This window comes from Melospiza melodia, chromosome 6 (assembly GCF_035770615.1).
Source record: "Melospiza melodia melodia isolate bMelMel2 chromosome 6, bMelMel2.pri, whole genome shotgun sequence".
In the NCBI taxonomy this organism is placed as follows: Eukaryota; Metazoa; Chordata; class Aves; order Passeriformes; family Passerellidae; genus Melospiza; species Melospiza melodia.
Genome location: NC_086199.1, coordinates 59655414 through 59943771, shown reverse-complemented (window position 1 = coordinate 59943771; position 288358 = coordinate 59655414). Strand labels below are relative to the sequence as shown.

General features: G+C 39.5%; 4 protein-coding genes and 1 long non-coding RNA gene across 15 annotated transcripts; 3 read left to right on the top strand and 2 right to left on the bottom strand.

The window, feature by feature from the left end:
• Positions 1-5412: 5412 nt before the first annotated feature.
• Positions 5413-55794, top strand: PIK3C2A (phosphatidylinositol-4-phosphate 3-kinase catalytic subunit type 2 alpha). Of its 4 annotated transcripts, none has more exons than XM_063158559.1 (33): positions 5413-5500; positions 16747-17921; positions 23340-23446; positions 25103-25260; positions 28131-28251; positions 28876-28987; positions 29517-29596; positions 29706-29769; positions 32098-32241; positions 34316-34358; positions 34447-34660; positions 34774-34896; positions 36309-36476; positions 38646-38754; positions 39501-39643; positions 40276-40464; positions 40933-41026; positions 41283-41377; positions 41672-41852; positions 42392-42496; positions 43512-43604; positions 43853-43982; positions 45421-45557; positions 46235-46404; positions 46671-46827; positions 47247-47356; positions 48587-48794; positions 50555-50679; positions 51072-51189; positions 51282-51363; positions 51776-51885; positions 52118-52243; positions 52813-55794. In XM_063158559.1, exons 2-33 carry the CDS (start codon positions 16812-16814, stop codon positions 52993-52995), a joined length of 5109 nt encoding a protein of 1702 aa, XP_063014629.1. In that variant the 5' UTR covers positions 5413-5500; positions 16747-16811; the 3' UTR covers positions 52996-55794. The 4 variants fall into 4 exon arrangements, with proteins under 4 accessions (XP_063014629.1, XP_063014630.1, XP_063014631.1 ...); XM_063158560.1 differs by lacking the exon at positions 5413-5500 and adding an exon at positions 7015-7032; XM_063158561.1 differs by lacking the exon at positions 5413-5500 and adding an exon at positions 13355-13395.
• A 128-nt stretch (positions 55795-55922) lies between these two features.
• On the top strand, positions 55923-60227 carry RPS13 (ribosomal protein S13). The gene is made up of 6 exons (XM_063158558.1): positions 55923-56011; positions 56256-56304; positions 57920-57998; positions 58873-59042; positions 59399-59499; positions 60150-60227. Exons 1-6 carry the CDS (start codon positions 55989-55991, stop codon positions 60181-60183), a joined length of 456 nt encoding a protein of 151 aa, XP_063014628.1. The 5' UTR covers positions 55923-55988; the 3' UTR covers positions 60184-60227.
• A 38898-nt stretch (positions 60228-99125) lies between these two features.
• On the bottom strand, positions 99126-100024 carry LOC134419409 (uncharacterized). The gene is made up of 2 exons (XR_010028037.1): positions 99935-100024; positions 99126-99486 (listed from the first exon to the last, which is right to left on the bottom strand). It is a non-coding gene; the product is annotated as an uncharacterized LOC134419409 (long non-coding RNA).
• Positions 100025-102725: 2701 nt separating this feature from the next.
• Positions 102726-247395, top strand: PLEKHA7 (pleckstrin homology domain containing A7). Of its 8 annotated transcripts, XM_063158555.1 has the most exons (28): positions 102726-102817; positions 102918-102994; positions 103111-103168; positions 185577-185660; positions 193084-193195; positions 198802-198906; positions 200658-200730; positions 201934-202034; positions 208292-208470; positions 210381-210860; positions 216152-216668; positions 218638-218724; positions 220956-221009; positions 225198-225266; positions 225433-225513; positions 226346-226495; positions 227394-227495; positions 230912-231020; positions 231859-232097; positions 232498-232686; positions 232971-233088; positions 233913-233992; positions 234401-234601; positions 237721-237873; positions 240207-240340; positions 241162-241304; positions 244492-244600; positions 245852-247395. In XM_063158555.1, the coding sequence occupies exons 1-27, from the start codon at positions 102735-102737 to the stop codon at positions 244587-244589; spliced, it is 3876 nt and encodes a 1291-aa protein (XP_063014625.1). In that variant the 5' UTR covers positions 102726-102734; the 3' UTR covers positions 244590-244600; positions 245852-247395. The 8 variants fall into 8 exon arrangements, with proteins under 8 accessions (XP_063014625.1, XP_063014620.1, XP_063014619.1 ...); XM_063158550.1 differs by lacking the exon at positions 244492-244600 and having other exon boundaries at positions 208352-208470; XM_063158549.1 differs by lacking the exon at positions 244492-244600 and having other exon boundaries at positions 231859-232094.
• Positions 247396-253006: 5611 nt separating this feature from the next.
• C6H11orf58 (chromosome 6 C11orf58 homolog) lies at positions 253007-258586 on the bottom strand. Its single transcript, XM_063158556.1, has 5 exons — positions 258464-258586; positions 258198-258278; positions 256950-257010; positions 255292-255401; positions 253007-254519 (listed from the first exon to the last, which is right to left on the bottom strand). The coding sequence occupies exons 1-5, from the start codon at positions 258521-258523 to the stop codon at positions 254310-254312; spliced, it is 522 nt and encodes a 173-aa protein (XP_063014626.1). The 5' UTR covers positions 258524-258586; the 3' UTR covers positions 253007-254309.
• Positions 258587-288358: the final 29772 nt, after the last annotated feature.

The window sequence follows — 288358 nt, the reverse complement described above, 5'->3', positions numbered from 1 at the left end:
CCATCTGCAAAAGAGAATTTATAAAAATTTTTAAAAAACCCACCCAAAACTATAACAAACTATTTGCAGTAAAACAATTAGTGATGTGTAAAGTTATTTCTGTTCAGGTCCCTGTTCTAGTAGATCTTTTGGACATATCTGCAGAACTATGGGTAAATATGAAAAATATTTTATTAATTTCAAATGTATGCCCTGTTATGTCATTTTGTAGAGAATATTGCCTAAACCATATGAGACATACCTAAGCTTCTGTGCCAAGATCTTTAGTAATATTTTGGCTTGTAATGCCTAAATTCCCATTTCCTGAAGCAAGACCTGGGTCCTAAGTAATGAACCCCAGAGAACATTTTACTTGCACTTGAAACCACCAGGAGTTGTTTTTGTGGCTTTTACTTTAGAACAGAACTTTCTTCTTATATCTAGTCTTTAAATATGGGACTCATATGTAAAGCCAGCTGAAGTTATTGTTTAGATTTTGAGAGCAATGTGCAGACTTTAGACATGCTGCAAACACGTGCAAGCTGTTGCATGACAGTGAAATATCAAAAACAAAGCCACAGCCTAATTTTTCTTTCAGTCATTACTAACTGATATCCCTTTTCTCCCTGAGAGAAATCCATGGGGAAGTATTAATGGGAACATGCTGTTGGCTAAACACCTTCAGATGCAAGCAATAGCCTTTTAACCTTGGATAAGCACTAAAAAAAAGAAAAGTGAGTATTAATAATAGAGTTCAAAATAACCAAGAAAAGGCATTACAAGCCTAAGATAGGAAATTATAGTGAATTTTCAGAAGGTGTCATTTTTGAAGTAATACAATCTTCAGTTTTCTTGCAGAGTAAAACAGAACCTGTCTCCCTCTGCTGGTCTTCAGAGAAAAAAAAAGGTTTATAGATACTAAAAAATCCCTGGCTGCAATTTTGATACAAATTACCAGTTGTTCCAAAATTAGCTCTTAAAACTTGTTGCCTTTAAATATATAGAGGTCACCTTGAGGCTATCAGTGTCTTGACTAGCTGAGGATTGGTAGATTTTTAGTGTTTAGTCTGGTTAGGCTTAGTTTCTCAGCATATTTTACACGATTTATTTAAGAAAGTATAACAAGATAAATATAAATATAACAAGATAAAAGTTGTTCTGTCTTTAATTCAAACATCACTGAATCTAGCAGCTATGCTGAGAGCAGCCTCATACTGAAGTTGTAGATGTAGTTGCATGATTTTCTTTTCCTGCATAGTCTGAGCTGGTCTACTTTCAAATCCAAACTTTGTGTTGCAGTCCACACCCCAGTGAAGATAATCCCGGGAATTTCCACACTGCACAAAGTGGGTGTGGGGTTTTTACCATGTTCTGGTACATGGCATGGATTCTGTGAAGAGGTCTTTGTCCTTGGTAGGATATGCTCTGTCTTCCTATTGTCACAGGAAGCACATTTGTCCTTTAAATAATCCCTGTGCTCCTACTAACAATTTGTCATTTACAGAAAGGACACTCTAACAATAGACATCAAGTTTATTCCTTCTAGTTAGTGAAAGGCAAGCAGCATTTCCAGTAGCTCAAGGCACTCACCTGTTAAATTTGGGGGGCACATAAATGCATTTTATGTTGAGAAGAAAATTAAGGACATTTTGGCTTTAAAGTGATTGTTTTTACTTTGTTGTTTTGTTTTGTTTTTTTGATGAGGGTGTTTGGTTTTTTGGGTTTTGTGTGTTTTGGTTTTGTTTTGTTTTTTACTTCCCATGTGTTATAGTCACCGCAACACATTTGTTAAGCTTTGTTATGTGTAGGCGTCCTTTTGATCTTGGTATATTTCAGGCTTCCTTGTAGCCTAGATATTGTTTTAAAAAGCATCTACCAGTGACAGTTTGTCATATTTCCAGTTAATACCAGTGTCAATATTGTTAGTTACACAAGCTGATTTGGTCTTTGCATATGCTGTGTGTCAGTTCTTTTGGGATGTTTGACTAATCACCATAGCAAGCACAGCACTTACTCTGTCCAAACATGTAACCAAATTTACTCATTTATTCTATCTGTGGTATGCAATTTAAATTGTCATTAAAATGTTATTTAATAAATTGTAGTGTTTTTTACAAGACATAGTTTTACCAAGTGAAAATATCATTGTTTTTATCATAGTTTTATCTCCTGAAAACCATCAGGGCAACTGTGGCATTTGGTGTGTGTATCACAGAGAGGGCACACAGGAACAAGGCAGTGAGGCTGCTGAGACAATCACCTTGGGCAGTGCTTTCACATGGGCACGTTAGGAACTTCCTGTATGAGGAATACTTTAAAGCTGGTGTCACTTCTGCATGTGGGAAGGGCTAACTTGTCATCATCCATTCCTAAGCAGGTCTGCAGGCTATGCCATTGTTCCCTGCTTGACTCAGCTCTCTAGGGAACAGTGTCACTTTGCCTGGAAGCTGAGCTTCCAAGGCCAACCAGTTGTCTTTCTTGAAGGACAGCTCCTGTGGCTGCCCAGCTGTGGAGAGGCTGTGTGGCATTTGACATACAAATGCTGTTTCTAAAACTGGCTGGTACCACTTCCAGAGTGCACCTGATAATTGGCATTGCATAATGTGGATGTTGCTGAGAAACAATGAAAGCAGAGGCAAAAGTGCTTGGAGTTGCTCTGCAGTGCCAAGTGCTGGCCTGTATCACAAACAGTGTGGCCAGCAGGACTAGGACAGTGATTGTCCCCCTGGAGCTCGCACAGGTGAGTTGGCACCTTGAATCCTGTGTCCAGTTCTGAGCCCCTCAGTTCAGGAAGGACATTGAGGTGCTGCAGCTAGTCCAGAGAAGGGTGAAGAAGTTGGTGAAGGATCTGGGGAACAGCTGAGGGAGTGGGATTGTTTAACCTGGAGAAAAGGAGGCTCAGGGGACACATTATTGCTTCTACAATGCTGAAAGGAGGTTGTAGCCAGGTGAGGGTGGGTCTCTTCTCTCAGCAACAGGACAAGAGGAAATGGCCTGGAGTTGTGCCAGGGGAAGTTCAGGCTGGGCATCAGGAATAATTTCTTCACTGAAAGTGTTGTCAGACACTGGAAGGGAGTGCCCAGAGAGGTGATGGAATCACCATCCCTGGAGGTGTTAAAGTGTTAAAGTGCCATGCCTGGCCATGGCACTGAGTGCCACGGTCTGGGTGACAGCACAGTGTTTGGTCAAAGGTTGGGCTCAGTGATCTTGGAAGTACTTTCCAACTGTAATAATTCTATGACTCTGGGAAAGCAAAGGAAGGAATAGCACACTCAGCTTGTATTCAGTGTGATAATATGAAATCAATGCCTATTCAACATGAAGTACCTTCAGAATACCTTTCAAAAATGAAATAGTGCTAAAAAGGATGGGCCTAAATTATTTTTTTTTTAAATGTGGAATAGCAAGAAAATTTTTTGACAAGAAGGAAATAATTTCCAAGTAAAGGTACAGACAGTTCTTACACTGACACTGATAGACAGGCTTGATAATAGTCTAAAATTCTTCACTGATCCACGGAATGAACCAAGTCATCTTTCCTATCTCAACTAGTAAGATTCATATTTGACCTACTGTCACATATTATGTAATAACATGGTGGATGTTGGTCAATCAAATAGCCATGATCATGGAATCATAAAATGGCTTAGGTTGGAAGGGACCTTGAAGACATCTCATTCCAACATGATCCTGTTGAAACTGTTGGGTGTGGCAACTGCCTTTTGTTCAGACTAAGCAGGTTAATGCTCCTTTACTTAGCAATGGATGAAACACCGCCAAATGGTTATCCCAGGACTAAACCCTGTGGCCAGTGAGTCACAGGTGCAATTGGGAGCAGTTTAATGTGACCTGTGCGTGAAGGGGAAAGCAGCACAAACAGCATGGAACTGGTTTGCAGCAGGATCCAGCAGAAGGACATTGTGCCTCTGTAAAGCATCATTTATGTGTGTAATCACAATTGCTCCAAGTACAGCGCTCTCCTGGCCAGGATCACCACAGAGCCCAGCAGAGGAGGTGGCCAGGAGACACAACTGCCAGGACAAAAAGTGTGAAATGCAATCTGAAAAGAAGGTGGATTTGGATAGACCATCTGGAAAGGAACCTTGAGCTTTCTTTTTTTGAGTAATTTCTTCTACTGATGCCCCATTCAGTGTTCAAAATTGGACCTGAATTTGCTTATTGATTGTCAAAACTGGAATAGCATTAGAAAGGATTGATTTCTACTCCTAATAACTGTCAGCCTGAAAAATTCCTGATGGCTGACACCACAAGGGTAGTAAGAACTCTGGTAATTTTTTTTAATCTGTGTAATTAGAGTAATGTCTGTGATGATTCTCCAGGAACACATTTTGTGTCAGTCTTCCAAGTGGCATTTTGCTCCTGTTGAAATCCCCTGCAAGGGATTTCATTGACCTTAATGGTGTAAAGTCAAGATCTATCCAATAGAAAATGCCAAGATGCTAAAATGCTGGTTATATATATCCACAGTAAAAATGTGACTGCCAGCAATGTATTCCTGACTAATTTTTGATTGTTCATTTATATTGTAGCATCTAAACTGATGTGTCTTCATGTGTCTTCTATGCTTCATTAAGTGTTCTGTATTTTTTGGAATTTCAGTGTGCTAAAAGTGCAGAATAAAGTACCAATAGGCACAAACTGAATACTTCTCTTATTTTAAGTAATCCTTGAGTGGATGGAATATAAAGTTATTCCCTCTGGAATTCTTTTACATCTACATTAAAAATAATACTGCTATGTTTAAATGTCCATGACAGCTTTTAATGTGATCTTATGAAAGGCCCATTGTCTAAACTTTGTATGAAATCCCACATGCAATACTTTAGGGCATAACCAAAGCATTTCTTTCTTTTGAAGCTATTGTGAAGGTCAAACCAAAACATTTGCTGTTTCTGAAACGTCTTGGTATGTCAGGAAGGTTGGAGTTGACAACAGGAATCTGCCCTTGCCGGCCAAGTAGTTTCTGAAGTTAGTTAAGCAAAATTCCGTGTGGTTCCAAACCACCGGGGTCGTCCGCCGGCAAGCGCTGGAGGTTCATCCCTGTGCTGGGGGCTCCCCGGCTTCCCCAGCGTCACGGCTCGGCCCCGGCCCTTCCCCCGCTGCCGGCGGCCGAGGAAGTCCATTGTGTCCGCGGCGCGGCTCCAGCCCCCCCGACGGCCGCTTCTGGTGCGTTGGGCAAGTTCCCAGTCATGCCGAGCATTCTTGGGAAGATCGGCCGATAAGGGGAGGAAATGACGGAGAGTCACCCCAGCGCCACCCGGCCCCGCGGCCCCCCCACGGCCGCCCCGGCGGGACGGGCTCCCTGCTCGGGCCGGGCCGCGGCGGCGCTGCGGGCTCAGGTGAGGCGGCCCCGGGGCCGGGCCCGGCGCGGCGCCCGCCCCGCCCCGCTCCGCCCCGCGCGGCCGGGCGGAAGTGAGCGCAGCGCGGCGGAGCGGGGGGAGCTGCCCGCAGCCTGGAGCGCTCCCGCCGGGAGCAGCAGGGACGAGGGGAAATGGCCGAGGTAGGCGCGGGGAGCCCCGGGGGTCGGGCTGAGCTGCGGGCCCCGCGCCGTCCCGGCCCCGCCCTGCCGGGGCCGCTCGCTGCGCTCCCCGCCGTGCCCCGCTTCGCCCGCCCCTCCCGGGGGTCTCCGCGACCCTCGGCCTCCGGGCGCTGCTGCTGCCGCCGGCGCGGCCCTGGCGCGGCCCCGGTGCTGCCCGCGCTGCCGGGCGGCACCTGCGAGCGGCGGGCCCGGGCCCGGGGCAGCGCTGTCCGCACGGCCCGTCCGGTCCCGTCCCGTCCCGTCCCGCGGCTCTGCGGGCTCCCCGAGCCGGGCGGCGGCGGCACCGCCTGCGGGAAGCGCTTCCAGCCGGGAGCTGCGCGTCTGGAGCGCTGGAGCGGCGCCGCTCGGGGCGCGGACCGTCCGCAGCCGCTGCCCGCGCTCCGCAGGTGCCCGAGGTGCTGTTTGGACCCGGGGCTGAAGTCTCCGGGCGGCGGGCAGCTGTCACCGGCGCGGAGCGGGGAGCTCGGGAAGTGCCCGCGTAGGGGACACCTTGGCGGTCGCTGCGGACACCCAGCAGGTTTAGGTCTCCTTTGTGTTCATCACCTGGTTGGCTTTGGACGGGGTTGGCTCGGCCCGGGTTGGTGCGTGGCTGCGGTTCCAGAAAAGTTGGATGTTTACAAAGCTGATCCCTAAACAGCTCTGCTGTTTCCTCCCGGAGTTTTGCCGATATTTCTAGTGATACACGGAAGTTTGTGAGCGCCTTGCTGTTCTTGGCTCGCTCTAGTTTATTATTCTGTATCAACACAATAAAAAAGGTATTCCTGTACTTTTGTTAGCACAAGTAACCTCCCACTTCAGCTATGCTGTTGTTGGGGGGAGGATGTGGTAGCAAGATGCAGTTAAAAGCATTTGGAAGAAAAGGAGATTATTCTGATGGTCTTTCTACTCATTGTATTACTTACGACAAGCCTGAAACCAGAGCATAGCACAGTTAAACTGATTTGGGCTAGAGGAAAGATGCAGAGGTTTTAACCGATAACACTGCTTGTTTAATGCGGATCTCTTCCCAAAGGGAACTGAAAATGTAAGAAAAAATGTCTGATGTGTGTACAAGATGTTGTGCAATACTTGCTTTGAATATAAGCTGTGTTCAGGAGTAGTAGTGATGGATGATTTATGAAGAATCCAAAGGGGAAGCAGAAATGGGGCAGGGGAAATGAAATCAGACAAAAGTATTTTTTATATGGCTTTGTTGGCTTTGAAGGCAGTTGTGTGCTTCATTCTCCCAACACTGAGAGTGGGCCTGTAAAAAACTTTATGCATCTGGGAGGAAGAGAAGTTGCTTAAATTGGCCTCACTTGGCACATTTGTGGGAGAAGGAGAAAGGGATTATAATTCGCACCAAGTTCTGTTTGGTTTTTAGGGTTGTGTTTGTTCTTTTGTGAAAGCAAGTTGGAGCAAAACCGGTAAGAATAAGGGGACAGTGAAAGAAAGCTGCATAGAAGATAAAGGCAGAGGGAGAGAACACTGGCAGAAATTTCAAACACTGGAAGGTAAATGACCTTTTGGGGAGAGGATCACAAACCAGACAAGCAGTAGGTTGTTTAGAGTCTCATCTTCTTAAATGGTGTGCTGTATTTGAATATTATTTTACGTCTTTTAGAGATGCTTGTTTATGAAAAACACAAAGATCTCTGGAAATATTTAATATTTTGATTGATTTAATAAAATAGATTTGTCTTAATTACAGTGCATTAGTAACCCTGATTTATGTATTTGAGGTTCCTCTTTCCTGTGGGTTATTGTTGCCATCTCTGAGAGCTCAAAGGTTCATGAAGACATATAATCATTGTATGGAAATTGATGGTTTAGTGATTTTTATCTGATTTGAGTTGCTCTCTGTGTACTAACAAAGAAAATTGAACACCTTAAATGGAGAATGATGCATTTCAAAATGTCAAGTAAAAAAAAAAATACTGATTCTGTGTTCCTTTGTTTCATGCTTCTCAAATGAAATTGAAGCTGGTGGTATTTCTTACTCAGTGTTGCAGTTGTATTTGCTGCCTAGCTGAAGACATTTGGATTAAAAGTTGTTTAAGGAATAAAAATGCTGAGGTGATGTTTTGGAAGGCTTTTTTTTTGTTGTTGTCTTAGGCTTTGATGTGGGACCAAAACCAGACGGTATGGGGTTATTTAGAAAAATAAATGCTAGATTTGAATTTTATTAAAGCAGGATTGCATGTTGTTTGTCTTTTAAACTCTTGAACAATCTTAAGGCTGCCTTGTGGGAGCTTCAAAAGTTGCAGTGAAGTAACATTGGTGGGTAGAACAGTTGAAGTCCAACACTGACATGACTAAAATTGATAAAATATAACATCAGTCTTAAAGACATTCAGGTAAAGATCTTCCAGTTTTTTTGTTTTAGAAGTATTGCCTTTTAGTGTCTGCAGTCAGTACAGAAATTATTTGTTGGTGTTTATTTGTTTTCAGGATAATACAGCAAGTTTAAAAATGAGAGAGTATTACACAAATGTAAGTTGTTTGCTTTATGGATGTGTAACTGTGTAAACATATCGTTCTATTTTAAGTAAAACATGTGGATGTGTAATTAATTGCCAGAACCAGGGTTCAGTCTTTATCATCAATAAAATTAGTCATCTAATACAGCATCATCCAGCTCCTTTGTAGGTGAGGAGGTTGGTGTGATGTAACTTTGTGAGAAGAATGGTGAAGCTGTTTCCAGACTGGACAGGGAAGGGAAGGAGGAAATCTTTCGGTGTGCCAGTAATGATAAACCTCACTTAAGCTATAAAAATTTTAGAATGAAATGCTTTCGTCAATGCTCATATAAAACAAGTTATGAGAAGCTTTACTTCGATCTGTAACTTTGTAGAAATGCAGCCTGAAAGTGTTTCCTTAGATTAAGCTGTCCAAGTGATGGTCACTTCAGAGGGAAGAAATGGAACTGGGAGGGAGAAGGTATGTCTGCATGTTTCATGGAACTTGTAATTTGAAGTTACAAACAAAACATCACTTACAAAACCCAGCCGCAACTTGCAGTGTGTAGAGTGTGAGGAGCTTGTGCTGTTTGTGCTAAGGGAATGTCACTGGTTCAGATCTGGAGGTTGTTTAGTGCATGGTGACCCAGAGGAAATAACTGAGGTTGTAGCTGATGTTTGTAAGGACTGATCAAGAACAGGTCATCAATAACTGATCTGATCTTCTCTTAGGATGTAGTCACAGCAGAGGAGCAGAGTGTGGTGTTATAAGGTGAGAGCTGGAAGTTTACCTGAGTTCAGCATCCACCTGAACAAATTCCTGATGAGGACTCTTGATGAACTTTTTCATCTTAGAGAAGTTCCCTCAGGATTCAGGAAGTACTCGAGTGCCAAATTAGTGGACACTAGAAGGGTATTGAGGAAGTGTTTATGTTGGTTTAGCTTTTTCCCATTTGCATTTCCAAAGCCACCTTTAGAGACAAGATAAGGATGAGATGAACCTTTGGTCTGAGTGTAGCCACCCTGTTCAGTTCTCTACCTGTGTACTGTACAAAAACCAAACCCAAACAAACCCTGTAATTGTTGAATCAATACATGTGATAAGCATTTAGTATTTTCTAATGGATAAAGCCCCGAGGTACACGCGAATGGTGCATTTTTTTCTGTCAATTAGTAATCAGCAATTCTGCTCAATCTCCTGTGAATATGAGGTGTGTGACTAAGAAGCATCTGCTGGTTATATCTGAAACTGTGCAAGTTTCCTGCCTGAGGGGAAACTCAGCTGCTGAAGCAAGTGGTGGAAATAATTTGGCTACTGCAGCAGAATTGCATTAGGTTAGACTGGTAGGGTGATACTAATACAGTGATACAGAGTTAAGTGTGGGCACAGCTGAGGTGTCAGTGTTTCCCCCCCATGGATGTTTTTGATGATGTTTTGTTGAAGGTGTGTGTTGTGCACTGCTGCACAATGAGTAAAATAGGATCTCTGTGGGGGAGGGTTGTTTTCATCTCCCTGTGCTAACAGCCTCTGTGCCTTGCATCATGAGCCTCCTGCACTTCGCTGTGTTTTCAGTGTTTTGTGATATAGGAGGATGTCTGCAGGGCTTACTTCAGGCACATAATTTAGGAAAAATTGATATTTTAGCATTGTCCTCTCTATGCTGCAAAATATTGTAGAACTATATAGGAAGTGTTTGGGGATCTCTGTTGTGGTAATTGAAGCAGACAGCACAGGTGTTTCTTTTCTCTTTCTCTCTTCTACCTACACTAGACACTTTCTATGGTTTTGATAAAATTTGATATGTAGTTTAAAATGTTGTCTGTCTTCTGTTTAGTACCACTGGGATCAGGATTAATGCAAGTACTAGTTTATCTACATGCTCCAGGTAATTTGTAATGCTCTACTGGGGTCAGGCCCCACACTGCATGAATAACTAAGGTCCCTTCCAGCCTTAATTGTTCCATGAAAGTGATATTCCAGAATAAAATTACTTTGCAAGTCAGGAATTACTGCACCAGTTATTCAGCTGGGGAATCAAAATATTTGGGACAGTGACCTCGTTTAAAGAATGGGAAAAAGCCAACAGCTAATGTTGATTCTGTGTGAAAGTTTGCATTGCCTGAGTGTTTTCAAGTAGCCTTTGAAAAGTGGCATTGGTGGGGGATTGTGTATGTCAGGGTGACGTGGAGAAAAGCACCACTTAGGTGTCTGTAGAGCAAGGGAACCAATGCAAAGGTTTTAAAAGCAGACTTTTGAAACAGGAGAAGTGGAATTGAAAGCATTATTCTGTAAGGAGAAATATTGCAACAGAACTGAATTCCTAGCCTTTGTCAGACAATGAGGGTAATAAGCTTGGCTGTAAGGCATGGAAAAAACTATCTTGGCCAAGTGCATCGGAATGAGACAGCCTGGGATGCCATCAGTTTCATTCTTGCTCTTTTCTGGTACCTGCATCCCGAAAATACTGGGCAGGAACAGGATAGAAGGATGCTGTTAGAGAGCTGAGAACAGGATAGGGAGAAATACAGGGATGAAACCCATGCCAAGCTTCCTGTTGATTTGTGTCTTCCTCTGATTGGCTTTAAGGACTTCTTGCCACGATTCAATCATTTGTAAAGTTTATCCTGGTGATAAATCTGCAGAGTCCAGTTATATGAGCTCATGCTACAGTTTTCTTTGAGCTGTGACACCCAGTGTTCTTGGCAGGGTCAGGGTTTTTGTTTTTATGAAACTTTCATGGAATTCAATTATCTTTATGACCCCCATCTATCTCTTAACAGACCGAAATGGAGTGCTGGTTAGGTTCAGAATTTGAGGGGAGGAGTATAATAGCAGAGATGTGCTGAGTAAGCTTTCAAACCTGCTGTACCAAATCTGCATGCACCCACATCTACTGAGGGATGAGCTTGCAGTGGCCAGTGGTGCAGACCAGTGCAGGCAAGAGTGTGGCCATGGGAAACACATGATCTGTGGGGATCTGCCTGGAGCATCATGACAGATGCAGCCATGCTTTGTCTCTCTTGAAACATTGATCAAAACCTGAAGATTCAAATTTAACAGCAGCTACAAAGTGTGCCACATCTACTAATGATCCTCTGCACAGTGTCTTGGGTGAAAATTGATTTCAGTAGTTCATACATTTTTATAAGCAGTGAAACAGCTGAGGTTGGATTTTTCAAGGGATTTGTTGCTGATGTTGAAAGACCTTAAAGGCTGAGACTTCCTGTTCTAGTGCTAGAAACATCCTATTCTTGCCTATCCCTTGAGATCAAAGGTTTTGTGATGAAATTGTACTTTTTAGGCATAAATGAAATTTCAAAATCAGAGTGAAGAGATGCAGTTCCTGCTTAGGTATTTATGATCTGAATTATTTGAGCAAAACAAATGAAATTAGTGTTGGTTCAGGGTTTGTGCCTAATTAAAAATTGCAACTGTGTTTGAGCAAGTGAAATTGTCCTTGGAGGTTCTGTAGATATGAGCTGAAACAAAATGTATTCAATTTTCTGGTTAACTTTGTTTATCTCATTTGTAAGGAGGCACCTACTAATTGTAATAAAATGACTGGATTAGAGAAGCTACTAAGTTTTTAGTGGAAAGATAGTGTTAAAGCTATACAGTTCTATCACACTGACCTTTCAGAACTGTTTGTTATTGTGAAAACCCTCAGTTTAAACCTAACATTATTTTAAAAGAATAACAGCTTTACTTCAAGAAGTCATGCCATGAGTATGTGCTCAGTTTTTTTTCTCAGTTTGTAGCAATCTGAATGCATCTGGCAGAGAGGGCTCCTGAACATCAAAGTTCCTGTGACTTTTTTGTTTCTTTTTTTGCTAAGGAGTTTTCCTGCTGTGGCAAATGTCTGGCTATGAATTCCTTTGCAGATGATTAATATTTTCCACAGTATTTTACTGCTGTCATATTTTGCTAAGTTTTCCCTGATTTCCCATAAAACTGCTACTGTCTCTGGTATGCAGGCAAGATTTGTTAATTCCTAAGTTAGCTATGATCCAATGTGAGGCACATGCTTCAAGTATTTTTATTTTTGGTTTCTCTAATGGCAAAATAACCTCAAAGTTACTTTGAAAATTGCACTTGTTTTGAGGAAGCACTAGCTACTGTATGCCAGAGCCTTGCTTTATAAGGAATGCAGGAAATGGCCTGACTTGTTATCATTGCTTCTGTATTTAGTGCTTGGACTCCAGGGAATTTATGTGCACTGATTTCTGATAGCTATGAAGTACTTCTTGTCAAGAAATTAGCAAATAATACGTTCTGTGCTTGCGTAGAACAAATTATAAATAGGGTATTACAAGCCTTGGGTGCTTTTGGAAAGAAAGCTGTGCAACTCATCTGGAATAGAGAAGAATGGTGACATGTACATGAGCAGATGGTGAGATTACCTCTGCTTAAGGTAAAACGATTTATGTCTGCTGAAGTCATCCCCTGCTCATTAAGATAGGAAACTAATTTTGATTTTGGGAGTCTTTGTCCTGGTAGAGATGTAATGTCCTGTATTGGTTCCCTGAAGTTTCTTACCAGAAAACTATAAATTCCTTATTGGAAAGAAATTTCTTTATGCTTCCATTTTATGTATTTGCTAGACTAGTGCATATATTAATTTTTTTTTTTAATTTAAGCCTAAGTGAAAATCTAACATTCATTTCCATTCCATGTAGATGCTTTGATCTGAAGGAGATGGTCAGGCATCTTGCAGTTTCTTGGTTCTTGAGTATTAATGCGTTCTTGCTATTTTATTTTTTTTAAGAATATTTTATTCATTTGAAAGAATGAGTGATGTGCAGTACTCAAAATTGTATAGCAGTGCACAGGTACTTGAGTGATCAGATTAACTTTTGGCTCTAAATGCATTTATATAAAATTGTTACCAAGGAAGTGTTGCTCTTGCAGAAACCCTGCTAGACTGGAGCCAAAGGGGTTTGCAGACTCCTGTGGGATCACAGCTGGTTGAGAAGGAAAATACTGCCCCAAATTAGGGAAACCTGACTGCAAGAGACATTACCCTTGCTCAGGGTTGAGGTTTAAGACCCACTTTTAAAGGAAACAGGTGATGTTCTGCTAGAGCAGTGGAAATGTGGCAACTTCACCCAAATATGAATGTGTCTGTTTAATTTCAAAATTAGGGGACAAGTAAGTGGTGTAGGGATTGTTTTATTACTTCTGAATTTCTGTTATAATCTCTTCAATGGCTTTGGCTTTCCTTTAAAAATAAATGAAATGTTTCTCACGTTCTTAGAGTGCTTGGCAAGAGGAGGGCTCTTGAAGGTGAACAGATTGACAGCTGAAAATGATTATTACTGTTACTTAAAATAGTGTGCAGCAGTTCAGATGAGAGCACTCCTAGCTCTGTAAAGATCACTTCTGGGTCTTCAGTGACCTCCAGTTGTTGCAAACTTCTGGTGAGTTCCTATAGCTTGGTCAGTAATGGTTCAGGATTCCAGGATTTGAATTGAAACTTATTTTTCTGAGTGTTTGAGGAGTTCCCTGCTGATAGATGATCCTGTTGGAATTTGCCCTTCTCTTTGTAAATGTTGGAGAAGTTTAAATTCTGCTCACCCTCTGCCTTTGAACTTAAATGGCTGCAAAGTGAGAGGTTCAAAGTGAAGCTAAACTTACATGAAAAAGTTAACTAATGCTGCATGGTTAGCATTTAAAAGGAGGTCTGTCAGTATTTTAGTCATGCTTATGCCTAGGGAGCTTTTCTTCTGATGTGTTATATGAATTTACCGCTTAGAACTGGTGTGCAGCATGAAGTTTTGCCAAAACTATTGCAATTTCATAAGATTTTTTTGTATCAGTTTTTTAATGTCGAACTGTTTGAAAAAAGCCTGCAGTCTGCTTATGAAATTTGATGGAAATTTATACACTGACTTTAGGAGTTTCCCAAGGACAGGACTTAAATACATCAATCCCATTATGTGTATGTATGCTGTTGAGGCTGTCTTACAAAGAATAAGGCTGGAATTCAATTTTTCAGATAACCACTAACAATAACCTTCTATCTGGAGTGCTGGAAGTCACTGGATTTGTCAGTGCAAGTGTGCTGTCATAAACTGACCGAAATACAGCCTGCAACGTGAAATTGTGAGATAAACAAGCATTTACTGCATGGCTGGGGTTCTCCTGATGCTGTGGATGAAGGTGCTGTGGCAGCTGTGCACCGTGTTTCTCAGAGCTGAGGAATGTGAGTTTATCTGCAGTTGTGACTTGGTGGAACAGTGACTCTCCTTGTGAACAGGAGACTGCTTGCTGGTATGGAGATCAAGGCCATTCAGCAGACAAATAAGGCTTTTTTTTTCTTTTAAGAGCTGGCTGATGTTTTTATATAAATACTTTGAAAATTGTATGAATTTTTTTCCATCTGCTAAAGAAAAAATCACTTGTAATTATCAATCAGCCCCTGAATGGGTTGATAATCTTGTAAGTTGTAGCCCAAGCAGTTCGAATAGTCTCAGAAAGTATGATTCTATTTTATTTTTTTTTAATAAAGTTCAGGAAAAAGCCCAGCTGCTCTTTAGAATCCTTAGGCAACAGCAACACTCTGAAAACTGCAAACTGCACTTCCTCAGGCTGCTGCTTCTTGGAATTCTTGAGAGGACTTTGTAAGTCAGGGTGTTCTTGCATCTAAAATCTGACATAGCAGTTTAAACCAGTTGTAAGTTAATGAAGAGATTAAAGCAGCTTAGCTTTCTAGACAGTCTGAGAAGGTGGTGTCAAGTATATGAGATGTCTCATTAGGATATTATCTGTGGCTGTAGGCTTAGACCATCTACAAAATACTCAGTACATCTTCAGGAGAAGCTTTAGTACGATTGTCCTGCTGACAGGAGTGTACTAAATAATTGAAGGCCACAATTGTGCCATTAATGGGACCAGAGGCCTACATTGTTTATAAAGGAAGCCAGCAAAATAGTTTTGGGGTTTTAAATTTATTTTCTGATTGTGTTTTATGCTGAGCTCTGGAGATAGGCAGCCGACAGGACAAGACTTCTTCCTAATGGCAATATTTATGGCTTTAATGGGTGTCAAACACTGCAGCTTCATATACTGTACGAAAGAGGCTGTGGTGTCAATTTTTTTCTGTAGACTTTGTCTGTGCTGAATATTTACATCATTATCCTGTGGCTTGATTCATACCTGTAACTTCCAAAGCTCCTCCTTAAGACTTTTTGCCCCAGGACTTGAGTTGTGTGGTTTTCAGGGTTTTATAATCCTGTTAGTCTGTCACTGTTTCAGTCTTTCTGAAGACATCCTCTTTCGTGTACTTGTCTTGGTAATTGTAACATCATTTCTGATTTAATTTTGCTTTGTGAGGTGTTTCACTTGGATTTGTCTTCAGATTGAGCTGAAATGTATAGAACCTCTTATAAAGATGTCTGTCCTTCACACTATAAGCCATTGAAATGAAGTAGATAAAACAAAAGCTTGGCCAGACTTAAAGAATTTAAAGAATCTGTTATAAATCTGCTAAGAATCTTGCTGTCTGTGTGGGGAGTCCAGAGAAATACAGTCACTTTGTTTGAAGCACATCTCGCTGGTTTGATTCAAGAAGGGGGAAAAAAAACCCTATCTAAAATCCAAACCCTTCTAATGGGTGTGAATTGAAAGAGAACATAAAGAATTTTGAGTTATCTGCCTTATTTGCTGCAGAAAATTCTTAATTTGTAGATTGTTGCAAGATTTAAACCCAGAATGATTTCCATCTACAAGGCTCATCTAGTTCAGTGAAACTGTGTTTTAATGAGGATTGCTGATTATGTAACCTTCCTAGCAGAAACTCATTATTCCTGATTTTTATCCTGCTGCTCAGTGTGCATACTGGCTGTTGCTGGAAGACATCTTATCTCCTGAGCTCAGACCCTGCTTTGTGCAAAAAGCTGCAGAATAAAGTAGGAATAATGCTGAAAAATAATGCAGTTCTTGTGGTAATCTCTTGCAAGATTATTTTAATAAAGAGTCTGCATAGAGATTGTAGTGAATATGGGAAGTTGTATCATAGTCCTAAACACAAGACTGGAACTGGAGAAATGTAAAATACCATTTTCTTGGTGGTGGCCTTAAGCAAAAGTGACCTTTAGGAGTTTCTTTCCTTACCTAGCAATGAATGACACTTCCTGTAAAGGGCTGTTAAAGAGATTAGTCAATGAGCAGCTGTACTTAAATAGCTTCTTTTGCTTGTCCAAGAAATATCATTTCAAAAGCATTATTTTTAAGAGGGTAAAGTACAACATTTTCCAAAGGAAGAGAGGTCCTTCAGTGTCATTATGACCATTACAATCATGGTACAGCAGTTTGAAAGGTCTGGTTTGTAATCTGGTGAAGTAAGGTGGAAGTCCTCTTGATAACGTGCTTTATCAATGCTGTATTTGTGTAGTCTTTAGAACAACTTCTGCTCCCAAGGCTGCACCTGTGTGATTGCTCAAGTCTGAAAACCGCTACGTACCTGAGGGTGCCTCTTGTGTGCCTTGGGTCTAGTGGGGCCAAAAGCAGCCAAGTGCTTACTAGCACCAGTGGGCAGAGTAAGAAAAATAAATGGGTCTTGCACAATTCAGTGACCATGTATTTATTTGTGTGGCTTCTTTTTAAGTTTGACACTCCCTCCCCTCAAATAAACAAAAATTGGCCTCTTCAAAATTTTTCATCCTGGGTTTCAGAGGGACACGTGCAACTCAGTCAGCTGGTGGTGTGTGACAGTAGTTGTCTATGTATGATTTGTTGCATGTGTTTCTAATGTTTCTTTTCCTTTCCAGGTCTGCTGAATCCGCTCTGAAGCCAAGGGTGGACAGGCAGTGCAAGGGAAGTGTTGCTGCTTTACATGGACACCTGCTCGTGCGGCATGGCCCAGATATCCAGCAGCAATGGATTCAAACAGCGCTCCTCACCTTCTCTGTCAGCCCCAAGGGCAAAAGATGTGGACAAAGAGGAGGCACTGCAGATGGAAGCTGAGGCGTTAGCCAAGATGCAGAAAGAGAGAGGTGTAGCTGGTAATAAACAAACCTTTCATTCTTTGAGCAGCCCCAGACAAAAAGCACAGACTCATAACAAGCAGGACCATGATCTCATGGTGTTTCCAGAGGCTGATGCCAAGAGCATGGAAGATAAACTAAGTACCATTGACATAGAGAAGCTTACTCATGCTGAACTAGAGAAACTGCTGCTGGATGACAACTTTGAATCTAGTAAAGTACCTACATTACCAGCAAGTCCTATTTTGAGCCCATCTGTGTCTTCACAATTTTATCTTGGGCCCACGGGTCAGAGGAGACAGTGGACACCTGGAATACCAGCACCTGTGACATGCACTTTACCTCCTATTTACACCTCAGCTTCTTACACAAAACAGACTGGTGTATTTCAGAATGGATTCCATCCAAGTATGTCGTCCTACCCCCCTAGAGAGCCTATTTATCTTGGTCTTCCTAGACAGTCACAATACATTTCCTACCCCCTGGCAGCTACCACACCTTTCCACCCACATGGAAGCCTACCTTTCTACCCTCCAGTGCTCACACCAGAAATGGCAAAAGTATTTGACAAAATTGCAAGCACTTCAGAGTTCCTGAGGAACGGGAAGTCGAGCACGGACCTAGAAATGACTTCCATAAAGTCTGCAGTGTCCAACCTGCCTGCCTCAGAGAGCTGTGGGGATGTCAGTAAATTCGACTGGCTGGATTTGGATCCTCTGAGTAAACCAAAAGTGGACACTGTGGAGACTCTAAACAAGGCAGAGGGTGATGGAGAGAGGCCTTCAGGTATGACTGCTGAAGATCCGTGGGATGCTGTTCTGTTGGAAGAAAAGCTGTTACTAAATTGTCACCTGGAGAGAAAGGTGAATGGGAAATCTTCTGGAGCCACAGTCACGAGGAGTCAGTCCTTAAACATGAGAACAACTCAGCTTGCAAAGTTACAGGGCCAAACATCACAGGTATGTCAATCACTATCTTGGAATTGCAGTATAACAGTAAAGATTAATGACAGTATTTAAAGACACTTTAAGGTCTGTTACTTATTTTATGTGTATTACTTGGCTTGAGCAGTGACCAAATAATGTGATGTTATGGCATATGTATTAGTGCTGTTCAGAAAATTGAATATAACTACTGAATTATCTCCCAAAATACCTTTGCCCTTGTGTAATCCTTCCATATTTACTGGGAAAATTGCTGATTTTCAACTCAACACTCCAGTAAGAAATAGAAATAATACTCAGCACAATAAAGTGTCTAAATCATATTGATAAATATTTCAATTTTATGAGCAATTCACATGATGCTGTGAAATAAAAAGGTGGTGAGCTAAGCACTGAAAGTTTTATCTTGTTTTTTACAAGACCAGGGTAGAAAACTTTCCTTCTGTGTAGGAATGCTGGACAGAACTTTTGGTTATACTGTGCTGGGTGGTGGAGTGGCTGTTGTGTCAGAAACTCTGTGCTGCTCTAGAAGAAGGCAAACCATCTTTGTGTGATGTTACTTTTATCAGGCAGGGCAAAAGGATGTTTGAGAGATTATTCTCTAGGATCATTTTATTGAAACATTAAAACCAAACTCTCAACAGGGGCTTTAGTTATGGCACTCCTATCTTTGAACATGGAGCACATGCAGTTTGTGTCAAAAGCAAGCTGTGCAGCAGGTGATCAATACTGTCACAGCCTCACCTGCTTAATTACACACCATTAGGGCATCCTACTTTTTCCCAGGTCCAGTAAAAGAACTGTAGGTTATTTAACTTTTTCTATATTTTTTTTTTCTGTGATAATTCCACCACAAAAAAAATACCCACATTGTGTTTTAAAATATTAGTCAGCTCACTAGAAAGTGGAAATGAATACTTCTGGGTATTGGGGTTTTTTTTGGAGGACTAAAAGAGAAGTGGAGAAGTTTTCAGTGGAAAAGCCAGCACCCTGGCAAGTGTGATAATGGCCAAAAAAATTTTATTTGGAGGAACTGGTTAGAGAATAGGAATTAAACTGTTTGTTTTCTTTGGAGACTTTGGTTTACAGATGTTTTAAATCTTAGGTGTTGTTTTTCTAGGTGTTTTTAATAGGCTAGGGACATGCTGTAAAAAACCAACTGTTATCACTCAAGGATATTTTACAAATAATTCCTTATATCTTCCCTCCCCACCCCCAGACTGGAGGAGGTTTTTTCTCAGAAATAGGAATATTTACTAGACTGTGGCCTAAAAAGCTGTCTAAATTTCCAGTGAAGTGAAATTTTTGGCCCCTCATTTGAAGGGTTTCCTGTTTTTTCTGGGTTAGGTGTCAGTATTCTGGCAAAACTTCAGTAGAAGGCCAGTGGAGAAGGAATAAAAACCACCCTGAAACCCAAAAAATCCATTTATCTCTGGTTTTGTGCCATGTGTACAGCTCTTGGGTCTGACTTAATTTTTTTTCCCCATTTGCTGTTGAGCTGTGATACTTTAGCTCTGTTATTTAGTAGTATTTGGAGAGGCATGTACATTTGGGCTCAAGCAGTTTGTTTCTCAGTTTGCTGTGTCACCTGGTGATGTGTTTGTCAGTCTGTCAGTGCTGGTTGGTTGGCTGTAATTAACTCCTGGCTAATAACTGGGCTGCACGGGAGCAGTGCTTCTCAGGTGGTGTCTGTAGGAAGTGATGTTTGACTGTTGCTGAATGAAATCTGCCTTTATGCATTCCAGGCTTTTTCAAGAATGTGGGATTTCAAAGGGTCTGTCCTGTTGATAAGGTCCAGTCTCCTGATATTTGCATGTCATGTACTGACTCCTGGTTCATAAATGAAGTTCAGGCTCTGCCTTCACATGTGGTCTTTTCTTCCTGCCACTTTTGATTTAAAGGCTGCTCCAGCTCCTCCTCGTCAGTCATCTGATTTTCAGCAGAGCACATTTGTAACTAGCTCTTAGCAAATGTTCTTCTTTCAGGATGGAACAGCAGGTACTTAAGATGAAAGAATCATTTTGATATTTACCTCAACATGTTACAAGAGATGGTGACTTTCTGTCAGCTTTCACTGCAGGCTCTGTGTGAGAGCTTCTCTTTGCTTTTTTATTTTTTTGAAGATGACTTATGAGAATTTTAGCTCTCTGTGTGAGAGCACAGGATACCACGTGCCTTGTACATCAGCAATAAACCCTCATTACAGGCAGGGCCATCCTGCTTGGTACTCTTTTATTTATGATAACACAACAACATCAATTAATTTTTAAGTCACCATCTTTTTCAAACAAGTTCTTAATTTGTAGCAGACTTCTGCAGTGAATGCCCAATTGAAGGTTTGAGATTTACTTTCCACTTGTGCCCCTCCAGACACTCTAGTTCTAGCCTGTGTTATGAAGGTAGGTGCTGATACAGGACTGTGAGTTAGCAGGCTTGTTTCTGCTGAGTTATTAAAGAAGAAAATAAATAGATTTAAAGATGAATCTCTCAATTACAGATCTTTGAAATATAACCTGGATAGTATCTCTTTTGCTTATCCTGTGCTTCTACTTTATTTTCTAGTTTAAATAATTTTCTACTCAGTATAATAGAAAGCTGAGTTATGTGGCCTCTATTTTTTACAGTTCTCTTGTATTTTACCCCATTTACCCTGGGTTTATAGGTTCTTCAAAGTATACTTTTAAGTCTTACATCTTAACCGTGTCAGGATCATTCCCCCCAAACCCTTCCTGAAAAACTCAGTCTCATTGCCCCTTTAGAAAAAAACATTAGTATTTTGATTCAATCAAAAATATTTTTTGATTCTATCAAAACTTATGACTGTCTGTTTAACCCCTTAATCAATAGATTGTTTTGTTTTGATGAAGTATCTATTTTTGTATTGCCTATTTTATGTATATATTCATATTTGAAGTAACTATACATTTAGTATTCCCCCTTAAATACTTCAGTGTTTGTCACTCATTTCTGAAAGCAGAAGCATCATTTTGTCCTCTTTTATGTGTTGTTTTCTCTTGCTTTCCACAGAGCTGCTGAGTATTGTGACTTTGTATACTCATGGAATTTTATTTAACTTGACTTTTGTTAGTTTATTGGGGTTTGGGTTTGTTTGCCATTGTTCAGATTAATTATATTTACAGATCACTTCTATTTTTGCAGCCTGTGCTGACATGAACTATTTATCTCATTTGGCCTGAAGTCCTTTCTTTCAAGTTATTTCCTGTTTGACTGATGATAGCTTTTGCACCTCCTAGATTGACCCAAGTGGAAGTTAAATTAAAATTCTACTTGTTACTCAAAACCCATCTGAGTCCAGTGGGTTTAAATAGAATTCTTAGTTTGTCAGAGCTTGTTGTCCTGAAATTATTTTCCCAAAAGTGATGAAAAATTAATGTTGAAGTTCAGCTAAAAGTAAGGTATTTGATGTTCTTAGTTTTCCACTAGGAGGTCTTTTCCATCATTACATATTTGTAATAACATGAGGTTTCTCTCCTTAGCCAAGTGTGACCCTGAGGTGAACCATGGATAACCAAATCTGGTTTTTAATTTGCTCATTAGATTAGAATTTATTATTTACCCTGGCTAAGCTTGCATGTGTTGACATGCCTTGTTAGTTCCCCAAACTTTGAATTTAACACTAGAATAACCTGCAAATTTTTCTGTAAGGAATTCAGAAGTGTCACACAGTGGCATGAAGTGGTGTTTCATCACTGGTGTGACTTTATTTAAGTGGGCTCCTTGTTTAATGCTTTCATCCTATTTGTAATACTCCTTAAAGAGTTTATTAATAGAATTTAACATTTGTAGAGGCAGCTTCTTGATTTACAGTGGCTGAGTTTGGTGTTGAGTGCCAGCCAGCAGGTGATGAACCTTCATCAGAGGTGTTTGCCTTTCCCTGGGTATGTTCCCTGCCTCTTTCCTTGTGATTTTTGGTGGTGATGGTGTGCAAGTGCTTGAGAATGTGTTTACTAGATACAATTGCACAGGTTAGCAGGTCTTGTGAGGTTGCCCAGTATTTTTATGTGATAGAACTTGTCTGAGATGTTACAATAGAGTAACCTGTTTAAATTTAAGGTATTATGCATGCTCCTGCAGCTCATTTCAGTTTTGTGGCTTTGCAGCTTCCTGTTCTAATTGCCTCCTGTGGTATGGCTAATCCCCAATTACACAGAATTTGCCCTTTTGACTGATCAGTGCTCATGCAACCAATATTTTAGCTGAAATAATTAGGTTTAAGTGCAATTCAGGTGGCAATTATAGGTTGTATCTCTTCCAAGTTTGTGCTGTACTGCTTGAAGAAGTTAATTTGAAGGGAAAAAAGTGCTTACAGACCTGACAGTATGTTCTCTCAGATTTGACCCCTTTTCTGAGAGTCTAATTTAACTATATTGTCTGATACACTCTAATGAAATTAGCTGACTACTTGGGCTAATAATAAATAACCCACATACCAGTTAAGTAGTTAATCACTACTTCAAATATGAATAAATTGTAGTGATTTTCGGAAAAACTGTAGTGCAGTCTGCTTTTTCCTTGCCTTCTGGTTGGATTAAAGGTTTCTATAAGCATTATAAAATCTTTGGGTGAAAGATGTAACTGGTCATGTAACTGATTCCAGGGAGGATCTGGCTTCAGGAATCCTTCAGGCTATGGGTGGCTGTTATACTATGGACAGCTGAGTTCCACTGGTTATTCCAACTTTTCTCTGCTTTTTGCACTCCAGCTTTTGTATGGATGTGTTGTGAATTGGATCAGAAAACAGATATGGATTTAAAACCTGCTGCAGTTCTGTGTTGTTTTGGTTTTTTAAGTTTATTAGATTTTCCTGTTTGAAACTGCAGCTCTCTTTCAGTAGTTGCTTTTTGGATTGGATATTTTAAAGATTGTGGTTTACAGTTTTGGGAGGTGATGGGAGCATTTGGCATAAGAATTAAAATAGTGGTAAGTTGATTCCATGGGGTTAGTTGTAAGTTTGATGTTCTGAATACTATTTCCTTCCAGTCTTTAACTTGTATTTTCCTGCTTTGTAGGAAGAGATAATCATGGGCACCAGTGATAAGTAGTGGTTCTTTCTGGAACTACACTGAATTTGAATTGCAGAACTGGAGGAAAAATATGTTTTTCTTCCATCTGTGGTTCAGCTGAATTTAGCCAAATCCAAATGCAAGAGGTCACTGCTGAGAGCTCAGGAACCGCTTGCAACTTAATATTAACTGATAGTGATGCTGGCAAATAAATGACCTGCTGTCAAGGAGTCACTGCTCCAGTGAATCTATACTTTCCAAGTTAGTAGTGATACATGGTTTTCTCCACGTAGAAATAGACATAAAACTAATAGTAAACCTCAGGCTCATGAAAATCTGTCATGTGCATGTGACTTTGGTGGCTTTAGGAATATGTTTGCAGCTATTTAAATCCTGTGTTATCTTTGAGTTGCAGAAAGACAATGGGACCACTGGCACGCTGACAGAAAACGTGCTTCTCCAAGCAATTGAAGGGCAGAATCAAGAACTGTCAGCTTTTTCTGAAGCAGTTACAAAGTAAGAAATGGCTGAATATGAATTAACTTGCAGAAGAAGAAAAAAAAAAGCTAAATGATTCATTTGCAGTTAGCTTGACAGGAACAGTTCTTTTTTTTTTTTTTTCTTGATGGGATAGATTTCAGTATGTATCCTTTTCCTTTTCTTATCGCAGTTTTTCCTGGTTTTGTTTGTCCTGGTTTGTTTATTTTTTTTTTCCAAGAATGCAACAGAATTGTTAAGATCTTCACTACTAAGATTATTATATTATCATATGTCCTCTTTCTTATTTTGGTCCTGTGACTTTCACTTTTCCTTGTTTTTATCCTTTTTATCCTCAAAGTATTTTTCTTTGTCTCATTGGTTTTTTATTACAATTTCTGATGAAAGAGTTCAAAGTTGTTTTTTTGTTTCTTATTAGCTGAGACACCTCGCAATGTCCTATCACTCCATGGATTTCCAACCTTTAAATGCTTTTATTTTTGTTGCTTTCACAACTGGAATTCAGTAGCATAAAGTCTTTAAGCTTTTCTCTGCTTTGTTTCCTAAAGATGAAGTGAAGTTTCTTAAAGATTGTGTGGGATATTTTTCTTACTGCCACAATTTAATGAGATTAATTTTTCTGTGTTTTTCTTACTGCAAACTACTCTTGCCTTTTTTACTTTTGAGATCAAAATTCAAGAAGTAATTGGAGGAAATAGAGATCTTTGAATATCAATGATACTATCAATTTTTTTTTAAGCCGGAATATTTGTGAAATGAAAAAGAAACTCCACAAAAACAATGAAAATTCGTATATATGGGAAACTTACTGATGTTTATTAGGACAAAGCTCACATAGAAGAGGCTTGTTGCAACACTTTCTGGTTAAATCTAATTGTTATCCTTTCTTTCAAGACCCAGTGTTTAAAATACTGATGGATTTTCAACTGGACAATTCTTTCTGGAGGATCTTGATATTGTCCAGAATCAAGATGATGGAATAAATGATCCTTATAGAGTAGTTCTGTTCTTAATTTTTATAATGTTACTTAAAAATTGGCAGAAGTTTAAAGTTAAATTATTTTATCCATGTTAAATAGCAGAAGATTAAAAGCAGCTTTCCAACTATGGTTTATTCACTTGTAGGTAAACATTCTGTACTTACTGCTTGGGTCCTAAATACAAGCCTTTACCTCAATTAGGGCCTCTTCCTCAACTTCCACAGCTTGGAAATAGCTACCTTGGAATAGCTGCCTTCTGCATGGTATCTAATTTCAGATTTGACTTCTAAAAGTTGAAATGTGTGAGGAGGCTTGTTGGGTTTTTTTTTGTTTTTTTTTTAACTAAATTTTATAAAATACTGTGAATTACCTTTTTAAGAACTGTTTTAGAGCTTAACTTCTGCAGAAGTTGGATATGTCCTGTAAGAATTGACCTATTATATATTTTAAGCTATGTGGAAAACCTACCTAATTATACACTTATGATTTTTTTCCTGTCTAACTACTAGTTGCATGATTATTGTGGGCAGTGTCCTGTTGAGAGTAGAATAATTAAATGGTGCTTTGCACATGCAATTTAGGCAGAGAGCCAAAGGTAGTCTTTACTGTTCTGCCTTGTGGTTATTACCATGTTATTTTGCTTTAGTCTTGGACTTCTCCATTGCAATGTTTCATAAACCTTCTCTTCTTCCAGATTGAGGACCAAGTTTCCTTGTACTGATCAGCAAACAAACCCAGGTTTTGTGCTGAGTCCAATCATGCTGCAAAGAAATATAAGTGGGGAGAGTGCCAGTATCAAGGTTTCAATAGAAATTGAAGAATTCCAGCAACCAGTAACGTTCACATGTGATGGTATGTTCCTTTTCTTGAGTTGAGTTTGCTTGTGAAAGCCTCTACACTCAGCCCAGGACAATGCCTTTCAGTTTTTGTAATCCCTGGGTCTCAGGGACAGGAGTTGTTTGTGGGAAATGTGGAAAAAAGGCCTAGTTCTGGGTCAGTGCCTCCATCAGAAAATATTTAGAAGTCGATAAACTTCTATTGACTATAAAAAAGGAAAGTCCAGCAAACCAGAAACACTATTCTGTCCATAGCTGGATGGAATAAAACAGTTTTTTAAGACTTCTTACTTTATAGTTATTGAGGGGATAATGGCACCAGGACTGAGACTTTTAATGTTTAATTTTCATTTCAGCACTCTAACATATTTTAAAACAAAATTTTGTAAGCTATCTAAAAGTTCAGGCAAACTGCTGCTGGAGAATAGTAATAAACACTAAAACTATATATTACTTGCCTTCAGTACATGCTTATGAGCACAAACACTAAAATAATACTGTTGCATGTGCCATAACTGGCTGTCCCAGTTTTGTGGGTAACCAGGAATTTTGGTTTGGGGTGGACCTTTGAGGTTTGCCTGGTTGTATTACATAAATTCATATTCTCTGTGCAGTCTTGACTGCACAGTGGTTTTATTTGTAACTGCATGCTGTCAACTTCTGGCAGTTCTGGCTGATAAAATAACTGCTAATAAACTTTTTTTCTCTATACTTCTGTCACTTGTGAGGGTTATCATTTGGATCTCAACTTCTCACAGTGTAGTTGCTTCAGAGCTGGTTGTTCTCAAAAGATCTGGAGTTTTTTATTTCATGAACTTGCTGCTCTGTTGGAAAAACAAGCTCTCAGTGCATCAGGGTTTTCATTCTATATTAATTTGCTGGGCCTCACATTTATTCTGCGGTGACTTAATAATCTTTTGTTAAGAAATGAGGTGGACTGTAAATATAGCCTAGGAAGGGTTTGTGCACTTAATCCTTAAGACTACACTTTGCTAATATTACAAGCTTAATCCTTTCCTACAGAAGGTTTCGTAGGGAAATAAAATGTTAGGGCTTCAGACCTTTATTTGTAGTGTTTTTTGTGACTAGCTTGGAATGTGCTTTGTGTTCTAACCCAACATACTTTCTTCTTTGCACTTTCTACTCCCTTTTTGCTGAAACTAATTCCAGTTAAACTACTTCTCTTCTATAGCTGGTGAAGGGTGGTTATGTGACTAGTAATGAGGGTATTTAAAGTTATTCTCTACCTTCAATTCCTTCTCTTCTTGGTCAGGAATGGCATCCTGATGCTAGAGCTGCTTTACTTTAGTGTGGCTTTCAGTCTTGCTCAAAGGAGCTGCAGCCTCTCAGTGCTCTGACAGCTGTTTGTAGAAAGGGCTCAGAAGGGAAATGGATGAACTTTAGAGCTTATTTGGATTCATTTTGCATTCATTTATTAGACTTTGCGTGGAAGTTTGCTCTGTCTGGGTAAACATTGTGTGTCAGCAAGAAATTAATGTCTGTGAATAAGATGTAGGGCAGGGAAAAGGTGGAAACGTCTTTGTAGTTTTCACAGAGCTGGCAGACCTTTGGCAGTGCAGCCTGTGAGTACAGCACAGAAACTATCCCTGCAAGAACTATCTCTGCACCTTTTTTCTTTACCAACTCCCAGATATATTCTCTGCTGAAGGTAGTACAGCTATTTCATGCAATAATAAGTTAAACAGTCCTAATGACTTCAAGTGTTTCTGAATTTATACTTCCCATCATTGCTTGTTCTTGACTTTCACACAGTCATTCTTAATATGTGCTTGTATACATCTGTGCTTGTAATAATTAATCATTTGTTAAAGAGATGAAACACGTGTTATCTTATAAAAATATTGTGGCATTACCTCTCTGTATGTACCATAGTAGTAATTTTTCTATCTTTAAAAAATAAAGAGAAAATCAGGAAGGTCCCTGGAGTGGGAAAAAAAACCCTGCTCTGAAGGTACTGATGAAATATAAAATTGCTTTTATACAACAGGTTTTTTACAGAATTTTGAGACACTTTGATATTATTTGCAAATGATTTGAAGGAGATCGTCAGAAACTAGGTAGAGAGGGCTAGAGAGCATTTTGTATTTAAGCATTTGTTTCATTCAAACTTATCTGTATTTTTAGTCAGTGACAGCTGGTGGCTGTGGGGGAATGGATTTTGGGTTTGACTGGGATTATTTTTTTGCTCTGTAGTTACTGGATGGAAGAGAGACTGTTTTCCAAAAAGCATTTGGAGCCTGATGCAAAAGTACTGGTAGCTAAGAGTTGCATTTTGCAAAGGCTTGGTGATGCTTACTGAGATCTGCTCTGTACTAAGTAGGAACTTCCTTGGACAAGTGGAAAGGAAAAAGGGGAAAAGGACTTTCAGTAGGATTTGCCTCAGCTGCAGCTGATTCTCAGTTCCTCAAAAGCCAAACAGAGGAGTTCAATCTCCAACTCTTCAGACAGTGTTTTTTAAACTGAAAGTGCCTCTGGGATCACTTACCTATTTGAAGTCCTTGCTAAATAGGGCAAATTTATAAATTTATAAATTATAAAATTTAATAAAATTTTAAAAAGAAAGAAAAAGTCTATCCTCAGTCCTGCAGACTGTGTACTTCTGGTTAAGTGACTACACTGTATCCTAATTTTTAAGATTTTTTGGGCTTTTTATAATGGCAGTCAAGTTTTGTGAGATACCTTTCTTTGTGAGAGAAAAGTGAAGATCTCAACTGATGAAATTTAGGTGATAATAGAAATGTAAAAGTCTTTTCTACAAGTATAAAAATTAATTTTATTAAATAGCTACAATTTGTGAGTCAACAGTAGTTAATATCACTCGCCAGAGATTTGTATTTAACTTTTAGATGTAATTTCTTTAAACAGTGAGTTCCCCTGTTGAGCTTATAATAATGCAGGCACTTTGCTGGGTGCATGATGACTTGAATGAAGTGGACATTGGCAGCTATATCCTGAAAGTCTGTGGCCAAGAAGAAGTTTTACAGAAGTAAGCAAACTCTTTTTCATTAATTCTTAATTTCATGCTTTTTGACACAGTTACTGGAAAGTGTATCTCTAGTGATTAAATGTGTGGAAGAAACCTTAAAAATGTAATGTATTTTGCGAAAATATTAGAAGTTTTTGGAGTTGCTCTGGGATACAGCAAAGTAGGTTGTCATCAACTCTGTTCTAATGCAGATGCATGTTTCTAGAGCGTTTCTGTATTGTAGCTTTTGACCACTCTTCCAATCTCAGAAATTGCAAAAAAATGAACATGAACTGTTTTCTAATAAATTAGTGGAGTTGTGATTTGCAGGGTTTTGTTTGTTTCTTGGTTTGATTTTTGTTTTTTTTTGTTTTAATTTTTTTTTCCAAAGCCAAATGATTTAATAAGCCCCATTCTGGGTTAGAATATTTCAGTGTTAACCTTTGTGATTAAGAGCTGTAGCACAAGTACAGGTATCTGCAATACTGTATAAAAACTTGTGCAGAAGTAAAAATCGGACCAAGGACGGCACGGAGATTGATTCACCATTTCCTTGCTTCATGGCAACAAGTTGCCTGGAATATTTGGTGTGATTTTTGGGCCAGCTCTGCTTTGGTTGTGACTGTGGCTGCTTTTGTTTCTCAGCAAGCACTGCATAGGAAGCCACGAGTACATCCAGAGCTGCCGCAAGTGGGACACGGACATCAGCCTGCAGCTGCTGACCCGCAGCGCCATGTGCAGCGACCTGGCACGCACCGTGAGTGCTCCTGCTCTGCAGGCTGGCATCTCTGGTGGCACTGGCACATCAGCATGCCTGCTTGCTCTGGGAAATGCCCTCCTTATCCTGCCAGAGAGTGAAATACATTACTGAGTTTTCACAAGGCAAATTACATAAATATGGGTAATGCCTCTTACTAGAGCCAAGTATTTTATACCTGGAATGGTATGCTAGCAGTGGGACTAAACTTGAGGCTTGGAAAAGAAGGAACAAATTTAGAGTTAAATAAAAGGTGGGAACAGTGTTTGAGTTTAATTAAATGTGTGTCAGACCATGGAAGAGGAAGGAAGGAGTATCTGGTATCTGCATAGTTGGGCACTTGATGGTTGTTTCTTCCCTCTGCCCCCATGTGTACACATTTCACAGGCTATTAAGTAGTTATTTGTTTTCCCTTTTAAAGAGATCACCTTACATGTTTCCCCTTCAACACCCCAGGTGTTAGTAATTAACTCTCCAAAATGTTATAGAAAGGTGAGAACTGGACTTAGTACCTCATGTTTTATTGCAGGAAGATGATGACAGGACACCTGTACATCTAACCAAACACCTCCACAAAGTAGAAAAGCCTTTCAGAGAACCTATCATAAGGTAATGTTTTGTGGTTATTTTAATAATCAATTGCTGATCACTGCTGAATTCCTGACCAAAGTGGTGTTCTGTTCTTGTACTTGTGTTCAAGAGCTTTTATTTCTTGCAGGTCTTCCATTGAAGAGCTTCTTGAGGTGTATCACAAGCAAGTGAACATAGCCCTTAAGAATGAGGTAAGGTTTATTGCTGAACCCAAAGTGACCAAAGTCACTGGTGAGGTAGCTGGCAAAAAGACTCACAGGTTTTCTTGGGGAAACTGAGAATCTGAGCAAACTGTGAAATTGTAATCATGGGTATTTAGATTTCTGCTCTTCTTTGCTTCCTGGCTTTTCTTGCAAACCATTTATTACCTGATAATCACAACTAGAAATGTATCTTCCCAAGTCCTGGGATGCAAAGTAACCTCTGCCCCAAACATGCTGGAAGAGGTTAATTCAGGAGAATAGGAAAGAAGTCAGAATTCTGACTATGGCTGTTGTTGACAGCCGTGAAGGATGTATTTACTAACAGATAAAAATCTGCATAATAGAGAGCAGGAACAGTTGTGTACAATGGGAGTTAGAACTGAAGCATGTTTGGAACATACAAATAAGTTCTACACAAAGCATAATAATGGTTTTTTCTGTGTTATTCAATTAATTTAAAATACCCTGTCAAAAAAATTGTTTGTTTTGGTGTATGACAGGTAGCTTTAAGCAGGTTGTATGTTGAATAGTTTAGAGTAATATCTCATCTGCAAAAGCTTATGGATATAACCTGCTCATTTCTCAAAGGAGAAGCTGCTTTTAACTGCTGATAGTAATGTAACTTGGAGTCTTAAATGCTTTAACATTAGATAACTGTGTTTTTTAACCAGTCTTGAAATGAAGTACTTAATTGCAATACTTTTCATTTCCACTATGTTTGTTTGCCTCTCCAGGAATGCAGGCCTGAACAAGCTGCTGTCTGCTATTTCCATACTCCCTTAATATTATTTAATTCCCTTGCTGGTGATTCACCACGTTCTCAAGGGTAGTTTTGAACACAACCTTTTTGTAGAGGAGTGAGCTGTTACTCCCTGCCATGGTGGTGCTTTTGTTGCTTTGCTCCTGCAGCTGCTTCAGCTTCTTTGTTTAGCTGTGATTTCACAGGCTGAGATGAGGAATGCAAAACATCTCGATTCACATTTGTGTTCTACCCTGTGTTGAGCTTGTAGGAAATTGAGCTTTCTGAGGTTGGGAGATGTGGTTTGTAGGTGGTGATGATTAGGTCCAAATAGCAGCAGTTCTGCATTTGAATTTTTTACTTCATGAAGTGAATTCCTTTACATATTCAGTAGCTGAAGATTGCTAATCCAGGTGAAGAAGGGTAATCCATAAATAATTGCACGTGGGCTTTGATTTCACATTGTTGAACACTCTGAAAGTTATCAATTGTCTTTTTATTGAGATTTGAGAGCCTGTGAGGAAAAAAGCAGTGGAAATTTCTCCTTCCATGTCACAAAGAAGCTGTTACCTTCAATTTGTTAGCTTTGGAAGAATGGCTTAAATATTTACAATGTCTTCTGACTTCTGTGGTTATTTTCTTACCAGAGCAGTTAATTGTTGCCAGGTAGCTCTCAGTTTAAAAACTTTCTGATTCAAATGGCTTCTTTGCTATCCATTTGTAGGAAGGCTACAAGTATATGTCTGGGAGAGTGGTGGTTGGGAATCAATTTACATCTTAGTGAGAGAATATTGCAATAGTTATTCCTCTTATTTAGCTGTAAGTGTTCAGAAGTTATTGTGAAAGAAACCTACTTTAAAAAGTAAACTATTATTTTGAAGCAAATATTTTAATTTTCTACATGTGTTCTTTAAAATTGGGTGAAGACTTTCCTCACATTAAAAAACAAACCCCAGGAAACCTAGGATAATTCAGATTTCACTCAAGTGACTTTTCTTCTGTTGGAAGAGTAGAAGGAAGAGAATATTAGGAGCAGCTCAACTTTGTCTTAAGTAGCCTACAAACATAAATTAAAGTGAAATAAAAAGAGATTAGTTCCATCATGGAAGGGGTACTGTAGTGTAAGTAGTAGAAGTGTCAGTGTAATTTAAACCTGTGGACTGAAATTGAAGCACTGCTTCTTTAGCATTGTTTCCTCACACTAATTCAATATTCTTTTTTGAACTGCACTTTCTTTTTAGGCCATGAGGGAAATCGAGCTTTGTATCTTATTAGAAAATAATTGTTTCCCAACAGTTTAATAGAAAAATGGTTGGGAACTTGCTAATGTTTCCTGGAACCTCCTAATGTAATCCTCCTCATTCTAGGATCTGTACTGCTGTGTTTTTGGCATTCATAAGGTAGTTCTCAATATTGAGTTTTTTCTTCATTCCAGTCATTACAACACAATTTATTATAATGGAGATGTGCATCTCATAGTGATGTTTTCTTGGCAATTCATTAAAAAAACATTAAAGCAATACTGGGTTTCACAATTGTGATCAGACCAATCTGTTCTCTCATACATTCCTTAATAGAACCAGCATAAAGCAGTAGATCATGTAATTAAGACTGTCAGAAAAATCTGTTCTACATTGGATTGTGTAGAGACTCCTGCAATAACGGAATCAGTGAAGAAGCTCAGGAGGGCTGTTAATCTCCCAAGGATTAAAAATGCTGAGGTAAACTTTCTCGCTATAAATTGCATGTTTTAACTGATAAATTTTATTTTACAGTCTTTAGTAGCTGGAAATACCAGCAACAGTTCTGTCAGGGTTCTGTTGGGATTTTTTGTTGGGTTTTATTTATTTATTTATCTGTTTTACTTGACATCTTCCATTTATTTTGACTTCTCTCTGCTGTTAATGCATTCATCACTTGCTCTGGGAATATTTTCCTTTTTCTAAATAGTGACTTTTAAAATCAGTTTTTAAAGTACTGTTTTCTGGTTCTGTAACTAGAAACTTGTGTCACAGCAGATGCCACTAAATCTGACTGAGAGAAACTGACAGGAGCTCATGCTGTCTAAAATTAATGCAGTTGTGCTTTAAAGGAGGAGTTGACATCATGTATTTTCCCAGCAGTGTTTGTGACTAGCAATAGCATCTTAAAACTCTTAACTGTTCATGCTCCTGCATTCCTGAGCATAAGGACAAGCCCAAAATCTCTCAAACAGCCCAGAATTTCATGATGCAACTGCCTTCTAATGAATGGTTCAGTTGAGCAGGACAGTCTCAAGTTATGTTGTCAAAAACAGTCATTAAGTGGAGATGTGTGCAAATAAAAAAGCTGAATAACCTTATAATGCTATTTCTGTTGTCCTGCTGCCTTACCAGAGTGGCAACTCATGTGATGCTCTATTTGCTTTTGGCTTCATCAGTTCAGTGATGTGTTTGTAATACTGAGCAGAAGACAGATAAATATAGTTGTCAGAAGAACTAAAATTCTTACAGGGAAGTGCAGAAGACATTAAGACAACATAGTGAAATACAGCATATAAATATTTTTCAGTGTTTGCTTTTTGGTAGGAGAAAGCTATAGAAATAATTAGATTACAGTGTACAAATAGCTCCCAAAAATAATAGTGTAGAAATAATTGGATTACAGTGTACAAATAGCTCCCAAAAATTAGATTACAGTGTACAAATAGCTCCAGTAGAATTTGAAAAAGGTGAGATTTTATTAATAAAACCCTGCGATTATTTTATGGTGGACATTGCCTTACACAGTATGCAGGCACGTAGGCTGCTTTGAGAAACAAAAATGCTTAAAGTATTGGAGACTGTTGCATTGTAATATTTTGTAAGATATTGTTTGATTTTATTTTTTTTCAAAGTAAATCTTTGTGGTTGGACAAAGTGACTGCATTTTTGTAAGAATGTGAATTTTTTTGATATTCAAACTTTAAGTTGAAGATACTCAATTAGTACACTAGAAGTGTAAGGAGAGCTTTCATCTTCTGCAGCACTTGTGGCAAACTTTGTAGGAAGTTAGGAATTTACTGAGGTTTGATTTTAAACCACAAGCTTAGTTTTCATTAAAAATTTTAGTTTTATCAGGGCTTGAATTGGGCATGAAACCCTTCCTGATTAGAAAGGAGTGAATTCCCATGATTTGTTTGTCACCTCTTGGTTTCAACATTGTCTTTGTTGAGACTAGACATTGCTAGTTGAGACTAGATGTTGCATCATGTTGAGACTTCCATTTTAGCAGACCAAGAAGCAGAGAGATAGTACAAAGTAATAGTCCTTACTGTTCATTTTCTCAGTTGTTTAATATTTTTTTTTATTCAGTAAATTTATATTTATAAATTTACTGAATAAAATGCCACAAACAAAACAAAAAAAATAAGAGCTGTTTAAAGCTGTTCAGATTTAAATTACTGGTAAATAAGCTGATGACTTCTGCTTTCATCCATAACAGCCCTGAGCAAGTTTTATGTCTACTTAGAGAAGTTAGATTATCCTGGGCAATATTCCAATGTACTGTGTCTTTCTGAACTTCATATAAAACATGTCAAAGCAGTTGACTTGACAAAAAATGAGCTTTTGGACTTGGTGAATAGTTGCTGCATCATATGGAAATTGTGATGCTGTTAGTTAACTCTTGAGGAACTTTGAGTGAAAAGATTTGTTACATAAACTTAAATATGAGCCTAATTCAGATACTTCATAATTTCTGTATAAGATACTTAATAGCTGTGAAAAACTAATATGGATTTTCAGTATTGAAATTTCCTCTGATTTTATTGTGTAGGTATCCTTAAAATGTGGTGATGACAATAGCAAGAGTCCCTCTGGTGAGTAAAGCGCTTCAATTTTTATTTAGAAACTGTTCGGAGGTGGCTAATTTAGGAAGAAATGCATTCAAAATAAATTATCATTTAGGTTCACTGCGGCCTGAACACCCTCTGAAAGTGAGTCTGGACCAGTTAACAAGAGCAGTTGAGGCCCTTCTGCAACTCCACACAAATTCCTGTAGCACTTCAGCAGCAATTTCTCCAGAAGAGAGTAGGAGTACCAAGGAAGCTTGGACTGCCACAGAACATCTCCAGTTCACAATATTTGCTGCTCATGGAATTTCTTCTGGTTGGGTGTCAAAGTAAGTGACTTACCTATTGTGAAATTCCTCCTTTCATTTATTTATATATTTATATATACATCTAATTTTAATGGGATTTTTATGTTTTTATGTTTAAATTTTTCCTTACCCAGTTATGAAAAATACTACTTGATTTGCTCTCTGACTCATAATGGGAAAGATCTCTTCAAACCTGTTCAGTCCAAGAAGGTTGGCACATACAAGAACTTCTTCTACTTGATTAAATGGGATGAACTGTAAGTGACTTCAGTCTGTTAAAACTCAATAAAATGTTTTGTTTTAGCTAGCTGCTGAATGCTGTCATTCAAGCAACTCTTGGTTCTAATTGCATTTCAAGCTTCCAAAGAACAATTTACTGATCAAAATCAGAAATATTTTTTCCAAATGGTATTTCAGTACTCATTGTAAAAGGGGGAATGGAAATGCTGGACAAGTGCCCTGTACTAATGTGTTTGTAGCATAAAATTACAGGGAGATGGGAAGGTCATAACATTCCTTGCAATGGGAATGGCTTGTGCTGCTTTAAGAGAGATGAAAAAATAAAACTTGCTTTTATGTACAGCTCAATTTATGTAAATGGAGAGGAAAAGCAATGTCACACTTTTACTAACATGAATGCTGAGTCAGTTTTTATTCCAAATACAGAAGGTAGAAAGGAAGAAGGAAGGGCCTGCAGAGAAAAGATAGGGAGATCATGGCAGGTGGTATCTGCTAACTGAAAGAGGAATATTCTTCATTATCTGTGCACAACTTAATCTCTGCCACTTGATTATCAGGCAGCCTGTCATGTCTGAGGCATCATGTGAGCTCCATGGTGCCCCATATCTGCTCTCCTGACTGTTTTTGAAGGTCAGAGATACACCCTAAGGAATACCCTGAGAGTTTGTGGTGAACAAATAATTTCAGATCAGCCCTGCCTGAGAGTTTCTAGAACACTTACCTCCTGCTACCTTTTTTTTCTGGTGATGAAGGGATTAATTGTCAGATCTTTTGCTGGCAGGTACTGGTGTATTACAGTGAAAGGTCTGCTAGATTGCTCAAAAGCTGCTGACAGCAGCGTGGTGCTTTATAGTGTAATTGTCATGTTTTACAGAGAAATCAAACTAAAAGAACATTTTTAGGCTGTAAAAACAGTGTAAACAAAAGTGGAAGCTTGAACAGCTCAGTGAAGTGTATACTCCTCAGCTGCTTGCTTTATGGATTTTGTACTATTTAGAATTTAACTTTTAGTAGTTTTTGATTCTTTCATTTGGATGGGAAACTATTGGCAGCTGACACTTTCAATCTGAAAAATTAGGGGGTGGCTAACATGAAGTTCTGTGTGCCCTTCCTAGTGAGTGGAGTGGGAAAACTGGTTATGCTGGACAGTCAATTGTGTGCAAGGAATGTAATTTAATAGACAGAGATTAAAAGGGTTGTTCCAAATCTGACTGTAGTGCAGGAGTGTAATTTAGCAGGTTTTACAAACCATTGGCATGGGAGATGAAGTAGAGTGAAATATGATTGCATGGATATTTAACACTTGTTCTTCAATGTTAATTGACTTTTTGAAAGCAAGAGGCATAAATGGATTATATGGATAAGCCTGTAACTTACTAACTGCTGCCTTTTTTCTAATTGACTTATTTTTAATACTTTTATTTTATAGAATAATTTTCCCCATCCAGATTTCACAGTTGCCTTTGGAATCAGTCTTACGTCTGACTTTGTTTGGAATCCTAAATCAAAGTAGTGGGAGTTCCCCTGACTCAAATAAGCAGAGAAAGGGCCCAGAGAATTTGGGTCAGGTTTCTCTCCCTCTGTTTGATTTTAGGCGGTGAGTATCCAAAATATGGGTAAGATTATCAATATGATTTGCTCTGTGTAGGGCTTCCTCCACACCCATAACTACAGAAATTGACTCTCTGATATTGAATATAGTGGGCTATGATAAAGGTAGGAATTGTAAACTGTACTGATACAGAAAAAGTACATTTCATTAAATAGAGGACAAAACGTGGTCTTGTGTTGTAGGATTTCCATCTCACTAGCTGAAAAAAACTTCACTGCTGGAGGAAGTTGAATATTGTTTGGATTATTATACCCAGAATATTCTAAAATTATTCCTTTTGATTCAGAATTGGATTTATTTTAAACAATTAAAATAAAGGGATAATTAGCAAGTGTGTTAAACTTGTGGCACGTTTCTGGTTTGAAGTGGCTTTCCTTCCAATACAGCTGCTGGATGCTGTTACGTGCTTTTTACTAAGAATGAAAAGCCTGCTGTAACTTTGCTAAGCTGAGTGTTTCTGGATTGATTCAAGTTGCTTTGTTCTTCCAGCTTTGATTACAAAGCTCATTCCAAAACACTTATCATTGGGACAGCCACTCAGTGAGACATCAACCAGTAGGCTGGAACCACAGTCCCCAAATTAGACATCATGGTGCAGAAGTGATCACACCACTGTGAAACAGCTTCTGCATTCATGCTTAGTTTCCTATTTATGTGTGCTGCTGACTTCTAGGGCTTACTGGGAGTTTAAATTGTCAAGCAAGGCTGCAGAAAGGCAGTCAGGTCTTTCCTGGACAGTTACTGCCGTGTGTTGCCTGTGCCTGTTTCGTGTGCTTTGCATCCTCTGGTTCTGGGTTTGACTTTACTTGTTCTGCTTTCTCTTTTGTCTGGTGATGATTCCAACAGCTTGAGGATGTCACAGAGTTTAGGATTTCCTGCATTGCAAAGATGGCCTGCAGCTGCTTTCAGTCTCCACCAGGGCTTGGATTTCTTTTCACAAATAATGCTTATTTTAACCTTCTGTTTAAATGCTGCATTTCAGTCTGCTATCTAAATACCACATTTCACAGCATTTGAAAGCACAGCTTTTTATTTGAATTGCAAATTTATTTTGTCTTGATGGTGTTCTCATAGGAGTTAGTTTGGGGAGAAAACTGTATTTTCTGTTTATGCAGAGGACTACAATGGTGTGTGTTGTGCCAGAGCTTGCTGCGTGGCCTGTATGTAAGAGCTGTAGAGATGCTTAGTGATCTAATCCACTTGCAGTCCACATAAATTAAATCCAGACCAAGGTAATTAAAAGTGGTAGCCAGATATTCCAGTTACAGTTGAAAATAGCATCAATGGCAGGCAGGAGCTACAACTTGAAACTAACTGAAATAAGGGGAGAAGAAGACTGGTCATTTGTGTGTTTTGGAAGAATCCATGGCCGAGTTAAAATTCCCTCTGCTGAAATGCATGTGGAGTGTCTGAAGTCATCATTGCTTGTGGATGAGACAGAAGGCTGTGGCAACTGTATTAAATTGGAGAAGTATGAAAAAGAATAAGCTGTTCAGTTGTGCTTTAGTGGCATGATTTGGTAATCTCTATTGGTATGACAAGCTCCTAGTTAATCAATATTTACATATCTGTTCTTTATTTGAAATACATATAAACCCTGAAGCATCTTTCAAAATCTACTTAAGGCTTGGCCTTCAAGCAGTCTTTTGAGCAACATTTTGATTTTGAAAGACTGATGGAAGTTTTCTGTAGCTAACATTCAACACTTAGTTGATCTATGAAGTGTCTTCAGTTGTACCCTACTACAGCTGGAAATGATATTAATGTTAGGAATACACTGGCAAATATAAATGTCATTTGATATGCCCTTGCAGAATCTGGTAATGTGAGAAGTCCAGCAAATGGTGATGCCTGTAAGATTAATATGCCTGGGCCTTTTTTCTAGAAGCTAAGGAAAGTGTGTGTGTGTGTCTTCAGTTTTTTTCTCAGAAGAAAAAGTATTCCTTTTCTGACTTAAAGAATAGGGAGCACCTAATTTATCTGTGTCAACTGAACTTTTTCCTTTGCCTTTTCCACCTAGAAGTGTGTGCATCCCTTTAAAGCACTTAAAGTACAGATGACAGCCAGTGAAAATCAGTAAATTAATTTGACAATAATATTTTGGTGAAGTAAAGAGACTGTGATGCTAATAACCTGTACATGTTCTTTTCTCAGATTGTTAACTAGTGGGACAAAGCTGTTGCAACTGTGGACCACATCACATCCTCATCATGTGTCAGGGATGACCAGCAAGAAAGGAAATATGGAAAGAATAGTGCTGCAGGTTATACATAATTCTGATTTATTCTGTGCTTTGTTTGAATGTTGTGATTTGTTGTAAGTCATATTAGGTGAATGTTTTGGGGAAAGGGAAAGTACTGCTCAGTAATGTTTAAGTCAATATAGAATAGTGATTACTAAACTGTAAGGGCAAAGAATGGGAAGCTCCTGGAAGTCTCTGCAAGTCTGTTATTGAATAGCTGTCTGGAAGTAAGAGAATTCCGAAGTGCTTTGGCATGACATGCTGCCAGCAGTGGGAGAGAATGTTTTGGAAAGCAGTCCATAGAAATGGGTGCTGAGAAGGGAGTTGTCTGGACACCAGCAGTAGCAATTCCAGCTCCTTACAGAACACAAGCACTTCTCTTTCTCAAATCAGAGTTCAATTTTCCCTCCAAAGAGAAGGTGCCTTACTAGGCATGGCTCAGCAGTCCCAAAACATGGCCTGAGTGAGTGGCTAGGTGGAAACCACTGGTGTGGGTTTGAGCAGCTCTGATTATCTGTGCTCTAAGCATTTCTCACTTCTCTTCTGAGGAGTGCTCCAGCCACTGCATTGTGCAATAACTCAGCTGTACATTTAGGAGCTGTAGTCATGTAGAAGAATTGAGATGGAAAAAAAAAATAGTCAGCAAACAGTATCTGGGGACTGTTGCACTTGGAGAACTAAAGAGTTCAGATACCCAAACATCTGAGCTTTTCTCTACTTAAGGACTTGCATCATCTTTTTTTTTTTTTTTTTTTTTTTTTTTTCAGATTGATTTCCCATCCCACGCTTTTGATATTGAATATAAAATTCCTCAAGCTGCAAAGACTACTGTGCATCATTCTGTAGAAACATTAGAAAAAACATTGAGAGAACGTCTCCTTGCCGTTCTCTCCAAGGATAGCACCATTGGGTATGTCCATCTCTTCTTCAAAAAGAGCTGGGCTCTTTTTGCACATGACAATTTGTAAATAGGGTAGGGAATACTTATGTATTCTTGAGTTTCTGTTAATTTTTTTAATATATTTTGAAGACCTGTAGAGACTTAAACAAGAGATTGAATTAAACATTTGAAATCATGGTACCGACTTAATGAATTTCCTTCCATTTTCCTTGGCTGCTGCTGTTAATTTCTTGCTACAAGACTGCTGCCCCTTTGCCTGCCTGTTGTAGTCACCTGTTCCTACCTGGCAGTTTCTCAGTTCCAGGGACTTCCAGCAGTGGCTGTTCATGTGTCGTGGGAGCTTTTCTGGCAGCCTTTCCTACTCATCTGCACAAAAAATAAATTAGTGGTTTTGGTTTATTTCAGATTATACTAAAACTTAATTTTGTCCTGCCCAAATTATAAATTTGAACAAATGTTTCCTTAATGTTTGAGGCTTTGTTTGGCTTCTTGTTTTGACTTTTGTGGAGGAAAGAATAATTTCAATGTAATTCCATTCTGTGTGTTAATTTATCTGCCTGAATACAGCAGTCAGTGGCATTGGGGTTATTCAGGTGATGGTTTGTCATGTGCATTATAAACTGAAATGCTCTTGTCTGCAGGCTGTCAAAAGAAGATAAAGAATTTCTGTGGGAGAAGAGACATTATTGTCATAGCCATCCTAATAGCCTACCAAAAATACTGGTTAGTGCCCCTCACTGGGACTGGGCAAGTCTTCCAGAAATATATTCATTACTTCAGAGGTGGCCTCCTTTATCACCCTTAGCTGCACTGGAACTACTTGATTCAAAGTAAGAAAACTGTAAATAAACTTTCCTGTATCTTGTTCAGTATTAAATGACTCTTCTTTGATAGAAGATCCTGGAATGGTGTTCTGTGGGAAAAAACTGCTGAATTTCTTGCAGAAAAAGTTAAATATTTTTAAAATTTTAAAGAACTCCATGCATGCTTTATTGATGTAGGCTTAACCAAGTCATGTAGTGAAAGCACAGCAATTGTGGTTAGAGTTCTGAAGTTTAATATGCAACAGGACAGGAGTTTATACAGACAGAGTTTTGAGAGGTTTTGATTGTGTTCGTCCTAAACATGCACATGTGGTTGCATCTTAGGTGATGAAGGGCCTTGTAGGTCCCTTATTGATCTTTTAAAGACTTTATATGATTGCTTTTCTATCTAGCTGATCTCAAAAAAAAAAAAGAATAAGAAAAAATCCTATATGAGCAGAGAAAATCTGATGTGGATTTGTGGTGACTTTCTAGGTTTGCTGATCAGGAAGTACGAAATACAGCTGTGAACTGGATAAAGACATTGAGTGATGATGAGTTAACAGATTTCCTCCCTCAGTTCGTGCAGGTAAGACTTGCTGCCTACACAGAGGTTTGAATTTTTCTGGTTCTTGAAAACCCAAAGGAATTGCTTCTGACCAGTAGCAGAAGTGCAGTTGAGTGCCTCTAACTGAAATGCACAGTAGGGGAAACAATTTGAATAAATAATCTCTTTGTGGCTGTCCAAAGTATTTGTGGTAACTATGTCTGTGCATTAGTCACAAAATATATCTTCATCAGGAATTAAATGCAGACCTGATTTATGTCATTTCCATTGTATTTAGGCATTGAAGTATGAAACCTACCTTGACAGTGCTCTTGTGAAATTTCTTCTGGCTCGGGCACTGGGAAGCATTCGGGTTGCACACTACCTGTACTGGTAAGGGGTTCTTTGTTCATTGCTCATGTAATGTGTGTGCCACAAGATTAATATTGTAGATAAAAAGTCCTTCTTAACATCATCATTCAATAACATAACAATGATTGTTGTGAATGGTGATTATACAGAATGTAGATCCTGGTTGTTTGTTTTTTTAATGAAGCATAGTGCCTCTACAAAGCACAAACCTTCAGACATACATAGTACTGGTTCACTAAACTATTTTAATGTCTTAATATTGTATTATTTGCTGTATTTTCCATAGGAAAATTTAACTTCTATCCTTTATTTCAGGCTTCTTAAGGATACACTGTATGATACAAAGTTTGGTGTAAGATATGAGCAAATTCTTGGAGCTTTTCTTTCAGTCTGTGGAAAAAGGCTGAGGGAAGAGCTGGAGAAGCAGACCAGGCTAGTGCAGCTCTTTGGAATGGTAGCAGAAAGAGTAAAGCAAATGAGTGGATCTGCTCGGCAGGTGTGTATATATTTTTAATTCAAAACTAATCCACTTACTTGTCTTTTTAGTCTAAATTCAAAATGTTATGTAAATATATAGGAAGTTTTATGAACCTGTTGCTCTGCAAAGTTTGATGAAGTTGATGTTTTTGTCAAGTTTGTCACCTGAAACATATAGTGAGGTGATAGGGCAAGAAAGTATAGGATGGTTTCTGTGTATGATAACTGGAAATGAATGTAAACCTTTTACTGCTGAAGAATGATCTCATCATACAAAGGAATGGGATATCTGGTTTTGTGCTGATGATAGAGCTTAGAGTTTGATGGAGTGGGATGCTGTCATCTGGTTCAGTAAAAAAAAAAACCCCACAAACATGTGTGATGAGTGTTACATTGCTAGGCTTAGGTATTTGTCATAGCTAAACCAGGAGCTGTAGTTTCTGGCATTCCTTTAACATTAAGGAGTTAAAATAGTGCCTTCAGGGTAACTTTGTCCAGAAGTTTTCTGTAGATGATTCAGTGAGGAAAATGTCAGCTGAATTTTCTTTCTGTCTGCAGGCTGCCTTGCAGAATGGCATGGAGCGTGTGCAGTTGTTTTTCTTGAAGAACAAATGTCGTTTGCCTCTCAATCCCAGCCTTGTGGCAAAAGAGTTAAATATTAAGGTACTGCACATTCAGGGTTTCAACACTCTTTTGTAAGAATTACATCTAGGTAAAGCTTTTACAAATTAAAAAAACCACTTCAAGTGCTTGAAAGCTCTTTATGCTGTGGAGATGGGGTTTAATCAAAAATGCTGATTGAATAAGCCAGCAAAACTTGGTGAGAAAAGATAAAATGTGTACAAATACAGTGTAAAACCAACAAGGGCACTTGTGTTAAAAAACATTGACAGATATCTGTAATAACTTACATCTTCAGACCCTGTCTCCTGAGACCAGCAATTCTGAAAGTGCATGAAAAAGTCCTGTGTGCATTAGTAATCAAAAAAGGAAATTGACCAAAAATATAAAGTTCAAGCAGTGAGTAAATACTGTGAAACACGTGAAACTGCCTGATACTGATTGTGTCCAGATATGCTGGAGAGGGAGGCAGTAGCTTTATTTTATTGTGAAGGTTCAGCAAGTAATAATGTAGGAGAAGCAGGTAAATTATTTTTCCAGAACACTGCAAGGTTTGACAATATCTGCTCAACCACAGTCTTGATTATATCATCATGCATGACTGAAAACCTAAAGGTTTGTTAATGCTTGAACTAATCCTGTGTTTGAGAGACAGCTCATCTCACTTTCCTTCTCTACTGTAACTATTAAATCATGAGCAGGGACTTGAAAGCAGATAAATGAGAAGATACTGTGAAACACACAAATACACATTTTTAATACATCTCCTAGGTTTCAAGAAAAAGCTGCTGATAAAATATTTATTCATGTTTTATTCACTCTTCCCTTTAGAATGTTTGAAACATCACTGTGCAGCACTGTTGGCTTTTGTACAAGAATTCAACTAATAACAGCCAAAGGGCTTGTTATTCAAGGGAAGCACGTATTCACCACAATGGAAATGTTAAAAGTCTGAATAGACACATTGTGTGTCAAACCTGCTTGTTGTCACAGTGTCTTGTTTTCTGGACTAGCAGGAATAGTCCTTTCTGACCAATGACATTAAATCTACTTGCAGGCCTGTTCTTTCTTCAGCTCCAATGCAGTACCACTGAAAGTTGCACTGATAAATGCTGACCCGCTGGGAGAAGAAATTAATGTGATGTTTAAGGTAGGCCTTGCATGTGTACTGGAGAAAATAATGAAGTTGAATGATAATCAGTATTTCATTGGTATCAATTAATTTTAGCATAGACCAATAAGCTTAGTTATTCCATGAGTTTGCTCGTGTGTATCTAGAAACCAACATGTGAACGGTCCATAAAACATAAACATTTACCACATGTGAAAGTTTAATTGTAGTCTGTTCCTCTTTTAAGTTTACTATGTCATTGGTTAACTTTTATTTTTCCATGTAAGGTTGGAGAAGATCTGAGACAAGATATGTTGGCTTTACAAATGATTAAGATCATGGATAAGATCTGGCTGCAGGAGGGATTGGATCTGAGGATGGTTATCTTCAAGTGTCTCTCAACTGGAAAAGACCGAGGTGCTAAACTAGATGTTGTTTTTAATCTTTGCTTCCCCCTTTCAATTTATTGTCACATTGATAATGAAAAACCGCTGGGCAGAAGGTGCCAAGGAACAGTTCCACTGCAAGGAACTTCAGTACTTGAGAGAATAATAAGTTAAATTGTTCTGAATTTCCTGATGGCTGAGTGGCATCCAGTTTTGTTTTCTTGAGTGTTTTGTTGTCATTGAACAGTGGAACAAACAAATACAGTGATAAAAATCAAGGTTGCTCTTACTGCAACACAAGAAAATCATGTTGCTACAGCAATCCTCAGTCTGAAAGTTTAATTATGGTGAAAGTATTGCAATGCAAACCAAAATGCTGAAGTACTTGGAATCTGCTGCAGTTGAGTCAGGGAGTATCATTCTGGTGCTGAAACGTGCAAAAAGAAGAAAAATTTGAAGCAGCCCTTGACATGCACACACAGTGTCCCCCAGCATTTGTGTCATATTCTGGTGAAAGTTCCTTGGCAAGATGAAGTTGTCTCTGGGGTTTGAAAGTAGGTCACAGAACTCTGAGTGCAAATACTGTGCCCTGCACCTTGAACATGCCTTTTCCTAGTTTTAGCTAATTCTCTAGAGCTAGCCAATAGAAACCAAAGATATTTAAGAGGATAAACAATAAATGAAATATTTCTTTAGTCAGATGAATAGCATGACCAAAACTCTTAAATACATGGAAAAGATAGAAATTTAGGTTGGCAAAACTAAGCAAAAAGCTTCTATTTATGTAAGACTTGCTTTTTAGAGAAACAGATGGCTTTTCCTCCTACTCTGAGTGATGACTTGATTTATGTAGCTTTTTTTTCCTTGTTGCTAATATTAGTGTCCTTAAAGTACTCAAAAGATTGAAGGGGAAGAGTCAAATGGATGTAAATTACAGATGTACCTTTAGTAGCTCTTGCCAAAATAGAAGTAAAATTCTGTTAATCAGGTACATGTTTTCATTTTATGATTTAGCTGTACAAATATTTTTAGTAAATTATTTCTCCAAAGTAAGGCCACCTATGAAGCCCACTGTCTGGTCTGTTTCAGCACTTGACAGCAGATAAAATTACTAGATTAATTCACTATCAGTGTGTGGGAATTTCCAGCATCAAAGTATTTTGCCCGATTTAGAGTAAAAGTTATGTGGTAGAAACTAATTATTCAAAGTATAACTAAAGTGTGCATTCTAGCAACTGCAGCTAGTTGTAGTGAAGTAATCTAAGTTGGATTGCTATGTTTCATGGTTTACTTTGTAACATAGTCTGTGGAAATGCTTGGGGGACTAACAGAATTATTTTTACACATGACAAGGTTTTCAGGGAGGTTGGTCTATAACTGTAAGATTCATCACTGTTAAGAATGAATAATAAAAATGCAGCATCACTTAAGGAGATGGCTAAATACACTTTATTTTATTCTATATCAAGGCATGGTAGAGCTTGTTCCTGCTTCAGATACACTTAGGAAAATTCAAGTGGAGTATGGAGTGACAGGTTCTTTTAAGGACAAGCCTCTGGCTGAATGGTTGAGGAAGTATAATCCTACGGAGGAAGAGTATGAAAAGGTAACTTTTCAGCACTGGTTTTTGTTCTTGAAGGTCTTTTAAAAGGGCTAAGTACAATCTAATAAAAGAATGAAATTCATATTCCAGGTCTTCCATTGAAATATTTGGTTTGTATATTTAAGAAACTTATTTTTTTCTATACTTGAAAAACAGCAAATTAAAATCCCCTCCCATAAAAAGGAGCCAGATGGATTCTTCAGATTCTCATCAAAAATTTTTATTGGATATAGAAAAAATGTACTTTAAATTTAAGAGGGACAAATAGTGGCTGCTCTTAATTGCAGTTTAGGAGCAGTGGCCTCTTCTTGTACACATGAGATTCAAAAATTAATATCTTTTTTTGTGCTATAATGCCATTACAATACATTGGAAATACAAGTCTTGGACCCTTTTATTTCCTAACTCCTCTTTTGTCTTCAGCTTCTCTTGTCTTCAACTCCTCTTTTCTCTTTCATTTATGTTCAAAATAAAATAACCATTTTTGCTGGAAAGTGGGATATCAAGAGATTTTGGCAAAGCTTACCTGTTTGAAGAACAGTATTTGGGAAAAAAAAAAAAAAGGAAATTTTTATTGCCTGGTTTGGATTTTGCACTCATCGAGGTTGACTGTTGAATACATGAATTATGTTTTTCCACTGATATTTGATCTCAGTTCACTTCTTTTCTCTCCCTCCCAGGCTTCAGAGAACTTCATCTACTCTTGTGCAGGGTGTTGTGTAGCCACTTATGTCCTGGGAATCTGTGACCGCCACAACGATAACATAATGCTGCGGAACACCGGGCATATGTTCCACATCGACTTCGGGAAGTTTTTGGGACATGCACAAATGTTTGGGAGCTTTAAAAGGTATTTTCTGTACCTAAGCAACGCGGAGAATGAAGTGATATTTTTCCAAGTGTTCTCTGGGAGATCTGCTGTAGGTCCAGTACCATGTGAATGTGCTGTGTCACCTGGACCAGCACTTGGGAGAGGAACCCAACCCAAACCCATGAAATGGCATTAATGGAATATTTAATATCATGACCTTCAGGGTGGGGATGGAGGGCAGCAGGAAGCACATGACAACAAAGAGACCTTAAGATGAACTCACAAATTCTGTGCTTTTTGAACAGGGATCGAGCTCCTTTTGTGCTGACGTCAGATATGGCTTATGTCATTAATGGTGGGGAAAAACCCACAATTCGCTTTCAGCTGTTTGTGGATCTCTGTTGCCAAGCTTACAACTTGATAAGGAAACATGCCAGCCTCTTCCTTAACCTACTTTCACTGGTAATCATTTTTCACATTCAATTGAATTGATAGATCTGTCGTGCTGGGTTGTATTAAAAACTGTGCTTTTTATGCTGCAGCAATTCATAATGCAGGCTTTTTTTAAAAAGCCAGAAACATCTCAACTACTTTTTGAGAAAGCTTCATTTGGAATCTTCTAAGCTTTTTTACTGCCTACCTCTTTCTTGAAAATTTAAAACTAAAATACTACCACAAATTGCACTGCAAAGAGTTTTTAACTGCTTTTAATTCAGCAGAAATAGGGAATAACTGCTGATTATAAGTAATTGGTGTCTATTGCCATTAGTATTAAGTAAATTAGTGCAGCCACAAATGAATTTGAGGGTCTAAGTATAATTATTTCAGTACAAAATCATACTTGGGGCATTACATTAAAACTAAATTTCAATTTCTTGTAGATGCTTTCTTCTGGGCTACCAGAACTAAGTGGGGTTCAGGACTTGAAGTATGTCCAGGATGCTCTCCAGCCCCAAACAACAGATGCAGAAGCCACCATTTTCTTTACAAGGTATTGGAAAAGGGAAAACTAAAATATCTCCCAGTATCTTCCTCTAAATGGAAGATTTCTGATAGGAAAAAACCTCCTAGGGATGGTCACAAGCGTGTCTGTACAAGTTGAACAGTTACACTGTACAATCATAAAAGATCAGTTAACTACATAAGTAAGATCAATCTTGTGTAAGAGTAATGCTTGTGCTAAAGTACCTTGCAGATTTTAGGGGTGACCTGGTGTGAAATAAATATTGGTTTAAAGTGCGGAAGGTAAATAATTTTGTCTGGCTGTTTAACAGTTACATTTTGAATGTACCCTAAATTATTTAATAGCAGAGTATATGATGGAAAGCATGGTGAAGAAATTCTCTCTTGGAGAAGTGCTTTTGCACAATGGGGAGGGAGGATGATGATCCAGTGTAAGTGGAGGAGTGCATACGATGTAACTGAGATGTTGCAATGCATTATAAAAGTGTTACTGTACTGATACACAGAGGAAACTGCAGTGGTGTGCATGCAACTTAGAATCAGAGAAAAGTTTAGGCAGGAAGGGACCTCTAAAGGCCATCTAAGACCAGTCCTCCTGCACAGAGCAGGGACATCCACAACTAGATGAACTTTCTCAGAAGTGTGTCCTGGCATCTACAACATCTCTCGGCAACCTGTTCTGGTGTTCCACCACTCTTACTGTAAAAAAATTTTCTTTCTTATATCTAATCTGAATCTGTCCTCATACACAGGAGGACAGATTCAGATTAGATATAAGACAGAAAATTTTTCCCTTGTCCTCTTACAGCAGGTGCTGCTAAAAAGTTTGTCCCCATCCTTTGTATAAATTCCCTTTAAGTAGGAATTGGCTCCTGATGAAAGGCCATAATAAGATCTCCCCAGAGCCTTCTCTAGTCTGAGCAATCCCCATTCTCTCAGACTGTTCTCACAGGAGAGGTGCTCATCCTGCTGATAATTTCTGTGGCCCTCCTCTGGATCTGCTCCAGCAGCTCCATGTCTTGCCAGGGCTCCAGAGTTGGATGCGTGTCTGGAAAGCCTTCACATCTTCACTAAAAACCTATTCCAAATTTGGATACTGAGTCTTCTATTAAATGTTGGTATGATACTATTTATATATCCCAATGATCACTCAAAAACCTTTTCTTTGTCAGTAAGAAATAGGGCTTGTTTTTCTTCAGCTTGAGTCTGATGCATTGACAGAACCACTTTTGTGTGTTTTGATGTTTCCTTTTTCTAGGCTGATTGAATCCAGTCTGGGGAGTGTTGCCACAAAGTTCAATTTCTTCATTCACAACTTGGCTCAGCTGCGTTTCTCAGGTCTGCCCTCTAATGATGAGCCCATCCTGTCATTCTCTGCTAAAACCTATTCTCTCAAACAAGATGGCCGAATCAAACAAGTGTCTGTGTTCACCTATCAGAAGAGATACAACCCAGACAAACACTATGTAAGTACCTGGGAGCTGTTTCCCTTCAGGGAGGATAATGGGGTGTTTTCTTCCAACAAGACACAGGGAAGGAACAGGGACAGCTGACCAAAACCAGCCAGAGGGATGTTCCACAGCGTATAATGTCACTGTCAGCAATAAAAGGTGGCTGTAGAGGAAGGAAGCAGGAGATGGGAGAGGGTTGTTTTCCACGGTGGCTGTTTGGGAACTGGCTGAGCATGGGTCTGCCTGTGGGCTGTGGCAATTGTCTTGCATCACCTTCCCTCCTCAGAAGTGTCTTTATCTCAGCCCACGGATCTTCTCACTCTTGCTCTTGCTGTCCCCCCTGTCCCACTGGTGAGGGGGAGGGAGTGAGCAAGCAGCTGTGTGGGTACTGAGCTGCTGGCCAGCAGCAGCACTGCTAGAGTACAGACTGGCATTTCTAGCATCCCATAATATCTTGCAAAATGAAAAAACCTCTTGAAAAGCATCTAGAAGGAAGTAGAAAGGGCAGAAGTAGTGTTGGTGGAGATTATTTTAAAACACAGCAAGTTGAGTCATGTTGATGGGCTTTTTGTAGCTGCCTTCTGTAAAATGGCTCCTTCCTGAGTAGGAGTTGTAAAATCAGACAAAACTCTGGTTTTGGTCTGACCTTCCATTAAAGTTTGATTTGTTCCTCCTGAGTTAGAGCATTGTTTTCGCTACTAATGCACTTACACTCTTTAGTCTTACTAGATACACCAACCATTGAGATTTGCCCTCAGAATTTTAATAGACTTGGGTTACACTTTGAGACTTAATGTTTGTATTCCTATGCAGATGTGCAACTTTCTTCAAATTTTTTTAGTTGTTTTATTTCTCTACTGCTATTTGCTGGGCTGGAGTAATCAGCTCAAGTTACATTGTCCAGAACTTTTTTATAACATGAGCTATATTGATAGATGTAAATGTACATCTCTTTCCAAGCTATGTTTGCTGTAAGTGTCTTTATCTGGTAAGACACCAGCAAGGAATAGCAGAGCAAATCTGACTAATGCTGCAGAGCTTTGTTCTGAATCACTGTATAATAAATGAATTTGAGTATCCTGGTCTAAGCCAAAACAGCCTCGCCTCTTCCAGGAAACTGTTAGGATGGTCTAGATTCTTTATAGATTTTAAATTATATGTTAAAAGGGTAACTCCTCTGCCCATAAATGAGGACACTGAACTGAATTTTCTTTGCAGCTCTCAAACTTCATTTCCCTTGAATAATGTGAATGTATCCTGTGACTGTACTCACAATACTTGGAAAAATTATTTTTGTATAATGCAGTGCATTTGCATCCTCCTGCCAAATGATCACTTTAAAAGTGGAATCCTTTAGAATCAGGAGGGAATTAAATTGAAAAAAATACACCTGAAAGGTTCTGTGGTGGTTCTGGCCCCACAGATACCCGTCTTAATGTAATCCTGTGCCAGTGTTAACATTTTGTACACCTGGTATGGACTTCCAATGAGGCTTCAAAGGGAGAGTGTGCACAGTTCAGCCTTACCTACCTTCATCATCACCCTTCAGCTGTGGATCTACCTTGTGGGAAGACCATGTGATGTTACTTTGCATGATGGGCTACTTATAATTCTACTATGAAATGCCAGTGTTGGAATAAGGGATATAATAATGGGATATGTATTCAGGAGAAGGGTTACTATAGGAGAAAGAGTTGATTGTGAAGAAAATTATATTGTTAAGTAATTTTACAATATTTTTATATCAAATACGTTTATTTTTGTGTTTTGGGCAGATCTATGTAGTGAGAGTTTTGAGAGAAGGGCAAGTTGAGCCAACATTTGTCTTCCGAACATTTGATGAGTTCCAGGAGCTCCACAACAAACTTGGCATTCTCTTTCCTCTTTGGAAGTTACCAGGGTATGTTCCTAACTCACTCATCACTATTACCAAAGCAACAAAACTGCTCCCAGTTGGGTGGAGCAAGAAATAGCTTGAAATGGAGACAAAACTGCTGAGGGGCAAACTAGACCTCAAAGTTGGCAATTAAGGGAGAAAGCAGTTGTCTCTCAGATTTAAGGTGGAGATCCAGAGGAGCATCTCAGTGTTGTGGTCTGTTGTCATATCACATGTAATACTTACCTATAAATATTTCCTTGCCTTTCCGGAGTGTCATAACCCATGCTGTGTTTCCACTCTGGATTGGCAAAAAAACTCCAGGTGTCAACACTTAAGGATGGAAATGACAATGGAATCCCACTGTACCTACTTCTGATAAAGTAACTGAAAACTGTGTTGTTCTTCTCATGTAGCTTTCCTAATAAGATGGTTCTGGGAAGAACACATATCAAAGATGTAGCAGCCAAAAGAAAAGTGGAGCTCAACAGCTACATACAGAGCCTGATGAACAGTTCTCCAGAGGTGGCAGAAGTGAGTATATGTAATTTAAATCAAATGCAAATTTTCAAGTTTTGGTGCTTTTTAACACTTAAACTAACATGTAATGTTTCTTCCAAATTTAGTGTGATCTTGTTTATACTTTTTTCCATCCATTACTTCGTGATGACAAAGTGGAAGGAATAGATGGAATAGCCAGACCTGCAGGTAAGGGATGTTTATAAATTGAATTGTATAGTTTGACACATTTACAGTGTGAATCTTTGGAATGTTTTTTACTTAACTGGAGTTTTCTCTCATTGAAAACTGCATCACTATCTTTCCAAATGTGCCTACATACAATTTCAAGGACATGCATACCAAAAATTGCCATGATGTGTGTGATGACTTGGGCTTGTTTATGGCTTGCCTGAATTATTCAGATTTTTCACTCCAAACCTCCAGGTTGGTTCTTGCAAGAGAATGCAAAAACCCTTAAAGCCTGTAGCCTTTCACCTGTTAGAGAGCTAGAAATCAAATCAAGAACTGAACTTGGTCTAAGACTTGCATTTTTTCCCATATGTGATAAGTCAGTGTAGTAGTGATGAAAATATCACAGAAGAAATAATTGTTATTTCAGATACAAGTCCATCAAGTCCTACCTCAGGCAAAGTGGGAGGAGAAGTGAAGCTATCCATATCCTATAGAAATAGCACTCTATTTGTCATGGTGATGCACATCAAAGACCTGGTAAGTGGAGATATGCGCTCACTGCCAAAAACTTTCCATTTTCTCAATTACCATCTTGACTTAGATGGATGCAGGAATGGTGAAACTCTCTCTTTTCTTCTAAATTTTCCAACTGCCTGCTTAATTAACTGCTGCTTTTGATTAGCTTGATTGCAAAGTCTGCACACTTGAAAATAAATATGCAGTTAGCCCCTAATTAGTTTTCTAACTTGTCTTGTTTCTTTGGCTGTAGGTTACAGAGGATGGTGCAGATCCAAATCCCTATGTGAAAACCTATTTACTTCCAGACACGCACAAAACATCCAAACGCAAAACCAAAATCTCCCGGAAGACGAGGAACCCAACTTTCAATGAAATGGCAAGTTAAAATTCATGTGACAACTTCCTGTAGCTTACTATAATCTCTTATTCGGAACAGTAATTAAAATATTACTGCTTTAGACTAAAAATAGTCTAAAAAAAAAGTGAATATGTATAAATGGAAAAGAAATTGTTTCCAAAAACTTTGTGCCCTAATTAAATATAAAGCAGAAGATCTTATAAAGATCTTTTAAAACATCTTAGTGGGTTAGTGTGCTATTACAAGGAAGCAGGAATTTCTCAGACTGACTCTGAGGAGTGATGTGGAAAAGGTAAGGAATCTTAAACTAAAACTCCCCCTTGCCCTGGATTCACTGATTCATGATGTGGAGAAAAATGAATTCAGAAGTCTCGGTGTGTAAATAGTACTTCAGTCATTTTAAATACTTAACCTTGGGAGTACAAAATAAACCAGGGATGTCCTTCAGCCCATTATGTGAGACAGGGATGTGCTGAATGGGCACAGTGTGTAGTTCAGACATCTGTCAATGCCTGGGCAGGCAGAAGAAAGGGCAGTCTGGGTAATTTCTTTTGCCTAACCAGAAAATTCTTGCCTTCACCTGGCAGCTGGTGTACAGCGGATACAGCATGGAGACTCTGAAGCAGAGGGAGCTGCAGTTAAGTGTGCTGAGTGCAGAATCGTTACGTGAGAACTTCTTCCTGGGTGGAATTACACTCCCACTGAAGGACTTCAACTTGAGCAAGGAGACTGTGAGCTGGTATCGACTGACTGCTGTGCCCTACCTGTGAACTCAGTCGCACCAGAACACTTGTGGTCACCTGTGCTTTGTGCATCTTCCTACTTGAAGATAACCTGTACATCTGAAAGCAAGAGACTCTCCATTTCAACAGATATATTGGACCAATGTTCAGGTAGCCTAATTTGGAGGATTGCAAAAAAACTGGTTTGTACCCATGTGATGTTATCAAAGCATCGTTTGGAAGCATTTGAGAGTTGTGGGTGAAGGAAGGGGTTTTTAATCCATCAGTGAAGGTGAGATGAGCAGTTTGACCATGCTGGTTGGTTGAACCATAACTCAGTCATTAGGCCTGAGGATGCAGTGCATTTTTGCTTTTAATTTGTTGTGTCATCCACGACACGATGCTGGAGAACATCAAAGAAGTTGCATATTTTAGGATTACATTCCCACCACTAATGGGACATCACAGAAACAGCAACAGGTAAAGTTTTGGTGTCTGCACACACACCTGTAGAAATGAAGGTTGAAGGGCTGGAAAAATTCCTTAAAAACATTTAATTCCAGATTAATGCTTCTCTGAGACTTATTGGAGTGAGTGCCAATAGTGGAAGTTGTAAATAATGGTGCCTTATAATTCAAATGCTTCTCTTTTACCTCATTTCTGGTATTTAAATATGTATACATATTAACTTTGAGCTCCTTATACAGGGGGAACATTCTCATATTTGATACCTTGCAGGTCCTACTGGAAGCCTTTTCCCAGGATGTGTTATTTACAAATAGCATCACTTATACTAATCTTCACAATTTGTTCAACTTAAATAAGTTTTTTCTACTCCATCTTCTACCCATGGTCTCCAAAAATTGAATGAAGACTGGCTGAATGTGGTACTGTAGGAAATGTACCCAGCTTCTCAGTGGGGATTTTTGTTGTAATTTCTAGAACTTTTCAATACTGCAGTGATTAAGTGTAGAACAGATTCAAACACTAATCCAAAGTGGCATTTGCATCTGTGCTTCCAGGGAAAGGGTGGCCTCTAATTGAAAAGCACCACTGCTGGCTGAATTGCAGGCCAGAAATTAGTTCCTATTAACAGCTTTGAGAGAGGAACTTGGCTGGGTTTTTTTTTCCTTTAGCAGTTCACAGCAATACAGTTTCTCACTCCCAGTAAGAACTAAAATACTTCATTCCAAGATTTGAATATATTGTGACAGTGGAGTGCAACTGTTACTATCTCCCATTAATACCACTGATTACTTAATTAGGCCTTTCTGCACTACAGGTGTCACCTTTTTTGTTCACCTTATTTGGGATTTAGGATGTTCATGTTCTGTGTAAAGAAAGCTCTAAAGTTGCATACTTCTTTAGTACAAAATTGTGAAACAAACTTTTAAAGTGAAATATGCAACTATGAATGAGGACACCATACAGGGAAAGCCTTCTATCTATCCAACACTAAAAACCTATTTTATAATCCAGTTTTCCTTCCCCTGCTACTGACCAATCTCGCTTCAGTTCAGAAGAGAGAAGTAAACTTGAATCTCCTGGTGCCTAAATGATTCACGGTCCAATTTCATAGGAATTATTGCGGTTCAAAAGCTAATGATACCTTGAATGTTAGAAACTGGGCCAATACTAACGGGCGCTAACAAATCCCAGTTGTAGTAGGCATCCTCTGCATATTTTTCATTTAGTATATAGCCTGTAAATAATAAACTATATAACTAACTAGATATATTTCCTGCTCACTTGATGCTTTTGAGACTTACTCCATTCCATCATTAGAATCACAAGTCACTTAAACACAGGAAAGTAGACTACTGTTTTTGTGAAACGTTCCATTGTGAAATAAAATGAAAGCAATATGGACTGCCTTTTTTGCAGTTTGCTATTAAAGCACAGTGTCTTACAGCACAAAATACAATTACACTAAAATCATTTAAAAGTTATTTGCAGTTTTAACAGTTGTCTGGACTGAAAACAACAAAAAAAATTATAGTACTGTATTACTGTTAGAACATGTCCTGACTTCTGATTTAGTCTTCTTCATAGCTTAACTCATTTTGTGCCTTTCCCTTCCTTTTCAAAATCGTCACTGGCTGGAGCTTTTTATGGTCATGGATTTTATGTTGTCTATGGGATCTGGCCTTGGCCTCTCCTCACGTGTAGAGGACCAGCACCAAGTTTGCACCTCTTTGCACTATTCTCAATTACAAAAAACCTGATTGTTGCAATAAGAATTTTACCGTGCTACATAGAAAAACCAAGACAGATGTGAAAGAGGGAAATATTTGATTGGGATGGAATATACCAGTATGCTAAGTAGCTTGAAGATGTAGTTTTAACAGCTTTTTATATCTTGTTTAATGAAAAGAAAAAAGACATCTTTTATGCACCGTTTGACCTGCAGCCAGAAGTGTAATTGTCCCTCCAGACCTTGTGTTGGTATCCGAGAGCAGCAGCTTGCGCTAGGACCTCTTCCTCTACTAACCTCCAACTTTGCACTGAACTTTTTATTACTGCCTTTGTACGACAGCTGCCTGTCTCTGGACGCATGTGCGATCTTTGGTAAACGCTCTTTCTCTATTTTTACAACTGTAGGGTTGTGTAGAACCCCCGTCACCCGCCTTAAGGCCGGGGCTGCCCCGGGGTCTGCCGTGTCCCCCTCGCCGGGCGCTCCCTGAGGGGGCAGCGAGAGCAGGGCGCCTCCCTCCGTCTGTGTATCTCTGAGAACCAAATACTTTCATTAAACTATAATAAAGATGTACAATATGGCCCCGCGTGGGGCGCGTTCGCTGTGACTCCGTAACTCTCCTGTACGTACATTAAACACTATTCTGGAATAAACCCAGCGCGTGGCCGGCTCTGTGTGGGTACGGGGCGGAGCGAGAGGGCTCTGGGCGGGACGGCTGAGGGGGCGCGCCCCGGGCGCCGCTGATTGGCTGCCGCGGGCAGGGGGCGGGGCTGGGCCGGGACAGACGCTTCCTGCGGAAGCGCGCGGGCGGGGCCGCTCCTTCTGCTCGCTCCGCTCTGCCGCCATCATGGGTCGCATGCACGCTCCGGGGTGAGCCGCAGGGCCGGGCCGGGGCCGCGCCCGGGGAGCGCCGCGGGGCCGCTCTGGGGGGCCGGGGGAGCACCGCGAACCGGGCCGGGGCGGGAAGGGTGCTGCGGGAGCGCTCCGGCGCGTGTGGAGATGGCGCGGGAGGCGGGCGGCCGTGCGGACATGGCGGCGGGGCGGGGAAGGCTCGGGCCGCGGGGCCGAGTCCCTGAGCTCGGGCGCTGAGTGTGTGATGTGCTTCCTCCCGCAGAAAGGGCCTGTCCCAGTCCGCCTTGCCCTACCGGCGCAGCGTGCCCACGGTGAGTACCATCCCCAGAGCCTTCCCCAGGGCCTTTCCCGCCCCGTGCGCGCTCCGGGACCCACAGCGCAGCTCGCAGTGCCCGCGGAGGGAAGGAAAACGAGATCTGTGGTGTTTGGCGTCATCACTTTCAAATTGTGGCCTGTGTAAATGCTTCCTTGGCATGTGATGGAGCAGGCTTCCTACAGAGTTCTCTCTCTGTGGAGGCATTCAAACCCAACCTGGATGCAATCCTGTGTAATCTGCTGTAGATGACCCTGCGCTGGAGAGGGGTGGGATTTGATGATCTCCAGAAGTCCCTCAGCCCTGAAAATTCCGTGGTTCTGAGATGATCCTTGGTATAATGAGGAAACAAGTGTGTTTTTCTAGCCAGATTGTTCGTTTGGCAAAGAAGTCTCTTTTCATCTTCTATTTAAGTATTTCTTCAGATACTTCGAATCTGTAGGCTGGTAATTCCTGGACATTAAATCGTTTTCATATTCGAGTTTGCAGTTGTGTAATAAATCGATTGCCTTCAGGAATACTTACAACCAATTTGTTGGTCAGGGGATTAAAAGAGGTAGTTCTGGTGTGCTCTTAGTTCTTTCAAAGGTACTTCCACTTAAAAAGGCTTTCTCTGTCCTCCTTTGCAAGATCATTTCTTGGAGGATCTCTTTGTTGGCAGAAAGAACAACTTGTGGTCCATGTGGAAAAGCATGGACTAAGAAACGGTGAAATGGGAACATAAACACGAAATCTGTAATTAAGTAGATAACAATTAAAAATAAGATAATATGAAGCTGCTTGAAGTCCTACTGATGGTTTAACAGTTCAATAACAATTAGGATGAACAAATGCTATATTGATTTTTTTAAAATTCTGGGGATTTTTTGCTTAGTTTTATTTAAATTCTGTCTTAAATGGTGATCTTTAGAGCACTTCCATGTTTATTTTTGCTGTGCTTTTCTATTTCATACTGTGATAGTAAGAAAAAGTTCAAAATCAACCAAGAACTTCTGTAGCTCATAGCAAGTCAGGATAACGTGACTTGTTGATGTTGTTTCCTCATTAATAATCATGGAAGCAGTGGCTTTATCTGTACTGTTTAACTTAAAATTAATAGAAAAGGCACAGTCCTATCTTGGTAGGTTCCTTTAATTAATTAGTGTTCTTTAAGTCTGATTTTTCACTTCTCTCTGTAGTTACTTTACTGAGAGGTGGCTAAATGGTTCTCAATTTTGTATTTGTCAAAGGACCTAGGTGAAAAATTCCTTCCCAGGGACAGTGATTTTTTTTGTCTGTAACATTGGATTGTGCTTCTGGTGTGGCAATTGAAGTGAAATTATGATAAAGCAGCTGGTTGGAGGGTTTATGGAGTTTTTTAAATGGAGACTCATCTTTACCTCTGCCTTCCCTCATGACGTTTCACTAGCACTATAGGTTTATTATATGCTAAGAATTTTTGTATCATTAAAGGTGCAGTTTCAGCTCTTGATTATTTTTTAAGCATTAGAAAGCATCTATTTCTTGAAAGATTATTTTAGTTTTTATTATTTATTAAAAGTTTTCCTGTAGCTTGCCTCTGTATTAAGCAGTTGTTAAACAGTTTGGCTTTTTTTTTTTCTAATTTTCTTTAGTGGCTGAAACTTACGTCTGATGATGTAAAGGAACAGATCTACAAGTTGGCTAAAAAGGGCCTGACTCCCTCCCAGATTGGTAAGGATTATAAACCACTCCTGAATGGGGACAAACCCACATTTTTCTGACTGTAATATTGTAATTGTTCCTTCAACCTACAGTAAATAAGGTCCTAAGAGAACACAACTCTTCTGGTGTGCCTCCCTTCACTGTGTGTACCAGCGAGAGTCCTGGGATAATACCCTGCCACTGGGACATGTGTGTGTTCTTGCAGGGGAGCATATTTGCTGAAGTAGGAAGCAGTGGGTTGTTTTTGCTTTTTTAACAAATGGAAGACTTGAAGCATCTGTTTCATCTTATGGCCTGTCCTCAGGAATGGCCACCAGTAGGTGTTATAGGAAGCTTGGTGTGCCCAGTTTCCTGCAGGAAATTTTCCAATACCAGGAGCCCTGTGGGGTTTACTGAGCCAGGCACTGCAGCTGCACCATGGACTGGTTCTGGGGTTTGAACCCTTCCAGAGCTGAAGGGTTTGCATGACACAGGCCATGAGCTGTGTGTGCAGTGTAAGTAGGTGCTGTGTAAATGAATGTTTATTATTGTAATCCTGAAAGCAATATTAATTCCTTCTACAGGGATCCATAGAATGATTTAATATGTTGCTTTAATGAGTCCTCTTGAAAACTTTCCCATAGTATTGGCAAAGACGAACACCTCACCTACCCAAGCAGGATGGGACAGTCAGTTGTCTTTTAAGTGCTCCCAGATAAAGTGTTTCAGCTTCTCTAAGTTGTATTTTGCTCACTCATTGTTTGCCATTTCTTCAATTGCCACTGGAAAGGTTTTAACTTGGAGAAGATCTTGTTTTGGATAGTTTGTAACTGTAAGGTCAGTTTCACAAGATTGTTGGTGTATGTTTCTTCTCTTCAGTGTAAGATGTACCTGTTTGTTTCAGGTGTGATCCTGAGGGATTCCCACGGTGTTGCCCAGGTTCGCTTTGTTACTGGCAACAAGATTCTGAGAATCCTGAAATCCAAGGGCCTGGCCCCAGACCTCCCAGAGGATCTTTATCACCTGATCAAGAAAGCAGTTGCTGTTCGAAAGCATCTTGAGAGAAACAGAAAGGTGAGTGCTCCTTCAGTTGGATAGCTTAGTATCTGTGATTCTAAATTACACAGGAGTTTGTCTGCAGCTTGACAAAGCAAAGGCTTCTTGTGTTATGTTAGCCCCCCTTTGAGTAAACTCCTAAGGCTGGGGAGGTATTTTGAGCAAGAAAAATGGTCTTTGAAAAGGATTTTAAAAGCAGTTTTTAAACCATATGTTTCTGGTCCTGCTCTGATTTTACTGAAGCTTTAGTAACAGAAATGTGATGTTTTCAGCAATAGCTGTGGATTATTTGCTTTACTGAAGCTCATCTGAGTTGTGTTCTGAGAAGTCCAAGTGGTTTGGTGTTGGGGTTGCAATGTAACTTTGTTTCCCAGGACAAGGATGCCAAGTTCCGCCTGATTCTGATTGAGAGCAGGATCCACAGGCTGGCTCGCTACTACAAAACCAAGAGAGTGCTGCCACCCAACTGGAAGTAGTAAGTCTTCTCCTGCATTCCTCTTGGCACTGAGGACTGCAGGGTCTTGTAAACTGTGCTGGGGCTGTTACTCAGAGGGTGAGGAGTGCATTGTGATAGGTGTGTATCACACACCAGGCAGCAGAGAACAAGTACTTTCATAAATAATAACTGAAAAATCCATGAAACTTACACCTGGGTTAAATGACTGTTGTAATTCCTGGATAAAAATCATGGTCCTAACAAATGAAGTCACTACCAGCTGATTTTTAAGACGCTTTAAATTGCTATCTTGGTTCTCAGGTACTTCTAGAATTTGTCACTTTCAAAGCTTAGTGAGAAATGGCTTAGTAGCTGTGACAAACCTTTACCTTTTCTCTAGAAGAGGTAACCACCATAGAATTCCCAGAGATGTTAGGATTAGCCTCCAAGGAGACTCAACTGCAGCTAGCCCGGTCTTTAAATATATAGGTTTGTGCTGTCACCCTAGGATTTTTATTGTAAAAGGAAGAGTGAAGTCTTAGGCCATGAAAATTTTTTCAAAGTGATTTAGCTGCTGGTAATAGTTAACTGATAGTTAAAACTTTTAACTGAAGTGTTGTTCTTGATAACTAGTTTGAAAAACTGCCTCTGCAATTCATATTTCTCTTTTTTCTCTCCTCTCTTTTTAGTGAATCATCGACAGCTTCTGCCCTGGTCGCATAAGAGCTGGCTGTGACTAACTGAAAGAATAAATTTTCATTACCTGAGTTTTTGTTGTCTCTAAGTGCTTGGTGTGTTAGAGGCTCCTGCTTGTTTTAGGAAGCTGCATGTGAACAGGGTGTTTTCCAGGTGGAGCAGGCTGTGGTTTCCCTATTGCTGTCCTGCAGTACCAAATCTGGGTCGTGCTTATTGCATGCTACACCAGCTGGATGTTGGTGTCTGTGCTTAAACTGGTTTGGATTTTATTACTTGAGAGCCTCAAGTTAGTGAAGTGTCCTGTTCATTCACTGCAGATGTGTTTTACTCATCTGGGGCTGTTCCTCTTGTGTCCTGCAGAACTGGGGAGAAAGCAGTGACAACAGGAAGATGCAGAAATACAGAAATTGCAGGAGGGGTTATGCAGGTGAGGGGTTAAAACAAAACAGGAGAGGTTAATTAATTAATCACAGGTCATGTGGAGCTGTTGCTTGTGCAGAGAGCTTAAGCAGACTTCAGCCAGTTCTATGGCAGTAACTCGCTGTCATTTGTAAGTAATTTTAAGAGTAATCTTTGAGATTTGGGTAATTGTGGACAGCAGTTTTAGCTGTTCTCAGATGTTGTGTCTTTACTGAAGTAGTTTTCCCTAAACCCTAAGAACAGGAGCTGTTGGATGGTCCTTGTTGCCAGTGTTGTGTCTCCAGATTTCTGATAGCTTTACCTGAAGTAATTCTGCTGAAGAAACATAGAAAACATAGAGAAAAAAATTTCTCGTTTTCTAGGAGAATATTATAAATTGATTTACTCTGAGATGTTGTGACTTGCTTTTAAGTGTGGGTGGATTACTTGACTTTCATCACCTTGAGAAGTTGAGTAAATTGATCCGAGCCATGTCATTTTTGTACAGTGTAGTAGCTACTTCCTAGATCATAACTAGCAGGACCTGGATTTCACAGAAAAACGGGATTCCCCTGGCAAATGGCGCAGCTAATTACAGACCTGTGATCGGGAGGCAGGTGCAGCATTCCCGCCGCCCCCCGAAGTGCTGTCTGTGTCTGAGTTTCTCCTCCAGGGGAGCAGCCCGGACGCGTTCCCCTCGCTCCGTGCCGAGCGCTGTGTGCAGGTGCGGGACGCGGCCGCGAGGGGGCGCCCGGATCCGGGAGCGCTGCAGCTCCGCGGGCCGAGCAGCGCCGCCTGCGGGGCCGCTCCCGGCCCGGGAACAGCCAGGACTTCCGAGCTGCCAGCTGCTCCGGCCGCTCTGGGAGCGCGCTGCAACTCAAGGTGCTTTCCTGAGCATGGAAGAAGAGGCGTGCACCAAATCTCTTGTTGAGGAATGGTAATGGTGTTGCAATTGTACTGTTACGTTCAGGGTTCTGCTGCTTATATTGCTAAAGATCCTGTACTTCCTATAAATCATACATGCTGTTTTAGGTAAATTGTGCTCAGTAGGATTAATCATAAAATCAGCATGGCCTGTATCGAAAGGGACATTAAAGATTACCCAGTTCTAACCCCCTGCCTTGGGCAGGGACAACTCAGAGCCCCATCCAATCTGGTCTTGAACACTTCCAGGAATGGGGTAGCCAAAACCTCCCTGGGGAGGCTGTTCCAATGCCTCACCACTCTCACAGCAAAGAATTTGTTCCTAATACCTAACCTAAAATCCCCCCCCCTGTGTCTTTGGACCCAGCTCCTGACAAAGTATCCGTTTCCAGCTTCCCTGGAGTCCCCTTCAGTACTGGAAAGCTGCTGTGAGGTTTGCACACAGCCTCTTCTCCAGACTGAAAAACCCCAACTCTCCCATCATGTCTTCATAGGGGAGCTGCTACAGTCCTCTTTACCAGCTTCATGGCCTCTGGATCTGCTCCAATAGTTCCATGTTCATTTAACCTTGGAGATCCCAGGGCTGGATGCAGTGCTCCCGGTGGGGTGTCACTGGAGCAGAGCAGAGGGGCAGAATCCCCTGCCTTGACCTGCTGGTGCTGTTGCTGCAGCCCAGGGATTGTCCATCCCTTACCCTTTGGATTGCCATAGCCACAGCAGGACCCGGGCTCGCTTGCCCCAGGGCTGTCTGCTCAGCAGCTGCTGTGGGAGCAGTGGGGCCAAGCTCTGGCAGGGGTAAATCCCACCTGGAACCTGTGAAAATCAGCAATGTGTCAGAGGGATGTGCTCCAGGAGGAGAAGGGAAGCACCAGGTGTGTTCATCATTTGTGCTGCAGGGCTGTGAAACTCTCAGGTGTCTGCTGACTGTTCGGCCATGTTCTGAGCACCAGGACTGCCCCAGACAGCTCAGGACTGGTGATCCAGCTGCCCAGGAGAGTTAGTGGGGTCTGCCACTCTGTGTACAGGTACAGTAACTTCTCTTGTCTGGAGAGATGTGGTAATGGGGATAAACCCAGACATGCATATAGTTGCTCAAAATGGATTTTTTTAAGGGCTAGCACAAACTGGCTTCCCTCTTCCTGAGCAGTATGGGTGTTCTCAGGTTTTGGGTCCCACAGCTCTCTTGCTTTCTCCTGTCACTGTCACGTGTCTTTATGGATTCCCTTGCCTTGATTTAACCCTCAGAATATACTGGTTTGCCTTATTCCCAGCAGCAATGTACAAATTTCCAGCATTGCTTTTTTTCCAGTGGCAATTTTTGCTCTCCCAGCAAGTACAAATCTGAACAACGATTATTTTTTTCCCCCTATCCCAGTGTGAGCTTTTCCTGCTTTTTGCTGGAGCACACATCAGAAAGGAGCTCTCAGCCTCTGTCACTTCCAGAGGAGCAGCCCCCTTTCTTGCAAATCAGTCAAGGCAATTTTCTTCCTTTCCTTTAGGTAACCTGAGTTTAGCCCACCCTGATTTGGGTCAGCTAGGGCAGTGCTCAAATGTATGAACACACCTTCGTGTTTTCTTCACTCCAGCCTGGAATGGTAAGTCCAGAAAGGTCTTTGGTTGAATCAATACATGCCATGTGCAGTTTCTACCTCTATTTCTAGGAAAGCATTTCAAAGGTGACTGTTAAGTATGAAAAGGATTAACCTTGACAGGGATTTAAGGGAAAGCTTTGATTCAGTCATGGCCAGAGGACTCTCTTAGTGCTAGGTATCTCTTTATTCTGAAGGCTTTGGTGGTGTGTGACTGGTTCTCTTGTGAAGGCAAACAAGCCATCTTTTACCCTTGATTTTTTCTGATTGACAGTTGCTATTTACAGCTTCCTCTATGAAAAAAAATAAAAAACCTTAGTATTTTATTTCAAGTAAGGAGACTTGAACACCAGTTACTCTGCTGTTAAGTCATTGCCACTGCTGGAAACCATTTCTTTAGCTGAAAAAGGACAAAAAAAGTCAAGCTTTTTGCAGTCAAGCTACAGCAGTGACCATCAGAAAAGGCAGGAAATTATGTGGATTTATAAAGGTTGAGCTGCAAGTATGTGCTGCTTTGTTTTTTCTTAAAAACAATTTGTTTCCAGTTGCATTTTCTGCCACTGTGCATTTTAATTTTCAGCTCAAAAAATCATTGCTTGCAAGTTAATACCAAAGAGCAGAGTGAATGAAAAGGGCACCGTGGTTTTTTTCGCAGTGATGCTGTGTGTGTCCCTTTCTCCCGGTGTTTTCAGTGTCACTTACAGACCATGAAACGCAGTGTAGTTAAAAAGCACCTCACGTGTTTCTCGGGGCTCACGGGCCTGTTTCTTTCCCCGTCCCCATTTAAATAAAGAGCAGTAGAGCCTCTGGAATTCACCAAAGGCAGGTCCTGTGCACGCCGGGCTCTGGGGTAGCTGGAGATTCTGGCTTAGGCTAATGCTGCTTCACGTTCACGCAGTTGTTTTGTTCTCCTTTCAATGCTGGGATCAAGCTCGTGAAAAAATGCGGCTGTTGCTGGGAAGTCCCTTCAATAACTCGGCACATTTGCATGACAATGGGTGGCTGTGCCCTGCTAACCTCCCTCCTTGGCCAGCACATATCTTGGCAGCAGGAAATGCCTCCACAGTGCTTGCTGCTAATGGTGTGTCCGTGAATGTCCTTTTCTTGCTTCCCAGGATTTCTGGACATAGTTGCAGTTGGATACATGGAGGCTTCCCTCTTTTTCTCTCCCCCCTCTCCTGTCCGCTTTCGGGATAATTTTTGCCTCTGTTTGGGGATGTGTAACCTTTGTAATGAGCAGTGGTGCCGATCAGTGGGAGTGCTTCCCTCTGGCTTTGGGATTTATTAGCTGTGTTACCCAGCACAGATGCAGCCACAACTGGAGCTGAATCGATAAGGAAGGATAATGGCAATGGGATGTGAGGCTAACCCACACATTGTGCAGTGTGCTACAGAAGGACTGGCAGCCCCTTTCTGGAGGCTCCCTCAGTGTTTGGGGCAAAGGAAGCAAAGCACAGCCCCTAGCCCTGAGCTGAAATACTGGGTGGCAGGTAATTATGTCGGCTGTGCCTGAGGCTAGAGGTGTACCTACATTAAAAGATCACCTGAGTTTTCTAGTGACTGCTGGTTTTACAGGCTGATATTTTATTCCTTTTGAGGCTGCTCACTCAAGACCCCTTTTCAGGTCAGAATTCTCCTTCTTCAGAGCCAGGAAGGGGCTTTCAAGTTTAGTGCAGCTGTCAGGGATCAATCTCTTTTACTGCTCCTTCAAGTTCTTTCTGATGCAGATGAATAATTTCCGCAGATCCCGAGCCCTGTGTTATTCCGAGTGGGAAGAGGGTGACTGGTGTTTTGAACTGTAGAAGCTGTTGACTGACTGGGTGAAGAAACCAGTGACAGCCATTAAAAATTAATCAGGTTAAATGAACTTGGGAAGGATCTGAATCTAAGGGGAGCGGTTCTGATGGCGAAGGCATTTGAGATTTGCAAGGAAGGGGATGGAAATCTCTTTCAGTACAGTATATTTTAGTGGACATGGGGGCACATTGAAAGCTGTTGTGAAATACAGGCTATAAAAGAACTTGTTTCCTCATAAGGTCTTTTTTTCTGCTGCTTTGTTGTTACAGAAAAACATATAGCATCTGCCCTTTTTTTTCTTCTTTTTTTTGTAAATCCATCCCATCTTGCTCAGCTCTGCTGGCCTTGGCAAAACTAGGACTATAAATTGATAAATTCTCAGAAACTGCTGATGGAGCAATATCTATCTCTTATATTGGGTATTCCGCTTACACCTCAAACTCATGCTACAGATTACTCCTAACACATCACTTAGGTAGTTGTTCCTGATAACTTTCTTCAGCAGAAGATTCAGGTCTGGATTCTCTTTTGGTTTAGTATTCTGTTATTTTCAATACTGGATCTAACAAGCAATACAAGAATAATATTTTTAAATGGTATTTAGGTAGCCTCAATCAAGCTGGGATCTCAAATCCATATATGATTAATAAATAAAGCCTGTACTAATGAATAACATTTCTGTAATGTGCAAGGAGGTGACGGTTTCAGTGGTCCCAAATTCTTTGTGTGTTGGGCAATGACCTGGGAAGAATCAGTTTCTGGAGAGTGTTTAGTTTTCTGGAATTCACCAAATGTGAGTGTTGCAAATGTGATGCTGCAGAAACACCCTTTCACTGATTTCCAGCTCTTATGTAGTAGTTTTGACCCATAAATTCAGTGGTTTGTGTGAAAACAGAGTAGACATCCCCCTCTTTGCAAGGTGGCAGAGGCACAAAGCAGTGAAAGGGCTTGGGGCAGCAGGAGAGCTTGGCACCAGCTCTGAGGTCCTGGGTCCCAGCCTGGTGTCCTGCCAGTGATAGCTGCACTTTAACCAGAGCTGGGTGTTTATATGTAAATGGCCTGTGTGGGCAGTGGTGCAGAGCAGAGCACGGAGGCAACTCACAGAGGCTTTTGGGACACAGACCATGGCTCTAACTCCTGGCACAGGATCCCAGAGTGTGGCTCTGGGTGGGCAGCAGTGGGCAGTTACAATAATCCCTCTTTGCACTGATGGAGGTACAAGGCTTAGAGTGGAGGGAACCATTCCCAAACCTCTTCCTGCCCAGGGTGGGGAGTGGGCTGGACCTTCCTTCCTTAAAGGAGCACCAGGGAAATGGAGCCAGCTTTGTCTCTGAGATTTGTCTACCTGATTGTGCTCTTGGGCACATAACTCAATTCTTCTGTCAGCTCAAAGCAGATCGTGATCTGTTCTCCTGTTGTTAGTTTGCCTTTCTGTGTCTGGAAAATTTGGATGTAGGGAAGCAGGATGTAAAAAGCAGGAAAATTAAGGAGCTTGGCCCTGTTGCACAGTTGAGACACTGTCACTTCTCAGATTTGAAACTTCTTCACTTATGAGTTCTGTGGTAAATTCCTGCACAATATTCACCTCAATTAGGCTGCCAAATATACAGGATTTTCCTTACAGTACAGGTAAATTCTATGTTTCAGTGATCTCTGGAAACCCTGTCTCCTCTTCTTAACAAAGATCAGTCCCTTCGGCAGCTGTTTAATAAAACTCAGAGAGCTGCAAATCAGCCAAGTAAAAAATTCTGTTTCATGGAATGATTCCTGTCAGCCTTGTTTCTGATTCAGAGATCCAACTAATAGGGTTAAATCGGAGCAGTTTAATGGAACAATGTTATTTAAGCAAAGCAATCATGTCCTGCTGCAGCATTGTTTGGTATTAAACAGCAATTAGATTTGTCTGCCCAACAGAATTGCAAAGCTCCTGTGAAAGCAGCTGTAATCGGAAATGTCACACTGCAGATACCAGTGATAGATATGGTCTAACAAAACACAGGCTTTGGCTGCAGCTCCTCACATTGATGGGTAATCCCATGGCATGCAGCAGTTTAGGACTGTTTATGTAGCTTGCAGTTTTGGGTTGGGATTATTCCTTCTGCTGTGCTCTCCAAGCTTGTGTTTTTCTCTCCAGTGTGCCACCGACAGCCAGGTTAAACTGGAGGGTTCTGCCCCCTCACTTGCTCTGTAGTGAAGGTCAAGTGAAATGGCATTTGGGATGGGGAACCTGAGGTTTACCCAGCAGTGCTGGATGTAACAGCACATGCACTGAACTCCACTCTGATGTCTTTGCTCACTGTGGAAGCACAAGGAACTGAGCAGCAGTTTTGGAAAGCAGCAGAGGTGGGTCATGCAAGAGCCAGCACCAACAGGAAAACAGGTGTGCTGATTTAGAGGGGTGTTCCACAGACACTTCACTGGATTTGGTTCAGCAGCCTGCATGGGAACTTCCACAAGGGACTCTTTGTGGATTGCACAAATCTCCATCTGTGCAATGCCAATCTGTGAGAATTTTTGCTTAGAAACACCCCTAGAACAGGTTGAATGTGTGTCAGCCAGTGTTAAAAAGCAGAACTTTTACTAGGCACAATACCCTAAGTAATAATCCTTCCTCTAAGCATCCTGATTTTAATCCTTAAACATTTGTGTTAGAATGTGTCAGAAGTGAAAGAAAGCTGCATTAGCATCAGACTACAGAGTAGGTACAAGCACATGATGTGGGTAAAAGAGCTGGTCATGGGTGTATTTTTAGTCTTTGTATTTGCTCTCCTGTGAGCTGAGATAGTAGGAAATTGCCTCTTGCTCTGTATTTTCCTGGGAAGATACAGATGCTGTGAATGTTAAGGTGTGGTTGTCCTGGAGGTCTGCAGCAGTGGCATTGCTACGTGTTTTTATGGCCACAAAAACCAGCAATAGACCATGGATTAGATTGTGCTGGGTATTTATTTCAAACAGTGAGGTTTTTTTCTGCTCCCTAGTCCCTGTGTACTCCTGAATTTATCAAAGCACTAAAACTCATCAGGGAGTGTGTTCAAATGCCTGGAGTCCTGATGTGTGTTATTTGTAACTTTCTCTGATCAGTGACATTTAGATGTAGCTGGGGTTGTCTGAATGCTGTCTCTTCCATCACTTCCACTCCAAAATGGTGTATCCTGGTGATCTGCTAGAGATTCCCCACTTCCATGGCAGGAAAAGTGCCAAGCCTCATTTGTGTTCATTCAGGCTTCAACTTGCTTTAGGGATGAGGATCTCAGGCAGAACAATGATTCTGTATCTGTGGAAATATTCCCTGTCCATCAGGTGTGTGGCTGTTTCCTGTTATCTGATCCTCTTTCCCTCTCCTGCCACAGGCACTTTTGGCATCACTGTTTGCCACCACCCAGCGAAGGGGACCCAGAAGTTCTCTCAGTGGCAGTGGAGGGTGCAGTTTACCCTTGCAGCAATGTTGGTGTAGCAGCCTGCTGCTGCTGGAATTGCAATCCAGTCTGGAGCTGCAGGTGCATCTCGGTGTGCAGGCAGTAGATGTGACCCAAGGATGGAGGTGGAGCAGGAAGGGGAGGCAGAAGAGGATGCCAGCAGCCCCTGTGTCTGTTAAACGCTGCCTGCAGCGTCAGCTCTGCCTGGCAGCTGGCTCAGGGCAGCACAGCAGTGAGTGGGTGTGTGGGTCACACAGCTCACACCGTGCTGGGGGAGGCTTGGCACTTCAGCAGCTTGGTGCCACCAACCCAGCAAATCTGGGAAACTGCGTGAGAGATGGGTTGGTGTGGCCCTGGTAGCAGGAGGCTGCTGCCACCAGTGCTTTTTCTGGGGGACTCTCTTCCCCTCCCTGTTCTGTGACCCACATAGGTTTGGATAAAAAGGGGGACAGCCAAGAGAAAGAAGCTTTGGCACAGAGATATTGCCCAGCATGGATACATGGATACAGCCCAAGCAGCCAGTGAGGGGCAAGTCAAACAGAAAATTAGGATAATTAGTTTTATATGTGGCAGTGTTGTAGTTCCTCGCAGAGGGACCCCAAACTTCTTAGTAGAGTAGTTTTTTCCCTTTTAATTATTGTTCACATGTTTCTTCCCTCAGTCTTGAGTTAATCTGAGTGCTTTTCATAGGTTAATCTGCCTCTTTACCCTTGAGGGTAATTGAGCAGTCACTGGGTTTGCATTTTTTTTCTCTTTATCTTTCAAATGTCTGTAAGCCATTGTCTTTTTTTAAATTAATTAAACCCCCCCCCCCCCCCCCCATAGTTCTTTTACTGTTCAAATTTGCCACAAAAGCAAGATTCAAATTGCACCATTCTCTGTGGAGAATGATGAGTGTGTTATGTAGGGGTGCAGTTCCTGTTCTTGATGTAATAACTCTGGTAACAAAGACACCTTTCTTCAGGGTACCTTCCTTCAATTACCCTTTTATTTTTCTTTCTTTGCTAATGTTAATAATTCAGTATGTGGAAGCCAAGTCTTAAAGGGAGATCAATGCTTTGTGTCCCGACATTTTGAATTTCAGTTCCTTTGGTAAATGCAGTCCCTGGTGTGTGTTTGGGCTCTAACCCTGGAGCATTAAGCCAGGAGAGGACAGTACTGTGAGTCAAGGCCTCAGAGCAATTTGTCTTCACCTTTTAGGATTGTTTATCCAATCCCCTGGGCAAGCCTTTTACTACTGCACTGTATTTTATCGTGCCTGCTTTTCCTGTTAAGCAAGGACTACTTAGGGAAGGCAAGGGGAGCACTGCGTTTTGCACAACAGTAATTACTTCAGGCTTCAATACCAGGGACCTTTTGACCTAATGCCACTCAGGCTGATTCTGTCATGTTTAATCCCTCATGCCCCATGTCCCTGAGAGCCTGCAGAGGTGTCCTGTTCTTTGCCCTGAGCCAAAGAGCTTCTGATACACATAAACAATGTCTTAAAGGTAAAATTCATGTGCTGTTTCACTTCAAATTATGCACTGGAGCCTTCAGGAATTTCTCTCAATCTTTGAGGAGAAGTTATGCTTTTGTTGGGAGGCTGTGATGGCTGGTGGTTAAAGCCTGAGAAAGGCTGAGATTATGGATTGTTTCTCTTCTGTTCCTGCCCTGCAGATTTACCCAGAGCTGGTTGCTAATTGCTGAGCCTTTGGAATCAGTTTAACATTTTGGCTACATGTTTTTGTTTCCTCAGGGCTGGCTCTGCCCAAATAGCACAATTTAGTCATTGTTTAGTTTTCAGAGTGAATGCTCCGTGCAGGTGTGGGTAGCCAGTGGCTTCTTTTCTGGTTGTTAAAATCAGGCAGTTTTGTTAGCCACTGTTTTTTGTTTCTTCATAAATTCTGGGTGTAGAAGTACAGGCACAAACAAGCAGAGTGTTAATTAAGAGTCTTTTTGGCCTTATTACTTAGTTTGTCCTTGGATTGGCCCACTCTTAATTACTACCCGGTTACTATTGCTATTATTCTTGTTTAATGAGATAATCCAAATAATCTCATTTCAGTTTCACAGATCATTAGATCCAACACACTTATTAATAAGGCATTTGTGAGCTCTTTATGTCCACTCAGCTGTTTTCAGTCCTTCTCTTATCCTCTATGATGGAAGGAAGGGATGTGCTGAACATTTTGTAGCTGGATATGTTTCCTCAAAGTATTAGCACTTGCCTCTATACTTGTTTGAACAGCTGCTTCTTTTTGTTAACTGCAGTAATAAAACCGTGGAACATCTTGGACAGAGGTGTGACTGTGCCAGCGAGGAGTGGCTCTGGTAAAGAGGGAGCTGCTGCCAGGAAGGGTCACCTTTCCCAGCCAGGCAGGAAGGGGCAGCAGGTGTGGGGCTGCTCCGCTCCGCTGGCACAGGGTGACAGCGAGCAGGGCTGGTCCATGCCAGTTTCCCAGTGACAGCCAAAGGCCAGGAGGCACTGGGGGCATGGACCATCTAGCTCATTGCTGCCCGTTCTTTCCAGCAGCACACTCACCCTGCAGCCAATTACATGTTCTTCAGGGGTCCCCAGGGCACAGTGCCAGCCACAGAAGCGTGTCCCCAGCCACAGAGGCGCATCCCCAGCCCCGCTGGCTGTTTGTGAGCCCCTCTTTTGTGACATGTGCCCCGGAGCAGGGCATGTGGGTCAGGTGTGCCTGCTGGGATGGCAGGGTAGGTGTGCCCTGGGCTGAAGCAATGGAGGTGTCCTGTTACCCTGTGCATCTCTCACTGACACTGATACCCACACCGGCCCTCTAAGGCTGTGCCTCAAATGGAGCCTTTGCTTAGGGCTCAGAGAGGGGATATCTGTGCTTGGATATCTGTTTGCTTGCCAGGACCCTGGTATTTACAACAGTGACAATTCAAAAAAGAATTGAAATGAACAGGTGTGTGTGGCTGTGCTTTTGTGCCAACAAAGGAAAAAAACCCAGTTTTTGCACACACACTTGACTAAAATGCACACTTCAGTGCTTTGGGTAGAGTGAACCTCTGGCTCTGGAGAATGTGAGCTCTCCTGGTCATGTCAGCGACTTCGTCTCAGGGATTCGGAATCATTGCTGACTCATAACAGTGATCCAGCAGAGAAATAGCAAAAGGAAAAGGGTTAAAATAATCAACCTTGTTTCGTTGTTGCTGTCTGAGCAGTTGAAATTCCACCTATTCTGTGAGACTCTTCTCCCCGCTGTGTCACCCACGTGTGCCTGTGCCAGAGATGGAAGGAGAGCTGCTAGAAAGGACTGGGGCTGGAGGGTGGCACAAGCCACGGCCCATGGTTCTGTAAGCCTGGAATTTGCTGTAAAGGCAAGCTCTAAAGGCTGCTGCTCTGAGCAGTTGATGATTTCTCAGTGCCCAGTGAAGCTGTTCTTTGCAGGAGGGAGGGTTCCACCTGCTCCACTCACAGTCACCGTGGGCCTGCCTACACCCCTGCACAGCTGGGAAGTCCAGCCAGGCCACTGCCTTAGCCTGTGCTCACATGCAGAAGTCTTTAGCCTGATTAAGCGTTAACCCTTTGTAAGGAAATGTGCCTTGAGGCTGCAGTGGGGATAACCCAGGCTGTGGATTTCTCATGTGATCCAAGCCCTGCTTAAGCAGGATTTAGCAGTCTCCTCCTCAAAGCCCTCTTCCTACCCCTCTGTCCTTCTCTGGGTATCAGCAGGGTGCTGAGCTGGACTGAGAGACAATAGAGTTTGCGAAGGAAAAAAAACCCAAATCATAAAGCGGGGGGGGGGGGGGGGAGATATTTGGTTGATTTTAAAAAATAAATTCAAAGTCTTTTCTCTGATCTGTTTTCCCATGTTGCTGCACAAACAGCTCTGCCAGGAAGCGGAGCAAAGGCAGGAGCAGCCTCTGCCTCAAAAGCGACAGGGATTGCATAAGGATTGTTTGTGTGTCTGGTGGCAGGGCCAGCCACAACGCTGAGCTAATGCCATCTGTGTGGGTGCTGCGGGGCTGTCACCAGGGCTGTGCCAGGGCCTCTGGCTGCGGGGCTGTCACTGGGGCTCTGTGAGGCTGTCACCGGGGCTGTGCCAGGGCCGCTGGCTGTGGGGCTGTCACCGGGGCTGTGCCAGGGCCGCTGGCTGTGGGGCTGTCACCGGGGCCCTGTGAGGCTGTCACCGGGGCTGTGCCAGGGCCTCTGGCTGCGGGGCTGTCACTGGGGCCCTGTGAGGCTGTCACTGGGGCCGTGCCAGGGCGGCTGGTTCTGGGGCTGTCACCAGGGTTGTGCCAGGGCAGCTGGCTGTGGGGCTGTGCCAGGACCATGCCAGGGCAGCTGGCTGTGGGGGTGTCACCAGGGCCCTGTGGGGCTGCCACCAGGGCCGTGCCAGAGCCGCTGGCTGTGGGGCTGTGCCAGGGCTGTCACCAGGGCCCTGCCAGGCTGGCTGGCTGTGGGGCTGTCACCAGGGCCATGCCAAGGCTGCGGGGCTGCCACCAGGGCCCTGTGGAGCTATCACCATGGCCATGCTAGGCAGCTGGCTGCAGTGCTGTCAGCAGGGCAATGCCAGGCTGGCTGGTACAGGGCTGTCACCGGGGCTGTCGCCAGGGCTGTGCCAGGGTGGCTGTCTGTGGGGCTGTCACCAGGGCCATGCCGGGCCGGTTGGCTGCAGGGCTGTCACCAGGGCCGTGCCAGGGTCACCCAGTGCCACTGCCAGCACAACAGTGCTGTGTGCCAGCGCTGCTGAGCGCTCCGGGCCAGCCACCTGTTCTCGCGGCAGTCTGAGCAGAGCTGCTGGCTCTCCTTACGTACCCTTGGAGAGCAGGGAATGAGCTTAGGGATGGATAATCCAGGCTAACTCTACAGTGAAAACAAGCGCCTTACCTCACATATCACCCAAGTCTCTCCTGCCTTCCCAAACCTCTGGCTCCCCGTCCTTCAGCAGCAGTCGATATTCTCCTGGCACAGACTAGAGCAGGGAAAATTAATTGTGCTGTAATGACAACTCCCCTCTCAGAACCTGGCCTTCTGCTCAGTGTAAATGAAGGGCAATCTGTGGCCTATCAACAGACTGTTTCCTTTGGGGAAACAGCCTCACACTTCTCAGATTTTCCTTTACACTCCTGACTGTTGGCATCTTTTCCTACCTCAAGATCTGCTACATTGCTGCAAAGGATTTTTTTCTCTTTAATTAATTTCTTTCAGCTCTGTCAGGATAGAGGGTAATTAAATGCTTCAGTATCTTGTCATAAAAATGCCACTTTTCAGAGGAATTGTCTTAATGAGCCTGTTTTTCAGTATAGCAGAGGCTCATCTATTAGTCCAGTGTATATTTTTAGAGCGTGGCATTAGCCAGAAAAGCCCATTAGATCGTTATACAAGTGGCTGAATCAGCAAACTGTATCTGCTGCTATTCTGTCAAAGCAATAACGTTAACATTATCAAAGTGATTAAAAGCCATTCATTCATTTTGCATCTGGGTTGACAAGTTCATTCCTGCAGAGGCGCACAGTGAGAAGCTGGGAGAAAGGAAAACTAAAAGCTCATCATCTCCCTCAACCTGAAGATCTACCAGTGTGTGACAGATGCAATCAAAACATGACAATTGAGTGGAGCACCGGACGCCTGTGTTCTGTCACACGGTGGGTTGTCACTGACAAAGCAAAATCAGCCTTAGCCTAGGACCCTTTTTAAGGATTTGCATCTTTCTGTGGCAAAATAAAAGCTCTGTGTGCAAGAACAGGGCAGGGCTTCCACCACAGAAACCCTTGTCCTTCAGCTTGGGTCATCCTCCTGGAGTTTCAGAGCAATAAGATGCTGCTGGCCTTTCCTCTGGGCTTGTTGCAGGTGTGTTGGGCTTCCCTGGATCCTCCCCCTCAGGAGCCAGGAGGGCTGGCTACTCCAGCTGCAGTTCTTGGCCTTGGCAGGGCTGTTTGTCCAGTGTTTATACAGAGAGCAGAAGCAATGGGAGGATGAACAAGTGTTGGCATCACTGTCATGACCTTTCTGCTAAAGCTGAGTAGACAGAAAGCTTTGATTCCTGGGGACTGCCTGGGGAAGCTGCTCAATTAACTTGCTTGCAAAGGGTGTAGCATATCCAAATCCTTCCCATGGAGAGGGCACAATCCAGTGGTAAAGGGCATGGGAGCTGCAAGAGCAGACCCTGAGGCTGAATTGAGCTTTTGGCCTGACTGAGAGATTTGCATGTAAAGGCCTCTGGTTTCTGCTAACAAATATAAAGCAGCTTTGAGTTCTGCAGGTCAGATGGTGCATCAAGGAAGGAAAAGGCATAGGAGAAGAAGGGCAAACTGTCACTTGGTAAAAATCCACCACCTGCTTCCATTAATGATCCCTACTCAGCTCTGGTCAGTACCTGAATGTGCTGCACTGCATTAAAAAGCAAACCAGTGAGTTATCACACTGGGGTACATACATGCTTTTTCCCATGTTGTGGATTGTCTAAATTCTGCTGATGTCAGTGTGACCCTTTATTAGGGATTCTTTGTAATGCCACAAGCCTGTTGTGGCAAAGTGTCACTAACACTCTCTGTTTGAAAAGAGTGTTTTGTGATTGCACCTGTATCACTATGAGTGTCAGACTTGTGTGCTCTGTGTGCTGTTGCATGCCTGTCCAGGGGATATTTGCCTTTTTGATGGTTGGTGTCCATGCTACACACAAATTAGTCTTTCCTACCATTGTGAAGAAAACCAACTTTTTTTTTTCATTTTTTAATCTGCAAATAATAAAAAAGTAGCAAATCTCATGGTTGATGCTCACCCAGGGGAGAATTCTTCCAGTATCAGTGATATTCCTCCAGTATCAGTGATATTCTCAGAGCCATGAAAATGAAAAAAATCCATTAGTACTCTGGATGATTTAGGCACTTCAGTTATCAAATCGAATTGCAGTTTTGGTTTCCCTTTCCCATTTCTAGGTAACTTTGTAGTCACTTGGTCTCCTGCTCATTGAATTTCTGCCTTCATCGTACTCTTCAATTCAAGAAAATGAAAGTATTTAGCAGTTTGTCTGCATAGCCTGCTAAGATGAACATGCCTGGAAACAGTAACTTTTTTATAAATGTGAATTCAAATTGTCAGGTAACTGTGATAGTTGATAGAGAGAAACAGTGGTGTTTCATTTTGAGGAGTGGGTTTGAACTTCTGAAAGGCATTTAAAACTGCACAGAATTGTTATTAGGTTCAGTCTGATAAAGGTACCTCAGTAGAAAAGTTCAGAAAAGAGAATTGCAAAAGCAGAGCTCTCTGTGCAATCCTGGCAATGACAGAGACATGAGGATGAACGCTGGAATACTTCATATCCAGTAAGACAAACTTAATGATCTGCTGTTGCTTTTTGTCTGTTTTATCTATTGAAAGTGTGGGCATCCATTTTTATCGGTGGATGCTTTGCAAATAGCCTTATCTCACTGGATTGTATTGGCTAAATTGTGTGTGGAGCATTCCCTTGAAGCGTCTGCCACAAGAGAGCAGTGTTGGTGTGATAAGCTGGCAGAGCGTGCCTCGGGTAGTGGAACTCTTCCATCAAAATACTGCACGCTGAAATGCTGCAAGAGAAATTCAAATGCAGCACAACAAATCTTCTGGGAGCTCAGCAGGATTAAGGGATAAAAATAATGAATGGGGCCTAATTTCTGGTATTGAGAATTGAGTTTCTTAAAGGCATCATTGATATGACTGTGGGCTCTGGAAAATTTCAAGGAGTTGAAAATTTCATCATACTGCTGATAATCTAAATATGTTTTTTCCTTTTTTTTCCCCTCCAGTGCGACTCCATTGAAAACAGTTCTGTTTAGTTGGTGTCTCTGAGAGATTAATCTGGTCCTGTGTGTGTATTTGAGTAGGGTGGCCTACAGGAAAGATGGAGAGGGACTATTTACAAGGGTGTCCAGTGACAGGACAGCAGGCAATGGCTTCAAACTGAAAGAGCAGGTTTAAATTATATGTTAGGAAAAAAATCTTTACTGTGAGGGTGGTGAGGCAGTGGCACAGGTTGCCCAGAGCAGCTGTGGATGGCCCATCCCTGGCAGTGTCCAAGGCCAGGTTGGATGGGGCTCTGACCATCCTGGGATAGTGGGAGGTGTCCCTGCCCTTGTCAGGGGGCTGGAATGGGATAATCTTTAAGGTCCCTTCCAACCCAGGTCATTCTATGATTTCCAGAGCTGACTCCAAGCTCTGTGGAGCCACAGACTGGGAATTCTGTGTGGATAATGAATGCTGGGTAAGGCTCCATAGCACCCAGATTCATTTTTAAACACATAACTAAGTCTGCTGAGCTCTGTGCTTCTTGGGGAATCTACTGCTCTGCTGCAGATGCCAAAATCCCAGTGATATGAAACAATTATTAGATTCACTGCACCTATACTTTCCTGGTTGGAGACCAGAGCTGCAGCAGTACTTGAAACATGAGACTGCCAATTTCTCCTCAAAAAAAGAAAAAAAATTAAAGGTTTTTGTTGAGAAGCTGGTATGGATTAGTCTGGAAATAATTAACCTTAATTTGTGTGCAGCTTGGTTATGAAAATCTGTCTCAATATTATAAATTATAACTGCTTTTAGCCTTGATCAAATTACTGATCTTCACTGAAATGTATTAAAAACATTTTTCTGTCAATAAAAGCCAATACTAAAGTTTTTAAAGTATGTGCCTGATTGCTCTTGACTTGAAAGCCTGGACTCTGATCTTAAAACTGCCACTTCACTCTGTGGCTGTCAATGATCTGTTTCCATGTGATGGAGAGCTTGCTATCTAAAAATGATATGGCAAGTATGTGTCAAATCGAGATCCTACAGAAGCCAGGCTCAGGCTTAAGAAAGCAGGATGGATTACTCTGAGGACAAGATGTGTTTAAAGGAGAGAAGGATGTAAATGGGGAGAAGCTGCTAGGGGGTTTTAAAAAGAGGTGAAAAATGATCCAGTCATGGAGCAACATTTTAAGCCTGAAGTAAATGGAAGAGTGATAGTGGACTGCACTCTCTTTTGGTGCAATAAAATGCTAAACTTAGCAGAAATGGATCAGCAGATAATTTGTTCCATTTGGAGGAGACTAACAACATCAGTTGGGTGAGAGGAGAGCATGGCTGTACTACATCAGTGTAGTGGTCTAGACAGGTCGCTGGCCTTTCTCCAAGTGTCTGCCACTGGATGCTTAGGAAGGGGTAGCAGAAATGTATGTGACAAGTTTATGATTACTTTTCTCCTGCTTTACCCGTTATTTTTTAAAAGACAGAGAGAAGGGGTCACAGTGTGCATACAGTACCTTTGAGGTGAGAATGGGAGCTGGGATAAAGTCTATCTGAACTGATTAGCCAAATTAGTGCACTTGCTAAAGTAGCCAAAACTGAGCTTCATTTTGACTAAAAATAGTTCTCTTATCTAAATATGTCATGTACCCACTATGCCTTCCACTTCCGAAATGCTATCGCAGCTGCAGTGTCCTGCATCCTAAATTTAGAACCATTCATGCCACTGAATTTTCCAGTAGATGGATGCAGCAGCGTTTTTAGAAACTGAAAAATAGGAAAGGTTAAGAATAACATAATGCAGAGCCAACATAGTGAAATATCTGTGCTTCATCTTTGGTAGCCATTAGTGTCTTCAGTTCTTTAAGTAATGATGTTACAAAATGCATGGGGATTTTAGTGCCTGAATTATCAGAGATGGTTCTGTTTTTTTCTAGAATGCTGATGAGTGTCCTTGACACCCCTTTTGTGAAACAGTGTATTTGACTACAATCTGTGAGTCACACAGGGCATGAACTGTACTGGCTGCTTACTGCTGTAAGTCAAATCTGAATGTGAAATATATCCCTAATATGCAGCAAGATGAGACAAAGGACTGCAGAGCTTTATGGATATATAGCTTTTCATGAGCCCTCACAAATAGAGGTTGTTTGGAATTTGTTTGGTTTTTGTTGTTGGGGTTTTTTTCACAGGTACATGCAGAAACAAGGTCACAAAACCTTTTTTTTCTCCTGCTCATATACAGTTGTCAGCACAACAGCCCACATTATATCTGATAGCCAGTGTATTTTCATACTTTAGGACTTTCCAGAATACCTTTCACTAAATCCAGGTTTGAATGAAAAGTGTATGCTATTTAATAGTTTCTGTTATTAAATGGTTGGAAACTCTTTCTTTATGTTTTATTTAATCAAAATTTCTTTGGGAGATACAAAACCCCACTCTGTTGACAGAGTAGGTGGGTGAGCTTTTATGTTTAGATTAAGCCTTTGTATTTAGATTAGTTATAAGGTTGCTCATCAGCTGACAAACTGAGCAGAGTTCTTGAAACAGCCTGAATTGATGTTAGATCTAGTAAAATGCATATGCAATATTGTGTTTGTTTGTTTCTGTTTTGCCAGTTCTTGCCAGTTACCACCTTAAAAATTGGGCAGTGTTATGCTTGAGTGTAAATTATGACTTGACAAAAGAAAGTTGCTTTTTTGTGTTTGGCCAAAGATGCAGAAATCTTGAGAGACTAGTAGATTAACAGTAAATCTCCCGATTTCCTGTAATACTTACAGCTCTCTCCCTTTTGGAAACTCTATAAATTCTAGATACTGAGAATCAAGTTTTTAAGATGGATTCCTAAAGTGACTTAGAACATAAAAATCCAATGAATGGTAGAGGAGGGGGTGAGAAAAAAGGTGTTTTCTGACAGTGTGAACACCAAAATGCAGCTCCTCATGGTGGCCAGGCCACAGCAGTCTTTAGACTCGACTCTGTGAGCAGTGCTCAAAGTGGATTTCATGCTCACACGTCCTCCTTTGTGTTGGTGAAAAGAGAGGCTCCTGCCCAATGCGGGCCTGCGGGGCTGGGATGCCATTCCCAAAGTGGGCTGGCTGCGAGTCTGCTGCTCTCCCTGCACTGCCTGCTCTCTGAGACAGACAATTTTGTTGTCATCTGCAATTTCAGTGCTTTTCAGAGAGCTGCAATTCCCTCGTAGGGAAGTTGTTGCCATAAAAGTAATCCTTACAGGGAGTGAGAGTAAGAGCTTGTAGGTGGGTTGGTGTTTCAGTCACCTGGGATTGTGTGGGGCTCCTGGAACAGCTGGATTGTTTGAGGGCTTTTTAAAAATTCAGACTTCTCTTTTTTTTTTTACTATCTCTTCTAATTCTTCACTTAAGAAGGGAGAGCTGGAGTGAGCATCCTTAAGAAGTAATGAATTTTGCATCTTAAGTCAAGTTGCTCTTTTCAGAATTGGACTTCATGACAATTTGCTTTTGGAGGGACCAGATGGGTTTGATGCCTGTCTGAACTCTGTCATTATCTTCTAAATCTCCAGGTGTAACCTCTGACCCTTCTCTGAGGCATCTCTTTGCTGACAAACCTGAAATCCCAGTTGTTAGCTACCTCACCCGGCTTGTTTTCAATTCTAATTCCTCAGCTTTTGGGTGAGCCAGTAAAACCTAGGTCCCTTTGGCTGCTTTCTGTTGAGGAGGGCACACTGCCATTTTCCAGCAAGTTGGCATTCCCAGCAAGTTCTGTTTTGTAATCACCCAGGCTAGCACTCTGGAAAACAGATTTGACCATTTCTTTCTTAGCAAACAACTCAATTTCTCACCACAATTACCTCAAACAGTTCTGTGGCAGTTTCACAGCTATGGCAATCATTAGGAATGTTCATTATTGCCTTCTTTATTGCGCCTGCCTTTAGTCACACATTAAATACACGTTGCTCTCTGAAACTCTGCAGCTCTCTTTGTGCATTGTGTGACCCCATACCTGGACCTTTAATCAGGCTGTGGGAGTGCTCCTGTATCACACTTCCTGAGGTGAAGAATAGGGCTCTGTAAGAGAAAGTGACTCAGGATCAAAGATTAATAATCACCCTTTCATTGTTGCTTTTGCCATTTTTCCATTTCAGAATAAAAGGCATTAAATTTGAGGGGAGGGAAAGTAGAATTTTAGGCAGCGTGATTTATGTCACACTGTATTTTTAGATTCTTTAAGTATTTTAGTCAAAAAGCTAAAGGTTGCTAGAGTATGAACTGCGGGATATCTGCTCACAATTGGCTCAGAGGCTGTTTACAGCAGAATGTTCCTGCTCCTAAAGGCAGATCCAGAGCTGAACTTTTTGCAAAGGTTTGAGGTGGGATTTGGTTCAGAATATGATTTGCTGTTAGAGCAGCTACAGGCCCCTGCTGAAATCAGAGCTTCCTTTTGCTAAGTGGCTCATGTCAATTAAGAGGCAGATTCACAATATGAAGAAAAAGGACAGAACAAGAGTGCAGGAAAGGAAACATTATTTTCCTTTGTATATTTGTAAGATGACAACTGAGTCTGAAACTTTATGAAATATTTGGGAACTGAACTCAGATGTTCCAGGCCAGTGTTCAATCACAAGATATCCTTCCTCTGGTTTGTTGCATGGCTGGGATGAGAGCAGAGTGAAATAAATCCTGGAGCTACTCTGCTTGTGTTTGGCAGCTCTTCCATGAGCTTCTGTCTGTATGTGCTTCCCTTTGCCCTTGCTTCCCATTCCCATGCACTGAAATTTCACTGCTGCAAAATTTCGGTCCTTCAGTAACAAAGATGTTCCAAAAAAGGTCAAGTGACAGTTTAAGTAAAGGTCTCTGCCTGGCCTTTCACCCTGCCAGAAAGTTTGCAAGTGAAATGTAAACCTAAGAGATTTTATTAAGCTTTGCTTTCTGCTGCGTTAGAATAGTTCTTAGAAATAGAATAATTTTGGCTGCTACCTTTGTAGAATTCAATTCTGAGTCGGATATTGGTAGCTTTCATGCTTTATTATGTATTTAATACTCTTCTCCTTGCCCCCACCCCCTTTTTCTTTTAGCAGCCTTGAGTCATGGGATTAGGCCAGGCTGCCAGATTCAGATTTTGTCTGAAAATGAAATGCCTACAGTTCTCCTGAGGGTGATTAGGGTCTCAGGAGTGTGAACCTAAGGCTGGAAAACACCAAGGATCAGAAAACAAAGACTTTTTAAAAATCTAAATATTTCTAAGCTGCTACTGTTAGTTATAGGGACTGACCCAGGTCTGAAGATGCAGGTTGGTAATACTGTGTTGTATGTTCCATCTCAAAACAATGCCCAAAATGCAGGGATGTGTGCTGGGCTGTGGCTCCTTTTATTCATAACACCAGAGGCTTGAAGCAGGCATTGGGCTTTGCTGGCAAATGCCTTCAGCACAGAGCTCTCTGTGCTGAGCCTGCCCTGGCTGCTTGTCCTTTGTGCAGCAGCTCCCGCAGGGTGGGAGGAGGAGCAGGAGAGGTGCAAGGAGCAGCCTGGGTGTGGTGTCTTTGCTTTCCTATGCACAGCTGATAAAGCCAAATTGCAAATTGTGTCAGCCACAGGGGGAGAGATTTTGGCTAGACCAGCCCCTGGTGTTTGTATAAAAATGAGTGTGTTCAGGGAGCAAATGCAGGCTGTGCCTCGTGCCAAAGCAGTGGAAATATCTTTTTCCTAGATATCTTTTTCCTGGATATCTTTTTAGTTGAGTAATAAAGGCAACCTCAGGTGAATGGTTTCTGTGTCCATTCATCTAACATACATATTTGAAGATTTACTCTTGTGGGAAGTTTTACTTGCTTTAATAATGTCCCTTTTATTGTTGTCTTCTGTCATTTGTCCCTGAGAGCAGTGTGCCAGGATAATGGGAATTGGGGCTTGGGTTGTATTGTAGATATCAGTGGGAATTATGAGCGTGCATCAGAGGGAAAACTTCAAAATGTTGGAAACAAAGGTATTCTTGATCTCCAGTGCATAAAAATTGCATTGTGTTTAATTTAGGCAGTCATCTCACACTGTCCTCACATCGTCACTGTATCAGTGAGGGACAAACTTTTCTTTCAAATTTCCCAGCCTAAATCCACGGTAGCTGTGCTGGAAGTGTGTGAAACTTGACCTAGAATCTCTGCTAGTGTTGCATCTCCATTAGCACAGTATGTGCTGTATATGACAGGAGCTATAGGGTAACAACCTTGCTACAGGGGAGCTTTGCTTAGAAAGGTTTTAGAAGGTATTAGTCTTATCTCCTGCTGCTGATTTTCCCAGAGACTAGTGTCATGGATTGTTGAGGAATACCCTGAATGCATTTCATAAAGGTCAGCAGGTAAACTAACTTAATTTCAATAAATTAGCTTAGATAAGCAAGAACAGCAGGCAGTATTCTTTGCTGACCTTGGGGCTGATTAGTATGGAAACTATGTATTCATTGTAACCCAGAATGAATTACCACCATCACCATTAAGGAAAAGTAAGATCTTGGAAAGACATTTTGGGGTAGTCAGAGATAGGCATAGTGATAGACACGGTTGCCCATGTCAGGTGTCCCTATAGATTTATATACACACCCCAAAACCAGGCTTTGTGTTACATGTCCCCTTGAGTTGGTGACAGCCTCTTCACTTTGAGAGCATGATAAGCACATCTTCTCCCCAGGACCCCTCAGTAAGCCCTGTTCCTTTTGCCAGGGGTTCCAAGGAGATGCAAGGAGTGAAGGTGTTGGTAGGACACTCAGCACTGCATGGGTTTCCTCATAGCAGAGGGGCAGCTGGGGGCTTTGAGCCTTAGGACAGCTACACCAGGGCAGTCTCCTCCCAAACCCAGGTGCCAGGACTCTTGACTTCTACGGGAAGCAGACAAATCAGAGGTTTGCAATGAGATTTGATGGTGTGCTCATGTTCTGCTGAGAAGAGGGTGAACTCCAGGCTCCTGAAGCCGTGGTAGAGACCCACACGTGAAACAGGTGCCATGGCTGTTATCCTGTCAGCCTGTCTCACCAAGAGGGGAGGGTGTTTTCCTGATGGCTCCATGAGCCCTGTTTTGCCAGTCAATCTGCATATCCACTAGAAGTGTTTTGCTGTGGCAGTTTCCTGGAAGAGTGAAGTGCTTCTGTTGCACAGAAATCCTTGAACCTCCTTGTCTCACAGCATGCAGTACTTTATTTTTCCAGGAACTTCTTTACGAGTGTGTCTGCACTGCAGCTATCAATCAGCTGCTTGGCTCTGATCTCACCTCTCCCTCCCTCACTCAGGAGGGGTGCTTGGAGTTTAAAATTTGCTTCACAAAGGCAAAATCACTGCTGGCCATGGCAAGCAGTTTACAGACTGAAAACATTGTTGAGATTTTCACAGTGTCCAGCTCCTGCAGAGCTGCTCAGAGCCCATGGTAAAGAGCTGTTTGCCAGTGTTGGTCCATGTGAGTGAGACTGGACCATGAGCTGCAGCTCCATGGAATACTGCTGCTTTATTCTCTCTCTGTAAGGCCTGGTGGTGTGATCAAACCACATTCCTTAGTCATCAGATTTGCATGCCAAATTTTTTCACATTAAGGCTGTTTTCTGTTGGCTCATTAGAAGCTGTGCTTCAGAACCTACTTGATTTAGGAAAAGAGGATATAAAAATTAAAACTAGTAGCAAATCAGGCTTCCTGGGCTCTTCTCTATAAGGGTCAGTGTGTTCCTTTGAAAACAGACATTGTGAACTTTGGGCATAGGAAACTGGGAAAGATGCCAGTACAGGATAGAATGAAGATTAATGCAGGCAGCTCTGAGGCAAGTTTCCATATTTCCTTTCCAGGATGTCAATATGCTAAGATTATTTATGAATTTATATAGGATATTGTTATAAAGGCTGCCAACAAAGACTCTGCCTCCTAACCTAAACTGTAGCAGTTCTAATGTTTCAGTGTGAGGCTTCTCCTGCACAGAGCTGCTACTGTGCTGAGCAGTGTTCCTGTGAAGAGAATACATTTCTGAAGGGATTACGCTGAAATCGCCCAACTTGTTTCCCTTTAGGCTTAAGTGAGATTTAAATTTTGGCTTGTGGATGTGAAAAACAAACACATTGATTCGCTGAATTGCTTCCTGTTCCCAGGAAGCACTTTCAAATAAAGATAAAATTCTTTTAAGTCTCTTTTGCTCACACACCTCAGTGCATAGGGGTGAGCTCCTATGAACTGAGACAAAGCTGCCAAATTAGGATAAATATTAGCACCTCACACGTACCATGGCCCAGTTTTCTACAGATGCTCCAGTTTTTGCCATTGTAGCCAATTATGTTTGAAACTAGCAGTTTGTCCCAGTTTCACTAAAATAACACCTGACGTTTATGAAGTGCCTATTATCACGAGTTTCCCCAGCATTTTACAAATGACAAAAATATCCCTTAATACCTGGGCAAGCCAGTGGGAGAGGGAGGTGGCAATTGGAAATGAAATTACAGAGCCAATAATAGCGATAAGAAAAGACAAAGTGTGGCACTTTGCATTGCTAGAATTAATAAGTTTGAATCTGCTTGCATTTTACTCTGCCTGAGATCAAATATTGAGTCAAAATCTAGAAAAGCAGAAAATGTAAAGATTTGTTCTTTTCTCTGTCAGAAATACCTTTGATTTCAGGAGAAAAAACCCAGTGAGCATTGCCAGGATTCCCTGTGGATTACTATTACATCTCCTAGTAAAAACACATTGTTCCAATGCCTTTGACTATGGGATTTCTTCACTTTTGGTCGATTTTATCAGCTTAATAAGAAAGCTACTGTTCTGTCTTTATTTGGCAGACTGTGTCTGCCAAATGAAAGTTCCTCACAAATTAATTAAAGATTATTTCCTGCTTTGCCTGGCATTCCTCAGTAATAATGCAATTTTTTTCAGAATTCATGCATGACCTTCTCTGTGAAGCTCTGTAGTGCACAAAAAACATGGAAAGCTTGTCCTAAGTGTATCTTAGTGCTATTCAACACTACACAGTCCCATTTCTTATTTTCTTTATCCGTTGGTGAGACAGGATAATTTTCTTTATTCATTGGTGGGACAGGATAATGCTTAATCCTATCAACAGCCTCATATTTGTGATGTGCTGGCATCTTTTCTAGGTATTGTGCTCTGTCAATTATTACAGAGGCTATTAGAGAGATGTGTATGGGACATTTCAAACTGTTGAGCTGGCAAATGTTTACTCCAAGTGGCTTTTGATTCCTAAGGAAATCCCAAGGGGATTTGAATTGGTCTTTTGCTCTTTGCCTTGCTAACAGAAAATGTTAATTTTCTGTTGTGTTTTTTTTTGGCAGGGGTATACTAAACACTTATGCCAATAATATTCTTTAAAAATGCCACCAAATGTAAATCAGACTGTTTTGCAAAGCAATGTTAGTAAAGAACAAACAAACTTCACAAATAATCCACAGTGTATTCATTCTTTTACAGCTAAATTTCTCTCCTACACACAGGGGAATTGTGTTACCCCACTTCAGAGATACTAGCAATTGTAGGTGGTCTTAATTCAGCTATAAAAGTTGCATATCATTCTTTTCAGCCTGAGATTTGAAATATCATTCAGTGGAAATGTTAAGCAGGTTGCAGAAGGCCATCAAGCAGGTGAGTTCCATTTCCAGGAGAAACAGCAGAGATATTGCTTCTTTCAAAGCAAGAAGCTCCTCCCCACTTCACAGAATTTCCCAAATCTCAAGCAGGTTTTTAGGATGTGGAAGACTGTTACTTAGAATGAATCCATTTTTCTCTTCCCTTTCCCACTAGCAGGCCTGTGAAATACTTTGCTGTGCAACTCCTGGCTGGGGATATGTGAGCCCATCCTTCCTAGAAAGGCTGGTTGATGTTACACCCTGTGCAGAATGAGCCATGTGTTGCTCCTTGGCTCAGAGGCTCTGTGTTGTTCTGTATCTACCCCTAGGTCCTGAGACCCACCAAAACCTGCTGAAGTGGGCTGCCTCTGGACAGTTTTTGTTTGAAGAGCTAGAGGTGAAAGGCAGTGAAGCCAGACAGAAAGGTTCCCAGGCAGGAAGGACAGGGCATTGGCCTTAGGCACACTCAGGAGGCTGCTTTTGCTCTGAATGTTGACTCACCCTTTGGAAAAGTTACTATCTCTTTTCTTGCTTTTTGTCTCTCCTGTCTTTTTATACTCTTCCAAATAGGACTGATCTCCCAGCACATGTTTTCATGGCACACTGCCAGTAGCACCTTGGGTGCAATTCAGGTCTCTGTGGTCACTGTAGCCTGCTCAGTTTGCCTGCTGCTGGGAATTGTGGATGCGCTGCCAACCCTGAAAATATTTTTCTCCCTCTTTCTCAGAGATTTCTGGGTGTCTGGGAAACAGAGTGGGGATGGAGAAAGGCTGCTTTTTAACATCTTTATTCCTTTCTTGCTTTGTAATATTTTTTTATTCTGTGTGGCAAAGGAGCTCTGACGTGTCAGTGGCCGCCACAGCCCTGCTGGCTCATGCTCTCCTCAGGCACGAAAGCCACACAGGATCACATGTGCTGGCTAATGTGTAACTACATTTGTTCTGCTGTTGTTCTTTCTGAGGCTTGCCTCTTTTTTTTCTAGGACTTCAGTTGGTTGGGTTTTTTTACTTTGAAATGTGGGGCCTGTTGGATCATTGCGTCCAGCCTTCTGCTGTCGCAGGTGCAACGGCGTTCAGTCTCACCCCCAAACCTGACAAGTTCTGTCCTAAAACTGCTTACAATGACTCCCACTGGAATGCTGTTATGAAACCTGCACATCTCACACTTGGAAGTATTATTGGTTTGCCTGGTGCTGGTGCACCAGGATAGCAGAGGGGCCATATGGAAAATACAGCATGTCACACAGGGAAGTTTTTCAAGTGCGCTTATTTCCCTGCTTCCCTGAAAGCCACCAAGTAAGGCAACAAAATATTCTGTCATTTTTCCAATGTAGTCACGTAAGATATGGATTTCTTTTCACACTCTTATCTGGCAAACTATGTTATCAAAGCTTTGGAGAATAGACTGCAGATAGCAATTGTACACTTTGCAACTGCACTGTTTTTGGAAGATGCTTCAAAGTATGAGTCAGGTCTGGAGCTGGGGTTTACTTAGGTCAAGTTAGGGGAGGAAGGAAGGGGATAGCAGGTGGGAAGAGAGAAATGTTTGAGTGCTTCATGTCACCTGCAAGGACTGAGAAAAGCCAAACTAGAGGCTTGGGGAAAGAACAGCAACTTTTTTTTTTCGCTTGCAGATGAAGAGGAGATGCTGTTTAGCTCCTCAAATCTTTTCACTGTTGCTGTGCTGCTGGCAAGGGCACTTTGGCCATGTGGGACTGGTAACAAGCTGGAGCTGTGCCCTCAGCTTGCCTCAGCTGCAGATTGCACAGCTCCTCCTCAGTCCTGTGCCCTTGCTGCTGGTAAAAACATCACATCTGGGTTTTCAGACTGTCTGAATAAACTGACATGCTCTCACAGCAAGAGTACAGCCCTTCACCAAGCAAGTTGCTAAATGAATTTAGTTACATTGAGATTTCTGTATGTGAACAAAACTTTAGTAGATGCTCAAGCTTCAAATTTTCTAGAAAACGTTGCCTGTGACTGTTGGTATGCAACAGTTTTCCTTGTTCCTTGAAGAAGCCTTTCAGAACTCATTTATTAAGGGAACAGGAATGCAGGAAGTTGTTCAACAAGTTTTCTGACACTGATCTGCTGCTTCTTCAGATGACAGCTACTCTCTTTGAGAGACTTTCCTGCAGGAGTCAAAAGCAGGTACTGGAAATTATGTTCTTGCTTAGGTAAATGTCAAAACAAGAGAATTTTTACATTGTAGAACACATTCAAGACATGTAAAACTGGCAAAATCCAAAGAATGCTGGAGATCTGTCCTGATCCTTATTTGTTATGGAGGAGCTGCATTTCTCCTGGTCTCCCTTACCTGTCTGAAAGCCCTTTCCTCAGTTTTCACACTGTACCTGCTCTTTGATCATCAGGCACCCCAGGTGAGACATGATTACAGGTATTTGCACTTCTTGTGCCAATATATTTCATTAATCACCAGGGACAGCTGAGCTTGTGTTTGAACACGAGGAGGCTGCATCTTTAAAAGCACCCACAAGAATGAACCCTGGACACAGAACCACAGCATGTGTCAGATCCACAAGATGCTTTCAATTACCATATTCAGTCATAGGTGCTCACATTGCCCAAAATTCAGAGGAATTGAACTGAGTAATTTTCAGGGTGTGCAGAATAGGTGTGAAGTCCCAAAATTCCTGCCCCATTTTCCACAGCACTGACCACTCGTGTTTAATAGGTTAACTGACCTCTGTAAACTCAGGTCAGTAATGTGATTAATTAACACTACTTAGAAGGGTTTGAGACTTATATTACTTAGAAGGGTGGAATGTGCTGTGTGTTGTGTGCTAGTGCTCCTAGTGATGTTAGACACTGGTGTATTCTGAACAGATTCAGGACAAACCAAACTGCCTTTTATTGGAGCAGACAAATATGTCACATTTCTTTGTGCCTCTGCCTGCCCATCTAACCACTCTGATGTTCTTTCTAGAGTTTCTGCATGCTTACAAAATGCTTTAAAAGATGTGATTTCAATACACCCTTTTGACAGTGGTCAAGGTGTTCCCACTCCCCAAGGCATTGAAGTGAAGGAAGTGGTTATTGTTTAATTGAAATCTCATTCATCGGGAGAACTTTGCACACGTGATTTTCTGTAAAATGTCATGAATGCTTCAATTGACAGTGTAATCCAACATTACACATATTCACAAGGAATTGTATATTTGTGCCAGCTGTAAAGCACAATTGCAATTGTGCATTGAATGCAGTGATAATGCAATTGAGAACAGTATTGGTCTGTTACAGAAATTTATCCTGGGTATTTGGAATGCTGGAGTATCCTGGTTATCTGAACACATGGCTTTTATTCTGGACTGATGCAAAATTAATTACAATTCCTGATGTTGTATGTGCAGCTGTTTTCCCTCAAGAAGAAGAAAATCCCACTGGGGCAAAAACTTAAAAAGAACACCAAAAGGTAAGGGAATTGGCACTTGTATTGGCAAGAATCTGAGTAATTTCACAAGTAGAACAAGAATCAAAATCTTTAATGGTCTGATTGCTAAAACCAGTAACTCCAAGAGGAAATCATTAGACATGACCTTCTTGCAAACAGGAATTAATAAAATGTAATCTTAGGCTACAACACATTTTAATTAACGTAATGCCTATTTCTGAGAGATGCTGGTTTCTATAAATACTATCTGCATATACAGTACTGCTAAGGAAATTGGTATTAATCTGGGATTTCAGTCATGTTTCTTCTGGACAATTTTTTTTTATTTTAATTTTTGTCGTTCAGTCCCCCCACTGACCCCTTATTAGATTATATTTCAGCCAAACTAGTCACTATGCCTGGCTAATGAGGAAAACTGACATTAAACTTCCAAGCTGGCTAATTTAATAAAAAGAATGTAACAATAATGTGGGTTCTTCTCTGTCCAGAAGGCTGCCATGAACCATTGACAGCTTGAATTTTTGTTTGTACATTGGCATTGATGTATATAAACATAAAATATCCTCTCCCGTGTCCTAAGATGCAGTAGAGGCTGTGTATGAGGAAAGTAAGAAGGTAGAAATAACCACCACTAACCAGGTGGATGAGAGATGAACTAGTGGGCAGAAAGGTGTGACATACTAAAAGCCAAGGTTTTGCCTTTTCTGACTTCTCATTTATTGTGCACAGCATGATGTAGAATTAAAGTGTCTGGGCAACAGTTAGTTAATGTGGAAAGAAGGATTACTTAATCCCAGGATCTTTATTTTGCCTGATCTTTCTATTTTCCTACTAAGATCTGGTTTTATGGAGTCTTGGATTTCCTTTAGAATTACTTGGACTATTCTTTATCATCATTAGAGCTCCATGAGATTTAACTAATAGTGATAAAGCAACTATCACAGTGTACAAAGAAGAAAAAAATACAGTTTTAAGAAAATTAACATTTGAAATTTTTTTATAGACATTTATCTAGTTTAAAGAGGATACAGCATCTGTAACAGGTGGAATGGCACTGCAACAATGGGCAAGAGAATCACATCAACCAGCAGACAGCACATGAAAGCATGAGGTCATCCTGTTTGCTATGTGTGCTCATAGAATCTGCTGTGCCAGAGACTGTCAGAAAGCTCTGAGAAATTCCTGAATTTCTGATTCAGAATGCTTATCTTCCAGGAAGAAACAGGACCGCACAAGGAACTAGAGGTGACTTCAGCTCTTCCCAGTGAGGGTGGTGAGGCACTGGAACAGGGAAGCTGTGGATGTCCCATCCCTGGAAGCGTTCAAGGTCAGGTTGGATGGGACTTGCAGCTATCTGGTCTAGTGGGAGGTGTCCCTGCCCATGGTGGGAGGGTTGCAATGAGATCTTTAAGGTCCCTTCCAACCCAGACCATTCAATTGCTACTTCATCTTGTTTATTCTCCAAGTAGCTCTTTGAGATGTGATGTGAGATTGCCTCATATGGGGAAAATATGGGTGACATGGGGTGAAACAGGAGAAGAGAGAAAGTTCCTCAACTTTTCCTTTGTCCCTGGCCATCAGAGTGGATTCAGTGGGCAGGAAGCACACTTAGCCTTTCAACTGCACAGGACTGTGAACAGGGGCCTGGTGAAGTAAAACACCCTTTAAATGCACATGTTGATGAGCTGCAGTGGCTTTTCTGAGCCAGTAATCTACACTACTTCATTCTTTGTAAATGGTCTAATGTTTTGCATTTTGAGAGTGCATTTCAGTCAGAGCTTTACAAATACTCATTAAGCCCTGAAACACTGCTCTGGAATAGATGAATAAATTATATGGGGAAAGTAATCATTAGAAACCTTGTTGTTTTGTTGAATGGTGTACAGTTTTCATGTAACCCAGGACTTAAGTGCAGCAAGTCCTTGACACCTATTTTCACTTTCCTATATGAATATTCATTTGGCTTAAGTTAGCATTTCATCCCCACATCTTATCAGAATTAAAATTCATCCTCTTCTAATGAAAACTGCGCTGTTTCCCTGCCACAGACAATAGTTGGCATCAAATAAAATTGTTCTTTGTTCCCAAACTATGGTTCGAATTCAGTGGTTAATCAGATGCTGATAGCAAACACTCCGGGTTTCCTTTACATCCATGTGACAATACAAAAGACAATTGATATGTGGCTAGTGTAAGATTCACTCTGGACATTCCAGGCACACAGGGCTTTGTTAATACTCCAATTTACAACTTGACAATATGTGTTGCCTTAGTCATGTTTCTTTCCCCTAGTGTAAAAACTGTTCTATTCTTTGAATTGTATCATAGATTTGTCTTAAATACACGTATCTATGGATTTTACATTTTGTTAGTGCTACATTTTGTTCTTAAAATCCATTTAGAGTGTTAAAATGAAAAGAAATTATGCTCCCAGGGACATATGGTGGGTTATTAAATGGTTCCTTCTAAAAATCCAGCCTGAATCTGGTCCACTTTGTTAATCCCCAGATGTTTCCCATTGCATTAGTATCAACTTAAATGAAACAAGTTTAGTCGGGGTGCTCATAATAGGAAAAAAAAATAACCATAATGGTATCATTTTTGCTACTTTTCTCAGTGAAGCTGATATTTGAAAGGCTGGAGTCGTATGTGCACTTGATCCTGCCATCAGGTCTTATTACATCAGAGCTTAGATGTTCACAGAGCCAAGGGTAAGACCTGCAATATCCTAATTCAAATTGTAACTGCTTTGTGAACTGTCTGTGCAATACCTATTCTTCTTGGTTCACAAGCTGTAAAATAATCTTAGAAAAGTAAATATTCTCAAAACAGTTAAAACTGAAAATTGCAAAGCTGATTTCCCATGCACCAAAATAACCATGTACCAGAGTTTATATGACAAAATCATCAATACCACCAGCTGTTTTTTCAGCACTCCAGACAGATGTAATTCTGATAAAATGTGGAATTTTAGCGTGATTTTATCTGGTTTGCCTTAACCCCAAAGGCAGGGTTAAGTGGAATCATGCCCTTGGCTGAGGTGTTCCTTGTGAAATTCACCGAGGGTGGAGAGAATGGCCCGAAGTGCAAACGCAGGCTTGCTGTCAGTCTGGAAATGCCTCGGGCCACTTCTGCCGCTGCTACCGCAGAGCTGCCACTCGGGAATTAGCACATTCCCTACAGATCTGCATATAATAGGAGTAGTTGTGATAGTTTCTCAAAAAAGTCTTTGTTTTCACCGTGCCTCGGCCAAACCTGAGCCAGAAATGTGTCATCAAAGCAGTCATTTATGTGTTTAAAAACCGAGCGCTGTTTTCACGCTGTTGCCATGGGACAGCTACGGCAGGAAATGAGCAGAACACCCACATAATTATTGTTGACAGAATACAGCTTCAATTTTATCAACTGTAGCCCCTATGTGATATGTTGTTAAGGCAGCCTTCAACATCTCAGTGAGTGAGATGCTGATTTGAGGAGTCTGCAGTGCCCAAAAGAAACGTACAATTGTTATGCTTGAAAACCAGAACATGTTAAAGACGTCTGCCTCACTGATATGATATGGGAGTAATTACTGCAAAGTCCCCGAGGAGCAATTAGAGTTGTTTTTTATTAAATTTTCATGTCTTGATTGACATTGAAGCTGATTAAATCAATATGTAAATCCAGATTACAGTGATCTAATAAGATATTGAGAAAGATGATACTTTATAAAACATTCTGTGGCAAAACTCTACAACACTGAGAGAAAAACCTCATAAATTTATCATTTTGCAAACCGCCTTGCTGTTGTTCTTGCTTTTGAATTTAATCTGCTTAGCTACTATTTAAATTAGATTTCAGAGGATGCTGTAATTAAGAAGGGGGATATAATTCATCATTTGTAGAGATCACATCCATTATGTATCTAAATAATATAAATTATTTATAACAGTGTTGTATAACAACCTTAGAGAGCTTTAACCATTAATCAATAACAATGGAGAGATGTCAATGTGTAAAATTGAATGAGGTATAATAATATTCCAGTTTGACAAGTATCAGGCTATTCCTTATTGAAATACATAATTGTCTGTCTTGATTTGCTTGGCTGCTTACTTCACTGATTAAAAGGAAATCTATTTTAGGTGGGTTTTATTGAGAAGAGCAACACATTTGTATGTATTTAAAAGATATATGGAATAGTCCTACTCCTTCATGGAAAGAAATAAAAATAAGAAAGAATAACTTTTTGGAAGATAATGCTGCAGTAAATGAAGATAGTTTACTTTCTTTTAATCTATATAAAATAATGAAGTTTTTTTCAGTATGAATTAACTCTGTATTGTTTATCTATTTTGACATGCACATTCTAACACAGGAATGAAAAGGTGTGACACAGGTATAAGTGTGTTGAATTACTGACCAATGTTTTGCTGACCTTGCTGACCTTTTGAGTGGTCAAGTGAGCTGAGGCCCTGACTCTCTTTTGGTCTTTTCTGTGGAAGTTCACCTACACAAGTTCTAGGGAATGAAAAATATATGACATTTAGGAAAAAAAAAAGCATTTTCTTTATTACCTTGACTCAGCCCAGTTAGATTCAAGAGCTCTGCTCAAGAACCTGCACAAAGTTCTTTTCCTTGTACCTACCTGTGCTGTTCTGCACTGTCAGAAATGGATCTCCAGCTCTGTGTGACAGCAAGATGGGTCACAGGTGTCAATAGGGTCTTACTGCTGGGATAGTGACAATTCTGCCTGTCTTGGGTTTTCAATTTAAACTCCAAACTCCAAAACTCTGTATTTTTTTTCTTTTTCTTTCAGGGAAAGAGACAACCTTTTCCTAGTTTTGTTGTGTGTGATTATTTATTTATTTTTCCTCCTTAAGCCAAGCAAAATAAAGTTTTATTTTTATCTCACTGTGTTTTGGGCTAGGTGGAGATACTATCAGGCAAAGGAACACAGGAGGACATTTATGGAACCGTGCAATATTTGGGGATAGAGGAACAGTTAAGTGATATCCCTCAGATTTTTTCTTTTTTCTCAGTTTTGTTTAAAGCCTTCCTGTTACTATAGCTACTGTTTTTGTCATGCTCACATATAGATGGTTTATCACATTGCCTTTGGAAACTGATTGCTGCTGTAAATCATTGAAGCAAGAAGTGGAAGGGGTACAGGTGTGTAGCAGGAGACTATGCAATGAAAACCACTGAAGGACCTGAGCCCAAGCATAGAAAGAAACAAAAATAGATGTGGAGGATTGTCAAAAAGGATTGTAAGAAAAAGCAGGACGAAACTGGAGAGAAGTGGGATATTGGAAAGCTGTGATGAGGTATGTACACTCCATGTTGCCAGAAAAATGAAGGAGAATTATTAACCCTCAGCTACCTCCTTCTGGAGCCAAGCAGATAATCAATATCTTAGATCCTTTTGCAAAGGGGTCTTTGAAAAAGGATTTGGGAGACCAAGGATTTTGGGAGATTGTTCTAGCTGGCAAAAGCTTATTCAGGAAGAGGACTGAGACCTTGGCAAGTTCCAAGCCTGCTGAGAAATTACCATCTCTGGAAAGGTAGGGCAGAAGATGCTAAAATGGAATCTTGTCTGGAGTCTTGTGTGGGGATTGCTGCTAGCATGCAGAGAGGTTTGGTAACTGATCTACAGAGTAGCAGCAAGCTATTCATGGGTGTATTAAGGAAAATGAGGTGAAAATCTGTTTTATCTTTGACATACTCAAATTTGAAAACATCCTGTCGAACAGGTTAGTTCTATTACTACTGTTGGGGACTCCAAGGTGAAGTTTTGGGTCTTCCAAAGCAAATGGAGAGCAAACTTAGGGAGAAGCCAGGAAAGTGAATTCAGAGGTCTTAAATTTCATTAGAAAAAATGTCCTAGTGAATAGTCCTAGTGGGAATGTGTGACACTCTCCTTGCCCTAGCTATGATATGTAGTTGCAAAAAATGGCAGTTGCCAAAAGGGCTGGAAAAAGGGTAATACCAGTCATGTAATGGTGGACTCAAAACTGGGGAAAAAAAGCTTTGATGGGAATAAAGTGAGGTATCTCATACTGGGGAAAGAAATCAAATGCGCAATTCCTGAAGAAACATTAGAAAATTGAAAAGTTTGATTTAAAATTTTGAAGATTTCAACCTTAAGGATCAGTGATGTTTATCTTTGCATTTGTCCCTTTTCTTAGAAAAGGATCTCTTCATATTCAGATGTCATGGGATGACAGCAAGTCTGTGTTCATAAATATGGAATTGATTCCAAGTGTTCACTGTAAAACAAACCAAATGTTGATAGTCACAGGTACATCAGTATTGAAGAAGTGAGGGCTTCTCAGTGCTGCCAGGCTTACAGTGTCCTTTGCCAAGGAAAAAAAAAATAAAAAAGAAAAATACCCTCAAGCGTTCATTATACAATGTAAGTTAAATTTCTGGAAATGATCCCATGACTTTGGCACATAATTGTTCTTTTGTACTTCTCCCTTCTACAGATAACTTGAGCACTGTCCAGACATTTAACTATTGCCACCACTGTATAGAATGATAAGACTTGTCATGACAAAATTATGAGTATTTGTTATTTAGTTTAATTTTTGATTACCAAATCAAAATCCTAGTGTGTGGCTTCTAGGTGCTGGGTATGTAAATTATTGAGACTTTGTGAAATGTAAAAGAGAGAAAATGAAGAGATGGGACTATGTTAAATATAGTAATCATAAAGCTTGTGTGACAGGAAATTGTAAATTGACAGTAATTAGGGAATGCATTCATTCATTTTTGCTTTTGTGTGCATTTTTGTGCATTTCAGGGGACGTGCATAACTTGATTCTATGAATATAATTCTTTTGGGCAAATGGATATTCAGGTGAGAGAGATGTAATTAGATAGACTCAGATGTTTGCATCTAGAAGGTAAATCAGTAGGATATCTTTAAACATGAAGGACATTTGTAAGGAAAACAGAATTATTTTGAAGATACCTTCTGGATTTCACAAAGGGTACTTTCAGTGTGAACATATTTTTGAAAACTGACGGTGGTTTGGAAAAGAAAACTTTTTAACCAAAGATAGTTGCCCTTTTTTTAACTCATAGCAGAGTTCAGCACGTTTAGGAAGGAGAAGTTTGGATTTGTTATGCAGCACCAGTGTTGCCTTCTCAATGTCATTTTCCCATCTGTCTTGCTCAGCAGTGTCACGGTCTGGGCTGGTGCCTGTGTGCAGTCTCCAGTCAGATCCTGCTGCACAGGGACACAGTGAGCCTCCAAACTATTCTTGTACAATGTCATGCTCCACATCTTCCTCAAAGGAACTGTGGATACAATTTGAACTTGTTTATATTCTTTCCAGTGGCCAGGAAAATGAATAATTCCTTTTTCCGTATTTGGAGTTCCTTCAACAATAGATTTACCATTATTTAATCTTTCTTATTTTATCAGCTATATTTATCTTTTGGTGCTCTTAGAATTCTGTTGCCTGACACAAGTCTCATGGAAATTTAGGGAAACTTAAGTCTATTGCAAGGAAAATAGGCTCCAAAAATCTTACTTTGTCTAAAATTTGCCATCACTTTCTCCACAGCACAAACTGCCCTGTATTTAAAGTGTAAAAGATGTTTCATTTAATGTCAGCACTTATAAAAAGGTAAAACACAATCTATTGGCAACATTACCTTTTCTGTTCTGCTCAAGAGTTATTTGGCATTGTACTAAGATATATATTAATTGTGTCCTGGAAAGTGCTTAGGCTGGAAATGGGTGATGCTTTGCAGATGGTGTGCCAAATTTTTGTACATTTCTTGTGCCTCTTCCTTCTGTTTAGCTCTCCTGGCTTCTGTAGGTTGTGTGGTTCAACAGAAAACACTCCAGATCAGGAACAAGTATGTGCTCTATATTTAGTCATGTCACCAGTAGTACCATTGTGCAAGTTGCTTATCTTCCTTAACTGTATCAGGGATTGTCCTTCCTCTCCTTGTAAATGACAGAACTCTTTAAATTCAAGAGGTTGCCCTGAATTCTTGCTGTCAACTAGATGGGCACTCAATAAAGATGCTCTTTGGTACCTATCAGCTGATGACAATTTTTGATGTCCATCTAATTCTAAAAATTATTTCTAAAATTTTGAACTAGCATTTCTTTTCATCGAAATATAGACTAAAATGGATCCTGTGAGATCATCCTTTCATAGCTCCTGACCTGAGACAAAATAAGTATACTTCGAATTTCCCTGACCGAAGTTTTGTCTGAGCCAGCCTTTAGAAATTGGTGATAAGGGAAATACCATGATATTCCTACTTAGGCTGCTTTACTGCTCATTACATTTGGGAAAATTTCTATGTATCATCTATCTTTAAATTTCTTGGCATAAAACAAGCTGTTTTCTACTCACTCTGACATGGATGAACAAGAAATAAAATTGACGTATAAAATCTCATCAACTACATTTTAGTTTCAAAATAATACAATAATACAATAGTGATCTTTTTGTTATCTTGTTTGCTTTCCCTACCCACTAAGGTAATGTTTGGTCTTGGATTTGAATCTTTTTAATTTGTCCTCTTCATGTTTTAAACAATCTTAAGAATTCAGACTGGGAAAAATCTTTCTGCATGTTCAATCTATTTCATTAAGTGCTCCTTCATCCTACAGCCTGACGCTGGGTCTAGCTGTGTGTTGCCATTTTTTTCAAACTGATGAGTTCTGTTGTTACTGTTCTCCTGAGATGGCATTTCCCCATGCTGTCTGAGAACCCAACAGCTGAAGTTGTTTTCTAATTTGAACAAATATACCACAGTGATTCCTTAGAGTAGTTCTTCCATAACCTGGAAAAGTGTTGCAGTTTTAGAGTAACAGCACTGGAAATTTTCCAGAAATGTGGATTTGCCTAAAGTCTCCAAGATCTCTTCCCTATTTCCTCTATTGTGTGATTAATGCATTCTTCTACCTCTAAGAATCAATGTATTAATTTCTGGTGTCTTGAGCATTTACCACTGCTAAAAGGGAATCACACTGCACAATCCTGAAGAACAATGTGGTTGCACAACCTATATTTCAGTATAATCAGACAATGAACTGCTCTGAAATTGTCTTGCAAATTAATCCGTCTCACCATGAAACCTTTCATGATTTTAATTCTCAGCTGTTCCAAGCAGAGCTGGAAAATCATGCTAAAAGGCATAATACATGTTTTGCAGCTAAAGGGCTGAATACATGGTTTGCATTATGGCTTATAAGCTTTCTTAACCAGGATTTAATAATTCAGATTCATTACTCTTCAAATGATTTGCCTCTGTCTGGCCTCACACCTTTTATAAGTCGTGCTTATGCTTTATAAAATATACAGGTCAGGATGAAAAAGTCATAACTAGCAGGCTTTTCTATGCATTGTAGCTCATTTAAGCTTCCTGAAATAGCAGCAGCTTTTGCCCTCTAAGATCATCAAATTCAATAGTATTGAATTTTCTGAAAAATAGGAAATAGATCATTAGAGTACACACCATGCTGAAATCCAGCTGTGATTCTCTAACCTTTTAGACACTGGATCTAATTGTGACTGAAGGAAATGATACCTTTTTTTTGTGGTCCTCATATACTGTCTCCAGCATTATTTGCAGGTTCCTACTCCATGTTTTGTTGAAAAGTTATAGCTTATGAAAGGTTGAAAAAGTGCAGGGAAACGTGCAGACCTAAATGGTGCAAGGAGTGGGGGTGTGTGTAATTGAAGTGGAAAAAAGAGGAAATGAGAGTGTTGGGATGTTGCCACTGCCAGGGTGAAGCTGGGTTGTCAGGGCAAGGGCTGAAAAGAAAGGGATGAGGTAGAAAAGATGTTCATATTAATGGAGTTTATTCTGGAAACAGCAAGGGCATGGAGTGGTAGGAAAAGGGTAATAGTTTTATACTGAAAGAGAGCAGGTCTGGAATATATATTAGGATTAAATTCTTTACTGTGAGGGTGGTGAGGCAGTGGCACAGGGTGCCCAGGGAAGCTGTGGATGCCCCATCCCTGGCAGTGTTCAAGGTCAGGTTGGATGGGGCCCTGAGTAACCTGGGATAGTGAAAGGTGTCCCTGTCCCCCAGGGAGACTGGAATGAGGTGATCTTTAAGATCCCTTCCACCCCAAACCATTCTGTGATTCTCTGTTTCAATGAAAGTGCAGACACAGATTTTGGCATACTTTAATGAAGTCATCAAAAAAAGTGTTCCCAGAGGATGCAGACAGAGCAAGGAACATTAGTGACACATTCCTACAAAGCTGTCAAAAGTGAGTTCAAACTTGCAGTGTTCATGATGTCTCCCTGAATTACCCAGTTATCAACAAAGGGAGCCTCAAATATCCTAGCTTTTATTAGACCCTTGTTGAAGACCATATTTCACTTCCTTTAGCTGAGTTCCTGATATTGTGGCCTTAAAGTCCTAATTTTACCCCAAATAGCTTCTTCCAGACAGTGCCTCTAGAGTGCAATGAATGATGGGTAATAGAAAAATGTCTGGTATCAGCCAGGGAGGACTAGATCCAGAGCCTGAAAAAAAAAAAAAGAACAGAAAAACCAGAAGAATCTGGTAATCTTATTAATGAATGATGCCTGGAGGCATTTTTCCTCCAGGGCTCTAAATCACAAACCCACCTCCTGATGAGGCAACACAAATCAGCTTGTGAACTTTTATGAATCTAGACTAAGTTTTCATCTTGATCTTAATTTTGGAATAGAGCTCTGCAAGTCACAGTAAGAAAATGTGCTTTTTCAGTAATGCATTTCTCTGTAATTTGCAGGAGTGTGTGATAATGTGCTAATGCCTCAGGCACCATGATGCATCAACTCAAGATCTGGTCATATGACAACGGTGACAAACTGAAACAGGGAGTTCCTAACCCGATATAATGGAAGTATTTTCACCACAGGTATATGGGAACTAGTTGCTAAGAGAGGCTGTTGCATTTCTGTCCTTGGAGTATTTTCACATTCGTACCTGGACAAAGGCCTGGGCCACTGGTCTAAAATCAATGCTGGCACTGCAGGAGGCTGCACTGGTGACCCCAGTGTCTTTCATTGCAAGAACTGAAGGAAATAATGAAATGGGATCTGGATCCCAACAAACAAAAGAAAGTGATTCTTCAGACACAGCTCAGGTAAGAGGAGCATTAGGAGCACTTTGCTGCTGCTTGGTGATAGAAGCTATGTGGGCTCTAGTCTGGACAGGTTCACAGAAAAGATCCATGAGGAGTTCGAGATGGAAACAGCACCTTGAGCAAGAGCTCAAGCTCTGAGGGGCTCTGAGCCCCCAGGTTCTGCAGGCAAGCACTGGATGCAGGTGCTGGAGCTAAGGAAAAAGCTGGGGAGCTACCCATGACTGCCTGGCTCCTGAGCTCTTTCCTGGCACCTGCTCCTGTAGGGACATGAGAGAGACAGAATATTAGGCTAAACAGACATTTCGTTTTACCCAGCACAGACGCTTTTAGGAGCCACAGTCCAAACCCCAATAATGTTTATTCAATGAAGTTACTATTCATTTGAGGTGGGTAAGCCTGTTTTGTCATGGTGGAGTTAGAAGCTAAATGCAATGAGTTCTTGCAGCTGATGGAGCATGGAAGACTTGCTCCAGAGCATCATGGCAGTGAGTGACTCCAGAGCAAGAGCTGGGCTTAATCTCTTCTCACTGACCTAAACATGCAACAATACTAAGTAACTTGTATTTGATTGACTTTGGAATTGCACTGGGACTGACTTTATTGCAAGTTCTGTGATAACTCACACCTGACCAGAATGACTCAGAATTATTAGGGCTTCTGTGATGGGTTGACACCGGCTGAACATCAGGTGCCCACCAAAGCTGCTCTGTGATTCCCTCTCTTCAAATGGTCAGGGGAGAGAAAATATAATGACAGGCTTGTGAGAGAGATCCCTCACCAGTTCCTGTCATTCTCTGGTCCCAATTCCTCCTTTGTGCTAACTTTTCTCCCTTTTAAAATCCCTTATCCAACACATTGGCCAGCATTGAGTCCATCGTGGATGGCATTGCCTCTGTTGGATGTAAGGGAAGCTTTTGGCAGCTTCTGATAGAAGCCACTCCTGCAGCCCCAACTTTGCCATGGAAACCCAGTAAGGTTAAGAAAAAAAAAAAAAGAAAAAAGGCAGCACGGGAGTTTTGGTATTAGAAGCTTTAACCAAAATTCTGACTTGGGATAAAGGGCTACAAGATACTCTCTACTGCTTTATAACGGGATAAACTGTAATTCAGTGGATTGTTAATGACCATTCCTGGCTGTCAGATGACTCTAGTGTAGTGTGTATATATATACAGTATATACTGTGTATATATACAGTATCTTCTCCAAAAGGGGTCAAAAAGGTATCAAAGCTATCCTGATGCACCAGACCTGCAATGTTGCCTGAAACTGACAGTGAAATAAAGCAAAGTCCTCTCTCTACTGTCTGATGCTGCTTTTCTTGCCTCGTGCTTTCTGATGATTTATTTTGGTTATTTAGAAGGAAAAGCAAACGTTGTCATTTTCCCTGTACTGCAGCACTCTGCCCTCTTACACTCTCCTACTGCATGCTGGCGTTCTCCCTGTCCCCCACAGCCCTGTCCTCAGTTGGTCTCCTCTGTTTTTCTTCACTAACCCGACCCCAGTCAGACCCACCTACCCTTTCCCACCTCTCTTTACAGCCTGTCTTTCCCGTTTAACACTCTCCTTTCATGCCAAGCCTGCCGATGTCCCATTTCCTGCCTTTAGGATCCCTCTGTCTTCCCCAGTATCAGAACGGCACGAACCCCACAGAGCCGTGCCTGGCTCCGCCGCTGCTGCCCTCATAGAAAGAGGAATTTCTGCACCCTGAGCCCCTGAATTGGCTCTGCCAATCCTGCTGCAACTCGCACTGGGGCCAAGCCAAGGCGCTGGCCAGGACTGCCCACCTGGCAGCCATCCCTGCTCTGCTGGCTGGCGCTAGGATGAGAGTGAGAAACCTACGGGCTCTGCTGCAGGGCACACCGCTCCTTGCTCGTCCCATCCACTCTGTCCCAAAACCACATTCTGAGTGACTGGAGCACTTCAGCCGGAGCATCCCCACACAGCACAGCAGCACCAGGAAGGGTTTGATCTGACGGATAGCCGGCCCAGCCCCACTGAAGTGCACGGAGCGGGCTCCCTCACGTTACCCTCCTGCCTGCCCTAGGTCATGGATGAGCACAGGGGCTGGCACAGCTCCCTCCCGGTGCCGGGGACAGCTCTGTTTTGTCGGCCGGCTGCTGCTGCTGCGTGTGTGCCATGTTTGAACCTCGGCGCCCCCGTGCCCTGTGCCAGAGGTTCAAAGTCCCCGCGGCCTGTCCGTCCCTCCTCACCTGGCGCCGCGGGGAGCGCGTCCCCGGGGCACGGCGGCAGCCAGGTGCGCTCACACCTGTACATCCCCCGGGCTCCGGGAGCGGGCCGGGACAATCCCGGTCCCTCCGTCGGGCGGAGAGCGCCTGCGGGGATGGACGTGCGGCTCCCGGGCGCCGGCCGGCGGGGGTGCCCGCGGGGGCCGCAGCGCCGCGCCGGGGCCGGCAGCCCAGGCGGGGCCGGGGGGCGGGCGCGGGGCAGCGGCGGACAAAGCCGGGCGGCAGCACCGCGGGCTCCCGCTCCCGCCGCCGCGGCCTCCCGAGGGGCGGGAGGTGTCGCCCCCCGCCCGCGCCGCGGTGGCGCTGCCGAGCAGGGCCGGGCGCCGGGCGCCGAGCAGCGCCGGCCGCCCGCCCGCCCGCACCCCCGCCCCGGCCGGCGGCGCGCACGGCGAACATGGCGGCGGCGGTGGGGCGGGACACTCTACCTGAGCACTGGTCCTACGGCGTCTGCAGGGACGGGCGCGTCTTCTTCATCGAGTAAGGGGCAGCCGCGGGAGGGGCGCGGGGGCAGCGCGGCCCCGCCGCCGCCGCCGCCCTGCTCGCTAACAGGTGCATGTTTTCCGCTTCTCCCTCGCAGCGACCTGACCCGCCGCACCACTTGGCTGCATCCGCGCACCGGCGAGCCCGTCAACTCCGGCCACATGATCCGCTCAGGTGGGTGCCCGCGGCCGGCGCCCCCTCCTCCGGGGCCGGGAGGCTCCGCGGGCGAAGTTCTCACCCCTCCTTCCCGCTCTCTCTCTCTCTGTTTCCCCGTCCCCCGTGCCTTGCAGACCTGCCCCGCGGATGGGAGGAGGGGTTCTCGGAGGAGGGCGCCAGCTACTTCATCGAGTGAGTACCGGCTCCCGGCCCCGCGCCGACCGCCCAGGGCCGGGGGGCGCTGCCGGCGCGGCCCCGGCCCCGGCCCGGCTCAGCCCGGCCGCCCCCGCAGCGAGCCCGCACGTCCGCCGCGCTCATCGGTGACCCGCACCGGGATGCGCCCTGCCAGCGGGAAAGTTGGCTCCGGGCGCGGCGGGATGCGCGATCCCCCCAGCCGCGCTCCGGCGGTGGTCAGCAACAGGTTTCCTTGGAGGCGGCACTTGAGTTTTCCCTGTTTGTTTGGGGTTTTTGTGTGTGCGTTTGTTTGCGAGCCGGCTGCTCCCCCCCTCGCCAATATTGACGGTGAGGTTTGCGGCAGGTGGAGCGTTGCCGGGCTGAGCGCCGGCCGAGGTGGAAGGTGAATGGTGGTTTTGTTATTTTAAATGGCTCGTGGCTGTGGACGCAGCCCCGGGAAGTTTTGCAAGTGAAAGGATTCCAGTGTCTCTTCCCGGAGACGGGGCTGAGCGAATGAAGTTGCCTTGCCAGGGCTGGTGGTGGCTGTCGGGATCTTTCATGTGGCGTTTCTTGTTCGGAGAGCAATTACCGGCAGGGATGTGCTGCTTATTGAGGTGCTTTTATTCTATGAGATGCAAGCGTGTTGCAGTAAAGTAGGATAACTGAGAGAGCTTCTTTCAAACATCGCAGATATAAGGTTTTTACAAAGACAAACACCGATGTAAAAGTAGAGATTTAATCAAATGAGTAAAACTCTGGTACATCTTGGATCTAGAGTCACGTGTCACGTGTGGTGCCTTTGCGTTTTCCCTTGCAAATCGGCATGCCTGACAAATTTAATGGAACCACCAGAAAAGGACTGGAAAATGCTCAGACTATCTCGTTGCTCCAGTGCAGAACTCCCAGGTTGTTGAGTACTGCCCCAATAACTGCTGACAGCAGTGTCACAGTTGTCCAGTATTGAAATGCCTGCAGTCTACCCCAAGATCTTTGGGTAACTTGAGGTTTTAGTGAATATCAAACTTCCAAACCATACTGGGCTGGGTGAAGGAGCAATTGACTGAAAGCATAACAAATGTCTCACATGTAGGATGTTTGTTAAATAAAATTCCAGATGATCCTAAAATGTCCCTTTTTTGCCTAAAGTGGAGGAAAAAAGGGCATTCAATCTTCATTTGTCTGAGCCAGAGAATTCCTAACAGTGCTGGGCTGAGCAGATAGTTTTGCCCTTGACTCTTGAGGAGGCAGTAGCAAAGCATTGGAGAGCAGCTCAATAACACTTAGAGCTGCCACCCTTTATCAATGGCCAGTGTGTTGAAAGGAAGGAATAAAAGTTCTGCTGGTTGCACAGGCCAGAGATGGAACTCTAAAATGTCCAGTCTGTTAAAGGTACTGCAAACAGATCCTTTACATGGGTACATAAACTTTTAAGTGTAGGAATACATCTGTTTGTTTTGCTGTCTTTTCCAGAAACTTACTAGTGCAACTTTGCAACAGCTTAAATTCCTCTTCCCAACTGCTCTGTTTGGAAGACCATCTCTTATCTTCTTTGTCAGGCAGCTGCAAAACTTTTGATTTCTGATCCATTGAATTAGAGTTCTGTGCAGTGCATTTTCATAACTTGTGCTAATAGTGCTCTTTACCTTGGGCTGGAACAGCTGCAGGAAATGAAATGAGGAATGGAGTGTGCTCATTTTACTGAGCAGTTTAATAAACTCAGTCATCTTTAGCCAAGCAAGGTTTTGTGAGGAGACAAGGCAACGTTTTAACATAAATCTGTTCAGTTGAACTGCTTGAGAGCAAAGATCCTCCTGATATGGAATGCAATATTTAACTCCTCAGCAGCGATACTTCCCCCAGCACTGCTCTAACCTCTCTGATTTCAGCTCAGAGGCTCCCTGAGCCTAGTGGAATTTCTCAGTTTTTCTTCCATGAGCATACTGAGCTCTTGTTGGGCTCCTGTAAACATCCGTATCCTTAGATGATGATTTCCATACCTCACTGCTCTGTTCATTCCTCCTGTGTTGCTTCCATGTGATGAGCTCTCAGCTTACAGAAAAGGTTACTGGTCCCTAAACGCATGATTTCACATGATGTACTCTTAAATTGCATTTTCTGGCATACCAGCTCTCAAAAGCCATGAACATTCCTGGATAACTACCCACCTATCTCTGTACTGGTGACAGTTCCAGTATGGTGTTGTCTACAGAAATTTCACAAACACATTGTTACTCCTTGGATACTAATTTACTGAAGGGTGTCAGGAGGAACATTCCAAGTAACCCCTCTCCCTTGTGGTAATTTCCACAATTAATACAACCTATTGTAGTTTAACCACATGGGCCATTTAATGGATCTTGTAAATCTTATTTCTCTAATGAAATTAAAAGTATTATGAAGTATTACTGCTGTTTTAAATAACTTCAATCAAACATTTTATTTAAACATATACAGGCTAACTCTACTTACCTAACTGATTTCTAGTACAGACATCATGAAAATATTAGATAAAATATTGGATGTGCATTGTCTTTGACGTAAAAAACTTATGAAACCTTATGTCCATTTACTTCCATTTATTGCTTCTTTCGATACTGTGGACAAACTTGAGACATCATATAGTAAAACAAAGGTTTGAAACCTTAAAGTTATCATGAAGTCATCACATTTCACTCATCATAAAGTGAAACAAAGGTGGTCAAGCTTCATATCAAAACCAGGTAAGTTTTTCTCCCCTTTCCACCTAACAGGAGTTTAGAAATTTCCTAAACTCCACTTCTGTTGGGTAGAAGCTTTCCAAATGAACGTGTTGTGGTTTAGAATGTTTGTTGGAATGTTTTGGTTTAGAATGTTCTGTGGTTGGGCAGCTGTCCTGTAGTGGAAGGGGTGCTGTTTTCCCTTTGGTTATTTACATGAGGTGCTTGTCTGAAATCACATTCACTCTTTGCCTTGTTTTGCTCGACTAAGCAAGCCAAGTTCTTTGTGCATCCCTTTAAGAAGGGCTCTCCATCTGTTTGGTTCTCCTGTGGTTCTTCTCTGCACCTCTTGCAGTATGAAGTCATCTTTGTTGCATGTGAGTGAACAGAGTCCTCTGCTTTTGTGAGGCTCTCAAACAACAAAAGTGCTTTCTTGGCTTCAAAAATTTCTCAGTTTTCTGCACTTTAGGTTGTTTACCTGTTTAGGGAAGACACCCACACTGACAGCACATGTGAATGCTGCCAATTGGCTGAAACATGCAGGTCTTTCTTTTTCTTTACTGTTTTAAATTTTAAGAACTGTAATTTAAGTTAGGAGACTACGTTCCAGTTCTTCCCATTTATGCTCATACATATCTTTGCAAATGATTTTCTCTGTTCTTAATGTTCCTCAGGTTTTCTTGATAGTGGCAAACCCTGTTAGGGCAGTGCTGTCTCTTATCCTAAAATCAGTAAATAAAACATTAAATAAGTGATGTATAAACTGATTCTTCCGGATCTCCATGTAGTAGTCTTTGAAAGTATCATGGTTGCCACATTTTTTGAGTGCTGAACACAGCTTGCACTACACTTTTCCATCTCTGTTTTTGTTTGTTTACTGAAGTTTTTCAAATACTTTGTGTTTTGTGGGGCAAGTGCTTTATGGGAGAGTCCCTGCAGAAAGCTTGTTGCTGAGCATACGTGGAGCTGAATGAGCACTGGACAGCACTGGCTCTGGTTTGTTTCTGGTGCTTGGGTTGCTGATGTGAAATGGTAATTGTGGTTGGCAAACTCTTTGTGGGGAAGGAGATGGGACATGCAGGAGGGCAATGATGGTGGTAAAGCAGTGCATGTGTGCATTACAGTGCAGGTTTTCCTTTCCATTTGCTTCTCTTTTCCTGGTCGTCCAAAAGACTTGGGGAAGTTGGAAAGCTTGAGAAGTGTAGAATGCTTTTTTACTACCCTCTTACAAAGATTGAGGTGGCTGTTGGTGTGAGAGGATCTGTTCTTGCAGGGTTAGATACCTAACTGGCTTGTATTTAAATATGTTAAAATGTGTACTGCTGCTACAGAGGTTCTTTTTGAAAGCTGCAATGGTATTGCATATCTGAAAGGTAATCATGCATTCAAATTGTAGCCTAAAATTAGGAACAAAAAAGTAGAAATCAGCACTTAAATATCTCAAGTTAACATTTTATTTGTTTCTGAAGTCAGTTTCCAGTTCAACTTGGCCTCTTCTTTGAGTAACAAAGTTGATGTGCAAGAAACAAACCCATGAAATTGGCATAGCAATAGTCAGTAACTGTTTGCAACTGTTATTCTTTAATTCTTGTATTTAGCCTGTACTGTGTGTAGGAAATATGCATGGTATGTGTTTCAAGTGTTTGGAAATAGCAAGAGAGCAAAGCACACTAAACAAAGTCTGCCTTTTTAACTTTGGTTCTGCTGTGCCAGGCATGTACATTCACTGAAAACCATACAGGAGCTCAGATTCACCCACAGTGGGCTACAGGTGATACCCAATGATTGTTTAATCACAGAGCCCAAAGGGGAAGAGACCATCTGGATTATTGAGTTCAGTCCTTTTGATTATCTCAGAAGATTGTTTATAATCTCATTAATAAATTTAATCAACAGGTTTTTTCTTCTGCCCTGCAGAAATTCCTGTCTTTTCCACTCTTAGTAAGATGTTGAAAACAGAATCATTTTTTGTGGCTGTTTAGGTGGGCTAAAACACTGTGTACTGTAGGTGTTCCTTGACCTGCTGTAAACAAATTATTATTTCTTGCTCTGTTCTCCATGATGGTTATTCCTGCAGAAGTAAAAGATACTGGAGCACTTAGCTGCTGTAAGGAATAGTGATGACCCTCATGATGAGGTCCTCATCTGTGTAGATGATGTTCCTTGTGTGGTTCATGACCCTGTGTTTAGATAAAAGGTAATGTATAAGCAAGTACATGAACTGACATGAAACCCACCTGTGAGGTTGGGTTCACCTCACCGTGTCACTGCTGTGCATGGCCAGTTTGAGTTCCTGGAGTGGAATAGGGTAGCTGGAACCACGTGTGAACTTCACCAAAAGTGATATGTTCACACCATCTCTAGAAAATGTGAGGATAGTCTCTGGTGAAATGAATGGGTTTTGTGTGAACGGGTTTTGTGCGGGTTTTGTGGAGTTTTTGTGGGTTTTGTCGGGGGGTAACTTTTAGGGAAAGAAGCCTGGAGTGGCTCCTGAGCAAGGGGCAGCGGATCTAGTTTGGTTAAGCCTGGGAGCACCAAGTGCAGCAATGTGCATTCTGGCCACCAGCAATAGCCCACGGGCAGGAGTTGCCCTTGAGTGGGATTGAGTGGGTCTGGACTTCCCGGAGGTAATCTGTACGGATGGAAAAGCGGGTGTGGAATGGAGAAGTGGAAGAAAAATGCCAGAAGTGGCTGATGGGGTGAGAGGCGAGGGTCGGGAAGCTGCTGTCCCATCCCGCAGTTCTGCGGGAGCGATCCATGGTCTTCAGCGGCCTCTGCTGGCTCCTGGCAGCAGGAGGAAAGCTGGGGAAAAACCCTGCTGTTCTTCCTCTTCTCATCTCAAATTTTCTTGGCAGAAAGTTTGAGCTGTGAGAAAGCAGAACTATACACAGTGAAAGTAACTCTCGCTGCTTGTACGGATTTCTCTCTGTCTCTCTTTCTTGTCCTTTGTTCTCCCGCGTTGGGTTTGCTCAGACAGCCTGTTTATTACATTTTGTTGTCCTGGATTGTGAGCAAAATTGAGCTGGGAATATAGGATCTGCTGGTTGGGTGCAGTAGCTGTGTTTCATTCCAGCTAGTGGAAACAATTCCGTGTCCTTTTTGATGGCGGTAAAAATGGGAGATCACTCATTAATGAGTGGGATAAATGCTGATGGATTTGTGCTAGGGCAGGGAGGGCCAGCAATTGCAGAGAGCAAAGGAAGGGCTTTGTAGTCCAGCTCCCAGAAAGTGGGAAAAGGATACTTTGTGCATGGTGCCTGAATTTCAGAGTGCCCTCTAGAAGGGCAGGCTTGGAACCGTGCCTAAGGAAAATGCCGTGTGTGGTTTGGTTCAGCAAGGTATGTGAATGAAGAGGGATGTGGTGTGCATTCCTTAGGGGAGGGAGGAGCACCTAAGGGAAGGTGCTGGAGTTTGTTTGTTTTTAAAGCAAGACTGCGCCACAAAGTACTTAGCTTGGTTCACTAATCTGTGTTTGCCTTTATTCCAAGATACACACATGTTAGAAAACTAAATTTGGACTTCTTGAAGAGGCCAGCAAGGATAACACACACTTAGAGTGAGATGCTTTTTTAGGTGTTGAATGCTTCTGGAAATCCAAGTTTTCTGGGAGATGGAGCAACATTCTTTTGTTCTGATTGGGATTATGTGGCTTCCTTGTGTTGTAGCTCAGAAACAAAGGCATCAACTGGTTATTCAAAGCTGCCAGCCTCCACATTTTGTTTACTACACATTCCAGCTTTTTGAACATTAATGTGTAAGAAAAGCTTCATTCATTCAGCCTCTTTCCTAAAGCACTGTCCAGTTCTGCATTCCTTGGATCTGTGCAGGAGAATGTCTGTGCCTTTTTACAGAAGGTATATATGGCAGTGAGGGTTTCAATATTTCTGAAAGTCTGTCTAAAGATTAAGCATAAATACAGTCATACAGCTGTGCTGGGCAGGTGTTGCTGTAGTCTTAAAAGTAGTTTTCATAACCTTGAGTTACATTTCAGACTCATTTTACACCTGTGCAATATGCCTGTCACATCAGATGAGGAAACAATTTATTCAACACTTTTAATTTTATTTTATTAATTACCCATTGTCTGCCAGAAAAGAGAGAATCTCAAATATTTGGGACAGCAGAATCTTGATATTAATGCTTCGTGTTTTGTTTGAAGAAGGTTGCTTCTTCATTCTATCAGTAGTAAACTCTAGCTACTGGACCTAGTTAGAAGGACTGCCTGTCTGCAGGCAAATACATTGTGCAGGATGTTCTTGTGTTTTATAATGGAGGAAACACAAAGGTACCTTTTCTCAGGCAGGTCTGGCAATCCTGAGCAATCTTAGCAAGTGCTTCAGAGAAAAGAGAAGCCTTATGTAGCTGTGAAATACATGGGTTCTATACCCTGCATTTTCCCATCATTCCACTTGCTGCAGATGGATTATACTAAAATGAGTTTTAACCTCACTGCTGATCCAAGTTTGCTGTCATCTCAAATATTTACATTTCTTTGCTACAGATTAAATGTACTGCTCCAGTACTGCAGTGCTGGATCTCTGCAAAGACTGGCTTGAATAAATGTGGGATCGCATTTATTTAATATCACATCCAATTCTAGTCAGTATGACTGTAGACTCTGGTTTGCTGCTAAATCTAATTTGTTTCATCTTTGCCTTCTAGATGTGCTTTTTAAACTTCTAAAATTTTTTTATTATGGCCTTGGTTTGGATAACAGTGATAGATGGGGCATTTTATTTATAGCTTAATTGTCTTTTCCTACAGCATTATTAGACTGTTTTACAAGGTCTGCTCTATGTCCTTAGAAGCAGAACTTTTAATTTAAAAGCAGATTTGTAATTAAAGATGTTAAAATCCAAGAAAAATCTGATTAAGCACCCAACCCTTCTCTTTTTGATTGCCTGCCACGGAGTACTTGGCAAGAATGTCACTGACTTGTCTAGACAGGTAAAAAAATCTTGTTACCAATACATAGTAGGTATGTGCTTTTCTGCCTGAAGTTTTGTGTTTAAACCCTTGTTTTCCTTATTGCTTATCTGCACCTTTAAAGATTTTATCTTTAGTTTAATAAAAAGTACAACCGAAACCACCAAAACTTTTAAAATGAGATTGGGATGCACTGCTGAAATGAAGTGTTTGAGTAATACTGGATTTTATTTACAGTTCTTTGTCAAGTGAGGACTTTTATTATATTTTTATTTACTTACCAGAGACCAAATATCCTGAATTAAAAGCTGACTGAAGCATTTGAAAATACACATTAATTCTGCAACATGCAGGCGACTTTTTTGAGGAGCTCTGTATAGACTCTGTAAAATATGAGTGAGCAGGAAAGCTGTTGTTAATTTTCTGTTTTATTTATTCTAAAAATATGTAGTTATTGCCTTTTGCAAGTTGCATATTTGTTTCAAAATGTCGTAGTTTCACATTCATCTTCAAAGTGGCAAAGTGCTTGAGCAGCAATTTTCACTCAACTTTCACATTTATTGTTCTTTGCTTTTTGCAGTTACTTTTTTGTTCTTTTTCTAGGGAGAAGGAAGATTTGCTTTGATTAGCTTAGGAAATTGATACCAGTGTAAAGGAGAGCAATGAGAAGATAAAGGCAGTGTTTGTCTATCAAGCAGCATAAATCAGAGGCCAAAAGCTAAAGTAATTATTTTTTAAAATGTGTGTCTTTTTAAGCCAATTTTTGGATGTTTTAAATGTGTGCTCTGCCTGTTAACCTCTGAGTGCTTGAGTCAATGCCTGCTTTGAATCAAAGAAAATAACTGGGCCTTATCCTAATACCTGGAATAATAGATCTGTTTGATCTTTTGCAGCAAAATCTTTAAACACATCTGGAGACAGAACTGTGCTAATGGGTGTGATTCATTTTATGTAATTTTCACTGGCTGGTAAAGCAGTCACATTTTCTGTACCTTTTGCTGAAGATCAGGAGTTATAACATTAGCTGTCTGCAGGGTGAGATAACACTGACAAAATCTGGGTGTAGGCAGTTGTTCCACAGAGGACATGGTGATTCAAGGCCATGTTGAATCTCCTGGACAAAATTAAAATTAAATTAATAAAAATTAGCTGCAAGATGTTGAAATCAATTTTTCTTAGATGACAGTTATCAAACACTTGATATTTATTGTTGCCATCTCAGAATATTAGCCTTATTTTAAAATTATTTTACTGGAAGAGTGGAATTCATGAACATGCAATTTTTTAAATGTAAAGTCTTTGCTGGCTTTCCAATTAAGGCAATTATATTGTCAAGTGGCTTTTGAGCAGATGTTTTAATTTCTGTCCTTGGAAATCATGGATTAATGCTGTTGTTTAAATGCTACTTTTGTGCTTTACTTTTTCAGCACATAAATACTTGACTGCCTAAAACTATTTCACTTAGTGATCAAATTTATTCCTTCAACACTGCATTTTATTATTCCCAGTATTCAATTTTAAATAGCCTAACCACTTTACTTTTGCTCTTCCAGTTGGCTTTGTAGTGAGGTGCAGTTTGAACTCATAAAAAAAAAAAAAAAAAGTCAATGACTTATTTCTCATGTGAAATCATTACATGAAATTCTTCAAATGAAGAGATTACAGGTAAAAGTTGGGCTTTGATATACTCATTTCACAGGATATTTAGTCCTTTCAGTTGAAATGTGGAATGATAAATCTTGACTTCAGTGGAGTGTATCAGTGTAATAGATATTTTCCAGTGTCTGGTTTTTCTCCCCTTATTGCTAACTTGCCTAAGAATGTGGCCAGTTAAATCTCTGGATCAGGAGTCCTTCTTGAGAGTTGCATTTCCCTGCCTTCCCTGTAGAATACTGACTTGTCAATTCAATTGTCACTTTCAGTATTCCCTGGAGAATATTGAATTGTTTCTGGAAATACTGAGACACCAGAATGGTGGAAGGGAAATTGAAATTACTGAGGTCTGTCTATGACAGCATCCTCTGGGAAAGAAGTAAAACAGCATTCACTTTTATGACTTTAGGTATGTTTCCTTGGTGTGGCATGTGATTGTTGGGCATGAAATTTGGGTTTTGCTTCTGCATTCTCCTTGGAGTTGAAGGATTAAAAACTATTTCAGGTAGAAGCAGAAGTCACAATTAACATTACTAACCCAGAGCATCTGGTGTCAAGGTTAAACACAAGTTATTAAAATACCTGATTAAGGCATTTAAACATAATACCCAGTATTTGCTGAGCAGGAGCTGCTGTACTGATGCAGAGTAGTTCTTGCTGAGAGATTTACAAATAATATGAATTTTTAAAGTCTGGTGGTTTCTCTTTCACTGGGCAATTTGAAGTGTTGCAACGATATTGCTGGTTTTCCAGGTGATCCAGAGGTTTTTAGGAGAATTGTCTTCAAATTTTACATGAGGTTGAAATTTTAAATAACTCTTGTGCTGGGTGGACTTCTGCACAAGGAACACATCTGAAAACTCTATTACCAGCAAAGGATCTTTTTTTGAAGTGTCCCATTGAAATATGGGACTGTACAATTGCATGTTTTCTCCTAGCTCTGCAAGAAAAGAGTAGTGACATTGCACAATGGTGGGTTTGTCTTTGCTGGAGAGCTTCAACAACATTTCTGCACTAAAGGAAACATCTGCTCCTTTTAGTGACTACAGCAAGGAATCACTTAGATTGGAAACAAAACTTCAGATCATCAAGTCCATCCATTAACCTGGCCCATCATTAAATCATGTCCCAAGTGCCAATGAATTTAAATATGCCCAGGAATGGTGACTCAACTGCTTCCCTGGGCAGCCTGTTCCAATGCTGGATGACCCTTTTGGTGAAGTAGTTTTTTCTAATATCCAATCTAAATCTCCCCTAGTTCATCTCGAGGCCATTTCCTCTTGTCCTGTTGCCTGTTTCTAGGAGAAGAGGCTGACCCTCACCTGGCTACAGCCTCCTCTCAGGTGGTTAAAGAGAGCAGTAAGGTGTCCCATAAGCCTCTTTTTTTCCAGGCTAAACACCCTCAGCTACTTCCCATAAGACTTGTGCTGCAGACCCTTCCCCAGCTGTGTTGCATTTCTTTAAATGGGGAAGGTGGGATGGATCTCAGCTGTGACTTTGCTGTGGGGTGGCTGCAGAGTCAGAGGGCAGCAGTGCCTGAGCTGATGGTTCAGTGTTTTAACTAATAATGGTAGTTAAATGTCCCGAGTATTGCAAGTTTGTGCAAATGCTATTTAAACTGATTTTGTGTAAAGGAGAGAACCAAAGTTAGCAAAAGAGGAGGAAGGATGTGAAATACTTCTGGAAATGTAGGTGAGCAGTGAACTGAATGCCTTTCAGTGTGGACTTCTGGATGTGTTGTGTGTTCAGAAATTAAAAAAGAGATGCAGCATTTTGGACAGCAAGCAGTGTGGGCTTGGAAAGGCCAGAAACAGCATTCATGTTGGATAATATGGATGGTTTCAAATGCAGTTTCTGCCCCCCTCTCCCCATCTATGTTCTCTTTCTGCACCATTTGCTGTGTCAGCATTGCCTATAAGGAGGGTCCCAGGGTTTTATTTTTTCCATTCATCAGATGCAGCAGTCAGCAAATAAGCTGTTTAATGGTATTGATAAATAACATGGGCTAAAGACAGAAACCCAGGAGGAAAATCAAAGTTCCTGTGTATGGATGGTGTGACTTTCCCCTCACCAGAAAAGCAGCAGTCAGAGAGAAGGGAGCTGTAGGAGTCCAGTTTTTTATAGAGCTCATCTTCCTCAATAGGTGCAGTAGAGGAATTACAGTCAGCAATTTGGGGAGTGCCTCTGGTTGCCAGCCTGCTGCTCTGGTGTCACTGAGCTGGGCAGACAGCAGGAGCTCGAGGAAACTGCGGTTTGTGGAAATCAGATTGAGTGTTGCCTGAAATCTTGAAAGGAAGTAGTTGTAAACTGTGTTTTTAAGCAATGTGAGTAGTCTTTGAATTATTGATGAGCAGAAGAGCCTTGTTTGTGTGTGGGAATGAAAACACTTGTAAATTTGTGTTTAGACTGTTACACAGCTGTTTCCTGAGTAGTTCCCATCACTTAGGATGAGGTACATTGTAAACAGCCCAGTTGCTTTTTCTTTGTGGGCAGGGGGAGTATAGAAAAAAACCTTAATTTTTATATATAATGGGCTGCTAGTGAATAATATATCTATTTTCTTTAGAAAGAAAATTCCAAATTGTCTTTTCCTCATGTTTTTTTAGGATTTCTGTGATTAGTTTCAGAATAAGAGATTCTGTTAATGCACTGGATAAACTGTGATAATTCCAAATGAGCTAATGCAAATGGAATAAATTTAAAAGTACCCTTCAGCATCAAGAATTTTGTTTTTCCCAGAATGTTAATGATATATTAACTTTCTGTTCTTTTCAGCTAATTTTTCAGGAACTCCATGAATGATAATGAACGTGGTTTACTTGTTATTGGGTCTGTGTAACAGTTTTGGGTGAAACTGAGTGAGAGGAATGCACTGGAAGTGCTGTTCCCTGTGAATTTTGGTGTTTGTAAATGTTGTAGGTGAAAATACAAATTAAGCATGATTATATGTTTGATTGATTTAATAGAGTTCTTAAACATTCTGTCACAGGGTTTCTTGGTTCTGCAGTAATACAGAAATTGAGAGATTGCTGACCTCTGCAAATATATTAAAAATTCTAGTGCATTATTTATTTTTGTGCTTAATTTGACTCAGCAGCTCTTCCATGCCAATTAACTTGACATTCCATTTATTTTGGCTACTGACGTTTGCAGTGGAAATGTTAAATTGCCAGTGTAAGAATTCTTTGCCAGGGAGGTGAGTAGAAATATGGAGAAGGTATGAATTGGGAGTGCTGTGGTTTGGGAGGATTGCCCACGCATGAAGAATTAGAGTGTCCTGCTGATCTAAGGAGAGTGTGCTTCCCTCGCTGCTGACTGTGGTTTTCTTTCTTAGGTTGAGCTTTAGTTAAGAAGTTTAGGGTACAGCTGAACCTGCCACTTAGGAATGGATTATTTTAAGAAAACCCAACCTTCTGGAAGCTTTTAACTGTTTGTGAGGTAGACAAAATAACTTCTCTGTAACAATCACAGAAATTACAGTTGTCAGCAGTTGAACAGCTGTCTTCATGAACAAGAATTACTTCTGATTATCAACTGTACCCTGCTTAACCATTTAAATACTTTTGTTTACTTGTAGGTTTTTTGTAATGTTCTGAGCTGTTCTGAATTTGATATATGAAATCTTTCAGTGGGTATTTCATAATGCACCATGTGTTTCCAGAAATGAATGTTTGGTGATCTGGGGTAGAAGTGACAAAACAATTTAAATGGTGATAGTTAATACATGAGTCCCACTGGAATTTGCCTTCTGATATGAGCTAAAATAAAATGTCCTAATTGTCTATGATACAAATGGATTTTTAAAATCTTAAAGTATTTTTTTTCTTGAGTGCTTCAGATAATTTTGATTAGTAAATTGTGATTTCCTTTTCTGTTTTTCAAGCTGGTTTTAATCTAAAGCCATGTAAATTTGTTCTCCCATTCCTGGTGGGTCATAAATTGTAAAAAGAAAAAGTGGTTTAAGTGTGTTCCTGGTAGTTTTTCTTCACTTCTGACATACTTGTTAAGTGAATTCACTGAATGAGAGAAGGAAATATTTTTGTTATACTTGCCCATAAGCTAAAACATTAAACAAAATTTTTGAAAGTAGTTAAGAAGTACATTAATTACTTTACCACCTTATGTTATGGGCAAATTAAATTAACAAGGATGATGTTAAAGTGCAGAGTTTCCAAAAATATGATGGGAAAGGCCTTTGTAGTATTGTGTTGAAATAATTATGTGTGCATGCATTTCGAAAAGCTCCTGAGATGATTTGGCATCAAGGTCTTAAAGCAAGCCTTTAGACTTCACCTACTGGGAAAAACCAAGCATACTCCTCTGGACTTTTGAATACTGTATGTAAAAAAAAAAAAAAAAAAAAATTTCTGTGTGTCATTCCCTCTAAAGTAACAATTGATTTTGTTGTGGCTTCCATTCTTTAAGGAAGCTGTAGAACTCTAATCTTGGAAGATTTTGACAGTGAAGTTATTCCCTCTTCCTAATCAGTTTGTGTCAAAACATGTTTATGTTAAAATACATTTGTAATTACATAGCTAGCAGCTTCTCCCCTCCCCCTGCAGTGAGTATTCCTGAAGCTCAAGCAGGTCAAAAACTCTCTAGTGGAAGCTCTTTGGTATCTGATGCTGGATAAATAAATCTGAGAGGTGAGCATTGCCATCTTCATAAAAACATGATAAATACTGTACTTACAGATACAAATTCCTTTGAGGAAATATTTCTGTATTGGGTAATTTTTTTTAAGCTAGGGAAAAATAGTTGCATCTCTTTCAAAAGCTTTATAAAATGGTAAGAGCTATTCTGTCCGAAGTCTTTTCTGGAGTTCATGCTGCTTCAGTTGGGTCAGTCAAAAATTTGCAGTAAACTTTATAGATGTTTTTATGTTCATTTTCCTTCAGTTTCAATGTGTGGATCTTTACCATTGTTTGGCATAAAGGCTCCTTTCACTAAATCAGTTTTCAAGTAGACCATGGTAACTCTAACTGTCAAGTTTTTAATGGTTTTTTGTTATTATTTTTAAAAGTGGTTAATCATGAGGAGAGCTACTTGCTTGTCAACAGGTCTGACAAGTAGAGGAAGGAGTTTGTACTTAGTCTGAAATGCAGGAGGGGAGGAATGCCCTTCAAAGCTTTCCAGCTCTTGGGTTGATATCCCCCTCCCCCACCAGTGCTGAAAACAGTTTCTGCAGGGCATGAAAAACAGGTTTTTATTTACGTAATGTTTCTCTGAAAATAAACTTTAAAAATACTGAAAGAATGACAGATTTTAGAGATTATTAGTTTTGAAAAGCAGTAATTTGAATGCTTGGAAGAAAGGCACACCAGCCCACTGAAATGGGCTGCTGCTTAGTATGTTCTTAATAATAATAATGTGGGTTGGTTTTTTATATAGGCTTCTTAGATTGCCTGCTAAAGAAGCTTATCTTAAATGTCACAACTGCCTTTTCAAAGTTGCCTGGTATAAGGATATCCTGTATCATTTGTTACCTTAACTACTTGGAGTGGCTGTAAACTGAGGGACCCACAATTGTCACCTGAATTCTTGCCTTGGAGTTGATGGAGAAGTGCTCCTTGTTTGAAGGAAAGTGAAATACCTGTGACCTGTGCAATCGATAGCATTTGTTGAAACATGCATCACTAAGTGATGTTGTAAATGACAGACCTTCCTTGCTGCTCAGGGATTATGGGGAGTTATTTCCTGCAGGGATTGGGAAATTGTGCTCTCTGCCTGAATGGGTAGGCTGGTGCTCTGGAGAGGAGACCTGCTGAGTCGAGATGGGTGGTACAGAGACTGAGAATTTCCTTCCAGAATCAGGAGAGAGGGACTAAGAGAGCTGCAGACGTCCTGGAACAGCACTCAGGTGAGTGATCTGGGATGGATTATGGACTTTTTTGTTGTGATATGCCTGAGGAAGGCTGGTTGAGTGGGAAGTCTGCTACTGATTGGAGACTTAATCTCTTCCAGTCTTAGGTGTGGCCTAACAACCATTCTGAGGTAATAAGGGCACTTGTGATTGCTTTTTCTCTCCTTCCCCAACCCATCTTACTCCTTTTATGTGGGTGTGCACACACATACATCTATTACTTATATTCTGTAAGCACTGCAGGAGAACTACATACAGCTGTGTGAAAATGGCAGCTTTTATTAGGTTGGGATCTTGACCAGGTAAGTGGTTTGTAGATCTTCCTATGGCTTGGTTTTATTCAGTGGCTGATAGTAAACCTTAGCAAGACCAGGGTGTAGAAAGTAGACACAAGCAAGGATAACTCTGGAAGGAAAAATTGATTTATTGGTTTCAGAAGTGATGAAAAGCTCAGTTGTATTTAAGAAGAAAAGGGCTGTTGAACTGTTCCACCTGGAAGAATGCAGCCTAATGACTTTTGATTTGAGAATCATTACTGCAAGTGATGGGTGAGCAAAATGTTGAAAAATATCTCAATCCTGCTGGTTCTCCCTGTTGTCATGTTGGTTGCTTATCTCTGTCACCATAATCTTGCCTGGTTTCTGAACTGCTAGAGTGATTTTGCAGCATGGCTGGCAGGGCTTTGTCCAGGGGAATCTGTTCTGGTGTTCATTGCCAGCCATGGGTGTGTTTCCATGACCATTTTATTGGTGTTCTGTTGTCTGGGGGGCCCAGACCACTACAAATACAGTGTGTGCATCCTGCTCTTCATGGGGAGACTCCCATCTCAGCTACAGACAAGCCAAGTATTGAGAAAAAGCTCACGAGCTTGTGTCAAAAAAGATTTAACTCTTTTGTGTTCGCATCTGTGCCCTTAGAGATTAAGTAACCTAGTGATTTCACTGAGTATTAAACAGTAACTTAATTTTAAAATGCTTTAGTTTTATAAAAAGTATTTTTAAAAAGTTCTCAGAGCTTCAGCTGAAAACTTCTAAAATGCCTTTGTAAAAACCAAACATGGATAGCTTTTGTCTGAAAAGATAAAGTGTGAGATGGTCAAATAGTTAAATACCTTGTGTTCTAAAGTCGTCTTAATATCTTAACTAAAATTTTGTGCTTGACTGAGGGTTTGTAGTAGAATGGGTAATTGTAAATATGGTTTTGGAATAGATTGTAAAACGGTTTTGTGGTGGGTTTTTTCCTTGTTTTCTTTTTAATTATTGCACTGAGGCAGAAGACCAAAATGCATTTTTTTCCTGTCTCAGACATAACACTTCCAAACCTGCCTGTTCTCTGCGCTGTGGGTGCTGCTGCCAGCTCCATCTGAGCACTTGGAAGGAGCTCACCTTGGTGAGCGTGACCTTGCTGCAGGTGAGCTGGCAGCTGCAATAAGATATCCCCGTGCCTCCACAGAACTCCTTCCCACCTGAGCTGTGCTTTGGGAAAAACAGAGCAGCTCCTCTCGCTGCAGACTGCTCAGAGAGGAGCAGCAAGGGGGACCCAAGCTGGTGGGGACTGTCTCAGGAATAAAAGGAATAATTTGGGAGGCTGCCAGAACTGCCATTGGTTGAGCAGATGCAGCCAAGAGAGGGATGTGTTAAAGAATGTGCTCTGTGCTCTATTGTAGGATCAGGAGAGGCCCCTCCTCATCTCTGGGCATCAGGGATTCAGTGCTTGTGGAGGACTGACTGCAGTTTAAAGGGTTTCTTAATAGCTTTTTTCCTTTTTTTTTTGTTTGCTTTTAATATCATTTTGTCAGGCTGAGAGCTAGAGAAGCTGCAAAAATAATACCTGTGTGAAAGATGCTGCTTCCAGGTAAGGGAATGGAAGCTGTTGCAGCCACATTTCTATTAACAGAAAAATGTGTACTGTGCTAGCTCTGCTCCATGAGAGAATAATCTGTTCATTGCAGTGGTCTGTCAGTTGTTCCCCTCACAGTCAGTGCTACATCTGAGAATTAATGGTGGGGGAAAGTGAGGCAGTCTTGGAAATTGTTGCCTATTATTGAAGGCGTTGAAATTGTTGTTACACATATTCCTTAATAAAGAGTTTCTAGCAGCACAAAGCCTCCCCTTTTGGGAATCTGCTAAAGTGACAGTGCAGAGAGCAGCTTTCCCCAGGAATTGGATTATGCTTGGGTTTATAGGAGGGCCAGATGCACTCACTGCTTAGATTAACACTCAGAAAAAAAAAAAATAAATAAAGAGCCTCAAAGAGAAACTGGGCTCAAGCATTCATTCAAGCTCTGAATGATACCTGCAGTTTTAGTTTACTTTATTACCTGTTTTCCTTATCTCATTTGAGTTTCAAAACAAGCCCTGAGTCACACATTCTTGTGCTAAAAGCTAAGGTGGAAGACCCGGGGGCAGGCTCTGCAGGGTTCTGCTGTGCCACAAGAGGGCATTTTTTGTGCCAACTTTTTGCAACTGTTAAAGAATAAATCTGCTTTTTAAATGTCTCACTTCGGATTACTCAGTCTTGGAAAGCAGTTGAAATGATGCATCTTTTTTTCTAAGCTCCTTAGTTTCATAACTAAGAGCAGCTTTAGATCCTTGTTTTCCTAGATAATGTGGGATTTTTGTATGATTCCTGTAATTACATAAAGAATGAGAATACAGAGTGGAATTGTGCTACATTTAGAGTTTTGTGTCTGGTGAAGTTTATTTGAATAATCTGTCTAGTATTGATTACAAGAAATTAAGTTGGACATTGAAGAAAATAACGATGCCAGAACTGTTTTTAGGACCAGTAACTTAAAATAATGTGGTTTGGTGTGGGAGGTTGTGATAATAGCAGTGTATCCTTTTCTTCTTATATGGAATGTGAGACCAGTAAAAACAGGGGCAGTGCACTATGAACACAACAACCTCCAGTACTTTGAATATTGCAAGGTATCATTATGCAAACATTTCACAGAGTTTGCATTTAATCACCAGAGATCAGCACTATTGTAAGGGCAGAAAAAACCTTCAGTTGCCTGTGCATTATTAATTGCAAAGATAATATCTGATCTCTGTCTATAACAGCTGAAGTTAGGGAAAGACCTTTAGCTTTATTTACTTCAGTCACTTGGTATTTGTTTCTCCAGTTCATAAATCAAATTTTTACTGAAATTGTGCCTTTAAAGGTTAGTGAGTGCTGTGCTCTGCCTCAGGATAACAGACAGCTGTGCCTTTGTCATTTGGTTCTGCAGCATTTCTGCATGATTATTTGGGGGATGTCTGAAGCCTTCTGAGTACTTCATGTGGAGGGCACCAGTGATCAGTTAAATAACTTACTTGTAATAATGCTATCCACTTAGATCTGACATGGTTGATTATGAAAACCAGGAATTATTCTACTGATGTAGTTTTCTATGGGGGATTTTTTAAATTGTCCTGCATATTTTTCCTGCTTTTGTATGTGATGTGCCTGGTTTTGTGGCTTGCTTGCTAATAATTGGATTATTCCATTGCTTGGTCTGCCTTTATTTGTTTTGGGACTTTTTTCCTCTTTAAAAGAAAATGGACTTTATTTGCTTTAAAAAAGAAGTTTGTGAAAACTTTTTTGTAATGTGCTTTGAAAGAGTAGGTGGCAAACTAAATATGTGCTGACAGAAAGGATAATCTTAATATTGCATTTTAAAAACCCCAAGCAGCTGGGTTCTATGGTGCTCCTGTGTCTTCTAACAACTTCCTTTTGAGGCTGTTACAGAATTTGAATATTTTTGCAATGAGAAGGTGCATGTGTTGGTAACTCCTATTGTTTACTGCTAAGGAATAGTGTTTCAGTCATTTAAAAGAGTTTATTAGGACTAGAATGGCAATTAAAAACCTCTAATGTATGTCTCTTTTAAAGTCTTTTTTAGTGTGTTTCTGTATAGAAATGCAAAAATAACAAGTTCCAAACTAAAGGCCTATTCTTTTCACAGTGCTGAGGGTTACAATAAAAAATCCAGACAGCTGCTGGAGATTTGGGTTTATAGATGCTTTTAGAGAGATTCTGTTGAATGAATAAAGGCTAATAAAGTGTTTGCAGTCTTTGGCTAGCCCTGCTTGGATTCTTAAAGCCTGCTCATATAAGAAGTGCTGGCATAATTGACACCAAGTAATTATTGTTTTGAAAGTCTTAATTGGGCTTGGCATGGATTGCTCATGGAATCTTTGTTGTTTTCCTCTATAAATTCTGCTATAAATTGGTGTTGGACTGCAGGGGAAGCTGGTGGAAGTCCAAAGGTAGACCCCTGTGCAACAAATGTGCTTGTCTGCAGATACATACATGACTTGAATCCCATACACACAGCCAATAAAACACCTTTCAAAAACCTTTTTCTTATCATCCAGAGTCTGGGAAGTATGACAAGTTATGCTAGCTGTATTTAAAAACAATCATACCCTCCCTCTTCCCACACATGCACGTGTGGAAGTGACGGGACTTTACATTTGCATCAGCACACAACTGCAGAACTGGTGCTCAAACAGAAGTGAGGTAAAAATCAGACTAGATTTGTGGAAAATAAGCATTAATTGTCTTGTCAGAGGGCATGCTTTGGATGGGAAGTTTTGCAGAGATGCTGCTAGTATAGTAAATATTCCACTGAAGAGCTATCCAGAGAATCAAGGAGGAGATTCCAGGCAAGTTCCAGCAAAACCTTATTGTTACTTTAAATTGTCAAAGTTCTTGGATTTTATGATAAAGAGTCTGTTGTAGTGTAATGTATTTGTAGTCAGCCTTATTCAAACACAACAACAATTGCTTTTGTTCATACATGTGATGTAAATGGCAGTTTTCAACTTTTTTATGACTTCTGGTGCCTTCAAAATGGCTTTGGTAAATAAGTATCTTCAGTTAAGATGATTGGTTATTGAATAGGCTGGATTCTTTTTGTAATCGTTTTCTATTTATACCACTAGAATAATGAATGCTTGTTTGAAATATTTTATACCGTGAATGCTTTGTTTGTTTTTGAACAAACAAAACAAACATTAGAACAGTGAAGGTCATGTTTATGGTCTGCCCAAAAATTTTTTGCTTTTTGCAGTTGATAACAGGAGAGGCAAAGAGTTATTGGAGGGATGTGTACAGAATGTGAGCAGCTGTGTGTATATATATATATATAAAAATAATGTTTGGGCATGAGCTTTTCCAAGGATGGTTAGGAGATTGCTCAGTTGTATACTGGTCAGCAAATGAGGAAACTCAGTCCCTACTTCTGTGATTGCTGAATTACTTGGTGTGGAAAAAATACAGTAGTTACCAAAACAAACAGTGTATCATTACGGGATATAACTAGAGCATGTCTGCTTGGTGGTTTAAAGCCAGGGCCAGATCCTGGGAATGTTAATTTGGCCAAGATGCACATGTGCATACTTGCAGTGCTGTTCAGTATGTCACGTGCTGCCATTCTGTTGCAGACAAAATTGTTTGGTGTGGAGAATACAGTACCCCAGCATAGGCATCTGTACTTTTGTAAAATCCTCTGTGTGTGACATTCCAGGAATTTGAAAAGGACAAAGGAAGGGGGAGAACACTTTTAGTGTAGCAGGACAGAATATGTGTTTGACTGGAACTATCTGTGGATGTATTCCTTTAAATGTATGAATGGTTTGCAATTTCTGTGCATAAAGTACTAGAACGAAACCAGAACAATAGCACCACACATATCAAAGCTTTGCTTGTTTATAAAGTCTCTCCTGCAACTATTTAATAAGTAGGAGAATAATGAAGTTATTAAAACAAATAGGAGTTGTTTTTCCTATCACTCAGCACATGTAATTGGTTGTTTTCTACTTCATCTCTGCATCACTTTTTATAATTGGTATGAAATCAGGTGTCTGTTCTGTCTCTGTGCTGGTTATATTCACTGTTATAGGTGTGGGCAGATGCATTTAATGCTTGTTTCACTCATGGTTTTTATGGGAGGGGTAATCTTGAAATATAACAGATGTCTGACTGGATTAATGAATGTAAAGGTTATTTAGTAATGATGCAGCTGGTGGCCTTGAAGATTGTCTTTTTAGAAAATGAAATTTCTTTAGCAGTTAATGTTCAAACTTGTCATCCATTTTAAGGCATTTGTTGAGGGTTTTGTTTTTAAGCTACATGATGAAATTAGATGATAGATTATGTTCACGGTTTTGAATCTTACTAGAGCTGGTTTTCTGTCAGTACTTAAAAAGATCAAAATTATGTAGCTAAAGTACCCAAAGTAAGAAAATAGTTGTTGCTGTTTATTTCTAAACAATCTAATAACCATATATGTTTCTTAGGTGGTTAAATTCTAGCCTAAAACTTTGTAGGTATGCATGCATTTAGTTTTGTGAGGAAGATTTAGGTAAACCATCCTGCTGTGGTTTGGGTTAGTGCACCTGGGCATGTTTGTCCTGTCTTACCTCTCCTGAAGTCAGTGCAGTGCACTTGTTGCCTTGAGCACGGGGATTTGCTAGGTCTGTGTGATTGTCAGAGTGGCTGAGGTTTTGTGTGACCATAAATTCAGTTGCATCATGTGAACATAATTAACTCTCATTATGTGTGCCTCATAAGTTCCATTCAGTTATCTGAGTTGTCATCAGCTGAAGAAGTGGTGGAGGTCCTGTGCTCACCAGCCAGGCAGAAGAAATGCAGGAATGTGTAAACAGTGCTGGGGAGGGCTGGAGCTTGGGGGCCAGCCTGGAGTGGCACTTCAGGACAAGGGAGCCGAGAGCCCAGCAAGGACACAGCGAGGATCAGCCAGTCAGAGCAGCGTGGGCTGAAACTGCACTCAGGATGAGGGACACGGGAAATGTCGTGGTGTAAAGGAGTAGGATGGGGTAGGGCAGTTTTTCCTCAGCTGTGGATGTGCCCCTTGCTCTCCCAAAATGATTGGTGTGCTCCTGTTTAACTAGAAGGTCAAGCTGGCACTTTGAGAGCATCACGTCTTGCTTGTAGCCGAGCTCCTGAATTTGGAACTGCACTCCTGAGATGCCATGACCCTCCCCTCCAGCGAGTCCTCCTTGCTTGTGGTGTTCTGCCAGAATGTGCATCATCCTTACTGATGGGTTTTCTACCAAAGCAGCTATTAATAGTGAGTATTAGCAAATACATGAAAAGACAGGAGGCAAAAATTGTGTGTGAAATAGAGGATAAAGTTGAGGGATGAGTGGTACTTGCACATTATTAAGTTAGCTTACTTAGATTTGCTGGTTGATAATAATAAAAGGCTTGATTCTGTCAGCTTTAAATCTCAAGCCTTGACTTCTTCCAGAAACTTTCGGTTCTCTGAGGTAAATTCACTGTATCTGTCTTTATTGTTTCCTTTTATATGAGCTTTTAACAATAGCCTTTCAAGTAAGCTGAGTGTGCTGACAGGTGTGAGAAGTACTCATAAGTGAAATTTAATGGATGGAAAATGAGGAATGTTAAATAATGGGTCACTCAAATAAGTTTAAGGAAAATCTAAATGTCTTGAAAATTAATGTAGTTACAATCTCATAAACCTCAGTCTTGTCACAGATCATTTTTGCATGCTGTTAACATTCCTGACGTGCATTTCTCCTGTCCTGCAGTTTAACTTTTTCTGAAGTATGCTAGGGAATGTATTAAAAGTGGGAAAACTGTCAGAGTTCTGCATTTTAAAACAGGTACTTTGATTCAAGAAGCAGGATTTCTGTCTATATAGAAAATATTGTACTTTGACATAGCCGACATTTTGATAAAGGGTTAAGTTTTCAGGCTGTGTAGAAATTATAGCAAAGGCTGTGTATAGTTCTGGAAGTGGAAAAAGGGACAGAAAGGTCAAAAAGGAGAAGTGTCTTAAAAGCAATGTTTTCCTGTTTTTAACTGAGCTTTGGGCAGTTTTCATTCTTTTATTCCTGTGTTTATATGGATCTTGTATTTGAAAAATAAAGTGGAAGTGGGAGGTATACAGGATAAGATTTATTTATTGTGTAGAACATTTGTTACTCTCTAATTTGTTTCTAATTTGTTTCTTGTTTGGTTTTTTTCCCCCTGCCCCGTTGTTCTGTTTCTGCTTGGCTTATTCCCCATCTCGCTACCTTCAGATTCCTTGTCTGCTTCTCACCCAGATTTTTTGATTAATGGTGTTTTAAACAATGTCATTCCAAACTGGATACATTTATTCATCTTTTCTTTCAGTGTGATGACTAAATTTTGTGAGTTGGGGTGTTTTTGTTGTTGTTTTTTTCCCTGAACTTTAAATTAACTCCTCTAAGTATTCTGGGTGATTTTGTTATAGTCAGAATCAAATGTCCAGATTATAATTCTGTGTGCTCTCCCCATGTGTGTTTGGAAGTTGCACAGTGTGCAGTGCCTTCCTTTTAAAAATCATTTCCAAATTGGAGTCCTGCTGCACATGATTCCTGTGCTCCCTGTTGATCCAGGACAAGCTGTAGTCTTGCCTTAGAAAATGGATAAAGGCTCCTTGGCTAGACTTTCTTGTGATACCAATTCAGCCATGAATTTAAATGTGCTTTCAGCTTTGGCATGGATTGCTTCTAATGGTGTTCAACTCCTTTATGTTCTTGGCTATTCCTAATGTAATCTGATCCTGAAGGCTCCAATCTAAAAGTTACTCTTTTCAGCATCTCTGTATTTCTATTTCTACAAACTTCTTTCCTGGCACAACTGTGCTTGCAAAGAATGTTGTGATAGCACTTGCTGAGCAGCATTTAAAAATATATATATGTATTTATTTCAATAAATAAATATATTTTTTATTTCAATAAATAAATAAATATTTTTATTTCAATAAATATATTTCATTTTAATTTTTTTGTATTATATATGCGAGTTTTATGAGAGAGAAATTTCCAGGTATTCCGTAAAAGTTGCACAATTCTATGTGTATCTCAATAAATACTGTGTGACTTGAGGGTATTCAGCAGTATGCTGCTCTTGGCTGAAGAACAATAGCTATTCATTTAATAAATTACTTTGGTAGATAATATTTTAGCTTATAAATCTTTTCGGTACAGTCTTAGAATAAACAGAAGTATTGGCGGAATACTCTATATCAAAATATATAATATGTATATAAACACAAGTATATGTGTGTACTTGTATATAAAGCCATATGGCGCAGTTATATTTAAAAATGTAATCTATTCAAAATTATTTTCTGTCCTGTCCATTAAAAAGTTTTACATTTAGAAACATTTTTACAGTAGCATTCATAAATACAGGTGCAAATAATTTAAATGCTTTTTAATTGCCCTGTAGTTTATTTAATGTCAAGAAGCAAAGGATTCACAAAAATTAAGTGGGATTAGTTTTAAGTGTGCTTTTACACTGTTGACTGTTCCTTCAGTAGAAGTGTTGTTTTGGTTCTGCCTTTTACCAGCTGTCATTCCTTGTGCTATTTTTTTCACTAATATTATGTTTAAAGACATTTTTATGTGGGTTATTTTCTAGAATCGTCTTTACTAAGAATGCTGAAATCACGTTTTTAGTAGAATTATGGGTTTTCGTACCCCATGAGAGGGATGGCACTGGGGGTGTCTGGGAGCCTTGTGTCCTGATATGACTGTGTGATGTCAGCTGCCAAAGGATAAGTGTGCAAAACAAAGTGTTCTAAAATCTGTGCCATTGTCAAACCTCAGTCTTGTGGGCACTCAGTTATTTTGTGGTTGCCCAGCTGTCAAGTGTGATGCTCACCCATGGCTCTTGTTTGAGGCCATCAGCTAGAAATCACACAGAGATTTATTTACTTCTTGTCTAGCTGTGGAGATGGCACATGGAGATGGCACCTGAGAAAGTCACTTTTGGGTTCAGATGCCATTTCCAGGGCTACTTCACCGATCTTGACACCTAAAATATATCAGGTGTCTTCTTCCCCCAAATTTCCTTCTTTTCCACTGTGAAATGCAGGGACTGCAATGCAGTGACTGGCTCAGCAATTGATGCCTAAAGATACAAGAGAGTGTCTTCTTTGGAAGCTTAATGTGCAGCTGCTTTCTACCAATTCACTGTGCAGCTGGTTGATGCTGGGTCTTTGGGAGCAGGGCTAGAAAAGTCACTTACTTGGGTAAGGAACTTTCCTTAAATGCTTTCAATAAAGATACTGAAGTTAATACCTATGTGTTAATTGCTGTCCTTGTTGATTTGGGTCCAGAGAGGAGAGCTCTCTCCTTGCTATGCAGTATTTTCAGCTTTCTACTAGCTCTGGGACTGATGAAATAGCAAGTATTTATAAAAGAAAACAGTAATGCTGTCTTTCTTGAAACTCATTATTTCAGAATGGATACTTGCTTCTGTGGTGTAACATTTCATGGGTTTTTCTTATTTAGCCTAGATGCTCTGGGATTAAACAAAGTTTTGATTTTAAATAGAGTCTGAACACAGACTCAGATACCTTGCTATTTTTCCGTGTTCAGTTTGGCCCTCAAATGTTTTCTGCCTGCCTGTAATTAAGCTGTTCAACAAAAGATGTAGTTTTGCTTCTCATTTGTTACAATAGCTGTTGTGAGCTTTCAGATTTCTAACAGCTAACAAAATACTGTCAGCAGGAGTATCTAAATGAAAGACAAAGGACTGGAGTTGTCTAAGTCAGGAAATCCATGAATAAATCATTAAGGGTACTGCAGCACCTATTTTGAAGGTTATACTATTTTAAAAAGTATTCATTTTTCCCCTTCATTTCATTAGATGTTCACCTTTTTTAGGTTATAGAATGTGTGGGGAGAAGAGCCAAGACTTTTTTTAAAAAAAAACTAGTGACTTTGGGTAGTTTAGTACTTTTGTTTTCTGTATGGCACTGTTTCTCAAATCCCCTCACTCCATCATATGCCTTGTGTATTCTGAGAGGCTTTAAATGGTGCCCTGGAAGGTTTGTTGTTGCTTCCTGGGACTTGGAATTTCTTTCTTGGGTTGCTGTTTTGGTTAGGGGGCTGTTGTGTGCTTGGTTGAAGTAGCTTTTGCCACCAGACAGAGGCTGCTTACAGCTGTTGTGTGGGAGAGGCAAAGGAATTAACATGTGCCTGTTTCTGAGCATTTCTGGGAAACAAAGGACAAGGAAAGCAATTTGTGTCCTTTCACCACTCTAGGTCATTAAAGGTCTAATCTGAAGCTTGCTGATTTCAGTGAGCTTTGGATTACTGCATGGCTGAGTTAGAGGCAAATTAATTCAACAGCTTCCATTTCATTAGAAGGGAAAGGTGTAGAGTCCTTTCCTCACAGCTGTGGATGAGCACACCACAAACTGGCTGGCTAATAAATTTCAGTGGGGCTTAAATTAATCCAAGAGTGAGCTGTCAATGAAAGGGATGCTGACATTTCCACGATATCTTTCCTTTGCAGTCCTCTCCTGACCAGTCCTGGAACACTAGTTTGGCAGCCTGATGCTCCAGCTCACTTCTTTGCTCCAGCTGTAAACACATCCCATGGGAAACTGCTTTCAGCTGAATCCCTGGCCCTCTGCTCTGCTGCTGGGCTGCACAGGCACCAGCACCAGTGCAGGGGAAGCACTGGGAAGGCAGGACGTGGGACTGCTCCTTTCAGCAGTAGTGGGATCTTTGTTGGACATTTTAGCTGTTTGGAAAATGATACGTTCAGTGCAGCTGCGTGGCAGATGAGAATTAAGTAGAGCACATCTTAGAGATTTTCATCTCCCAGGAGAGCAGACATTTCTTGAGATTTGGCAGTTGTCCTTGAAGTTTGGTTTATATGCTTGCTATCTGCAGTAATTTTATCTTACTTTTTATTACATTAATCTTTTTAGATCCCTCTTTGCTTTTTATGCCTGTCAGTTCCCTGAGCAGAACTAAAATCGCTCCAGTTAAATAAAAACAATGGATAACTAAAATTAAGTAGTTTTACCTATGAAAGCTTACCTTGGATTTCATGTGAGCTTTAAAATGAAGTTACTATGCCAAAAATCCTTTGACAGAGAAAGGAAAAAGTAGCAATTTGTTAACAATGCCTTTGTTAAAGTTTTATTGGAAGAGCATTCAACTTTTGTTTTAAAAAATGGGCAATTTACCAATGCTTATAGACAATGAATGTCTTGTGAAGTTTAGAATACAGATACGAATTCTTTTAACATAGTTTAGGCTTTAGTGTGCTATTTATGGGAACTGAATATAAGGATATGCAGACACCCAGGTCAGATCACTGATATATTCTGATATGTTCTTTAGGTTTGTAGAATTTCCTGGGGATGGGGCACTTTGTTTTGCTTTATTGAGATGGACAAACATAACTTTTTCAAGAGCTTTGGAAAAGCTATTGTTTTGGGACATGGAGAGTTACTACTGTAAAAAACTTGATATTTTTGTCCTTTTTTTAAACAAGAATACAAAGAATCATTCAAGTCTACAGCAGTGGTGGGAGGATGTGCTTTCTGCGGGGACACCCTGGTACATTCCATCTCATGGAATGCACTTGGTGTGGCATTTAGCAAAATGTGCTTCTTGACAGCTTCAGGAAAGGGCAGCTAAATGGTAAAGATGAGTGCAATGAGAGCCTTTCCTGTAAGATGGCATGCCTTCCTTACACTCCTGCAGGAGGCATTTTTGGCCATGTAGGGAATGGGACTCTGCTGCTAGACAGCATTCTTGAAGCATTTGTGGATTAAACCAAATTACAGGAGGCACACTTCTGTGTGTCCGAGGAAGCAGAAGGATTACCTGTCCATATATAGTTCCTGGTGAGCAAATTGAAGTGATTCATTTGAGTAAATAGGATAAATTGTTTATTGTTCTTCAGATGTTTATGTAGTCATGTTGGAAACTGCAGCTAATCTGCAATCTTCGGCTGTCTGCTTTTTATGCTAATATGGAGTTATTTTGCAAGGGTTTGGGAAGGAAATCCATTATAGGGTTTATTGATCTTTGTGGTATTGACTGCCTGCAAAATAGTTTCCACAGATGGCAAAACAAACTCATATTTTTAACTTGAGGTGGTGAAATTGAATGTTGTCCTACGTCTGTTTCATAATGAAATCCAACAAAGAGCGTAGGAATTGTGAATTGGGTTTTGGTGTTTTCTTTCGTTGCTTTGTTTTTTAACAAAGCTTACTAGAATATTTCTTAAGCCCTAAGAGTTTTATTAGAGCAAGTGTGGCTATTTCTGTGCTTTTCAGTGGGGGAGAGTTGGGAACAGCAACTTTTTATCTACAGAATGAAATTATATTGGTAGAATATAGTGGTGATTATGGCAAAATATCAGTGAGAAATAATTCCAAAATTAAGCTCCTGTGTGTCAGTTGTGAGAATTTCTAAATTCTCTAATTAGAATTGTCTAATTCTAAAACAGAATCCTATTAAATGTAAAAAGAAAAAAGAATTGTAGGAATGAGGCATTTTCTATAAAATGGGCTTGTTACACATTTGCTTCTCTACATTTCTTCTTCACAGGAAATACCAGATTGCAGTTAATGCAAGATGGCAATTATTTTAGGTGTCTCTGTTTTGATGAGGGACTAGAGTTTTCAGAATTATAAATATAGTTCAGAAAGAATTCAGTGAGATTGCAGAAGGAAACCAACTGGTCAGATTTAGACAAAATCTTCCTTCTGAGTTGGCAGGTAGGAAGAGTATGAAATTTTATGTTTAAATGTGCACTTTAAAGAAGAGAGGTTTAAGCCAAGAAAATTGATTTAAAGAAGATGGATTTAAGCCAAAAATACAATGGTGTATGGTTATATCTTCATATCTGAGTATTCCTGAGACAGTTGGAAAAAAGAAATACTGGAATAAAATGTAATTTGAAAACATTCTTATCAAACCCTGTTTTATGGGAATGTCATATATTTTAAAAATAGAAATATGTTGTACTCTTATTTCAAAACTCTCAGTGTTTGTATCTCTCTCAGATAGACAATGAGCATCCATGGTGTAGTTTTCCATTTCTATCTTTGTTAAAGCTTCATCTTTATTCAGAGTGGGAACATTGAGATAGATGAAAATAATGGAAGTGTTCTAGTCTTCCAGAGAGTGCACCCAGAGGACCAAAGGAGCTCTGTGTGTGAGGAGGGTCTTTTTGAATTTTGTTGAAACTGATTTTTGTCAGATCTGTTTCCAGGTGATGGGGACAAGGAACTTGCAGTTGGCAAAGTATGCTGAGGCTTCCATAATTCTTTTTGTCAGCCTGTACTGTTCTGCAGGAGCCCGTCAGTCCTCATTAGAGAGCCAGCTTACTGTGATGTGCTGGTTCTTGGGCTTGAGACAAGGACTATCTGTTCCTGACCCTGCCTTCCTGCTACTGCTTGTTCTGGGAAACCTGCAGGTGTGTAATACTCTCTTGGTATGGAGTCTTTTGTTGTTTGTTTTCTGCATTTATCTGCTCTAACATAGTGAAGAGGACAAGTTGTGGAAGGAAAATAGTGTCATAAATAAATAAATCGCGTTCAACTTCTTCGCAAAGACCCAGAGGAGCCCTTAGTAAAAAGCTGTTTTGTAGCCAGTTGGTCTCCAGCCTTTGCTGCATGGGCTTATTCCATCCCACGAGCCTGCATTTGTCTTTCTTGGATGTCATGAGGTTTCTGTCAGCATTTCTTCACCCTCCAAATGGCAGCTCTGCATAGCCTCTAGTTTAGTGTTGTTTCAAACTGTCTTAGTAAGTTTAAAAGGTTTATTAAGCTTGGCTTTTGGTTGAATTTTGCGTTGGTTTCCTTTTCAGCTCTATGCTGTGAAAAGTGGCTGTATATGGCAAAACACCTTTAAGGCAAGCCTGAGTTTTAGCATCTTGTTTTAGCATCTTATGAGCACACAAAGTGCTTATCTATTCTGGCTCAGTTTGCTTAAATAACATAATACATCCATGAAACTTCATAAATCTGGCAAACCCAGAGGAGGAGTGCTTGTTGTATTGGATTTTTTTTTTCAAAGAATGATAGAGAGCTCTGTAAGAGAAATGTTTGTTCAAATCTTCTTTGTTTATTGGGATTTTCAGTGTATAAGCTAAAATATTTGCGAGTAAATATTTGTTTTTAAAAGCCTTTTTTTGTTTTCAGTCAAACCACTGTTACTGAAGAACTCCATTACTGTCAGTGACGCTACAGCAAAACCTCAAGCTAGTTACAGTCAACTTAAAAAAAAGTCAGTGCAGGCATCTGTGATTGTCTTGCCCTAATTCTTCTGTAAGACTTTGCTGTGCTTGGCTCAAATGGTTCCATTTCCATCTGTGTAACTTGGATCTTCATTGTGAGGGACTACAACAGCTTTATCAGAAAATGACCAAATTGCCTTTGCTTCTTTGTGGAATTTACTTGAATGGAACTTTTTAAAGGGTATGTAGAAATGAGGGATAGATGGGGCAGCTGAGAAATAGTAAAGCTGAAGAATTATACTTGGTTTTGCTTTATTTAAATTCATTTCGAGCTGCTATCTCTATGGGGTCAAATAATGATTTTTTTTTTTTTTTTTTTTTTTTTGTAGGGGAAAGGGAAAAGAACATACAAGGGAAATTGTTAGGGTTTAGAAGTTAGGAGCAACTTCAGAGTAAATTGGAAAAAACCCAGCATAATTGTGCCCCTGATTATAATGTATCTGTGGAGTGCAATAGAATGTCTGGAATCTGTACTTCTTTAAGATTGCTTAACATTTTCTAGATTTATTGACCTTTTACTCCTTACTTATACCCACATGTTTATCTCCCTTTTTTTTTTTCTGAGCCTATTCAGGGTCTATTTTTTTCCTCTTAAAATGTGAGTATTAGGATCATGCTTAAAAGATGATAGCATGCATTCTCGAGTCATTACATGATTCCAGGAGCTGGGTTCTGAGCAAAGATGCCAAACACCACCTCTGTTTGCAAATGGCAGCTCTTAGCTGCCTGCCAGCAGCTTTTTGTTGGCTTGAAGGCCGGGCTGGCTCAGAGTATTGGAAATGTGTATTTCCCTGACTAATGCCACTCTGCGTGACTCTTCTTGCTGAAGCACTAATGAGCAAGTGCCTCTCAGCCAAATTTATTCCAGTGTGGTTGTTCTTGTCAGCTGTTCCATGGCCAAGTCTAGTACTTAAGGTGCATTGATTAAAAATACATGAATGTTTCATTTAACATAATATTTATTTCTAGCATAAGAGTTTAGCAAATCCATCCTCTTTTCCCCCTCTCCCCCCACACTTTTGAAAAAAGCACACCTAAGAAAAGCTGTGTGACAAGGATTAGGCTTACATTTTTGGGGCTTGAAGAGGCTGTGAAAGCACTCCACTCTTCCATCAAGTACAGCATTCCAAACCTTCACTGTCATCCCTGATCAGTCAGGAAAGGTGATTCTTCATTTTGGGAAGAGTTAAATATTGCAGTAGGTTGATGAGAGGAGGAGTGGAATTTCCCTTGCTGGAAGCAGTCAGGATTCAGTTTGGATGACTCTGGATCATCTGAAGTCTCATTTTCAGCAAAAGATTGGACAGGATGATTGCCTAAATCCTCTTCTTGTCCAAGCTTTTCTGTTTCCCTGTGATTCTTCACTGGGAAAGGGTGAGGCTTCCCCAGATTAATCTGGGGCAAGATTTTGGGTATTGCTCTTTCTCCTTTAGGGATGAAGTAGGAATATCTTTTCCCTAGATTTAGTTAGATCATTTGATGCTTTTAACATCTGTGCTTTGGTAGATTGGGCATCCTGACTGCATAGGTTGAACAGCAACAAAATGGGTTTATCATTCTGGGACGATCTAATTAATCTAGAGCAGGCTGGCATTCCTGACATGATGGACCTAGGATCATATCAGAAGAAGGTGAATTCCTAATGAAATTTTGTATGATAATTCAGCTCCTACTTTGCCAGCAAGAAGAAAATGCCCTTGTCATTCATTTGGTTGGTGGGAGAGTAAGGAAGAGATTCCAGTCCTGTTGCTGGAACCAAGGCAGTTTAAGGACACAAGAAAAGAAGAGTTAAATCTACTTTGCACAGTAGCTTAGCAAGGTAAACTCATAACAGGTTATCTTCTAATATGTTACAGATAAAAGACTTCTATTGAGAATTCTTGGTTTTGAAGTTTGAAACAAGTAGATGTTTGCACAATTGGAGAAGTTTTGTGGTTTTAGAGGTGTAGCAGAATCCAAACTATTTATTGATATTTACAAACAGCAACAAGTTCTTAGCATGAGCAGTGTTATGAAATACTGGTGAATTGCCTTTTGTTTCTCATGTCTGCAAGCAGGTATTGACTCAGTTGTATCTTCTGATTTTCACCACGTTGTTATGTCATGGACTGATAAATTGCATCTGGGTTTTTTTTTTTTTGTTTGTTTGAAGGCTTTTTTCTTTCTTTTTCCTGTATGTACCAGATTGTGCTAGAAAAAAATTTAGGGAACTCAAGGTTCTGACTTGCATTAACTAGTGGCAGTCTGGTATCTGCTGGTCTCCTGCCATTCCTGTTTTTAGTGAAGGTACTTGTTTTCTCTGGTATTGGTATTCCTGGTTGGTTGGTTTGTTTTTAAGCAGAGCAGTCCTACACCCCACAGAACAGAGGGCTATCAGATGTCACAGTGTCCCATCTTCTGTTGCTCTGCCTCAGACACCAGCTTGGTTTTGCCTCAGCTCATGTGTTCCCTGCTTGTGCTGTGTTCTACCAAACCCATGAGCTTGTTCAAATGTCAGTGCTTGGTGTGTCCTGATCTCTTCCCCAGGTACACAAAGCCCTTTTCACACCCACCTATTTGATGGCTTCTAAGTGTGGATCATCTAGAATGTAGCATGATATTCTTGATAAAGACTTACTGAAGCACAGTTAAAGGCTGCTTAAACTATTTCCTTGTCTCTTCTGGAAATAGCTGTCATGGTGTATGCTGGCATTGAATTTTGTCTTTTTCACTGCCATGTTACAGAGGTCACTTATGCTCTTATGCTGGGTGCCTCCTGCTTGCTGCTCAGTTTACTGCTGGGCATTCATTATGCATTATCTCTGCATTTCTCTGCTTTCAGCTGTTAGGTCATGCTTTGGATCTAGTTTTGAATGTTCTATTTCTCTTGCCTTTTAAACTTTCAGGCTTTTTCTTCCTTAAATTTGTCTTCAACTAATTATCTTGTACATATGAAAACTTTCATCCCATAATTGAAAAAAAAATTGTTCATGCAGTATTTATCACATTACATCTGTGTAAAAATTAGTGTTTTCTGATAGTCTTGTCTCTCATTGTTAGAAACTAAAATAAAACAAAATTGGGAGAGAAAGTTTGCCTTGCCAAATACACATTTTCATTATTTTTTTTCTTTTTTTATTGACAGGCTGTTGTGCAATTCCTCTTGCTTCTTTTAAGCTGGTTGTAGGCTCTCATGTCACAATATGGCCATGAATATTTCATTGTATTTTTGAAGTGCCTTGCTGAAACTGGTAGAAGTAGTGGTTTCTAATTGCATCTAGGTAGCTCTTTCACATAACTCAATTGCCATAATGTTTCTCAAACTAAACGAATGTTTTATAAAGGAACAAAAAGCTGTAAATTCATATAGGACTGCTATTATGATGTTGTTTTTATATAGTAATGCACACAGATGTACATACCAGCAACAGAATCTTGATTTTAGGCTGTGATTTTTAAACCTAGTAACTGTCCTTTCAGATGGAGAACTTGGCTTTTTGCTCTGCTTCATCTATTCTGCTTCTTGCTGCTGATAATGAGGCAATCCTCCTCTGAAGCTCCAGCTGCTCCCAGGCTTTGCTGCTCATTTGAAAAATCCTGTTAAGCAGAGGAAATGTGATAAAACCCTGCTGCTGTCTTGGCCAAAATAGCTGTACTGTAAAGGTGTATGGAGAAGAAAATGGGAGGTTTCTGGAGGAATGATAATTCTCTTAGAAACCATAAATGTTTGGAAAATGGGGTGTAATGACAACTGCTTTTTCTCTGATGTGGTACTTGCTTGCTGCTCAGTGTGTCTAGTGCTTAAAAACAAGGATGCTGCTGGTTTGTTTTAATCTTCTTATGGTAAACCCTCAAATTAAGATATGGCCAGTCTTTTCAATCAGTGTAATCTGAGTCAGATTTGAGAAAATTAGTGCTAACCACCCTTCTTACCATAGTGCAGATAAAACTGCCAAACAGGAAAAGAGATAGGGAAAGCTTCACTACAGCCAAAAAGCCTTTGCTGCTGCTTTTGGGTGTTACAGCACTGTTTGCTCTGTCCAGCAACGCCAAGCCAAAACATCTATCCTGTATTTCATGGGTTAAAAACATGTTTTATTTGTGACTTTCCTATCTTCTGTTCTATCTATACCAGACTCGCAATTTTTGCATTTTTCCATTCCTTGCGGATTCTTTCAGTGTTTGTTAACACTTAGAAGTAGGGTGAGTGGCAGTTTATCTTCATTTTGATTGAGTCTCCAGATTGCTTCCTTTAAGCAGTTGGAAAGTAATCAGAGAGAGTGCAAACCTGCAAATTGGTAAGGTTTTTAGGTATATTTTAGCAGAAGTAGTCAGTAACATGAAGATGAAATAGAGAGACACATTTCTGGTCTTTAAACTGTGTAGGCATTCTAAGAAATGAGTGAGGGCTTAGTGCGCTTTTAAAGGCTTTAGACAGATATGAAACTTGTAATTGAGCAGGAGACTGGGGACATCACTCATTCTTACTGGTCAGTCTTTTCCCCTTCATGAGCTTACTGTCCCCTTGGATCAGCTAAACAAAACTTTATGTTGTCTGTCCATCAGCTGCTGTCTGAGGGATCTGGGTTCCTTTATACTCCACTGTAAGGTTTGAAAAAGTCAGATTATTTTGATAGAACTTGATTGAAGAACAACTTGTGGAGACTGATCTGAGGGGAGCATTGGCTGACCTTTTCAATGGGAAGCAATGAGATTTTGGAAGTTGGAGCCTCAGCAAACACATGCATGCAGCACAGTCTGAAATGAGTGATTTGCAATAGTAATAGCTTTTAAACAAAGTCTTTCCAAGCATGGTGATGATCTTTTTAATCTCAAACCTATTCTTAATCAACACAGACTTAATTGTTGTAATTTGTTCATAAGCTGTGCAGATTTTGAACTCAGTGAATTTCATGCCTTATAAAAGCATACAGCTGCCTGTAAATCTTAGTGATTTACTGGGGAGGGTCAGTAAGACAAAGTGCCAGATTTTCAGAATCCTTCTGGCAATGGGATCTTGCAAGTCATGGTCTTGTCCTTTTTGTAGTGCAGAAACACTAAAAGCAAACAGAACTGCATGGAAGGTCATTCTTCAGAAGAACTTCATAGATCTTGATTGAAGCATTAACTTAGTAATTCACACAGATGTGCAGACTGTGCAGTTGTCAGAGACTTGCCAAAGTAGAATATACAAATGAGACAAAATCCAGTGGAATGTATGGGGAAGCTGCATGAAACTATCCCTTGTCAAAATACTCTGTACGGTAGCACCTTATCTTTCTTCATAAATTGCAGGTGTGAAGTAGAATGGTACTCCTGTGGAATTCTAAAGACTCTGAAGTAGTGTAGAAATGGCATTGTGAAGAGGAGGGGAAAGGTAGTGAACACAATTTCTGGAGCAGCTGGGGTCTCACTTTTGCGTGAGTAGGAATGTGCATTGTCGTTTAGCACTTCATCAGAATGGTTTATGCTGCCATCATGAGGAAATTTTATTACGAGTAGCTGTTCCTGCAGTGTGGTACTTGTTCTTCATATAGAAATTCTCTGTTAAGATTATTGAAGCACCTTTGAAATGTTTTTCAGCATGCTTACAGAATTAATAGCATACTTTAGGTAATTAAATTGGTTTAAAAAATATTTAGCAATCTTTTGAGCTTGAGCATTTGGAAATAAGATGAGGTTTAAAAGTGAATCTGGAGAGGTCTGGTGTTTCTATGCTTTTGATAATTAATTTTTAAAAAAGAAATCTGGTGAAGCCTGCAGTGTACTTCTCACCTTTTGAATTAAAACCCAGAGAACGTCTTCTGTAGTCTTCTAGATCATTATTATGCTGTTTTTAGCCTGCAATGCAGAAGGACAAGTCTTCTATAATAACACATCACTTATAATGTGAGGCTTGGGGGTGTGTCTTTAGGCTGAACAAACACTTGAAAGCTTCTGTAGTAGAATTGCAGTGCTTTTCTCTGTCTTAAATGGCAAAACTAATCTGTTGGAGCACAAGGAACATGGGAATGGCTTTGACATTTTGGGATGTTAGATGGGAATAAATCAGAATTTGAAGTATCTAAAGTCTAGAGGGTAATAGTTTCAGAGTCTCTGGTATTCCAGCTCTAATTTCTTTATAGTACCAAACATGTCATGCTTGAGGGGATATGTTTTCTTGGTTTAGAGAAATCCATTGAAGAGATTTATCTTTTTTTGTAGAGCCATAATGATTTTAATTAGAGCTTCTTACAGAATTATGTTTTCTATGCCAAAAGCTTAGACCTAATGAAAACTGTTCAGACACCTTTACAGGGCTTCAGAGTGTTTCTCTGTGCAGAAAAGCTGTTTAGCATATTGATGCATCCTGTGTCCATTCTGTTTTAGATGATGTCCCAGAGCTGGAAGACAGGTCCACAAATCATCAGGCATCTTATGTGCAATCCTGTTCTCTTCTCTTCTCTTCAAAGGCCAGCAGTAACACAGATCCCTTAGTTCAATTTCCCATCTGTTAACTTAGTGTAGTGATCCTTTGGAAGTACAAATATCGTCTCTTTTTATGCTTAATACTTCCTTTTTCATCATTAAGACTAATCTGTCTCCCCTTCCATCCCTGCTTTTTGAGTGAGAAAACTTAGATGTGCTCAAGTAACCATGAAGTAAGGTTGTGATCTTCAGCTTTTTTAATCTAAATGATGTGGGAAAAGAGGTGGTCTTGCTTAATTTTTTAAATGAATGGGGTATCAATTTAAAAAAAAATATTATATTCATCACCTATTCCCTTTTGGAATTTAAAATTAGCAAGTAAAAAGTTGTGTACTTCTTGGTAATGAGACAGTTCTGATTTTTGAGGGGTGGTGAAAACATGAAACAGTTTTTTCCCCGAAGCCAAAATAAAACCAAAAACAGGCTAAGAAGTAATAGTTCCACTAGGAATGGCCAGAATATTCTAGTCTTCTATGAAAAAAAAAAAAAAAAACTGGCTTGCAGATGCCTGGATATGACCACAAGTTTTTCTACTACAAACAGTTCCTAAATTCATAAGGTGTTAGGGACAAGGGATGCAACAGGAGTCTTGGAAAATGGAGGAGAAAAAGAGTGAGTCATCAACATGGTGAAGTGGTGTTAGGGAAGACTGGAGGAATCTGAGGAGGGGTTGGATAGTAACCAAAATAATTGGATAGAACAGTCTCATCAACTCAACTGCTAAGCAATGCTTTTTAAACATCCCTACAAGCAAAAACCCCCTTTCAGCCAGGGGTTGTATTGATTTTACTGGTGGCTCAGTGTGGAAAAGGCATTTTTGGCTGGTCCTGAGAAGGATGGGAGGGACATTGGGGTTTCAGCAATTCTGCATTAATCCCCTTCTGCCCCGTGTAGTCTGTGGGAATGAACAATGTGGGAACTGGTGCCAGGCTAAGTGAGTAATTACTGCTACATTTGTATAAAGCTGAAGAGTGAAAGTTTGTCAGCTCAGCTGAGAGGCAACAGCTTCTTCCTGATGTTGCTTTTTTTCTGGTCTAATGCACCCCTAGGAAAAGCTGTCTGGGACCTGTTTGCTGCTGCACCATTATGTAAATATTATTTCAAAGCAAAAGTAACCTACTGTCTAAGTGGCTGTCTAATATTATGGTTCCAGATTAAAATGTTCTGCAGGGAGAAGAGATCAATGTTATATTTTTCAAATTTTGTGAGCACCTGCAATTAAATGTAAATTAATTGAAAACAAATGTTGAGTTTGGATAGATTGATACTTACTTGCTAGATCTCACCTCTTGGTATATTCTAATGGAGGTACTTGTATAACATTTACTCCTAGAACCACTTCTTTGCATGTATTTTCATATCTCATTTATAAGGTAAGTAAGGAGTAATTGGATTATTTCCAAACTTTTGAAGTTTTTGATCCTGTGGTGATGAGGAAAATATAAGCTGAGGTAAAGGTTTAATTTCTCACACATATATTTGGTGAACAGAGAAGGAAACAAGGCTTGCAGTTCCACAGATTTTTTATTTATTTTATCATATTTTTAGAATTTTATCCCTTAGTAAAACGAGTTTGGTGGTTTTGCCTTTTACTGTTTGTGTTGCATTCAGCAATGAGAGTAAAGTCACAGCAACTTGGTGATAAATGACACCCTCCCCTCAGCCCCTTCTGCTCCCAAATGCAGGAAGAATTTCTGTCATGCATTTGTAACTGATGGTGTTTTGACAAAGGCTTCTCTGTGTATGTGCAGCAAAACAAAACTCATATAAAATACAAATGCTTTGATGTAAGTGGCATTGGGTTGCCTAATATTTAATTTCAAATTAACAACTTTTTTAGAGAAATTAAGGCAAGCACGTCTTTTGCAACTAGATTTATTAGGGAGAGCTTTAAGGCAGATCTAATTGAAGCAATGTGACCTACTTATATTAGCATAATATACTAGGTAATTGTTTTAACACAGTGTATCGTTGAGACAAAATTTAGTTACCAAGAGCACTAACAGTGAGTTTTCGGATTGGTTTGCATGGAAGTTGGTAACAGGAAATTTTTAAACTTACCGAAGCTCTTAGACCAGAAGAAATTTTGTATTTTGAAGGCAATTTTAAAATAAAACATAATGATTCCTGATAATTTAGTTGCTCTGAAGTAGTAGTCATAGAACGTGTCAATGCTCCTCTAATAAATTTCATATCTCACCAAAGTGCAGAGATTTTTAATTCATACATCTGAGGAGAAATTTACAGGTTTAATCCCCCCATCCGTAAAGTGCTCCAATTTTACAAGAATTTTCATTACAATCATGTGTGCCATAACTGTTTGTGCTTTGCTTCAAATAAGCAATCAGAGTAGAGATATTTTCCTGAAAGAATATATTTGGCTTTACAGAACATCTATGTTAACTTTTTCTAGATGGAAACCCAGAAGGTTGTTGTCTGTCCACTTAACTCTGCAAAGCTGCTGTGATCTCCACCACAGAAGCTGCGTGGCCAGGGAGAAATGCTGAGAGCCAATTAAAATGATGCATCATTTAATCACCTGTTTTCTGGTGTTAGGAATTACCTGGGATATAATATCATAATTGTGAATGCTTATGAATGCTTCAGGCTGAATGATGAGAACTCTTGAAGGGCTGGCTGGAGCTGACTGGGTCTGCAAACAGTGTTATGAAAAGGTAAAAAGGTTCTGTCTTAGGTATGGAGCGGTGCTCAGTCTTTGCCAAAGGAAAAGGGAAAAAAAAGCTTGTAATGTTGCATTTGAAACTGTATTTTTTCCTGTGTGCTAAATGCCTGAGGTAATATGAGGATTTTGTACTGTTGGCTTGCTAACCCTGTTGAGTTTTCCATCCTGGAGCTCTTAAGTGTGCACTGTTTACTTATTGACATGCTTTGCACAGTTTGCTTTGTGATTAGAATACCTGTCTGAAAGTTGAGTGCTGTTATCTTCCATCATTAGGGCAGTGAATGTCAGATATTGCTGCCTTTCTCTCAGTATTTACATTCCAGATTTTTGAAAAATCCTGGTTGCTTCTTGGTCTCTCTAGACTTAGCCTTCAAACTGATGATTAATTCTTACCAACGAAAATAAGTATTTGAATGGTTTCCAAAGCATTTAAACAGATTTTATTATGAAGGAGAAAGAATGGAAGTATTTCTAATATCTTCTGAAGTAATGAAGTTGCTGTAGCAACCCAGAGCTTAGTTGCAAATCAAATCGTGCCTTACCTTGGCTTTTTCTTACAATACTGAGTCATAGGTTTCATTTTCCAAGTTTGAGTCTGTACCCTTCACTTTGTTATCCTTGTTGTTCTTTGGGGGAGGAAAAGAGAAAATCCCTTCTCTTTTGACAAAGCACCTGATATTAGGTGGTCAGATGTTGCAAACATGAATAATTTCATAGGCTTCAGATTATGAAGATTAATTCAAATATAATTAGTGATTTCTGTGTGTGTGTGAGTCAGTGTACATTGTAAGTGATGCCCTGTTTGTCAGCTCTGTTTTGCATAGAGATGCATCCTCTGCCCTTGAAAGCACATGGCCCCTGCTACCTTGTGTGTTGCCATTCCTGGTACTTTTAGGTATTTCTTTTTTTTTTGTTTGTTTGTTTGTTTTTTGCAAATATATAAGTTCTTTTGGAATTCTCTGCAGTCTGTTCAGTTCTCAACAGTGTGACTGTGGGTCAGATGTGCATTGTATAATGTCATGGTTAAGTTTAATTTCTTCCACTTCAAGATTGGGTATAATATGGCAATAAAAAGCAGATTCCCATGTAAGGGATATAAAGAATTCTTGATAATTTTTTTTCTGAGATCAATGTAGATTAATATAGAAGAAAATACCAAAATTAATTCAAGTTTGCACACAAACACAAAATGAAGAGTTTCAGGGCTCGCTGCTTAAAACTACTTGTATGAAATATTTACATTTCAGAGAATAGATTTAACAATACTTTAGTTTGTAGTCCTGGATTGTCATTTAGTGGCACGTGAATTGACCTAGAAAATAAAAATTTTGCTATGCAAATTAAATTTATTAAGTGCAAATACAAGTATAATAAAAAGTGCCATCTGTCTAATTAAGCAAATTAAGTATTTCTTCAGGGAGGCAGGGAAGACATAAAATTCATTAAAACTATGTATGCAATAGTTTTAATCAATTTCTGTCTTGTAACAAAAGAAAACTCACCCTTTTTAGTAGTCCAGGTGTGCCTGTGGGGACGAATAAGTAAAATCCTGTAGATGTAATACAAGAATGGATGGACATGTTGTTTCTTTTTTTTTAATGCACAGATTCTAATACATGAAGTTGATAACTATAAAAAAAAATTTAACTGATTCAAGTAGGGAGTTTTCACAACACTACTGTGTAGTTTTAGGAATGAATTTGATATTTTTCTGAGTGTGAACTTTTATTTGTTTCATCCTTATGACCTTCAACTGATTTTAATACACTGGTGTTGATGCTAAAAATATTTTATCAAGAATATTTCAGATTGCTTGTAACAGTGGTAATAACTGAATGCAAGCCAGCTCTGGTTTAGAAGCCTTAATTAGGAAAGCTTATTTGGGAAGTGGTTTCATTTATCACCATGACCCCAGGAGTTTGTACACCCAACAGTTTGTTTTTACCTTTGTTCTTTGGAGGCACATTGAGTTACACAAAATGCCAGCTTAGAAGTGAGGTGACAGAGCTACACTTGCCCCTGCTTGTAACACTTTTCTGTCACCTGACAGGTGATTTGCACCATTTGCAAGGCGTTGTGGTTGCAGCTTATTTGCTAGTTTGAATTTTGAATAAGTTATTATTAGAGACAAGGATTTGTCATGGCTGGTAACCCAAAATATGTCTTGATTAAAAAGCACACTCACTGTGTGGTGGCCCTCTTGTGCAGAAGACTTTGAGTTATCCTGAACCTCAGTAACAGACTCATGTCTGGATTTGCAATCCTACAAGACGTGTATTATTTACTCTGGGACTTCATCAAGGGACAGCAAGCTGAGTGCCATTAAATAGGCATCTCTTTAGTTTGTATTAATAAACTCTGGCTGTGGAGAGAAAAATTTGCTACGTTCTGGTAGCTCACACAAGTCAATATTTGTGTCATGACAGTAAGTAACCTTGCTTTCTAAATTCAAAGTAATTTTAAAAATTGTTTATAATAGCAGCGTTCTGACTTCTGCATTTGTTTGAGGTGTCTCTTCCAATTAAGTCACTTCAGTCCAATTTACTTGCATGCATGCTCAGTAATTGTGCAATACTAGATTTCCTGTTTGTTTTTAGCAAAAGGTAGTTCCTTTAAAGTTTACGTGGCTGTCTCAGGGTTTTGGTGTGTGGTATTTGGTAATTTTTTTCCTTTTTTTTTTTTTTTTCGAACTCAATAATTTTAGTTAGCTTTCTGTTCAATATTTTCATATCACTTGACAGGAAGTATTTGTCTCCATCCTGTATAACTCATTTTTAAGTAGGATAAAGTAGCTTAATCCCATTTCTGGCTCTGCATATTTTTTTTTTCTCTCTGTATATAGTAATGTAAGGTCTACATGAATGCTATTTTTCTGGTTTTTATAGAAGTCATTTCAGATTTAAGAATATGTAGTTATTTCATACAGTGAGAGACTGTAATTTGATTCTCACATTATCTTTGAGCTGAAATGTGTAATACCTGCCGATTCTACAGTGCATGAGATTTATACTCTTGTGTTTACACATGCAGCGAGCAGAAAATAGAACTGTCACTCTGAAATGGCCTCTGTGGAAGGTACAGCCCCTAAAAAACCTTTGCTCTGTGGAGTGAACCTCCTGCTTTCCTGGAAGAGCAGTTTCCCCCTTGCTGGTAATGCCTGTGTGCCCAGGTGCTGTTTGCTCTGTTTCCTGGGTAAAGGTTGTGGGGATGGTAAAGAGTGAATGTGGTGGTTGAGGTAACATTTCCTTCTTGTGCTAAAGGTGAAATCATCCCCTAAATTCACCTAGATTAGAATTTAGGGATGCGCGGTGCAGGCTGTTTCATGAGCACAGGTGCAGAATAACTGGTGTCTGTGTGCCTCAGACTGTCCCCAGCGATCAGGAGAATCCTGCGAGTTCGTTTCCAGGTGCAGGTTACTTGGGGCTAATTGTTTCAGCCGGAATTGGAGCTGGAGAGGAGGGCAAGGCTGTAAGCAGGGTCCCTCACCCTTCTTGTCTCGGTCATGGCCAATGCCTTTATGTCTGTGTTGTTTCACGACTTGCAGGAGGTTAATTTACAGCTCAGGTGTTCCTCCCTGCCCCAGAAGACACCCTGATGTTTTACTGCTGACAGGAATGTTTCTTGTTCCTCCTGCAGAATGTTCCAGGCTGGTTCAGACAGCTGCAGGGCGGAATGGCCTGGCTGGGAGCACAGCACTGGTTACACAGCAGCCTCCCTGTGCCTGTGGGTGTGCAGGCAGGAGGATTCACTGCTCCAGTTCAACAGGACAGGGTTATCTCTGCCAGGCACGGTGCCAGCCCTGCTCAGTTACTCATGAATCCATTGGGAACCTTTGGCCACAATGAAGAGTTGTTTAGCTTCTACCTGAGCACTTGCTGAACAGCAAAGAAACATGCACTGGCTATCTGACATCTAGATGCAGATTGCAGTGTATTAATCTCAGTTCCAGTGCATGATTTTTACCCATGTTTGATATCACACAACATGTGTGAGAGCCATTGAGAATTTTGAGAATTCATGGCTGGCTGCTGAAACATCTGATGGTAAAAGTTACCTGAGCTGCGGAGTAGCTGAAGTCAGTGATGATGGCTGTGTTAATGTGCAAAGCCTGAAGAAGGGTGCAGTCTCTTGAGCAGCCAGAGGAGAGTGAAAGGAATGGAGCCTTCAGCTACCTATAAATGTGGAGTGCCAACTTGCAGGAAGAGTGAAAAAGGAAAGGGAGGGAGGTGTGTCACCTCTGGTTTGGGCACAAAGGCTGGGATGGTGTGCTTTGAGTATTCATGGCAATGTTTGAACAGTGCTTGAACAGTGATTTTGACTTTTTGATGTGTTACTGGAATGTGCCAGGTCAGTGGAGGCTGTGCAGGCTGTCCTGTAACTCCTGGTACCTTTTGAGTAATGCTGGTTAGGTGGCCTTGCAAGTCAGGGTGATGGTGTTGCACTCTGAACACCTTTACAGCCTTTCTAGTAAAGTAGCTAAGAGCAGTTTTATGTTTCAGCTAAAAATAAATCTTGTTTAGATAAGACTTTAATAACTCCTTCCCTCCTTTTCCAGATTGGAAAAAAAAAAAACCCAAAAAACATTACAAATATGACTTCTTAATCCAATAAGAATGTCTGGAAGGACTAAGGTAGCAAGTAGACATGTAAGTCTAGTAACTCCACTATGAGTTCTCAGATATTTAGATTAAATTTGAGACTCTTTTTTCAGATATGGGAATTACTGGTCTCTACAGCTTCCTCAAAGGAGGCTGTAGCCAGGTGGGGATTGGTCTCTTCTCCCAGTGACAGAACAAGAGGGAATGGCCTCAGGATGCACTGGAGGAGGTTCAGGTGGGACTTCAGGGAGAATTTTTTCACTGAAAGGGTTGTCAGGCATTGAAACAGTGCCCAGGGAAGTGAGTACTCTTAAATCCCTGGGGGTATTTAAGAAACAACTGGAGGTGGCACTGTGTGTTGTGGTTTAGTTGACAAGGTGGTGTTTGGTCACAGGTTGGGCTTGCTGACCTTGGAGGCCTTCTCCAACCTTAATGGTTCTGTGATTCTGCAACCTCAATGGTTGTGTGACCTTAAGATAAAGCTTCTGGATGCAGAAATGTGTCTGTACCTAAAATATAACCTACTGCTGTCTTCCCATAGCTTTTACTTCCCTATTCCTTGAAGGACAAATCCTTAATGGAAATAAATTCCTTAAATTTCAGGTACTTTATACTTCAAGGCTCATACTATTTCTGCTTTATGGAGTTCCATCAGTCTTGTCAGCCTGTGTGATTGCAGGGAGGCGTGAGTTGGCATTTCACTTTGCAAGGGATGTCTTCATCTCTTCCTTTCCTCTCTTCACTGTGAGGGCAGTGAGGCACTGGCACAGGGTGCCCAAAGAAACTGTGAATTCCCCATCCCTGGAAGTGCTCAAGACCAGGCTGGATGGGGCTGTGGGAAACCTGATCTAGTAGTGGAAGTTGTCCCTGTCCGTGGCAGGAGGTTGATCTTTAAGGTCCCTTCCAATCTGAGACATTCCACGTGAAGTGTCCTTTTGGAGGAGTTTTACATTTCCAGTTGGGCCCCGTGTTAGCCAGTGAAAGGCTGGGTAGGTCAGATGAAAAAGTACTGGTGAAATTAAAAAAAAAGAAAGGAAAGAAGAAGAGATCCACTTTTTCCTTGGTATCCTCATGTGAGATTTGAACTGTACCGGTTATTAACACTTATTAGCAAAAGAAACAATGTTTAGTGAACACACTAGTCTGTCTCAGGGAAAAGTAAGAGAGACATCCATCAGCAGTGAGGTTAGATGGCTTTCTCACATATTTTATTTTTCTCCAAAGTACTCATGTTGTTTTTAAGTCCTCTTTCCTTCCAGCCACCACTTCTGGGTTGTTTGGGTTTTGGGAATTTAGTTTGTTTATTTGTTTTTCCCTATATAAATATCTAGTTAGTCTTTAACTCTAGGTGAATTTTGAATTTCTAGTGATGGTGTCCTCCTTCATTTGCAAATTTGCCATTATTTTTAGTATTGTTGAATATTCATTTTTGTGTTTTGTACAGGAAGGAGGGAAAGACTTTCCATTATGTCATCTAAGTACTGCTCATTATATTGAATATCTTTGCAATATTTTCTTTGTGAATACTGCTATTTTCCAACTGCATCTAATTTTATTTTACATGTCTTGTTTTTGTTCTAATTCACTGTCTAATTTATTAGACACTAATACAGGAGGCAGCAAAAATATCAAATATAACACTTTAGATGGGAGTAAATTACTGATTTATGGTATTGATGTTACAATAACTTTTGTGTGACACTTAATTCTATTTTTATGAATACTGAACATTTTATGTGATTATATATCAAAATGCATATAATTGTCTACAGAATGCTCTCAGTTCCAGACTTGATGGAATTGATTGCTAGTTATGAGGTTAGTTTCTATTTCTTCTTCAGCCTGACTTGGCTTTAAACAAATTTTCCATTAGTTTACCAAGGATGCTACTTGTTTAAAATAGCTGAAAATGAATTTGTTCTTTTCCAGTCTTTCAGCCTGTTATTGCTTTTTGAACTGCAGCTAGATCTCAGTTAAGTATTTCATACCTGTTCCAGCAGCAGCATTAAATGCTCTAACAGGTCACTTCCTTCAGTACTGAGGTCACTGTGAATTCTGGAGCACACAGTATTTCTGTTTCAAACTTATTTTCTTGGTTTAATTTTGTTCCAGCAGGGAAATAAGTGTTACATGGCACGCTGTGCCAAACAATACTAACGTTGTTATTTTTAAGTGAGCTTGTTGGCTCGGAAACACAGAAGTAAATTTCCAAAAGATGTGACTGCAGTTGGAATGAAACCCACTTGTCTCTTTCAGTGGAGGGGGTGTTTGGCAGGTTAGGTCTGGATCCCAAAAGTAGTTGTGTTCTGCAATCCAGCCTGCTTGTGGAACTAATTAATTAAAAGGGGCACTTGTTAAATGCTGGGTTTCATTGTGGGGAGGCTTTCTCTTTGGTCCTGACCAGATTTTCTCTTCCCCTTTTCTCTGTCTTAAGCCACACTTTCCCTTTTAGTTTCCAAATGACTGAAGTGGTATGATGCCTACCAATGAAGGGCTCTGCTTCTGTAAAGATCATCCTAAATACAGTTTTTGTCTGCCTATTGTCATCTCACTTATCCCCGTCTTTAAATGCTGTGGAATGCTGTCCACCCATTTAAGAACTGCACTTTCCACCATATTTTAAAATTTAAATGGCTTTTATATTTAAATTGAAATTTCAGAGCAATAATGCTTCTGTTGTCTAAGAGCTACGAGCAGGAGACAAAAAAAAAAGCTCTATTCTGAATATTCCCACACATCTTTTCCCTCAAATGCTACAGCTGTTTTATCCCTTCATAAATCTTTAATCAGAGTATTTCAATACTTAATTACAAAAAAAAATTAACCTCACATCATTCCTTTGCTGTCAGGCAGTATTTTCCTTATTATGTGGATAAGCTAGGCATTAAGGGACTGTGTGATTTTTGCAAAATGTCATGGCAAGCCACTGGCAACCTCTAAGGCTCCTAATTTATAAGCCTGTAATCTGCTGACTTGACACTGACATTCTTTTTCAGCTGGCAAGTCCAATGGAAACATCCTAAATCCTGGTGGGGACTAGGGGGAGTCATTCTGAGATGGGAATTACTGCAAAATGTGCTAATGCTGCCATTATCAGTGTTGAGAAGACACCAAATAGAAGATGAGTAAATACACAGAATAAAAGTGCAAGCGTTCCAGGGCTGTGCACACAAGGGAACTCCTCAGGGCCAGCCCCAGCAGGGCAGAGCAATCACTGGCACCTCCCTCAGCAGCTGTGGCCATGGGGAAGCTCCCAGTATTTATCCCAATGTCCCTGATTAGGACTTGGACACCTTTAGTAGAGTTTTCTCTTCCTCTCACATGCGCACAACGTTTTTTTTTGCATTCCCCAAGTAGTTTTTGAGAGTCATGAGTTTTTGGACTGGGTGCTCAATACTAAAAGTGAGAGAGATGATGCCTTTTCAAGTCTGTTTGTAAAATTTCAGCTGATGCCACCACGTTATTTGTGCTTGAATTGCCTTTTCAAGCTTGCTCTTTACAGCCAGGAGAGAGGTAAAAATTTATGCAAAATGATGTACCCAGAAGCTTCTTTGTTTTTCCAGACATCAGTTGGGCAAATAAAAAAACCCAAAACGTTTTTGGGCAGACTGTGCTCTCAGTGTTCCTGGCACTTTTATACGATTTAAGGAATTGGAGCCCTATGCAGTGACTTACTGTCTTTTAAATCAGACTTTAAAAGGTACCTAGGATAGTGACAAAGTTTTGTACCATTTTTCTTATGATGGAAATGTTGATTATAAACTTGGGATAAACCAGGTGAAACTGATAATTCTTTTTCCAAAACTGAGGCAAAATAATATGAAAGTAAATAGTATATCATCGGGTAGAGGTATTAAACCCATCATTTTAATGTTTTCCAGTGCAGCTAGCATAGGTAAAGAAATAATTTAAAAATCTCTTTTATTTAAAATTTTGCTTAAATTAAGGAAATCCATGTGTGAGGGCACTGTACACCTTCCTTAAGAGTAGTGTAGGTAGATAATCATTTAAGTCTATTTGACATTAGCCATGCCACTGGGCAATGCTGTGACTACTCACATGTCTTCCTTTTTCTCTCTTGAGGATGGCATGCCCAAATAACTTTAACGTAACTTACCATTGTGCTGTATATCAAAAGAAACGCTGCTTTTGATATTTCTTTGATTTAAGCAGTAGTAAAATGCTGCAGGGAGGCATGCACATAATTTTATATCTCTATTCAGCAGCTTAAATACCGTGGTTTAAGATTCCATCTCCCGGCTTTTCCCATAGTTGGGGGTGTAGCACTGGAAGGGAAGCAGGGGAAGCTCGGTGTGATTTTTATTTTTTTTTTTTTTTTTTTTTTTTGTGCTGCCGTGGCTTGCAGTGCAGTCTGCTTGCCTATAACACAACAGTGTGCAGTGTCACGTTTGGATGGCGTTGTTGTCCCCACGTCCAAGGTCGCGGATGGGTGCGCTGGGCAGGCGATGCCTGCGGGAGGCTCTGAGGATGCTCCACCCGCAGCGCGGCTCCGGCTGCCCACGGCGTCGGCGATTTGCGGCACTGGCAATGGGTTGTGCTGGCTGCTGGCTGCCTGCCCGAGCGGGGCCGCGCTCCTTGGGCAGCGGGTCCCGGCTGGAAGGCACCGCGCTGGAAGGCACCGCGCTGGAAGGCAGCGGGAATGCGGCTCCGGAGCCGCGCAGGGCGGCCCTTGCCTCGCTCCGGCAGCCGGCTGCGTGTTTATCGTTCGGTAGTATGTGATGTCATGAGGGTGTGGGCTTTGAGGAATTTCACTACTGGGGAAGCACTTTGAAATGCAGGCAGAAGCCTCGAGACCTTCGAGTGTGCGCTGGGTTTCTTTTTAGGTAGCTCTGAACGGACACACAGATGGATACGTACGAACGTATTTTTATAATGTAAGGAATTAACATATGGAATGTAGAAGAGGTTTAAGTGGATACAATACCTGAAGGCGATGTCGAGCCAGTCTGGATTTTCAAACTCCCTTCCTCTGCCAGGATATCCATTCTACCAGGTGTCATGCAGGTATATCGGGTTTTAAGTTTTACCTTTAATGCAGTTGCATATAGAACTGTAGCGTGATATTAACTGATTTTTTTCCCCCCCATTTCTTTGTTCTCAGAAAAAAAATATGAAACTGGAGAGTTAAATACTATTAAATACCTGAAAGCCATAAATACTATTTTAGAATGCTATGTGGCTGACCTTATAGTTAAGTTCACTTTTGTTTAAAGCAAATATTTTTATTTCTAAACATGCTAAATATTTTCAGAGTTTTTCTAACTGGAAAAATGAAGTTGTAACCTTGGAGATTTTTTTAAAGTGAGTTACGTATTCAGATATGTGTATCATTTATTGGGAGCCAGATATCTGTGGTGTTCTGAAATATAGATTTATAAAACGTGAATGATTTTTAAGTCTTTTCATGTATAATTACATAAGGTAAATAAACAGAAGTACTTTCTGACGTTTTGCTTTTAAGACAAGTCACACAAAATGTGCACATGTGAAAAGGTTATAAATACCAGTGTTGTGGTAAAGCTGAATTGTAAAAGCTTATTATTTTATCTTTTTGACTCAACAGTCCTGTTTTATTAATAATCCTCGCTTCTGAAGGTGCTGTATAACAGTTTCCTAGTGAATGGGCTGGATCCTAACCATGAAATTACTCTTCTTGCTGTAGAAGACTGTAATATTGCATAATAATTAGAGGTAATGTGTTACAGTACTTCTGTGGCTGAAAGAGCTCAGGTTTCTGGCACACCTTAATACAGGAATCTAATCTCTCTTTATTGTGTCTAAATCTGAAGTCCTTGCAACAATAACAGAGGGAGGGGAAAATGGGAGTTAGGACAGGAGTTTTGTGCTATTACTCATCTTTCAGTAAGACGTATGAAGAGGTGGATAAGAGAATAAGTCAATTATTAACATACTCAGATCTAGAGAATGAATGTGGCAATCTCCATAAACTGCAGCATAGACAGTGGTTAGTTTGGTAAGGCTGCGGTGATGGTCACTTGTGAGTAGAAACAAGAGTGATTCTGCATAGAGTTGATTTACACACTTTTTAATGCGTTTATTGAAATAAATTCACATGTTTGTACCTCTGTAGCACTACTGGGGCTGTCTGCTCAAGGGTACCAGATTTAGCCCTTGAGAGGTCAGTCACAGTGACTGCTCATAGTTGGCTGTCCTTTGGCCTGACTTGAGTGGATGCTGAAGGCTAGTAACATTTCTCTTTTTTGTCTGGACATTTTTTTTGTGATAAAAAGCATGAATAATCTGGAAATTAGACAAGAGAAATTCAGTAAATGGCAGCTGATGTGAAAACCTTGTCTTCCCACCCATGTGTTAGGTGCTCAGTCAAAGTCACAGCTTTTCACTCCTGCTCCTTAAGATCAGAATGTCCAGAGCCACAACCCAACTCCCAAGTTTCCACAGTGACCTTCTGGACAAGAATGAAGGTCTCATGAGTGGATTCCAAGTCCTGTGTTGTGAAAAGAGAGAGATTAAAGTTCCTGAACTTTTGGATCCCTGTTGCTTATCTGCATTTTGGTTTTAATTCTCTCTTTCTCATTTTTACATGGGTTTAAATAGTTATTCAGCATTTCAATGAAGACTGTGTTTCATACTTCTCAGATAAGATAATTAGTTTCTGTTATATGCAAGTGAGCTTATTAAGATCCTGGTTTATGTATGTAAAATTGGGTGGACTTATTTCCTTTAATGACTAAGTCATTCTGACTTTGCAGCTCTGTTTCAGTACCTAAGAAGAGAAATTCTTTACATTGTCTGCAACCACTGGTAACTGTAGAATATGAAATTAGTAATCCTGCAGTCCTTTTAGAGCTCATCCTCAGTGCAGAATTTTTCTCTCAGAATAGTAACACATATCCATTTTTGCTTGTAATGTTGTTTATAGTTTTAGGCAGTAATGTACCTTACAGAGACAGGGCTGAATTAGTCTCCACTCCAGTTGTCATGTTCTGGTGAGTGAGCTTTTCCCAGTAAAACAAATAGGCAGTGGGACTACTGTTTATCATAATTGGTTTGTGATCATGATTGGTTTGTGATCTCTAGTGGAAAGGTTAGTGTACATTATGCTAGACTTTGACTATGCTATATTGACATTGTGCTAGGCTTGACTGTGCTGTATTGACAGAGGCATTCAGTGCACTGTGGCTGCAGCTGAGATGGCATAAAAGTCCTGAAGAGAGTTCTGGAAAAGCTCTCTCTTCAGGAAGCTTTTGCCATTTTTTTGTAGACAAAACTAATTTTCCACAGATCAGAGTTGTCATTGGGATTTGTTAGTGTTCAGAACGGATTGTGCTTTCTGTTACCCACAAAGAAGAATAGTTTTGGAATAATATTTTTGTAGAAATGTGGATGGAGTATTGCTGGTAGCTGGTTCTGGAGGAATGCAGAGTCAGTGTTTGTGGTTTTCTAAGATTGCTCAGGGCATTGTTTATCTTGGAGATGACCAAGATGCTGTCTCCAAAACTGGGTCACAGAGGGGTAGCATGGTGTCATGGTTGGCTGTGGATTATGGCATTGCATAAGTCAGGAGTTCAGCTTGGGGACTGTGTTTTTTGAGCCAAATTGTACATAATTTTCAATATCCATGTAATGCAGAATTGGTGTTTCTTGCTTTTCTGTATTTGAAGAAAATTTAGAGATAAATATAATTTAGTGATAAAAAATACCTCATTTTTTCTTTTATAAGGGTACAATAAAAGAGATCTGATCTAGGTATTAGTTGCAGAAAAGGTTCTATGTGATTGAAAAACACTTGAAATAATTTATCATCTTTGTTCTATTACTGATTTGGTATTTGATAGAAAAATTCAAAGAAAATATGGCCAACTATAATTTGTCTGCTTCAAGATAGGTAGCAGCAAATGTAGAATTTGTTGTTAAAATTTAAATGGTAAATTTAGCCAAAGTAAGCCTGCAAGTAAACCTGTCATTACTCTGGCTAGTATGGCATCAGCCACAGAGCTTGCATTTTTTCACCTGCTTCATCATGTAATGTTGGGTTTTCTTTGTATATCATATGGTGTAGAAGGAAGTCTGTTCAAAAGCCTTTCAAAATAGTCTTAGCATGTTTGATTTTCATAAACTTAGTCAGTAGAGATTAAGAACAAAGTCTGCACTCATGTCTTTCTCCCAGTTGCCCTGGCATGGCAAGAGCTGTTCATTGTAAGAACATTTGCTATCTCTCATTGCTTTAGGCTGCCAGACAAGAAGAGTGGAGTGTTGTGAGTATTTCTTTGGCAAAGAGAAGACATCTGGTATATCCTAGCCATGTTTCATGGGGGAAGCCAGAGCTGTCAGCTCCACTGGGCTATCAGCAGATTGTAGCCATTTTAGAAAACAGTTGTTGGTTTTGTTTGCCTCACAGATACACGTTCAGGTGCAGTTTTGAATAGGAGTTACATCTCCTTCCTCACATGGAGATGTGAGCCGATACAAAACCCAGCTGTGTCTCAGCTATGGAGCAGCTACTGCTGTTTTTGTGATCTATTTAGAGTTTTGCTGGTGGACTGTGATGCCCTTCAAGGGAGATTCCCCTTTGTCCTAACCAAACTCAGAACCTTCTGCATGCCTGTGTAACACTGGAATTCCTGCTTCCAGCACGGCCAGTGGAAACCACACTTGTAACAAAAGTCTCAGAATCACACATGCTGTTGTACCTCTTCTGCCTGCTAATAAAGAAAAGGGGGAAAACACAGCTATCCAGCTGTTGATAGTGAAAACTTGTAGTCTTGTGAATTCAAGATGAGTCAATTGCACCTGTGCAGTTGTTTCTGAATGCAGGTAATGCAAATTCCATCCAGTCATAGCAGTAGCCTAAGTTACTATGACTGAAACTAAGCAGTGAATGTGCAGGAAAAGGGAAGAGGTTTTGCAGCATTAAGCCACTGCTTTTCTTTTAAAGAGGGAGCCACTGCCCACTTCAAATGTTGCCTTTTGTTAGAATCCATTTTTAAATTAAAAAAAAAGAAAAAAGAAAGCTGCTGTATTTTAGACAGAGGAATAAATCTGGATTGCTTGCATGTTGTGCAGTGTTAGAAGAACAGTGAATGCTTGTAAAGAAACAAATTTACTCAGTTTTCTTTGTAGCATAATTTGATAAGTTTACCTAAATTAAAATCTCTTGAGAGCCCAGGCAAATAGTAATCAAGAATAACAAAAATTATATTACAACATTTGTTTGTTAGTGTTAAGGCAAGTCCTGGAGACCTGGGTAGCTGTTTAATATTGCTGTTGTGAATATTCAGCAGCAGGCATGTGTATGACAGGGATTTACAGTTGCATTTTTCTTGGAATAACTAAATCAGTTGAGCAAAACTTCCTGTATTTTATGTTCTTTGCTAGTTCAGAGCTGTTGCCTTTCCTCTGTAGGGAGGAGAAAGAGGAGGGCAGAGTTTTTGACTAAATGGACAAAATATATGCAAGAACATGGTGTGCTAAATTCACGCTGGCCTTAGAAGCTGCTTCCCCATAGAATTTGTTCTTATATATGGCTACAGCAAAATGTAGCTTTCGTGTTACAAGAGAGAGATTGATCTCTGGTTTTTAGAAAGATAATTCCTTCTTCAGGGCTTGGGAAGAACTACTAAAGAAAGCTGGTGCTGTAGGAGTGCATTAAGTTCAGATTTAGATAAGAGAGGGAATGATTAAAATCTGAAGAGGACAGTTTTATGTATTTTATCCTCTGCAATATTTAAAATGTGGGCAGGCTATTTTTATATTAAAATGATTTAAACATGATATATATATAATTGCTTTATAGGCAAATGAAAAGATTGCTTTTAAGCAAAAGACTTTTTTTTTTTTTTTTTTTTTTGTAAGGGGCCTCATGATTAGAATGTCAGCAGTTATTTGGGCTTGACAGAACAAACAACGCATAAAAAAGCTTCCCATCATAAAAAGTAACTCGTTAAGCAAGATTGGACTTGAAAAAAGAGTTCAGCTTGCAAGGAATAAATCTTAAGCACAAGGTGCTCTTTGAGAAGACAAACTGATGGGAAAACTGTTAAAGGTGAGGCAGGTTGCAAGGTCATCTCTAACTTGTGTCCAGAAGTCAGAAGCATGAGGTGGTGAAGATGTAGATTAAGGTGTGTTTAACATATGTGGTGGAGATGTGATTAAGAGCGCTTTCGCGGCTCCTCGTGGCGCTGCACGGCTTCCCTCCGTTCTCCCTTGGAAAGCTGGAGCTGGTAGGAATGCGTCTCTTACAGAATGCCTCTGATATAGCAAACCTCTTTGCTCCTCCTGGCCTCTTACCTCTTGCTTTCCTGCTGGTCCCCCTTTTTTCCTCGCTCTCCTTTTATCCGTGTTTCCTTCTCTCCCCTGTTTTGTCCCGTCTTAATTGGAAATGCAAAGCCCCCGTGAGCAGGAGATGGACCCAGTCCTGCCCCTGGCTCCCTGGTGACCTGCAGGACCAGCTGTGGAGCCGTGTGTGCTGCTGCTGTCCCAGGTGAAGCTGCTGGCAGGGGTGCAGTGCTTGTGCCACCTCTGTTGATCTCCACCGGGCATTGCCTTCTTTAGGCGTCTCTCTCACCTGGGGCTCCTCAGGTCTCTCTATGCACATTCCCAGTGTGGCTCGGCTTACACTTGCTGGGAAGGGTGTAATCAGATGAACCGGTGCCTGATTGCAACAATTCATTGTAAATCATTCTGCCAGGAAAGAGGAAACTCTGAGGAAAAATGTGAGCATTATGATAATGGTGTCTATTAAGTGTCCTTAAAAGGAGGCAAAAAGAATAAACTGCATGTGGTGCAAAGCAGTAGCTCTGATGTGGACTGCTTACTTTTCTAATTAATTCTGACTGGAAGTTTGAATATTTTGTCTTGTTTACTTTGTGCTTTCAGGTATTTCAGGCTCTTATTCACAGAAATGTAATTGCAGTTCTTCTAATGACATTGATATTTGGGTGGCAGAACCAGTTAAAGCAAGTTCTGCATGGCTTTTTTCTTAACTGTTGTTTTCTAACACAGTATTCATTATGAAGAAAGGAAACAGTCTAGTGCAACTAGAGATTCAGATGTAAAATGTTTTGTACTTGCATTATTCTGAGGACTTCAGCATGAAGTGGCAGTTTGTTCCTTTATTTTTGGAACATTATGCATTGTTTCTGTTGATTTAGGGGAATTTGACTGTGTGTTCTGAAACAAAATTTTGTCTGTGTTGGTGTAAATGTAGGCTGACTTGGTTTTGTCAATGATGATGGTTCTGAATTCTCTGGTTCTTTCTGTTACCACTTCTGCCTCAACAGACTAATCTACTTGCATCATTAAGTTAATGAATTATCAAGGCTCTTAGTTTAGAAGTGTGCTTCCCAAAATTTCTGCTCTGATTGATTCTCTTGTAGCTGAGGGTGCCTGGGTACCTCTTGATTGCTGTTTTAAAATCCTTACAGGGATGTGTGGGGAGGTTTTCTGAGATTTACTTGGAGTATTGTGAGAGTCCAGGTTAAGCAGTAAAACATGGGTCACAAAATCACCCTGTAACACTCTGAGTTTATGCTCTTAATAGAATGGTTTTGAAATTAAATATGGAATCTAAGTTTGAGTCTTAGAAATTGAGCCTATAGAGAAATACTGTTCTTTCCAGTATACATGAAGGAAATTTTGGCTTGTGTGAAATCCTGCAGTTTAAATAATGGTCCTAGAAGTGGTCCTGGTTTATGAAGCATTTCATTGATAATCTGAGAAATGTAAACTAGGAATTTGTTACAATTTTTATTGGAGGAAGAAAATTGAAGTACTGGCAGAAAATTTGTGAAGCATAAATTTGCAAGTTTCTTCTTTATGCAAATTCAAAACTTATTAAATCATAAATGAGGGCATTGCAAAAGCTTACAAGTTGTTTTTAAAACAATTAACTATAGGAAAATTAAAACTAATGCTGTGATTTATGTTGATATTTGAATAAATGTCTGCTAATATTTGAGTTATAACAAATTGTTAAATATAGATTGTATCTATTCAAATCAGATATGGGTTATATTTAGTCTCACTTTTCATGCTGTTATTTTGGCAGGTGTGTGATTTATGACATTGCTAATCCAGTTTCATGAGTCCTGCAATTCATTTGAAGGACATCTTCCTGCAGAAGAGGAGAATAAATTTGAGCACTTAGTAAATGGATGCTTATATATTTCATTTTTAGACCTTTAGCAGAAAACCAGACTACTTTTTTCTCACATGCTGAGTGAGGAGAGCCATCTTAAATAAGACTCTTACTTAAGCAGACTGTTGGTCCTGTTGACGTGGAAATGCCTCTGTGCTGCTGAGATGACTGCAATGCAGATAATGCTGATGGTGCTTGCCTTTTCAAAATTTACATCAGGTTTTCAGCTCCTGCAAGAGGTTTCATTCACTCATGGCTTTGGGTGAGGAATAATCATCTGCTGAAACAGACAATTACAGCGGAGAGGGCTGTAATGGCTGAGATTATGAGCTCATGTGGGGAGGGTGCCAGGGCACTATGCTGGTGTGTCTGTCTGGGCTATGACCTGCCCCAGTGAAAAATCTGATCCCATTGAGCTCTTCCTCAGAAACTGAGCCCTGTGTCGTTTTCAGACATCGTTGCATGTTATTCTCTTTCCTTGGAAGCTCTTGGGTGCTGTGCCCTTAAACTTTGCTTGCTGTGGCATTGCTGGCTCAGTTCTCTGTGGCTCCTGCCTTCTCCTGCAGTGGGACAGCATCTCTGCTCTGTTCTTGCACCTTTCACATTTCAGCTCTGCCTGCACTTTGCTGCCCCTCTCCCTAAGGTGTTGCAGACCTGCCCATTTTCCCTTTGGCTTTGTAGAGCCTCCTGTGAGAGGCCTTGTCTCTCTGCAGGGCTGCTGCAATATTCTTGGAGCTCTGTAGCCCTTCCCCTCCTCTTCCCTGTTCCTAACTAAATAATCCACATTTTACCTGCTGCTTTAACTACATCATCCATTTGAAAAATCCGTTTCTTGGCTCTCCTGTTAAACTGCATCAAGTTCAAGCTTGTCTTTCTTGCTTTAAGACATGTCATTAGCTCTGTCCCCACTCTGGTTTTTTACAGGTTACTCCCTCTGCTTAAGCCTATTCAGAAGTGGATGTAATAAAAATTACTTGCTTTATGCTTGTGTGCTGTTTACCAGGTAAGGTTTCTGGATTTGAAATACATCCTGGTTTATAGAATTCATAACTGTCGGTTATTCATTTATTACTGTTCTGAAAAATGTAATTGTCTGGTCTTTCCCAGCTTCTTTTGGCTTTTACTGTTTTCCATTCCCTCTTCCTGTCCCCTTTCAGGTAAAAGCTAGAGTGTTGCCCTTCATTTTCCTACAGCTGCTCTGTCCTTTCCATTGCTCTTAAAAAACAAAAAAGATTGCCTGAAGGGAATAAGGGAAGTAAAAGAAAAACTTAAGAGTATTACCTATAATTGTAGAGTCTTTTAATTGTGCCTTTGTCTTCTGTTGGAGAGAGTGAGTTTTGAGGTGATTTAATAGGTCCAGAAATACTGTTCACAAGAGTTTCTCTGCTGTGACTTGTTCCCACTAATAAGTCGGCATGTGTGTATTGATTGGAAATATGTATTTGTATTGTAAATCAACTGGATTTTATTTAGAATGATTTTCGTGTGTCCACCAGCTATTTCTGGTGTTTTAACTCCAGCTTTTCTGAGCTGTTCTGTATCCCTGAAGAACAGTAGGAAGTGTTGGTATAGCTTTTAGATGGGGAAAGATGCAGTAAATTTTTCATTCTGATTTTGGCTTTTCATGTGGAAACCTTCAAGGCAGGTTTGTTTTCTCCCTGCACTGTACTACCATAGATGGATAAAATGCAGAATGTGGCCTGTGTCAACTTGTTATACTAAAATCTCAGTTCACAATTCAGAATTAAAGAAAAGCAGCATGGATCTATTAGTGCCTACTAAGAGTCTTTCATGTTCCCTGGCAGAAGTGTTCTTCTTTTATGGATTTATTGCTGCTGTCTGCTGGGCTTACTTTATTTCCATGTGCTGAAAACATTAGGCAAATGTGCAGTGGATTTGGTAATGTAAACTTTTCTATTGCTTTGCACCATGGGTCTTGATTTCACTCCATTGTACTTGCTCTCTGTATTCTTTTCTGCCCACTCTCACCCTGCTGGGTCATGATGTGCTGCATTACAGATGCTAAAAGCTCCTGAAGATAAGCCCCTTATTTTAAAGTACAAGCTGTTCTGTAAACCTCAATTGCTTAAATGTCACAATTTTGCATGTTTTAAAACCTAAATTTTCCCAACAATCAAGGCATTGAATGTTTGTACTTTCAAAGTCTGCATAGTCTACTTACTGCAGTGATTTGAAAGAAACTTCCTGTATACTTTATCAGTATTAATGTATATTAAAACAGTATTCTAAAATGTTCTCTACTCTTTCTGGTTTCAGTTTAAACTAGAGTAAAGTGTGGTTTGTAAAAGTCCACAAACATACTCCCATGATCTTTGTTTTTTGTATTATGAATGAATTTTTGGAAGTTGAAAGTATTACAGATAGAGAGTCACTGGCAGCATTTATTCTTTTCTGCTTGAGTAGAGGATGTGTCAGGAGTTTGACTGCAACGGGAGTTTGGTCTGAAGTTCTTTGAAACAATGCTGGTGCCTAATTAGTTCTGTTAAGCAGTTGTGTCCCAATACGTGAATCTACTCTGTGCTGTTATTTTTAAACTCTTGCCTATTCCTTGGTTGCTTTTCCAGTTGTGAATGTCCTCATGCTGCACATTTGTCTTGACAATTTATTCAGCTTCTCCTTGCATCACATATAACATAGTAAGCCCTGCTTGAGTGCCAGCCAGAACTTTCTTGGTAGAGTGATCATTGTTAATCTGCTGATCACGGTGAAGTGCACTGATTTGGAAGTGGAGATGTGTAAGTGTTGGGACATGTGTCTTGGATCAAAGCTGTACATTGTGTTTACTTCACAGAGCTCTGATGAAATACTGGCAGCCCTGACTGGAGCCCAGCCGGAGGCACCTTGTGTTGTGCAAGCCATCGTGGTTCAGGTTTAGAAGTGTAGTTCAGATGGTTGAATTGGTTCTTTCAAAGAAAGAAACCCTTTTTGGACAGTGGAAAGAAAAACTGCTATAGACCAGGACTGATAAACTCAAATGGCATGAATTGCCCTGTGAGAATCTGCAGGAACTGGTTGGAATGCAAGAGTTGCTTTGACTAGGCTTCTATGCTGCCGTCAACTTCCTTATCCATGACAATATTTATTTACCTTTAAAGCCTCAAAGTCAGAACCATGCCAGCCACCATGATACTCAGTACTAAGACCATCTTTTTGAGCTCAAAACATCATTGGTTTCCAAATAGCATCTCTGGCTTTCTTTCAGCTGCTGATTTATTCTGGATTCAAAGTTGTCATGGCAGGGCTTGGGTTATGATGTGCTCATTTGCACATGTTGCTGTGCTCTGTGGGAAGTACTCACACAGAAACTGAGGAAGTTTTCTTTGGTGTTTGCCAGCACAGAAAGCAGAAGTGGGAGGTACCCATAGGACAGAGGTGACTTCTCAGTATTCCTATCAGACAACAGGAAAGCAGCTGCGTGCACATCAGTTAATGTTTTCACAAAGCCCCCTATAGTTCTGCTACTTGGCCAGATGTGATTGGTAATTTGGTGGTTGCCTAAGCAGATGTTTTGCATTCTTCTGGAAAAATGTTGCCAAAGAAATGAGATCAGCAGCAGTCACGCAAATGGTGCTTCAAGAGGTGAAGATTGTTTCCCTGTGTCCTGACTATATCTACCACCTAGCTTGGTCTTCTGCTGCCCTTCTTTGATTTATTCTGTTTGTTTTGATGGGTGCTTGTTTGTTTGTTTTGAGATGAAAATGGTAATAATTTAGCCTTATGTTTGTAATGTACAACACTCTTGTGTTTTGAAAAGTACCAATGCCCTGCAGTGTGTTTCAAAAAATGTGTTGTCTGTTTGCTGCCTGTTTGGATCACTGTGTTTTGGTGCTTGCATGAAATTACATGGGAATCTAATCTGATGGATGCATGGTCATTGAATAATCACTAGGAATGCTCTTGTAAGAGTATCTCTGGATTAATTCTTTGAGGATTTCTTTTTTTGTTTGATTAGGGAGGAGCAAAAGATTTTTAACTCTGGTTGTAGTGCCAAAGGACACTTACTTGAGAGGGACAGCTGGTATGGACTGGTATGGACAACTGGGTACAGTTTTGAGGCAAATAATTTTGTGGTGTAAGCAAAGGAGAACTTTTTCTCTAAATATTAAAATTTCTAAGTATACAGCAGAGTATAAAATGTGCATTTTTTTTCTATTTCCTACTTTGGAAGTGGTGGTTGTAGTTTTAACTTAGAACTTGTTTTCCCTAAAGTTAAACTGCATGCTGAAACTTTGCATCCTTAAAAATATGATGTTCATAATTGCTCCTAAAATGTTACTTGCCTTTTATAACATGTACCCTGATGAAGTTCTTGAAGATCCTTCAGGAAAATGAGCTAATGGTTGAAATAATTCCAGTAGCTTGATTAATATGATTAATGCTATAGGTGTCTGGAATCCGTTGCTTCTCCTTTCTGCTAGTAAAACTAGTGCTTTTCATTCTGATCAACAGAAATTAAATGCTTCTGTGCACAGAACAAACTAAAGCATTCACAGTACTTGAGAAATTGCCAGATATGAGGGCTTTATAATCCAACAGATAAAATTGAGATTGGCTTATTGGCTCCTCTTGTTTTAGTTTAATGGGTTCATGTTGGTAGTTGATACTGGCTTCCATCACTTCATAATTTTATCTATAAATTTTAAAATATAAGGAAACCAACATAAAAGTGTTGTAGAGCACAAATGTAATTAGTTATTGCTAATAGATGAAGTCTCTTTCCCAGAACAGAGGAAAGCCAAAGATTGCAGAAACAGAATTGTTCTTCTTTTCCCTTTTATGTATTATGTTGATGGGATATGATGGAGGTGCAAGTCAGAGTGCTAAAGATAGCCAGGAAAATGTTTGGAGTGATTTAAGATAATAACTGGGTAGTTGGCAGAATGCAAGTTTATTCCTTTATTTTAGATTTGACTTTCAGGGATGCTTCATCTTCAGTTAAGGATATAGTAAATTACTAAGGAGCTAAGATCATTCATTTCTCACCCCACTTGTGATACTGGTTAAGCTTTAACATAGAATCAAATTTTACTGTGTAAAGGAAAGTACAAAATGAGTGTGTGTGTATAAAACTTGTTATTTTTATTGTTGTTTTGGTGATGATTTCTAAAGGTATTACTCTAAAACCACTGTCACACTGTGGATTGTTCATCTTGAATTCTGATCTTTTTTTTCTTTGCTGCACTAGAAAATCTTATCCATTGTTCAAGTGAAATCCACTGCATCTTAGCAGATGAAATATATTGTAGCACAAATAACTTGCACATCTCCGTTTCTTCGTAATAAGCACAGCTATGAGTGATCAGCTCTAAGACAAATAGCTAGATCTGACACATCCTAAAAAGGCTTGAATTTTTCAATTGATACTGGCAGTTCCTATCAATTGAGGCTTTTGTGAAAAGGATTGAATACCTTAATATTTCATAAAAACCTCTATTCAGGCACTATGTTAGTGGTTTGCTGTCTTGATCCAACCCAGTCTGGATTCAAGGTATTGATGTAAATAATTCCAGGAGTCCCCCTGAGTTGCTTGGTTCCTGTAGGAAATTTGACTGAAATCAGTGTTGGTTATAAAGCCTCTACTGGTTTTAATGATTAACTTCTATAGCGTGATAGCTTAAACAAAGTAAATACAGGTTATTAAGGATATGGATTTTTATTTAGTTGATTTTTCTAATCAGTACACATGCCAGAATTTTTTTTTTGGTGCTGATTTAGAACATTCTGCCTCTAGAACTTGCTGGGTTGTGTGAATAAGCCTGCTGTTGTTAAATGGTGCATTTTAGAGAGGCAGTCATCACTGTTGCTTGATCATGGTTTGGGCAAATATACAGAAATAAAGGGCTTTGACTCCCTACCACTTCTTGCCCTTGGAATAATAAGCAATTCAACACTAACTCTTCATAGAAGGCCACTTCTTTTTGGTAGAAAAATATCTACATGTTTTTGAAGAATAGCTGACTTTTCTGCTTCATTTAGTGTCTTGATGAGTTCTGGATGACAATAAAAATGATGCCCTTGACTTGGAAAAAGTAATGAACCAAATCATTGAACTACATAAGAAGTTAAATAGTAAGATGAGAAATTTTTTATGCACTGCATCTAACAGCCATGTACTTTTGAACATGTACTGTTCCTTTTTTGCCATCTGTGTTCTTTTTAATGACTTCATGGTTTAAATCACTTTCTGTGAAAAAGTTATTTCTAGACATTTTGGAGGCTTCTGCAATGTTTGTGAAGTACTTGGCTACAGTTCCGTGCTGTCGGTACTATTTGTGGTATTAGTGAAGCTGTTTGCTTCAGACATGAATTCTTCAAATATTCTATTTTATGCATCCTCCCAAGATTTCCAGTTTCCTGCAATGTCGTTTACTTTCAAGAGATCAGTAGTGAAATCATGGTTCTCCATGTTACACTGCCTTCTTGGTCATGTCAGGATCTTGCTGATCAATAGAAAGTCACTCATTCTCACTTTATCAAACATGTTTTTGTTCTCCCCATTGAACCTGAAACTTGTATGAATTTATGCTTTCCAAGTGTCCTTCTTGAATATTTGTTTTGGAAATCTTTCATGGGAAGGTTTTTCCTGGGCTGAATCCATAGTTCGTAAGGACGTGATGTAGTATCAGAATATTTGCTTTGTTCCTGTGTGCTTCTGTTGTTTTTATTGTTCTTCATATTGCATTTGGGGGTTTTTAGCCTGGGGAAGAGGAGGCTCAGAGGGATTTTTGTCACTGACTCACTACAGCTGCCTGAAAGGAGGCTCTAGCCAGGTCTCTCCTCCTGGGCAACCAGCGACGAGAGGACACAGACTTAAGGGGTGTCAGGGGAGGTTCAGGCTGGACATCAGGAGGAATTTCTTCACAGAAAGGATGATTGGGAATTGGAATGGGCTGCCCAGGGAGGTGCTGGAGTCACTGTCCTTGGAGCTGTTTAAGGAAAGACTGGATGTGGCACTCAGTGCCGTGGGCTGGTGGACATCGTGGGGCTCCTGGGTTGGACTCGATGATCTCAGAGGTCTGTTTGAATTTCTAATTGCACCTGTGATTCTGAATCTGTATGAATCTGTCTGCATAATCAAAATGGAATGCTTAGTGGTCCAGTTTCGTTGTTTTTCCCCTTGGGATGTGAACAAAGGTCCTTAACATCAAAAGAAAATGGGATTTTTTCTTTTGTGTGCAAACTGTCTACATTCCCCATTCATTGACATTCTCTGAAACATATACAAATACTAGTTTCCCCATCATTTTGTCTTTTTCTTAATTTATATATTCTTGTATCATAGGATTTTTTCTTTATGTTTCCTGAGAGGATATGTCATGGTAGACAAGAAGTCAAGTTTTTTCTTTGTTGTGTGATCTAACCTGATCCTCAGTAATCCAACACTGAGTCTTCACACAAGGATGCTCTTCTGATAGAAAAATATGTTATCTCCTGAGAATAGTCAACTCCACTTCTTGTCCTTTGCTACTTGATTGATGTTCAGAATTTGCTTCAAATATTATTGTCTGATGGTAAGCTATAGGACAGCTGCAAATAACAGCAAATTATGAGATTACCAAGGTGTACCCATTTGTGAGCTTGCTGGAGAAAAACATGGCTATGTGGTTGTGTAAATAATTGATGGAGTTTGTACCTTGTAGTAGCTTGGAGAAGAATTAACACCAAATGTTCTGTTTTTCATCCCCTTGTGTATTTTTAGCAGGGAACTGAGAATTTTTTTTAATATCCAGAATTGTTTATGCATGCTGTGAGCAATGAATAGCCCGGTCAAGGTGGAGAATTATGTTTAAGAATCTGCAGCATTCAGAGTGTGATGACTTTTAATTAATTTTTTTAAACAGTATCTAACTCATTATATTTTTAAAAGCTCACAGCTGCATTTATAATTGGCTTTTTTTTTTTTTTTCCTTCCCCAAGACTAGAAAAGACAAGATATCTTGCTTTCAGCTTTACCTGCACTCCTTTGCAGGTAACCAACCAATCTGTGGGGATATTGGCTTGGGCAATCAGTCCCTCATAAATATTTGAGATTTCCTACTGAGGTGAATTTAAAAACTCAGTCTGCATTGACATGAAAAATATTCTGCCAGCGTCCTAAAAATCATATTTACCAAAGTATTTGATAAATACCAAGTGTGAAATCTGAATGTGAGGAAATAAACACAAAGAGCAGAATATCCAAGAGGGGGAAAAATCATATAATTCTTGCCATTTTAAATTGGTAGTTCAATTTTTTATTTTTGAAAGTAGAATTTAGTTTCACTCAAACTGTCAACAGAATGAATTTCAGTAATTAAAACTCCTATTGTCTTCTCCAGGCATGGAAAGGTTTTTGTTGTTGTCATGGTGACAGTTGAGTGGCAAGTTGAAAGTAAGTGCTACTGAGAGCACCATTATGAACATTTGCAGTATTTCAGAAAGGATTTCAGGAAAAAGTAGGATTTCTTTACCAGGTTTTCAAAAGACGTATGGGGGACATACACTCAGTAGGGGAAATTCTGCATTCTTGATTTTACAGTCTCCACAGTGTTTTACCCCTGTAAATTCCATGCTGATTTTAAAGATGATGAGGGAAGTGAGATTTACAAGGTACAATTATGTTTGTAAGTTGTGATTACATCAGGTAGTGCAGCACTGAAGTTTTGTGTTTGTCTCAAAACTCTGCATTCAACAATAATCCAGTCATGCACATCCTCCTTGCCACACATATTTTCTTCAAATATGAGATGCTTTCTTTAAGTTCTGAGAGTTGTTTTGGGAGAAATATTTTAATTCCCAGAGGTCATTGTTATTCATCTGGCTGCCCGAGTTCATATTTTTCTTGCCGTTGGTAAACAAGAATTAATTTATAGTAGCTTCCTGATAATCAGCTGAATTGAAGGTTTCTCTTGGATTTCAACTGGTGCAATTTAACACCTTTAATACCTTTATTACATGGAGGACATTTAATCAAAACCTACATGCCTCTACTACATGTGTAAAAGATCAACTTTGTGCATTTTGAAAACTTCAATCTTTAGGAAATCTGTGTGACTTCAGAAACATCTGGAGTCTCAAGGTGAAAACTTCAAGTATGCACGTGTGTTCATACGTGTGCATATCTTAAATGGATGTTTCTTTTTGCATATGTGTCTACAAAAGTACAAGAAAATGTACCTGTAAACATATTTGGGAGTGGGGGGGGAATGTTAATTTTTGAGTTGGGAAGTTCAGGAAGACTTGTTTTGTGCAGACTGCCGCTGAAATAGTTGATGAACTGAAGGACTGCTGTGCTTGTGGAGGAAAATTCCATTGGAACAACAAGTATGCAATGAAATCTTCTCCATAATTGTGCATTTGGTCAAATTGGTCAAATTTTTCTCAGAGGTGCTGAAATATCTTAGATCTGAACTGTCATTCTGTGCTTGTAAACCCTGGCAGGATTTGGTTTCATTTGCTGAGGAATAAGAGAACTGAGGATGTTCAAAGCCTTTTTTCTGTTTGTTTCTGATTCATGACTTTATGAGCTCAGTGATTCAGAACATGTTCTTACATGAAAAGCAGTGTTTAAACATGAGGTTAAATACATTACATTAAGAGCACTCAAGTGTATTTTTTACTGCATGCAAGCTTTAGGTATCATTGTTTTCTATATTTTCTCTCAGTAGACTTACACTTTACAAGATTGCCACTCTCTCTGTTTTAGCTCTTCCTGGAGGTAGTGATTTTTAAACTCTTTTTGCAAAACATGGCACATAAGAATTGTTCACAGACGGGCACAAGGTGTCCAGCTTGGTGTCCATTGATCTTAATTCTGCAAACAATGAGAAATGTGAGTTGTCCCATTTGAAGTGTTTGAACTGAGCATGTCTTAACATTGTTGTAAGTAAATCACAGATTCCAACTGTAGTCAGTTTTTCTGTAGTAGTAGGTAAATGCCATCTCAGTTTTTTCAGGTTTCATTTTATGGATTTATTTTGGTCCATGAAGTAATTCAGATATTACCAAGGCAGTAATTTAGACTTATAGGTGATATCATTAATATGTCTCAACTATGCAAAGGGTATTATTATTATTCACTATTGTAAAAGTTCTTCCTATTCTTTGGAAATTGTGGCTTCTGTCTGCAGAAATTTTCCCCTTCCTAATGAAGATAATACATTTTCTGGTTAATTATCTAAACAGTATTTATTTTGTTTGTCTTAAACTGCTTTGTGTTTTAAACTGTGGTGTGCTTTTTTTTCTTAATAGTAAAAATACCTCTGATACTGCAGTCATATTGACCATTATAAATCCTTTCCATTAAGGGAGTTTTTAGTGTGATGAGTAATTTCTAGGCATTTTCATTCAAATAACAGAGAGAGTACTGGTTCAGAAACTACAACAGCTGATTCTGTTCCTGTACACGAGGGAAAAATGCACACAAAGGTTTGTCATTTAAAGAAAAATGAACAGAAGAATTTGAAAATAGTTTTTTAAAACATGATGAATATAGGCAATATGAAGCAAAACTCTTTTGTGATCCAGTGAGCGAAAAATGTGGTCTCTGCCTTTTGTGTAAAATAACCATCTTTCACACTGGAAAATAATAAATAAGGGCCTAAAACTCATGCTTCATTCCTTAGTCCTCTGCAGGAACTCTGCTTCTTGCCAGTTAAAATAATGTGATTAGACTTTTAACTACAAAAATATTTGATGGACAAAAGCATGTGCAAGCCACAAAAATTTGGCATTTTACAAGTTTTATCTTAATCTGTATTTTGTTACCTGCTTTGTAGTAATGCTTAGTTTATGATTAGGAAGTGTTACCTGCTATGGTTCAGGGTTATGTGGATGTTTAACTAAATTATATGGTTTTAGTTGCATTAAGTGTTATTCGTGTTTTTTAGAAGTCTTAGCTGTTAAAATTTGTTCTTAGAAACTCCACAATGGAAATACAGAGATGCTGCACTGTAGTTTTCTCTCTTTGGTCATTCTAACTTTTCAGTAACAAGAAAGTGATTGATTGTGAATGGAAACATCTCAATAAATGGTATTGCTGAGAAAGGTGAAGAAAATACAGTAAGGAGGAGAAAAAGTGTGCCAGAGCAACGTTATTTTGCAACTCAAAGGCTTAGATTCTAATTTTCTCTTATGTTTTGGTGCCAGCTTGTTGCAGCTGCTGATAGTTCTCCATGAATGAAGAGTGTAAAAAGTTAATGGGAAATATTCTTGAGAAAGGTTGAGATGGGTGTGTCTGGAACTTTTGCTGGCTTTTGGAAGTTAAAATGTGTCCCTGCTGCCTGTGCTCCTAGTTCAGGATTTCTGTAGTGACCACAGTGTTATGACAGGCTGTTTGGATTGCAAGTAGTGCATAGGGGAAATCCTGCTGGAGGGTGAATAGTTTAGAGAGATTGGGGGTGGAGGAGCCTGAAGCAATACATTCACTGTGTTGCTGTGATATTTAGAGGTAGGAATGTCTGAAACATATTTACAAAATAATACTGTAAATACAGGCCCTTAGAAGATTAAAAATGAAAAGTTTTCCAAGGCTCTGTTGTATTATGGAGGTTGCAGTTAAAGTGGTGTTGTGAAGACTGAATTGAGAATCCCATTTTAATTATTTCCTGAGAAATCTGCTAATTGATACCATTGAGATTTAATTCCTAGATACAGCTGCTGCCTGCTAATGTCCCACATTCTGCATTCTAAATTTTCTGCATTTTAAAAAGTCTGCTTAATTTGGAATCTCATAGGTCAGTTAACACTTTGGTTTTGATTCGTGAATTTATGAATACATAGTGATCTTGATTGTAAATGTTGTTTAATTATACATTAGTATAACCTATATGTTTATAATTTGATTATAATATTGTTACACATTAATTGCTGTGTGAGGAAGAGGACAGGGTAATTCTGTGAAGAACTGGAACTACCTGTACTTGGAGCCCCAGGGAACAGTTGGGAGTTCAAGGAACAGAAGAGAACATCTCAGTTGTGGAGGATTAGGAAGCAAGGAAAATCCCTGCAGTGTTTCTGTGACTTTCTTTGGCTGCTGGAAATTTGTTTGCCTAAGGGAAAGTCCTGTGACCTGAGCTGTCTGTGTGCAATGCCATGTGCCTAATGAAGGACATAGGGGTTTTTTTTGCTGGTCCGGCCACTCGTGGTGGTTTTAGGTGGCAGGAGTTGGTTCCTGATGGTTTTCCAGTCAGGTGGGTCCAGCGGGAGGCTGTGAAGATGATCAGAGGGCTGGAGCCCCTCCTGCATGAGGAAAGGCTGAGAGAGTTGGGGGTGTTCAGCCTGGAGAAGACTCCAGGGAGACCTTATTGAGACTTTTGGGTATTTAGAGGGAGCTTATAGGTGGGGATCGTTTCATTATTGGAGTGAGGTGATAGGAGACTTATATTTGGAGATCCCCAGATAGGATGTGGGGCACTGGCTTTCAACTGAAAGTGGGCAGGTTTAGATTAAACACCAGGAAGAAATTCTTTTCTGTGTGGGTAGTGAGACACTGCAGTGTTTCCCAGAGCAGTGTTGGATGCCTCATCCCTGGAAGTGTTCAAGAACAGATTGGATGGGCTCTGACCCACCTGTTCTAGTGGGAGCTGTTCTGCCCATGGCAGGGGGCTGGAACTAAATGGTCTGTAGGGTTCCTTGCAGTATAACCCCTTCTGATTCTGTGATAACTGCACTGGAGTGACATTGCTTCCTAGAAAAGCATCCCATTACCTGAACTGAATGCTATTTTAATAGGATCCAGCTGAAAAGTACCCTAGCTTTTTAACATTTATGTAAGGTAACAATAGAGCTAATACCTACTTCTAGTATCTTAAATGACCTCTTTGCCTATTCTACCGAATACACAGACAGAACAATTCTACAAGCATATAATGGAGGTCAGGTTGTACAAACTATTAATGCAGCTTACAGGACAGTCCTTGAAAGAGTTCAGTTATTCCCTTCTATTTGTTGCTTGACTTATTAATGATTTTTTTATTCTTCTGTTGGGAAGCAGTTAGAAATGTGGCATGTTGCATGTGTCTTTGGTATGTGGTACTTGGCATTAGATGAAGGTTCCTTGCTTCCAAAAATAGTTGGTGTTACATGTCATGGATATGGATTATTTCTCTTCTCTTAAGAATTTGCTCTTAGCTATAGCAGAAAATGCCTTCAGAATTGAACCACCATCCTTGCATTTGGGATTTTATGGGTAGGGCAAGATCACGTAATAAAAAAACAAAAAAAAAAAGATCTGTTGTTTTTCTCCCTTCAGGTAAACTTCTGGAGAGCACTGTTAGGAAACAGCATGGCTCTTGGTCCTGCTGTCAAGGTCCTTTTTTTCTTCCAGCAGGTTTTTGATACAAGATGCAGGGAGGTGGGGTCACACACAATTCAGAGCAAAGTACTGGCTGATTTATTTCTTTTGTTGTGCTTCCCTACAGTTCTCACTAGTCACAAACATCTCTGTTGGAGCTTCAATCTGTTACATTGTTTATTTTCTTTAGATCCTGTTAGTTAAAACAAAACTCTATTTCAAAAGTACTATTTCCAAATAGAACTTTAGTGGGTTTTTTCCCTTCCCACTGTAACTCTCACTTGTAAATTTCTAAGACATCAACGAAATAGTTTTTGTGTCTGTTTTGTAGTTCTCATGCTTACATTTATGTCAATAGAAGTATTTGAGAATGAAAAAAAGTATGTAAGGAATCTAGAACCAAACATTTTGAGGTGCCAAAAAGTTCAAACTGCTCTTTCTTTATGTCTTTAGAATACAATGTCTTATTCTGCAAACCTTTCCACATCCAGGGAATGTAGAATGTACATGTGGTCTTTGCAGGATTTTCGAGCTCTCTGATGGTAGTTAAATTCAGGAGCTTTAAAGCTTGAAATTGTAGCATATAACATGAGGTCTCCAGAATATTGGATAGAAAACAAAGTTTGTGTTATGCAAGTTAAGAATAATGAATTCATTTTTAATTTTTCCTAAAGAATGCCTTTGTATTCAGAACTGGAACCTTTTCCCTCTTTTCACTTTTATTTGACAGCAACTTGCATTACAATGTGGCTGTGTCTTTCTAGTGTTGTACTTTGAGATGATTGAATATTGCCACTCATCACTTCTGGAGTTGAATCTGTTGTATTGACACCACTGGCTTAGATTTGGATTTTTAGATGGTTTCCAAAAAACAGTAATAAAATGACAACTTATGATACTACAGAAGCAAACATTTTTTGTGTGATGTTAGGCTGAACTTGATGTTTCAGTGCAGTTATTTATAAGTTGTACCTGGGTGAATTAAGTTTAGAAAGTAACTGGGTAGGAAGATTTTAAGTAGTGTAGGAAAGTTCATCTCCGAGTGAGCTTAGTTTTGGAGACTTATATTTGGAGATCCAGGTTTTCGGGTGGCATTAATTGACTCAGGTTTATAGAAGTGCACTGGCAATTTAATCTTGCCAAATAATTTTGCTGAACTTGCTTTGTGGGTGTTGCAATGCTTTAGGATTCATTATGCTTGTACGGTCGTACCCTGTTTTACAGTGTGTTACCTCACAGCTCTGGAAGAGTACAGCAGGAAGAAAGGCAACCACCTTCTTCCCACATCCATACAAATCGTTCCTGAAGTGAAAAGAGCGCTGATGTTGCCAAAATGTTATTTGGCAAAATCAAGATGATTTTATGTTGGATGAAAATACTTTAAAGAACAAAGTTCTAGGCAGTGGGAGAGATTTTCTGTAAATCCATAAGCAATTAATCTGGAATGCTGCAGTGTGGCTTGTTCATCTAGATTCAGGAATTTCGACCTGTCCTTGCTTCCCAGGTTTGCTGGAATTCTTTGGAAAGGTTGAATTAATCCTTTCTGCTGTTGAAAAACAGTGAATGTTTTTGCTTGTATGTACTGCAGTCGCGTTCTAAAAGCTGCAAATGAAGTTGAGTGTCTAAATTGGTAGGCACCTTTTCTCTCTTTTGAAGGTATTAAATGTTAATAAAACAATGATTTCATAAAAAAAAAAAAAAGGAGGACTGCACAAGAAATATGCTTCAGAGCTGGAATCTAAATCTTGATCTCCCAAATCCCAATGTAGTAGTGCCAAAACCATTAACTTTAATCTGTTAATGATGCAGAAGAACTTCAGGTATTGCAAATCTAGACACTTCTTTCACTTTTCTTGTGGGAGAGCTTAATTTCTCTGTAAAGACACACTTCCTGCTCCCAGCCCAGTTTCCAAAATAATTGAAATTCATCACACGATGAATTCAGTTTTTTTCAACTTTATAATGCAAAACTGATGAATATAACTTCACAGCAGAATCACTTTGTAAGTGAAGACTTATTCAGCAGAAATCAATCATCTCTTTTCTTTATTCAGTGCTGCTTTCAAATTTGTTTTAAAGTAGACTCTGCAATTCTAGGTTACTAAGCTTTATTTCAGGAACAGCACATGTTCAGGGAAATTATTTGTGACATTTCTATAGTTCGTAAATTAAAATACAGGGATCTACTGAAAGCATGGAAGGTATTGTGTTGCTTGTAATCCTCTTGATTAAATATTAATGCATATGATACTTGTCACGGTGCATTTGGAGTGTTTGCATTTTAAAAATTAACATTGAGTAAAACCCTTTTTACTGTATGTTGCTCTGAATTTACCAAGAATGTCTAGCTCTTAGTCTGGCTCTGTTCAGTCATATGCTTTGGAGAATGTAATTTCTGCTCTTGCTGTATCTAAAAGGGAAAAAAAGATAACTCCCTGAATGGTAAAGGACTATTTAACATCTGTATTTTCAAGAGATTATAAAGTTTTCCATAAGCTAAAAGATCCACATTTTTCAAAGGCATTCTGTCATTGTATTTTCTGTTAAATAATTACCTAAAGAGCAAATATTATTTCATGTGAAGTTACTTCACCCCCTTAGCTGCCAAGTTTCAGTCACATGCTTGATAGAGGCTTTCTTGGCATTGAAAGGACTAAATGCAGGCTCTGAAGAAGTTGTTTGGAATTTCTTTGAGTCTCTAATCCCGTTCTCACCCCAGGCCTTGTCAGCAGTGTGAGAGCTCTCCTGCCGGCTGCTTCTCTTGCTCCAGCCCCGCAGAGAGGCGCAGAGCCCGTGCTCTGCCCTGGCCCAGCAAACAGGGCCATGCCTTGGGCTCAGGGGGTGACCCCACATGGGGCTGTGCTCACAGCCTGGGGACACGTGGCAGATGCCAAGGTGAGACAGGGGTGGGTGCTGCTGCAGGGGCTGAGCTCTGCTGTAGGGGCATGTCTCTGGTGCTGAGCTGTGTGCTGGAGCTGTGCAGGCTGTGCCTCCCCTGGGATGAAGCAGCAGCAGTGCTGTTGTACCCCTGGAGGTGTCTTCTGCCCCAGGTTCACCCCAGTGACAAGGGAAGCTCTGCTGGCGCCTCGGTGCCGTGCAGATGCAGGACAGGAGCCAGGCCAAGAGGCCAGGACACCCTGCACAAGTGGCCCAGCAGGAATGCAGCTGATAGCTCCCCTATATATAGTGGTATGGTGCTAAGAGCTGCCTTTTGGCTGGGCTGGGCTGCCGTGTTGCTCCCTGGAGCTAAGGAGCCTGATTTTGTCTGTGTTGGCTGTGGGTGTTTTGGCCATCCTGTGTGGCTGTTCACTTCCAGTCACATTGTGAAAGGTGATGGTTGCTTCATCTTTCCAGTTACTTAAAAAAAAAATAGCGGCCTCCAAGCTTAAGGAAGGGATTTTCATCTTCTCCAATGGAATAATGTGGCTTCATGCAGTGTCATTCAGAACTGATTTTGAAGCCTCATGCAGTCCCCAGAAGACTGTGTCCTATCTAATAATGCATATTGATGTTTGCTAATCTAAATGAGACCTCTGAACCACTTCACAGAAAGCCAACAAAGTTGTTTTACAACTGTGTTTGCTAGCTTAAGCCCAGGAAGAGTGAAAGTGTGCTTCTTGATAGATTACTTGTGCTATTTTCCTTAGCCACTAGATCTACAGATTGTCATCAGTTGTGTGTACTCTGGACTTTTTCTGAAGTGGTTGTTTGGGCACTGTTAATGTGTCTTCTTAGTGACATTAAAAAAATGCAAATATTTCTTCTGTGGCTGGGTTGTTTTCAGTGCCACTCTTGTTATTATATTTTATTATATTATTTTCTTCTCAAATTTTCATCTTTTGACAGTGCAGCGTGTTGACCCAAGAAATGTAGCAAAGAATGTTATTATATGAGAGTTTGCTTCAGTTTCATTTATGTTTGGTTCACATACTTAGGCATTCAGTACACTAAACTCAGCATAACTTTTGCCAGTAATGTAAATTGTTATTTACCAAGTGCTGTAGGTTATATTGTGACCTGCATGCTTTGATTACATAGTGGGGAGTTGGAGATTGTGGTGGTGACACTGGATGACTGAAAATAGTGGTGCTTCTGAAGAATTAGTTAATTGGTGTGCGTTTAGCAAAGAAAATGCTGGGGTTACACACACTAAAGTAGTTAATTTCCAAAAGTTTGTTTGGCTTTCTGCATTGAGTAAGGTAATGAGAGTTAAACCAGAAATGTTTTAGAGGTTGGAATTATTTAGTACAGTGTTGAAATGGTTAATGTGTTAATGATTGTATTTCTTCATCTTTATATAAATGTTGTCTAGTAGTGTTGTGTATATTTTAGCATATTTTCCATTCTATAAGTGCCAAAGAAAATACTTTAACACTACAGCAATATTTCTGTGAGTGTTTGGAAATGTCTGAGGAGTTTCTGTGCTTGTCTGACTTGGGGCCACTGAGTATTTCTACATCTCTGTAAGGACAAGTTGGCTCTAGGTTATTTCTTTGGGCAAATTATACTCAAATAGTCAGCTTCAGGTAGCTTTATATCTTTATAGTTGCACAGGTATAAATTCCCCTTTCTTTCTGTGATGTTGAGCTTTTTGTTAAATTACAAAGGTATTTCTGCATACTTTATAAACTGTGCATAATCTAAAAAGAGACTCTTCCATATCTGTTTGACAGTTCCAATCCTAAAGCATTAATCTTGGCTCTGTGTGTGATTTGCAGTAGCTTTCTGTGAGCAGATGCTGATGCCATGGCTTTAGAGCATGTCAGTATTTCGGTGCTGTAGGTGCTGGGCTTCTTTGGAAAGGGAAGGAACAACGAGGTGCATAATTCACAGCCCTGAAGAGTCAGCCTGAAAAGCTCCATTAATTCCTACCTGTTGCTCTAGGCAAGATGATCTTGCATTGCTAATCTTCTCTCAGCAAAAACTTGGTATTATGTGCCTCTCAGGAGTACTGTGGAGTCCATTTAATACTTAAGATTTGATAAGAAAAAGCATTTTACAAATGCACTTCACTTTGGAGGAGATGCATTGCGTTTTCTCCAACACAGTGAATTGAGTGAAACAGGGGAAGGAGGAGCTCCTTTAAAACAGTCAAGAATCACACAAGCCAAAAGAAATAATTTTGTTGCTGTAGTATTTTCCTTTTATTTCCCTAAGCTGCAGATGAATAGAGTTTGAAGTGTTTCAGAATTAACCACAGGGCTTCCATAGGCTGGAATAGTTTGTTGCAAATGAAGGAACTTTTATTAATATGTATGCTAGTAAACATTATCAGCCAACCCACAAGACAGGGTGTGCTCTGTGGGAATTGTGGTTTCTTCATACTAAACTGTATTAATTCAGTTAATACAGTGCTGATATCCTTGTTTATTCTTTAGCTTGCTGTCTGAAGGGCATGAGGTTTGTAGGGTTATGGTCAGTACCTCAGCAGCACTGTGAAGCTGTGGAGGACATGGGGAGGGCTACAGAGGGACTGACACAGACCCATGGGTGTTCTGAATCACCTTTACTAGGAAAGACTTTGGTTGGAAGTTCTGTCCTAGTGGATAAAAAGCACAGGAACCCAGCCCACATAAACTCTCTGCTTTAATGGAATATTTATTAGCGGAATGTAAACGGACTTCGGATTTATTTAGTTGCTGAAGGAGTTAATTAATGGTGTTATTCAAGACTGAAGGAAGAAACCATGTTTTCATGCTCTTTGGAGCTTTTCTTCCTAAATGATGTGGAGTTTTTACATTTTTCTCTTGGCGGAATCTATTACGTGAATCTTGCTTGTTTGTTTTGGGTTTTGTTTGCCTTCTGTGATAGAAATAGGAGTTGTACCTACAAATAGGAGTTGTACTTAGAAACAGTAGTTGTGCCTAGCCTTGTGATAATTGGGCAACTTGGATCGGGCGAGGCCTCAGATCTTCTGTGCTCAGCCCTTTGGTCAGTGGTGAGCTCAGACTGAGTTTCTCAGTTCTTCTTCCACTCTAATGTTGAAAACCCTCAAGGATGGGGACAGCCCAACCTCTCTGGGCAGCCCCTTATAATGCTTGCCATCCCTGCTGTACACAGTTGTGTCCTGGAGGCGAAAAAGCTTCTCCTCCAAGCAGTCTGATGGTTTCTTGTTTCACGTCATGCTGCTCCCATGAGGTGCCCCAGGGAAGAGCCTTGTTGGTTGGTCCTGGCATGGCACTCTGAAGCTGGGCAAGCCCCCAGCCCTGGCTCTCCTCGCCACAGGTGCTCAGGACAATTTTAGTGCCTCTCTGCTGAAATCACTTCAGGTTGTTGATGCCTTTCCTGTATGAGGAAGTCCAAAATTGGATTCAGTGTCCTAGACTGTAGCCCTGGGACACTGTGATGGATACCAGCTATAGTTCCTTCATTCCATCCTGGACTCTTGTGATTTTGTGTTTGATTAAAATGCCATTCCCGTGGTATAGGTGGTAGATACAACATTTCCATTTCATGGGGAGGTGAAAAGGGCAGTGTGTTTCCACATTGTCTGAGGACACACACAGCAAGGTCTCAGTCTGCAGTATTGTCCTTTAATAATCACTTATTTTGTATTATGGATTAAATTAAATAAATAATAAATCACAAGTGCATTTCTCTGAAGTTAAAATCTATCTTTGCCATTAAAAAGTCAGTGAAGATAAAATGTTTGGAGGTTATATACCTTATGTAGCAGCAGAACAAGTTTTCAAAATCTGTTTTATTCACTTCTTATTGCTGTTGTGTTAAATTGTTTCAGCTTTCTACACTGTACGGTTTGCTACATAGATGAAAACTGGATGCTTGAAGACTTGTATTTGCTTTGATATTTAGAACAAAGTGGATTTTGTTGTCTCTTATCACATGTGTGATGTTTTTGCATCAAAGTTTAGTAGGTTCAAATGGCACTAGAGAGGGTTTTCAGTCTCCTTTGGTAAATTTAGATGCTATGCATGTGAACACCTATTTTGTTTTAACCACTTTTGTTACGGATTAAAACCTGAGATCTGTGACATTTTTGTGTAAAGCTTCCCTTGAATACTTTTTCTGAAATAGTATCTTTATGTGGCACTGCTTGTTGGGCAGCTTCATCACTAAACTCTTTACATTGTGGTTGATACTGGAATATAAGAGTAGGCTGCGTTACCCAGGGTTTTTTAATCATATTTCTTAAAGATATCACTACTTTCTTTTTTATTAGAGAATGAATTAATCATTTAGTTGTGTATCTGTGTTATCAGAGAGATTTTTAATTTAATTTTTAATTTTGAAGGCAGGGACTACAGTTCTTCTAAAACTGCAAAAGTAATGAAATAGAAATAAATTCATCTTTTCTAAAGATTCTATTCTTAAGATTTCTTTTGTCAATATTTCCTTGTCTGGAAGACTAACATGCTTTTCCCCTTTAGTTTCAAGTTCCCTGAATGAATTTTGTTTTTGTGAGTTAATAAAACCCTGATGGTTTCTCATGATATGCATCAAAAAGGATTTGTGAATCAGCAGATGACTTCAGCCTGTATTACTCATGGAAATCTGTGTTGATCCTGTGATGATAGTGTATTCATCCTCTTATCTGTGCTTTTAATGACTGAAAATACTTGTAGTGATTCTGTGGCATTTTCCATATTAGCTTACTGTCGGTTTATTAGCTCTGTTTTTAAAAGCGTGTTCATTAACAAAACCCTTCCTGCTGACACTACTACTGGATAGTGTAAATTGTCTCTGGTAGTTCATTAAGGCAGGATAAAAGAATTTTTTCATTTCCAAGGAAACAAGCAGCTGCCATTTAACCTCCTCATCAGTGAGCGGGGTAGAAGGGTGACACTACACGAGGGCATGACTGTCAGTTCACTGTTCATTTCAAACTCTTCTTATCTTCAAGCTTCCACCAGAAGTGAAAATACAATAAAATCTGATGCCAGGCCATCTTGTCCCCCTTTCATCTGTCTTTGTAAGCCCAGATTCTTGTGTTGAGTGCTGCTAGTCACAGACACAGCAGCTCAGGATAGTTGCAGAATTGTGTTTGGGCTGAACAGCTAAACACTTTTGAATTCTCATCTGAGTAGGATGTAAGATTTGAGAGAATCAATTTTTCTTATGCAGTAGTTTCTAGGTTAAGATACTAATTAAACTCAGTCAGGGGTGAAATGTTGACCTTATGAAAGTCTCCTGGACACTGATTACAGCAGGGCAAGGATTTTACTGCTGCTCTGATGAGACACTACTATTTAAAGTAGTGGATCATGTTCACTGTCTTGAAAAGATGGAGTTTTGTGTATGTGCAGCTTGTAGTAGGCGCTTTTCCTTGATTAGTAGAATTAGTTGGTATTGTTCCTAATCCTTCCAACTTATATCTGTATTACACTGCATTTTTCTTCCAGCTTGTAGAACTTTGAGGGCACTGTTTTTCTTGGACTATTTGTTGGTACTTGTTCTAACCAATTCTTAAAGCTAATATCCAAAAAAATACTCAGAAATCTGAAACTATTTTGAAGCCATTGATGTATTTCAGAAATATGTTATGAAATAAAGCAAACTATTCCTGGCTGTTTGCCTGATTAGATACAAGCACTTCCTCCTGTTTGGAGTAACAGCTCACTGGCTGAACAGTTCTTCACTGCAAAAGTTCTTCTGTCAGCTGCACCCACACCAAAATCACCCATGGAAGTGTGGGCGGGTGCCCACACGACTGTCATCACCATTCAGGGTATTCAACATAAAGGTGTTTATGCTTATCTAGTCTTATAGGTAAGTGTAAAGGAGTCAGCCTGCCTGGAAATAAGTGCTGTAGAAATGGCTTGTAATAATTTACAGGGCATCTGTCCAATGACAATGTGAATTTTTCGCACAACTTATAAATTTGCTGTTAATGTGATACAGACTTCATCAATAGTCGATTCACACATTTCAAGTTTCAGCTGCCTGTGCATTAAAATTACACCAGAGGCAATCTATACACTTGCTTGACTTCAAATGAAAGGTCATCAGCATCAGTCGTGTCCAAAAATTAATAATTAGGACTTGGCTTTGACTCAAATACAAAATTAATTGAAGTCATATTAATTATGAATTCTGCAAAAGGATCCATACAAGAAACAGTGCCTGCCTGGCTCCATTATTCTATAGGGATAGGGCCTGGTTTGTGTCTGTCTTAAGACAGTTGGTGACTCAGTTCTTTTGTTGATAATAGTTGTGTTTACATGCTGTGAAATCATGGAGTTTGTGGTGAGGTATCTAGTTACAAAGAAATGGGTTTTGAACTGTGATTCTTTTATGAAGAGTCTGAGTCTTAAGTATTATTATCCTTGGGAAGTGGTGTTCTGTAACTTTGAAATTCAGAATAATTTCTAACAGTCTCTAGTGTAATTTAATAAAGCTAGTAGTGGTAGATAGTAATCAATGTAATTTTTTGTGGATTTTTTATGGTTTTATACTTGCTTTGCTTTCATGACACTGATTACCAGTATCTGTAAAAAAATCAGAATAATATAAAACTATCAAAATTAAAAGATGGTTGCAAGGAAAAATGCCACAATTGATCACACAGAAAATTCATAATGTTGCTAGACAACTTAGCTTGGCATTTCAAATGTGTGATGTTGTACTAATGCAAGCTCCAAGGCATTCAGAATTCACATGGTGAAGCATCATAAGCCTTTCCCATTTTTGTTGAAGCTATTACATGTTTCTCTAATGAAAAAAAAAAAATAAAGGGGCATGGAGAGTAGAACAGCTTACCATGTCCTTTTATTAGGATGCATTTATTGTTCCTCTTTTATGTGGTAGGTTTCTGGACAACAGGAACATGTTCAGTAGTTGCCATTTGGAGGAAATACAGGTGGATTAACTAATTCTTGGGTAGCTGATGTGTCCAGACAACAGCTGTGCCAGGTCTTTTCTTGGTCTGTGCTTGGAAAGGAAGGAAAACTTGCACTGCAATAAGTTTAGAGCACTCTGACTGGTGATGTTATTGTTATCAGTGTTGTGTAAACAGATATCACAGTCAAGAAAACATTTAAAAGACATGAAAACAACAACAAATAATTGTCATCTAAAAATCTAGCTGTTCAGTTTCTCTCATCCTGATAAAAACAAGCTGCTGTTAATCGTCTTGGAATAAATCCATTTAAATACTGGGAAAGCTTCAAAGAAGCTTTATTATAAGAATTAAATTGTATTTGCAGAGAAAGGATAGAGGGAGCAGCAGAGAATGACAGAACAGAATATATTGGAAGGAAGCTCTGTTCCCCATCACATCCAGCCAGGCCAGCTTCAAAGTTGGAACCAGCTTATAAAGTTTGATACTTGGCTTGGAGCCTTATCTGGCCACATTTTGGATGTTTCCAAGGAAGGACATTCCACAGCCTTGCTAGGCAACCTCTTCCAATGTTTGACTGCTCTCATTGTGAAGGGAAATCTCCCTGCTATCTAATTCCTTGTTGCAAGGCATTAGCCATCTGTTGTATAGGTTGTTTTGAATAGTATCGCTTAGTCTTAATGAGTCCTGTGAGGCAAAACACTTAAACTCTCACTTTTCAAATTCAAATAAACCACTGTGTTCTGCAAAACTAATTGTTAGTGGCAGGGGTTTCATTTCTTTCTTCCCAGTGAAGTCCTACTGTTGAAGCTGCAGAAGTTTTGGGTTTATGTGCCCTCTCCTTGTCTGTGAAATTACCCATCTGCATTTCAGGCAGCAACATAGCCATCCATCTGTTTCTCTGCTCGTAGTGTTTGCTTGATATGCAAAACTTGTCCCAAAATGCATTGCTGAGATATTTTAAAAAGTGTTTACTTTCCAGCTGAAATCTTTATTATTAGTAAGTAATATTTAGTCTTGTTAGTAATGCACTTGCTCTTTATTTGCAACTAAGAGGACTAATTCCCCTTCTGGTGAATTTATTTCCTGAGATAGAATAAAGCATTTGTGTACATGCTTGTATGGTATTATGGGAAACTTCCCTTCCTAATAACCCTAGAGCACTTCTGGAATACAGTTGTTTTTCTTAGTCTTAATTGAAGAGTGAGTTATTAATGATTGACAGCCTGCAGATGAGAGCTTGTTGGCAGCTCCTCTGCCCCTGGAGAATATAGCTGGCAAGGTCCTTTCATTTTTTTTAAGCTAACAGGGTCTCTGCACTTTTTTTGATAGCAGTCCTAACCTAAGCACTAAGGTTAAGCAGACTGCATCAGGCCTGCTTTGAAAGGAAAGGCTTTAAAATTAACACTGGGCTGTGTGACAAACATAGTGTTTAATTATTAGGGTTATAAGTAATTTATTTATGATTTTCTTTGAAAACATCTCAAGTTCCTATCCCACTATTTGGATGTAGACACAAAATTAAATCTCACCTAGAAATGCTTTTTTAGGAAACAGTACTCCTCAGTGGTTTTGTGAGGAAATAGATCCTGGTTGCTTTGTAGATGTTATTGTGAGCTTACTGAAGATACTTCTCTGGATCTCTGATTTCATGGAAAAACTGAAGAGACAGAAACTTTATTAACCTGTATTAACCCTCAGCTGTAGGACAGGTTAGTTCTCAGCAGAGTAGGGAGCTAGGGCCATCCCTGGTGCAGTGGAGTAATTGATAGCCCATATCTTGTTCACAGTTTCCAATGGCTCTAGGGTGAGGATTTTTATAATAGGTGAGGCTGGAAAAAGGCCTTTTGGTGTTGCATAAGCTGTTGCAGCTTTCGGCTTGTAATTGGAAATGTTCCTGCTATGGGTGCCTTCTATCTGACTTGCTCAGGTATAAGGAGCCCAACCCAGTAGCAAGGTGTGTTAGAAAAGAGTGAGAAGTTTATAACACACCAAACACTCTCTGTGTTTATGGCCTGAATGGGACTTAGCATGAGCAGTTGGTGGTTTTTTTGTTGTTTTTAGGGGTTGGTTGGTTTTGCTTTCCTTGGTTTTGGTTTGTTTTTTAAATCAAGACATGTCCTGAGCTATTTACATTGGCATGTTATGTCTGCGTGAGCAGTTTGATTGTTAGCTGTCCTTAGTCAGCAGAGTGTTATCTCTTAGGAACTCGTTGCTCTGAAATCTGAAAGTGTTTCTTTATGCCTTATTCTGTGCTGGGGGCATCCTGGTATGCTGGACAGAAAGGTCAAATCTGTAATGCTTGAAACCAAACAGGCTTTACAAGAGGAAAAACTCCAGCTCCTTAAACAAGAAAACACATCAAGTTTTCATTTTTGCCTGTTTGAGGTATAATTCTTTGAATGGCTTTGTTATTTTTACTTTCTGAATACACTCAGATTGTGTTACTATTTTGTTACATTTGATGTGAGTTCTGATTTTGGATGTTGTTTACCTGAGAATCGTTAACTAAACCCAGACAAATTTAGAGTCTTAAATAAATGAGCTCTTGGGTTCACATATAGGTAAGATACCTATCTTTAATGAAATGTTTCACAGAGGATAGCAAAATGTCTAGATAGTGCTCTGAGGGGAAAGTTTATAGAAACCCTAATTTTAATTCAGTTCTGATGAAATACTAAATAATGTTATTTTATATAGACCATGCAGCCACACTGCTAAGGCTGTATGTTACACCTCTGCATGAAGGTGTAAAGAGAAATCATTGGAGAAATACCACATTAGAGGAAAAAGAAACATGCAAGGAAATGGCTTCCACATAATTTCTCTCTGATGTCATTAAATAATAAAAATAGTGGAAAATGTTGCATTTCAAATTACTGGTTCTATTCTGTGAAATTTATGGAAACACAAATCAGAAATGTATGTTATGTAATCTCCATGCTATATCTAAATAATCTGGTAACTGCCAGGTATAAATAATCATAAATTCAAGTGTGTCTCACCAATTAAAGATTGCAACTAGTTTACTTTTAAAACATTAACTTGCTTAATAATTAAATGGCGCAGTGTGCCATTGGCAAAGTTGACAAGAACATAGCAAGGAGCTGAAAACATTTCAGACTTGAAATGTACCTCAGAAATATGTTTAATTTCTGGACTAGAGCAGCAAGACATCAATATAAAAAGTTCTGCCTTTTAGAGATCATATATTACTGAGTATAGCAATATTAATTTTCTTTTTCCTTTTTTCTTTTTTTTTTCCTTTCAGCCATAATCAGCAGACCACGTCATTTAGACATCCTGTGACAGGACAGGTTTCTCCAGAAAATATTGAATTTATTTTGCGAGAAGAGTAAGTAGTTTTATACTCATGTCAAGAGATCTAAAACAGTAATACATTTACCTACAGCAGATTAGTACCTTAATTTATTGATAATTCCTCCAATATTGTAGAAAAATTTAATTCAGGTTTGTGCTTAAAATTTTGCTTCTGATTGTGATAGTGACTACTTTCAAGTCCTAGCTTGGAATCAAAAACTATCATAATGATAGTTTTTGATTCCAAGCTAGGACTTGAGGGAAAATCTTTATCAAATCTTCAAAAAAGACTCAGGCAAAGCTAAAAGTAAACAAAAAAAATTACAAAATATGCATAAACAATAATGCTTTAGTCTTATATAAATATCAGGTAAACAGAACATAAATGTAAAGTGCCTATTGGAAGGTTTGTACTGAAACTGAAATACACATAATGCTACTAGTTTCAATTTTATTTCCTTGGTTTTCTTATGTTTAAGATGTTCTACATTGATCAGCTGTTTTACTCTGTTCTAAAGAAATGGTGTAGAAAATATTTGTGTCCAGCATATTTTATGTTGATTGTTGTCTGATCAAAAAAAACAAAAGTAAGAAATGTATGTGAGTTTGCTGAGTTTGGTCACCTTAGGGTTGGTGTTGGATTGGATCATGCCCCATTTCTCTGTAGGCTTCAGCTCCTCCCTGTCACCCTGCCTGTCTGGCATAGATGTCTGTCTGCCATCCTTCTCTAGTGGAATGACTGGGTATCTTCCCTAGACAGAAAACAGAGTCCCGGACAAAACTCTACATCGTTTCTAAAGCCAAAGGGCAAGAAGAATGGCGCAACAAACACCAGATGGTTTTTCTTTTCCAGGCCAGTTTTCCAGCACTGTTCAAGCAGTCTCTGTCACAGAGCCTGGGCATCCTGCTGTGGTGCCCTGGATGTGGGGTTTGTGTGGCTGCCTGCACGATTCTGAGCTCTTTTCATTTCAAATTGTGTGAAATTGAATTTGCTCTACACTTTGATAGAACTGCTATCAAAAGCAGTTACAGCATTAAGAAAAATGAGGCCTAGAGGAAGGCTGTTCAGCACTCCCAAGAGACTGAACTTTTCCATGTTTTCTCTTGTGACTTGGAGAAGTAAACATGGCTCTAGAGCTCTGAGATTCTGCTACAGCCCTGAGGAGAACGTCTCAAATAGTTTAAAAGCCAAACCAACCAACCAAAACCAACAATAGCAGCAAAACTCCAAAAAACCCCCAAAAACCCAAAAAAACCCCCCAAAAAACCACTGGCTAAACAGTTGCTCTCCCCCAAGGCAAAGCAAAGCCAAGGCCAAATCCTATGTCAAGATGCCTGATGAGAACTAACCTGAAATATAACATTGTAGGAGAGGGCTGTGATTGGGTGTGAGGGCTGTGGGGTGGCTGCTGAGCTGGAGATCACCCCAGAATTCCCATGGCAAGCAGGTGCTTTGCTCATTTACAGGTATGAAACAAGCTGCTCCACCTCACTCTCCTAGTGAGTAGAACAGCTATTGTTGCAAATCAGCAAGTCTTACAGAGAGTATGGACAGCAATCATGTGTTCCAGCTTCCATCCATTAATTGGCTTTTAATTTATCTGTTGTAAAGGTTCAGTCAAATTTAATATGAATTTAAACACAGGTACTGGAAAATAGGTGTCTGGATAACCTCTTGGAGTGCCTGCCTGGATTAGTCACACTTGCCTAGGCTGTTTTTGTTTTGTAGTCATAGCAGCTGATAAATTATTAAAAAAGGAATTGAAAGAAGTACTTGTTGGTGGCACATAGATTTAGTAATCTTTATGTTAGAAACTTTCTTGGAGGAGAAATGGAAGTGCTTATTTGGAGGGCAGTCTGATGAACATGTAGATTTTAGTTACTCAGACTGAGATGGTATCAAAACCAAGAAAAATCTCACATTGTAGTGGAATTAGAGGTGTTTTTAATTCTAAAAGAAGAGGGAATGGCTGGAGGGATAGAGAGAAGAGTAAATGTTTCTAGTGACTGCTCAGAAAACTGTATTTGCAAGAATGTTTCTCTAAGCTTTGTTATTGGCCTGAAGAACATAGTGTTTTTAAAATCAGATGTTTTTAATCTGGCAGTTGAAATTGCTTTAAAAATGTCTTTCAAGTGTGTGGGATGCTCTGGTTTCCTTAGTTTTGTACCAGTTCTGTGCAGCACTGGGGGTTTGCACAGAGGCTCTTCACCATGGTCCTGTGAAGACCTGAACTCCTCACTTGAGTTCGTGCCAGGTGATGATGTTGGCATCTGTGGATGTGTCTGGTGAAATCAGAGGAGCTGTTGCCACCTCCCTGTCCTAAGGCCTGTGAAGGAACTGTGATGGAGCTGTGCTGTGTTTCCAGTCCTTTTCCCTCAGGCATCAGGGATTTCTTGGAATCTCTGGTGTTGGTGGTGTGTCAGTTTGGAGTCAGTGTTGTAGATTCCTGTCCTATGCTGAAAGGATTTCCACCAGAAGGACTCAGGTCAGAGAGGCAGTCTCTGGGTTGGCATGGTCTGTGGACCCTTTCCATTGTGGCATCCTTTGACCAAGACTCCTTTTTCCTGTAGCTGGAGAACCCTGTCTGAAGCAGTAGCACTCTTAAGGGTTTCATAAGAGGAGATTTGTTCTTTAGTGCTGTTGTGACGTGATTTATTACTGGCTGGTTGATTTTAATTTAAGATTAGGGCCAGGGGGTTGTCAGCAGATGTTGACTGGGAGCTAGTGGAGAAAAGTGAGCACAGGCTTGCTCAGGCTGCAGCAGACATATCTGTTTAAAAGGACACATTTTACATCAGAAAAGTAATTTACAGTTGTGTAAAAATGATGAATGTTGGGACTGCTCTGGCCATTCCTCATCCTGGAGGCAGTGTTCTGGCAAGAAGATTTGGAAACAAGTTTTGGAAAATGACACCAAGGAGTGATGTAACCCTAGCTTGGTTATGACTCAGTTGTGAACCAAATGCCCTTGATTCACTTGATCAAATGAGAACTGGGCACTTTCAGTAGAAGGCTGGGACTGTATTTCACTAGTCTTTCCCCAAGGCCTTTAAACAATATCACATCAATTTTGCTTTTCAAGCTGAAATCTGGTTTTCTCAACTCCATTGTAGCTGGAACCTGTGACTTTTGAATTACATTATCTTTTGATCCTTACACTATTCCTTCTTTCTAAGGGTGATCTAATTTAGATTTTTTTTTTTAATAGTGAATTAGTAATTCCTTGTTTCCTAAAACATTCTTATCTGGGACCCCTATCAAATCCCTACCTTGTGCTCTTTTTCCAAGCTTAGCAGCTTTGGTCACTTGGTGTGTGGGGTGTGTGTTCTGTATCCTTCACTACTCTGCTTGAGAGCCAGCTTTTCTGCCTGTCACTTTTAGGTTTCTTTTTTTCTCATGGAATGGTTGGTCATAGGTGACTGCAAGATTCAGCCTATGAGCTCATTGTTTGTTATAATAATTTAATTGTACTTTTCCTTCTCTATTCCTTTACTAATAATTCTTAATGTTCTTTGGCTGCTGTTACTCATTGAGCTGATATTTAAAAATAACCTTTCCTTGGCAATGTTGTTTTGAGTGATAAAAGCTGCAGAGGTGGTTTTTATTTCTTCCTCTTTTGAATTACTTTTCTGTTATTGGCACTGAATTCACTTTGGCATCATGGTTGTTTGTATTTTAAGTTTATTTTTCTATCTCTTTCTGCCAGCATCTCGGTTTTTGTCTAGAATAATTTTTATTGTCTTTTGACTTGTTCACCTCACAGTTTTTAGGATCACATTGAAGTAGTGGGAGCTTCTTGCTGTATGGGAAGCCCCTCCATTTCACAGCTGCCTCTTGATCTTTGTGCTTTGCTTTCATGTTTTTAATGAACCCTTAATCCACAAAGGGACCTTTCTTAAACAGCTGATGGAGAAGTGAGAATTAATGATAAGTCTGCTAGACAGGTGTTTGGTTTTTAGTTAAATACATTGTTACACGTGCATTTCTCTGTGAACAATCTATGATAGAATTACTGAGGATAGCTGTATATCATGTTTAGATTTCTCCTCTCATATTTTTGTTTAAATAAGTTTTTTAAGTAATTGTGGACACAAAGGAAGAGTCAGGCACATACAGCCATGTGACTAATGTTAAACATTACTAGTTGTTTATTAGGAGCTGTATAATATTTGTCATAGGAGTGTGTTTGCAAATGAGGAGATAGTACTTTAAAAAATACAAGAACATAAATGTAGACATATGGGGAAAATATAGTGTGCTTAATGCAATGAGTGCTATCCTCTTTCTTGCCTGTTTTTGTGTGCCTGATAAAACCTGTGTATCACCTCTGGGGAGAGAGCCATCTTATTTTATCTATTGCATTTGGTTACTATAGCAGCAAAAATATCAGGTGGAGAGTAAAGAGGAGACCCAAACAACCCTAAAATAAATGTCTACCTTGTTTACATGTATAGAAACACTAGGAGGGTTGGGGTTTTTTTAAATCTAGCTAATTAGGCAATTTATTAGTAATAAAATCGCATTGACACAATGTTATTGCATCATGTCTGATTCCAACAAATAAACTTTTTAAGTTGCTGGTATGGATGTGGATCTTCCAAGTCGACTGATCTTTATGGTCCCTCGTGAGTATTGCATTTTCAATATGGGCTACTGGTGTAGTCATTGTTTTTTATTGTTCTTCTTCAGTGTTAGGGTTTTTTAATATCCCAAATGTTGGCTATGTAATTTTTTCAGCTGGTAAATATGGTTTCTGGAGACATACTAGCAATGTTTAAGTAGAGCAGGGAGTTGCTTGACAGGAGATATTATATAGGGTGTTATTTTCAAGTACTTAAAAATATTTACACAGTATTGGAGTTCCAAATGGACACACTGCAATTCTGTGTGTGCATTCACACACTTGTGGGAGGCAGTAAAAAACCAGCCTGAAAACAGTAAAACAGCATCACTATGAAGACGGAATGGGGTACCTTGGATAACAGGTATTATTATCAAACATCTTTGGTAATAGAGACTTTGAACTAATGTTTCTGAATGCACAGAGTCAGTGCTGTAGTCAATTATTTTTGAAGTTGAATCTGTAAATATTATTAGGACAATGCTAATTCCCTTAACAGGCCAGGATGTTTCAGGTAATTCTGCATATTCTGCCTGTTTTTATTTGCTTTTAAAAACACTGAGAATATTCAATAGCTGTTAAAAGACTTGAATACCTGAGTTTTATGTTCTGATTTCATGCAAAAATCCTATTGTAGCCTTGAAATACTATATACAAATACTGAAATGAATTTGCAGTATTGTTTTGTGTTTTCTGTTAAATGTTGGGTACAGCAAGTTTGCATTACCAGGTTTGCTGCTGAAGACTTGTTATAGGAGAATAATGAGAATAATAATGTATTTTCTCTTTCAATGGGCTTAATGTCTCTTTTGCTTGCTATTTGAATTCTTCCATGGCAACTACCTCACATTTTTAAAGAGCATTTTTCTTCTTGTGAATTTGAAGTTTGTCATTAATTTGATACTACTAGAAAGGGAAAGCCTGGTTTCTTGGCAGTGATCACTTGTAGTGGCAAGTGGAAGGGCAATCACAGTATGATCACATACTAAATGCTTAGAAATTACATTTTTATCATTCTGTATTGTATTATGATTTTCTTGTGATGGTCTTGTTAAACAGAAAGCTTATTTTGCTCTGTAATTCTTCTATTTTTTTAAAGTGCAGTATGTTTAACCTGCTGTGAAACAGCATTTTTGGGAATAGAGAAAATCTGTTAAATCAGAGTAGAAATATTAAGTTAAAACCATTCCTCTGGGGTTATTTCTTCTTCATTAATTTTTTATTGGAAAAATTAATTTCAATTTGTCAAAATTTAAATAGTATTTTTCATTTTCATCAACAGGAATAGCTTAGTCAGGCAGTGTCATATATGGGAAGTTTCTTAATCTGCGTTTTGCAGAGTCTGGATTAAAAGGTGATTAAATGCTGAACCAGGGTAGCTGGTTCATTAGAGGTGAGGTAAATGGACTCAAACTGACACCTTTAAGTTCCCTTGCTTTAAAGGATGGTCAGGAATTTTAGGGGCCTGCTGTAGGTTGTTCTTACATCTTGGACCTGAGGTTATATATAAAATCTAGAAAGAAGGAATTTATGTCAGATGTGCAAGATATAAATAAAATGGGACCTAACTTGTATTAATTACTTGCAAGCTTCATTGAAACCCTGGTCACAAATGGAAAAATAAGGAAAAAGCACCTATCCCAGTTTTTGAACAGATAATTGTTCAGGTTGTAACTGAGGAAGAGCAGTGGTGGCAAATATTTTGCTCTCTGTTAAACCTTGTGTTGAGCTACTGAAATCACAGACTCTTCTCTGTTCTCATGATAACTCAGAATTATTTATAATTCTGTGGTAACTCAGAGTTATTCTGTTCTCTGTTGAGTTCAGATCTGGATTTCAGTGGTAGCAGCAACCATATTTGGTGTAGCTTCTATACCATTTTTGGTTTTTCTAATAAATGGCTTTGGTGACTGGGAAAAGGAAAATCAGATGTTGTTAATTGTTTGTTTTGTTGTGTTTTCTTTTCTGATGTGACTCTATTGCTACTTGTTATTTGCTAAATTATGTTGTTAATGATTTTTGAAAATGCCACCTGTGGTTTTAATTTCATTCAATGCTGGTGTCGAGTTTGGCTGCTGAAGCTTCTCTTCTCAGAGATTTTATTTTGCCCTTCTATCTATCCTCTCAATTCTTCATATGGGTGGCTGTACTGAATTCTTACTTGTTGAACAGGTTCTTCTGGTAGGATTGACCTCACTCATGCTTTAAATGGATATCTGAGCTAGTTATCAGGATTTCTGGAATCTTAGGATGACTCAGAAATTACACATTTCTAGCGACTATCTGCCTTGAATTGCACCATTTTGCTTAAAAAGGTATTTTAATAATTCATATTGTGCTATGAATCATATTTTGGGCAGATTCAAAGATACAGCATTAAGTTAGTGAAAGATCTAACAGCAGTCAAGGCTCAATTTGATTTTGAATAAAAAGCCTGTTATTGCCAAGTGCTGATTCCTGTCCTTTTCTCCCCAGTACTGGCTCTTTCACAGGTTTGGCCAATTCTCTAAATTGGGCAGTTTGGTTTCACTGCATAGGCCTTATCTTCTCTCTTCCTGCACTCCTTGTTAGATCTTGATTCTCTCTTTGGTTTGCAGACAATTTGGCAGGTTTCTCCCTACTGATGCATAGACAAATACCAATCATCAGATGTCACTGCTTGAGAAAGACCTGAAATCTAAATGACAGGAGTGGTGCAAAGGAGCTTGCAGAAACACAGGAAATGTTTTACTAACTTGTCATTCATTTGCACACTGTGAATTTTAAACATAAAAAGGCCACACTCAATGTTGGAAACAATGTGCTTTAGATTATCTGGTTTTGTTTGCTTTCTAGACAGAATTCATCTATGTCCAACCAACAAATAAACCAAAGGCCTTCAAGCATGGTCAGTGAAACGTCCACTGCAGTAACTACGTCTGCTGTTGATGCAAAACCTGCCTCTAAGGTAAAGGAAAATATTTTCTTTTCATCTTGTTGATCACAACTTCACTGATCTTAAATCCAGTATTCTTATGCTGATTTCAGTAGGGCTGTGGATTTAGCTCGAAGTCTAGTCGGACCTCAGAGAAGAGGTAATATCTTCTACCCAGACACAAACCTTTTGACAGCACTGTATGCAGCAGTAACAGCACTGTTACAGCTCTTTTAGGAGCACTGCATGCCCACATGACAGCATTGAATGGTGACTTCTTACATTGTGATTATTGGGACATAGAAAGTTTGTGTGTTACAAGTGGAAGTAAATATATGAAATATTAGTATTTCAGCAAGTGTTTTAGTAGTTCAGTGTATATGGCCAGATATGATGTATGATACCAGGAATTTGCAGTTCTTAATTTTTCATGAAATCTTACTGCCTTTCCTCCTCCTAGTAACAATTAAATCCTTTCTGCCCTCACTGCATTGCACAAGCAGTGCAGGCATCAAGTTCACACACATGATGTTTAATAATAGAAAAGTCCATTCCTTGTCATTGACAAAGGACCTGTGTCCATTATTGAACAAAGTATAATAAAGTGCTGTACTTGAAGTGTCACCATCTATTTTAATACTTCTTTGACCTTACAGTAAATTACAGAACAGTGACAATGGTAGTGGGTGGATAAAAAGGGATAGAGCAATATTGAAAGAATTAGCAGAGATAATTTTCTTAGCTTTGACTGCAGTTCTTAAGCTTCTCAGTTGGTTTTCTTTTAAATGTAAAAGTGAGCAGCCTTTTATGTAATTGAGTTTAAGAAAGGGCTTCACTGAATTGGTTGCAAAGATGTTTTGTTTAGTTGGAATACTTATTTTACTATGCATCTAATTTTTTGATGTGCTTGAGTATAGGAAATTATAGAATTTCATGAGAAGCTGAAAATTAATTTTTTAAAAATTATTTTTTAAAACCTACAATGTATAAGTTATTGAACCAACACAAAGATTGTAATGTACCATGTCTCAAGAATGCATTTATCTTTAAAGTGCTAGATGAAGTTATCACTGTAAACAGTAAGCTTAGTAGGTTGCTTGAATTAGTTGAAACACTTTTTTTTGATGAAGAGTTGAATTTACCGAAGTATGTTGGCATTTGTTTTTACTGTATTTATCCTCCTTACTCTGAGTTTTTGAATCCTGCATTAGAGGCAGAAAGCTCATTTTTTCCCTCTTTAAACCAGCAAAAACTTACTGGGGACCTGATAGGGTGCTTTGAACTGGGGAGTTCTCCAGTGGCACAGCTGGAGGATCACACTTCTGCCAGAAAGCGTGCATCCTCTGAGCCCTGCTGCTGCTGCTGCTTCCCTCTGTCACCTGCTTGCACTGATCCAGCAGAGACCAAAAATGGGGACTGGATTCCACTCCCAGGCCGCCCACATGCTGGGGGCTCATTCGCTGGCCATGTCAGAACCACACAGCTGAGCAGGAGGGTGATGCTCTTTCCATCACAGCTCAGAGAATATCCAGAACCATCTCCCAAGGCTTTGCCTGGTCTGGTTTTGGTCTCTCTTTCTATTCTGGCTGCAGTCCATTCTAAGGGTGGCTGTGCATGCTTCTGGCAGGCTCCCAGGTGTGGAATTTTTAACTTGAGCCTTAGAATAAAGCTCTTGCAGAGGCTTTGTCAGCACTTTGCTTCTTCACCAAGTTTGTTGCTATAAGATCCATTTTACTTTGGGTCGTTAATTAAGATGAAACAACATCTTTCCTACATATTCCTACAATGTTTCATCATTGCATGTGTTAACAGACTTGAAATCACTTCCCTTGTTTTGTAAAGTCATATCTGTTGAATTCCTTCACAGTCTAACACAAAAGTTATTTCAAGTGGACTAGCTGTGAGAAAAAAGGCTGTAAAATAACCTGTGTCCTCCACTTTGAGATTGACTTCTAGGAGATTGAGAATAGATTTTAAAGTCCTTCCATCTATTTCCAAATGTTTTCTTCCCTGAATTTCATAATCATTCTTTCAAAGAGTGAGTTCTCCGATGCAGACATGAAGCACAATCACGTTCATGTTCTCTACTTAGAACAAAATTAACCATGGCTGAGTTTTGTTTTTTTATTAAATGCTTCTATAATTTGGTCTTGCAAATGCCATCAGAGAATGGTGTATGCATTGTGTTGGAATCCTAGCCAAGTTCAAACTTTTTTTCTATAGAGCTGTGCACATTTGGGGCCAGTATTTTGATGCAGGAATTGTCTGAGTAAGAAATCTAAAGACTTGAGAGCAATGCAGTCTATCCTACTCTTTGACATTTGAGGGGTATGAGCTTGAGGGAATGAAAAGCAAAAGGGCATTTTGATAAACTGCAGTTATTCTCTGTCCCAAAGATCTGCTTGTTCATAGCCAATTCAATTACATGATTGACCATATTAAAAGCCATTTATATTGATTAATAATTAAGGTTATGGAAGAATAAGGGTCTTCTTCAGTTTTACAGCAAGGTACATTTGGAATTTAGTCTGTTGAAACATGTGGTGGTGTGAATGGAAGTCTGTAAATGTTACTGTGCCACACAGGACTTTGGCCAAGTCAAAAATGAAAGGACTGTAGGGAATGTATTTACTATCTGCACTTTGAGAGAATGTTTTGGATGGGTTCTGCATAACACAAGTCATTGAATTGTTGGTGACACTGGTAGCTGCTGGTATTTCCCTGAGGTAAAGTGGTGAGGAATCCAAGTGAAGAATGTGTCTAGCAGCTGGAGCAAGCAGTGGTGGCAGGAATGTGATGTGCCAGCTCTGGGGCTGTCTGGAGCTGGAGTGCAGCACTGGGTCTAGCTCACAGCCACTGCATGTGAATGCTCAAAATTTGGTGATTTTTGCAGAGTTTCAGTTTTTTCTATCTGAAAAATAAGGATTATGTCTCATTTTCTTAGAGATACTGAAAGGATCCATAAGTTTCTAACTGAAACTCTGAGATTTTTTGACTTAAAAGAGTTTATGACTTAAACAGGTGGCTTTTTATGGGTCGACTTTTTAAAAATTCCTTCTAGATTGCAAGTTCCATGTTTTATTATGCATATGTATTTGCATGTTTTGACCAAAATACAGTCTTCCTGTTTACTATTTTAAAAAGTCTGTCTGTACTTTTTTTGTTAGTCCTGTTTAAAAGAAAGAAAAAAATTCCATAACGAGTTAGCAACTTTCCTCCTCAGCTACAAGCTGCTGTAAGCAAGAAGATGAGGCAGTGATGGAAAGGGATTTGAAAATTTTGGCTTTTGACGTTTTTGAGTTTTGTTGCAAAAACTCAGCAGTCATTCACAAGCAAGTCAGCATAACAAATGTACTGAAGTCAGAAGTGACTTTTGTGTCTTCAGTGATACAGACAGCTGTGCTGGCCTGCATTTTTAAACTCCTGACAATGATATCAGAAGAACTCAAGTTAGGAACACACTACTGCAGTGCAGAGAAATAGTTTAAAAATACACCTTTTCTTTTAAACCAATTTCTTAGTCTAGCCAGTGGAAACAAGGTATGATTAAGTATCTGTTATGCTTTGCAGTATCTGTTATGCTTTGTTTTATTCCAGAGCAGAATGAGATAATCAATACTGAAGATTATAGGAGAATTTTAATTACATAAAGCACCATAAAAAGATAATTTTGTTTCCATTATGGGTATCGGATTGACATGTAATACACAGCCTTTGGACAAATTTTCCTACTCCTGTGCCTTAGAAATTATTTGGTCCTTTGACCAAGTCCAAGGATGATTTTTCTACATTGTGGTCTGCATTTTTAAATTATTAATATCAGAGAAAGTGCTTGATTAAAATATCTGATTTTAAACAAAACCCCAAATTTAAATGCTGCTGTAAGGCTAGATCAGCTGCACTTCAACTGCTCCTCAGTTCCTTCACCCTTCCAAAGATATACATGAGAGAAAGATTAGAAAACTAAATTCTGTACATTTTGTAAATTGATTTATGTTCAGCTGCAAAGTATAAATAAAGTAAAAACAAAATAAAAATAGAATTTTGACTTTCAGAGCTTTAACAAATTTTGGCCTCATTACTTTTCATCACCCTTTTAATGTTGCTGTTGCATCTTAACACTGGGCAGCAATTTTTAAAAACTCAACTGTCTTGTTTACTTCTAATTTTTCTTAACCAAAGCCCTTACATGGCTGTGTTTGCACAAAGCCAGTGCTCTGCAGCCTGTTGGCTGAGTGCCTTAGCACAGGTCTGGCAGAGACACAGCCTGGGAGATTTGGTGATGCCATCCTGACCTGACTTCTGCTGTGAACTGGCTTTTGCCAGTTCCTCAGAAACCCATTTTACAGCCTGCTCTGCTGGGCTTGTGCCAGCAGCCCTGGACAGGTGCACAAGTGTGGGTTTTTCCTGTGGTGCCCTGGGTGCTGCTGGGTCATGTGCAGGCTCTCACTGAGCTGTCTGGGGAGGTGGCACTGCTGGGGAAATCCTGCTCCTCACTCCTGTTAAATCTGCCTCACTGCTTCATATGCTGTAGCACCAAAAAAGAAGTGCATTTTTTCATACTGGTTTTACCTAACCCTTCATTAACACAGGAAATTTAGTGCTGATTGGTAAAGTCTGGCCTTCACCAATCAATCAACAGAATCCATTTAAAGTTACAATATTCTGCTAGAATTATTTGCATTTTAGACAGCAGTCTTCTAGTCCAGATGTTGCCTGCCTGGCAGGAGCAGTACACTGAGATATTCTTCTGATATTATCCCTTGTGTGTGATGAATATACTTGTTTCCAGAGCTGCTGTTTGTCTGCAGAGCATCTGTACCCTGACAAGCTCAGAGTTTAAAAAGAGAGACACTTTAGGAAAGAATTTGGACAGCTCTTTTCTTGGAGAGGTTGGCAGCAACTGTAAGGGTAGTCTGTCCTGAAGCACTTGGAGAGCAAACTGGGCTGAGGCTGGAAAAGAACAGGCAAATTACTCATTGAGTGCTTTTTCATGCGTGGATGGGCCTTGCTTGTTTGTTTTTGAAATAGTTTTGTCCATGTGGGTCAAAACTGAGGTTTCAGTAAGACACAGACCATTACCTAGGCCTTGTGATTTCCACTGGCTGCTGTGTGGGTCTCTTCCCTGGTAGTGTCACTGTCTTCTCCTTTTGTTTGCAGGGCCAGAGTCCAAGCATTTTATTAAGCTATCAATGTTGCTTGACTTTAAACAGGAAGGAAAAATTCAAATCCACCAAAAAACTCCATCAACCCCCCCCCAAAAAGCCAAACAAAGAGCAAGAGTAAGATTTATCTACTCAAAGTCCTGTGTGTGTAAGAGACTTGGGCAATATTTTCCACAGACTTGCATGCAGCTCTCAAATATTCTTCCCAAGCACTCTAAAATTTGCACAGTTCCGCCTTCTGACTTGACACAGCAGCGCTGCTGCTTTTCAGCAGGAGCTGGCACACCATCCTGATGAAGGTGGAAGATTGACTTTGCTCTGTTGTAAATATCACTGCCTGTTTACTTGCCCTTGAAAATGCCATGAGTACTTTGTTGCTGTGTAATGAAGTGTAAGTTATTGCAGTGAGAGTATTTGTAATATGAAATGAGTCTCAGGATGGTTTAAAAACCACTGCTCCATTATACTTTCCAGGTTGTGAAGACTGGAAGCAAAGTTCACAGCTTTGGAAAAAGGGAACAAGCCATCAGGAGGAATCCCAATGTCCCTGTGATAGTAAGAGGCTGGCTGCACAAGCAGGTATGCATCTGATCACCTGGTTCTGTTCATATATTCAGTGCAAGCATCAAGGAGGAGCCAGTGCTTCTAAGGACCTGAGAAAGCAGAAGCTCCAGTGTTGGTGGCACAGGGCAGTGCTGGGTGCTTCCACAGACTTCCATAATCAGGAATTTGTGCTTGGCAAGTGTGAAACCCAAGGTTTACAAATGGCTTTGATTCAGAAGAGGGAACTGATAAATGGAAGTCACCATCTCAGCTCAGTGTTGAGGCTGTAACTTTGTTATCTAAATGTGGTTATTTTCCCTGGTTTGTCCTGCTGGCTCAGTGTCAGGCTGATCTTTGACTCCCTCAGAACACAGTCAGCCTGAGGCTGGCTGTGAAGGCCTTATTCTATCTACTTGGTTATGCCCTTATAACCTGATCAAAGGCTGAATTCCAGTCCCTATGCCTTTTTGTTCTCCAGAAGCAGGAGGGAGAAAATGATGGGAAATGGGGACATGTAACCAGCTCACAGTAGCCAGCAAAGACTGGATTACAGAATTTCATTCAATGAACAGAATTCTACAGCTGCTGTGTCTTGAACTCTTAAGCTGACAGAAACACATCTTTGGGTGTAATAAGTAAATAAAGCTGTTTGTTATATGAGAATAATTCCCCTGCCTCTCATTTGGCAGCCTGTGCCTTCCAGATTATCACCAGAGATCCAGCAGCTAGATTTAGGGGTGGGCAGGAGAAGGCTGAAATCTGAGGCTTACAATTATGGTTTTACATGAAAGTGAAATAGCTGACAGCTGTCTGCTTCCTCCTGGGTGGAGAGATGTAATTCTGCTGTGCTCCACTCTCAGCTCCGGTGACATCCACTACCCAAGTCCATTAGTTCTCAGGACAGAATGAGAACTCGGACACAGTATGTGTTGCCAGCCTTGTGGCATGAAAATGGGAAGGGAAGAAAGTCCTTCCATAGATAATTTGATTGCAGAAAGGAGGAGGGAAATAGCTAGGGCAATGTTGTATATCCTATTTCCTTCTGTCCCCTAACCTTGCTTGTAAACCCTTAAAATCTGAAGGTGCTTTTTATCCTGCTGGTCCCATCGAAGCCTACCTGAGCTGAACAAGTTGTACTTGCCTAGGTTATAGTCTGGCAATTTTAAAAGCTTCAGAAATTAATTTCAATGCAAATAATCCTCATTCTGACAAGGTTATATATATATCTATATCTATATATATCTCCACAGGCATATTATATTATACTTCCTTAAAATTTGCACATTATGCATCCTGTTTTATTTCATAAGGAATATTTGATTAAATTACATTTTAGGCATGGGTAACATATGGTGATTGAATTATAGGATATCATTGCCTGAAATGTGAGGTCATACTTCACAGCTGTGTAGTGATTTTCATTTGGTCTGCAGGCAATCTTTGTTGGAGTTTGTGCCATCCAGAAACACACTTGGTTTCCTTATTGCAGATAAATCTCAGCAGATAAAATAAGCACTGGTTGTGTACAAGGTTAATCTGAATGCTGTTAGGGATGAGGGTTTAATTACTTAATGAAAATTAGCAGTTTGACTATTCTGCCCTCATTACTTTATAGCTGGATGTTTTGCCTCTTATCTTAGTACACAACGTTTTGCTGAGATAGAAACCATTTGTTTTGCACTTAGCAATCATGTTTAGGTAAGCTTCTGGTAAACTACTCACTGGATCAACACTGTGCCTGTTAGCTTTCCTTAAATGAAAAGTGTACCACATTTCTTGCATTTCAGGATAGCTCTGGAATGCGGTTATGGAAGAGACGATGGTTTGTGCTTGCTGATTTTTGTTTGTTTTACTACAAAGGTGAGTAAATATTAGCTGTTTTGGGTTAGTCTGAATAGTTCACCTGTACAAATCATGGTGAATGCATGAACTAACTGAGCTCTTCAGTCAAAGTTAGTTGTTCTGAGATGAACAGTGGAACAATTGCTTGGCCAGACATCTTAAATGCACAGCAAATTCTAGGCCAGAGTAGGGGAAGCAAAGGATGCTGTATGATATTTTTTCACATTGTTTATGTTTGGTGAGTGACGCAGTTTACTTTGCAGAACATCTGACTGGAGTAAACAAGATTCATTCCATCTCTGGTCTGTGTTCTGGGAACTACTTGCTTGGACTTGGACATCTGGGTTTTTTAAGAATGTGCTATGGCCAGATCACGGCATTGGTTCAATTTTTATCTAAGGGACAAAGTAAGACTGAGAACTTCTGAATCCAGCAATTCTGCCAAAAAAAGAGAAAGGTTAGATGTGATCTTAGACCAAACTAGGTATTAGGTAAGGTTCTTTTCAAGTTTTCATGTACTACAATTTTTGAAAAGCATTACAGAATATCAGACTTGAAATTAATATTTCTAGATGCTGCATTTCTGCTGTCGATCCCTTGGAGTCAGCAGTAAGAGAGGTTTCCTAATTATAGCCATTAACCTGGATGTACAGTGCTAAATGGAAAGTCCATCATGTTTTTCAGCCTGTCACTGTTCATTTGGCACAATAAGCTTTATACTTGAAGTGTGTTCTTCTGGCTGAAGCTAAAAAGCAGCATCCAACCCTCACCCCCCCCCCCCCTAAGAAAAAAAGAAAAATAACTCAATAAAAGCTCAATCTCATTAGGAAAACAAACTCCAAACTTGTTTTCTTTAAAACTAAAGCATTTTTCTGCATGTATTATTGGTGTTGAATCATAAGTGAATTTGTGTCAGAAGGGACTTGAGGAAGTGTCCCATCCCAGTGCCTGGTGAAAGCAGGGTCAGGAAAGGAGTCAGCCCAGGTTGCTCAGGGTTTAATCAAGTCAGGCACTGAAAAGCTCCAAGGATGGAGATGGCACAGCTTCTCCCTTGGCCTGTGCCCCTGCTGCTCTGTCCTTGGGAAAATGCTTTTCCTTATGTTCAGTCTGAGCCACTGTTGTTTCTGCGTAATGCCTGTTTTCTCTGTGTCCATAAAGGAGAATATATTGTTTGCCCATTAAACAGGGCAGGGAATTAAATTATATTTCTTTATTCCACAGACAGCAGAGAGGAGTCTGTTCTGGGGAGCATCCCATTGCCCAGTTATGTCATATCTCCAGTTGGACCTGAAGATCGTATCAATCGCAAATTTTCTTTTAAGGTACATTTGCAAAGCTTATCCGCTAATCACAGTTTATTTGCGTTAGAAAAGCTGCTGTTGTAAACAAGAACACCATCTGTTTTCCTATTTTGCTTGTTACTAGCTTTTAAAAGCAGACAGGTTTATTGACTGCCTGTTGAAATGTGACATAGCATTTTTTTTTTTGCTTATGAATTGACATTCACGTCTGTTACTTTGTAAGTGTCCTTAGAGCTTAATGAAGTGTCCCTGAGTAAAGAGCCTGGTTCTAAAATCAGAAATTAGTATTGACAAGTTGTTCCAGTACTGTGTACAAATTGAAAGAAAAGTCTTATTTACTTTATAATAGAATACTTGATCTCATAATGGACTGATGTCTGTTTGGTTTTGTTGTGGTTTTTTTAAAAAGAAAAATATCGACTCAGATCTCACAGGTAGACTATGACAGCACTTGGTCATCCTAAGTGATACAGACTTCTTAAAAGGAACAAGTACTCTTGTTTGATATAGCTTATGGGTGGTTTTGTGGTTTTTCTTTTTCTAAAAATAAATATAAGTATATAATTTGCAGTTCTAGTCTTCATTATAAAAGCCCACAGATATGAAATAAAACATATTTCTCGACAGTGCCAAACCTGACTCCAAGTGATTGTCCAAACTACAGCACTTAGGCAAAGCTGAGAAACTTCCATGCCTGTGGCAGATTTAAAGTCAGAGCAGAACTTGTTTTTCTATCAAGCAAATCAGCTATGCACTTTAATTTACAAATCAGGTTCTGATCAGACATACTTTAGGAGATCTAGAAGGAGTCTCTGTTTATATATTTTCTGTGCTGAAATTATGAAGAACATGTGACTTTCTATTGCATTTTGGGTTTTTTTGAGGTGTTTTAAAGTTGAGACTGCCTTTTTTACTTTCAGTTCTGTTTTCAAGTGGATAGTGGTTTGAAATTTATTAAGCAAATATTAACTTGGGAAATGTGTTTTAAAAAGACCTGGTGCACTTTGTGGAAATGTTTATTGTACTTTTCAAATGCATTGAGCATGAGTTATCGGGATAAAACTACAAAGAAATCTTTGTTTAAGAAAAACATTCCACCTCCAGTATTTACTGAGTGTGATTCATAAAGCCCTCCTTTTCTAGAGCCTTTTCCTAGGAGGAAGCATGTACTGAAAGAGGGGAACTCAATGTGCTTTTCTAGGGTTCCCTGCTTTTTATTTTATTCAAATGGTGTTTACACACTCTCTTAAGTCACCACTGGCCAAGGAGAGTGGAATCCATGGTTTGGTCATGGTTAAACCTTTCCAGAAGTAAATGCAGACTTCTCCTGTTCCTTTTAGGATATCATACCTGTATGACCTCTACCAGGTATTTAATCTGAGTCTTTTTCTGGAAATACATGAGACTTTCCACACAGGGTCTATCTATATCTATTGATATTGATAGAAATAGGGTGTTGATAGCAAAAGAAAGTTTATGCTAGCAAACTCTGTAAAAAAAAAAAAATCAACATTTCATGCATCAGTTTGTCAGGCCAGTTGTAACTCTGCTTTAGGTGTTTGATGATGGACTGCAGGCTGGATGCTGCAGTGTGATTTTATTCAGACCCAGCTCCAAGGGCAGCCAGGAGGATTTTGTGCGGTTCCTGTGGCACAGACCCTGTCCAGCACTGATGTTCAGTGGTCACAGAGCTGGCTGTGGGCTCCCCACAGCAGGAGCACCCCGTGCTGGCATCCATCACTCAGCAGCCATTGCCTTTATCTCCTCTCTTCAGAACACCTCCAGACCCAGAGCCCAGCTGGACATGGTGTCTCGCAGCATAGCACAGCCAGAAATAGAACACACGAGCAGATTAAGCCCAAAATAAAGATAAGACTTTTTTTGCATTAAAGACCTGAATGAGTGGAGCATGTGCTGTGGCATTTCTTACATTTAGCCTTCTCTTTACTGAGGTTGTTGTAAATCTTCTGTTACAACAGGATTGTCTCCCATTTGAAGTAGGAGTGAGTTTGGAAGCTAGGGAAACAGCAAAACTGGAAAAAAATCAACTCTTTTGTTTGCAAAACTAGAGGAAGGAAATTTGCTAAGCAAAATACATGGGTGCTTTTTGCATATGATTTGGTTAGAAGGAGGCTTGTGAAGCACGTGCTCAATAGGGTCTGTGTTGAACCCTGCAAAGTGTTAAATTAAACGTGTGCTGTAGGTGTTCTCAAAATCCTTTTCCTTTCATCGCCCTCTGAGGTCCAGCTTAAGCTTTTGTCTCTTTGGCTGTTTAACAATTACAGGCCTGCAGAACAGCCTGTAGGCTTTTGAAATCAATCAAACCCCTACTTTGAAATATATCAGTATGTGTATTTAATTTCTTTGATTTAGAAACTGTGCTTTTAGGTCTCTATTTTGATACAATTTTTGAGTCTTGACTCTTTTTTGAGTCCTCTCTACGTGTGCCAAGCAAAGTGCTGTGACTAGCTCTAAGGCTCTAAGCCACTGTCACTAAGCTGTGTGTGAGCCTGGAACTCAGGGTCCTTACTGCAGTTTTAGTTCAGCAGCTCGCATCCTAAAGATATTTAGTTAGTCTAATAGCTGCATTATAAAAGAATAGTTTTTCATTGGTACCAATATGAGTGAGCACAAATTCAGTGTTTAGATTTTAATGTGAAAAGGCTTGCAGAGCATTACATATATAGCTGGAAATACTTGTGATTAACAGAGAAGTGACTATACTTTGCAGTAATACAATAATTTTGGACAGGAATAGTATCAGTTTATGGAGGTTCATGTCCTCGCAGTCTCTTTAGAAGCCTTGTTGTCCTCAAATAAGGAAAATTATTTTTAATTGGTCTTACTAATGGAAGTATTTGTTCATTGCTTAGACCACTGAGACCAGGACGAACTTCCTATCTGTTTCTTTGATCTTGGTGGTTTTCCTAAAAAAAAAAAAAAAAAAAAAAAAAAATTGCTGTAGTTTGTTCCTTTATGTTCTCTGAGTCAGTGTTGCTCCCTTAGGGGGCTCCCTTATTATTCTGGGTCTGGGGAGTCAGGAGAAGAAATGCCAAGGGTTGTAAATTTGAGAGATGCTGTTTGGGAATTTGGAAGAGGGGAGAGTTCAAGCTTCTAGAAATCCTCAAAAAGCTCAATATTATTTAAGGATGAAAGATGAGTTAGGGTGTAGTGGGCTGTTGTTGAGTTTGTAGCAAAGGCTCAGAGTATTATTTCAATTTTGCTCAGAAAAGGTTGTAAATATCAAAATTCAGGGGAAGAATCTTCTGTCCATTATAGGTCATTGACAGAACTAACTTGGCAAGATTACAGTTATTAGAAAACTGTTCCTTTAGTTATCCCTTTGTTCTGTGAATGGTGGCTTTTCTCTCTTAGGTACTTTGAACAAGTGGAGGTGAACACAACAGCTGTAGCGCATTAGTTACTTTTAGTACAGTCTGTTAAGTTTTTTTTTTGTTTGTTTGTTTGGGTTTGTTTTGTGTTTTTTTTTTTTTAACATGAATTTTTAAATGATTTTAACTTGTTTAATTTTTTTTGTCCTTGTCTTGTTCTCTTGATATGCTCTTGGGGTTCACTGTCCATTTCTCCTACTGTGCACTATGGGAGAGAGACTGCTTTTCTTCTCAGTCTATCCACATTAAGGCCTCTGAATGCATGAATAGGTACCAATATTATTTTTTCCCTGTTGTGTGTATGGCGTACATGTGAGCATGTGCTGTGTTCTAGGCTCTTTAGTATGCTCTAGCCATCATAATAGCTTTGGCTTTAAAAAAAATCCCAAACCCAAAAAGCCTGCTAGCTTCTGTCTGCCAGCAGGGACAGCTGCAGGATGTTGGCACAAAGTGGCTTTCTTGCATTTAAAACACACTACTAATAAATAACTGAAATAAATCTGAATTTTCCCTTAACCAGTGTTATATATTGTGAAATACAGGATATTGTGTTTGTTGGTAATGACACACCGTCTCCACTGTCCCTTCTGAAGCTGGGAATGTTTGTGTCTGTGAGAGCTTCAGTCTCTCAGGAGTGAGTGGTGCAGCACACTTTGCATTTTGATACTGTTTTCACCTGCAGCCTCTTAGGCAGCGCTTGCAGCTGTGTTCACAGAGAAACCTAAAACACAAGTGGGTTATGTTGATCAGGGCATACAGGTCAATTAAGACGTCTGTTAAATCCATTTCTTGGTGTGCTATGCAGTCTCCACAGATAGTTCACCAAAATTCTGGGTTTTTTAAGCAAGTATAAAACCAGTTAATAGTTGTGTCATCTGCAGTGGGACATGCATAATCTGCTTTGCTGCAGGAATTGATTCACTTCTGAATTTTAACACCTTCTGTGGGATCAACCTGCTCTGTGGAGGAGCTCTGTAGTCATGAGGTCTCACAATAAAGTCACCCTTTTCCTTTATATCTGGAGCTGCCAGTTTTTGATCTCTTCATACACTGGATGGTAACTGTAAATTAAAATGAATTAATGCTCCAAATCATATTTGCTTTGAGCATTCTTGTGTTCTGAAAATGGAGATAAAAAGACAACCCCCCAATAACACCAGAGAACCAGGGAAACATGAATAAAGTCCTTTGATTTCTAAATATGTGGTTGATCAGAGCTGTTGTTTAGTATGTGTAAGTCCTGTTTTCCTGTGTTCAGGGGAGCAGCTAATGGTGGGAATTGAGAAGAAACCACCTTGTATTCTCTTTTCGGCCAATGTTGTTGGGAAGTGCAGACTCTTCTGAGCAGGAGAGAGTCTTGACTTCTTTATGTAACCTCTTCCTTCTCCTCCTCCTCCTTCTCCTTTTTCTAGCTGGCTGTTCTACTTCAGTCTCCAGTTTTCAAAACAAGCTCAGCCTTCCTTGCTTGAGGCACAGAAGGGAAGGGCCACGTTTCACACATTCAGGGGAACAGCCTGCCAGGGGAAGGAAGGACATTCTGCACAGAACTTGCTTAAAAGCACTGTAATAGCAAGCACATATTTTGCTCATTGGAGTTGTTGATACAAGTCTGTAAGGTCATGGTAATTTGGGAAATTCTTGGTAAACAACTGAAGTTATAATGTTTAGGAAGGGCTACACTGCATTAAATAGCCTGGGTTTTGTCAAGGCTGTTGTATTTCTGAAGCCATCTATGATTGTCTCTACAATAATTTTTTTAAAATTTGATTTAGAATGACATGGGGGAGAGGATATCATCAGTATAAAAAGACCAATTATTTAGGCAGGATTTACAGAGCACGTTTACCCTTTAGAAACAGATGTAGCCATATTAAAAGTTTGATATAATTATTTTTCTTCTTAAAAAACCCCATCTCAGCAGTATTTAATGCTATTAGTTTTTGTGTGTGATAGCAGGCTTAGTTTTATAAAAATAAGTTTTAATTACTGATTTCATTTTAATATCATTACAAGAGCTTTCAAGCAGAGTATACTACCTTCAGTTTTTTGGGCAAGTAAAGAGATGAGTATCTCCCTGCTAATCTGAAGTATTGCAGGGCTTACATGTTTTTCTAATCTTTATACTATTGCTAATACAAATATGGATGAGATTTTATTAAATTCAACTAGCCTAGAGTTACAAAGGTATTCCATATTGAATCCATTTGAATATTTAATATATTTATAGAGAAATTGCCTGGTACCTCTGGTTTGCAGTGGAATTTCATGGAGAATTTTAGTGTGCAGAGATAATTGCCAGTATTTTATGTGCTGTGATAATTCCATCAGTATTACTAACTTTTATCAGTAAGTCTTGTGACTTTGCAGCTAATCCATGTTCAAGTGCACGCTTTAACCAAAAGATCCTAACATGCCTTGTAATCAATTCTTAAATTAGCAGTTTAATTGCTTAAAAGATAAGATTTTTGCCTATGTTTTGTCTGAATAAATTTCTTTATTAAATGAGTTGGGAAAATTGACTTGCTGATGCACATCTCATTGAGAATTTCTTAAATTTGTTCAGTATAGGGATTTCTTCCATTTGTTTAGTATAGTATTTGTGGCAAATGAAATATATCAATTAAAAGAAAAAGAAAAGCTGAAATTTCCCACTGTAAAAATCAGAAGCACTGGATTTTCAGCTTAATAATGCCAGAAAGAGGCAGAAGAATTTCAGTAATACTCAGAGTGCCTTTTGAGTTTGCTGCCCTTATAGCCCGTTGTGGCAGTGTGATAATTCACCCCAAATTCAAGAAGCAGTCAAAGAAAAGTTGTTTTTAAGTTAATTTTTGGGGGGGAGAAAGGTGAAAGAGCTCTGTCTGACTTTTACTTCTTTTTTTCTTCCAGGCTGTTCACACAGGTATGAGGGCATATATTTATAACAAGAATTCTGTCATTGGCTCTCAGGCAGAGCACACAGGGATGAGGACGTACTACTTCAGTGCAGACACCCAGGAGGACATGAATGCCTGGATCCGGGCTATGAACCAGGCTGCTCTCATGCAGACACGCTCCTCACTGAAGAGGCAAGTTCCACTCAGAAGCTTTAAAAGAAAAATTAATATTTGACATAAAAAAAACCTTACAATCTTACAAAAATTTCATATCTTCCATAAATTGCACCTGTGGTGGTATCTGACACTGCTGTTTGTAGATATGTACATAAAACTCTTCCATTTTTAAAAGAATTATTTTTAATGCTCTTTAATTTATTTCTCTTTATTTTAAATTTAATTTCTCTTTAATTATTTTTAATTTATTCTGTTGCAAAATAGCTAACTGGTATTAATTCAGGAAACCTGGTGTTCAGTATCTGTGTATGCATGCAAGTTGTGTGGCCACATTTAGTGACCAGGATTAATTTCTCTCTATAGATGTAATATTTTAGGGAATTTCAGGTAAAAAGTTCCAATTTCTGTGGGCAAATTCATACACCTGCCACAGCCAATTGGCTGCCTTTGGGTGGAGAGAAGTAAAAGAGAAAGAAAAGAAATTTTATGAGTTGTTTCAAATGAGTGTTTAGAATTAGGATTGAAGTGCTGTTAAGGGGAAAGAGAGTGCTAAAGACAGATAAATTATAAGTGCATAGAGTTAATGGATATCAACTAATTTATGCAGGTATGAACTGATAATGAACAAATTCAGCTGTGCCAAAATGTGCTTCCAGATTTTTTCCTTTTCTTTAAATTGATGTAGCCTTCTTGATGTTTTGGCTTTGGAATGTGATTGTTTCCCTGCTCCTCCATGTGAAGGAGCACTGCTGTGTGAGACAGCCCTGCTTTAGCCACTGTGGGCTGTGAGGGTTGAAATGTTAGGGTGCATTTCTCTGAGTATCTCACACTGCTTCCTTCTGGCCAGTCAAATATAATGAAGGGATCAGTGTCTCTTCCAGAGCTTTGCATTCAATATGGTATCGTGTTAAGACTTTTTAGATTTAATTTAAATTTCAAGAAACAATCTGGTACCTCTATCTTTATCTTCTTTGTAAGGACAGGAATAATTGAAAGAAAAATTGGGGAAGTCTGGCACATTAGAAGTATTGATCCAATGTCATTACTCCTAAGCAGACTATTCTTTTCTAATTAGACTGAAGTGAAAAAAATATTTTCATGGCACTTACTCAAAATTTACTTTCCATAATCCTTTTAAGAAGCTGAACTTAGTTTCAGAGATGGGGTGCCACCCTGAGATCAGTGAGAACCCATTGCATTTTGTGAGAACAAAAGTTGCTGAGAAGGTTATTGTTATAGGGAGATGAAGAAAATTGCAAATGAAGTATGTTATATGTCAAAAGCGACTTGAAACTTTCAGAATCCTCAGACATTTTATAGTGTGTTCAAGTTAAATATCAAGATTTCTGATATTATTTAGGCTATAAGGTAGTGAAGTCATGTAGTGTGCACTGCAGCATGGAGCAATTTTTTCTTCAGGAGTAGCTCCCCACTAGAAATTCCCTGGGCAATAGTAGTGACTTAAATGTGGGTATTGCCCTGTCCTCTTGGCCAGAAGTGACTAGTCCCTGAGGCATCTACAAAAATATGAAAGATTTTTTTATAATATATTTTGCCATGAGTAGCTGGCAGCTTAATTTCAGTTTTCTGGCTTTCAGTATTTCTTAGGACAGGAAGATTTTTTTATTTACAGCTTTTTTGTACATAATATTATGTTGAACGTACATTCAACTTCTATATAATACTAGTATTTTCAGTCATTTTTAGAGATGTATATAAGTAATTTCTGCTACCTTGACAGCACAATAAAGGTGACTTTTTTCTAACTGGGATAGCAATTGAGTTTTGCTGAGCATATTTATTGTAACATGTCAAATTTATCACAGTCTGCAGACAGTGATTTTGTGGGTATCCTTTGTAAAAGAGACCACACCAACTTTTCTCAATTAAACAGTGTTTGTTACTGACACCTGTTTTCTTTTCAGGGAAACTGAAAAAGTGGATCAGCAAGCTGTTCCCCAGGTCAATCATGTGGATGCCTGCAAGGAGTGTGTGAGGGCAGAGATGACAGACACAAAAGGAAGTTATCAGAAATCAGCTGAAATGCTGGGATACGATAAGCGGGAGGAGATTAGAAGAGAGAAGGAGGAGGAGGAGCGTTACATCCACAGGAAAGAAACTCTGGAAACCAAAAAGGGAAAGGCTAAGCATGCAGTGACTGAAGCTGATTCATTATTTCCAGACTTGAGGAATGCATCCTGGTCCCAAGTAGCTCAGCCAGCTGAGAAGAATGGAACTCTCCCTAGTTCACTGAGTGTGGGTGCTGGCCTGGTGGAGCAGAATGGCACTGGCTCATATAAAAGAGGGTTTGTACCCAGAACAAATCCAGATAAGCAGTTTCAAAGGAAAAGTAACATGGCTCAAGTGGAGCACTGGGTAAAAGTCCAGAAAGGAGATGCAAAAAGGTTAGTAACAGTCTTTAACTTTATGGCCAAGTGGCATTTTCTTAAATTAAAGGAAAATGTGTGTTAGTAATACCTGTGGTGCAAATCTGAGCAATATTTTACAGAGAAAATATGTAAGAAGACTTAGTTTTTCCTTCAGTGCAGAAAGGTATTTTTCAGGCATTTATCTCCTGGGAAAGCCAATATGGGATTTGCTAATCAAATCTCTTTAATACTGTCACAGTTTTGCAAATAGAATAAGTGAGATTAGCATGCTATTTTATTTTCCTTCTTTTAATCACTGTGGATGCTTAAAACTTCTTAAAATTTGCTTAAATTTTGAAGAGCCAGAACGTGAAGTGCAACCCTCAGTTACCTCTTATTCATGAACAGTTACACAATGTAAGTCGCAGGTAATTGTTTTCCACTTCAAGACATAAAGATGATGTCCTTTTGAAGCATTATGCTCATTACTTTCCTTCTTTCTTCTATTCCTGTTCCAAAGACACATTCACTGCTCTATGTCAAATCACTGCACTCAGAGTCACAGTGTCTGTATCACATATTGAAAGTCTCCATATATTCATGTAGTTAATGAAGACATCCTAGGATGGTCTCTGGGATTCTCTTTTCCATTTTCAGTCCCTGAAAATTGCATTAATAGTACCAATAGGCGAAATGCACACTGGAATGCTTTTGTAGTTTGAAAATCTCATAATTGTTTTGCTTTCAAAGTCAGATTAAGTACCAGTTGGAGAAATGAAGTGATGAATATGTCTGTCTGCTCAGAATGTCACATTGTGTCAAGTGGCAGGAAAAACAGTTGGGCTGGATGCTGCTTGTGAGGATTTGTCAAATATGCTTATTCTACTGAATTAGTGTTTTATAAATCTGCTCAAATCTAATTATAGTATAAACAAACAGGAGATATTGGCATGTGGTTTTTAGGATGGAGAAAACATTTTGGGAATTTAAAAAATTCTTTTTTAAGCTAATGTTTGTCAATTCAGAGACGTTCCAGTTTGTCAATTCCAGTAAGACGTTTAAGGCTTCCTAATTTTCTGTCAAAGTCCATTCTTCTACTCTTTTATTTTTGAAATTACCCTTGAAGAAGCTTTCTTACTTTTTTATATTATTTAATATTCTTTTGAACTGCTAGAGTCAATTAACTTCCATATTTTTTTACTTGGATATCAATCAGGACTTCCCAAAAGAATGAGAGTTTAATGAAAAAATGTACTTGGTGAGTTAGTTCTTATTACACACATTGATTTCCCTGAAATAATACAGAAACCAACTGAACTAATGAGCTAATGCTTAAAAAGCTTCTGTTGATGTTTTTTACATCAGAAGTCCTGGCAGTGGCAGGATTGACTAATGACTAAATAAGTATGGTTTTCTTCCAAATCACTCTTTCCAGTAAGTTGACTTTAGGGGTGTGTTTTAGGTGCGGTGTTAAGATAGTGCTGTTGCAGGTGCCAGGCTTTGTTCTAGAAGAAACCAGCTGGAGCTGCTAAGTATTCAGTGAAAATAAAGATAGATGTATGTATGTATGTCTGTGTGTATCTCTTTCTAGATATAGCTCTATATCTGCATATACATATCTCTAAAAATGGCTAAGTTGACCTTGTTTTCCTTGCCTTTTCCTGACAAATGCCATTATATTCTCTGCATTCAGGATAAATTGCATGTTACCTTCCCAAAGATTAACAGAGTCATCTTTTAAATGGCACCTTCTCTTAGCCTGCTGAATTTCTGCAGTGTTGTTAAATGATGGATAGAAGTGGAATATTAGTTGTCAAATATCTTCCTGATTGCATGGTGTAGAAATTTAAGCTAGAGATGATAATTTGATTGGCCTTTTGTTTTGATTTTAGAAGGTAGTAGTAGAGCACTTAATTTTTTACAGCTCCACGTTGATTGATATTCCAGCTGAAATGTTACAAATAGAGAACCTCTGAGGATTCAGAGGGCTGGGTAGTTCTTGAACACAGAATGAGTACAGTTTTTTATTTGTTTCCTGGCTCAGGTGTGTACAGAGGCAGTGCTTGCCAGCAAGTTGCTTACAAGAAAGAAACCTTTCAGCTAAAGGGTTCACACAAATACTGAGGTTGTTCATGTGACTGCTTGTGGGAATGGCACCTTTTATATAGATCTTCAGACCTTTCAGATAGATGTTTTACTTCCCTTTTTAATGCAGCACTCCCTTTGCTGAGTTGTAGATGTTAGCTGTCACTTTGTGACAGCTCTCTTAGTGACCCCTCAGCTGCACTCCGGTGACATCCAGTGTAGCCATCCAGTCCCACTCTGCTCTCAGCAGATGGGAATACCTGCTTTGGTAAGATTCATAACAGCCTTTCAGAGAGATCTCAAGAACTGGAAGAAGGTTTGAAAGGAGGCTTTCAGGAAGTTTTGGCTTTTAGTAATTAAAGGTCAAGGTCAGGACCATCAAATGGCAGCTGTTCAGAAATTGTTAAGTTTTGATCTGGTTCCAGTGCCCATATAAACTTAGTGCATAATTATAAACAATTTACTATTTCTAAGAGTTTACTTGCATTTTAGAAATATATAAATCCAATTAAGCTTAATATTTCCTCACTAGATGCAGTCATGTTGAGATAGTTCCTTCCTTGCAAATGGTGTTAAAACCTTTCTTGTTATGCAGAACTTTCTGTTCCTTCCTGATTTGCTTAAGGAAGAAACATTACTTGTCTTTGTTAACTTCTGTACATTCCCATGAATGGGCACAGTGTTTCTAATAATAGTACTTGTTGACTTTTGAAGATCTTTCTTCTCTTTTTACAATATCTTCTATGTGATTGCTTCCCATTAAAGTCCCTGAAAGTTTTCATGGCCAATGTTCATATAATATGACATCAGGCCATTTATGCACTCTTTAATGTCTGCTTTCCTTTTTATGTTCTCTATACCTCATCATTCAAATGAGGGAGATTGTCAAAAACAGCTGCTTTTGCTCACTTTTAACCTCCAAGAAAGCAATAGTCCATTGTGGACTAATTTGAGTCATTTGGGACATGGTTCTTTACCTAGAAGTTCGTGTGTCGTCTCAGCCTATTTTTATATGATGCAAATGATCTCTCAAGCGTCTCAAACCTTGTGTGGTAGAGATGCCACCAGCTTAAAGCCTGTCATCTCAGCTTGAGGTTTCTCCCTGCTTCAGATACTGAGAAAACACAATGTGCCTGTATGTAGGCAGTTGCCTCCAAAGTTCAGCTCTGAATGTGACTTTCCTGCGCAATGTTATCCACATTCAACTTTGTTCTCTTTTTATAGCAGGCTGAAGTATTGCATGAAACTGGCTCATATCAGCTGCTCCACGTACTGCTTTCAAAATAACAGTTTTTAGTTCTTCTCAAAAAACCTCATCTTTTTCTAGAAGGAAGGCATGGCTCCCCTTGCCCCAACAAAACTCATGTTGTCTTTGTTTTCAGGTTGGTTTTGCTCCTAAAGCTGCCAGCCCTGGTGGCTTCATTGACTGCCACCAATTCCAGCTGATCTCAGTATTCTGCCTTTTAATGTCCAGTTAGAAAATAATCACACACAGGTGGTTTGCAACATCTGATAGTTTGCTTAGGCCTTCATGAGGTCTTCACTAAATTGGGGTATAGGAGTGGTCAAGTCCCCCTTCCCTGTTTTTCCACTGAGAAATCCACCAAAGCAATCTTAGTTTCATGCCTGCCTCAGATGTCCTTTTGAAGCATTATCTGCTCCAAGCATTCTTGATTCTTATTGCTATCTAGAGGAAATACATTTCTACCAACTTTCTGCCACATGTTTTTATGTGGAAAAAATTGGCAGTAAAGTACAGGACATTCCAAGTGCACATAATGCAGTGAATTGGAGAATTAAAAGAGGTTCCATGACCACTGTATGCTGATCTTTGAATTGCCTGTGTTCATACTACCTGCCTGCTTTAACCTTCACTCTGAAATTCAAGGTACAACATCAAGATTTTGTGGTATGAGAGAGCAGAGCCTTCAGAGATTTGTAACCCTCCAGGCAGTGCAGCAGTTATTCTACTTGCTGGCCTGAGGAATTTTGTATCCTCTTGAGATTATCCATATTTCAGGGTAGTCCAACAGTGTCAAATCCTGCAAGTAAAAAGGATGGTGGCAACTACTGAGCTGGTAGCTGGTAGCAATTCATTCCTCCTTGGTTCAGTTATTCTTGGATGCTGAACAAAGATGTTCTTTTCCATCATGGCCTTTTTTCCATGTGGAATTCCTGCAATTTCCAAACCATGAGGTCTCCCTCTCACACAGAGTGGAACTTACTGAGTGAAGTGATGAAAAGATGCTTGGAGTTTTTCTTTGTGTGGTTTTGTGCTGGGTTCATTTTTTAAATTTTGTCTTTTTTTGGTGTTGCTGCTTTGTAGCAAGCCTAGCCAGAATTGTTTTCTCTTTGGAGATTCTGAATCAATGGGAAAATGAATCCAAGTACAAAACCCCCAGATATTTGATGGAAGAATCAGAAATTAGACAGGCAGGCTACAGAAGGATTTTGTCTTCAAAGGAGGAGAGGGAGCTAACTAGACTTTGTCAAAACTTTTGCCAATTCTGTCTTAACACTACGTGCTAAAATATCTAGTTTGTAGAGCTTAAGTGTTTTATGGGTCCAGTGCTAAAGCCAGGATGTAATACTTCTTTTTATATTCTAATTTGTCAATGACCTTTGTTGTAAAAAGTCTCTTGTTGCTCAAATCAGTAGAACCAGTAGCAATTTCACTACTTTTTGGTGAAAATAATCATACAGACCTGCAGACTTCAAGCAGTTTCTTATAATTCGCTTTCTTTTTACTTCATTCACCTGAACAAAAACTATCTGAGATATTCTGGGATTGGTGAGATTTCTTCTTGCTTTTAAAGATACTTATATTGGACATGCGTTTGTTTTCGTAAACTGCACCACCTAGTGGTGAGCACACTTTCTGTGAAGAGGAATATTTTAGTTTACAGACTCACTAGATAAACATGAAAATAATTCCATTCTTCATGTTCTTGACTTTCTTTTTAATTCAAGTACAAAATACTGCCGTTCCTTAAGTTTGTTTCAAGTAGTTAATCCTAGGCTAAACACTAAATTAAAACCCTGTGTTTCTGCACTGTAGTGTTTGTGTGCAGGATAGATGACATTAATATTGCTTTGTTAATATTTCTGTAAATTCTGTTAAAATGTCTGTTATGTCTTGTAGCTCCAATGGTTATGTCATTAGAGGTGTTTTATCAGTCACTCCCACTCATCAGTGTGTGCTAAAATTTACCATTTTCTTCCCTTTTTTTTTGTTTCCCCAGCATCACTTCAGATCAGACTCTTACACGTCAGGGTCCCAATCCTCCTTTTCCTGAGAACTATCACACTTTGCCAAAGAATACCAGGCAGCCTTCAGGGAGCTCACCACCACCAAACCGCAATCTGCCGAGTGACTACAAATATGCACAGGATCGCGTCAGCCACTTGAAGATGTCCCAGGAGGAGAGGAAAGCAAACAAGGATGGAACTGTTTGGCAGCTGTATGAGTGGCAGCAGAGGCAGCAGTTCAAACATGGCAGCCCCACTGCCCCACTTTATGCGGGTTCCTCAGACTTCATGGATCGTGCGAAGTCAAAAAGCTCGTTAGATGTTCCACGGTCAATCTCTGTTCCGCCCTCTCCGTCTGACATTCCTCCGCCTGGACCTCCAAAAAACTTTCTCCCACGGAGGCCACATACTCCTGCAGAAAGGCTCACAGTTAAACCATCTGATGAGAGACAGACTGTGGATGTTCCTCTAGCTGGATCCCCCAGGAAGATTCGGAATCGTGCTGTAAAGGTTGGTATCCGTTTAAGTGATTCCAAACCGGTCTACACGTGGTGTCACACATGGGGGGTTTATTTAGTTGTGGTTCATTGCATCCTTCCTTGTGTGTGAAAGATCATGGGAGTTGTAAAAGCTAATACAAGGCATAATTTTCTCCTCAAGCTCTTGGCATTCTGATCAGATTTAATAACTTTTGTTGGTTAGGAAAGGAAAATTGTTGCCACATCACATAGGTATGGGATAATTTTAATAAAAACAGGAAGGCATATCTTACATGTATAAAGTATACAGATGGTAGTATTTCAATGTAGAGAGTATGAAGGCAAGAATATGAAACTCAGCGGGATGGAATCTTTCTTGATTATTTATTTTTGCTTGTAGCTTTGTGTTTGCTGTGCCTGCTTTCTCTACATGTTTTGCTATTGTAGTTAGTCCTACAGTTGATTCTGGTTTTAGTTATGCTAAAATTCATATTATTAGTATTACATATAATAATATTTTAGGTCTATTGCAGAGTCTTTATCAGTGGGCTAACCAAATTCAAATAGTGTTGGTCTGAAGCTTCACCTTTCTGAGTAGTTTCAGTATGAGGGTTTTTTCTAGAGACTTTTGTACCCTCTTTCATATGGGTTTCCCTGTTCAGTACTCTAAATGCGCTCCTTGCGTAAGGAATTTGGGGAAATTTGTGTTGAATCAATGAAGGATTGATTTGTCTTGGTAGACTTGGAATAATTGGTATTGAAATCCTCTGTATTCACTTAAATCTCCAACCTCAGCCATGGGCTCTGATAAGGGAAGGTATTTGCAAAGGGAGAGACTTGTAAATCCAGATACCCGGTGTGGGTTTAGGACAATGACTTTAGGCTGCAGCTTCACGCACAGTTTAGATTTTTTTCAGTGTGTATGTGGTGTAGCTGTTGGGTGTCTTTCAGCATTTATAGATTTATAATATTCTGTCAGAGGGTGAAATAGTCTAGTTATTTGCAGAACTGGACATTAATATTTTTAATTCCTGATTATATTATACCACACATACCTCCACGTGTGAGCTGAAGGAGCATTACATCCTTACAAAGGCATGTACAGCAGTCTTTTCCTTTCCTGTGCAATGGAACTGCAGAAATTTTAAACTCTTTTCATGGCATCTTGTCTTTACCAGTATTGGGAAACACGGTTTCTCATTGTGAAAACTTCTCTGTGGAACTTCTGAGAAAGTTTGTAGAGAAAAATGTTCATGTTTTTCTATGCGTCATTCTCCATTTAAATGTGTCTGCATTAATCCGTGATACTGCACGCTCCCTGTAGTGCTTTATTAAATTCCATCCAGTTGCACTTAAAAAAAAACCCAACAAGCCAGATGAGGCAAATTCAGTGAAATTCAGAGATGGGAATAAAAATAACTGGGACATTAATTTTGCCTTTAAGAACCATAGAACTTTGGCTTTAAGAGAAAGATGACAGAATGAGTGTGCAGTAGGCTTTCTTATTGTAAGCAGAAAGGGGCAGATCAAAGATGATTATTAAAAAAAACCCCTTGATATTGATGGAAGCCATTGCCACAAGGTGTCAGTCATGTCAGTAGCTTCATGTTCCCTGGCTAAAAGAGAGCATTCACAGTTGTTACTTTGTGCAGTACAAGCCTGCTGTGGAAGACATCATCCAACCAAACCTTTTTCTGGGAGACATTGTGTTGGGGGGGAACTTGATGAACTTGGTAAAGGTTTTCTGAAAGCTGCATTGCATGTTCTGAAGCATCTCATGCTGCCACAATCCACTGCTCTGCCCAGCATCCCAGGTGCTGAATTTGTATTTGTTCATTTATAAGTTTTTAATCATCAAAGGATCGGGCTGGCCAGTGTGCGTTACCCTGTTCTAAGCATGCCACGAATTCAAATAGAAAACCTGTGGCAGAGCTGCAGTGTGAATTTGCCACAGCTGGCACTTGGCACAACCCTTACCTTGTGGCTGTGGATCCTTGCAGAGCTCCACCCACCTGGATCGGCGCTCCATGCCTGCCATGGGCTACATGACCCACACGGTGAGCGCGCCCAGCCTGCACGGCAAGTCGGTAAGTGCAGAGCACGGCTCCTCTCCTGCCCTCCCACTACTGCAGACAGGTTTTGAAATCCATAGTCTTTAATCTTAACTTCAGCAGTTAAAGCATACATAACTCGAGTGAGAACTTAATCTTAACCCAGTAAAGCCTATAGGATTTTTGCCTTTATCTGCAACGCGAGCAGGGGTGAGCTTTCTGTTATTACAGGATTCAAGTTTTATTATGTTTGTTTGACCAAATGCAGAGTTAATTAAATAATTGCTTAATCATGTCAAGTAACTGCTTTCTGGGCACTGAGGTGAAAAATGTAATTATAGTTCCTCTCCCTGAAGACTGCTAATTTCCTCTTTACAATGTGTCTAAATACCTGCAGCCTGAAGAGCTAACATTGCTTCTCATTCGATTAAGGAGACATCAGGCTAAGTTGGCTAGTATAAGAAATTACACAATCGCTCAGTTACTGCAGCACTTGCCAACTAATTCCACCTATCAGGTCAGCTGCTGCGTGGCTCATCTGTGACATTTTGTGACTCTGCAAATGCTTCATTAGTGGCATGCTTGAGTCTGTGCTTCCTTGCCCATTCTTTGGTATTCTACAGTGCCCAGGTCGTTTGCGGTTTTATTTTGCTTACTGTATTTGCTATAAGAGATGAGCATTTTTAAGTTACAGGTCGCCAGTGCATCTGTTTCAAAGTGTCTACTTCCTTTTTATACTGTGTACTTATACTATTTCTGAAAATGCTGCATCTTCAGAAATGTGGGTTGAAATACTATATATAAGTTCATTCTAAAGCAAAACCATTTCTTTGTGCTGCTGTCATGGTGGGGTTGGCTCCCTGTGCCACGTGCTGCATCACCTGCAAATTGAAATGCATCAGCCAGTCTGTACATTCATATGAGCTTGTAACTGTGTCAGTTCTGCAGGTGAACATTGGCTCATAAAAGCTCAGGAGCATCTTGGACCATCTGTGGTGCTCTTGATTGCACTGGTGTTGTGAAATGTGTAAATGTGAACTCAAACAGAGATGTACTCACAGAGCTCTCCAGTTCCTGTTAGAGCCTCAAAAATTGAGCCACCTGCGAATAAAATCTGGTGACTCTTCTTGGAATTGGTGAAGGCTTTGGCCCAAAACTAAAGTTATTTTTTGGAACTGAAGAAGTTTCATTTCCTGATTACCTCACCTACAGAACAATTGCACTAAATGGGTGGTAATAACAGGGATTTCTCCTAAAATGGGCAGACTTTCTAGTCAAGTCCTCAGCCAGTCTTACAAGCTGATCTGACAAGAATTGTAAGTGAACACCTCTAAAGAAATGCAAGTGTGATCTATTGATTTTATGGCATAAAGGGTTTTTCTTTTCTTTTTCTAACTACACAATCTCATTGGCTCAAAACTTGAGAAAAGGTATAGTTATGTTTTTCTTTTATTCTGAAGTTAATTGCACCCAGGATATGAAATGCTGACAAAATAGCATTTCCTAAAATTCTAGGAAGTTTTGGGCATTTTGGCTAACTACAAGTAGCACATTTGCAACAGTTAAACTTTATTTTGTATTGCAAATATCCTCTCTCAACAGAGGAGAAATAACTTTGTTATGACTTCTGTGCATGTTTTCCTTGAAGGGACTGTAATAAAGATGTTGCTAGATGAGTGTAACTATAAGATTAAGCTGATAGCAATCACAGGTGAGGCAATGAAAAATAAGGATCAACTTTACTGCTGTTACTTGAAAGACAAGATGGATTGTCTAATCATATAAATGAGATATTTTTCAGAATTTTATTCCCAAAACTTATTTCATACTTTCCCTGAATAAAGGAATTAATATCCTAAAATGCATGGAAATTGTGATCAAAAGTATTCTAGTGATATATGATGTCTGTCATTCAGTCACACCACTGTAACTTTTTCAGTGAAGGGCTAGTCAGTGCAAATTCATCTTGAAAGCTTTTGACGATGATTGTTTCAGGTAGTTCTGTATCCTATTAGAGGTGGAAACAAAAATCTAGGTGTTTGGAGGGCGGTAATGAGGCAGTAATACTCTTGGGAAATACTTGGCCCATTTTTTAGCTGTAAGTAGCAATATGCTGGTGGAGCAAATGTGCTTTTTTTATGTGCTCCTAGTCTGTTATTTTGTTCTCTCTTCCATGTTTTCTTGTATATAGCAATTCCAACTATTCTGAAATGGTTCCAAACATTCAAATATATTGCACTGTTTTTTCCCTATGTACTTGCCTGAAGGCGGATGACACTTACATCCAGTTGAAAAAGGATCTGGAGTATTTGGATCTAAAGGTAAGATTTTTAGATGAGTCTACTTAATTTTTTATCTTTTTTTCAACCCAGTTGTCTTTTTTGCATTGTGTTTGTACCTGCAGATTTTAAAGCAGCTTTCTAGTCTGAGATGGAAACTGTCTTTTGTTTGTGCTTAGAGTATTGAGTGTGTTTTTAGTAGTGACTATACAATTAAAGTGAAAACTCAGAAAATGTGGTTGCTTTAAGAACAGTTTTTGTTCCTGGTACTGAGATGGATGATATGTGGGTTTAGGGAAATCAGAGAAAAAACAGATTGAAAGTGTTTCTCTGCTGTAGCATTAGTACCAGTATGAAGTCAACACCTCTAAGTTAAAACTCGTGTTCTTTTAATCCAGCTTTTCCCCTTTAAATCTCCTTAGACTGACTTTTCCATTATTTGTATAATGTACCATATGTTCTTGTGAAAATGTGATTAATTAGCACTGTCATTGTTTTCATGTTATTACAGCTAAAAGATTTCAAATGCACCCATTCATCCATCCATCCATAGAGAGAATCTGATCAAGTAATGTTAGGAGGTATTTCTTTTTGAAAAAGAATTCACTATTATACTGAGGGTCCTATCATCTGTCTGAATGACTTCTGTGTCTGGTACACTTGATGGCTGGCAATTTGAAAGCAAATCTAGAATTCTTAATATCAGGTTTTGAAGGGAAAAAAAAACAGCAAAAAGATATAATTGTTTTGCTTAGCAAAATAGTTTGCTGCTTTCTGTGGGATGTAGGATGTCTTGCCATATACAAATCACGTGGTGTTTTCCTGAAAATGAAGGTGACAGGAAATTTGACACCTTGTTGTCTGTCTGGTTTGCATGTACAGAGCTCACTAATGCCATGGGGCGTTGCCTGTGAGCTGATTGCACCTATGAGGATGTGTATTTCAATCTTGTCTGATGTTTAAATTCCTGAATATATAACCAAATAGATACATGGAAAATATTACTATAGAACCCTATATGTATTTAGCAAATAGTATAAGTGGTGTATATGTAGTCTAAATGATCAAATATGTAAACTGTTGGAGTCATTAATATACAAATTTAAAATTGGTTGGACACATTTCGTTTTAAGCCTTGTCCTTGGTTTGTCCATGGCTTTGACAAATGTAACTGCAGCCCAAGCCATCAGATGAATTTTATGACAAATTACAATTTTATAAGTCCTACAAGGTGAGAAATTATTAATAATCACAGTCTTTTTTCCATTATAAAACACAAAAATTTTCATAGTTGAAGTGACCACAAGTCAAGCTTCTGAAAATGTGGTGTGCTTAGCAAAATTCTAAGGGGGTGGTTCTTAACTTTTTGGTGGATTCTGTCTAGATTAATTTGTTGCAGTCTGGAGCACGAGGAGATATTTGGACTCTTAGAGCTCCCTTGTGCCTTCCTACTGCTTGTAGCACCTAACAAAAGCAGCCAGAAAGAAAAATTAGAAGGGGGCACCTGATACTTCTGTGCAAAGAAACTTTCAATGCCAGCTGGTTTCCTTCTGAAAATCATGACACTCAAAATGTCAAATGTATTTCCAAATGAGTGATGTAAATTTTCAAAATGGGCATTTCTTAATAACCTTCTTTCAGTCGTGGTCCAAAAATGTAAAATTTCAGGTCAGGCTGCTGAGAGATTAAAGAGCCCATGTGAGACTGGAGAAGGTGTCCCGGTATTGGTTACATTTGTGCTTTGCCACTAAATGTAGCAATGCTTTGATTTGTGATACAGGGGAAAAACAGTGCTCTGCATGAAAGGAAGCAAAGGATACAGATTTTAGTAACAGCAAATTCCCAGGTCATGTATGTAATATCTTGCATTTAAGACACTGGAAATTTAGATAGAAAGCCAATTAGTTCAGGTATCTCTTTTGACTGCACTGGGCTTTGAGTTAGTGAGTTAGACCCACCCTGGTTAAACATTTCAATTAGGACTGAACATTTTGGAACTGGAGTTAAACTTTTTTTTTTTTTTTTTTTTTTTTTTTTTTTTTTTTTTACTAAATCCATTATTTCTGGAGATCTTTCTTAGAGGTTTTGAAATAGAACTTTTCAGTGTGGAATTGTGGTTGAGCAATTAACTGCAGAGTGCTTAGGTGTGACCTGGGAGTGTGTGATCACTGCTGCTCGTGGAGTTTTGAGTTCTGATGTTTGGGGGTTTAAATCTTGCCGTCTGTAACAAGCTATGACTAAACTTTTGTTTGAAACAGATAGAAAATAATGGACCTCTGATCAACATGATATACAAAGTGCTAAAGAACTCAGCACAAGGGTTACTATCCAGTATACATGTAAGACTGCTTGCATTGAAATGTGCTCATCCCATCGCTTTTTCAAGTAGCAGTCAGTGTTCTGGCTTTTACAGGTGTCTTTTGGTGCACAGTAGTGCTTTCTGTAAGATTTTATTTTTACTTCTTTATTTTTCCCCCTCTTTTGGAGTCTGTATGCGAAATTATGGCTGACCTCAGTGTTTGGTTTCATTTTATCATGTTTTGGAAATGAATGTGTCAAGTAGTGACTCCTGTGTGGAATTTGGAAAATGTGAAAGCATGCTTAATCCTCATTATGTTGTCATGTTCTCTGCTTGATAGTTAACAAATGCCTTACAGTTCTGATTAAGTAATTTAAAGTATCCCCAGATTCTGTAGATGTGTTTTTATGTTAATTCTGTTGCTTTGAAAAAGGCTTTTGCATTGCCTTAGCTTGCAGGTAATTAAATATGCAGAATCATTACTTTTGATATGCTGGTATTTTGTGTTTATATTTAATTAATTGTTACAATTATCTATATGATTTAGCATTTAAATAATTTCATTAATAATTTTGAAAGACAGTTTTTTCTTCTATATACCATGTAATTGTTGAAAAGAAATAAAATTGAAAGCTTCTAGAGGCAATAAATACTATTGATTTTGGTGGTGCAGAAGTAATATTTTACTGCTCAAAAGTAAATGAGAAGTCTTTAAATGGAGTCTGCCACTGGAGGAGAGAAGATGAGATTTACCTCACTTAGGGTAAAATTTAATTGCTTTTAAAAAGCTAACATGGTCGTGTAGATGACGCTTAGGTTAATAAGTAAAATATGTACCTTCAAGTCTAGAGATTGCCAGTTGGTAAAAAAGCAAACTGCCTCTTTATACCCCTCTTACTTCACTAAAAAAAACCAACCAATTCAGCTTTTGTATCAAAATCTCTCCTCTTATATTACTGAAGACAATGTTGAGGTGAATTTTTCTTCTTAAACTTTTGCCTGTATATGAATAAGAATATGCTGTATATGAATACTACTAATCAGCAACTGGTCCTGTGCAAAGACAGTATTTGCTCTAAAGAATCTTTAAAAGTGTTCCAAAGAGGTGATATTAAATAATTAGATTTTAAGGCTTTTTAAAAATGTGTTATTTATGAACTTTATTATATTGCTCTTTTCTTAACCTCATCTATTCACAAAGAGGGTCCTGTGTAGGCAGTGGAAATAATAAACATTTCTACAGACACAGACATGCCTTAATTTTTAAGGTTGATGTGAAGGTCGGAAGTACAATTGAGTATTGTTTTGGTACTGATTCTAAAACCATTTTGTGAGAAGATAGTCTCACCAGAAATGGAATATGAAACCAGTGATTTATGGAATGAGAGGTTTGGTACATGACAGCCATGTCAAAATAGATTAATTACATTTAATTCCACTATAGCATTTGTGTAGCAGTCTGTCTTTAGTAAAATCCACCCTGTGCTGAGGAAGATACTGTCCTTTGTAGAATGAAACACTTGCCAAAAGTTGTATTTTTAGTCATTCATGAATGCTGCTATTGTTGCAACCATGCATTTAAATGAACGATTCCATTCCTTTGGCTTCAAGGCAGCTATTAGAGCAGAACTGCTAAAACTACTAGATCTTGCAGGAAAAGGACTTTTGTAACCAGAGACAGGTGGGATTATGTTGTTCTGTGCAGAATTCCAAGCTGCTGGAAGAATTACTAAATAGCTTAATGTAACTAGTAAACCCTTTTGTTAACACTTCTCAAAAACTAAAGCCAGATTTCAAAATACTTGTATATCCTTTTTTTTCTTTCTTAATGAAAGTGAATATTTAACAAAAGCTTTCTTTTCACTGCTGAGGCATCATTAGGTTTTAGTTTGCTACAAATTTCTTACATTTTGAAAATCTGTTCCTCTTAGGTGACAGGACGTGACACATTGAAAGAAAGAAGTGCAAAACCTGTCAAGGTTGCAGAAAGTGATATTGATGTAAGTATCAAACACCACTTCAGCACCTCTTGCACTGATTTGTCTATTGCTTTTGTACAGTTACATGATCATTATTATGCATCTTGGGGTGAAATATTACAAGGGGACACTTTTCTGCTTGGTTTTTAAAATCTAACCATATGTGTGTGTATGATTTCATTTCCAGGTGAAACTGAGTGTTTTGTGTGAGCAGGACAGAATTCTGCAGGACTTGGAGGACAAAATAAGAGCCCTTAAGGAAAATAAAGTAAGTAGGTTAAAAAGGGCTTAGTAAAACAAAACAAAAACTTTGATCCAATCATGAAGTATACAATACGAAATTATAAACAATAAATTGAATTAATGGCTGATGATTGCACAGTATCGTGTGTATACTTCTATGAGAGCAAGAACTAGGTTTCATTTCAGGATTGAGTACCCATTCTGAGAGAAAGTGAATGTTTTAAACCCATCTGCTTCACTTCCTGTGAGCTATAGCTGTCAATAAACTGAGGTGGTTATAAAAAAAAAATAATAAAAAATACATATATCCTGAAATGAAAGTGCTGTTCCGGCAGATCCTGTGGAAGAGCTACTGTGCAAAACTAATTCCATTGTTTGCTCCTGACTAAATGAATTGGGCCTCTTGCATGTTTTGCACAATATTTTAAATCCTCACATGCCTGTTTCACCCACAGCAGTGAAGGAGAACCTGTCCTTAAACAAACAACTCATGCTGGGCTGTGGTAGGGCTGTCATAGTTCTGTACTGCTTAAGGGAATTCTTCTGAAACTGTAAATTACACTTTTGTACTGAGGGTAAACAGAAGAATTCCCCTCTCACTGCTTTGTGTTTGCAACGGTTTTGGCTGCTTAATAGGAAGATTTAATAGAAAATATCAGATAATTTAGGATACAATAGGTAATTAAGGCCCTTGCAGTTTTTGTTTTCGTGTGAGTCTCCAAAACAGGAGGCCAATCTTAACCTCTCTTGGTTTGTAGGGAAGACTTGGGGCATGGAAAGCACCTTTCATATTCCTGCAAGTGGGTGCATAAATTTCCATGTAAATGTTGTGAACTTACTGCTGTCTTCTTTGTTAGGATCAGCTGGAGTCTGTTTTGGAGGTTTTGCACAGGCAGATGGATCAGTACAAAGATCAACCACAACATGCAGAAAAAATATCTTACCAGCAGAGACTTTTGCAAGAGGACCTTATACATATTCGGGCTGAAATATCCAAAGTTTCAACGGTACGTGTGTTTGGTTGCTTCAAGAAAAAACAGAATTAAAATCCCAGTTAGACTAAAACTGTGTTTGTCATTGGATAGGGGAGTTAAGACCTGTTCTGAACAGCTTTGGTTAAGGTACACAATACTAAACCATACAAAATTAAACAATCTCTCCAGCTTTGCTTTTCAATGCCTGCCTGTCATGCCCCCAAACCAAACAAAAACCCCTAAGCTTTTCAATGTATTTATGTGTTAAGTGTGGGTTTAAATTGCAAATCTTTCAGCTAGTCCTTTGAAAATATAAATGTGATTCCAGGATGTTTTTCATGGTAAAAGGAGTTGGGAAAATCTGTTGATATTTCAGTAAAAATTTACCATTCATATTGTAACTTAGTAAAATTCAAATGTAATTTAATGTTTTTTCACTGTATTATTACTGCCTCTTCATGAATGAGGCTAGCTCTTTGTAAGACAGTTTCTAAAACTGCATGAGCACCTTCCCTGTAGTAAGGTCTGATCACTAAAATGACAGTATTATTTAAATGTATCTAGTCAGTTTGTGTCTGTAGAAAATGTATGACTTCCACAGTCAGCATGTAAAATGTATTTGTGGGAATAAATAGCAAGTCACTGGAAAAAGGGCTGTACTGGTGCAGGGATGCTGTTACATGCCAGTTTGGCTTTGTGTCAGGAAGCTGGCCAGAGGTTTTTAACTACAGGCTCTTGACTTGATTGTGCAAGCTATGAAGGGTTTTCAGGTGTATCATCAAGTCTCACCAACAATGTAGACTGAAATGGATTCTTTACTTCTTTTTGTGATAGAACAACAGTAACTTCAAAACTCTTTGGGGCTCAATTAGAGGGTGGAGAAAGTAGTTTTGAAGTTAGCACTGTATTAGAGTATTCCCTCTGTTAACAGGAGATGGAAAATGCCTGGAATGAGTATCTGAAATTAGAGAAGGATGTGAGCCAGCTGAAAAAAGCCTTACAGGAGCAGATGAGCAGTTCATTGGTATCTCAGGTGAGTCCGGTTCCAGACACTGTAAACACTTGGAGGATGGTTTAGTCTGAACTTCAAGTTACCATTTCATAAGAGAAATATTCTCTGCCAGTTTTGCAGTGTGTTCAGCTGTCATGTAATTTGGTTTGCAGAGTTCAGGCACTGTGGGATGTGAGTGTGTAATGAGAAAACCACTGCATTGTCTTGCAGCACATGCAGTACTGCCATAGTTTCTCATAAGTTGTCTATGCAAATTTGTCATTATTTTATTACGTTTTTATTACATGCTGACATCTTGACATTGATAACGTATTCAATTTATAAGACTGTGCAGGACTTCTTAGCCTTCCATTTATTTGATCTGACATTGTTGGCTTCTTTATCCATTTTTAAGAGCATCAGTCACTGGTTGTTATTGTCATTACTTGTTCTTTGTCATGTTCTTCTATTTATGGAAGATTTATCTCTGCAGATTGTTTTGTGAAGTGGAATAAGTGTTTAACAGCCATCAGTAATTGAAAGGCATCTCAGTTTTAAATCAGTTATTCAGTTTCAAATTTTAAAAAGATGATTTGTTTGAAGCTCAGTTGTTTTCTTTGCTGAAATGGATGTGGAATACCAGATTATTTCTACATACCTGCTTACAGCTGATGACTTTATTCTCAGGGAATACTGGATAATTTTTCCTTTCTGTGAGCTGAACACAAGGAACCCAGTTATATATACATTTTCCTCAAATCTTAGTCTACTTTTCCAAATATCCTGGACCAAAAGAGCTCACTAGTTAAATTTTTAGCTTGTTTGCATTACGTGTCTGATCAGATATAATTTGAAGCCTGTGTCTTTTCACTGTTAGTGAATAAATGTTAGTATCAAAGCAAGAGTTGTAAAACCTTTTTTGATTGCATCAATCATCAAAGTACATTTTCATCTACTTTTCATTATGGGGTGTGGGAAGTGATTCAGTTTCTGGAGTCAGAATATGTAATTGAGCTCAGCTGTAGAGTATCTTTTAAAGAAAAAATCCTGGGGGAATATCAGAATAAAATGGTCCTTGTATGAAATTACTCAGTTTAACAAAGGCAAATTACGCCTTTAAACAAAATACGCCTTTTTAGACTACTTTGAGATAAAATTTCCAGTTAGGTGTTAAACAAGCTTAAAATACTGCATGTGTGGCATGGGATTCACCAATACATATGGAAGGGAGTGTGGTTTGCACAGAAAAAAAATGTTAATTCGGTTTGATTATCATCTCATATCACATAAGTGATTAATTATAAATACACACACAGCCATAAGGACATTATCAGTTACATGTGTGTGTACTTTTATACATCTATACATATAAGTATGCACAGATATGTTTGGCTAAGTTTTAAAAAAATGTTTCTGAATACCTATTTTGGAGATTCTAAGGGGAACTGATTTTTTCAGAAAGTATTGAATATTCTAAAAAAACTATATGCCTTCAAAGAAGTCTCACTTGAAGTACCCATAATAGTTAGAATTTTTTGATCTCTGCCCAAGGGCATGTAGACTCAAGATTGTTTATCTAGCATTTTCCAATAGCACTAAATTAATACACACTGTATTTTAAAAAAATGCAGTCTTCGTGGAATATTATTAAAAATTCAGTAAATTTGCAGGCTCAAGTTGCTGTAGGAGACCACTGATGTTGCTTCTGTGTAGCATTAATTAAGAGGTTAAAACCTAAATGTTTAAGCAGCTTGGTCAGAGTGAATCTTGCTTTTTAGAATGTAGCTACAATTGTCTTTTGCTGAAGGGTTGGGGAGGATCTGGGCATGCTGAATTTAACTGAGATGGGTTATTTTATCAGTGATAACTTCTTAGTTGGTAAGTGTTTCACTTCTGGCTTTGTGTCATTCTAAATTATGTTTCTGTTTGAAAGAAGTTAGAGAAATAAAATTTTCTCTCCAAGTTACCTTTTCCTGCTTGCCAATAAAGTAAACAGCAGTAAAATTGCCTCTGTAAACAGCAATCTTGGCTTTCATAATTTTAAAAATTAATTCATCTGCTCATTGTTCGGCCCAGGTCCATTTTAGATTTAAAATATTCTCTTCACATCAATATTTAAGTAATGGGAAGAAATAATATTAAAAGATCTGGCTTTTCTACATTGCTAATCAAACATTTTCTGAGTGGTTTCAGAAGCAGGATTTTCAGTGCTTTTTTCACCAGTTCTGAGGCTTGATTATTGTAAATCCATCATTTGGTTCCTTGTAGTATGATTAATCTCAGAAAAATGAAATGAAATGTGCAAATTTATAGTTTGTGTCCTGACAATCTTTCAAAATATGTCCTATCTATCGAGTGAGTTTACTACAGGCAAATAACATTCTCCATCATTTAAATGTTTGTGTTCTTGGCACCCTGTTTGCTGATCTGTAACCTGGCTGAACATATTTCCTGATTTAAGACAGAAAGTGGAAAGCAATTTATATGCCTTCCTTAGCTCTATGAGGTGTAACAGCTTTTACTGAAGTTTTTTTTCCACCCTCAGCCTTATAGGATTAATTAGTAACTATTTTGTAGCTCATGGCAAGTGATGAATTTCTGGAGTTCTTGAGCAGTTTGTGAGCAATTCTTAACTTAAGTGTTTCACTGCCTTTGCTTTCTTTAATGGTATTGGTTTCACCAAGGTAATCCTTGATGCAAATTTTTGAAATCTGTGTTACCAGGCTTTAATGAATTAGATGACAGCAGCTATTTAAGATGATTGGAATGACTGAAATGGTGGCTTCAGGAGCCAGGCTGTGATGCAGCTCAGTCTGTAGACAAAGCTTCCCTTTCTTTCTTTCCTTCTGGAAAAAAGCCTTGATAAAGCAAATAGGATGCAAGATGAGACCAAGTCCTGGAGCAGCAGCAATATATTGTTTTAACTTGTAATACATCCTGGCCAATAGGCCTAACAACTCAAATACAAGCAGAAATTAAAATTGTCAGCATTTCTGAGTTTGTTTTTTTGCTTTTTTAATACTGAATGTTTCCCCTAAAAGTATTGAGATGTTTTTTAAGGTTGCTTTAGCAGTCTTAAGTTTGATAGGTATAGGATTTAAGAACAAAGTTAAAATTAAAAGGTTCTGGAAACTCATTTTATGTAGAACATTGAACTATGTTTTTGTAGTCCGAACAATATTGTAGAAAAATACAGATTTGTCTTTTCCCCTGTCTTCTATAGAAAGTCTTCCAAGGGTCAGAAAATGCTTTAGTATATTTATGGACAAGATATGTTTGTTGGTGGTTTGTATTTATTAGTTTTTATTTTAAAATAATTATTTAACTAATTTCTAAACTCCTAGGTTTTCATGTAAGTTCTGTAATTGTAGTTTGGTGGTATCAAAAGAAGGAAAGGCCCATAATAAATTAAAACTGAGGTATAATTGATTTTTTTTTTCTTTTACTACAAACAACAGGAGAAAACACAAATACAAAAAGACTTGTGGAGAATTGAAGATGTTACAGCTGGCTTGAGTGCAAACAAAGCAAACTACAAAACCATAGTAGACTCTATAAAGAATCCAGGTAAGGAGAACATGATGAAAAAAATAAACAATATACCAATGCAGCTGAGTCTTTGGGTCTGTGCAAATAATCTGGAAATTCGTTCTGCTGCAGAAAATCCAGTTAATTCTGCTACTGGATGTGTCAGAAATCTCTGTTGATTGAGTGCATTAACTTGGTGTTTCTTTGCCTGAGGTGACAGGTTTTTTTCTTGTTTGTTTTCACGTACCAATGGTTCTAAAATTTAACAGGCCATAAAAAAAGGGAACAGCAATAACAGTAATGGGCTACATTTTTCAAGTTGCAGAAGGGGTTCCTGTCAGGTGCCAGGCCCTTACCAGTGTGGTATCTGTTCTGCATCCTATCCAGGAGCTTTTCTCTGTGTTTTTCTCTGGGTTTATTGGGTTTTTTCCCCTTGGATGCAGCCCAGCTGCTCTTGCTGCAGTTGCCTTTCCCCTCCCTGTTCAGGCAGGTGTTTGGTGGGCAGAGCAGCATCAGCTCTGGAAGGGAGGAAGGCAGAGTGTGTGTGGTCTGCACTGCAGTGGCTTTATTCCGTTTCAAAGACAGGACCTGATGTGTTGGGGTAGCGAGAGAGCGTTCACGCCTCCTGCAAAACTCACCTTTCACATACAGAGATAAAATAGTTCGGAGATGGTCGAGATCTGCAGGAATCTGTGGCAAGGGGCCAGATGCAGCTGATGGACTGATTCCATATGACTCCCAGGCTTTTCCTTCCTTTGTTCCCACTGCCCTCCACCGGGACTTTTATGGGATGATACCGAACCATGTGGTTTCGTTTTTGGCCTGAAGGACTCACTAGATCCTCATCAAGACATGTTTCTGTCTATTTCTGCCCTAGAGAGAAAAACAGTGCCTTCACTTTCTCAGTCTTCAGTGCCTTCCCTCCCAGCTTCCCTTGCTGCTGTGGAGAGCAAGCTGTCGGTCGCGCAGAGCCCTCCGCGCAGCCCGCTGAAATCCCCCCTGGAGGTCAGGCTGTACCCGCAGCCCTACTTCCAGACCAGGACACAGCACCAAGCACAGCAGCTGAAAAAAATCGAGCCACCTCTTCAGTCACCAGTCAAGCTCAAGCCAAAGGTTGTAAGTGCTGCTCTTGTGAGGTTCCTTCAGCAGTGTTGGCATTTCCCCTCTGTGAGCAGTGGGAGTGTCGCGGGTGGGCAGTGCACACGCTGGAGGCACAGCAAGGAGTGTTTGTGTTGGAGCTGAGCACTTGCAGCACAATACACATGGAGCCTATTGTACAGTGGCCATAGACTGGTTTAGAATGTGTTAATATTCAGAGCTTTCCTTGGAAATGCTTTGTGGTTGATTTCTTGGGTCTTGTGCTTGGTCTTTAAAGCCTCAAGCTTCTGTAGTGGACAGAGGAGAGCACGCTGAAGCAGTCACAAATGCTTCCCGTAATGCACTGGCCTTTATTTTGCACTTTATGCCAGACTGTTTTCATGCTCTTTGCCAAATCCCTGCGTTCTCCTGTTCCCAGGAAGATGAAGCACCGCCCAGACCTCCTCTCCCTCAGCTGTACAGCCCTGAGGATCAGCCACCAGCTGTCCCACCCCTGCCCAGAGAAGCCACTGTCATCAGGCACACCTCGGTGCGGGGCCTGAAGCGTCAGTCGGACGAGAGAAAGAGAGACAGAGAGCTCGGCCAGTATGTAAATGGAGATTACAGGGTGAGCACTCACACTCCTGTACCCCTGCACCTCAAAGACATGAGAACCTCGAATAAAATATGATGTTGTTATCTGTAAAATATATGGACCTTTAATAAAGCAATCATGATATAGAATGGCAGAGAGATAACAATGACATCATAATAATAATGATCCATGCCATATAATAATAATGGCAGAGAGAGATGTAGCAACCCAGAAACAAAGCTTTAGGATGTGTTTTAGGATTATTAAAACTTGCTGTCTGTGATTTCACTTGAGCTGATGAGTGTTTTTCTGTATAGGTGGAGCTGCGTTCGTACATGAGTGAGCCAGAGCTGGCAATGTTAGGGGGTGACCTCAGCCACCCTTCCAGTGCTTTAATAAGCCCTGACAGTGGATACCAGACATTACCTACCCGTGGTAAGCCAGGAATTTATGGAATTGATCCCTAACAGTACTGTCTGCATAGGAGCTTTTCTCTTGTAGGGCTTCCTGGAGATGATCTTTATCACCAGATCACTGTTTTTAAATTAACGATTCAGTGGAAGTTTAGAAATTTTGTGCATTTTAATTGTGCTGTTACAGCACCCTTTAGCAAAGCAAGTTAATATAGAAGGCTTAAAAAAACCCATAGCAAAACATGGAATTGGCTGTTGCAATGTCTCTTATATTCAAAATTATATTTCATCATAAGTTCTGTGCTATCATTTGCAAAGTCCAAGTCTTTTAAAAATACCTATTATTGCCATTAAAATGTAAGTGATAAGGTAGATTAATATAGTGCTCCAAACATTATATCTGACTTGACACTCCATCCACACTGTGCTGTTGACTTGCAACTGGTTTTGAGGATAGAGATGATATTTGGGCCAAAAGCAAATGATTGCTTAGTCATTTGCTTCTTACTTCTTCATTTCTAACTGTGAATGTTAAGGTTTTATTTTCTTATTATTTGTACCATCCATCTATTCTTGTACAGCTGAGTCCAACCTCTCCCTGCTTTTATATAATCTTCTAAATTATTATATATTTTTCTGACTTTCAATCAGTAGCAACCTGAAGCTACTGTGTCTGGCTGAAATGAAATTTCCTGTCTCTTTTGATCATCTGAGTTGCAAAATATGTGCTCAGATAGTGACCAGACTGCCACAGAAACAGTATAATAAAATTTAAAAACCTAGACTGATACTTGTCTTATGCTGTCTGTCATTTGATTTTAAGGCATTCTCTTTTTCCTCATAAAGGTTTGTCTGGATCAACTTCCAGATTGCACCAGTCATCTACCATTTCATCGTTTGCAACACTTCGAAGGGATAGGTCCAAGGTAAGTTTTAAATAAACTTCTGAAGCCAAATGTCTGAACTGCTTGGAATAGTTAGGCCCAGAGTACATTTTATGTAGCAAGAAGTAGGATTGCAGTAGCCTGGGAGAGGAGCAAGAGCTGTGATCTGAGGAAGTCTCCAATTCTTCACTTTCTTAAATGAACTGGAAAACAGACAAACAACTTACTGCATTTCAAACAGATTTATAAAACAAGGTTTAGAACCAAAAATCAGCACTACTAATAGGAAATACTAATAGAGTTGAGAGAGTATATACAAAGAAATGCAAAGTTAATAGAATAAAATTTAGTAATGAGATAGGAGAAGGAGTCAGTTTTTTTTTTTTTTTGTGTACTTCTTATAAAGTATTAATTGCAACATGTGTTTTGTGTGCCTTGTGACTTGTGCAGGAGAGACCAAAGAGTGCCTTGGAACGTTTATACTCTGGAGACCACCAAAGAGGCAAGATGAGTGCAGAGGAGCAGCTAGAAAGAATGAAGAGACATCAGAAGGCATTAGTTCGGGAACGCAAGAGGACTCTTAGCCAAGGCGAAAGGCAGCCTGTTTCATCTCGCCCTTTCATCAGGCCCGTGTCTGCAGACGTAGGCTCAGTATGTTAGATATGCCTTAAAAGGACTAAACTAAAAATACCTTTGGATTTATTTTTTTTGTTGTTTTGGGTCTTTTTGGTTTTTTTTTTGTTTTCCCCCGGCAAGCACTTTCACTTGAGTGTGCGTGATGCTTCTAGTCCAATTAAATTAGTGTTCTGTGGTATCAAATGAGTTCAGAGTGTGAGGAGCAGATGATATTTTTTACTTGTAGTTATGGTAAATGTAGCAGGTAAGTTGGTCAGAGGTCAGTGATGAGTGGAGATGCCAGTATTTTGGGGTGGTTTCAGAGCCATTTTTTTTTATCTCCTTGGAATTGTATTTAGAAAGTGACAGAAGCTTGTGCAGTTTTAAAACTGCTTCATAATGGAATGGGCCTTTTAGAATATTGTTTCTCACCATGGGTGTTTTTCCTTTTAATTCATAAATTAGCCTGCAAGATATTTGGTGATAATATCAGACCAAGGTGGTATTTGTTTGTTCTTTTTAAAAAAGATGATAAATGGATAATCAGTTTTAAAATCTAATCATGCTGATTAGGAATTTATGTGAGAGCTAATGTATTCTAATTGATACAAATTCTTTAAATCTCAAAATGCAGAATATTCTAATAAGGCTCAAATTTAGGCTGCTAAAGAAAAGTATTTTTGTTGCTTTCTGAGAGTAAATGCTGTGCAGATGAGAAGTTTATAATGATACTGATTTTGGATACTAACCAAAGCAATTCTGATTGGTGAAGTTACCCAGTTGCTCACTTGGTGCTAAACGAGGATTGTACTGTAATTGCACTTATGCTGTGCTCTTTTAATTTATTTTTTTATTTGGTCCACTAGAGCTTTAGAATGATCACATTGTTTTACCTAATTCATTGCACAAGATCTCTTGCTTTTAAATTTGTCACTCATCATACCTAATGCCTCTTTTTTTTTTTTGTTTGCTTGCTTTTAATTTGCAGAACTTTGTAGCTACTTTAAAATTTCTAACTGGACTACTCAATTTTTACCAGGCTTAATTGCATTTAGTACATGTGTGTCAATTGCTGGCATTGAAAAAACCTTATAATCAGCTTTTCATTCCCACTGTTCTGTAGCACTAATTTGCAGCCAGTTATTTGTATTTACTTTCCCAGTAAATACAACTGCACTGCTTGGAGACATTCATCTGTTTTGTCTTCTGTTTTGCAATCACAAATCTTTTAAAGACAGTGCATAATGTTTGGGAATTGTAGTGTTATAGTACCACTGTTACTTTCATACTTTAATTGGAAGAAATAAATCTGAGCTTCTCAAGTTTTCGGACTCACATAACATACACGAGTTGAATTGAAAAGCTTTCATAACACTCGTTATTAACATTTGTGGCAAACACTTTATTTATAAATTTGGGTGCCATCTTGGTCTTTTTCTTGCTGTAAAGAATTAAAATAGAGTTTTTCAGCCCTAGTAGTGTTTTGTAGAGGTCATCTCTTGTACCTATGGGGCTTTGATATGCAAAAGCATGTTTGATAGCACAATTACTTACAGCATTACAATTATTTAGCAGCCACAATGGCAAACAGTTAAATGTATAATTGAAGTGCTGCTCAGTGTGTAACATTTGCTTTAAACATACATTGTATGTGTAATTCTAAATTTTAATTGGTCAGCTCTCAAGTATAGGATGACATTTTAAGTATTGATCACAGTACATGAATTCATTTGTTATATACAATGCCTTTTTAATGTAAAAGTTGCAACATCAAAGCCAATAAAAGAACTGCTTCATAAGAATGGTTTGATGTTTTTCTTACCTATTATATAGCAACAACTTGAAAATGATCCTGTGTATTTAAAATATACTATCTCAATCAGGCCTGGTTCGAATATGAGTAGAAGGAAGAGTTTGGAGTATACTCATATGAGAAAAATCTTATTTTCTCTGTTGAATTCTGTAATGTAATAATTTTTGAGATATAATTGCCTCTTACCTACTTAACTTTTCAATATACATGGAAGATACTTATCTTCTGAGTGAATACTGAGAGCTTGTGCATGAATAGGTTTCAATTAGATTTATTAATGCAAGTGACATAATGAAGTCTAAGGACTTCATGTGGAGTTCAAACTGCATCCAAAACAAGCCAAAGATTTGTACCAGAAATACTGGAGATATTTTTAAAAAACATAAAAGTGGCACATTCTCCTGTTGATTCCCTCAAAACCTTGAGGGGATAATTTCGTTGTTGTTTTTGTCCCTTCTTTTTCCTACTGCTTTTAATATCATGTGTGGTAAAGTTGCTCAGATCTGCTGGATGGAATGATGCTACAACTGAACTTAATTTTTTGAACAAAAAGGTATTGGTAGTGTCCTTTAGTGTGAATTTATATGTAACTGTATTGTGTGTAGTTGTGTAGGGACTACTGTGCAGTGCTTTTGAGTACTCCACATTATGCAGCTTAAATATGCTAAATGTAAATATCAATACATATTAAATAATTCTCATTTATATTGCTAAATATTTACATTTTAAAGACTGTATGGAAGACTTTTGCAGGTAGCTCGACTCTGCTTTTAGTAAAGTCTGAAGAGCTTAAAAGTATTTTTTTTTAAATTCAAGACAAGTTAATGCTAATACATGAAGTAGTATCAACTTTAAACAGTAGGTATGATTCTAAAAAAGATATATAAAATTTTCACCTTGTGATTCTCAACCAGCACTGCAAATAGCCTTCCTGGGTAGTGATTCAGAACCACACAGCACTGCCTCTTTACCATGCCAAGGACTACTCTGCCAGCCTGTAGGCTCACTGGTAGTGATTCCAAAGGTGGTGTCCTGTGTGTGGCTGGTCCCATGTTCATCAGCAAATGTAAAATTGGGATTCGTAAATCTCTTAGAATCTAATACTGCTGAACACGTAAAATTAAACAATACTCTGAATTCCTCACAGCACAGCTAGAGATCAATACTCTCACCCTTATGTACCAAGACATGCAGTTTTATTTTCTTTCTGTTGTCACTTCAGGGGTTTGCCCTGCTGGTTCTTTCAGCAGTGGAGGTTTTGCTGCAGTAGTGATGTGCATTGCTGTATGGTGAGTTTGGCAGTATGGTTGAATGCTGTTAATTGTTTTGTGTCTATTACCAGTGGAAACGAGAGCAAGAATTTGATTTGCAGTTACTTGAGAGGGCAATTCGTGGAGAAGACAAGGATGAAAATGAGTGGTTAAAAGTTCAGCCAGTAGCAGTGACAGAGACAGACCTGGAGCCTCAAGACTATGATTTAGATATCAGCAGAGAGGTAACATTCACAATCTTTTGCCTCCTATCTTCTGTCCCAAAACATTAACCTTTCTAAGTTTTAGGCAGTGAATTCTCATCTTTTCTTTCAAAAGTTGCTGGAAGTTTGAACTAAAAGGAGTCTTTTAGGTACTGAAAATTTATGACCTGGCACCTTTGTAAGGTTTTGGTTCATACTGTTTTAGTAGAAAGAAGAAATTGAAAAGTTGGCTCTACTCTTTTAAATATATATCTCAGGATTTAAACAGAAAAGTGATTAAGTCAGGGAAAGTTGTGTAAATTGGGAAAAAAAAAGATGAGAAGACAACATACTGAGTATTTAAAAATGAGAAGCAGGAAAGAAGGACAAGTTAGTTCCACAGAGCTACCTCATGTTGACTGGCAAATGATGATAGAGGAGAGGATGCTCTGCTTTATTTGGGCTTGAACAGAAAATGTATTTGTCAGCTTTTGGAATGGCTTGGTCGGTGTGCTGGGCACAGGAGAGGTCCTTGCTCGGCTGCAGTAAGGGAGGAAATGTCAGTTTGAGATGCGATTGAGCCATCTGCTGGGAAGGAGTGAGCACAGCAAGGGGAGAGGCTGCAGGGGGTTTATCTGTTGAACTCTGTGAATGGATTTATCTTTCAGTTAATCTCTGTACAATTTTTACAGAAAATACAGTGCTTCTGTAAACTTCAGAAACAGAAAATAACTTCTGTTCTTCTGCCTTTCCTTGTTGCACTCTGCTATTAATTTTACTTTTCCAGAAGGCCTTTGGGGCTATGGAAATCACTTTGTACTCCCTTTAAGCCTTGAATAGGAGACATTTTTGCTCACAGATATTTCTATCCTGCTTCAGAGTAACTGAAATAGGTCTGAAGCTCTGAGTGTAATGCTTCTTTCCCAGTTTACCCAGGTTAAAATCATACATTTGTGTTGGAAGGGAACTTAAAGATGATCTAATTCCAGCCCCCTGCCATGGGCAGGGACCCCTTCCACTGAACCAGAGCTCCATCCACCCTGGCCTTGCTGTCCTTTTCCATTTCATGTGGCCATTCTCTTCACCTGGCAGGCACTTCTGTGTTTGAGGTGCCTCTGTGCCTCAGAAGGAAACATACTCAGTTCTGTCTTTAAGGAAATTCATCTACTCCTGCAATGATTAATGGATTTGTTATTCTGAAAGTGACAGGATGAGCTAATGTAGGTTAGATACAGATAGAGATACATATTAAAAAAAAGTCTATATATCTCTATATCTAGACCTCCAGAGAGGATTTGGATTCAAAAGTAGGGAAGTGTAGTGGAAAAATGAGGATTTTTCTGGAAGCATTGGCTTTGGGTTTCCTGAGAGAGAAGTCTAAAAAACTTGAGGCTGTGGTTTTATTATTGTTGAGTGTGCCAGTGTGTGTTCTTGGCATGAGATTCCCTGTGAATTACCTCAAAGAGCCTAACTCACTGAGGGTTAGGTCAGGCCACTTTACATAATCCATTGAATTACCATGAACCAAGGTCAGTGGGGAAAAAATTTAGGATTATTTTCATTGAAAACTTTAAATTTTGAAGATTCATTGCCTCATGAGTGTTTTAACAAAATTCCAATAATAATAAGAAAAAAATAGTCCTCCTTTACTTGATTTCTGTTTATTCACACATCCTCTATTTTTGTTTTCAAAAGCAGTCTGTTCTGTATTATAAGAATTGATTTTCAAAGTTTGTAAACTGTATTTTCATTGGGAGGACTGAAAAGTTTCTAAAGGCTAATTTATCCTAGTAAAAAATTGTTTCTAGCTTTCCTGCAGTCATATTAAAATTTTCAGTCTACACAATTAATTTATGCAATGGGTTGTTACAATCACACAGTGGAGTGTATTTCTGTTTGCCTTTTTTTCCCCTTTGCTGCTCACAGAAGATTGTCCAGTCCCAAAAGAATGACACTCTTAGGTTAAAGCTTTCATTAATATTTTCCTTTCAGATGTAGGAAGTTCTGGCTGGCATGACACATTGATATCTCAGGGTGTCCAGTCAGTCTCAGAGTCGTTGCTTCTTTCTGCTGTAAGAATTTTAGGCAGTGTCCTATTTTGGGCTGTAAACCCGAAGAAAGGTTTTCTGTTGATTCTGACTTCTTCTGTAATCCCTTTAAATATTTGTTCAGTCTATCTTCTGAAGTGGAAGGAATCAGAGGGAACACTGTTGAAAGGGCATCAGCTAGATATCCAGAAGAAGTGTTAAGCGTCAGGTACATGTACTGACTGTGAAAATCCATGCTTTATTCTTTTCACTCTGTTCTCCCATTGAGCAGGATTTATCTCAATTTCTTTTAAGTCTTTGTTATTGATGCTTGCTTTCTTTCTGCAGTTGTCAAAACCTGAGAAGGTTGTAATTCCAGAGCGTTACGTTGAGCTGGAGCCTGAGGAGCCTCTTTCTACAGAAGAACTGGCGGCAAGGCAGCGTAAAGCAGAAAAGATAAAGAATATTCTTACTAAATCAAGGTTAGGCTGTAGGGTTTTTTCCAAATCTTACACAGGGGCTCATGTTAAACATTGAGAACTAACATCATACGACAGTCTTTATTTCTGTTACCTGAACGCAGCTTGTAGCTTTGAGAAAATGCACTCAGAATTTATGTGGCATACTCAGAGCTGCTTTTTAAAACAAGGTAGAAGACACACTGATTAATTTTGTATATGTCCATTTTCTTGTTTAGAGAGTCCTAAAACAGTAGAAAGTCCTTACCAAACAAACCTCATATGAGAGTGAGGAGAAAGGAAAGACACAAAGCTGGCCCAAAGCAGAAGAAAAGTCAGCATGAGAGCAAGTTTGTTGTGGCCAGAGAGCTGGAGTTGTGAAACACTTTTGGCTACTTACAGCTAACACAGTCAGCTGAAACATTCCATGTCCAGAATTTGATATGTCAGGTACCTGCTCTCTCTTTGGAAGGGGTACAGCCTGAGGACCACCAGGTTTTCCTTTTCCTCTGAGCACTAGCAAGGAATTTTACTAACAACTTCAAATAAATAGCACTTTTGTAGTGCTTTCATTTAAGCACATTAAGGATGTTTTTAAAAAAGGACTTTCAGATGTTCTTAAGGCTATGCAGAAATTGTGATTGAACGTGTGGTGACTGTCATTTTTCCTTGTGTGCTGTAGGCATTTGCATACAACATCAACCCTGTTTTTAAGAACCGCAATAAAACACAGAGCTTGATAGATGAAATCTGAAAACTGCTCTCTGAATCCAAGCTCGTTCTTGTCTGCATGGTGGATTCTTTATGTTTGCAAATGTTAATGTTGTTTTTCACTTTCCCCCCAGTATGCACAATCTGCAGCCTACTGTTGCCCAGGACAAACACAGCTCGATTGATTTAGATTCACAGCTGCAGGAGCAGGAGCGCATCATTACCATTTCATATGCTCTGGCTTCTGAAGCCTCTCAGAGGAGCAAGGAGGTAGCAGGTAATGCTTAGTTATTTACAAAATAACAGCTATTCCTTACCACCTTCTCAAGTTGTGTGGGGTTGTTGCTGAACTCCTGGCATGAGAGAAAGTCTTTAGTCATTCATATTCAAAAAAGTGAAAAGTGTGTGTTGGTAACAAATGGACAGGGGCTAATGATTTACATTGAGTGTTTGACCTCCAGTGGACAGGATAAAGAAGGCAAAATACTGTGATCAATAAGTTCTGAACTTGGAAACTTGCTCTGACTAATAGTGCTAAAAAATTAGCATTTTAATTCTCTGTAATTACATTAAATCAAATATTTCTGTGTTCATTTTTTGAAGGTAAATGGATGTGACTTCAAAAAACAATCAAGGAAAGAGTATTTAAAATACTTTTTTAAAGAGAAAAATTCCCTGGTCCAGTGATGGAGATGAGGCTAGAATCATTTGCAGCTTGAGCTGTGTGCAATAGGCTGAAAATAAGCTTGTAGAATGGGTATTGGCATGTCTGGTCACCAGGATGAGAGGTCCGAGCAAGACAGCTGTGCAGGAATTCTGCTTGATGCCTGGAAATTAATAGCTCCTTTGCAATATGTTGCTAAAAGTGATAATTTCACTCTTGATTGCTTTATAGTTGAAATAAGTAAGAAATGTCAAGAGATTTGTATCACACAGTAATCCGTGCAGCAGCGATTTCCCCAAGAGTCTGACTGGCCATTTATAACTGGCACCATTCACTGTTCCAGTGGAGAATGGAAATAATGGAAACTTCAACTATGATGGAGAAAAAATATGCACATTTCTCATCCAAAGTTGTCAGTTTAAACTTATGGCTGTTGCCACAGCAGCCCTTAAGACCTTCCCATCCAAGACAGATGATTCCAGTATCGGGATGCGTGACGTGCGTCTGCAGTAGCAGCGTTGATGGAGTGTGGCTGTACACTCAGGGGTGCACTGCCAGCTGAACCTGAGGGGGAATGCCATTTTGAGGGGATGGAATGCATTTCCAAGACAGGAATCTTGAGACTTGAGAGAGTTTCTGTGGGTAATTTAACTGACTGGCAGGGAGAAAATGATTCGCCGAGGAGGCCAGACGTTATAAAGCTAAACCAAACAAACAGAAAAAAAAAAATTGTAAATCATGGCAGCAGTTCAGGAATAACCTTGTGGCCCTTCAGGCCATGGGTGTATCAACAGGGCTTTTCCACAGATGCTTTGGTCCCAGTTCTAGTGACCAGAACCTTTTAACAGGTACTCCAATCCTTTGGTTATGGAATGGGAATTTTTTTTTCATGAGGTATGAGGCAGTGGAACATTTTGCCACTCGAATTCCAGCTTCTGCTGGGAAAAGGTCACACATCTGGGCTAAGATCAGCCCAGATGAACACAGCCAGTACCTGAAATCATTCCTCTATGTCAGAGCAGAGTGCCTGCCCTACTCAAAGGTCTTCTTGGGGCCACTTTAGTTACTTCTGGGTGTGCCTAAACTTGTAGCAACTCTACAGTACTGAAATAAGTTTGATTTTTTAAAATATTGTGTAGTGAATTTAGTATACATTTCATTCCTATAGGTTTTTTATTTATATATTTTAATTTTTATGTTTAATTATGTCAAAAGTGTGATTTGTCAATTTTTTAGATATATGTAACCACAAAAATCTTCTTAATTTTTAGTTTCCTCAAAGAGGGAATTAAAATGTGTATTGGCATTGAAATGTTGAAATGCTGCTTCAGAAAATTTGCAGTCAGTTGAGAGATAAGTTTTAGTTTCATTTTCTTTGTGTAGCATAGCAGCTGCCTCTTTTGTCTTTCAGACACTGAAAGAAACCCTGACACAGTAGCCAAAGACTAAGGTTTTTAAGGAATTCCAAACTTTTATATTTGTGCACAGCTTTTGTTGCCACTCTTCTATCTCAAAAACTCACTCTTGAAACATGTCTTGCTTTGATTTCAGTTATTTCTTACTCCTTTAAAAGCAAACTTGAGTTTTAAACTTCAGTTAAATGCTGGTATTCTTAAAAAAAAAAAAAAGCCAGAATGATTTGGTTTTAATAGAAAATCTACAAACCAGAAAAGAGTTCAGGTTTTTTAGTTATGGCCTATTTTCTGATGAACTGATGTGGTTAAAAAGGAAAGTATTTGACACTTTGCACAGCTGATTTTACATTCTCATTTAGTCTCATATTACAGATTCCTTCCCATGTTTATTTTTGTAGTTTGATTTTTGCAGTATGGGTTATCCTTTGCTCCTTGGTGATGAAGCAAACCACATCTGAAAATCCCAAATTACGTAGATTGTTTTACAAAGATTTATGAAAAAGACTGTGAAGCTTAACTTTGCCTATTTTTCAGGGGTGAGCACTTATGTTAGGATATTATGCTAATATAAATCTTTTAAGATAAGCTGTAAATTTATCTAATCTTAGCATTTTAGGGTTTCCTCTGTTCCTAATAAGAAATCAGTCTTTTGAGTGGAAATCATGCTAAGAATCTGGAAGATTAAAGTCAAATACAAGTGTACTAAGAAGTCCTTTCCTATGTAGTGTGCTTTGGTCCTCCAAAACATAAAAGCAGAATTTTAGATCAAGCTTCAATTTCTTCAATTTTATGATTATTGTCTTCCAATACTATACCATTATTCAGGTTTATAAACAAGAATAGTTTTAATCATTGTCGTCTTTATCCTGTATTTTCAAGGTGAGATATGGAAATGTATTTACTGTATCATGCATTGCACTAAGCAAAATGTTATACATATATTAAATTTTGTAAACATTATTTTTCTATATATTATTTTGGTTTCTGCTCACTGGCATATAATGAAGGAAATGTTGAAAACCTGCACTGTCTCAGTGAAGTCTGGAAATCGAATTAGCAAATATAGGTGCTGGTCCAGAGCTTTAAAAGCAGGGCTGAGGAGAGTATGTCAGTGTTGTGTGCCTTCATAATGTTCCCCTGAAATTTCATCTTAAGATTGGTTGTCCATATTCTCATGCAAATAGGAATCTTTATTTGTTTGATTGGTGCAAGGAGTAGAAAAAAGCAGCAGGTAGAAATGTTGTTTACCCTGTGTTCCATGTGACATACAATAGTGTCATAGCACCTCATTCATTGCTCATGAGGGGGCGGAAAATTAAGGTGACTCCGTTTATGATGTGAATGTTTGATTGTGCAGCCTAATTCCTGTGTGTGATCCCTTCTAGCTCAGCAGTTGACCTACCCACCCAAAGCACCCTCACCTTCTGTACCACAGCCACCTCACTCCCCCTTAAGCAATGGATTTCACTACACATTTGTTTAAACACCTTCCAAGTAAGAACTAACTGCTCTTGGCATGTCAGATCTGCCATCGTGCCTGTGCTGTGGCTTGCTAAATTTTAACTCCTTTACTGAACCAAGATTCTGTCCGAATGAAAGCATGCAGCTACTTTTTCAGGAGCCTTTTGTCCTTGTAAATATTGCTTCTAATGAGCTAACACGTGGGCTGCTGCAGTCTCCAGTTAAGTGCTGTTGCTCTGCTGGTGAGGTGCTTCCTCAGTCCTGCTGCGGTGAAGGGAGGAGACCTCTGTGCTCTGGGTAACAGGGGGCCAGGTTTTCAGCAGCCTTCTGTACTCTGGTGGCTGCTCAGGGTGTACAAAGAGAGAATCCAAAAGTGCACCCCTGTACAAGCAAGGGCTTCCTCTGTGGGCTGGTATATCCTACACATGAGCTGGCATCAGAGTCTCAGCTGAGGTGAGCTGAAAATTTGGCCCTTTGTAACTAATTCTGCAATGTTGTGTTTGACTTTGATCATGCCTTTCATTGGATCATGTTAACAGAAGATTGGGTTTGTCTCTGGTTAGGTTGTTTTGCCACTTCAGGTATTAAAATCATGATAATTTTTTTGTCCTTACAAAGAAACATCTGTATTTCTGTCTTTTCTCAGTAGGATTTGCAGAGATTTCCCTGTTTGAAATTGGAAGTAGGAAAAGGTGTAAATATTGTATGCAACTGTTGAGTGTGCCCCTAGTTAAGACACTTGCTATGCATCTATATTTATTATGGATGCATATTATTCTTACCCTTCTGATTTTCTTTGGCTTAATTTTATTGCCTGAAATTGAACAAGAAAATAAAGCAGAGATGAAGTAGTAAAGAGGGTTGCTTGAGTAACTCAAATAATTGTACAGTGCCAGAGACTCGAGCAGGGAGCTGGGGCTGACCTTCAGGGGTCCCTTCCTACCCAAACCATTCTGTGATTGCAGACTGACTTAAAAACATGTCTAGCACATGTCTATACAAATATGTACTCATAGATGTACAGTTACAGATGTATATTTATATAAAAGTTATGTTTTCTTCAGAAAAAGAAAGTAGTTGTGATGCGCTGGGGACACAGGGACCTTGAGCATCAGTGGCATCGTGAGACAATTGTGGGCTTAACGTGTCTGTATGAATTGTTCCTGCTGTCAAACTGCAAAAGGCTTAAAAAAAAATAAGTTCCCAGCAATTTCTTACTGCTTGGCATTGGCATTGGCTGACTCCCTTCAATATTTAACCATGTTTTATTTTCCTTCACACCAGCCAAAGCAGTAAGTGAGCACTGATGCGAGACTGGAGGCAAATCCCGCTTTGTGACGCCGCGCGGAGGACAGAGGAGATTCTTCTCCAGGTTTCTGTGGAGATACTCATTGGCTGGTGACCCCTTCTTCTGGAAAGACATTCAGAGAATGATAGGGGGATTTTCTATGAAAATGAAGAGAACTGCAGATAATTTTTTATTTACTTCAGTTTAGTTCACACTTTTTATACGAATAAACGGCACTTTTAATAAACTCTGTAAAATACTGACAATGTATTTTTAGAACGGTGTATTTTAGGTTTTTTTTTAATCAAGGGCTGAATTCATTTTAAAAGACACTTCTTGCATAGATACCAAAAGATGCTGTTACTTCCCCCTCAGGCTCAGATGCACATCATAAAGTTTTATGAGAAAAACCCTGCAAATTTGAACAAACCAAGAAGCACATTGTTAGGGTATGGATAGAGCTAACACGGGTGACACGTTTGGTGAAAGGGTGTTTCAGATGGAATATTTTTGTAGAGTTGATCACCCACCCTTTTGCCCATCAAATAATCCATTGCAAAAACTGTTAGCTTGAATTTGTAAATATTAGTAACCACTGTATAGCTGAAATTTCCCAAGAAAGCCATAACAGAAGCCAGTTTTAAGTCCCTTTTTTTATGATCCCAGATGATTAACTTAGTGGTATCAATCCACAGTTTGTTAGGTTGCCCTTGAAAGTAGTGCTGCCCCCTCTATAACAAACAGCTAACAAAATTTTTTTTGGAAGTTGAGATGTGAAAGAAGATGATTTTTAATTAAAATATGTGAAGTAAGCAATAAACAATTACAATGTGTCATTTGGCTAGTAAATATATATTTTCTTCTGATATTTTTTCAATAGATATTACAATATGATGTACTGACTAGTATTTATCCTAGAAACATAGCATAACTAATGGAATGTGGCACCTGCTAATTTCCTGTGTATGTTCACCTGGTGCTTATCTTTGCCAAACTTTGAAATTCTGTGCTGTACTTACACATAGGGCAAAGGGTGAGCGGGTTGAAATAAGGAGAAAATAAGACTAAATGTATTGCTGCAACTATACTTTAAAAAAACCTGTGTATGCATTGAATGCAAGACATGCAAAAACTTCCCAATGTTATGTAATTAGTAGCTGAGTTCAGCTCTGGATGAGAAATAACTGAGAAATACTTCTGCAGTATTTTGTGAAACCACTAACTTGTCTATTCCCTGTATTCAACTAGTAGCTAAAAACCCCTTGGAGTTGACCTTTGTGTTTCAGACTTTAAGACAAATCATCATATATTAACACTATACTCAGAAATATTCTTAAAAGTATATATTTAGCTAATGCAATCTATTTTACCTCAATACTGCCAGTATCAACTTCAAAACCTTTTGCCAAAATAATGATTTATTTTTGCCTTTATAAAAAGTTTTGAAAGCATAAATGAATATTTTGCAAGAAAACATTAATTTAAATAAAATGTAACCGTTTGGAAAATGGTATATGTACAGATTAAAATATTAACATAACTGCCTCCTATTGCCTCTGTCTTGTCTGCTCTCTTATCGGTTTCCAGCTAGTTGGAAATGCGGAGTCATTTGTGCTTTTATCACATTTTGCTCTTCTTCGGTTCAAATCCCATTGAAGTTCCCCAATTTTGCAGTTATTTTACTCGTTTTTGAATCACTCTTTCTACACCAATTCTGCATTTTGATGATGATTATTATTAGTTTTTTTGTTTTGTTTTTAGAAATGTTTTCTAAGCAATTGGTGAAATCTGTATTCTTGAATAGCAAGTGGGATGTTGGCTGAGGGGAAGGTGGTGGGCACTGGCAAAGCTGCAGCTCACTGGCAGTGTTGGACTTTGCAGCAATTCCCTCAAAAGACACCCAAGTTGATGGAGAGCACTGGACATGCTGAATTCTTCTGAAAAAAACTATTAAAAGTGTTTCTGTGGCTTAGTGTTGACTGCACAAACTCGAGGGTGAGTGTTTGAGGCTGTGAGTCCTTGGCTTTTGGATGTGAGTGGCAGAAATTGGGAGCTGAGCTGCTGTAGGATGTGCTCATCCTGTTTTTCTGGGACACAACAAGGCAATGAAGGGAAAGGAGCAGAGGCAGTGCTGCTCTGCAGGATGGGACAGGTGCTCATTCTTTTTTCTTTGATCACACACACAGAATCTGCTCATTCAAGTTTGTGTGGAAGAGAAGGATTTTGCCCTAAACAGTTACATCATTAATATTTTCAACAAAACCAGTCTTGATTGAAAGATTTTGGTCATGTCCCTAGTTAATATCATATTTGGGAAAAAATTTATAAGGTAATTTTTCTTCCAAAACTTTTTGTTGAATATGTGAAATGATGCTCTTAATCACCATCTTTTGTAAGGATGGGTGTAGTTTTTAAATAGAAATAACTAGTTTTCCTATGCATAGAGTATTTAGTTTGGGTCAATTTCCTTTCTCAGTTCTGTTTCTTTTCATCTACATGCTCTTCTCAGGGTGTTAAAAGCACTTTCTAATATTAAAAGTAAAAGAAAAAATTATGTGAACTTGCAGATCAATATAATTTTGGTCAGAAAGTGGACTTTTTTCCCCTCTGCCCATTGAACAGTAAAGTGTTTGGGACTAATTGAACTCACTCATTAGAAAACAGTGTCAGTTCTTTTGATTGTGCTGGTTTTTAATTAGTGTTTTGTAATGTTATACCAAGCAAAAATTTTGCAGGCTGAATTCTCTTCCCATGTACATCTGTTTCCAATTTCTTCAGCTGAAGTTATTAAATGTTTACTGCCCAGCTGCATTTATAAAAGTATAGCCTGATAGCTGTAAGTGGCACCTCTTTCACCTTTCTGGACGTGCACAATAGCCTCCAGCCCTGGTTTTCACTATTGTTTTTAAGTTTGTGTGGTTGCTGGGCTGCAAGGACTCCTGCTGAGCTGTAGCATTGTTTGTCTTTGTGCACCTGTATTATGCTGTTTGTTTTAAAGGACTGGGCAGGTAAGCAGTACTTAGAGACATCCAGGCTGTTTTGGAACACTTGGGAAGGAAAAAACCACACTACCACCACCAACAAGCCCCCACAAACAAGCCCCACCAGAAGTAGATACAAAGGTTTTTCAGGAAGCTACCGAGACATTCTCTTCTGGAAAGTATCTTAGGTGTGGAAGGAAAATCTGCCGAAGGATTCTACTAAAGTTGCGTGCTGCTACTTCAAAAAGCTCTTAAAGCCCATCAGGGTGGTTGGTTTGGATACCCCACAGCCTTTGGAGGGAGGGTTTGGTGTTCTGAGAAGGCAGAGCACTCCCAACCCGTTCTGGTACTTCACACCATTATTTTTCCCCCTGCACCATTTACTCCTCTGACTTCCAGATCTTCAAGTATATATATATATATGTGTATATATATATGTTTTTATATCAGCATCTGCTCCCCTCTAGAAAACCACTTATTTCCCAGGTGTCTTAGCAATTAACTTCTGGATGTTCTATGAAGGAAAGACCAGATTTACCTAGTGTCAAAACTTAGAAGATGCAGAAGGCAGGATGTGATGTTACCTGTCTGATTTATGTCTGTCTGTGGGTATTTTAAAGTGTTTGCTTTGTGCTGTGTGTGTCTGTGTGCCCATGTGCTGTGTGATTATAAAAAGAACAAAGCCATGCACAAGAAAAACATGAAAAAATCGCTGTATTTTCCACACTTGGTTAAGATTCCCATTGGTTATTTGGCTGTATTCAAAAGGCTAAGATTTTTATTGCTCTACCAGCAAAAGCAACCTTTCTTCATAGTGGAGCAGTACAAAGAAAGAGCACAAAAAATCCCCACATCACAGTGCCTGAAATTCTGTTTGAACAACTGTATTGATTGGGTCTGACCCCTTTACATTTTTTTTCCCATTATTTGAAAAGGTGCATCTAACTGCAGCTGAATTGAACCAACCGCAATGAACTTTCCATGAAAACTTCTTGAGATATTTCTTTAGTTCAAAGCTCTGGAATTTTAAAGAGCATTTTTAATACAAGTCTGTTGAGGTATCCTGTGCAACAACCACACTTGGAATGTTAAACTACAGGTAAATGTAAGAAGGAGGTAAGATTATAAAAGCTGCCGTGAAATTGCTGGGAGGTGGTGGAATAACTTCAAGTGCTAATTATAAAGTAAATAAAACCAGAAAGTATTGAATATGTGTAAAAAGTGCACATAGAAAGTATATGCACATTTGAGCACTGTTGACTTGTTATTTATATGCCAGTGCTCCTGGTTGCCTTACACAGAATGGAAAATAGCCTCCAAAGAAAACAGAACTGGCATTTTTGGAGCAGCTGTTGGTGAAATTGTGTTACCAGATGTAAGCATGAAGGACAATCATGTTTTCCTGAATCCTCTTACCATAAGGAAGCATAAGGAAGCACTAAAAGAAAGAAGAGATTAAGAAATCAAAGGTGAGTGAGATTGTAGAAAATCATGGCAGAGATGTATCTGCAAGCAAGGTGTAAGAGGCTGAAGGTGAGGGTGGAGAGCAGGCTGGTGGTGGGAAATGAGAGGTAGTAAAAAGATGCAAAGAGCTCAAATGCATAGACTTGGACAGCAGCAAAATGCTTCTGTGAAAGGACTTGGCCTAAATTGCAGTGGAGAAGGTTGGAAGGAATGGCTGGAAATGAGAATGTTTCATAACACCTTGTGAAAGAATTAAACAAGGGAGTGGGATGTTGATGGTAGTAGTGGATGAAGTAGAATCAATGATGACATCAGGGCAGTGTTTTGGTAGCATGACATTGTCTTTCCTATTGCCAGTTGCCGTGCTTTTTTCTTAGACAGCATCTGAAGTTCTTTTCAGTCTTGTCTTTTAATTTTTCTTCATTGGATCTTCAAATGGACACCATAAATCGTACTGGGTTTGGATAGATAATAGCACAAATTGTGTGAGCTCCTTCTGCACCTGCACATCAAAACTAACTCAAATGGGTTAAATCACCAAGTATTGTGTTTCTTTAATGCTGTGCAATAACTAAGGAAACTCACTTCCCTTCACAGTGTTGTACACCTCTTGCACCAAGATATTTTTCTCAGTAAAAGTGCAGAGGTAACAGGCTTAAAAGCAAACAAAACCAGCTTTTGCTCTGTCCCTTCAGTTGAGGGTGCCTTGACACATGGTCCCTTCTCTTAATCCCCTGACAGCTTCCAAGAGACTGATGCAAAGAACTGTGCCAGGCTTTGATTATGAGATATTGCACTGCCACTTATTCTCTTTGTCTCCTGCAGTTTACAGAGGCAGCTTCAGTGCATAATTTAATCCCTGTACTGGGGACTGTAGCAAATCCACAGAGATTTCTACCAAGCGTCCTCTCTGGCATCAGAACAACATGTGCACATCGTCTTTGATGTGAATTCCCCAACCAGAGCCTTAGAGGGACCTATAGCTTTGAAGCTGGCCTATAAATTGTGCTTTCAGGAATCAAGTTGTCAGCCTCCTCTTCAGGAAGAAAGGGAGAGTAAACTGCAAAGCAGTTGCAAGAAACTACAGGGCAACTTATAGATCTGGTTTCCTTGGCCTCGGAGAATTCCTGTAGGATGCTGAGAATCCCTTTTTACCTGGCTTAGAAGCACCCTCTGTGGAGACTGCCAGACCCATGGGCACTGGGGCTGTGATGGAGCTCACTGGAGGGTTCCTGGTTCCAAGGAAGGGGAACAGGCACACCAGTGCATTTGACCTTGTTCAGGTGCTTTCAATCTTCCAAAGCCAAGTGCTGAGAATGCGCCTGAATTGCTCTTTGTGTGTGCAAACTTTCAGTGTGGTTTAGAAACAGATGAAAACTTAGCAGATGTGATGGCTGTTCTGTGACAAATCTCTGTGGCCCAACTTCAGTCCTTCTCTGAGGTGTAGGAGAACAGGCAGACTTCTGCCTTTCTATTGAGATGGTAAACTAGTCTTTGACTTGAGGAGTTTCAGTGGACAAGTCCTGTTTTAACAGACAAATGCAGTTGCCCTTCTTGTTAGTCAGTGTCTGCTTATGACATGTTCTGCTGTTATCTCTGGTAGCTCCTTCCATACCAACTTGAAAAAGCAAAGGGCTGGCTGGAATCAACCAAGACATGGACTTTGATTTTTCCTGTGTTCCCTGTCTCCATTGCGCTGAAACCATCCTGCTCCTACCCATGCCACTGCTGCTGATACTGTTGGAGCAAATGTTGCCAAAACTGACTCCTGAATTGAAACATTCACTGAGCTAAATCAGCCTTTCATGGTACATAGGGAGAAGCTTATGCTGCTTCATCGATCAGTCTGCATGCAAGTTCTTAGAATGTTTATAAATGTTAGGCAGAAACAGACAAGACTATGTAGAATAACTCTTCCTACTTTGAGCAGGTGAGTCTTAGGTCAGCATAACAGATGTTACCCCAAATCTCATCAGATGTTCATATTTGGTGTTCTGCTTTTGGTCATCAAAGTTCTGCAGATTTTTTTCTTTTTTTCCCCAGTCAGAGCTGCATCTAGAATAGTTTAATTTCAGCTTATTTTTTTATCTTTGTGTGTTCTGTTTATTTATAACTGAAACTGATGCCTAATCAGGGAGGCAAGAGGCTGAGTGGAAGAGCCCCTCATTTTGTCTGTCAGTAGAGAGCTGTGCAGGGCTGGCCAGCTGGATCCGCTTTTCCTGGGTCTTTCCAGATCCCACCACGAATCTCTGCATGGCTGCATGCTGGTGGGAGAGCTGAGAGAGCAGCACTGCTGGGACAGAGAAGGCAGAGAGGTGAGTGGCAGCCACGGCTAAAGAATCTCAACAGTGAAATGCTGGGGTTTGAGTTTAGCTTGAGCGTCTAACCAGGAAAACCTGGAATTGGTCTATTAGGAAAGTGATCAGCTGATCTCTTAGGGAGGCATCTCACTCTCTTTCCTAGAGATAGAGCACCTTTCCTAAGTCATGGTGAGGTTTTCTCTCTTCACAATGCACAAGCTACTTAAATTTTTTCCCAATGTATTAGAAGCTTGCAGTATGGGGAAAACAGAAAAATCTACATAAATCAAGTACAAATGATTGACCTTTAGTGGCTGCTGGAACATGGTTCTTGAAATGGACTGAGTGGAAGAGCTTGTATTAAATGCAGATGTAGTCAAACACAGTAATCAAAATCTACACTCGGTTTCTATTTACAATATTACTTTTATTTTTTCCATACTTATTCCAAGTCCTCCCCCAATAGCTGATGCTGCAATGTTTACATTCAACTAGGCAATGATAGTTCAAACTGCTGCTTTCCTTCAGCCCACTGGCTTGGAAATGTTGTCTGCACATCAGGAATTGCAGCACCTGGAGTGTCCCCTGGAACACTGCTGTGGGGGTACCAGAGGTACAGGGCAGATGTCCTGCTCTCCCAGCCAGGAGAGGCAGGTGATCTGTCTGACATACTAAGAGGAAAAAAAGTCTAAAAAGCTCTGGTATTTTATTCATTACATGAATGCAATGACTTTGCAGAGGAATGGATGTGTTTAACTCTTGCTGGGAGGAGTTGCTGAACTCCTGGCTTTCTAAGCATATCAGCTGGGCTTGACAGCTACAGCCTTGTGCTAATTGACTCAGAGCTCCAAGTGATGCATGTGCAGGGAGAAAAGGAAGAAGGGCTCGCATACTTAACTCTTTATTCTATATTTTAAAAAAGCTAAAATGATTTGTATATCCTTTTCATTATCAAAGTATACTTTCTCTTTCAAAGTAAACTGGTTTCTCTGGGAGGTGTTATTTTTAATAACAGCTCAGTGCTCTAGCCAGGAACCAGTAATTCAAAAAAATCACTCTTTTCTACTGAAAGGTAGAAACAACTACAGCTCCTCCCCCTCGTTAGAAAGCCAAAGAAGCAATTAGAGCCTTCTGCTGTATTACTCTTTTCTAAAACATATTCTCTATGCAACTGCTGTAGGACTTCAGATGGGTACAGTGATCAACGCTGTCACAAAAGTGAGCAATTTCTCCTCAGCCCTGCCAACACTAGCATCTATACACAAAATCATTGTTTAAAGCTCTAGTACATCACAGAATAATGCTGATATTGGTATTTTACAACTAATGCAACATCACGTAATTCACATGTAATCTTAATAGTCAAAAATTCAAGACTGGGGCACTAACTGAATAAACCACTAACATGAAGCTTCCTTATCTGGCATGGAATAAGGGAAGGGATAGTTCAGATAACATTGTAAAGATTGGGCAGGAACAAAACAAATTTATTTCTACATCCAGGATTTTATAGACTTTACAAAAACCAGTAATATCACTGCGCCCATAAAAATGTTATCCATGGCAACAGAAAGCAAATACTACTTTTTGTCATCTAACAGGGTCTTTTTAAAATCAAAATACAAAGATCTGTGCTGTAGCAGTCCTCCACTTTGCACTGTAACAATAAGGCTTACTGTACTTTAAATACAAAGCTGTTACATCTGCAGTTATGAACCACTGGCTTTCACAAACATCATTTTATAGTTGCTTTTTGATTCTTTTTTGTTTTCTGGAACCTCAGCTTCCTCATGTTTTTCAGTAGCTTGTAGCTCCTCTGCAGACTCCTCTTGCTCTGAATCAGAGCCACTTTCAGAATCATCTGAACTCTCATCAGAGGAGTGTCCAGCTGCCTCCTCTTCTGGTTCATCTCCCTGAAACTGTAAGTTCAGATTATGAGAGAGATAAAATATTATTTCCTGGCAACTCCACTGCAGCCTTTAAAATTTCCCAGTGAGATTGTTTCACTTAATGGCCTCTTTCATTTTGGTACTAAAATGGGTCATGTTGCTAAACAGAGGCCCATAAGACACAAACTATTACACAGAAAGCAGCTCCCTGAAGTGGTTAATCATGCCAGCTGTGACATGAATTCATCAGCCACTGGTTTATTTAGTTACAGCAGAAATCCTAAAGACACCATTCAGTGAGTCTGAAGTTGCAGATCACATCAGTTCAGTAATTCCAGTATTGACATTGGAATATTTGTCACAGAGTGACAAGATGTAACTAAAGGCTAGGCCATCCAGAATTCACATTTGTGACTGATCTCTGAAAGGACACTTAGCAAACTGCAGCATGAGGAATACTGAAGTAATCCAATGATTACTAACAACAATGCAGATGGTGATCCTGCCTGCTTATGTGTTCCTCAGCCACACCCTGATTTAATATATTAAAACTATTACTCTGTGCCCTAATCAGACTGCTCTGGAGCAGAGGTCTTCACTTCTCAGAACAATGAGAAACAATGAGAAGCATCTCTCATTGATAAGCACCTAAATGACCACCACAGTGTACACAAACAGCAGCCACGTGGCTGCAGTAAGTTTGTCCTTTAACCCAAACCATGGAAGTCTGCATGGATTTTTAAAGCCAGAACCCCCTTGTGTCAGTGAAGTGAAAGGCAAATCCCTGAAATGAACTGAGTACCTCGCTGAAGCCCAGCCCGCAGTGGCGCCGGTTCCGCCCCGACATGGTGCTGTCCATGCTCTGCTGGTACTGGGACTCCAACTCCTCGTTCATCTTCTTGTCTTCTTCCCCTGCATTGTCCAGGGTACTTTGGTTATGGTTATTCAAATTAACAGAGACACCAAATTACAGGAAGTCACATTTTCAAAGGCAAGAAGTTTAAATGCAACCATTCTAAACTAGGACCCAGTATTCCTGCATACAAACCATTAGACTTTAAAGCAACAGTACCAAGGGTGCAAGCAGGATGGCTTGGATACAAAGAGGGCTGGGAAGTTCCTGAGACCTGATGCATTCCACAGTTGCACTATGCAGTGTTATGTTCTACAGAACAAGGTAAATGTAATCAGTGTGAGTTCTCTGTGCTTCCAGCCAATACTGCAACATGCCCCAGCAAGGAGAAACTTTGTGACCTTCACTACATAACATGGGATTACTGTGATGAAATCATCCCTCAGATATAGCATCATGCCTTGGGACAATAGCACCACTCTTGTTTATGTATCTGAAACTGTTTCATGCATCCCAAATTACAAGGAGCAGTTACTACAGCTCTGCACTTTTCCATCCTTAGCAATTAGCAGAAAAATTTAATTTTCATGAGCTATTTCTATAACCCCTTTATTTCCTTGAGTAAGTGGTCTAAAATAGTGAAGGATCCTATGTACTTGGAAAAGGTAAGAATCTCTAATTCTCCCCTACAACACTAGCTTTTAATTTGTATCTCTGTGAAGCTGAAAGGTTCTATTGCAAATCCACACTTCCTGATTTGGAAATTAGAGCTGTATGTTATTGTAAAAGGACAAGAACTGTATGTTAGAGAAAGAAGTGTTAAACCCCCCGGCATTTTAACTTCTTGCTATTAACAAATGAGTACTGATTCTGTATGACTTCAAGGAGAAGCATCACTTTCTTTCTAGAAATTCAGGTATGAAGGAGTGATTCTCAGTCTCTGTAAGCTAAGAGCAGCAGCACCTGGAACCAATCCTCAGGCTTATTTTGGCCCATAGATAATTTTTCATCACATGACAAATGATCAGTGGAAGGCATCAGGGAAAGTTTTCTGGAATATGAGGGAAAGTTTTCTGGAGTGCTGACAGCTGCTATTCCACAAGGCTTTATCAAGGCTTCTCTCAGGCAGTGCAGTCCAACCCAGCTTGGTGCCATGTACCTCGACTTCCCAAGAAAGCATGATAAGGAGTTACCATGGTCCTACAAGACATCCAATTATTGCTGACTGCCTTGATCTTGCAGATGACCTTGCACCTTTTACGTCTTTGCTTTACAGCTTTTCCCTCATTGCTTTAGGGCAGAGATCTTTCTATTCAATAGGTAACCAGGTCAGGGACAAATCAACCCCTGTTCTTTTCTATGTACATAGTTTGGATCTCCTGGCACACACTGGACTTTAAAAGGCAAGTGAGTGCAGTCACAGAAACCATTTGTCAGTAATCTGACAGAAATAAGGAACTTCTACAACTCCACAGCCTGACCCATCTGCAGCTGCAGCCACGAATCTTGAAATCCTTCCCTGCCATATCTACCAAGCTCAGAGCACTGGAATGTTCCAAAATAAGGGTTAGATTTCCAGCTTTGTATCAGCTGTTGGATAAACTGACCTGTCCTGAAGTGAGAGGTTGATCTGTGGTCTCCGATAACAAGGCGGCCAGTATGTTCTTTCTAAAAGAAAAGGCAGTTTGTTTTGGAGCTTTAGGGTGCACTGACAGCTCTGCCAACATCCTGGACATCTTGAATGGAAAAGGTTCCCTGTCAAACCCTGCCACCCAACTGCAGGACTGGAAGCTTTCCTAGCTAAGAGCTGCTGCCTCTAGGTAAGCTTGTTTCATCTTTCTTTTGCTGAATTTCCTGAAAAACAAACCCCAGCAACTACACACTCTTTGCTCTTCCCAGACCCCAGAGATGGTTCTATTTCACCCTGTTTCTTGCCACTGATACAAAAATTATACTACATGATGCTAGACAGATGTGTATTCAGGTTCTGATCATTTACCCTTTCTCTGACACTCTGCAACAGTTCAGGCCGTGCATCTTATGATGATCCCACTTTCAGACTGCTCACAGTGTCAGGTAAGCCCTTCACAGTAATGATTAATTTATTGGCTCAGTAGTTGCTCATTAGCAAATGTGTCCCAGTAGGCAGGAACTGGCATTACACAGCAAGCAGCACTGAGTACCCAAGCAGACATTCAGATTAGTGGTAGTGGGATGCTTTAATGGGGAACTGTATCCCCATCCACTACAGTCCTAACTTTCACCTCTTTAACACAGTTAGCTATTTTAGCTTACAAAATTACTGTATTCAAGCAAAATAAGGTACTACAGGTAAAAATGGGTTTTTCTGAAAGTAAGTAAAAGTGCAATACTAAACCACCATTTTATACATGAAAAAATCATTATTGCATTTAACCAGTTTTGCAGCAAGCGTAATAGAAATTCAGTTTTAGCGTATTTTCTCTTTCAAAATATTCCCTAGGTTTACTACTTTAGTGTCTTTAAACTACCACTCTTTTAAAAGTTTTTCCAGTGACAGAGAAATTTACAGACCTAGCAGGTAAGTTTGTTAATTTGTAACAAGGCCCGTCTCTCGGAAGCGTCACCAAGTAATTTCACGAGCCGGTCTGAAAGCATTTAAGGCGCGGGGTGGGGATGAAGCTGCGGCGCAGGACTCGACAACTTCCGAGCGCGGTTTTGTGTAACACGGCTGCCGCCACAACAGCGGTGAAACCCAAATGCTCCTTGAGGAGACCCCAAAGCCCGGCAGCTCTGGGTTGTTGTCGCTTTGCTCAGATCGCCCCGCAGAGCCCCGCTCCCCGTGCCCGCCCTCATGGGCGGCGCGGCGGCCTCACCTTCGCGGCGCCCATCAGCCGCAGGAACTTCTGCTTCCGCTCCTCGTTGCCCAGGTCCGCCGCCTCCCAGCTGCTGGAGCCCTGCGGGAGCACACGCTCACTGCGCCCGCCCGCCCCGAGCGGCCCCTCCGCCCCGCCGCAGCCCGCCCGGCCGGCCGCGGCCTGCCCGCGTCCCGCCGGGGGCTCCGCCGCCGAGCCGCGGCCCTGCCGCCGCCCCCCGCGCCGCCAACCCCCTCCCGCCGCGCCGCCGCCCCGCGCCCGGTTACATCGGGGGAGGCCGCTCGCTTGAGGCCGTGGTGGCTCTGGGACTCCCTGGCGGAGCTCATGGCCGGGCTGCCTGACCGGGCCGCGCCGCCGCCTTCCTGCCGGAGCCGCTCCCGCGGGGGTGGGCGCGGGGCGCGCCGGGACCGGTAGTTCCGGGCGGGCGGGCGGCGGCGCGGAGCGGGCGGGCGCGGACTACGTGTCCCAGAGGCCTCCGCGACCGTGACGACCGGGCCGGGCCCCGCCTCGGGGCGGTGCTACCGGGAGACGGGCGCCGGCACTTCCCGGCGCTTCCCGCTTCTCTCGGCGCTCGGGAGCGGGGATGGCGGAGAGTGGCGACCCTGCCCGCTGCACGGCCCGCTTCAGTGCCCGCCGGTCCCTGCTCGTGTGCCCCGCCCGGAGCGCTGTGTGCGCAGCTCCCGGTGTTGCCATGATCCCCTCAGGGCCTCTGGCTGTTTGCCGCCACTGCTGTTCATCACCCCCACACGTGTGCCGAACACACATTGAGGCACTGTCCCCGCATTTATCACATCTCAAAGCGGGTGCCGAGAAGGGGATGCCAGACTCTTCACGGTGGTGCAGACTCTTCACGGTGGTGCATAAACAAAAAGTTCCTCTTCAACATGAGCAGAAATTTCCTTATACTGAGGCTGGCAGAGCGCTGGAACAGGCTGCCCAGGGAATCTCCCATCTCTGGAGACATTTAAAACAAAGCTGTGCATTTTTTTTTTTTTTTTTGACGAAGAGTTAAAGTTTGTGTCTTAATCTCTTTTTGAGCAGATTAGATCCATTGCAACCCAAACTATGATTATCATATATATGGTATGAAATATGATATGTAGAATACAATAATTTTCACTGGCTGTTTATACAGAATTGCACTAGGATATTGATGTTTTATTTCGTGTTTGTGTTACTGCTCTGTTTCAGTGTGCAAAACCAATCAGAAAGGCACGGTTGTTATATTTGCTTTCTACAGCTTCTGTGGTTCTTGTTTATGTTCTTGTTTAACAATGTTCTTGTTTAACAGTGATAAATGAGCAGAAACAATAACCAATTTAAGAAAATAATGTATTTGCATCTTTAACCTCATTTCATGTATTTAAATGTACAGACTATTATATAGAGACTGTAGTAATGGATTAATGTGAACTTTAGCATTTAAAATTGTTTCTAACAAGAGGAGTAAAATTACAAAAAAACCCTGAAAATGGTATTACTTTGTTAATTAAAAACTCCCTTTTTAGTAGTATCTAGCAGTCTTTTTAGTCTGTTTAACTTAATAAGAAGTGTGGTAATCTAATACCAGTGAAACTGTAGTTTTCTAATTTTTTTTAAGTTTAGTTGTTATTAGTGTTTCTTTACTATTTTGCTTAAAGTTCTGTATCTCAATAAAAAAAAAAACAAGGGTGAAATTTGAACTTCATGGCTATATTTCCCTTGTGGGACAAACAGAGAAGGTTTGTCCTTGGGGAAAAAGGTGTAAAAATAAGACTGGTCAAATCAGTTATTATAAACATATTTTAGTTGTGGCTTATTGTTAAGTTCGAGTCTTTTTTGGGACAACTGAAACGAAATAATGTTAATGTGTCTGACCAATGGTTTGTTAATTTTGGGGGGGTTTTGTTTATATTTTAAATAATGATTATGATGTTGATATTTTAGTGAGAGGCTTTTACTTTTTTTTTCTCCCTTGGGTTATTGCTCCCTTGTTTAAAATGCTCTGTTTTTGCAGGGAAGAGGTACCTTACCAAAGACATCCTAAACATTATATGGCAGCCATCTACCTGTGGTGGGATCACTTAAAAATGGAGTCCTCTGAATGCTAAAAAAATGTGGATTCTAGTATCAGAATGGTTATGTAAAGGTTTTGCTTATCTTCCTGCAGATATTACAGATATGTCTGAGGATGTGTGACTCATGAGCTTTATATAATTACAGTAACACTAATAAATGATAAGAAAGGAGTTCTGAAAACCCTGTCATGCTGGGATTCAGTGTTATATTTGCTGCATTCTTTTGAGCAACAGAGAAATGTCATTATTCTCAGAAGAAGGGACACTGAATTTCTAAGGAGAAACATGTCTTCTCCAATCTCTGGGGCTGTTCTGGAATACAAACAAAATAATAGGTAAGGAATCTGGGCAATATTTGTGAGAGTTTTGCCATAGTCTCTCTGAAGACACTGTCCTGAAGTTAACATTCAATTCACAGGGGGCAAGGTTTTGTCCTGAAGCACAGACTGGCTGTGACGCAGAAACAGAACCTCAAGCAAATGTGTAGAGGGAGGAACAATGAGGTTTCTTGTTGGTCACTAGCAGAGGCAATGAGGTAAGAGTGAGATGAGCTGAAATGACAAGTAAGGTAACAGAATTATTTGCTGTCACATACAATTGTCCCCTTGGACTTTTCAATATGTTGCTGCTGCTGCTGTGGTAAGCTGCAGTGTGTGGATGGGAACCATCCATGTGGGTGCAGGGTGGGTACACACCAGCTCTGTTACAGGACATGCCAGAAGAATCACTTGAATGAGGAGCTTCCAAGTTTTGAAGCTCTGCAGTCTGCATTATAAAAACTTTCAGGCAGACAAAACCTCGTCAAGGAAAAAAAAAAGATAGTTCTGGAATTAAGTGAAAACAATTAGATGGAATGGTATGAGGTGAAGTGCAGTGAAATAAACTGAAACCTGCTGAAATGATACTGAAATAATGAGATCTCATTTCCTTTCATGGAAAGGGATGGATGTGGGAAAGTTGGGGACTAACAAGATCTTGTGGAAGCAGTTGCACGAGTGAAGATGCTGATATACATTCTGCACATTTTTTTTTATTTAATTTGGGTTTAATTGGGTTTTTCTGTAGAGGTAGGGTAGATTAAAGTAGAACCAGATCTGACAACCAAAATCATTTCTGATAGTATAATGTGGTAAGGATGTCTTTGCCATGCAGAGACTGAGCTGGAATAATACAAATATCACATAGTGACCAAGATAGTGGTCAGCCCTGGCTTGGAAGCCATGGATACAGGGTTGAATCTTCCCCTGGTTAGTCCTGACTCCACTCAAGACTAAGTGGCTTTTGGCAAATTATCTCGCTTTTCTGATTTATCTGTGAAATTAGGATAATATATCTGCATGCCAGCATTAAGAATTAATTATCAGTTGCAGAGTGTGTGTTCAAAGCAAAGTATAAGTGCTAAATATTAGCTGTAGAGTAATTGGACTACTGTAATTTATAATATGCTCACTGACATTGGCTTATGAAACAGGATCAACCTCTTCTCAAGTGCTGTAGAACGTTTAATTGTTACTAATGAACTTCTGATACTCAAAGTAGCTATCACCATGAGGCAGGGAATGCTGCCAGTACCTGTCTGTGAGAAAGCTTAACAAGGAAATGAATGCCTTTTTTTTAGCTTGGAAAAAACCCAAATATGTACACATACACCCACTTTAAGTGCACAGTTTAAATTATATTCTTTTTAGACAAAAAGCTTTATTTTATATCAAATAGAAGCATGACATTACCCTAACTTTTCATCTCTTTCAACCTATTTAAGCTGAAAATGCTTCCCATTTTCTGAGCAGCTTTGCTTACTACAATATATGGAGGGTGCCACCGGGAAGAGGGGAAAATATTCTGAAAGTGTAGGAAAGAAAGTGTATATCACTGAAAGTGAGGAAAGAAACTCTTTTACTGAAATCTGACTTGCCCAGCAAACTTATTCAATGTGTTTTAGTGGCTCTATGCCTGCCAAAAGTTCAATTCCAACCTCTTGTTTTCTTTTAAGGGGTTGGGAAGGAGGAGAGACAAGCTGAGAGCAAACAAAGAGATGTCAACAGAAGGAGTGCTGACAAGGGAGCATCAGTTGAGCGAGGGCAGTCGTAGCTGCTAACATTTAAAAAGCCCTTTCAAGAAGTAACAAAATAAAGGATAGAGAGGTCCTCATCCTGAAATGGCTTTTATATTTCTGAACCTGTTGTAAAAGCTTTTTTAGAACACTTCCCATCTAAAACCAAAGTAGTTTCTATCATAAACAAGACAGCACATCAATACAAGGACTATCTTCACTCACTTTTATTTCTGGACTAGCAGAAAAGGCCATTATTTAATACCACAGAAAAAAGCATGGTTGCCCCTGTTCAACAAAGGAAGAAAATAAAGATTGGAGAGATTATGTCCCTGAACCTGGTCTTGTGCAGGCTTCTAGTAACCTTGCATGTATTAGGCTTCCACAAAGATTGTTTTTTAATTCCCATTTTTAACACCATAAAAGGTATGTTAAGAAGCTTTGATTTGGTGCAGTCTTAGTGCAGACAGTTCCCAGGTAGTTTTTATATCAGTGTAGCCAGGCAAGGCCAACAATGTGTTCCTTCTTGGAGTTGATATGAACCAGCTACCCCAAAATAAGGAAATAGAGTGGTTTGCTTTCTTAAGATTTTATATTGTATTAAACTGATCAGGCCTCTTCATTTACCTCTGTACAGGGTACAGCACTAAAATAATGTAGCTGAGTAAAAATCATTTTTATTGCAATGAAGATACAGGTTGATATATCTCACTTCTTTCCTCCTTTTTCTTTTGTGCTTGCTAGCACATAAAAGCCCCAGCAAAGACAGGGCAGGGCATGTCACAGAAAGTATCTGCCAAGTTCAATTATTCTACTGTGAGCCTGAATGAGGAGAAAGTCTTCAGTAATATAAAAATTAATTGTGTTTGTTTAGAGTGGAAACTCTGTAGATCCTTCCTTGGATGCATCTTCTGTTTCCTTTGGTATACTGTTTCATCCATCTGTAGTAAATCAGAATACTTTAGGGAAAAGAGAATCCTGACATTTTTATCTTTTTTATCTTAATGAATTTATCTTGAGAGTAATTTGAAGATGGTGTGAACAAACCACTGCTTAACATACTCTAGGTGAGTAACACTGCTGGAAAGGTTGAACAAAATTAACATTGTCCTTTTTTGAGTCTCTCAGTGCTGTGTAAGCCAAAGTCTTTGAAGTCTGCTGAAAAAAGGCTGTAAACAGAGTTTGTCTCTTCATATAACTGTTTCTGTTCCTAACAGCTTTGAATCTTTTATTGGATGAACAAAGAGAAATTAGAAGGAAATGTAAGTGGTATGGAAAAACTGTGGCTGTTCTCCTTCCTAACCCTGTATAATTGTAGTAGTTTCTTCTCCCTAGGGACTTCAGTAACATTTGTGGAAATGGTCAGTGGAAAGGAGTAAGAAATAGCACCAGGTATCTTTATCCTGCTGGTTTCACTTGATCCTTAGAGAAATATTTTAGAGGTGTGAAAAAACCAGGTGTGCTAAAGCTCTGATGTGTCTGCACAGCTCCCAAGTCAGGGTCCTTTTTGAAAAGAAATGTTTCTCCTCAACTTTCATCATCAGTAGAGCACACAGACTTTTCATATGTACCCAGTGTCCAAATAACCTTTGAAGACTGCAGAAGATGATTTTTCCTGTCAATATCTTCACCTCCCTGGTAGAGCTACATCACAATACTGTCCCCTGCCACTGCACCAGAAGGATTTTTCCTGGTGCAAAAACGGTTTTATTAATGTGTGTCCTGACAGTATCTGGTTAAAATGTGTATCACTCATTACCCCTGTTATTTAGCCAGTTTGGATGTGTTCTGTGACTTGTGTTCCTTAAAACGCAGTCAGTGTCACCTTGTCAGTGCTGATTTTTGCTCCTCTTAGCTGCTGGAAGATCTCTATTCTACAAAGGACATACAAATACATATTTGCTTTATCCCTCTACTGTGCTCATGGGTTATTAATTGTGTTTCAGTCACAGCCTATTGGCTTTGAGTGACTGCAAGAAGCACAAAAATAAAAGAGAAATTCATTACTCTCTTTTACCTGTTTAATACCGACATCTTATTTCTAACATCAAGCCTTTAAAATTAATGTAGTGATCTTTTCAAGATCTACACTCTATTAATAAACTATAAACTATATGGCAGCACTGCCAAGAACTACTGTGCACTCTGCCTGTACTAAAGTAGACTTTACCATTTTGATATTCATACTCTTAATAATAAATGACAGTAAGTTGCAGGTGCAATACTGTAGCAATTTGTACATTTTGACTTTGAGCATGGAAATTTGCAGCTCAAGCATCAGGATATTTTTATTAATCTGAAATAATAAATTTTAAATCAATTAACCTAAGCATGAAAGAGTATGTCCACTTAATATGGTGGTATTTATGACAGGCCTGAGACTGTCATGGAATTGTGGGCAGGACAAAATCCTTTACATTAGGATAGTGCTAGTGACGTACAGGCACAGTGTGACAGGAAGAAAAATGTGCTGTTCCACTGACTTAATGCCACCTTCCCTGTTTTGCTGGGAGCAAAACAGAAGCCTGTTTCTATGTGAAGTAATGCATCATTTCTAAAGCATTTGGGATCCAAAGTGGGAAGGCATAGTATAAATGCCATGTCTAATGCTGTTAATTTACTAGAATTAAGTCCTGTACAAAAGACTGAAGACTTTGTTTGAAGGAAAAGACAAGAAAAGCAAATATAAGGCTGGCTGCTGGCCCTGAATAGCTTAGTGATTGCCTGGAGTGTGATACTCTGAAATGCTCCTGTATGTTGTTCAAACTGGGATGTGTATCATACAAAATGCTAGCACATATTTCACAGAAATATGTAAATAAGAAAGCACCACCTGGGGGCCATCCAGTCCTACCTCTTGCTCAGTGCAGGTCCAATTAGAGCAGGTTACACAGGGCCATCTCCAGTCAAGCTGGACTGTGTCCAAGGATGCTGATGCCACAGTGTTTCTTGGCAACTTAGCCCAGTGTTTGACCACCCTCAAGGTAATATTTTCTTCCTTATATTGAATTGGAATAGTTCAGCTTGTGTCCCTTGCCTCTTGTCATGTCCCTGTGCACCTCTGCAAGGAGCCTTGTTCCATCTTCCCTACACCCTCTTGTTAGGCTGCTGCAGGCAGCAATAAGCTCTCACCTTCAGCTGCTCTTCCCCAGGCTGTGCAAGCTCACAGCTTCCTGTCTATCTGGTATATCACACTGCAGTCTCCCAGTTGTCTTGCTTCACTGTTTCAGTATCTGTCTTGTCCTGGGAAGACCAGAGCTGGACATTGCTCCTGATGCAGTCTCTCAAATGCCAGGAAGAGGGAAATTACCAGCTCCCTCAACCTGCCGGCAGCGCTTCTCTTAAAACAGCCTGGGATGCTGTTGGCTGCCTTTGCTGCCAGGGCACACTGCTGGCTCATGCTCACTTTGTCCACAGGGACCTCCAGGTTTTTCCCCTGCAAATAGGCTTTCTAGCCAGTTGGCCCCCAGCCTGTACTGTTGCATGGGGTTATTCCATCTCAGAGGCAGGACTTTGCATCTTAGTGTATTGAATTGTAATTGCAGAATTCAATGTATTGAGTTATATTTTTGTGCTTGTAAGAATTAATAGCTCTGAGTTTGTCCTTTGGGAATAGCAGTGGTGTGCCTTCTGAATAGCCTAAATAATGCAGAATTATGCATAACATGACTCATTTTTGGATAGCCAGTTTAACAAAACCCCCTAAAGCTGATGATATATCAGGTACATCCCGGAATAAATAAATTACCAAATTTATACCAAAGATACCAAAGAAATCATAATAAATTACCAAAGAAAGGATAGCAAATTGTTTCCTGAAAGCTGTTAATTTTTTCAGACTAGCAATGCTTCATTTTTCTTTTGTACATTTATAAATGAAGTAGGCTGTGCTAATTTGGAGGCAAAACCAACACTACTTTGTGGCTATTCTGTTTATTGATCAACAGAATATATAATTTTTCTTGTTAGACTAATATAGTGGGGAATATTCTTATTAATGAAAGGGTTCAAACTGTACTTCATTCTAAGGATATTGAAATACCATTTAATGTTATCCAGTGTTGTCATTGCATGTTGAATGATTTTTGTGTAATGGCTTTTCATGACTTTCACATGTACATAAATTCTCAAACTAGAAACTAATGACTTTTTTATATTGTATGTCAGTCTTTATAAAAATATTTTATAGATGTTAAGAATTTTAGAATTACAGGAGCAATTTGGTTGAAAATAGTTTTGGTTTGTTTTTTTTTGGACCATCATAATGAAGATGGTTTTCTTTGTGGTGCTAGAAACCCTCTTAGAGGAAACACTAATCTTTATTTATGCTTTCCCCCCCCACTGTTAATTCATGTGCCTTTTTTAAGAATCTTGAAATTTGTCAGAAGTGAGTCTGGGAGGATGAATTCAACAGATCTCTGTCCACGGTCTGCTGCATTTTGCTCTAAAGGGCTGTATGGCTGCAATGTTAGGAAAATTTGGTGTATTGTAAATTAAACCTCGGTGCTGTAGGCTCTCAGCTAGATGTTATCCAGAAAGCCAGCATTTCTGGTTCTGCCTGTGATTTTCAGCTGATGACCCCCTTTGCTAATGAAGCATGCAATCCTAATTTGGCATGGGCCACAGGTAGGTTGGTCCTCTCGCAGGTGAAATGTCATTTGCCACATTTTGCAGAGTATTAGTCCGAACCTATATTTGGTTGGCACCTGTGCTCCTGAACTGGCATCCCACCTTGTGAGAAGGCAGCATGCCACTCTGACAGATGGGGAGGAATGTGAGCATGCCAGCAAACCAGTGTATGCATCAAGGGGTCACATTTCTCTCCAGGAATGTTGAAATACCGGTACACGCAGAGCTTCTGTATCTGAGGCACACGTGTTTCTTGGCAACGACCAAAGTTCCTGCTGAATATCTTGGCACGGGACGTAAGGAAGCTTAGTGAATTTTCATGGCTTTCATAGGGTTTCTACGCCATGGGAGCCTACATATAATTTCTGCTAAGAATGGCCCTGTGAATGTAAACAGAAGAGGGAATCTATTTTGCAAATTATTCTTTCTTATTAATAGATTAAGAACTGTTAAAATGCCATCATAGCTTTCATGGATAATGATTCTTTTGATTAGTTAATGGTTGGTTTATCCTGGTCTGAGAGCAATAGAACGTGTGGTTTGGCAATCAACCCAAAATGAGAATGTCACAGCTTAAACTTCTACCATTTCTTTCTTGTACTTTGTTTTATTTTAACTTAGAAGTAAATTGTGGAATCCCATCACACTTTTGTGCTTCATCAAGAAATTGGCTTTTTTCTGTGTTCCCCCTAATGATATAATGTATTAAAATTAACTCTGGGATGTTCCTTTCTTTTCCTGAAGGTAATTCTGAATGGTTTATTTCAGTGTTTTTACTTTTTTCCTCCAGAATTACTGTAAAGCTTTTCTATTTCATCCATTACAGCACAGTGTTTTTCACATTTGAATAGCTGCATCAACATGAATCCTTTATAAGGACCTTAAAAACAAACTTTGCCAAGTCCCAGAATACAGAAGCTGATTCACATCCCAATACTCAGCTGCCTCATGAATAAAGGAGAGTCTGTGCCTGACACTTTGAAGCTGTAGCTGTTAAACCATACAGACTATTTACCTCAATAAATCATTATAAGAAACTAAGGTACAATTATACCCACAGAGAAATAGAATTCAAAACACTGATTTATGTGGTTCAGTCCTGTTCCTTTTTCCATCATGTTTTGAATTTTATGCATGTTTGTCATCTTTGGCTGCTTCCATGTATCTTTAAACTAATAGGTCTTGCTTTTTAAACATTCCTCATTAGGTTTGTTATTTCAGTTTGACATACAGACATGATTTGCACGCTGTACAAAGTTTTGCATTTAAAATTAACTATCTAATTTCTTATGCTATAGACCAAAAATGGAAAATGTGTGTAATTTGTTTAAACTAACATACACCCTTCTCTGGTTAATTTGTGACCATCTAAGCTGAAATCCCATATTAGCTGAGAATTTTTTTGTTGCTTATTTGTGAGATCTGCAGAGAAATCATGATACAAAGGAATCCATCATTGTGCTTTTCAGAATGTGTCTGCTAATCACAAGGAGATGGAAGTGTAGGAAATTACATTTGGAATAATTTCCTCAATTTCTTTACCCCTTGAAGAGGCAAAATGAATCTAAAAGATAAAAATTCAGTGAGATGAAAGTGCAGTCTCAGAGGAAGGAATGGCAGTGAAACCAACAAATAATTCCATATGAAATGGTAGGAGTAAGGTAAATATATCTAGGAAGGGAAGTCCGAGAGCAGCCACAGACTGTTGGGCCACCCAAGCCTTCAAGAGAGTCCAGTGTTGCTCTCTAGAGCAACTGGCTGGGGAGTGATTTAATAACCAACAAATGTTCCTCAATAAAACTTCAGAAAGTCACCAAATATTGAAACCAACATTTCAGATACGAACAATAGTAAATATGCTGCAGTTCCAAATGCTTTATGCCTGGCTAATAACTTTCAGTGCTGATGCTTGGGTGGATCCAAAGGGTCTGGAGTGAGGGTGTGTCAGGCCACCTGCCTGATCCCAGGGGTTTGGATCAGAGTAGTGCTTGTCTGCACTATTGAGAGGGAGCTATAAATCCATCATTATTTCTGGAGTGATTTATAACATGAAGGTTTTTGGGCTGTGTGCATCTTTCATCTATCCGGCTAAAAAAAGCTGTGTCTGTTGTAGACAGGTTTGGCCATTTCAAACTATTTTTGCTTTACATAGCAGTAATTTAAGTGAAAAGTCTAAACACTCCATCTGTATTTTCATTATCTTACATTGAATTTCATAAGATATTAAATTCATAAGAGAATATGCATCTATAATCTTGATATAATACAGGAGTAAAAGCACATAGTCTTTTTCATGCAGTCTGTGATTTGCATATATACATACATGTATATAAAACTCTTTTTGTCTCTATGAATCTGCAGGAATGGTGTGAGGAAAGAATATTATACCTAGATTTTCCACATGCAAACGATGTTATTTATTGAGCACTGAAAACTCATATAGGGTGTTCCATAACCTTGTTCCCAGTAATCCAAGAGGCTATGACATACTGCTTTTACAGTCTGCTAGCATTTAAAATGTTTCTATCATCATATCCATGGACTTAATAATGTTTTTATGCTATTGAAGTGGAGGATTGCTTTGCAGCACAAGTCACACAGTCGCCACACTATGAACATTTCCACTGCTTACAGAACAATCTGTTTATTAAAACCTATCTGTTGAAATTCCATTATTAAAGCTACATATTCTAGGGCCTTGTAATATTTTAATGTTATTTTTCCTCTGTTCCTAGTGCCCTAGAATAGAGATACCTGCTCAATTATAAAAATAGCCATGTCATCAATGAGTAAGATTCTTATTAGGTATTTCCATTAATAAAATTTAAGATTATTGATTTTTCACATTGTTTTATAGTTCAGCACTACCATGTAATAAAGAGCTATTTCATTTTGCAATCTACTGAAAAGAATCTCATCCGAAGTTGAAAAAAATTCTGAAATATTTCCAGCACTTCTTAAAATTTCAAATATTTACTAGGTTATGTCAACTCAGGTGACTTTGCAACTTCAGTTTTGCAGTTTACTAAGCAATAAATAGAAATGCATCTTGAATGCTATTTAAAGTTAGGGATTGTACATAGTGAAAACTGCAACACTTTCTCAACTATTGGGATGCCACAGAAGCTCAGGAAGTTGGTTCTGCCAGAACTCAGACCAGAAACTGGCTATTACATGTGAAACTGTGCATCAGTATTCAAATAATACACATCAAAAAAAGGAGAGTATTTTAATTCCTGGTAAAATCTCTTACCAAGATTTCTAAGGGCCATGTACTCTCAGATGTGTCTCAGGTTTGAAACACAGGTTCTAGAGCAGTATAAATACTTCGTGCACATTATGTTTTATTTAAATAATTGTGCAGGTGTAGCCAGCACGTGGATGCCACTTTAGTAGTGTAGAAGGGTCGTGTCCATCTTTCCCAATGAGGAACTTCACATGTAGAAAGCAACCTTATGATCTCATCACAGTACAGGGCTTGAGCTGATTAAATTAAATCAGTGTAATTAAGCATAACTTTTGTATGTAGACAAATCTTCAGCATTGCATGAACACAGACCAAGAATAAACTTGCTCAGTTTACAAAACAGACTGTTAGCTGCAGCCTATCACGCAAATAGGGAGATGGGTTTTAAATAAACTTAATGAGTTAATGATGCAACACTGGATGTGTTAAGGAGGGCAAGATATGTCCCAGGAAAACAGTGTGAATATTAACCTTAGGCACCTGAACCAACTTGTTCAGGCTGGATGCTGTTTTTGTGGCTAGTTTGCAGAACTAGTATCAGGAAGGAAATACAGTTTTCTGCAGGTTTTTTTCCAAGCTTGTCTTCTATTAGCAGATGCCTTTCACTCACCAAAACTTTAAGTCCAAACAAAGGTTCTTTAATTCTAGCAATGATTCTTCAGAATATCCAGGGATTACATATAATAGATTGTGAGTATAGCGTGAGCAAACAAGGCATCAATAATAACCTTCTAGCATGGTTTTATCTGGATGTACTGAATTACAAGGAAAACAGTTTTGGATTTTTTCCTAAGTCTGGTGGATCACAGATTGCATGTTTAAAAGTGGAAAGGGAGTAGCCAGACAAAGGAAAAGAAACAACATAAAAAGCCTTAAGTTTGCATGAGTTTCATTATGCTGAAATCCTGACCTCAAATCAATAAGAAATCCTTTATCTGACACATATTGAGGGATTATAGACTCAACATTTTGGAGGATGTGTTTGAACAGCATTGACATCAAAACCTTCTGAAAACTGCAGGTGGATTATGAGCTGTGTACTGTTTATATCTGCAAGTACAAGCAAGGAACTGAAGAATTATTTCAGTCTATCTATGCTGTAGTTTTGCAACTATGCTACATTTATTTCTTAGGAAATAATTACTGAGGAGTGTGTGTGTGTGTCTGTGTTGGTCAAGTGGTTAAGGCATAGGGAGTTGAAAGGTCAGAGTTTTCCTTGCAGTTATGAGACAGGTGGTTTTTGTGTGTGGGGTAAATCAAGTCCTTGTTTTGTATCTCTGTTTCTCTGTAGGTACAGCACGTGTAGACACAGCTATGGTTTATTGGCAGCACTCAGTGGGCTCTTACAACACCCGTTTTAATATTTTTGAAAGGTGCATGTAGTGAGCTTTCAAGGTACAATATGGCTCCACTAAGTGTTGGGATTTGAAAAACCTTTCATAATGGGCAATGCTGCTCTTCCAAAAAAGTGATGTCTTCCAGGAATCTCTGCTTAGTGAGACTGGAAACCACCATGAAGACATGCTGCTTAAGCAGTTGTGTTTGAAATGGACCAATACAGGCTGCTCTCTGCATTTTCAACTCTTCAAACAACTTTGGTTTGCTGTGGACAGTGTTAAGGCCGCTGAATGCTTCAATGCAATACCCATTTATTTGTGTGCTTTGTGAGCTGTATAACTTATTCTGGGACATTTAAAACAGTGTTTATTGGATAATCTCTTACTATAAAGCATTTCTTGGACAGCCCTTAACATATATTCTCTGCTAAAAGAAAGATAGTCACAAATGTGTACCAAAAAGAAAAGAGGAACTTGAAAACAGAAGAGAAGGGAAGATACTGTAATGAGCAAATCATTGGTCTATATAATACATATTATAAACTCAGAGAAATGCTGTAATATTTGATTTAGGAGACATCCATTCCAGAAAGCCTTTGGGAGTCTGCACAGTGTCTTGTCAATTATTTTAACAATTTCAGCCCTTTATTCCCTATTGATGGCCAGCTGTCCTAAAACTGAGAATTGTGGAGGAGCTATACTTTTAAACAGGAACTTAGATAATGAATGTCTGTTTTCTCCTTGGTATTCAGGAGAAAAAGGTTTTGCATATTGAATAAAAACCTGTGATATACTTCTAGAAGGATGTTTATAATATTTCTAAAATTAGTTTTCTTTTAATTTTCATGTCAAATGCAAAGAGACCAGTGGCAGCAGTCTTGTTAATGCAAATCAGGAGAATTGTGGACTACTGAAAGTAAAAAAGGAATGGCCCTTTTTATACTCTGCTGTTATAATATTCCTTCTGTTTGACAAGTCTATGCATTATATTTCATGTATATATTTCATATATACTTTCTGTTTTAAATGAGCATTCAGAGTGTTTTCCTTGACTGCTGCTGTGAAATACAACATTTAGTTCTGTGTTTAAGTGATGTGTCTTTTAGTTAGTTAGTTTGTTTTTTTAATAAAGTTTTAAATCTGTATTTCCTCATGTTTCTGTCAGGATAAATCAAAACTGTCTGTTTTAAGGACTGACAAAATTTGAACACAACACATATGTGATCAGACTTTAACAGGTAAGTTTTTAGCACATCCAAGGCTGTGTAAGGGGAATTTATTTGGAGATGTTTATTATTCTGACTGGTGTCCTTGGGCAACAATAGAAATGACAAAATCTCTGCTGGACAAAACAACAAAAGATATAATTTGATGATAGTTAAAGTAAAATGGTAGGCAAGTGTGCTTGCAGAAATATAGCAGGAAAAAAAGGATAGGTTACACCTAAAATAAAATCTTACCTTTTGTTGGAAGATTGTTCTGAATTTAAGCAGGTGCAGGATTCTTTCAGGGTTTTCATGGCACTAGCACATCTCTGTGGAGCTCAGCAGAATGCATCATTTATCTTGTTTGGCATCTCTGCTAAAGAGTGTTGCCTTTATTCCAAACTATCACTTTGTGGCCTCAGCAGCAGCTTGGTGGCTGTGATGGTGATACCTGTGTGTGTTTGAAGTGGGATGGAAATGTTGCTCCAAGATTGCAACACCAAGGCAAGCAGGGGGCTTTGAAGTCATGTTGAAGGGTGGTGCTGGAGCTTGGAGTGGGCTTTGATTTCCCTGTTTTCATGAGTGTTTTGACCTTGTCTGAGCATACATCTTGTACTGCTGAGCAGTTTTGCTTTGGCTGCCACAAAACTCATGTCTTCTGTCATGGAGGCAAGGATTAGGATTAGAGAAACAGCCAATGAAAGAGAGCACTGCACAGTCTGGTGTAGGAAGAGATGAGTCAGAAAGACCATGAAGAAACGGAATTTTTTGTTATTGTGCTGATTCCTATTAGCTTCTCTTATAATAGGAACTATTTTCACTTCTGTTAGAAACCTGTAAATTGTTTTTGCTATCTGATTATAAATGTTAAGACACTTATACAAAAAGATATATCTATTATTCAGATCAAACAAAGATACTTAGTTTGTATGATTAGAAATCTGCTGGACAAAGGTTTTCCTTGGGGAAAAAAGTCTACAGTAAAATTTATGACCATGCATTTTGCTAATTCTTAATTAGCAGCTCATTAAACAGATAAAGAGTATGGACAAGCAAGGTGGTTTTCTGTTTTTCAAAATGTTTGGATTTCTTCAGGAAGTAAAGTCATCAATGTGTATCTTCTATATATGTATTTGTCTTCCCATGTCTTCATGCATATAAATAGATATCTATATCATATCTCTATCTATAAATATATATATCTGTAAGAATGCAAATGTATGTGTGTGTAATATAATGGCTGTGACCTTATAGCCATTTTCTTACCTTTTCTTTTTCCCACATTCCACACCTTTATTTAGGCATTACATTCTTTCCTCACACCTTCTGTTTTTCTTGTCTGTTAAACTTTGGATTTTACAATCTGCCTTTTACTGTCTATCTTCTGTCTATGAATAGTGCCTGGTAGGATGGAATGCAGTTGTAAGTTGGGTTTTCTATTCTCTGGTCATTTTTTATCACTTTTGTATCAGCTAAAAGTGACTGATTTTTTTTTTTTGTTGGGCTGATAAAAATGAATTCTGACTGTTGAGCAGTTGAGCAATTGAAGAGAGATAACAATCTTTTACATATGTAATGAAATTAAAATGCAGACAATGGCTATTTTAATCTTTGATTGAGGCTTTGTTGTTTTTGGATAACAATATAATTAATTTTTTATCAATGAATTAGTATTTATCATATTAAAATAACAATTCTTTTTAAAGTCTTGGTGGTGGTGGTAGTGAAAAAAAAAAGAAGGGATTCTAAGGTTACTTATTTGGAAGTGTGTGATAACATGCTGAAGTAAATTAAAACTGCAACACGAAAGGCAAATATTGTTGCACAATTTTTATTTTTATTTTTTTGCAATCTGCTGTAATGAAGTCTCTGTGTGCAACAGAGACTTGGAAGCAAGGGAGAAAGTCATTGACAGTGAAATTGTTTACTTGGCCTATAGAGCCACCTTTCCAACTTTAGTTCATAAACTTCTGGTCAAAAAAAATTGCTTGAAAATGTTTTTCTGGGTAAAGGCTAAAATAATAAACTACAGTGCCTACTGGAGTTATGTATATCTGTTATTTTTGTATGTTATGAGTAGCAGATTGGAACCATAACTGTTTCCATTTTAAAGTACGACTTTTCAAGGTGTAAATAAGTACTTTATATTTAAAATTGTAAGAAAGACACCAAAATACAGTATGTAACTATTTATAATTTAATTAAGAATTCTTAATTTCAAATGATCGTATCTAATTCCTGAGAAACATGCAGAGTATATGTACACTTGCAGGTTTTTTAATCATTGTGCAAGAAAACAGGTTCTAGTCCAGACATTGTGGATAAAAAAAAAACCTTCAGTGTAGAGCAGATTTAAATTTGCACACTGTCCTATAAGCAGCCCAGTTCATATACTTGCATTGTAATTAGTTGATTTGTAATCCTGGTCATAATTTAGGATGGAGAAATTTCTTTGGATTTCTCTTTGCTCTCTAAGGATTTAACCTTTTATCTGTCTTCCCACTGGAGAGCTAAGATTTTGGGTGAGTTGAGATGGCTTCAGTCTGTTTAAAAATAAAATTTAAAAAAGAAAAAAAAAACAGCCTTAGTTTCTAGGGTCCTGGGATGTTGGTTAACTACTTTAAAGCTTTTATAATACCAAAATAAGGCAATTAAAAAAAATAAGGCAATTTATATTTGCTGTACTGATATGCATTTGCAGATCTGAAATTCAGCGTTTTGGAGTGGTTTTATTATTTCCTTTTTATGATACCAAAACATCTAATCAGGCAAGGACATGTTTCTTAAGGTATTATGGGAAATGAGTGACAATCTAGCAGATTTTAAAAGATCACTGATCGCCCATGAATTTTCCCAGTGACCAACATTTAATAAAGAGGATGTTTGATATCACGAACCCATTACAAAAGGAGACCAGTGATTCCTGTCCACTTGTAATAACCTTTTAATGTAAGAAATGAGTTACTGCTTTGGAATACTCTATGTGCTCTAGTAAATTAAGGTGGTTAGTTCATAATTGTATTAATGTAAAGTTCCCTGGTTCTGTCATAATTTGTTGTGATGGCAGGGCTGTGAGGAAGCATGCTGGATTGAACAGCCCTGTGGCACACAGCATGGGATAATTGCCAACCACTGCCTGCATCATCTGCTCTGACGACAGCAGTTCCAGGCTGCCCCAAAGGTACACAGTTGTACATTGACACATACTGATTAAAGAGAATATTGGTCAAAATCTGGGCACTCCACTCTCTGGAGACTGGCTTAGACAAGAGTTGTAGTTTCTAGATTGAACTAATGCACATGGGAAAGATACTCTGTTGTCTTCATATTCTTATTCACGTGTCTACTATTTAGAAGAAACTTCTGCTTCATTGTATTTTGATTTGGATTTTTGGGGGGTTTTGTTTGTTTGTTTTGATAACAGTTTAAAAATGCCTTATTTCTGACAAATTACCTAAACAAATATGTTGAATCTAATGAATCAGATGTTGGATCTAATTAGGTCCATCCACTAAGGGTGGTTGAATCCTTGAGCTGTGCTCCTACAGGCAGTTTGAGCTCCACTGACTTGATCTACTTGACTAACAAAAACTCAGTTTTGAGGGCTGCTACCAAATGTGTATAAACAAAGCTGAGCAGAAAGACATGGCATTTACAGGTGTTTTTGCAGCTGTATCATAAAAGCCCATGTTATATTTTCCCAACCTCAGGGATGCCATCCTGTTCTTCCCCATGCCACGCATTTCTCCCTTCCCAGGTTTCTTCCTTCTTGCCCAAGGACACAGAAAGTACAGCAGAGCAATGCTGCTAACAACAACAAACCAATACACATCCAAATTGGATTAACCAAACTTTGCTTTTATTATCTCAGCCAGGGCAGGCCAGTAAACAAAACTTTGAAATCAAGTTCCTTACCTTCCTTCTCCTCAATAGCTGTACATATGACCAGAGGACATCACACATGAAACTTTTATTTCTGAGGAACTTTTATTTCTAGAAATCTGTCATCCAATAATTCTCCAAATCTGAAAATGTGTTGCTTACATGAGTATTACTTTTTCCTGCTTTTCTCTTCTTTGAATTTCTCTGATTTGCAGCATTTTCCCCTTGAAGTCTGCTTTACACTCTTTCCATACTGCTCTCCACTGCTGTCCTCCAGAATGTGTTTGTGTTAACCTTTAACACACCTTGACTACACTACTTTACTTTTGGATATCTCTTTTTATGTCTGCAAATAATTTATATTAATTACCTAAATTATCAGCAGAAGACAGGAAGTGGGAGCACAAAAGTATGTGTAAATTGATTTATCCTAGTTACATTCACAGACCTGCCTGCTAAGTAATGTATATCTGGGAACAGTTCATGTGTCACCTTGTTGTCTGCTAGAATTCTTCCTTCTGGGCCTTTTTGGGAAGTATATGGTCAATATAAACTTTCCTAAATTTTTTAAGGTGTTTTCCCCAAAATCAGTGACAGATTTTATCTTTCTTCCAACTAGTGCAATCTTCAATGGGAAAGCTAAACCTACTAATTAATATCTGTTTATTTATATGCTTCCTAATAGCCTATTCTCTTTTAGGAATTAACACACCAATACTTTGGAGCTTCCCTGCAGCTTTTGTCTGCAATTTCCAAATGGATATTTTACAGAGACTTTTTTTCTTGCTGCTGTTACTGTCTGTAGTCAATATATTAGAGGTTTTGCTTTATTTACAGTCTGCGTGTAATATTAAAAATTTTTTGTTCTGGACTTCTTGTTTCCTAAGTATTTTTCTCCTTTCTTATAGATTCAGTTTTTCAGTACTTCACCATGTATATGTAGTTGCCCTTACAAATGTTAGCCAGATAAATCTGCTTGTTCTAAAAACTGACATATCCTCAAGTAAGAAAATATTCATGTTTTAAGGGTGTGGGATGGTGGAATTTAGATATTTGCACAGAGAAAAAACGTGCTGTCTTCCACACTATTAATTTTCCAAATGCCAGCTCCTACTCTTGTTGGTTTCAGTCTTTTTCAATCCTTCTCAATGTCTCTACCTTATCTTCTCATCTATACAATGAAGGCTTAGAAAGGAGAAATTTACTCACAAGTGTGATCTGTGTAGCTCATGAAGGATTTTTCCTGGCCTGTTACACCCTATGGAAACTCTGCTAGATATCTTTAAGACCATGAGGGCTTTTTCTTGCTTCTTGACCTGTTCAGTGTTTAAGTAAAAATCCTGATTTTATTTCTCTGATATTGTGGTAATTTAAACTCTGTATACTTATTCTATCTCAGTGTTTTTAGAGAAAGTGCAGAGGTTTTAGGAAGCTTCTAAGTGGTCAGGCTGGCTCCAGCTCTGGGTCCATCACAGCTGGAGTTGATCTAAGTTTGGGCTGCCTTGTCCTCTCCTCTATTGGCTCTGGCTCTGTGTTTCCACCTTCTGCGCCGTGCTGGCACTGCCTCTTGTCTGATCCTTCTGTGAATTGCTCCTTGGAGCAGATCTGGCTGAAAAGTTTTTTTGTTTCTTTGTTCTTTTTTTTTTTTTTTCCTTCTCTTTGGTGGGGTTGGTTTGCAGACGAGCAGCCTCCCTGGGCTGGCTCCTGCACACGTGGGTGGGTGTTAGTGCTGAGGCAAGGGAAGGAATGGAAAGCCTTGGTCGGCTGAGGAGGCTCTGATCACCCGAATTCTTTGTAGGTTTGAGCTGCCATCGGATCCCACCCGCAGGCTGCAGTTCCACCTCTTCTCTGAGCTGATCTCCACTCCCTGCCCCTGTTCCCTCTGGGGCCAGCACTACTTTTTATGTAGTCATACTTCTCCAAATCACAACAGGAATCCTCTCCTTGCCCTCCAAAACCACAGCAGTTCCTTCAGCTGACAGAGCATGGAGCCATGTAGTGCTGGCAGTCAGGGTGGAGCAAGGAAAGTAAATTTTTTTTTAAAAAAGTAAAAAAAAAAAAAAGTACATGCCAGTCATTAAGGCATGTAAAGTAACTATGGAATTGCAACTTGTGAAGCACATGTGTATATATTTATTACATTTAACCAATGAACCAGCCTGTTTAGCCTTGACATGACTTTTAAAGAAACTGTTCTTGAATGGAAGATTGTTCTCCCCCACCTGTCACTCACAACTCCCAGTTTAAGTCTCTTGGTAGCCACCCGTAAGCCCCTGTCAATATAAAGTCCAGGTCTGGCATCTTTAATATTCCAGAAATCCATGATGTGTTTTTACACATATATACATGTAATTCCATTTGCATTTACAGAGAAAATCAATAAAGCAATGGGGTTATGTAAAAAAGTAACAGATTTAATGGATTTGCCTTGAAAAATAATTTCATATGGTGTCCAGAAGTGGGCAACTAAATTCATGGGGAAGGAATAGGCTGATGCTATTGGCTCAAATGATGACTGTTCCTTTAGCCTTTGCACAGATGATGATCTGCTTCAAGATACCCATTCTGGAGTAGCACAAAGCAGGGAATGACTGGAGGTAAACAGTAAAGTAAAGGTAAACAGACAAGAGTTACAATTACTGTGCAAATTGAAATTCATCTCACTTGGCCTAGTCTCTACAACACTGGTATCTAGCCTAAATTAATTGTTTCTAGGTCTTTTTTAAGGTGGGAGAAAGGGACAGACTTCTCCAGTGCTAGTTTCTCTTCTACTTCAAACCAGGGCAATATTGACATGTGCTATGGTGGTACCTCTCTCTATGTATGCATGTATGTATTTGATTATAAAGAAATTCTGCACAGTTAACTTATACACTAGACAGCTACTTTTAATTTCCTGAACTTTTATGAGCTATAAACTTAAGATTGAAGCTCAATTATCATATGCACAAATTTTTAATCCCTTTAAGTGTGGAAAACCTTTATATGACTGTCAGCTTTTTTGTATTAGCTAACTGCAAATATTTCATCAACTTATTAGTTACTCTTTACACAGAGCTACATCCATTTTAAAGAAGTTCTGAATTTCTAAGAAATGTAGTGATTTGAACAAGAAAGAAATTTTAAGCAAACATCAGAGAAAATATATAATCTTTGGGTTTTACATTAAAAAAAGTATCTAAAGTAAAATAATGCTGGAAACATTACTGTGTTTTGGCAATAGCTTTCTTATTGAACATAGAGCTATTTATTTAATCCACTGAGTATGTTCATGAAACCTTAGTAAATTTTTGAAGTAAAATTTGCAAGCAGCATAAAAATCTAGCTGGCTAATAACAGGATATTCTCTGCATAAGTGTGGTTAAAAATAAGAATTTAAAAAAATAAATCCAGATTTTAAGGAGTAGTATCTCTGCATCGAAAGGGCAAGAGTCTAAATCTAAATGTAAGTGTAAAAGCTGGAAAAGATTGAACATATGTTATTTCCCACCAGCACAATATTAAATGCAATTATTTTCTTTCTGCTAAAATCTTGAATATATCTTGCAACACAACCTTCAAAGAGTCCCCTGCTGCTGTTGATTATAGTGAATCCCACTTCCTGCCACCCAGTAAGTCTTTGCAATTTTCTCTTTTTCGCCACCCTGTGGAGATAAATAATGTATATTAATGTGGAAATATCAACAGTAAAATCTCTTAATATTCTCCACAAAATAAAGCTTCTCTCTAAATCAAAGGATTTGTATCATTCATTAATTTTTTGAGCAAAAAGAAGCAAGTTCCTTATGCAAAGGCTTTGAAAAGTTTGAATCTCACTCTTGGAAAACAAGTGTGCCAAATGCTGTATAGGAGAGAGATGAGTTTTTTCAAATTGAAAAAAAGATTTGGTATAGTGTACTACATTTAGACCACAGATTTTAGTGTTTTCATTTCTCAGACTCATTAAATAGACCTTGACAAATCCCTGTTTCTCTTCCTTTGACCCAGAACCTTAGGAAGTGTGTCAGAGAATTCAGTGCTGTTTTTCAGGAATTGCTCCCTGTGCTGTGGAGGATGTTCTATAAAAGGTTTGTCACATGTGGCTGTGATAAAAGTGTGCATTCAAATCCAATACATTGCTAATTCCACACTCAGCTCTCCCCCTTTTGTACATTAAAAAAAAGGAACATGACAAATGTCCTTTGGAACTCTAGGTTTTAGAAAGGACAAGAAAAGCAAAGGCAGAAGCCATGGTGCCCTGAATACTGCTTTGCCATCGAGTTTGAGGTTTCAGTGCTTAAGTGGAAAATTGCCATACTAAAGAAATGATTGCTTGCTGACTGTACGAGTTGGGGATCTGGGGTGTGTGTGACCATATTGATTCTAAAGTGCTCTTTTTTTCCTAACATGTTTTTCCTTTTAATTCTAACTTCCAGGAACATGGACTCCTTTGATAAACACCATAAACATTTCCTAAGTTAATTTAAGAGAAACCCCAACCCTATAATGCTAACCTTTCTATTGCTTAAATCAGAAAGCTAATTGAAAGAAATGTTAAAACCAGAAAATAAGAAAATTTTAAAATAAAAAATAAAAAAAAAAGAAAGAACCTTCTCAGAACAAAACCCTTAGTCACCAACATTTCAGATGGCAGTCTGAGGAGTCTAACCATTCTGTATTATTAAAATACCATCAAATTAAAATAACGGCAAAATCCTGAGACAGAGGCAAATTGTGTTCCCTCCTCTGTGGTTGTGGCAGGCCAGCAGTCAAGGACCCAGCCAGGAGTGTAATTTCTGTGGGAAGGAGGGGAGGGAGAAGGGAGGATACCTTTTGTGTTTCAGGGCTGGGGAATGTGGTACTAGAAACAGTGGGCAGTTGCGAGCTGCATTGTGTTAGCTGGTTTGGTACTTGGCAATAGTGCAGCTCCAGTGCAGGCTGTTACTGACTCAGGGAGAAGCTGTTTCTTTCTTTTGTCCCCTTCTGCCCTACCACTAACAGCTGCTGTGAAGGTATTTTCCCCATGGTGTTTCGTTGAAAGGTAGACAAAATATTTTCAATTATCCCTTGCTGTTAGATTTCTGTGTAAATAATTTGTGTTATGGTAAAAATCCATCTAAGGCAGGAAGACTGTTTACTTCTTTCAGCCTAAATTCTGTAAACATTTCTATGCATGTTTAGTTTTCACCATGTGAGCAGTATCCATTTGGGTGAAGTAAAGGATGGCTGTAGCTGCACGTTGGAAATTTGACCTACTTTGCATATCATTATGCATGTAGCACAGTTTTAGTCCAAGAGAGTGTCCCGGAGATGGGAAGTCTGAGATGCGGAAGAGTCCGTCGAGGAAATGAAATCTAGCCAACTAATATGAATTAAATATTTTTGAACTTTAGTGTAATATGCTCATTCACAAGTGGAGAAGTAGTAGGAATAACATAAGCATTAACAAAAATTATAATTTATTCAGTGGCTGAGGCAGTAACCAAAAGCAGCTTGGATGGTGGCGACGCACAGGTGATTTATGAGCGCCTTTTATGATCGGAACTGCAGATTTTGAAATTAGTTTACACTTTGCAAAGAGAGTTTTGTTTATTTTGAAAATGTAGATATGCCAAGATTTCAAAAAATTTTGATGTCAAGTCACCTATGCATTGTCTTACTTGTACCAGGACACTGTAATAGCAATACTTAAAAATCCTCCTATCGAATGTGATGCAGGATTTTAAGTGTGAAGACTGAATCTCATTACTAACTATGAGTATTTCTACACATTATCTATTCCATTAACTTAGTTCCTGATACTGCAGAAGTTTGGATGCCCAGAATTATACAGAGTGAATAATTCTATTAGAGTAAATGGGACTCCTACAAATGTGTGAAGTGAAATGTGAGCGTGAAACAAGCGGGGCTGGGGCTTTTAATGGGAATCTTGTTATGCATAAATATAATTGGTATGTGAGGAGTCTTTAATGAATTAAGTCCCCAACAGGCTCCCTCCAGGTAGAGAAATAGGATAAGATGCAAAGTCCAAGAAGGGTAGGCCCCAGGTTTTTAGAGACTTATGTCCACATTCACACGCATCGCATCAAAGCAGATAGAAGCAGATATGGATCTGTCTAAATTGAGGCAGGCATTCTTAGCATTTTTCTACTCAAGTGACTTGGTGTAAGTGACTTGTTCAGAAACACTCTGTAGGTTTGTAGCACAGCCAGGAATAGAACCCACATCTCCTGACTCACAGTTATAGACCAGACTTCTGCTCAAATTTGTGTGAAAACTTAATTGGGCGTGTTTCTCTGTGAGGGGGAATTTATTAATATTGCTGCTACCTTAGAGTGTTTTCCAATTTTCTTTATATGGTCCCATTCAATAAAGGTGTAGAGCTGAACGTGAGCTTTCTCTGAGTAGATGCAGAGCATCTGGTTTATACAAATGTTTTCCCACCAAAAAGGAAAACTTGGAACTGTAGATTTTTAATGCACAGATCTTGTGCTGTTGCAATGTTAAGAAGTCCTTGTTGTTATGAATGTGCATTATGAGTATATTGTACACAGTCCTGGTATGCAAATGTGTAGCATTCAGAGAAGTGAAATAATTCTGTGTTATTATTATCTTTGTAAATTGCATCTTAAGAGTTTGTTGAGGACTTTACGACGGCAGTTTTCTATAGTCACAGCTATACAGCACAAAGTGTTTCTTTCATTATTAACAATAACTGAGCCAATGAAAATGCTTTTAAATATACACCAGACAAGCAGTTATCCAGCTCTTCCTTCTTACCATCCACAAACCATCTTTTAGCATCTTATAAACGAGCATGTAAAATAGCTTTGTAAACATCTGCTTTTCATTGTTAATTGTCAGGGGAAACTAGAGATTTAAATGCTTCTTTTGTAGCATTCCTTAATCCTATCAGAAAGGAGAGCTCTAGATGCTTCTCCTTTCTCACTGCAGATAGCTTCCATAGGCTAAGGCTTTCTTCTATTTTCCTTTTAATTTCTTTTTCTTTTTCTTTTTTTTGTAATATCAGTAGTTCTTATTTACTTACAAACAGCTTGTTTCACATCTCAGTTTGAAAGGTCTTGCACATTCTAGTCTATATGGCAACTCAGTAAATTTAAGCAAAATATACTATGGAATTATTGATTGCTGTATAAAGTGTGTTGAAAATCTACATTTTTCTCTCATTACGATATGCTCAGTATTTTCTTTCATATATAAACTATCAGGTCAGGTATTGTATCATACATATGCAATAAGAAAACAGGAGTATGTGTTCATACATAACATCAAAAATAATAAATAAAAAACTCACCCTGCTACAATACAATTATTATTTTTTTAGAAACACTGCCTTTATTTTGGTTAGCTTTTCTGTTCTAATAATCAAGTCATTAATGTCAGTTGAGTGTGTCTGGCAGTGATTTACTTAAGGTAGCATTCATAACACACAGTAGCTGCATTATACAGGAAAAATAAATCCATTCATGTTACATTTCCTACCTTTAAAGCTTTTTAAAAAATCTTATATTATGGTCCTGGATTTGTAACATTTGACTTTTTCCTTCTTGCATGCACAAAAGGAACATTGATGATTCAAAACTATTTCATGTTTTATACTTTGTGGACAGGAAATAAATCTTTTTTTATGTTCCTCTTTTTTTTTCCAAATCTGCTTAATTTGAAAAAGATACTTTTTTCACTTAGAGTTTGAACATTTCTGTAGCTTTCGTCTTTTAATTTTGGTGTTTTGAAGTCAAAGTCTGCTTAACTAATTCCTCCAGCACAGTCATTATTTTAGAATAATTTGGATTTCTCTCTGTTTTGTTAATTAAATAATAATTTAAGGGTACCATTACCTATTAATGTTTTTATTCCTGCTATTCAAGATTTACTTCTAGAACTTCCTAAAAGAATTGTTACACGGAGACCTCAGCATCACTGCATGTAAAATTAATTGAAATGACATATTGTTGCAGTTTCTATGACAACCATATCATGATGCTGATGCTCTCAAAAATTTATAAACTACTATTTCAACTATGTTAATAACAATGAGTAGAGATAACATTTATTTACTTAATATTCTTATTAGAATCAAGCTTTTCATACTTCATGTTAAAAAAATGAGAAAAAGGTGTATGTCGGTATTTTTCGTTTGTCTGATGTTGCTTTTTTTTGTGAAGGAATTCTGGCTTTCTGTGAGAACCTTTTTAAAATCTAACTGTGCTATGTTATGTTGACAAAGGGCTTATTCACTCAAAACAAAGAGAATGTATATCATCACTCACAAACTTTTAAACACGACATTCCAAAAGAACTCTTACAGTGCAATCCACGGCAAAAAGCAGTCTTGTTTTGCTAGTGGAATATTTAAAGCCAGTTTATTCCTATTTCTATTGTCCTAGATGCTAAACCTCAAATGCTTGTGACATGCGAGTACTGATTCACTGGCATGACTTACATAAATAAAATCATAAGCTGAAGTGTCTTCATGATCAGGCACAGAGTTATAAACTCCCTAAAAATATTTACTTATTACTGCCTTGTTTTATTGTAAATGGGAAATTTGAAAAGGCTTTTCCTGGTAACTTGAATTTTTTTTTTCCATATTAAATACATACCTTTAGTATAATCACGTTATTCCATCAATCTTTTAGGCTTTTAGAAGTTAGCTGATTTTTACAGTTTGACAGGGAACTCTATTACTCAGGCAACACTCACGTTGGAATCAATGAGTGTTTTACTTGAGGAAAAAATTTAGGACCAATGTAAGATGCCTTATTCAAGTTACTTCATAATTATATAGATTGCAATGACTTAAAAAATAGTGAGCTTTGCTCTCCAAACATAGTAATTTTATTCAGTCTAACTTGCACTTATTAAAAAAGTGTTTTTCTATTCAAAATGTGTGATTCTCATATAGAAGACTTATTGATCATTGATCCAAATAGGAAATAAAACACCTTGATCTTTCAGTCATTTGTCTCAGGAAGATTCCAAAACAGTCCAATCACATTTACTTCACTTCAGTCTTAAATCTGATATTACCCTGGAAAAACGTTTCATATAATTGAATGTTCGAATACGTTGAGATCATGTCGCATTTCAGTTTTACCAGTATGAGTGCTTTCAGCAGTTTCTGCCCAACATTCCCGGTCTACTAAGCTATATTTAAACATGTTTTGAAAGATTTATACAGTGATTTGCTTCTTAGTCAACTTTGTTGCAAGAAGTTACTACTGCATATTTGGGTAAGAAAATGTGAAGTGCCCAAAGAGGAGAGGAGGGAGGACGTGGTGTGGGATATGCCATGCTATTTACAAGCTCCAAATAAAATTGGACAGCTTGAAACAACTCCCTACCCCAAAATATCTTTGTAGACATTTTAACCTCGTGTCTTGGTATTTTCTAAACTGTTAATCCTTTCCAGCATCATCATTTTGAGTCTCTTCATACAAAGCATGCACTTCATATGCACAGGACTTGAGTTTCTGGATGAAACTACTGGCAGTGACATGAGCCTACAAGATTGGGCCATATTGTCACAAATCCAAAAGAACACCTTGAAACCAATGCAATTTATAAGTGCACAGTGGTAGTAATATAAAATACAAAATCATTGCCCTATCTTGAGGATTCCTTTTATTTCTGTTCATGTGGCATGTATATGTGGCTAAGTGGTAATATATTTATTTGCAGTGTGGGCCAGTCTCCAGGTCAAAGACAGCTTTGTTTATTTATTCTAACCTTCAGGGTTGTTTTTTGATATTTTTGTTTGCTTTTATTTGGGTCTTTTTTGTTTGTTTGGATTTTTTTTTTTTTTTACTCCATATATGTTTGTAGCACAATAGTTCAGTCATGGACTTTAAAAATTGTGCTTTGCTGGTGGGGTTATTTTTTATTTGAGGGGTGGGTATATGAAACAGAAATAAACTGATGGAATAATTTCAGTGTTACAATAGAAAGCCTATACATGCTCTGTTGAATTCCAGCATGTACTGTCAGAATGGGACACTGCCAGTGAGAAAATAAAAGCACCGTGGTGTACTGATAGGGGTTAGCAGACACCATGTTTCAGCAAGGGCTTTTGTGTCACTGAGATTCTAGGGGAAGATCCTCAGCAGCTTTCATGTTTACACCACTGACCTGGAGTTTACTCCGGGCTGGAATATAAAATAGAGCTGCTGTGGGCTGAAAGGGGGTCCTGTAGCACGAGTCCCCTCTCAGCCCCTCTAATGTGTGTGCAGGTAGAGCTCTACCTGACACACATCGTCCTGTCCCCCCTCATACCCTAGACAAGCTCTGCTATTCTCAGCTGAAGCTGGGAAAATTGGTATAATATGTGAGGCTACACAGGTGCATGCCTCAGTATGAGTGTGATGATTGCTCTAAATATCTCTGTCTCTGGGTTGCTTCTGGAAAAGTGCATTTAAAATCACTGTTAATCTTGATCTGCGTTTTTGTATGTTAGCGGTGGTTTATGGTCACCCTGTTGTACAGAGATGGGAGGTGAAAAATGATTAAGATGACAAAAAGGCAAATCCAGCTGTTAGGTGAAATTCCCAGATTCAGAGGAGCAGATGCATTTCAGTGGAAATATTTGCACCTTCCACAGTCACGCTACTGTTTTTCTGCTTTAACTCTGTGCATGAAAAGCATCAGGTGATTCCAATCTTAAGGTGATTCCTAATCACAGCTGAATGTAATTGCCATCTTTTGGAGCTCGTTAGTAACGTTCATATGATTCAGGTGTGGAGGTTACTCTGCCAGTGCAACTACCAGGTGGGAGTTAAGGGACTTAAAGCTGGCCGGTGCAGCCAGTGCTTTTCTGGGTGCCAGGATGCCCTGACGCGATGGATGCTTTCCAGTAGCTGGGATGCTTTCCACCAGCTGCTAAAAGCCTCCTGAGAGGAACCCCCTTCTGGGTTAAAGCTTTCCATGAGAGGTAAGTGATGTGTTGTGCCCCTGTATAAATGGATCTGTCTCCTGCACCAGATCCGTTTCCGTAGCTTTCATGTGCCTGGAGCGTGCCTTAGAAACTCATCGTGCTGAGCCTTTGCCACAACTTTTAGCAGTGTCACCCCATGTAATGTCCATGGGTGGTGACAGCCTAGTCTTTCTTATTTTCTTTTTACCCATTCCCCTTCCATTAATATAAATATAACCAAAACCCCAGCCTCAAGCTTGAAATTGCCTAAAAGGCTTGAGAAGGGAAATCTTCCAGGAGAGCCCGTGCAGTGCAACTGGCCTGACTTTGGCCGGGGAAGGAGGCAGCAAGAGGATGGGCAGAGGAGCCAGCAGTGCTCCCCGGCTCTCGCTCCGAGGGACGCTGCCTTCCAGCAGGGGGTCGGAGGGGATTTACAGGGAGCGGTGCCGGCGGGAGGAGCGGGCCGGGATGCGCTCTGCCCTACTCACCCCAATCCTCCGAGGAGCGCCCAGCCACGGCGAGACAGGCGAAGCAGGGAGAAAGTCTCGGGCCAGGGGGGTTAAGGAAAACACCGGTGCGGTGCTTTCGCTTTGTGTATTCCCATCCCCTCAATTCTCCTTAAATTCTCCCCGGCTTTCTCCGGCCCCCGCGAGAGGGCGGGAGGCGGCGGCCTGCGCTGTCGCGGAGCCCCGGGCGCTGAGGGCTGCCCGCGGCGGAGCCCCGACGGCCCCGTCCGCCCTGCGCGGGGTCCCCGCGGCCGCGGCGCGTTCGGCGGCCCCGGCAGCGCTCGGTGCGGGGCCCGCGGCCGCCTCACGGTGGCGCGGTAAGCACATGGACAGGCC

Coding starts and splice junctions, on each gene's coding strand:
- RPS13 (XM_063158558.1), top strand. CDS start 55,989: ATGGGTCGCATGCACGCTCCGGG. Junction 57,999..58,872: donor CCTGACTCCCTCCCAGATTG/GTAAGGATTATA, acceptor TGTTTGTTTCAG/GTGTGATCCTGAGGGATTCC. Junction 59,500..60,149: donor CTGCCACCCAACTGGAAGTA/GTAAGTCTTCTC, acceptor CTCTCTTTTTAG/TGAATCATCGACAGCTTCTG.
- PLEKHA7 (XM_063158555.1), top strand. CDS start 102,735: ATGGCGGCGGCGGTGGGGCGGGACACTCTACCTGAGCACTGGTCCTAC. Junction 232,687..232,970: donor ATGTAAATGGAGATTACAGG/GTGAGCACTCAC, acceptor TTTTCTGTATAG/GTGGAGCTGCGTTCGTACAT. Junction 234,602..237,720: donor TGTCTGCAGACGTAGGCTCA/GTATGTTAGATA, acceptor GTCTATTACCAG/TGGAAACGAGAGCAAGAATT.
- C6H11orf58 (XM_063158556.1), bottom strand. CDS start 258,523: ATGAGCTCCGCCAGGGAGTCCCAGAGCCACCACGGCCTCAAGCGAGCG. Junction 257,011..258,197: donor GGCTGATGGGCGCCGCGAAG/GTGAGGCCGCCG, acceptor CTTTTCTTTTAG/AAAGAACATACTGGCCGCCT. Junction 254,520..255,291: donor GCGGGCTGGGCTTCAGCGAG/GTACTCAGTTCA, acceptor CTGAACTTACAG/TTTCAGGGAGATGAACCAGA.
- PIK3C2A (XM_063158559.1), top strand. CDS start 16,812: ATGGACACCTGCTCGTGCGGCATGGCCCAGATATCCAGCAGCAATGGA. Junction 41,027..41,282: donor TCCTCCCTCAGTTCGTGCAG/GTAAGACTTGCT, acceptor CATTGTATTTAG/GCATTGAAGTATGAAACCTA. Junction 41,378..41,671: donor GTTGCACACTACCTGTACTG/GTAAGGGGTTCT, acceptor CCTTTATTTCAG/GCTTCTTAAGGATACACTGT.